At 39.8% G+C, this 288358-nt stretch overlaps 2 protein-coding genes and 1 long non-coding RNA gene across 19 annotated transcripts; 2 read left to right on the top strand and 1 right to left on the bottom strand.

Annotated features, from left to right (window-relative positions):
* Window positions 1-68888: 68888 nt before the first annotated feature.
* LOC101411702 (zinc finger protein 596-like) lies at window positions 68889-183672 on the bottom strand. Of its 17 annotated transcripts, none has more exons than XM_058307724.2 (11): window positions 182773-183456; window positions 180955-180995; window positions 140500-140559; window positions 96423-96485; window positions 91212-91273; window positions 76972-77036; window positions 75930-76012; window positions 74201-74327; window positions 73290-73382; window positions 72663-72754; window positions 68889-72226 (listed from the first exon to the last, which is right to left on the bottom strand). In XM_058307724.2, the coding sequence occupies exons 7-11, from the start codon at window positions 75960-75962 to the stop codon at window positions 70937-70939; spliced, it is 1635 nt and encodes a 544-aa protein (XP_058163707.1). In that variant the 5' UTR covers window positions 75963-76012; window positions 76972-77036; window positions 91212-91273; window positions 96423-96485; window positions 140500-140559; window positions 180955-180995; window positions 182773-183456; the 3' UTR covers window positions 68889-70936. The 17 variants fall into 17 exon arrangements, with proteins under 17 accessions (XP_058163707.1, XP_058163704.1, XP_058163695.1 ...); XM_058307721.2 differs by lacking the exon at window positions 140500-140559 and adding an exon at window positions 82910-83021; XM_058307712.2 differs by lacking the exon at window positions 76972-77036.
* On the top strand, window positions 183650-215029 carry LOC101413885 (uncharacterized). The gene is made up of 6 exons (XR_011650192.1): window positions 183650-183990; window positions 204344-204695; window positions 207153-207443; window positions 208334-208399; window positions 212274-212492; window positions 214894-215029. It is a non-coding gene; the product is annotated as an uncharacterized lncRNA (long non-coding RNA).
* Window positions 215030-215726: 697 nt separating this feature from the next.
* On the top strand, window positions 215727-217556 carry LOC101414604 (LON peptidase N-terminal domain and RING finger protein 2). The gene is given in 6 exon segments (XM_058307729.2): window positions 215727-216198; window positions 216233-216700; window positions 216742-216806; window positions 216809-216898; window positions 216901-217073; window positions 217075-217556. Coding segments are annotated over 6 exon segments (1290 nt in total). The 5' UTR covers window positions 215727-216037; the 3' UTR covers window positions 217408-217556.
* Window positions 217557-288358: the final 70802 nt, after the last annotated feature.

The following is a 288358-nucleotide window of genomic DNA, read 5'->3' as shown; positions in this document are numbered from 1 at the left end:
CCTTCCCAATGAAGAGTTATCTAGCCCAAAATGTTGGTAAAACTGGTACTGGCAGCCCCTGGCCTTGTTAGAAATATAAATATGAATATAAATGAAAAAGACTGAGATGTTCTTTTTTTTTTTTTTTTCACACATTTATTTATTTATTTATTTATTTTTTAATATTTATTTATTATTATTATTTTTTAATTACATTAAAAAATATATATGAGGTCCCATTCAACCCCACCGCCCCCGCCCCCCACTCCCCCCACAGCAACACTCTCTCCCATCATCGTGATACATCCCTTGCACCTGGTAAGTTCATCTCTGAGCATCACTGCACCCCATAGTCAATGGTCCACATCATAGCCCAGACTCTCTCACGTTCCATCCAGTGGGCCCTGGGGGGATCTACAGTGTCCCGTAATTGTCCGTGAAGCACTATCCAGGACAACTCCACGTCCCGAAAACGCCTCCACATCTCATCTCTTCCTCCCATTCCCCACACCCAGCAGCCCCCATGGCTACTGTTCCCACACCCATTTCACATTTCCTCTGTGGACATTGGATTGGTTGTGTCCATTGCACACCTATGTCAAGTGAGGGCTTAGATTCCACATGGGTACTGGATGCACTCTTCCCGCTTCTAGTTGTAGACACTCTAGGCTCCATGCTGTGGTGGTTGACCTTCTTCAACTCCATGTTAGCTGAGTGGAGTAAGTCCAATAAGTCAAAGTGTAGGAGCTGAAGTCTGTTGAGGCTCTGGGCCTGGGTGTCATATTATCAGTCCAGAGATTCAAATCCCCTACATATATCTTAAACTCAGCACCAACTACAATTCCAATAAAGTAGCATGCAAGTCTTGTGAAAAGAGATCCCCTCTGAGTCCATTTCCATCACGCAGAAACACCAGCTCCAAAGAAGGGCCATCTGTCATGGCAGTGAACCCCTTCTGCCATGACCATAGAACCCGTGGGTCTCTTTATCCCTCAAAAGAACCAATACCTGGGGTTGTATCTACCTTATCTGTCTCTTAGACTCTGTTCAGTTGTACATAGGGGTATTCCTTCTGACAACCTCCAGACTCTTTTTTAGAGACTCACAGCCTTATAATCTCATTTCTCCTTTCCATTTCCCCCTTACATTAGGTCAAACCGCTTCCCGAAGTCATGTTATTATATGTAGACAGGTATATTCTGCTGTTCCGCATTGAATCTTTAATTCAAGGTCATTTTCTAGTTGCTTCTTCAGCTGGTATGTGGTAGTGATCCCTCGGTGCCAGGGAGGCTCATCCCCGGGTGTCGTGTCCCACGCTGGGGGGAATGCATCACATCTACACGCTGAGTTTGGCTGTGAGAGTGGCCACATTTGAGTAACATGAAGGCTGTCAGGAGGAAACCCCCAGGCACAATGCTACTCTAGGCCTTGTTCTTATTGCAGGTGCATAGGCTCAAAAGTGTAGCCATTAATATCAAGGGCCCACTGTTGGGCCCTCCTTCCTTCCTGGTTCTTGCCGTTGCACCTGGAGGATTGCCGCTGCTCTCCCAGGGCCCACAACAGTGACCCCCCGGCCAGGAGCCCAGTACCCCCCCAGCTGTTGTTTTTAATTGTTTCCACTATGAGTATATATAGACATTACCATATACCCTGGGCATATGCCCTGTATAACTCCCTGTCAACCATATATATCCTGTCAATAACATCCCATATCAGTATTCCTCCGCTGCCATTGTTGAACCACTCTGTGATCCAAAACTTCCCGTAAAGTGAATCCCAACATAATGTCAGCTTCAGAAGAGTCTTAGATCACCAAAATTCATATATACAATATACAGTATTTCCCCAGATCCACCATAAAACCTTTTCCCTTCCACAGCAATAATCTTTTAACTTATTCATATCATATTTCCTGAAACTGATGTACAGATTCCGAAACTATAGTTTTCAAACAAGGTAACATTTGTGCTTACTATGTGGTCCATACTTTAGGTTGTACAGTTTTCTAAATTTTTTAGTTATCCTATGTTTTGTCTTATGGTTTTCATTATTAGTCTGTCGTCCCCTATATGTTTTTGGTGTAATATTAGCTGTTTTATATTCATCCTCGTGTACTCTCACATAACTCCTCTTTTGCCCCCTTATTTACCTTTGTTCTATCCATTGCACGTCCATTTTCCCCTCCCCTTAGGGCCCACAACGCCTGCCAATCTAATGCCCTGGGAGCCGTCCTTTCTCACGAGAGATACAGTTCTCTCTATTCGACAGCATTAGTCTTCCCCAGGATATGGGTCCACCCCACCCAATGGTAGAACCCACCTTGGCAAAATGAGCCTTCAGCTATTCCCTCCGGAGTCCGTCCCGCATCAGACCATACCCCCTGAGCGTCCTAACCAGGTGACCCTCCTACTTATACTTTGATACGTTATACTCAACATTTAGTTGTCAACAAACTTCTGGCACTCTCCCATGTTTGTATGTTGCCCCTCCCTCCCACCTATTTCTTGGACCATATTACCCCTCTTCCCATCCCCAGCCCCCCTCAAACCCAGAAAACCCCACCCGAAGGTAACCCCTTGCCCCCATTTTGTCCCTTCTTTGTGCTCATACTTACCCCCAGCTCATCACAGATTCCACCCCTACAGACATTAACTCACATCCTTCCTCCACCCCCCGATTTCCAGTAAGCCACTTTTCCAGACTCTAGCTCTCTGAGGCAGTTAACTTATTTCATATCATTGAGGTCATATAGTATTTGTCCTTCAATGCCTGGGTTGCTTCACTTAACATAAGATTCTCAAGGTTCATCCATGTTATCACGTGCGATTGTAGTGTATTGGTTCTTACAGCTGAGTAGTATTCCATTGTGTGTATATACCACATTTTATTGATCCACTCATCTGTTGATGGACTTTTGGATTGATTCCAACTTTTGGCGATGGTGAACAATGCTGCTATGAACATTGGTGTACATATATCGGTTTGTGTCCTTGTTTTCAGATCTGATGGGTATATACCCAGCAGTGGTATTGCTGGGTCATATGGCAAATCTATGGATAATTTTTTGAGAAACTGCCAAACTGTCCTCCAGAATGGTTGGATCCTTCTGCATTCCCACCAGCAATGGATGAGTGTTCCCCTTTCTTCACATCCTCTCCAGCATTTGTATTCTACTGTTTTTTTCATGGCTGCCAATCTTATGGGAGTAAGATGGTATCTCATTGTAGTTTTGATTTGCATTTCCCTGATAGCTAGGGATTTGGAGCATTTTTTCATGTGCTTTTTAGCCATTTGTATTTCTTCTTTGGAGAAGTGTCTGTTTAAATCTTTTTCCCATTTTTTAAATGGGTTGTTTATCTTTTTGTTTTCGAGATATATGAGTTCTTTATATATGCAAGTTATAAGTCTCTTATCAGATATATGGTTGCCAAATATTTTCTCCCATTGTGTGGGTTCCCTTTTTACTTTCTTGACAAACTCCTTTGAGGTGCAGAAGGCTTTAATTTTGAGGTAGTCCCATTTATCTATTTGTTCTTTTGCTGCTCGTGCTTTTGGTGTGATATTCATGAAGCCATTTCCTATTACAAGGTCCTGTAGATGTTTCCCTACACTGCTTTCTAAGGTCTTTATGGTCTTGGCTCTTATATTTAGGTCTTTGATCCATCTAGAGTTGATCTTTGTATAAGGTGTGAGATGGTAATCCTCTTTCATTCTTCTACATATGGCTATCCAGTTCTCCAGGCACCATTTGTTGAATAGGCCATTCTCTCCCAGTTGAGAGGGTTTGGTGGCTTTATCGAATATTATATGGCTATATACATGAGGTTCTATATCTGAACTTTCAATTCGATTCCATTGGTCTGTGTGTCTCTCCTTATGCCAGTACCATGCTGTTTTCACTACTGTAGCTTTGTAGTATGTTTTGAAGTCAGGAAGTGTGATTCCTCCTATTTCGTTTTTCTTTTTCAATATGTCTTTGGCTATTCGGGGCCTCTTTTTATTCCAAATAAATTTCATAGTTAGTTTTTCTAGTTTCTTAAAGAAGGCTGTGTTGATTTTTATTGGGATTGCATTGAATGTGTAGATCAGTTTTGGTAGGATAGACATCTTAATAATATTCAGTCTTCCTATCCATGAACAGGGAATATTCTTCCATTTATTTAGGTCTTCTTTGATTTCCTTGAACAATCTTGTATAGTTCTCGATGTATAAGTTTTTTACATCTTTAGTTAAATTTATTCCTAAGTATTTGATTTTTTTATTTACTATTGTGAATGGTATTTGTTTCTTGATTTCCTCCTGATCTTGCTCATTATTGGTGTATAGAAATGCTACTGATTTTTGCGCATTGATCTTATAACCTGCGACTTTGCTAAACTCATTTATGAGTTCTAGGAACTTTGTTGAAGATCTCTCAGGGTTTTCTATATATAGGATCATGTCATCTGCAAATAATGAAATTCTGACTTCTTCCTTTCCAATCTGAATGCCCTTTTTATCTGGTTCTTGTCTCAGTGCTCGAGCCAGTACTTCCAAGACAATGTTAAATAGAAGCGGAGACAATGGGCATCCTTGTCTTGTTCCTGATTTTAGAGGGAAGGATTTCAGGACTTCACCATTGTAAACAATGTTGGCTTTAGGTTTTTCATATATACTCTTTATCATGTTCAAAAAGTTTCCTTGTATTCCGATCTTTTGGAGTGTTTTTATCAGGAAGGGGTGCTGTATTTTGTCAAATGCCTTTTCTGCATCTATAGATATAATCATGTGGTTTTTTTCTCTCAATCTGTTTATATGGTGTATTACATTGATTGATTTTCTTATGTTGAACCATCCTTGCATACCTGGGATAAATCCCACTTGGTCATGGTGTATAATTCGTTTAATGTGTTGTTGAATACGATTAGCAAGTATTTTGTTAAGTATTTTTGCGTCTAGGTTCATTAGAGAAATTGGTCTGTAATTTTCCTTTCTTGTGGTGTCTTTGTTTGGCTTTGGTACTAGGGTAATGTTGGCATCATAGAAGGAATTAGGCAGTGTTCCTTCTGTTTCGATTTTTTGGAATAGTTTCAACAGGATTGGTGTTAGTTCTTTCCGGAATGTTTTGTAGAATTCACCTGTGAAGCCGTCTGGCCCTGGGCTCTTCTTAGTTGGGAGATTTTTAATGACTGATTCTATCTCTTTGCTTGTGATTGGTTTGTTAAGATCATCAATTTCTTCTTTCGTCAGTATGGGCTGCTTGTGTATTTCTAGGAATTTGTCCATTTCCTCTAAATTGTCATTTTTGATGGAATATAGTTTTTCAAAGTATCCTCTTATGATAGTCTTTATTTCTGTGGGGTCAGTGGTGATATCACCTTTCTCATTTCTTATTTTGTGTATTTGAATCTTTTCTCTTTTTTTCTTTGTTAGTCTCGCTAAAGGTTTGTCAATTTTGTTGATCTTCTCAAAAAACCAGCTCTTGGTCTTGTTTATTTTTTCAAGTGCTTTCTTATTTTCTATTTCATTTAGTTCTGCTCTTATCTTTGTTATTTCCTTCCTTCTTCTTCCTGTTGGGTTACTTCGTTGTTGTTTTTCTAATTCCTTCAAATGTGCAGTTAATTCTTCAATTTCTGCTCTTTCTTCTTTTTTGATATATGAATTTATGGCTATAAATTTCCCTCTCAGTACCGCTTTTGCTGCATCCCATAAATTTTGGTATGTTGTGTTATCATTATCATTTGTTTCAATGTAGTCATTGATTTCTTTTGAGATTTCCTCTTTGACCCACTGTTTTTCTAAGAGCGTGCTGTTTAATTTCCAAATTGTCGTGTGAAGTCTGGGTCTCTGTCCCTTGCAAATTTCCAGCTTGACTCCACTGTGGTCAGAGATATTGTTTTGTATGATTTCGATCTTTCTGAATTCATTAAGCCTTTCTTTGTGGCCTAGCATATGGTCAATCTTGGAGAATGTTCCATGTGCGCTTGAGAAAAATGTATATCCTGCTGTGTTTGGGTGTAATGATCTATATATGTCTATTAGATCCAGCTCTTCTAATATACTGTTCAAATGTTTTGTTTCTTTAGTGATTCTCTTTTGAGATGTTCTGTCCAGAGTTGATAGTGGTGTATTAAAATCCCCCACTATAATTGTAGATGCATCTATTCTTTCACTTAGTTTTTCCAGCGTTTGCCTCACATATTTAGAGGCGCCCTTGTTAGGAGCATAAATATTTATGATTGTTCGATCTTCTTGACAAATTGTCCCTTTCACTAAAATATAGTATCCTTCTTTGTCTCTCACAATTGTTTCGCATTTAAAGTCTATTTTGTCTGATATTAATATAGCTACTCCTGCCTTTTTTTGGTTGTTGTTTGCTTGTATGATTGTTTTCCAGCCATTCACTTTCAACCTCCATGAGTCTCTGGGTCTAAGATGTGTCTCTTGTAGGCAGCATATAGATGGGTTGTATTTCCTTATCCAGTGTCCCAGTCTGAATCTTTTGATAGGTGAGTTTAATCCGTTGACATTCAGTGTTATTACGTTTAGAGAGTTATTTATGGTAGCCATATTTTGGTTGGATTTGTGTTTGTTATATTTTGTTTGTATTATTTTATTTTCCCCTTCTATTTTTGTCTTTCTTGTTGCTTTTACACTCTCCTCCATCTCTGACTGTCCTGTTTTTTCCTTTCTTCCTGCAGAATTCCCTTAAAAATTTCTTGAAGGGGAGGTTTCTTGTTGATATACTCTTTCAGTTTCTGTTTATCTGTGAATATTTTGAACTCTCCATCATTTTTGAATGCTAGTTTAGCTGGATAGAGTATTCTTGGTTGGAGATTTTTTTCCTTTAGTACCTTGACTATATCATACCACTGCCTTCTTGCCTCCATCGTTTCAGATGAGAAATCAGCACTTAATCTTATGGAGTTTCCCTTGTATGTGATGGTTTTCTTTTCTCTTGCTGCTTTTAGAATTTTTTCTTTGTCTTGAGCATTGGATAATTTGACAAGTATATGTCTTGGGGTGGGCCTGTTGGGGTTTATGACCAGTGGAGTGCGCTGTGCTTCTTGGATATGTACATCTGTCTCTTTCAGTAGATTTGGGAAGTTTTCATTCATTATTTCCTGCAACACTCCTTCTGACCCCTTTCCCTTCTCTTCTCCTTCTGGAATGCCTATAATACGTATGTTTGAGCGTTTTGCGTTATCATTCAGGTCCCTAAGTCCTATCTGGATTTTTTCTACCTTTTTATTGACCACTTCTACTATCTGTTTGATTTCCAATGCACTGTCTTCCACATCACTAATTCTCTGCTCTGCCTCTTCTAGTCTGCTGATATTTGCTGCAAGTGTATTTTTGATTTCTTGAATTGTGGTGTTCATTTCCATCATATCTGTTATTTTTTTGCGCATGTCTGCAATTTCCCCTCCAAGTGTTGTCTTCACGCTGTTAACCTCTTTCATTACTTCATCAAATTTGTCGGTGATAAATGTTCTGAGATCTTTCATTGCTTGTGCGAAGTCCTGCCCCCCTTCCTGATTTTCAGTTTGTTGATTGGATTCAGCCATGTTTTCCTGATTACTGGTTTGGTTTGTAGATTTTTGTTGCTGTCTTGTCAACATTTTTTCTTGACGGGTTTAATCAGTTCCTTAGCTTCTTTGTCTAGTCTTGGAGATTAATTAGCTGTTGTTTTTGCGTAAGTGTTATATCTTCTCTTTGTCACTTTGTTCTTCTTATTCCAATTTCTTATTGCTAGTTAAGCTCACTTTAAAGGAAAGTATTAGTGCTGGGGAAAGTCAATTGTGTAAGGAAGGAAAAAGTGTGAAGTAGTATTGGTGATATATGTTTACAAAGCAACAATATGAGTTCTGGGAGGATGGAGGTTAGATCATGTAAATTGTGTAGAGTTATAGTAGTAGGAAAGTACCTATAATGAGGTAGACGACTGAATATGGGAGGAATGTGGTACGTACTAAGAGGCTATTGTTTTCATGAGAGAGGGAAAGAGAAAAGAAAGGTAATAGTTTCAGGGATGAATACCAGATGGAAAACTAAACAAAGGTATTAGAAATTAAGAGTTAGACACTTTGTGGATCAAAGAAAGGGAGATGGAATATAGGAGAGATAGCAGATGGTGGAGGATATCAAGTTGTAGGGGAAAGGGGATAGTGTAGATAGGCTAAATCTATTCACAGAGAAATGAGGCAGTGGAGGGTGAGGAAACCCAGCAAATGTGAGGTATTTCCTGTAGGACCTATTGTATTGTTAAGGTAAAATAGTATAAGAAGAATATTGGGGACAAGAAAGAGAGGATTGAAAAAAAAAAAAAGAACAACAAGAACAACAACAACAAAAAATAAATAAATAAAAAAAAATAAAAAAACAAAACAAAACAAAGAACAGAAACCCCGCTGCCAGGCTCGGCTGGGCTCAACTGGGCTCCGGTCCCCCGCCCGCCCCCTGCCGCGGCTCGGCTGGGCTCGGCTGAGCTCAGCTTTCCCGCCCGCCGCCCGGCGCAGCGTGGCTGGGCTTGGCTGGGCTTGTCTCCTTTGCCCGCCGCCCGCCGCAGCACAGCGTGGCTCGGCTCTCCCGCCCGCCACCCGCCGCGGTGCTAGCTGCTTCGGCTCCGCCTACCCAAGGAGGGAGTCCTCCACACGTAGCTGGGATCTCCGTGTATATTTCACAGATGGATCCTCTCTGTTACCTTCCCTCCAAATCGATGTCCAGACACCTCCGGACCAGGAAAAATCCCGAGACAGCCGGTCCCAAAGAGTCTCCGACGCCTCCCAGCCGATTCCCCCCAGGAGCTAGTAACCGGGAAGTTCACTCAGCCGCCATCTTGCCTCCCCCTCGAGATGTTCTGATATTAACATGCTGGATGGTGGTGTTTTTCAAAGGTTAGAAGGGGCAACCTAAGAGAGGAACTCAACCTAGGATATAGGAAGAGAGGGTACCTTTGTGTTCCCCTTCTCACTGAGAAATACAAGTGCATAAATCATTCCATCACAGTGATTTATGACTACTTATACTTTAGTTCCTACAATTAATCTAATTCTTTATTGCCAGTTTTAATATACCTTAGAGTCAGGGCATGGCATCACCACACACCACAGAATTTGTTCTTCTCTTTTCTAATAGTGCATGAGCTGATGTTTAAACACGGCTTTTAATCATTTGTGAAAGTAAATGCTCTCCATTGTCTTCATATAGAACACAGACTTTAAAATGGAATAATAATTTAAACCAGATATTTCTCTAAACTATTTTTGTTTCAATCCAGCAATGTGACAAAACAAAACCAGAAGCACTGATGGGGCTTCAGGATAAAGGACTTTCTATAGTTCTCAATTATTCGGGTGTTTTCTTGATCAGGGCACAGTTCAGTGTATTCTCTTGCCATGTAATTTTGTCTTAAGTGTTGGCTTAGACCATCCTTTTTTATTTGCTCCTGGCCTCTCTGTTAGAAATCATCGTCCTTACTAACTATAACTATGCTTGTCTTTCCTCAACATTTCTTTACACTGATTACTAACATTTGTTTAAAAAGCCTTTCTGATAGTTCAAAAGTTAAGCAAGTTATCTTGATAAGTTTCTTTATTTCTTTTTTTAAAAGATATTTATTTCTCTCCCCTTCTCCCCCCCCCACCCTGGTTGTCTGTCCTCTGTGTCTATTTGCTGCATCTTCTTCTTTGTCTGCTTCTGTTGTTGTCAGTGGTACAGGAATCTGTGTTTCTTTTTGTTGCATCATCTTGTTGCATCAGCTCTCCGTGTGTGTGACACCATTCCTGGGCAGGCTGCACTTTCTTTTGTGCTGGGCAGCTCTCCTTACAGGGTGCACTCCTTGGGCATGGGACTCCCCTACATGGGGACAACCCTGCATGGAAGGGCACTCCTTGCATGCATCAGCACTGCACATGGGCCAGATCCACATGGGTCAAGGAGGCCCAGGGTTTGAACCGAGGACCTCCCATGTGGTAGACGGATGCCCTAACCACTGGGCCAAGTCCACCACCTTCTTTATTTCTTACAACTCTTTCTCATCTGTAACATGGAAATAATACTAGTGTCTTTCAGAGAGGATTGGTGCATATACTAAGTGGTTGCATAGAATGTGCCTGGCATATAATAGATGCTCACTGAATAATAGCTATAATTTATTTTTTACAATAAATAAATCTGAGAAGGATATTGAAACCATTTAATCATCAAATATTTATTAAGCATCTCCCATGTACTCAGTGCTATTTTAGGTACTTGAGATACATGAGGGAGCAAAACAGACAAAAAACAGAAAACAAAACATCCTGCCCTCATGGAGTTTATATTAAATTTACTTTTCTGCTGAGGGCCTTGTGCTAACAAAGCACACACACACATACAGATAAACACAAAGGCACACAAGGTGAGAATATAAACATTCCCTGGCTCTTCCCATACTTATTTTATTATTATTATTTTTATTTTAGGAGGTCTTTTTTATTAACTCAGATATTGACCCTTTTTGATACTCTTAATTCCTCCCTGAAAATCAAAATTTCCATATTGAACCAGCCTTCTTCAGCCCAATGACCTTCTTATAACCTTCTTTTTTGTCTTTATTTTAAAAAATATTACATTAAAAAAAAATGAGGTCCCCATATACCCTCTCCCTCACCTGAGTCCTCCCTCCATAACAACAATCTCTTCCATCATCATGAGACATTCATTGCATTTGGTGAATACATCTCTGAGCACCGCTGCACCTCATGGTCAATGGTCCACATCATAGCCCACACTCTCCCACATTTCACCCAGGGGGCCATGGGAGGACATACAATGTCAGGTAACGGTCCCTGCAGCACCACCCAGGACAACTCCAAGTCCCAAAAATGCCTGCCACATCTCATCTCTTCCTCCCACTCCCTACCCCCAGCAGCCACCATGGCCACTTTCTCCACACCAATGCCACATTTTCTTCGATTACTAATCACAATAGTTCATGAATAGAATATCAGTAAGTTCACTCTAATTCTTACTCTATTCCTCCATCTGTGCACCTTGGAATGGCTGTGTCCACTCCACATCTATATCAAGAGGGGCCTTAGGTTCCACATGGATACTGGATGCAATCCTCCTGCTTTCAGCTGTAGGCACTCTTGGCTTCCTGGTGTGGTGGTTGACCTTCTTCAACTCTATGTTATCTGAGTGGGGTAAGTCCAATAAACCAGAGTGTAGGAGCTGAAGTCTGTTGAGGCTCAGGGCCTGGCCATCACATGGTTAGTCCAGAGATTCAGGTCCCCTGGGTATACATTAAACCCCAATGCCAACTACAGTTCCAGGAAAAATAACAGGAGAGACTTGTGAACAAAGATCACATCTGAGTCCAGCTCCATCACACAGAAACACAAACTCCAAAGTAGGGCCAGCTGACATGGCACTCAACTCCATTTGCCATGACCATAGAACCTGTGGGTTTCTGTAGCCCTCAGAAGAACCAATACCTGGGGTTGTATCTACTTTATCTGTCTCTGGGACTCTGCTGAGGTGTGCATAAGAGCAATCCCTTTGATAACCTCCTGGCTCTTTTTGGAGACTCACAGCTATATAAACTCATTTGTCCTTTCCATTTCCCCCTTTTATTCAGGTCAAAAAGCATTTTTAACTCCTGGTATTATATGTAGACTGAGATATTCTGCTGGGCCAAGTTGACTCTTTTATTCAAGGTCATTTTCTAGTTACATCATCAGCTGGTAGTTGGTAGTAATCCCTCGGCACCAGGAAGGCTCACCCCGGGAGTCATGTCCCATGCTGGGGGTAGGCAACACATTTACATACTGATTTTGACTTCGAGACTGGCCACATTTGAGCAACATGGACGCTCTCAGGAGGTAACTCTTAGGCACCTTGCAGCTCTAGGCCTTGTTCTTATTTCAGGTACACAGGCTCACAAGCATAGTCATTAGTATCAAAGACTCATTGTTGGACCTTCCTTCTTTTTAGGTCTTTGCTGTTGCACTTGGGGGATTGTTGCTGTTCCTTTAGGGACTGTGATAGAGCTCCCCTGGCTAGGAACTCAGCACTCCCTCAGTTGTTTTTAATTGTAACCACTATGAAAATATCCAAACATTTTTGTGTACCCTGGGTATATGCCCTGGAGAATTCCCTGCCAACCATGTGTCCTCTGTCAATAACATCCCACACCAGTATTCATCCCTGCCATTGTTGAATCACTCTGTGATCCAAAACTTCTTCAAAAATGAAGCCGATATATTGCCAGGTTCCATTAATAGTAAAATGGAATATAATGATGAGTTTAGATATAGAATACATATTAATTTAGAAAAATTAAGGTAAAAATAAATTAGGGTATCAAAAAATTTAAAAATGCAAAAGCTTTGTTTTTGACGTTTTGCCTTCCATCACTGCAATAAGTGTTTCCTTGTATGCAAATGGCAAGGCAACTACTCCCATCTTTTCCTCAGTGTCTACCTCCTATCTTTTTCTTCTTTTTCTAATTTTTAAGCTTATCTTCACAAAAGTTTTAGATCACAGTAATTCATTATACAATATACAGTACTCCCACATATCCAGCATAAAACCATTTTCCCTTCCACAGCAATAATCTTTTTACATGTTTATGCTATATTTACTGAAACTGATGTATAGATATTGAGACAATAGCTTTCAAACAAGGTAACATTTGGGTTTACATTGTGGTTTATATTTTAGACTATACAATTTTCTAAAGTTTTAGTTTACTTATATTTTACATTATGATTTACATTTTAACCTATCAGTCCCTATATATTTTTGGTGTAATTTAACATGTCTTATATCTATCCTTGCATTATCTTGTGGAATACTTCTATTGCCCACACAGTTACATTGGTTCCATCTATTCAATACCTCTTTCCCCCTCTGCTTAGGGCCCACAGTGACAGTCAATCTTCATTGCTTGATGGACCATGTTCAGAGATACTTGCAACAGTGTAGAGGGCTTGACATGCTCCACTGCCCTAATGCACTGGGAGTCACCATTTCTCTTGAGAGATACAATTCCCTCTATTTGAGAACATCAGTCCTCCCCAGGATGTGGGTATACCTTCACTCTCATTATATGGGTCTCTATCCAGTGATATAACCCACTATGACAAAATGAGCACTCACATACTCTCTAGGAGCTTGTCCTGTCTCAGATTATCCCCTTTAAGTATCTTAAACAGGTCACCTTCCTTATTATATTTTTGAAAAAGTTTTCTCAGCATTATACTCTCAACCAAATACCTGACAATCTCCTATGTTCATATGTTACCCCACCCTCCCCCAATTTCTTGGGCAATATTACCCATCCTCCCATCCCTAGCCCCCCTCAAGCCCACAAAGCCCCACCCAAAGGTAACCCTATGCCCCCATTTTATCCCTTCCTTGTACAAATACTTAACTCCACCTTATCATAGATTTCACCCATGTAGGTGTCAGCTTGCATCCTTCCTCTACCCCCCAAATTCCTTTAAGCCTATCACCCAGTCTCTAGCTCTCTGAGGCAGCTTGGTTTACTTATTTCATATCATTGAGGTCAGGTAGTATTTGTCCTTCAATGCCTGGGTTGCTTCACTCAACATAAGGTTCTCAAGATTCATCCGTTATCACGTGTGTTTGTAGTGTATTCATTCTTTTTTTTTTTAAAAGATTTATTTATTTATTTAATTTCCCCCCCTCCCCTGGTTGTCTGTTCTTGGTGTCTATTTGCTGCGTCTTTTTTCTTTGTCTGCTTCTGTTGTCGTCAGCGGCACGGGAAGTGTGGGCGGCGCCATTCCTCGGCAGGCTGCTCTTTCTTTTCACGCTGGACGGCTCTCCCTATGGGTGCACTCCTTGCGCGTGGGGCTCCCCCACGCGGGGGACACCCTTGCATGGCAAGGCACTCCTTGCATGCATCAGCGCTGTGCATGGCCAGCTCCACACGGGTCAAGGAGGCCCGGGGTTTGAACCGCGGACCTCCCATGTGGTAGACGGACGCCCTAACCACTGGGCCAAAGTCCGTTTCCCATGTATTCATTCTTAAAGCTGAGTAGTATTCCACTGTATACATATATATACCACATTTTATTTATCCATTCATCTGTTGATGGGCATTTGGGTTGATTTCAACTTTTGGCAATAGTGAACAATGCTGCTATGAACATCGGTGTGCATATATCGGTATATGTCCTTGTTTTCAGTTCTAGTGAGTATATACCTCTCTGTGGAATTGCTGGGTCATATGGCAAATCTGTATCTAGTTTTTTGAGAAACCACCAAACTGTCCTATGGAATGGCTGGATGCTTCTGCATTTCCACCATCAGTGGATGAGTGTTCCCATTCCTCCACATCCAATCCAGCACTTGTAGTCTTCAGCTTTTTTCATAGCTACCAATCTTATAGGAGTAAGTTTTGATTTTCATTTCACTGATAGCTAGGGATTTGGAGCATTTTTTCATGTGCTTTTTAGCCATTTGTATTTCTTCTTTGGAGAAGTGTATGTTTAAATCTTTCCCCCATATTTTAAATGGGTTGTCTTTATTTTCAAGATATATGAGTTCTTTATATATGCAGGTTATAAGGCTCCTATGATTACTTAATATGGTTACCAAATGTTTTCTCCCATTGTGTAGGCTCTCTTTTGACTTTCTTGACAAACTCCTCAGAGGTGCAGAAGGCTTTAATTTTGAGGAAGTCCCATTTATCTATTTGTTCCTTTGCTGCTCGTGCTTTTGGTGAAGTTCATGAAGCCATTTTCTATTACAAGGTCTTGTATGCTTCCCTACACTGCTTTTCAAAGTCTTTATGGTCTTGGCTCTTATATACATCTTTGATCCATCTTGAGTTGATTTTTGTATAAGGTGTGAGATGGTAATCCTCTTTCATTCTTCTACATATGGATATCTGGTTCTCCAGGCACCATTTGTCAAATAGGACATTCTCTTCCAGTTGAGAGGGTTTGGTGGCTTTATTGAATATTATATGACTATATATTCGAGGATGTATATCAGAACTCTCAATTCGGTTCCATTCATCTGTGTGATTCTCCTTGTGCCAATACCATGCTGTTTTCACTACTGTAGCTTTGTAGTATGTTTTGAAGTGTGTGATTCCTCCAATTTCATTTTTCTTTATCAATATGTCTTTGGCTATTCGGGGTCTCTTTCCTTTCCAAAAAATTTCATATCTATTTTTTCTAGTTCCTTAAAGAATGCTGTGTTGATTTTTATTGGGATTGCATTGAATGTGTAGATCAGTTTTGGTAGGATAGACATCTTAATAATAGTTAGTCTTCCTATCCATGAACAGAGAATATTCTTCCATTTATTTAGGTCTTCTTTGATTTCCTTGAACAGTCTTGTGTAATTCTCTGTGTATAAGTTTTTTACTTCTTTAGTTAAATTTATTCCTAGATATTTGATTTTTTTATTGACTATTGTGAATGATATTTGTTTCTTGATTTCCCCCTGAGCTTGCTCATTGTTGGTGTACAGAAATGCTACTGATTTTTGCACATTGATCTTAAAACCTGCGACTTTACTAAACTCATTTATGAGTTCTAGAAGCTTTGATGTAGACCTCTGAGGGTTTTCTATGTATAGGATCATGTCATCTGTAAATAATTAAATTTTGACTTCTTCCTTTCCAATTTGAATGCCTTTTATATCTGGTTCTTGCCTCAGTGCTCGAGCAAATACTTCTAAGACAATGTTAAATAGAAGAGGTGATAGTGGGCATCATTGTCTTGTTCCTGATCATAGAGGGAAAGATTTTAGGATTTCGCCATTAAAAACGATGTTGGCTGTGGGTTTTTCATATACACTCTTTATCATTTTTAGAAAATTTCCTGTATTCTGATCTTTTGTAGTGTTTTTATCAAGAAAGGGTGCTGTATTTTGTCAAATGCTTTTTCTGCATCTTTAGACATAATCATGTGATTTTTTCCTTCAACCTGTTTATATGGTGTATTACATTGATTGATTTTCTTATGTTGAACCATCCTTGCATACCCGGAATGAATCCCACTTGGTCATGGCATATAATTCATTTCATGTGTTGTTGAATACGGTTAGCAAGTATTTAGTTGAGGGTTTTTGTGTCAGGTTCATTAGAGAAATTGATCTGTAATTTTCCTTTCTTTCGGTGTCTTTGTTTGGCTTTGGTACTAGAGTAATGTTGGCATCATAGAATGAGTCAGAGAATGTTCCTTCAGTTTCGATATTTTGGAAGAGTTTCATCAAGATTGGGGTTAGTTCTTTCTGGAATGTTTTGTAGAATTCACCTGTGAAGCCGTCTGGCCCGGGGCTCTTCTTAGTTGGAAGGTTTTTAATGACTGATTCTATCTCTTTACTTGTGATTGGTTTGTTGAGATCATCAATTTCTTCTTTCATCAATATAGGCTGCTTATGTGTTTCTAAGAATTTGTCCATTTCCTCTGAATTGTCATTTTTGTTGGAGTATAGATTTTCAAAGTATCCTCTTATGATAGTCTGTATTTCTGTGAGGTCAGTGTTGATATCTCCTTTCCTATTTCTGATTTTGTGTATTTGCATCTTCTCTCTTTTTTCCTTTGTTAGTCTAGCTAAGGATTCGTCAATTTTATTGGTCTTCTCAAAGAACCAGCTCTTGGTTTTTGTTTATCTTTTCAAGTGCTTTCTTATTTTCTATTTTATTTAGTTCTGCTCTTATCTTTGTTCTTTCTTTCTTTCTTCTTCCTGTGGGGTTACTTTGCTGTTTTTTACTAATTCCTCCAAATGTGCAGTTAGTTCTTCAATTTTTGCTCTTTCTTCTGTTTTGATGTATGAATTTATAATTTCCTCTCAGTACTGCTTTTGCTGCATCCCATAAGTCTTGGTATGTTGTGTTATCATTTTCATGGTAGTTATTAATTTCTTTTGAGATTTCCTCTTTGACCCACTGTTTTTCTAAGAGTGTGCTGTTTAATTTTCATATCTTGGTGTGAAATCTGGGCCTCTGGCCCTTGCAGGTTTCCAGCTGTACTCCACTGTGGTAGAGATTTTATTTTGTATGATTTCGATCTTTTGAATTCATTGAGCCTTTCTTTGTGGCCTAGCGTATGGTCTATCTTGGAGAATGATCCATGTGCACTTGAGAAAAATGTAGATCCTCTGTATTCGTGTGTAATGACCTGTATTAGATCCAGCTCCTCTAATATATCTTTCAAAGTTTTTGTTTCTTTATTGATTCTCTTTTGAGATGTTCTGTCCAAAGTTGATAGTGGTGTATTAAACTCTCCCACTATAATTGTAGGGGCATCTATTCTTTCATTTAATTTTTCCAGTTTTTGCCTCACATATTTGGAGGCACCCTTGTTAGGAACATAAATATTTATGATTGTTCATTCTTCTTGAAATATTATCCCTTTCACTAATATGTAGTATCCATCTTTGTCTCTCACAATTGTTTCACATTTAAAGTCTATTTTGTCTGATATTAATGTAGCTACTCCTGCCTTTTTTTTTTTTTTTTGGTTATTGTTTGTAAGATTGTTTTCCAGCCATTCACTTTCAACCTCCTTGAATCCCTAAGATGTGTTTCTTGTAGACAGCATATAGATGGGTCATATTTCCTTATCAAATCTTCCAGTGTGAATCTTTTGACAGGTGTGTTTAATCCATTGACATTTGGTGTTATTACTTTCAAGGAATTATTTATGTTAGCCATATTTTGTTTGGACTTGTGTTTGTTATATTTTGTTTTTTTCCTTCTTTTCTGTCTTTTTTGTTGCTCTTACACTCTCCTCCAACTCTGCCTCTCCTGTTTTTTTCTTTCTTCCTGCAGAACTCCTTTTAGTCTTTCTTGAAGGACAGGTTTCTTGTTGGCATACTCTTTCAATTTCTGTTTATCTGTGAATATTTTGAACTCTCCATCATTTTTGAATGCTAGTTTAGCTGGGTAGAGTATTCTTGGTTGGAAATTTATTTCTTGTAGTACCTTGACTATATCATACCACTGCCTTCTTGCCTCCATCGTTTCAGATGAGAAATCAGCACTTAATCTTATGGAACCTCCCTTGTCTGTGATGGTTCTCTTTTCTCTTGCTGCTTTTAGAATTTTCTCTTTGTCTTGGTCATTGGATAATTTGACAAGTATATGTCTTGGGGTGGGCCTCTTGGGATTTATGGTGTTTGGGGTGCATTGTGCTTCTTGGACATGTACATCCATCTCTCTCAGTAGATTTGGGAAGTTTTCACCCATTATTTCCTCCAACACACCTTCTGTCCCCTTTCCCTTCTCTTCTCCTTCTGGGATGCCTATAATATGTATGTTTGTGCATTTTGCATTGTCATTCAGCTCCCTAAGTCCCAGCTGGGTTTTTTCTATCTTTTTATTGATCAGTTCTGCTATCTGTTTTGGTTTCAGATGTACTGTCTTCCACATTGCTAATTCGCTCCTCTGCCTCTTCTAATCTGCTGGTATTTGCTGAGGGTGTATTTTTGATTTCTTGAACTGTGATGTTCATCACCATCATATCTGTTATCTTTTTGCATGTCTGCAATTTCCTCTCCAAGGGTTTTCTTCACATTGTTAATCTCTTCCTTTACTTTGTTAAGTTGGTCTCTAATATATGTTTTGAGATCTTTAATTACTTGCCCGATGTTCTGCTCCCCTTCCTGGTTTTTAGTTTGTTCATTGGATTTGGTTGTTTTCCTCAATATTGGTTTGGTTTGTAGTTTTTTGTTGCTGTCTCATCATCATTTTATCTTGATGGGTTTAATCAGTTCCTTAGCTTCTTTGTCTAGTCTTGGGGATTAATTAGTTGTTGTTCATGCATAAGTGTTATGTCTTCTCTTTGTCACTTTGTTCTTCTTCCTCTGTTTTCTTGTTGCTGGCTAAGTTCACTTTGAAGGAAAATATTAGGGCCAGGGAAAGCAAAATGAGTGAGAAAAGAAAATGTATAAAGTAGTATTGGTAATAAATGTTAACAGAGCAACAATGTGAGATCTAGGAGAATGGATATTAGACTCATGTAAGTTGTGTAAAGTTATAGCAGTAAGTAGAATTCCTATAATGAGACAGTCAACTAAGAGGAGGAATATGTTTGAATTAAAAGGCCAGTGCTTTCATGAGAGAGGGAAAGAGAAAAGAAAGACAATAATATCAAGAGTGGATAAAAGACAGAAAACAGAACAAATGTATTAGAAATAAAAAGTCAGACAATTTCAGGGCCAAAGAAAGGGAGGTGAAATGTAAGAAAAACAGTAGATGATGGATGATAGAAAGATGTAGGGGAAAGGGAATAGTGTAGGTGGCCAAAATCAATACACACAGAAAAGAGGAAATGGAGGATGAGGAAAGACTGCAAGGGTGAAGCACTCCCTGCAGCACCTATTATATAAAGAAAATAGAATAAAATAAGAAGAAAAAGAGAGAAAAGAAAAAAAGAGAAAAGGGGGGCAAAAAAAGGGGAGGAAACAAGCAAGAGAAAGAAAAAGAGAAAAAAAAAACAACTAAATAAATGAAAAAGGACCTTGGGGGATAAAATGGGAGAAAAGAGCAGGAGACAATGCAATATTAGCAACCACGACAAAAGAAAAAAAAAAAAAAAAAAGAACCAACGTTTCAAGCTAGGAATCGTCTTTGCAGTTAAATAATACACTTAGGGATCTGACCTCCCTTTCTCCTTTCCTCAACTCTCTCTCTCCCAGGGCAGCAGGAAAGCTGCCTGAGAGGTCCGGTAGCATATTCAAGTAAGTCCTTGTTGAACCAGCTCAACACAGAAGACTATGACTCTTTATTTCCAGCATGAGAGCACCTACACCTCACCAGAAACTCCAAATATGCCTCTTGAAGCTTGGATAGCACCTCCTAAAGTCTCTCCCCCTTAGGTGTGCTAGGAGAGGTGTAACTGATTATCTGAGTCCACCTTCTCCCAGACCAAGTTTCCTATCCCAGGACGTTTAGGTAAATTGGGCTTTCTTAGCAGATTTGCCTTTCCTTTCTTCCCAGACTCTCCCCAACTCAGCTGGTACACACCTCCAAGTTCAAGGAGAGAGAGAAGAGAAAAAAAACAACACAAAAGCTGAGGGCTAGGGTAATCAAGGGCCTCAGATGGACCTCAGGGTGTGGTGGATTCAGGAATGGGAAGTCCATTTTATTGCAGGCTCAAGGTGTGTGAGTCTCTGGAGAGTGGGCCACCAGGGTTTATGGGACACAGACCTGGGAGCCATGCATCCAGTTAACACAGGGCCTGGGAACACCATGGCACTACAAAGCTTTCAGGAATCACCTCAGCCAGGAGGGGTCCCACCCACAACTTCTGACCTCCTTGTCAGAAACCCAAAATTCCACTTCTCACAAGAATCTCTTCTGTCACTGTCTCACCAAATCAACATCCAGACACTTCCTGCCCTGCTAGCTCCTGAGACAGCCCGCTCAGGGTTTGGGAACACCCCAGCACAGCAAAGATCCCAGGGATCACCATGGCTGGGCTGCCAACCTTAGAGGGGGTTCCACCCACAACTTCTGACCTCTGAGTCAGAAACCCAAAATTCCACCTCTCGCAAGAATCTCCTCTGTCGCTGTCTTACCAAATTGACATCCAGACACCTCCCACCCTGCAAGCCCCAGAAACAGCCTGCTCAGGGCTTGGGAACACCTGGGCACAACAAAACCTTCAGGAATCACCCACACCTTGCACTTTCATGATAAAGTCCTTTGCACAAGATTGAGGGAGGTCCCATTTATTCTTTTGTTGACTGTGTTCTGTGTATAAAGTCTAAGAAACCATTGCCTTATACAAGATCCTGAAGATGCTTCCCTACATTTTGTTCTACAAGTTTCATAGTTCTGTCTCATATGTATAAGTCTTTGATCCTTTTTAGTTAATTTTTGTATATGGTGTGAGGTAGCAGGCACCCTTCAATCTTTTGCATGTGGATACCTAGTATTCTCAGGACCATGTGTTGAAGAGACTATTCTTTCCCTATTGAATGGACTTGGCAGCCTTGTCAAAAATCAATTGGCTGAAAATATAAGGGTTTACTTTTGAACTCTCAATTCAGTTCCCTTGGTCTATATATCTATCCTAGTGCCAGTACCATGCTGTTTGGATCATTGTATCTTTGAAATAAGTTTTTTAAAGTGAGGAAGTATGTGTTCTTACACTCAGATCTTCTTTTTCAAGATGATTTTGGCTATTGGGGTCCTTTATCCTTCCAAATAAGTCTGATGATTGGCTTTTCCATTTCTGCTAAGTAGGTTGTTGGAATTTTGATTCATATTGGAAAGAATTGACATCTTAACAATCCTTACTCTTCCAGTCCATGAACATGTAATGTCCTTCCATTTATTTAGGTCTTTCTTGATTTCTTTTAACAATGTTTTGTAGTTTTCTGTGTACAACTCCTTCACACCCATGGTTAAATTTATGCCTAAATATTTGATTCTTTTAGTTGATTTTGTTAATGGAATTTCAATAATAATTTCCTCTTCAGATTGTTCATTACTAGTAGATTGAAACACTACTGATTTTTGCACTTTGACCTTATATCCTGGAACTTTGATGAACTCGTTTATTAGCTCCAGTATCTTTGTTGTAATTTTTAGGGGTTTTCTATATATAAGATCATGTCACCCACAAATATTGAAAGTTTTATGTCTTTCTTTCTAATTTGCGTGCCTTTTATTTCTTTTTCTTCCCTAATTTTTAGAACTTCCAGTCTAATATTGAATAACAGTGGTAACAGAGTGCATCATTGTTATGTTCCAGATCCTAGAGGAAAAGCTTTCAGTATTTCACCATTAAGTATAATGTTATTAGTGTATTTTTCATATATATCAATTACCATTTTGAGGACAGCTTCTTCTTTCCCATTTTTTCTTAGTGTTTTTATCAAGAAAGGATGTAGGATTTTGTTAAATGCTTTTTCTTCATTAATTGAGATAAATGTGATTCTCCCTCTTTCATTCTGGTAATGTGTTTTATATTAGTTGATTTTTTTAGGTCGAACCAATCTTGCTCACCTTGGATAAATCCCATTTGATCATGATATATAATTTGGGTTAATATGTTGTTGAATTCAATCTGCTAGTATTTTGTTAAGGATTTTTGCTTCTACATTCATAAGAGAAATTCATCTGTAGTTTTCTTTTCTTGTGGTATCTTTATGTAACTTTAGCACTAGGGCAATGTTTTCCTCCTAGAAAGAGTTAGGTTGTGTTCCTTCCTCTTCAGTTTTTTGGAAGAATTTGAACAGGAGTAGCATTAATACTTTTTGGAATGTTTGGTAAAAATCATCTGTGAAAACATCTGGTCCTTGGCTTTTCTTTGTTTGGAGGTGTTTGATGACTGATTCAATCTCTTTGCTTGTAATTGGTCTGCTGAGATATTTTGTTTCTTCTAGAGTTAGTGTAGGTTGTTCATATGTTTTAGAAATTTTCCATTTCATCTTGGTTGTCTAATTTGTTGACATACAGTGCTTCATAATATCCTCTTATGACCCTTTTTAATTCTGTAGTAATAGTAGTAATGTACCCTCTCTCATTTATGATTTTATTTGCATCCTCTTTTTTAATCTAGCTAATGGTTTGTCAATTTTATTGATTTTTAAAATAACCAGCTGTCGGTTTTGTTAATGCTCTCTATTGTGTTTTTTTTAAAGATATATTTTATTTCTTTCTCTCCCCTTCCCCCCCCATTGTCTGCTCTCTGTGTCCACTCACTGTGTGTTCTTCTGTGTCTGCTTGCACCCTTGGTGGCACCAGGAAAATGCATCTTTTTGTTACATCATCTTGCTATGTCAGCTCTCCATGTGTGTGGTGCCATTCCTAGGCAGGCTGTGCTTTTACTGTCATGCAGGATGGCTCTCCTTGCAGGTCACACTCCTTGTGCATGACAGCTCTGTGTGTGGGCCAGCTCACCACATGGGTCAGGAGGCTCTGGGTATCAATCCCTGGACCTTCCCATATGGTAGGCAGATGCTCTATCAGTTGAGCCATGTCCACTTCCCTCTATTGTTTTTTAATTCTCTACTTTCATTTATTTCTGTTCTGATCTTTTTTATTTCTTTATTTCTGTTTTATCTGGATTTAATTTGCTGTTCTTTTTCTAGATCCCCCAGGTGTGCTGTTAGGGGTCTGATTTGTGATCTTCCTTCTTTTTAAATGTAAGCATTTTGGGTTGTACACTTCCCTCTGAGTATTGTCTTCACTGTATCACATAAGTTTTGGTATGCTGTGCTCTATTATTCATCTTGAAATATTTAATTTTTCTTGTAATTTCTTCTTTGACCCATTGATTGTTTATGTATGTTATTTAACTTCCATACACATGGATTTTTCAGTTCTCAGGCAATTACTGATTTCCAGCTTCGTCCAACTGTGTTCAAGGAAGATAATTTGTATAATTTCAATTTTTAAAAAAATTTTTGAGGCTTGTTTTTTGATCCAACATGTGGACTATCCAAGAGGATGATTCATGGCACCTGAGAAGAATGTGTGTCCTGCTGTTTGGGGGTGCAATATTCTGTTTATGACCATTAGGTCTTGTTCATTTATCATGATATTCAAGTTCTCTGATTCTTTATTAACCTTCTGTCTAGAGGTCCTACTTATTGATAAAAGGGGTTTATTGATATCTCCAAGAATTATTGTAGAGGTATCTTTTTCTCCTTTCACAGTTGCTGGCATTTACTTTATGTATTTTGGGACACTAAGATTAAGTGCATAAATATTTATGATCGTTATATCTTCCTGGTTGGTTGGCCCTTTTATTAAAGTATATCATCATCTTTGTCTTCTGTAAAAGCTTTTGACTTAGTCTATTTTGTCCAATATTAGTATAGCTACACCAACTCTTCTTATGTTACTGTTTGCATGGATCATCTTTTTTCATCCTTTTACTTTCAATGTAGTTGTGTCTCTGGTCTAAGGTTAATCTCTTGTAACCAACATCATTGGATTCTGTCATTCTGCTAATCTGTCTTTTGACTGGGGAGTTTAATCTATCAAAATTCAGTGTTGTTACCATAAAGGCAGTACTTATTTCAGCCATTTGGTCCTTTGGTATTTATATATCTATTTTGTTTTTCTTCTTCTTTAATATAGTCTTCTTTTCTGTACAGTTTGTTTTTTGTTTGTATTTGCTTCCTTTCTTATTTCTGTTTCTGTATTTTTAAATAATACTTTCTTGTGATTACCCTAAGGGTTGTATTACACAACTTTCATCTGCAATCTACTAATTTGAAAAGATACCAACTCAATCTCAATAGCAAACATGTTTTCTGCTCTCTTACCTGTCCATTTGTCCCTCTTTAGCTTGTTAATAGCTCACATTACCTCTTTACATTTTGCATGTCCATTAACAGGAAATATGATTTCTTTTTTTCAATTGTATTCTAACTCTAATATGAATGAAAGAGTAGAATTATATATTGAGGATACAGTGCTATTGGGTTTTGTGTTTATCCATTTTGTCCATTCTTTTCCTTTCAAGCTAAAGGAGTCACTTTAGCATATCTTGTAATAAGAGGTCTTTTGGTGAAAAACTCTGTTTTTGTTTGTCTGTGAATGTTTTAAATTCTCCCACATTTGTGAAGGACATTTTACCAGATAAAGAATTTTGGGCTGGCAGTTTTTCTCTCTCAGTATCTTAAATATATCATATCACTGCCTTTTTGCCTCCATGGTTTCTGATGAGAAATTGGCACTTAATCTTACTGAGGATTCCTTGTATCTGAAGAACCACTTATCTTTTGCTGCTTCCAGAATTCTACCTCCACCTTTGGTAATAGATATTCAGGTCCTTATGTGCCTCAGAGAAGGTCTACTAGGGTTTATTCAGTTTGGAGCATTTTGGATTACTTGGGCATCTATATTTATGTCTTTCATAACAGTTTGGAAATCTTTGGCCATTGTTTCCTCAAATATTCTTTCTGTTCCTTTCGTTCTTCTCTTCTTCTTGGCATCCCATGATGTGTATGTTGGTATACTTTATGCTGTCAGTCAAGTCTCTTAGGCACTGCTCAAGTTTTTCTTTTTTTCTCTGTCTTTTCTTCTGAATGTGTGAATTATTTTTTTTTAAGATTTATTTATTTATTTCTCTCCTCTTCCCCTCCCCAGCCCAGTTGTCTGGTCTCTGTTTCTATTTGCTGCATCTTCTTCTTTGTCCGCTTCTGTTGTTGTCAGCAGCACAGGAATCTGTGTTTCTTTTTGTTGCATCATCTTGTTGCATCAGCTCACTGTGTGTGTGGCACCATTCCTGGGCAGGCTGCACTTTCTTTCATGCTGGGGGGCTCTCATTATAGGGTGCACTCTTTGGGTGTGGGGCTCCCCTATGCTGGGGACACCCCTGCATGGCATGGCACTCCTTGCATGCATCAGCACTGTGCATGGGCCAGCTCCTTGACATGGGTCAAGGAGGACCAGGGTTTGAACCATGGACCTCCCATGTGGTAGATGGACACCCTAACCACTGGGCCAAGTCTGCTGCCATGAATTATTTTTTGAGGTACCAGGACCAGAGATTGAACCCAGGACCTTGTATGTGGGAGGCTGGTACTCAACCATTGTGCCACATTGGCTCCCCTGAGTTGCCTCCCTCATGTGTTTGCTCATTGATTGCTTGTTGTTTTGCTCATTGTCTGATCATTTTTTCTTTAGGAGGCACTGGGAACCGAAACTGGGACCTCCTATATGTGAGGTAGGTGCTCAACTGCTTGAGCCACATCCACTCCCTGTTTGATCTTCATTGTCCTGTCTTCTAATTGATTATTCTTTTGGTTACTCAAATCTGTTGTTGAATGTTTCTAGTGTATTTTTAATCTCTACCGTTTTGCCTTTCATCCCTATTATTTCTATTTCTTTTAAACTCTCAAATTCTTTTTGTTCACACATTGTCTTCTTTATATCCTTTTGCTCTATATTCACCATTAGTTTATCTCTATGTATGTTTTCCTTCATCTCCTTGAATTGATTTATTAGATTTGTTCTAACATCTTTGATTGGTTGTTCCAAAGTGTTTGTCTCCTCTGAAGTTTTAATTTGTTTCCTTGATTTAGTCATATCTTCCTCTTTCTCAGTATGCCTTGTCATTTTTTGCTGATGGATAACATACATAAATAAAATAAGTAAAACAAATTTTAAAAATGAGCATCTGATTATTTTGATGTGCTATTGGGCAGGTCTGATTCTCTCTCTTGCCTAGGGTTTTACTTTTGATTGGCTATATGTTAAGTCTCTTCTTTGATGCTTGGTCCAAATTATGCCACTGCTCTGAGTGCCTCTGGGGTCTGCATCTGTGGAAGGCAGGGCCTTTGCCGTGCTGCCCCTTAGCTGCAAAGGGCTGAGTATCAGGGTGGGGTCCAGATTGGCAAGGCTCTCTTGTAGATCTTCTACTTTTTGAGTGTATTTTTCTTTCTTTTTCTTCAATTCAGAGTTTGTGGAGTCCTCTTGCATTCTCTCATCCTCTAGAGTTCCAAACAAGTGGGATTTGTTCTTGTGTTAGAGTTCCAAACAAGTAGGATTTGACTTGTGTTAATTGTTTTATGACTTTCTCAGGGGATATCCTGCATTGCCAAGTTGATGACTGCACTCTAATATCAAGTATTCCTGAGCACTTGGAGCTTAGAGCACAAGGGGAGCTAGGCTTGGAGATGACAGGTGAGCTATTGCTGCCCTGTCAAGATCCCCTTGATCAGGTCCTGTGACATTCCTTCAACTGATGTGCATGTTGGCAGCTAATAAGATCTCAGCTGAACCCTTTTCCAGAGAACTTCCCCAGAAAAATGGGAGCTATCTTATCAGAGAGCTTACCATCCCTGATTTTCAGCCTGCAAATAGTGACTGACTGCCCTGGGATGCAAAAGACCAAAAGACCAGCCTCTTGTCTCTAGGGAGATTGATATCCTGCAGAGATTCATGCTCCAAGGCTCCCATGGCCTCCAGCTGAAGCAAGACTCCAGCTAAAATCATATCCTTGATTATCTCCTTCCCTTGCCTCTCCTACTTTCCTTGACCCCTTTCTCCTGAGATCACTCCCCCAATAAATCACATGCACCCAAATCTTTGTTTCAGTCTCTACTATAGGCAATCAGATACAAGATGTATTGAGCTGTTAGAATAAGCCTGGGAAGATCCTCTAGTGCCATGCTAAGGAGTTTAGATTCCATGGTCTAAGCAGGGGGATCTGACCACTGAAGTTTTCTGAAAAGGTGGGGAACTAAACAGATCATATTTTGGAAAGATAATTCTGACAAAAATTTAATTGAAAAGGAGGTGAAAATATTGCAGAAGTAGAAGTTTTTGTATTGGTTAGTAATTGAGTATGGGAGCAGAGAGAAAAAAAGAGAAGAAAAGATGATTTTGAGATTTATAGCCAGTGTGCCGGAAGGAAAGCAGTTTCTTGTTGCTTTGGGGTTTTTTGGTCACCATAATATCCAACCAGAAAGTAATTAATTTCCTTATGGCACTGAATCCAGCTGAATCAGTAAGATGACCAAAATAACTTGGGAATGCATTTTTAAAAATATGATCTTCATATTCATCCAAAATATCAGAGAAACAGTTATTTCTTGCTTTGCAGAATTCAGATTGTGGGCCATCTATTTACTGTTGGACTCTATTTCTGTTTCCCTATTTATTCTTAAGAGCTTGAACTGTGGAAAGTTTACATGAACCCTTCTCAAAGAAATTGAATGTTGTCTGCATAACTTAAAATTTAACATTCACTCTCCTGATTGGGAGGAGAAAGCAAACAGAGGCATGGCTGTTTTGTTACTGGAGAGCAAGTTCTCTAACAATGGTGCCCAATGCATTTTTCCAATTTCTTATAAAGTGGCAGGCTTCCCTGAAAGGGCCCTGTCTTTCTATTGGAGGCAACAGTGATGTCACTTTGGGAAAGGCAGCCTTAGTTGCTGACCTTGCATAAGGTCCAGGAAAACTTGTGTCTTGGCAACAAATGAGAAAGGGCCAACCCTGCACTCTGGTATCTGCAGACCTCCACAAACACCCTTAGCTGTTTTCTGGATAATGCCAATTATGTTTTTGATAGATTATCATATCCTGTAGGTTTAAGCTGCTGTTTTTCCAAAGAGATAACTCTATTGTATACTCTTATAATGACTGTGAACATATTACCCCTATACTATATTATCTAATTTCCAGGAAGCCCCAACATGAAACATATGTATGATACCTGTAGTTTTTTTCCTTTCAAAATAAAGGAATGATTTTCACTGAAAAATATTTTTTTAAAATATCTGCATCAAAATATTAACTATTGGAAGCAACTGTGGCTCAATTATTTGGGTTCCCATCTACCATATGGGAAGCCCTGGGTTTGCATCCGGTCTGCATCCTAGGGCCTCCTCATGAAGGCAAGCTCACTCACACACCAAGGAGAGCTGCCAGTCTGGGTGCTGCGAATGCTGCAGGTCTGCAAGCACTGTGGAGTGCCACCAGCCTGCAAGCACCACAAAGAGCCAACTCAGCAAGGCGATGCAATGAAAAGGGAGACAAGTAAAAAAGACAGAAGAGTGCACAGTGAATGAACACAGAAAGCAGACAACAAACAAGCTGAAAGGAGGGAGAAATAAAAAAATAAATACAGATACAGAAGAACACACAGTGAATGCACAGAGAGCAGATAGCAAGCAAGCCACAAGGAGGGGGGAGTAAAAAAATATTAACTATTTTCAAATATGATGTTTAACAATCTTGTGTCCATCTTTCTTTTTCAAAGATGATCAGTAAACTCACTTTAGGCTATCCTGTACTTTGTGAGTTTTTCTTTCAACATGTACATTCCCATCTATAGGATTTTAAAAAATGATACTTCTGATTATAGACTATAGACAAACTTCCTTTGAAATGAAGAAAATTGGTAAACAACAACTTGCCAACTCTAGAAAGATGATTTGTTCAAAGATGTTTTCTGGTATCCCACTTTGGTGACAGAAATGTGACTTGAGAGGTAGAAGTAATAAAGAGGCCTGGAAGAGATTCCAAGGCTCTCCTGGGTATCCCTAAACCCTCTTTCCTTCTCTCCTCAGGGTTTTGAAGAATGCAGCTTGGTTTAGATTGGTCAGAAGGGTTTTCTATTTATCTCTGGATCACTGGGCTCCACAAGGCAAAATATGACTATATACAGAGGCATTCCTCTGACTGCCAGGCATTAGGGCTACCTGAGTTTTGAGAGTCTAGTCTGCTTACCTGGGGATGGAGAGGTACTGCTCATGTGGGAGGCCCCTGATCATCTGAGAGTGGCCTCTACCTGGGATGATGTCACTGTCATTTCTTCCTGCTCAGCCAAAGTCACCACCAATAAAGAGAAAACTGGAATTTCTCTAACTCTCTTCTAGGAGGAGTGGTTAAAAACTGTTTCAGACAGTTTGTTACCAAAAATAATTCTGTACTTACCACCCAAACACAATTAAAGAATCAATCCTGGGGTGTGGAAGTGGTTTGAAAGAGTTGAGTGCCCACCTTCCACATGGGAGATCCCATGTCTGGTTCCTGGTGCCTCCTAAAGAAGCTAAGAAAGAGCAGATGAGTGCCCAATGAGCAAATGCAAAATAAACAGGGAACAGATGTGGCTCAAGCAGTTGAGTGCTCACCTCCCATTTTTGGTTCTAAGTGCCTCCAAAAGATAAACCAGACAGACAATGAGCAGGCAGTAAGCAAAAAAATCCAAAAAAACAAAACAAAACAACCCCCACAGAACAATGAGCAGACAATGAGTACAAACAATGAGCAAAAACAACTAGCCAAAAGACGAAGGAGCAAGGAGGAAGGGGAATCAGTGTTGTGAGTATGATCTACAACTAAGGAATTATCCTATGGGGACATTTTTTCTTTTATTCTACAGTTCTAACCAAGTCCCTACCATGAGCAAGGACAAATTAAAATTATATAGAAGGGAAAAGGATGAACTGGAAGAGACATTCAAGGAAGAAAAAGAGCACTTCATTTAGTGAGCATACTAAAGCTTAGGAACTTGGTGTTTATGTAACTAGTGTATATTTTATATGCTTATTTAATGTTATTTACAACCACAAGAAGCAAATATTATTTCCTTTATATACATGAGAGAAATTGGGGGTCAGAGGTTAAAATTTAAGAAAGTAGCTTTGCTATTTTTCTTAATTTTGATATATCACAGAGAGACACTGTTAATTGGATTTTCGAAGAGTTCTTTCTAAGCCTTTTCCTTCTACAGAGGTTGGAAGTCTGGCCATCAAATGCACAACTCCCTTTGCAGCTAGGGTTGGGTGTGAGCTCTGAACTAATATTTGAAATGTAGAAGGAAATATGATTCTGGCACCTCTGGGAAAACTTTTCTGGAAAAGACCAGATAGTAAAATATTTTTGGCTTTCTGGGTCCTACAAATCTCTATGATTACTCAACTCTGCCATTGTAGAACACAAGCAAACCTAGACATAAAAACAAATGGGCATGGCTGTTTTCTTTAAAAAAAAAAAAGTATTTACAGAGAACAGGAAAGAACAAGGGTCAGCAGGATATTATTGAAAGAAATAATTTCTGGTTTTCCATATAAACCCATCCAATATTACTTCCATGTTGAACATTTTGACCAGTTAGTAGATCTTTCTTCATATAACAACCAAAGTGGCCCTTTAAAAATGTAAACTGCATCATGCCACTCTCCTGATTAAACATTTCCTTGCCTTATAGGAACTTGTTCATCTAGGACCACTCACTTCAAGTATTTTAGACCTGTGAATCTTATCTCTCTAGTTAGCTGTGCCTTAATCTCTTTCCTCTCTCAAAGCATCCTAATGTTTTTCCTTCATAGCACCTACAACAATGAGTAGTTATAAATTTATTTGTGTGTTTATTTATTTGCTTTCTCTTTTTTAACAAATCAATTTTATTGATACATATTAATAAAGCAAAAATCCATCCAAAATGTACAATCAGTGGTATTTGGTGTAATCATATATTTGTGCATTCATCACTTCAATTATTCTTTGAGCACCTTCATTATTTCTATAATGATAATAATAAACACCAAACAAACTCATCAACTTTCAATCTCTCTATACTTCCCCTGTGGTACACAGCTGCTAGTCCTTTTTCTTCTATCTAGTGTATTGGTATTTATGTTTTGTAAAACAGTCATATATGCAATTCACCCATAGTTGTTATTTACATGAAGTTTTACTCTCTTAAACAGTTCCATGTTACAGTTTTAAGCTTTCCTTCTAGTAATATACAGGACCTTAGACTTTCCCTTTCAATCACTGTCATACTCATATAATAGCTCTGCTAGTTTCAAACACCATGATGTGCTTTCACCATTTCTATTCTACTCATTACTAGTGTATAAAAACACTACTGATTTTTGAATGTTGATCTTGTGTCCTGCCACTCTGCTCAGTTTGTTAATCAGGTCTAGATGCTTGTTGTAGGTTTTTCAGGACTTTCTTTATATCAAATCAAATAATCTGCAAATAGTGAAGGTTTTACTTCTTTCCTTTCAATTTCCATATCTTTTATATCTTTTTCTTGCTTAATTGCTCTGGCTAGAACTTCCAGTACAAAAATGAATTACACTGGTGATAGTGGGCATCCTTTCCTTGTTCCAGAACTTAGGTGAAATTTTTCAATTTCTCTCCATTAAGTATAAGGTTAACTGTGGGTTTTTGATATATGCCCTTTATCATGTTGAGAGTGTTTCCTTCTATTCCTATTTCCTTTTTCCATCCTAGAAAAGACGATGACTACTGTCACATGCCTTTTTTACATCAATTGAGATGATTATGTGCTCTTAACTTATATTTTCTTTTTTTTAAAGATTTATTTATTTATTTATTTCTCTCCCTCTACCCCCCCACCCTGGTTGTCTGTTCTCTGTGTTTATTTGCTGTGTCTTCTTTTTTTAAAAAAATTTTTAAAATTATTTATTTCTCTCCCCTTTCCCCCACCCACCCACCCCGATTGTCTTTTCTCTGTCTCTATTTGCTGTGTCTTCTTTGTCCGCTTCTGTTGTTGTCAGCAGCATGGGAATCTGTGTTTCTTTTAGTTGTGTCATCTTGTGTCAGCTCTGTGTGGGCAACACCATTCTTAGGCAGGCTACAATTTCTTTCACACTGGGTGGCTCTCCTTACAGGGCACATTCCTTGCGCATGGGCTTCCCTACATGGGAGACACCACTGCGTGGCAGTGCACTCCTTGTGTGCATCAGCACTGCACATGGACCAGCTCCACATGGGTCAAGGAGGCCCAGGGCTTGAACCACAGACCTCCCATGTGGTAGACGGATGCCCTAACCACTGGGCCAAGTTCGCTGCCAACTTATATTTTCTTCATGTGATTTATTACATTGAGATGATTATGTGCTTTTAATTTATACTTTGTTTTTTTCTTTATATTCTTTTAAATGTTACATTAAAAAATATGAGGTCCCCATATACCCCACACACACCTACCCCACCCCTCCCACATCAACGACTTCTTCAATCTTCATGGCACATCCACTGCACCTGGCGAATACATTCTGGAGCACCACTGCACCACATGGACAGTGGTCCTCATAGTAGTCCACTCTCCACCAGTCCACCCAATGGGTCATGGCAGGACAAACAACGTCCAGCATCTGTCCCAGCAGCACCACCCAGGACAACACCAAATCCTGAAAGTGCCCACATCATATCTCTTCTTCCACCCCCCTACCATCAGCAGCCACTGTGGCCACCCTCTCCACATCACTACAATAATTTCTTCCCTTACTAATTACAATTAGTTCCCCAGGAGAACACCAGTAAGTCCACTTTAATCCATACTCTATTCCTCCATCCTGTGGACCCTGGGGTGGTTAGGTCCAGTCCCCCTCTACATCAAGAGGGGGCTTAGATTCCACATGGATGATGGAGGCAATTCTCCTGCTGGCAGCTGAAGGCACTCTTAACTCCCTGCTATGGTTTTTGACCCTACTCACCTCTCTGTCAGGTGGCCGGGGTAAACCCAACAAACCAAAGAGTAGGAGCTGCAAGTCTGCTGAGGCCCAGGGCCTGGCCATCAGATGGACAGTTTAGAGCTTCAGATCTCCTGAGTATACACCAACCCAAATGCCAACCACAGGTCTGGTAAAAGAAACAGAAGAGGTATGTGTAGAAAGGTCATATCTGAGTCCAACTCCATCACACTCAGGAACACAAGCTCCAAAGTAGGGCCAACTGACATGGCACTGAACTCCAGAGCCATCTGCCATGACCATAGAACATGTGGGTCTCTGTAGCCCTCAGGAGAACCAGCACCTGGGTTTCCAACTACCTTGGCTGTCTCTCATACCCTGCTGAGGTGTGCATAAACATCACCCCTCTGATGATCTCCTGACTCTTTTTTGGAGACTCATAGCCATATAACTCCCTTGTCCTTTCAATTTCCCCCTTTTATAGAAAGTCAAAATGCAGTTTTTAACACCTGATATTACATGTAGGCTGAGATATCCTGCCGTCTAGGTTGACCTCTTTATTCAAGGTCTTTTTTAAATTACATCATCAGCTGATGTTTGGTAGTAATCCCTCAGTGACAGGGAGGCTCATTCAGGGGAGTCATGTCCCATGCTGGTGGAAAGGCAATGCATCTACATGCTGAGTTTGGCTTAGAGAGTCACATTTGACATTTGAGCAACATGGAGGCTCTCAGGAGGTAACTCTTAGGCACACCACAGCTCTAGGCTTAGTTCATATTTCAGACACATAGGCACATAATCTGAATCAAGGGCTCATCATTGGACCATCCATCTGTTGGTCTTTGCCATTGCACTTGGGGGATTGTTGCTGTTCCATTGGGGAATGTGATAGAGCTCCCCTGGCTCTCTCAGATGCTGTTTCCAACTGAAACAACATGAAAATATTCAAATCTTTCTATGTACTCTGTATACATGCACTGGAGAACTCCCTCCCAACCATGTGCCCCCCCACCATTAACACCCCATACAAGTGCTCCTCCCCTGCCATAGTTGAAACTCTCTGCTGTCCAAACTTCTTCAAAAAGGAAGCTCAATACATTGCCAGATTCCATTAATAGTAAAATGGAATATAGTGACGGGTTTAAAGGTTAGATATAGAATACATAGCAATTTAGAAAAATTAAAAGAACAATAAATTAGTGTATCAAAAATTGAAAAAATGAAAAGCTTTGTTTTGGACATTTTACCTTTCATCACTGCTATGGTGTTACCCTGTATGTACAGTGGCAAGGCGATTTCTTCCATTTCTTCCTCAGTGTCTACCTCCTTTCTTTTTTCTTTTTCTAATTATTAATTTTGCCTTCATGTAAGTTTTAGATCACAGTAATGCACCTATACAATATATGGTACTCCCCCATATCCAATATCAAACCATTTGTCCCTTCCCCAGCAATGATCTTTTTACATGTTCATATTATATTTGCTGCAGCTGATGTACAGATACTGAAACAATAGCTTTCAAACAGTTCCATTTGGGTTGACTATACAATTTTTTAAATTTTTAGTTATGTTATGTTTTACATTATGGTTTACATTTTAGCCTATAGACTTTTATACATTTTTGGTGTAATTTAACATGTCCTATATCCATTATTGCAAGATCTTGTGGAACACTTCCGTTGCCCCACAGTTACGCTGATTCCATCTATTCAACACCTCTTTCCCCCTCCCTTCAGGGCCCATCATGACAATCCATCTTCATTACTTTGAAGAACCATATTCAAAGATACTTGCAACAATGTTGAGGGCTTGACATACTTTACTGCCCTAACCCATTGGGAGCCACCAATTCTCTCAAGAGATACAATTCCCTCTGTTTGAGAACATCAGTCCTCCCCAGGATGTGGGGAGGACTTAACTCTCATTGTAAGTTAATGACTTAACTCTCATTGTATGGGTCTCCACCCAATGATATAACCCACTAGGACAAAATGAGTACTCAAACAATTCCTAGAAGCTTGCCCTGTGTCAGATCCTTAAGCATCTTTAAAAGGTAATCTTCTGTATTATATTTTCTAAAGAGTTTTCTCTACATTATAATTTCAACCACATACCGACAATCTCCTATGTTCAAATGTTCCCCTCCTTCTCCCCCCAATTTCTTGGGTCATCTGACCCATCCTCCCATCCCTAGCCCCCCAAAGCTGATAAAGTCCCACCCAAAGGCATTCCTGTGCCCCCAATTTATCCCTTCCCTGTTCAAATACTTACCTCCAGCTTATCATAGATTTCACCCATGTAGGTGCCAGTTCACAACATTCCCTTACCCTTCAGCTTCCTTTAAGTTTATCACCCAGTCTCTAGCTCTCTGAGACAGCTTGGTTCACTTACTTCATATCAGAGAGGTCCTGTAGTATTTATCCTTCAATGCATTGGTTGCTTCACTCAACATAAGTTTCTCGAGATTCATCCATGTCATCACATGTGTTTGTAATGTATTCATTCATAAGGCTGAGTATTATTCCATTGTATGTATATACAACATTTTATTTATCCATTCATCTGTTGATGGGGATTTGGGTTGATTCCAACTTTTGGCAACAGTGAATACTGCTGCTATGAACATTAGTGTGCATATATCAGTTTGTGTCCTTGTTTCCAGTTCTACTGGGTATATACCCAGCAGTGGAATTGCTGGATCATATGGCAAATCTATAGTTAACTCTTTGAGGAACTGTCAAATTGTTCTCCAGAATGGCGGTTCTTCTGCATTCCCACCGGCAGTGGGCGAGTGTTCCCATTCCTCCACATCCTCTCCAACAATTGTAGTCTTATGATTTTTTGATAGCTGCCAGTTTTATGGGAGTAAGATGGTATCTCATTGTTGTTTTGATTTGCATTTCCCTTGAGCATTTTTTTCATGTGCTTTTTAGCCATTTGTATATCTTTTTTTGGAGAAGTGTCTGTTCAAATCTTTTTCCCTTTTTTAAAAAATGGGCTGTTAGTCTCTTTATTTGCAACATATAAGAGTTCTTTACATACGCAAAATATAAGTCTCCTATCAGATATATGGTTACCAAATATTTTCTCCCATTGTGTAGGCTCTCTTTTCACTTTCTTGACAAACTCTTTTGAGGTGCATAGAACTTTAATTTTAAGGAAGTCCCATTTATCTAATTGTTCTTTTGTTGCTCGTGCTTTTGGTGTGAAGTTCATGAAGCTGTTTCCTATTATAAAGTCCTGCAGATGCTTCCCTACACTGCTTTCCAAGGTCTTTATGAGTTAGTAATCCTCTTTCATTCTTTTACATATGGATATCCAGTTCTCCAGGCACCATTTGTTGAAGAGGCCATTCTCTCCCAGTTGAGAGGGTTTGGAGGTATTGTCAAATACCATATGGCTGCATATATGAGGATCTATTTCAGAATTCTTAATTCAGTTCCATTGGTCAATGTGTCTCTCCTTGTGCCAATACCATGCTTTTTTCACCACTGTAGTTTCGTAGTATGTTTTGAAGTCAGGTAGTGTGAAACATCCTTGCATACCTGGAATGAATCCCACTTGGTCATGGTGTGTAATTCATTTAAAGTGTTGTGGAATAGGATTAGAAAGTATTTTTTTGAAGATTTTAGCATCTAGGTTCATTAGAGGGATTGGTCTGTAATTTTCCTTTCTTGTGGTGTCTTTGTTTGGCTTTGGTACTAGGGTAATGTTGGCATCATAGAATGAGTTAGGCAATGTTCCTTATGTTTTAATTTTTTTTGGCAGTTTTTAAGCAGGATTATATGAATTCTTTCTGAAATGTTTGTAGAATTCACCTGTGAAGCTGTTGGGCCTGGGGCTCTTCTTAGTTGGGAGATTTTTAATGACTGATTCCATCTCTTTACTTGTGATTGGTTTGCTGAGATCAACAATTTCTTCTTTTGTCAATAGATACCTTCAAGGAATAACGTATATTAGCCATATTTTCTTTATAACTCTACACAACTTACATGAGTCTAATATCCATTCTCCTAGATCTCACATTGTTGCTCTGTTAACATTTATTACCAATACTACTTTATACATTTTCTTTTCTCACTCATTTTGCTTTCCCTGGCCCTAATATTTTCCTTCAAAGTGAACTTAGCCAGCAACAAGAAAACAGAGGAAGAAGAGCAAAGTGACAAAGAGAAGACATAACACTTATGCATGAACAATAACTAATTAATCCCCAAGACTAGACAAAGAAGCTAAGGAACTGATTAAACCCATCAAGATAAAATGATGATGAGACAGCAACAAAAAACTACAAACCAAACCAATAATGAGGAAAACATGACCGAATCCAATAAACAAACTAAAAATCAGGAAGGGGAGCAGAACATCAGGCAAGTAATTAAAGATCTCAAAATATATATTAGAGACCAACTTCATGAAGTAAAGGAAGAGATTAACAATGTGAAGAAAACCCTTGGAGAGAAAATTGCAGACACGCAAAAAGATAACATATGAAATCAAAATCAAGAAATCAAAAATACACTCTCAGCAAATACCAGCAGATTAGAAGAGGCAGAGGAGCGAATTAGTGATGTGGAAGACAGTACATCTGAAACCAAAACAGATAGCAGAACTGATCGATAAAAAGATAGAAAAAACCCAGCTGGGACTTAGGGAGCTGAATGACAATGCAAAATGCACAAACATACATATTATAGGCATCCCAGAAGGAGAAGAGAAGGGAAAGGGGACAGAAGGTGTGTTGGAGGAAATAATGGGTGAAACCTTCCCAAATCTACTGAGAGAGATGGATGTACATGTCCAAGAAGCACAATGCACCCCAAACACCATAAATCCCAACAGGCCCACCCCAAGACATATACTTGTCAAATTACCCAATGATCAAGACAAAGAGAAAATTCTAAAAGCAGCAAGAGAAAAGAGAACCATCACAGACAAGGGAGGTTCCATAAGATTAAGTGCTGATTTCTCATTGGAAACCATGGAGGCAAGAAGGCAGTGGTATGATATAGTCAAGGTACTAAAAAAAAAAAAAAATTCCAACCAAGAATACTCTACCCAGCTAAACTAGCATTCAAAAATGATGGAGAGTTCAAAATATTCACAGATAAACAGAAATTGAAAGAGTATGCCAACAAGAAACCTGTCCTTCAAGAAAGACTAAAGGGAGTTCTGCAGGAAGAAAGAAAAATAAACAGGAGAGGCAGAGTTGGAGGAGAGTGTAAGAGCAACAAAAAGACAAAAAGAGAAGGAAAAAACAAACAAAATATGACAAACACAAGTCCAAACAAAATATGGCTAACATAAATAATTCCTTGAAAGTAATAATACTGAGTGACAATGGATTAAACACACCTGTCAAAAGATTCAGACTGGAAGATTGGATAAGGAAATATGACCCATCTATATGCTGTCTACAAAAACACATCTTAGACCTAGAGATACAATAAGGTTGAAAGTGAATGGCTGGAAAACAATCTTATAAGCAAACAATAACCACAAAAGGCTGGAGTAACTGTATTAATATCAGACAAAATAGACTTTAAATGTGAAACAATTGTGAGAGACAAAGATGGATACTGCATATTAGTGAAAGGGATAATACTTCAAAAAGAATGAACAATCATAAATATTTATGTTCCTAACAAGGGTACCTCCAAATATGTGAGGCAAACACTGAAAAACTAAGTGAAAGAATAGATGCCCCTACAATTATAGTGGGAGAGTTTAATACACCACTATCAACTTTGGACAGAACATCTCAAAAGAGAATCAATAAAGAAACAAAAATTTTGAACAGTATATTAGAGGAGCTGGATCTAATAGACATATACAGGTCATTACACCTGAACAGCAGGGTATACATTTTTCTCAAGTGCACATGGATCATTCTCCAAGATAGACCATATGCTAGGCCACAAAGAAAGGCTCAATGAATTCAGAAAGTTCAAAACCATACAAAATAATATCTCTGGCCATAATGGAGTGAAGTTGGAAATCTGCAAGGGACAGAGGCCCAGATTTCACACTAAATATGGAAATTAAACATCACACTCTTAGAAAAACAGTGGGTCAAAGAGGAAATCTCAAAAGAAATTAATAACTACCATGAAAATGATAACACAACATACCAAGACTTATGGGATGCAGCAAAAGCAGTACTGAGAGGAAATTATAAATTCATACATCAAAACAGAAGAAAGCAAAAATTGAAGAACTAACTGCACATTTGGAGGAATTAGTAAAAAACAGCAAAGTAACCCCACAGGAAGAAGAAAGAAAGAACAAAGATAAGAGCAGAACTAAATAAAATAGAAAATAAGAAAGCACTTGAAAAGATAAACAAAAACCAAGAGCTGGTTCTTTGAGAAGACCAATAAAATTGACAAATCCTTAGCTAGACTAACAAAGGAAAAAAGAGAGAAGATGCAAATACACAAAATCAGAAATAGGAAAGGAGATATCAACACTGACCTCACAGAAATACAGACTATCATAAGAGGATACTTTGAAAATCTATACTCCAACAAAAATGACAATTCAGAGGAAATGGACAAATTCTTAGAAACACATAAGCAGCCTATATTGATGAAAGAAGAAATTGATGATCTCAACAAACCAATCACAAGTAAAGAGATAGAATCAGTCATTAAAAACCTTCCAACTAAGAAGAGCCCCGGGCCAGACGGCTTCACAGGTGAATTCTACAAAACATTCCAGAAAGAACTAACCCCAATCTTGATGAAACTCTTCCAAAAAATCGAAACTGAAGGAACATTCTCTGACTCATTCTATGATGCCAACATTACTCTAGTACCAAAGCCAAACAAAGACACCGAAAGAAAGGAAAATTACAGATCAATTTCTCTAATGAACCTGACACAAAAACCCTCAACTAAATACTTGCTAACCGTATTCAACAACACATGAAATGAATTATATGCCATGACCAAGTGGGATTCATTCCGGGTATGCAAGGATGGTTCAACATAAGAAAATCAATCAATGTAATACACCATATAAACAGGTTGAAGGAAAAAATCACATGATTATGTCTAAAGATGCAGAAAAAGCATTTGACAAAATACAGCACCCTTTCTTGATAAAAACACTATAAAAGATCAGAACACAAGGAAATTTTCTGAACATGATAAAGAGTATATATGAAAAACCCACAGTCAACATCGTTTACAATAGTAAAATCCTAAAATCTTTCTCTCTAAGATCAGGAACATGTCAAGGATGTCCATTATCACCTCTTTTTTCTTTCTCTCCCCTTCCCCACCACCCCCGCCCCATATACAGTTGCCTTCTCTGTGTCCATTTGCTGCATGTTCCTCTTTGCTTCTGTTGTTTTCAGTAGCATGGGAATCTGAGTTTCTTTTTGTTGTGTCATCTTGTTGTGTCAGCTCTCCATGTGTGCAGCGCCATTCCTGGGCAGGCTGCACTTTCTTTCATGCTGGGCAGCTCTCCTTATGGGGTGCACTCCTTGTGCATGGGGCTCCCCTATACAGGGGCATGGCACTCCTTGCATGCATCAGCACTGCACATAGGCCAGCTCCACATGGGTCAAGGAGGCCCGGGGTTTGAACTGCAGACCTCCCATGTGGTAGGTGGATGCCCTAACCACTGGGCCAAGTCCACCTCCCTATCACCTCTTTTTAACACTTTCTTAGAAGTACTTGCTCGAGCACTGAGGCAGAACCAGATATAAAAGCATTCAAATTGGAAAGGAAGAAGTCAAAATTTCGTTATTTGCAGATGACATAATCCTATACATAGAAAACCCTGAGAAGTCTACAAGAAGGTTTCTAGAATTCATAAATGAGTTTAGTAACGTCACAGGTTATAAGATCAATGTGTAAAAATCAGTAGCATTTCTGTACACCAAAAATGAGCAAGCTCAGGAGCAAATCAAGAAACAAATACCATTTACAATAGTAAATGAAAAAAAATCAAATACCTAGGAATAAATTTAACTAAAGATGTAAAAAACTTACACATAGAGAACTACACAATGCTGTTCAAGGAAATCAAAGAAGACCTAAATAAATGGAAGAATATTCCCTGTTCATGGATAGGAAGAGTAAATATTATTAAGATGTGTATCCTACCAAAACTGATCTACACATTCAATGCAATCCCAATAAAAATCAACACAGCATTCTTTAATGAACTAGAAAAACTAGCTATCAAATTTATTTGGAAAGGAAAGGGGCCCTGAATAGCCAAAGACATATTGAAAAAGAAAAATGAAATTGGAGGGATCACACTACCTGACTTCAAAACATACTACAAAGCTACAGTAGTGAAAACAGCATGGTTATTGGCACAAGGAGAGACACACAGACCAATGGAACCGAGTTGAGAGTTCTGATGTAGATCCTCAAATATATAGTCGTATAATATTCAATAAAGCCACCAAACCCTCTCAACTGGGAGAGAATGGCCTATTCAACAAATCTTGCCTGGAGAACTGGATATCCATATATAAAAGAATGAAAGAGGATTACCCACTCACACTTTATACAAAAATCAGCTCAAGATGGATCAAAAACCTAAATATAAGAGCCAAGACCATAAAGACTTTGGAAAGCAGTGTAGGGAAGCATCTACAGGAACTTGTAATAAGAAATAGCTTCATGAACTTCACACTAAAAGCATGAGCAGCAAAAGAACAAATAGATAAATGGGACTTTCTCAAAATTAAAGCCTTCTGCACCTCAAAGGAGTTTGCCAAGAAAGTGAAAAGAAAGCCTACACAATGGGAGAAAATATTTGGTAACCATAGGAGACTTATCACCTGCATATATAAAGAACTCCTATATCTTGAAAATAAAAAGACCAACAACCTATTTTAAGAATGGGAAAAAAATTTAAACATACACATCTCCAAAGAAGAAATACAAATGGCTAAAAAGCACATGTAATAATGCTCCAAATCTCTAGTTATTAGCGAAATGCAAATCAAAACTACAATGAGATATCATCTCACTCCCATAAGATTGGAAGCTATGAAAAAAACAGAAGACTACCCATGCTGGAGAGGATGTGGAGGAATGGGAACACTCATCCACTGCTGGTGGGAATGCAGAAGGATCCAGTCATTCTGTAGGACAGTTTGGCAGTTTCCCAAAAAACTAGCTATAGATCTGCCATATGACTCAGCAATTCCACTGCTGGGTATATACCCGGTAGAACTGAAAACAAGGACACAAACCAATATATGCACACCAATGATGATTGCAGCATTGTTCACTATTGCCAAAAGCTGGAATCAACCCAAATGCCCATCAACAGATGAATGGATAAATCAAATGTGGTGTCTACATACAATGCAATACTACTCAGCTTTAAGAACAAATACACTACAGACACATGTGATAACATGGATGAATCTTGAGAACCTTATGTTGAGTGAAGCAACCCAGGGATTGAAGGAAAAATACTACATGATCTCAGTGATATGAAATAAGTAAACCAAGCTGCCTCAGAGAGCTAGAGACTGGATAATAGGCTTACAAGAAATTGGGGGGTAAAGGAAGGATGCAAGCTGACACCTACATGGGTGAAATCTATGACAAGCTGGAGGTAAGTATGTGTACAAGTAAGGGATAAAATGTGGGCATAGGGATACCTTTGGGTGGGGCTTTGCAGGCTTTAGGGGGCCAGGGATGGGAGGATGGGTAATACGGCCCAAGAAATTGAGGGGTATGCGGTTGAACATATGAACATAGGAGATTGTCAGGTATTTTTTGAGAACATAATGTTGAGAAAACTTTTTGAAAAATATAATAAGGAAGGTTACCTGTTTAAGATGCTTAAAGGGGAGAATCTGATGCAGGACAGGCTTCTAGGGAGTGTGTGAGTGCTCATTTTGCCATAGTTGGTTATATCATTGGATAGAGACCCATGTAATGAGAGTGAAGGTATACCCACATCCTGGGGAGGACTGATGTTCTCAAATAGAGGGAATTGTCTCTTGAGAGAAATGGTGGCTCCCAAGGCATTAGGGCAGTTGAGCATGTCAAGCCCTCAACATTGTTGCAAGTATGTCTGAACATGGCCCTTCAAGCAATGAAGATTGGCTGTCACTGTAGGCCCTGAGGGGAGGGGGAAAGAGGTATTGAATAGATGGAATCAATGTAACTGATATCTGTACATCAGTTTCAGTAAGTATAGTATGAATAGGTAAAAAGATTATTGCTGTGGATGGGAAAAGGGTTTTATGTTGGATATGTGGGAGTACTGTATATTGCATATATAAATTACAGTGATCTAAAACTTTTGTGAAGGCAAGCTTAATAATTAGGAAAAAAGAATAAAAACAAAGGACATAATACTGAGGAAAAGATGGAAGAATTTGCCTTGTCAATTTGCATGCAGCGATGGAAGGCAAAACATCAAAAATAAAGCTTTTGCATTTTTAAAATTTTTTGATACCCCAATTTATTTTTACTTTAATTTTTATAAATTAATATGTATTCTCTATCTAATTTTTAAACTCATCACTATATTCCATTTTACTATTAATGGAACCTGGCAATATATTGGGCTTCATTTTTTAAGAAGTTTTGAATCACAGAGAGGTTCAACAATGGCACGGGAGGAATACTGGTGTGGGATGTTGTTGACAGGGGATACATGGTTAGCAGGGAGTTCTACATGGCATATATCCAGGGTACATAAACATATTTGGATATTTTCATAGTGGTTACAATTAAAAACAACTGAGGGAATACTGAATTCCTAGCCAGGGATTCACATTCCTAGCCAGCTCTATCACAGTCCCTAAAGGAACAGCAATAATCCCCCAAGTGCAACAGCAAGGACCAAAAAAGAAGGAAGGTCCAACAATGAGCCCTTGATACTAGTGCCTATTCTTGTGAGCCTGTGCACCTGAAATAAGAACAAGGCCTAGGGCTGCAGGGTGCCTAAGAGTTACCTCCTGAGAGCCTTATGTTGCTCAAATGTGGCCATTCTCTAAGCCAAAGTCAGCATGTAGATACATTGCCCTCCCCCCTGTGTGGGACATGACTCCTGGGGATGAGCCTCCCTTGCACCAAGGGATTATTACCAAGCACCAACTGATGATACAACTACAAAAACACCTTAAACAAAGAGGTCAACTCAGACTGGCAGAATATCTCAGCCTGCATATCATATCAGGTGTTAAAAAACTGCTTTTTGACTTTGGATAAAAGGGGGAAATGGAAAGGACAAGTGAGTTTATATGGATATGAGTCTCCAAAAAAGAGTTGGGAGGTCATCAGAAGGTGATGCTTATGCACACCTCAGCAGAGTACCAGAGACAACCAAGGTAGATGGAAACCCAGGTGTTGGTTCTCCTGAGGGCTGCAGAGACCCACACATTCTATGGTTAAGGCAGATGGCTCTGGAGTTCAGGTCCATGTCAGTTGGCCCCACATTGGAATTTGTGTTCCTGAGTGTAATGGAGTTGAATTCAGATATAACCTTTCTACACATGCCTCTTCTGTTACTTTTATTGGACCTGTGGTTGGCTTTTGGGTTGGTGTATACTCAAGAGACCTGAATCTCTGGACTGTCCATGTGATAGCCATGCCCTGGGCCTCAGTAGACTTGTGGCTCCTACCCTCTGGTTTCTTGGACTTACCCTGGCCAGCTGACAGGGAGGTGAAGAGGGTCAACCACCACACCAGGGAACCAAGAGTGCCTACAGCTCCCAGCAGGAGACTTGCATCCATCATCTATGTGGAAAGTAAACTCTCTCTTGATGTAGAGGGGGACTGGACATAGCCATCCCAGGTCCACAAGATGGAGGAATAGAGTATGGATTAGAGTGGACTTAATTGTGTTCTGATGGGGAAATACTGTGATTAGTAATGGAAGAAATTGTAGTAGTGATGTGGAGAGGGTGGCCACGGTGGCCGCTGATGTTCAGGAGAGAGAAGAAGAGATATGGCAAGGGGGCATTTTCAGGATTTGGAGTTGTCCTAGGTGTGCTGCAGGGATGGATGCTGGACATTGTGTGTCCTGTTGTGGCCCACTGGGTGGACTGGGGTAGAGTGTGGACTACAATGTGCACGACTGTCCATGTGCTGCAGCGGTTCTCCAGAATGTATTTGCCAGGTGCAGTAGATGTGCTACAATGATGGAAGAGGTTTTTGATGTGGGAGGGGGGCATGGGTGGGGGTATATGGGGACCTCATATTTTTTTAATGTAATGTTTAAAAGAAAATAAAGGAGAAAAAAAAACACACGAGAAAAATCAACTAATGTAATGCACCACAGATAAAAAACACTTAGAACACTAGGAATAGAAAGAAACTTCCTTCACATGAAAAGGGCATATATGAAAAGCCCAAAGCTAACAGCCTACTTAATGGTGAAAGACTGAAAGCCTTCCATCTATGATCTGGAAAAAGATAAGGATGAGCATTGAGTCCTCTGTTATTCAACAGTGTACTAAAGTTCTTGTCAGAGCAATTAAGCAAGAAAAAGAAATAAAGGCATCCAAATTGAAAAGGAAAAGGTAAAACATTCTGTGTTTGCATTTGATACTGTCCCATATACAGAAAATCCTAAAAAATCTACAGCAAAAGTCCTAGAATTAATAAATTATTTCAGCAGCTTGGCAGGGTACAAAATCAACAGCCAAAAGTCAGTAATGTCTCTATACACAATGAACAATTGAAAGAAATGAAGAAAAAAATCCACTCATGGTTATAAATTTAAAAACCAAATATAAAAGAATAAATATAACCAAGTATATAGAGGACTTCCAAACAGAATACAACAAAATATTGCTAAAGGAAATTTTAAAAAATCTAAATATATGGAAGTCTTCCATGTTCATGGGTTGGATATCATTTTGATGTCAATTCTACCCAAAGTAATTTGTAGATCCCATGTATTATCAATTAAAATCCAAACAAGTTTCTTTGCAGAAACGGAAATGAAAGTCATAAATTTTATTAGGATGTTTAATGGGTCCCGAGTAGCCAAGCTATCTGCAAAAAGAAGACAGGAGTTGGAGGACTCACACTTTCCAACCTTAAAAGTTATAACAAATGTACAGTAATCAAAAGACCATGGTAAAAGAAAAGACCATGGTAACATCACATACAGACATATAGAACAATGGCATAGAATGGAGAACTCAGTACTCAACCCTTACATTTCTGGCCAATCAATTATTGACAAGGTGGGGAAAAACCTCATAATCTAGAAAGAATTGTCTCTTCAACAAATGGTTATGGGAAAACTAGATCACAATGAATAAAAATTCAGTAGAGACTTCTTGGAAAATGGTGCTGAAGTAGGTAGGCAGAGTCTGACCCTCTCACAAAAATAATTGATAGAAGGCAGGGCCTATATAAAGGAGTTGCTGTGGATATATATAGAATGGGAAAGTTCTCTGTGTCACCTAGGAGGGTACTGGAAAGATAAAGAAGGCAAAGAAAAAACATGAGTTGCTTGCACTTGTCACTGAAAATGGCACATACACCCCAAATTCAGGGCAAGGAGCATTGCTGGAACCCCTGGCTTGCTGCTGCCAATGGACTGAAGGGGCATTCCCTGGGAGGAAGAGGATCCTGGCAGAGGGTGGGCAGCTGAACCCCCTTTGTATCTCAGAAAGATTCTAACCCAATGGGGAGAGGGGAAGAGTATCAGCTCAGGCAGGCTGTCACACCCAGCCGCCATGGGAAAGAGAGGAACTAGAATTCAGAGGGGACAGGACAGGTGCCTAATCTGCAGGACTCTAACAAATTATATTATAAAATGTCTGAGGGAAAGGGGCAGAGAGCTTTCTGAAGCCTAATCAACCTAAGGAGACAATTTAGCTCAATACAGGAATTTCCACCTTGCATCTATGAGGCCTGTGGTTTGATTCCCTGGTCTCATTAGTGAAGTGAAGAAGTGATCCACTGGGCTATCAGGCATGCAGGTGATCTTATGACAGGAAACATGTAGAAAGTCTTTTTATTTTAGGTATTCTGAGATCTGTTATTTTTTAAATTTCCTTTTCTTTTTTCCTTATTTTAATCACTAAAACCCCATACATTACCTGCAAAGGGCAGGCTACAGGGTGATTGACTGATGAACACTGGCAGCCTGAGAAGCTCCTTAGGGGCCTAAGAAGGAAGACTTTCCTTGGTTCATCTTTCTTTAGTTGCTTTTTTTTCTTGTTTGTTGTTTCCTATTTCTGTTTCCACTTTTTTCCTTTAACTGATTTTTCTACCTACATTATTTCTTTGCTTTCCTTCATATTATTTCTCCTGTTTACTGTTGTTTTTCTTTCCTTCCATCAATTTTTGTTTGGTTTTCAATTTTTTTCTGTTTTTATTTCTTTCTTTTGTCCTGTTTTCTTTCTTATTTGGTTTTCTTTTTTACTTTCTTCTCCTCATTCTGGCCTTTCAAGCAATTCTATATATTTTTCTCTATTTTGTTTCTCATTTCATTTTTTCTATTCCAACTTTTTAATTCTTATTCTGCTTTAGTTAATGATTTTTACATATGCTATTTATTTTGCTAGGTCTTGAATGGTTCTTCTTCTACCTTTTTTATTATAACTATTATTCTTTTCCCTACTAATCTATCTTTTTCTCTGGCCCTAATTCTTTTTCCCAAGGGAACATAGATAACAGCAAGGAAAAAGAATAAGAGGAACTAAATGTCAAAGGGAAACCTTAACACACACACAAAAAAACAATACAATAAATCCATAGAGTAGAAAACCAACTGAATGAATCCATCAAGACAGATGCTTAGACACCAAAAAATTACAAGTCATGCTAAGAAACAGGAAGACATGGCCCTGTCTAATGAAAAAAACAAAAAACAAAAACAGGAGGAGATGCATAACATGGAACAAATAATCAGATATTTCCAGACAAATATCATGAGTCAACTTAATCAATTGAAGGAAGACATTAAGGATATTAAGAAGACACTGGGAGAATATACTGAAGAAATTTTAAACATACATAAAAACAAGAGATATGATGATGAAAGGCAAAAGGCAAGAAATCAAAATTCACTGGAAGCACATAACAGCAGATTCAAACAGAAGAGGAAAGAATGACTGATGTGGAAGACAGTACATCTGGAATCAGACAGATAGTAGAAGAGATAGATGTAAAGATAGAAAAACTCCAGCAGGGTCTTAGAGACTTGAATGACAACATGAAATGCACAAACATATGCATTATAGACATACCAGAAGAAGAAGAGAATGGAAAGGAGGCAGAAAGAGTGTTGGAGGGAATGATGGCTGAAAATTTCCCAACTCAAATGAGGGGCATGGGTGTACATGTCCAGGAAGTGCAGCACACCCTAAACAGTATAAATCCTTACAGGCCTACCTCAAGACATATTTGTCAATTTGTCCAATTATCAAGCCAGAGAATACTGAAAGCAGCAAGAGAAAAGAGATCCATCACAAACAAGGGAAGCTCAAAAAGATTAATTGCTAGTTTCTCATCTGAAACCATGGGGGCTTGAAAGTAGTGGTATGATATAGTTTAGGTGCTAGAGAAAAAACTTCCGGACAAGAATTCTTTATTCAGAGTTGCTGGCATTCAAAAATGAGGGAGAGTTCAAAATATTTACAAATAAACAGAAATTAAGAGTATCAATAAGAAGTGTGCACATCAAGAAATACTAAAAGGGGAAGTGGATTTGGCTCAACTGACAGAGCATTCACCTACCACATGGGAGGTCCAGGGTTCAAACTCAGGGCCTCCTGACCCATGTGGTGAGCTGGCCCATGTGCAGTGCTGATGCACACAAGGAGCACCATGCCATGCAGGGGGATCCCCCACATAGGGGATTCCCAAACACAAAGAGTGTGCTCCTTAAGGGGAGTCATCCCATGTGAAAAAATACAGCCTGCCCAGGAGTGGCACCACATACATGGAGAGCTGATGTGCAGCAAGATGACACAACAAAAAGATACACAGATTCCCAGTGCCACTGACTAAAATACAAGTGGAAACAGAAGAGCACATAGTGAATGGCCACAGAAAAGAGACAACTGGGGGGGGGGGGAAGAGGAGAAATAAATTAAAAATAAAAATAAAGATAAATCTTTAAAAAAATCATTTCCTTTTTAAAAAAATCAAATGTAATTAAAAAAAGAAATACTAAAGGGAATTCTGCAGGTTTAAAGGAAAAACTGGGAGGAAGAGACTTGGAGGAGAGTCTAAGAAAAACTAAAAAGATAAAAAGGGAAATAAAACCAACATATGGCATACAGAAACGTAATGATAATGTGGCTAATGAAGGAATTCTTTGATAGTAAGGATTAAACTCTCCAATCAAGAAACAGAGTTTGGCAGAATGGTTAAAGAAATATAACCCAGCAATATGATGTCCACAAGAAACTCACCTTAGACCCAGGGATTAAAGGGGGCTGAAAGTGTATGTTTGGAAAAGATTTTACATGGAAACAATAACCAAAAAAGGGTGGGGGTAGCTACACTAATATTGGACAGAAAAGACCTTAGAAGCAAAACTGTTGTGATAAAGAAGGAACCTATATAATAAAAGGAATAATCTATCAACTAGAAAGAACAATCATATTCATTTATGAACCTAACAAGGGCTCTTAAAAATACATGATGCAAACATTGGAAAAATTAAGTGGAGAAGTACATGCCTCTACAATTATACTGGGGGACATTAATACACCATTATCACCATTAGACAGAACATCTAAACAGCGAATCAATAAAGAAACAAAGTCCTTGAAAAATATATTAGAGGATCTAGACTTAATAGACATATACTGAACATCACACCCAAATTCATCCACATATACATTCTTCTTAAGTATACATGGATCATGCTCCAATATAGATAAAATGCTAGGCCCTAGAACAACCCCCTATAAATTCAGAAAGGATGAAATTATACAAAGTACTTTCTCTGACCACAATGGAATGGAGCCAGAAATCAGTAAGTAGCAGAGAAGATTAGTCACAAAGACATGGAAGTTGAGCAACATACTCTTAGACAATCAGTGGGTCAAGGAGGAAACTAAAAAAGAAAGCAGTATCTATTTTGAAACTAAAGAAAATTACAAAAAGAAATATTAAAACCAACAGAACTCTGGTCAACCATCACACCAGGGAACCAAGGAAGTCTACAACTGCAAGCAGGAGAATCAAATCCATCAGCCATGTGGGATCTAGACTCCCTCTTGATTTAGAGGAGGACTGGACATTGCCAATCCAGGATCCACATGATGGAGGAATAGAAGATTGTTTAGAGTGGACTTACTGGTATTCTACTATAGAACTATTGTGACTCTAGCACTGGAAGAAACTGTATCACTGATATGGAGACAGTGGACACAGGAATTGCTGAGGGCAAAAAGAGGGAAGAACAGGTGTGATATGGGGCATTTTCAGGACTTGGAGTTGTCCTGAATGATATTGCAAGGACAGATGCTGGACATTATATATCCTGCCATAACCCACTGAATGGACTGGGGGAGAGTGTAAACTACAATGTAAATTATGATCCATGTGGTGCAGCAGTGTTCCAAACTGTATTCACCAAATGCAATGAATGTGCCACAGTGATGAAAGAGGATGTTGATATGGGAAGAGTGGGGGGTGGGGAATGGGGCATGTGGGGACCTCATATATATACATATATTTTTAAAAATTATTTATTTATTTATTTATTTCTCTCCCCTTCTCCACCCCCACCCCTGTTGTCTGTTCTCTGTGTCTGTTTTGCTGCGTCTTCTTTGTCCACTTCTGTTGTCAGCGGCATGGGAATCTGTGCCTCCCTTCATTGCATCATCCCGTTGCACCAGCCCTCCATGTGTGTGGCCCCATCCCTGGGCAAACTGCACTATTTCACACTGGGCCACTCTCCTTACGGGGCGCACTCCCTGCGTGTGGGGCTCCCATATGTGGGGGACACCCCTGCATGGCACGGCTCTCCCTGTGCGCCTCAGCACTGCACATGGGCCAGCTCCACACGGGTCAAGGAGGCCTGGGGTTTGATCCACGGACCTCCCATGTGGTAGACGGATGCCCTAACCCCTGGGCCAAAGTCCGTTTCCCTTTTCATGAAATTTATAACCAAACACAAGCAACAACAAAAATAGGTAAATAGGACCTCCTCAAAACTTAAAAGTTTTACACCTCAAAGGAATTTAACAAGAAAATGAAAAGGCTGCCTACAGAATGGGAGAAAATATTTGTTATGCATATATCTGATAGGGGCCTAATATCCAGTATACATATATATAAAGAAACCCTACACTTTGAAAATAAGGACAAACAGCTCATTTAAAAAATGGAAAGTGATTTGAATATACACATCTCCAAAAATGAAATATTAATAGCCAAAAAGCACATGAAAAGATGCTCAACATCATTACCTATTAGGGAAATGCAAATCAAAAGTGCAATGAGATATTATCTTACACCCATTATACTGGTGGTTATTAAAAAACTAGGACTGCAAGTGTTGAAGAGGATGTGGAGAAATGGGAAAACTTATTTACTGCTGGTGGGAATGCAGATTGATGCAACCATTTTGGAGGACAGTCTTGGAGTTCCTCAAGAAGCTAACTATTGAGATGCTATATGATCCAGCATTCCATTGCAGGGTATAGACCCAGAAAAATTGAAAGCAGGGACACAAACGGATATATGAGGATCAATATACATAGCAATATTACTCACTATTGCCAAAAGTTGGAATCAACCCAAGTGTCCACCAACAGATGAATGGATAAACAAAATGTGGTAGATACAATGGAATACTACTCAGTTGTAATAAGGAATACAGAACTAACATAAGGGATAACATGGATGAATCTTGAGGACCTTATGTTGACTAAAGCAAGCCAGACATTGAAGGACAAAACTATATGACCTCTGTGATATGAATTAAGAAAATCAGTTTGTCTCAGAACTAGAGACCGGAAGATAAGCTTACAGGAAATGGGATAGAGGAAAGTTGTGAACTAATGCCCACGTGGGTGAAATCTACAATAAAGTGGAGATAAGTAGTTGTGAAGGGGTAAGAGAGGGGCATAAGGGTACTTTTGGGTTGGGCTTTGTAGGCTTGAGGGTGGCCTGGGTTGGGAGGATGGGTCTGATGGTCCATGGAATTGATGGGAGTTATGGGGAGAGCAGGTGAACATGGGAATTTGTCAGGTATGTTGTTGGAACTATAATACTGAGAAAACTCTTTAGAAAATACAATAAGTAAGGGTTACTTGTTTAAGGAGTTTAGTGGGGAGCATCTGGCACAGGGTGCACCTGGGGTAGGCTTCTAGGAAGTGTGTGAGTTCTCATCTTGTCATAGTGTGTTATATCAGTGGGTGGAGATGCGTGTTATATCAGTGGGTGGAGATGCATGCAATGAGTGGGAAGTTGTTGTAACCCCATCCTGTGGAAGCCTGATGTTCTTAAACAGAGGAAGGGTGTCTCTCAAGAGCATGTATGGCTCCCAGTGAGGGAGGACAGAATAGTGTGTCAAGCCTTTAGCATTGTTGCAAGTATCTATGAATCTTGTTCTTCAAGCAGTGAAGCTTGGTTGTCACTGTGGGCCCTCCAATGATGGATACAGGCCATGTTAAATTTCACTAAATTTTATGAAAGTGTGTATTCTAAAAAGTAAACCATAATGTAACAAAAAATTTATGAAAGTGTACAGTGTAAAATCTAAATCATAATGGAACTATAATGGAACCATGATTAGTAGCTGCAGCAAATGTAACATCCACATGTAAAAAGATCATTGCTGAGGAAGGTGGCAAAGGTTTGATGTTGGGTATATGGGAGTCTCCTATATTCTATATGTAACTTTTCTGTGATCTAAAACTTTTTTGAAGACATAAAAATTTTTTTTTAAATGGATGCAGAACCTGAGGAAGAAATGAAAGAGATTGCCTTGCCACTGTACATACAGGGCAACACCTACTACAGTGATGAAAGTCAAAATGTAAAAAAAAAACAAAAAACATTTAATGATATTTTTCTTTCTTTTAATACCCCAATTTATTTTTTACTTTATTTTATTTTTTTCTAAATTATTATGCATTCTATTTCTAATCTTTAAAACTATCATTACTATTTCATTTTCCTATTAATTGAATTTGGCACTATATTATAATCATTTTTGAATAAGTTTTGGATCACAGATGGGTTCAACTATGGCTGAGGAGGAGGACTGATGTGGGGTGTCATTGATGGGGAATGCTTCAGTGGGAGAGTGTTCTGAGCATGCATATAGGGTATATAAATATGTTCATATGTTCGTTGGGTATTGACATCGTGGGTAGAGTTTCTATGACAACTGAACTCCCCAATGGAGCAGCAACAATCCCCCAAGTGCAAGGACAAAGACCAGTGTAGAAGGATGGTCCAATGACAGGCCCTTGATACCAATGACTATGCTTATGAGACTGTGTGCTTGAAATTTCAACTACACCTAGAGCTGCAGAGTGCCTAAGAGTTACCTCCTGAGAGCCTCCATGTTGCTCAAATGTGGCCACTCTCTAAACCAAACAGCATGTAAATACATTACCTTCCTCTCAGTGTGAGACATGACTCCCAGTTATGGGCCTCCATGGCACCAAGGGATTACTACCAAACACTAACTGGTGATGCAACTAGAAAAAGACATTGAATAAAAAGGGGAAATGGTATAGACAAATGAGTTTATATTGCTAAGAGACTTCAAAATGAGTCTGGATGTCATCAGAGGGGTTGTGTTTACATACATCTCAGCAGGATCTCAGAGACAGCCAAAGTTGATACATCCCTAGATAGTGGTGCTCCTGAGGGCTATGGAGACACCCACATCCTATGGTCATGACAGATGGCTCTGGAGTTCAGTACCTTGTCAGTGGGCCCTACTTCGGAATTTGTGCTCCTGAGTATGATGGAGTTGGATTCATGTGAACTTTCTACACATGCCTCTTCTGTCATTTTTTCTGAACCCGTGGTTGGTGCTGGGGTTGTCATATGCTTGTGAGATTTGAGTCTCTGAAGTGTCATGTGCCCACTGGGCCCTAAGTCTCAGCAGAGTTGCAACCACTACTCTCTGTTTCATAGGACTTACCCATGTCAGCTAACATGGAGGTGAGAATGGTCAACCACATCAGGGAACTGAGTTTACAGTTGTGGACATGAGAGTTCCATCCACCAGCCATGTGGGATCAAAGCCCCTCTCAACTGAGAAGTGGAGTGGAAATCCCCATCCCAGAGACCACAGGGTGGATGACTAAAATATGGGTTAGGGTTGACTTATTGGTATTCTACTATAGAATTACTGTGACTCCAGCAATGAAAGAAATTATATCATTGATGGAGTATCAGTGGTCAGAGGAGTTGCTGAAGGCAGGGAGAGGGAACAGGAGGTAGGATATGGGAGCATTTTGGGGACTTGGAGTTGTACTGAATAATATTGCAGGGATAGATGCAGGACATTATATATCCTGCCATAACCCAATGAAAGGAATGGGAGAGAGTGTAAACTACAATGTAAACTATAATCCATGCTGTGTAGCAGTGCTTGAAAATGTATTCATTAAATGCAATAAATGTAATGCACCAATGAAAGAAGTCATTGATGTGGGAAAAGTGGGGAATGTGGGAAGTCTGGTATATTGGAACCTCCTACATTTTTATTTTTTTATTTTTATTTTCTTTAAAGTCCCATCTATATATATATATTTTTTTTTAAAGATTTATTTTTATTTATTTAATTCCCCTCCCCTCCCCCGGTTGTCTGTTTTCTGTGTCTTTTTGCTGAGTCTTGTTTCTTTGTCCGCTTATGTTGTCGTCAGCAGCAGGGGAAGTGTGGGCGGCTCCATTCCTCGGCAGGCTGCTCCCTCCTTCACGCTGGGCGGCTCTCCTTACGGGGCGCACTCCTTACGCATGGGGCTCCCCTACGCGGGGGACACCCCTGTGTGGCACGGCACTCCTTGCGCGCATCAGCACTGCACTTGGGCCAGCTCCACACGCCCGGGGCTTGAACCGCGGGCCTCCCATGTGGTAGACGGACGCCCTAACCACTGGGCCAAAGTCTGTTTCCCTCCCTCCTACATTTTTAATGTAGCATTTTGTGTGATCTATGTATCCTTTAAAAATAAATACATTAAAAATAAAATATTACAAAACTAAAAACATTGTCAAAGTAACATCACATTTAAATTCTTCCACAGTTTACACAAGTATTATGAGCTCTCAGAATTTTAACTTCACCAGACAATTGTTTATCTGCTCTATCATAAAGCAGTGAGAAGTGGCCCTGCAACAGCAGCAGCCAGAGCATGTTCCTTTTTCTTTACAAGCATTGCTCCTATATTCTTTTCTGGCTGATTGCTCCTTTTCTTTTTAATGAAGTTTTCTTCTACATTCTTCTCTAACTGTACTAACCCTGCAGGCATATATGCAGCACCTCCCAAGTCATAAACAGAACCCCAAGTGTGTATGAGATGTCAGCTCAAACCACAGATAGAATCAGGGCTCTTCTGGGATTTCCTCCATAGAGTTCCTTGTGACTGCAATGCTGTTCACAGCTATTACTGTTAGAAGACCCTGGATTATCCTTTCAACTGCACCAATTGTAATGCATGAGGTCAAGCCTAGGAAGACTGATCAAATGATTTAATATTCCAGAGAAACCACATTGGAGCCCAGCATTTGTCATCTCTTTATTACTAACATAACCCGGTAGTGGCTGGCCAGGAGAAGCTTTGTGCCACCTTTTGAGGGCTACAGGTAAAACAGAGGTGGGTACATGCACAAGCAGGGAAGAGCAAATTATTTTGTGACATAGGTAATGAGTGCAATGTGAACAGATACAATTAATAAACATGGTTATAGCCTACATGTTCAAATACAGTTTAGCCATTTTGTCACGTTTCTTATGATTGTTTCACACAAGGAGGTCTGGTTCCTGGTCAGTTAGACTCCACCTCTCCCAGAAATCTACACTAAAAGCCAGTGGGAGGGGAAGTGGGCATTCCATCTCCCCACATTGCAGGTGTGATATGTTTATTAAATAAGACACAGTATAGTGTGGACTTAGTAAGGGGTCCATGGTTTTCACTTGAATTGCAAAGGGGTCCATGGAAAAAAACTGGTTAATAAACCCTGCCTTAAATGGAATCTCAAACATCCTTTACAGATGGGAAAATTTGCCAAAGTCAAGGATGAGTGTGGAGTGAGGCATAGCTCCTTAATGAGGGAGAGGAAAATTCCACACATGGACCCTTGCTCCTCTGCCCAATCTTTCCACAGAGGCAGAAACAATAGAAGCCCTTCCAGGTCTTCTCCCATGTAGTATTGGCAATCGTCCCAGGTGGTTAGCCCTCCTACCACCTCACTTTTCAGAGGAAGAAATTGAGGTTGACATTCAAAATTCCATGAGTCAGAGATGCACATTTAAGAGATGACACAGTCATCCTGACCTGTGGGTAGGGTAGGGGGCACCTAGACTAGACATTTTAGCACTCTGATCAAATGCAGAAGCCAAAACATGAATAGAGAGGGCTCTTCACCCTCTTTGGTTTCCAGGAAACCAGACAGAGTTTGAGCCCCAAGGATGTTGCACATCATCCCTGCATTACAGCTCAGGACCAAGGAACCAGCTCAAGCAGAGGGTGTAAAATATGAGCAAAGAAACCACAACTTCTCAAGTCAAACTCTTGATACCTACCTTAGGCCATGAGTCTGGTGAGAGCAAGTCAAGCCCCACCTTAGATGAGATTTCAAGCCTTCAACACCAATGCCTTCCTGCTGGGTCTCTTCATACTGCCTTGGTTGTGACCCCTAACCCCCAACTTGAGAGCATGGGCCAGAACCAGCTGGGTTGGGAGGTCCAGCCTAGATGGATGAAGGTGGAACAGCTCCTGCTCCTCTCACCACAGGCAACAGAAATAGCCAATGAGTTGTGTGATCCCAGAAACTGGAGTTTAGAGACGGGTTCTGCTGATCCCTAAAAGGCCTGACCCTTCTCCTATAAGAAGTCTTCTTACAAACCTGAGCCCAGCTACCTGCCATTTTAACATTTAAAAAGGAGAAAAACAGCCAAAGTTGGGGAGAGAGATCCAGCCCCTTCTGGATAACCCAATTCTGGTTCCCTCCACCTCCAGTTCATGAACTGATGTTCTTCATTTATGACCAGATCCTAATTGTCCTCACCACGAGGTGAGGCTTGGGAGGGAGAAGGATTCTAACAGCTGAGAATGAGGGTGGCCTGCACCTGAGAGGGTTCAGGAAGGGGTCAACTGTTGGCCTGACCTTAAACTAACCCAGTGATGAGGGCATCATCTGGACTGATGAGTATATAGAATGGGGTGTAGGTGGGTATTGGGGTTGTGCTCAAAAGCAGGTCACCCTCAGCTCCTTGAGACCTCATAGAACCTAGGACACTTCCATCTGGAATTTCTTTCTGCCCCCCACCCCCATGGACCTACCTATAAGTCAATGTGCAAGTGTGTGTGCCTGTGCTAAAATGAATATGCTAAGAGGTAAATGGTCAGGTTTGTGGAGTGGGAGCCAGGATTTTTGGGCCTCTCAATTCCAAAGCAAACCACACCGCAGGCATTGAAGCCTGGCCTAGGGGGCCTATTCCTACCTTACCCTCTGGACTCTGCCCATTCCTGGGTTCTGAGGTAATCTCTCCTCTCTGGTTCTTAGTTGAAGGTGGCTCTCTAGGTCTGGCCTCTGTCCCTCCTGGGCACCAGGCACCTCTTTGCCACCCTCAAAGGCAGCATCAATCCCAGAGGCTGCACCATACCAGGCCACTAGGGGATCTGATGCATTGCTGGGTTCAGTCCTAGAGCAGGTGCTCAGGTCATTGTGGATGGGGAGACACTCAGCTCCTCTCAGTCATCTCCCTTCAGCCTTGGTTGGGTATCACCCAGATGATGCACCAGGTCTTGATTTACTTCCCTCTGAGGCCAGCCCCATGCCTCCCTGAAAGTCAGGAGAAGGCAAACAGGCAGATGTGAGGGGGCAGACTCTGGGGAGAGCAAATGTGCACAGCTATCTCCCAGGAACAATCTGGCATGAAACCCTAGGTCCCCAGCCACCACCTGCTCTGTGCCCCAATATCTTTTAGTGCTTGAGGCCATCCCAGACTCAAACAGGCACAAGAGCATGGAGACAGGGACAAAGAACTATCTCACCTGTTCCCTGCTATCATGGTCCCCAAGTGCCACCCAGAGAGACTGGCCAGGCAGATGGTCCAGACAAGGAGGCTGGAAGCACCTTCAGAGTCTGGGTCAAAGAAGGCTAGGTAGCCTCCTTCCGCTTCCTCTGTGAGAAGCAGTGATTAAGTGGGACGGAGGTTCTCTCTGGTTTAAGAATGAGCTGGAGGGCACATGGGAGGTGGGTCTAACCACCAGGCTAAATGTTGGAGGCAGCTGCTGTTGTTTGGGAGAACTTCCTGTGCACTCAGTGATTTTCTCCCATTTTAGAGATGAGGAATCAACACCAGCACCAGGGTCACAGCATGGAAGGTGTGATTCAGGGTCTCCTCTCTCACTCATTTTTCTTCTCTTGGTCATCAGAAGCCTTGTTCTGCATTGAGTGCTAGCCAGGTCTCCCCAATATGATGCTTTTCAGGCACCTTCATGTCCCCTACTACTATCCTCAGTAACCCTCATGAGGTTGAAATCCCAAATTCTCAGACATATTCATATTTTATAGATCTTCTCTTATCCAATTCACATGAGCCAGTTTCCCCCAGTCCCTTGCTGTGACTATTTGCAAACTGTCCCCTAAAACAATAGGTGGTCAGGAAACAATCTTTCATGATCCACATGATCCAGAGGATGTCACATCTAATGGAGGCTCTCCAGGCCCAGTGGCATGAGTAGGGAAGGACTGAGTTGTTGATGTCAAGGGACAAAGTATGTCTGGAACCTGGATGAGTCATTCCTTTCATCCCTGGCCCATTGGATTCTCTGTCCCCCAAGCTGGGCCCAAGGCAGTGCTTCCCATCATCAAGGAAATCCTCAGGACTCCAAACACCATCCATAGCTCTCTTGATCTCCTTTCCTCCTGCAGGGGAAAAGAACCAAACAGAACTAGGCCCCTAGCTGGAATCATAGGATGATTGTAGCCAAGGTGCAGCCAGACCTCCCTGACACCATCTCATATTTATCACTGTAGTCTATGGCAATAATAGTTACTCTTGACCAAAATGCACTCACTTTTTTCAGTTGATCCTGGCATCTGCCTTAGAGGGATATGTGGGCATGTCCCACCTAACTTCCTGGCTGTGCCAATTGCTGATGATCTCAATGTCAATGTTACTGTCAGACTTGCCAACTAGAAAGGGAATCCCGGGGCGGGGGGGGGGGGGGAGTTTTGTCTGTCTGTTCTTTGAATTAGGCTAGCTCTTAAAGAAGTGCTTCCATGTTGTGACAGTTTGAATCAGGGCAGATCCCAGAAAATTCTGTTCTTATACCTAATCCATTCCTATACAAGTAAACCTATTGTACATGGGACCTCTTGATTAGATTCACTTAAGGAAAATTCTTTTTAACTAGATCAATTCAGTAGGGCATGACCCAGTATGGTTTTAAAAATATATTTAAAAAAATTTTTTAAAGGTACCTTGATTACATAAACATTACATAAAAAATAAAGGGAATTCCCACATATCCTGCTCCATACACCTCCCAAATTCTCCCATATTAACAGCATCCTTCATTAGTGTGGTACATTCTTTAAAATTGATGAACACATTTTGAACCATTGCCACTAAGCATGGATTAAAGTATGCATCATCATGATGATGGGAGGGAGTGTTGCTGGGGGGGGGAGGTGGGGTGGGGGAGTGGGGTTGAATGGGACCTCACATACATATTTTTAATGTAATATTATTACAAAGTCAATAAAAAAATAAAAAAAAATAAAACTATTTAAAAGGCAAAAAAATAAAAAATAAAGTATGCATCATAGTTTACGCTCTCCCACACAATTGTGTAGGTTATTGAAAGATATAAAGTGGCTTGTATTTGTCATTGCAATGTCATTTGTATTGGTAAGCCAAAGGGGCGCTTATACAAAATACCAGAAATTGGTTGGTTTTTATAAAGTGTATTTATTTGGGGTAGGAGCTTACAGATACCAGGCCATAAAGCATAAGTTACTTTGCTCACCAAAGTCTATTTTCACTTGTTGGAGCAAGATAACTGTTGATGTTATTGAGGGTTCAGGCTTCCTGGGTTCCTCTGGGTTCAGCTCCTGTTTTCTCCACAAGGTTAGCTGTAGACTATCAGGTGAATAGCTCTGTCTATCTCCCTGGGACTCCAGCTTCAGCAACAAACTCAACATCAAAACCTCAACAGTAAAAACCCTCAATTCTGTTTTTTACCATGTCTTTTGTCTGTGAGTCTTCACCTACCAAAGGGTGGGGACTCAATGCCGTACTGGCACAAGAGGTTTACATAATTACTTAATCAAATAAACCTCTGAATCCAATTAATCCCAAATGCCCAGAGGAAAAGACCACTTTACAAACATAATCCAATATTTCTTTTTGGAATTCATCAATAATATCAAACTGCTACATCATTCAAGATAATTCCCAAGTCCTGAAACTGCCCCCAAATTATATCCATTTTTCCCTTTCCCTGCCCTCAAAACCTCCAGTGGTCACTGTGTCCACATCAATGATATAAGTTCTTACATTGCTAGATTCACAATAAATCTATAGTAGAGTACCAGTAAGTCTAAGGTCCATAGTTCACTCCCCAATCCTGAGAATTCTGGGATGGTGTTGCCCACTCCATCTCTAATTAAGAGGGGGATTAAATCCTATAGGGCAGATGTATGGGACTCTCTTGCTTGCAGATGTAAACTCAGTTCCTTGGGATGGTCATTGTCCATCACCATCTCCTTGTTAGTTATTCTGGGTGAGTCCAATGAATTGGAGAGTAGGTGTTACAACTCCCTTGAGATTCAGGGCCCTGCTGATACATGAACAGCCCACAGATTTAAGCCTCTTGGATTTATACTATCAACTCCAGTACTAATTGTAGGTTCAAATAGAGCAATCAGAAGAGCTGTGTGTAGGGAAACCACAATTGAGCCAACTCTGCCACACTGGGGAGCATAAATTCCAAAGTAAGGCCCACTGGCAAGGAAACATACTCCTAGCTCTCTATCCTGACCGTTGTGCCAGGATGTCTCCAGAGCACTCAGCAGCCCTGCTATATGAAGTAGTATTTACTTTGGTAGTCTATGAGATCCTGCTGAGACATGCATAAACATAACATTTAGAATGGTCTCCAGACTCACTTTGAAGTCTCTTAGCCATATAAACTTATTTGGCTTTACCTTTTCCCCCTTTTGGTCAGATCTTTCTCCAGTTGCGTTGTTAGCTGGTGCTTGTTAGTAATCCCTCAGGGCTAGGGAGGCTCATCCCCAGGGCTTATGTGCAATGCTGGGGGAAAGGTAATGCATTAATATGCTGAGTTACACTTAGAGAGAGGCCACATGTGAGAAAAAAGGAGGCTCTAAGGAGATAATTCCTAGGCACCCTATTCTATTATCCTAAGTTAGATTTCAAAGCTAAAGGTTCAGAAGTACAGTAATCATATCAAGGGCCTGTAAATGGAACATCCTCCTTCACTAGTCATTGCCCCTATACTTGGGAGATTCTTGCTGTTCCATTAGAAAATGTGACAAAGCTCACCAGGATGGGAATTTGACATTCCTTCAGTTATTGTGTGGAACTCCACCAACCATGACAATGCCCCATGAATACTTGAACATATTTTTATGATTTATATGTATGCCCCAGATGAACCTCCTCCTATGTATACCCATCACTGACACCCCACACCAGTGATCCTCCCCTGTCATAATTGTAACCCTGCTGTGATCCAAAACTTCTTAAAAAATGTAGCCAACACACTCTCAAGGCCAAACTCAGCATTTAATGCATTACCTTCCCCCCAGCATGGTACATAGACTCCTGGGGATGAGCCTCCCTGGTGCTGAGGGATTACTACCAAGTACCAGCTGATGATGTAACTAGAAAATGACCTTGAATAAAAGGGTCAACTCAGACCAGCAGAATATCTCAGCTTACATGTAATATCAGGTGTTAAAAATGCTTTTTGACCTTGAATAAAGGGGGAAATGGAAAGGACAAATGAGTTTGTATGGCTATGAGTCTCCAAAAAAGAGTTGGGAGGTCATCAGAGGGTTGCCCTTATGCATGCCTTAGCAGTGTCCCAGGGACAGCCAAAGTAGATACAAGCTCAGGGCTACAGAAACCCACAGGATCTATGGTCATGGCAGATGGAGTCAGTGCCATGTCAGTTGGCCCTACTTTGGAGTTTGTGTTCTTGAGTGTGATGGAGTTGGACTCAGATGTGATCTCTGTTCACAAGCCTCTCCTGTTACTTGTACCAGACCTGTGGTTGGCACTGGGGTTTGGTGTATACTCAGGGGACCTGAATCTCTGGACTGTCCATGTGATAGCCAGGCCCTGAGCCTCAACAGACTTGCAACTCCTACCATCTGGTTTATTGGACTTACCCCAGCCAGCTAACAGGGAGGTGAAGAAGGTCAACCACCACACCAGGGAGCCAAGATACCTACAACTGCAAGCAGGAGAGTTGCATCCACCATCCATGTGGAATCTAAGCTCCCTCTCGATATAGAGGTGGACTGGACATAACCATCCCAGGGTCCACAGGATGGAGGAATAGAGTATGAACTAGAGTAGTCTTACTGATATTCTATTCTGGAAATATTGTGATTAGTAATGGAAGAAAATGTAGCATTGATGTGGAGAAAGTGGCCACGGTAGCTGCTGAGGGTAGGGAGAGGGAAGAAGAGATATGATGTGGGGACATTTTGAGGACTTGGAGTTGTCCTAGGTGGTACTGCAGGGACAAGTACTGGACACTGTATGTCCTGTCATGGTCCACTGGGTGGACTGGGGGAGAGCGTAAACTATAATGTAAACCATTATTCATGTGGTGGAGCAGTGCTCAAAAAAACGTATTCACCAAATGCAATGAATGTTCCATGATGATGAAAGAGGTTGTTGATATGGGAGGAGTTGGGTGAGGGGGGTGGGGGGTATATGGGGACCTCATATTTTTTGAATGTGACATTAAAAAAATAAAGACAAAAAAAGAAAGTTAAAGATGGAATTACATATGACCCAACACTCCCACAAATATATAAAAATTGAAAAAAGGGAAGTGGATTTGGCCCGATGGATAGGGTGTCTGTCTACCACATGGGAGGTCTGCAATTCAAACCCTGGGCCTCCTTGACCTGCGTGGAGCTGGCCCACGTGCAGTGCTGATGCATGCAAGACCCATACAATGAGCATGAAGGTGTTATGACCCCATCCTGGGGACACCTGTTCTCAAACAGAGGGGAGGGTGTCTCTCAAGAGCATGGGTTGCTCCCAATGAGGGAGGACAGACTAGTATGTCAAGCCCTTAGCATCGTTGCAAGTATCTATGAATCTTGTCCTTCAAGCGCTGAAGCTTGGTTGTCACTGCGGGCCCTGAGGGGAAGGGGAGAGAGGAATAGCATAATTGGAAGAGGGGGTAACTGGGGGGCAATGGAATGTTCTGCATGATCCTGCAATGATGGATACAGGTCATGTTAAATATCACCAAAAATTTATTAAGGTGTATAGTCTAAAATGTAAACCATAATATAACCAAAAAATTATAAAAGTGTACAGTGTAAAATCTAAACCATAATGGAACCATGCATAGTAGCTATATTTTAATACCTATACATCATTTGCAGCAAATATAACATCCACACGAAAAAGATCTTTTACTGCGTAAGTGGGAAAAGGGTTTGATTTTGGGTATGTGGGAGTTCCCTACATTCTATATGTGACTTTACAGTCACATAAAACTTTTTTGGGGAAACGGACTTGGCCCAGTGGTTAGGGCATCCGTCTACCACATTGGAGGTCCGCGGTTCAAACCCAGGGCCTCCTTGACCCGTGTGGAGCTGGCCCATGCGCAGTGCTGATGTGCGCAAGGAGTGCCATGCCACGCAGAGGTGTCCCCCGTGTAGGGGAGCCCCACACGCAAGGAGTGCTCCCTGGAAGGAGAGCCGCCCAGTGTGAAAGAAAGTGCAGCCTGCCCAGGAATGGCACTGCCCACACTTCCTGTGCCGCTGACGACAACAGAAGGGGACAAAAGAAACAAGACACAGCAAATAGACACAGAGAACAGACAACTGGGGGAGGGGGGGAATTAAATAAAAAATAAAATAAATCTTAAAAAAAAAACTTTTTTGAACACATAATAAAAAAATAGGATGTTAATACTGAGGAAGAAATTGCTAAATTTGCCTTGCCACTGTGCATACAGGGTAAGACCTATTACAGTGATAAAAGGCAAAAAGTCAAAAAAAGTTTTATGATATTTTTCATTAAGACCCCAACTTACTTTTTACTTTTAATTTTTCTAAATTATTATGTATTCTATTTCTAATATTTAAACTTATCACTATTATTTCATTTTCACATTAATATGTTAGACTTCATTTTTGAAGACATTTTCGATCACAGAGGGGTTCAGCTATGGCAGAAGAGGAGCATTGATGGGGGTGTCATTGATGGGGAATGCATGGGTGGGAGGGAGTTTTCCAGGGCATGCATATAGGGTATATAGATATGGTTCAGATGTTTATTGATTACTGACATAGAGGGTAGAGTTTCACATGACACCTGAAGGAGTGCTGAGTTCCCATTCTGGGAAACTCTACTGCACTCTCCAATGGAGCAGTAACAATCCCTCAAGTGCAAGGGCAAAGACCAGTGAAGGATGATCCAATAATGGGCCTTTGATACTGATGACTATGCTTATAAGCCTGTGTGCTTGAAATTTCAACTACACCAACAGCTGCAGGGTGCCTAAGAGTTATGTCCTAAGACCCTCCATGTTGCTCAAATGTGGCCAATCTCTACAACTCAGCATGTAAATACATTACCTTCCCCCCAGTGTGGGACATGAGTCCTGGGGTTGAGCCACTCTGGTGCCAAGAGATTACTACCAAGCGTCAGCTGGTGATGCAACCAGAAATAAAAGGGGAAAATGGCAAAGACAAATGAATTTTTAAGGCTAAGAGACTTCAAAATATTTGGGAGGTCAACCACCACACCAGGGAATCGAGAGTCTACAGCTGTAAGCAGGAGAATTCCATCTATCAGCCATGTGGATCTAAGCCCCCTCTCAATTTAGAGGTGGAGTGGACATCACCATCCCAGTGTCCACAGGATGGAGGAATAAAATATGAATTAGAGTGGACTTACTGGTATTCTACTATAGAATTACTGTGACTCTAGCAATGGAAGATATATTATTTTTAAAAAAGATTTATTTATTTAACTCTCCTTCCACCCCAAACCCCCCCCCCCCGGTTGTCTGTTCTCTGTGTCTATTTGCTGTGTCTTCTTTGTCTGCCTCTGTTGTTGTCAGTGGCATGGGAATCTGTGTTTCTTTTTGTTGTTTCATCTTGTGTCAGCTCTCCATGTGGGCAGTGACATTCCTGGGCAGGCTGTACTTTCTTTCTCGCTGGGCAGCTCTCCTTATGGGGCACACTCCTTGCACATGGGGCTCTCCTATGCAGGGGACACCCGTGTGGCATGGCACTCCTTGTGCACATCAGCACTGCACATGGGCCAGCTCCACACAGGTCAAGGAGGCCTGGGGTTTGAACCACAGACCTCCCATGTGGTAGACAGATGCCCTAACCACTGGGCCAAGTCTGCTTCCCTGATATATTATATGTGAAGACACTGACTTTGGGTGTTGCTGAAGGCAGGGAGAGGGAAAAAGAGGTGTGATATGGGGCATTTCCAGGACTTGGAGTTTTCCTGAATGATATTACATGGACAGATGCAGGACATTATATATCCTGCCATAACCCACTGGGGGAAAGTGTAAACTACAATATAAACTATAATCCATGATGTGTAGCAATGCTCCAAAATGTACTCACCAAATGCAATGAATGTACCACACTAATGTATGAAGTTGTCAATGTGAGGAGTGGGTGTTGTGGGAAGTTGGGTATATGGGAACTTCATATATTTTAATGTAACATTTTGTGTGATTTTTTTTTTAAAGAAAAAAGCATGAATGCCATGTTAACATGAGATAACATGGAAGAACATTGAAGGTCTTATGTTAAGTAAAGCAAGCCAAGGACTGATGCTCAGATATTACATACCCTACTGACATGAATTAAGGAAATTGAGCAGACTCACAAAGCTAAAGTATGGAAGATAGGTTTACAGAGAGAAAGGTAGTAGAGGGCAGTGAGGCAATGCCCATATGGGCAAAATCTATGATAAGGTTAAAAGGTTTAGTTGTGCAGTGGATGGGCATGACAATGGTGCCATGATGCTATTGGGTTGGGTAGTGCTGGCCTGTGATGACTGTAGGATGGGGTTCATTGCACTATCCATGGAACGAGGGGTAGGTTTGGGGTAGGGAGTGCAAGTACTGTGGGGATTTGCAGGTATGTGGTATAAACTACAATGTTGGGAATTTTTTTGGCTAATATGGCAGGGGAGGGTTACTGGTTTAGGGTATTAGATGTGGAAAGCATGTGCAACAGGGTGCATGTGGGGTAGGCTTCTATGGAATATGTAAGTGTTCATCCTGTCATAGTGCCTTGTACCAGTGGGTGGAGACCCACACAGTAAATGGTAAGGTGTTGGACTCCAATCCTGGGGAGTACTGCTATGTTCTCAAATAGATAGTGGGAGTCTCTCCAGAGGTTAGGCGGTGCCTAATTTGGGAGGACAGGCCAGGATGTCAAGCCATGAATGATGTTGCAAGTATGAATTTGATATTTCAAGGAGTGATGCTTGTTGCTGATGGTCCTGACGGGAGGGGGAAGGAGGAATAGAACAGATGAAACATGGGGCATTTTGGGGCCATTGGAATTGTTCTGCATCATCTTGGAATGATAGATATGGGCCATGTTATGTTTCATCAAAATATATGTGTATGTTCCAAAATGTAAACCATAATGTAAAACACTGACCATGTTGTGTAGCAATGATTTAATATTTATATATCAATTGTCAACAAGTGTACCATCCATATGTAAAATGTTATTAATAGGGGAAAGGGGAAAGGGGGGGGGGAGATGTTGGATACATGGCAATCCTGTATATTCTCTATGTGAATTTGCTATATAAGGCTTCTTTGAAGATAAAATTTAAAAAAGACTGGAATAAATGGAAGAAAATGTTACTGTATATACAGTATATACAAGAAATACAGATCTTACAGTGATGAAAGACATGTCAAATTTTAAAATTTTATTACTTCAAATCTTTTTATTTTTTATATTTTTTGTTGCCATTTTTAAACCTATAATTATTATTTCATTTTCTTAATTTTATCTGGTTATGTTGCTGGCTTTGCTTTTTTAAGAAATTTTGGGTAACAGAAGTGTTACAACTGTGGCATGGGAGGATCATTCATGCAGGGTGTCAATGATGTGGGATGCATGGGAGGAAGTTGACCTGGGGCATACCTATAAGGCATATGAATGTGTTCCAATGTTCATGAGGCACTGTCATGGTGGGTGGAAATCCACACAATAACTGAATATCCAATTCGCATCCTGGGGAGTTCTGCCACATTCTCTAATGGGACAGCAAGAATTCCCCCAGTACAGGGGCACTGACTACTGAAGTAGGATAGTCCATTGATGTGCATTTGATATTAGTGTACTTATGAACCTGTTCTTTTAAAATAGAAATTTAGCTTAGTATTTTAGGTTACTTAAGATTTACCTCCAGAGAACCTCCCTGTTACTCAAATGTGGCCTCTCTTTAAGCCAAACAGCATATAAATGCTTTACCTTCCCCAAGGCATGGGAAATGACTCCTGGGGATGAGTCTCCCTGGCACTGAGGGATTACTAACAAGCATGAACTAGCAATGCAACTGGAAAAAGACCTTGACAAAAAAATAGGAAATGGTAAATACAAATGGCTAAGAAACTTCAAAGTGAGTTGGAAGATCATCCCAGAGGTTATGCTTATGCATGTTTCAGTAGGATCCCATTGACTGCTTTAGTAGATATTGTCTCAAATATATGGGCTGCTGAGGGCTCCAGAGATATCCATACAGTATGGGCAGGGCAGACAGCTCAGCAGTTTGGTGCCCTGCCAAGAATGGGCCCAACTTTGGAATTTATGCTCCCCAGTGTGAGAGTTGGAGGCAATCATACCTTCCCTACAGAAGACTTTTCTGCCCCTTCTATTTGAACCTATAGTTAGTACTAGAGTTGATAGGTTTCTGTCCAAGAGACTTAAATCTTTGGGTTTTCTATGTGCCATTCAGGCTCTAAATCTCGAGAGTTGCAACACCTACACACCATTACATTGTACGCACCAAGGACAACAAGGAAATGATCATGGACAATAACCATCTCAAGGAAGAGAGCATCTATAACTGCAAGTAAGATAGTCCTATTCATCTGCCTGATGCAACCTAAGCACCCTCTCAATTAGAGTTGGAGTAGGCATCAACATCCCAGAATCCTCAGTATTGGGGAATGAATGCTAGAGCACACTGTTATTCAACAACAGACCTATTGTCATAGCAATGGGAGAACTTTTATCATTGGTGTGGAAGTAGTGGCATCTGGAGGTTCTGAGGGGAGGAAGAGGAATAAATGGGTGTAATAAGGGGCATTTTGGGGAAATTGGAATTGTCCTGAATGATGTTGCAATTATACATACAGGTCATTATATATCTTATCATAACTTACAAAATTATGCGGGAGAGATTTTAAACTATAATGTAAACTATAACCCACGCTTAGTGGCAGTGCTCCAATCTGTGTTCATCAATGTAAACAATGTACCACACACTAATGAACAATGTTGTTAATGTGGGAATGTGTGGGAGGTGTAGGGAGTGGACATATACAAATCCCATTCCTTTTCCATGTAACATTTATGCAATCAAATGTTTAAAAAATAATTTGGAAAACTATAAAAAAAAGAATATTCTCACACCACATTCAAAAATACAGTCAAAATTGTATGATCTCATTTATTTAATATGCAAACATAAATAAATTTATAAACAGGGAATTAGGTTAATAATGTAGGATTGTGACAGGATACAGGAATTGTGAGGTGTCTGCAAAGGGGTGTGGAGCTTTACTTTATGGAGTAATGAAATTATTCTAAAACTCTTTTGGTGATGAAGCCACAATATTTTGACTATACTAAGACCTACTGATTATACACTTTAGATTGTATGGTGTCTATATCTCAAACTTTTTAAAAAAGAAATAAATATGCAAGAATAGCCAAACTGAGCAGTTATGTACATCAGGGGAATCATAGTGATTGAGAGATCATGAATTTTTATCTTTTTTTAAAATTATTGAAATAACTAAAATGTTCTAATAATGATTGAAGTGATGAGTACACAACTATGTGATTATGCCAAATACCATTGACAATACACTTAGGATAGTTTGTGTGTTTTCCTACTATGTATTAATAAAATTGATGTTTTTTAAAAAAACTTAGGTGTAAAATTTCCATATTTGCATTCTTAGGATCTTAATGTTTTAACAATTAACGTCAAGGACAGGATTTCCAAATGTCAACCATCATAATGGCATTGCCTATGGCATGGATGGTTTTGGAATATATTAGATATTTTATTATTAACAAGATAATTATTTTGGTACATTTCTCCTGGATACTTCCTACTGGGGAATTAGTGATGGGCAGTGGGAATGATCTGGACCTCTGCCTGGCACAGTGAACTACTGTGTGCATGATTCTCATACTCACTGATACAGGTTCTAGTAATGGAGATGAAGCATTGTTTCCTTTAATATTAGGAACAAAGTGACTATATTTGTTCCTACCCTTCAGATATTTAATCACTGGCCAAAGACAGGCAACTGCAGAACTACATTCATTTTTATGGGAAAGACTCTGAAATCACTGACTTCACACATTCTTCTATCCCCAAAACTATAAAATTTCTGGTTGATATCCACAAAATTAGTCATCAGAAACCCAATCATTTGCCCAAACACCTTAATATTCATCACAGAAACAAAATTACTGATGCACACAATATCCCCAATTTCTGAAGTCTTCTTCCTCTTATTTGATGTTTTGTGTTTATTCTTAAACTGAGTTTCCTTTAGCACACTAAGGCTTAACTTTGACTAAATGATAGTGCACAGTGATTACAGACCTAGTTTTTCACTCTTGGAGTTCACTCATTTAAAGGATAAATTACTAATTAAGGCAATCCCACATTGAGTACAGCTGTAGAATTCTTTACATGTGATTTCTTATCAGTTAGAGTGGTGTAAGAAGCCTTTCCAATTCCATTATATTTACATTATGTGTTTTCTCACATACTATGTCATTTATCTAATAAGGGCTTTACTACAAAATGACATGCATATGGAATCTCAACAGTATGAAAGATATCAGATTATCTGAGTTAGATTAGATGACTACAGGAACTTCTGAACACATTCAAAACAGTGTTTCTTCAGAATGTGAGTTCTCTGGTATGTTTTGAGATTAAATCTATGGATGAAGTCCTGTAAATATACAAAAGATTTATAGTGTGAGCTGTTACATTTAAAATAAGAGTATTGACTGATGACTTTCTCAAAATGGTTGACATTCATGAGGATTCTCTCCTTTTGAGTAGTCTCTTATTGTCTAAGACTAGAAAAATTAAGGTTTTCCCATACATATATTATGGTTTCTGTACAGCATATATCCTGTCATTTTGCCTTAGGGCAGAAATACAGGTGAAAGGTTTCCTACACAGACAACGTCAATGCAGTTTTTCTACAGTGTGAGTTCTCAATGATCTTTAAGATTAGAAAATTGACTGAAAGTTTTTCCCACACAAATGACCCTTACAGAGATTTTCTTCAGTGTGTGTTCTCTAATGATGTTGACGATGGGAATGTTGACTGAAAGCTTTCCTGCTTTGATGAGTTTCATAGGGTTTCTCTCCTATGTGAGTGGATTCATGTGATCTAAGATTAGAATTACTGAAAGCTTTCCCACAAAGATGACATTCATGGGTTTTCTCTCCAGTGAGTTCTCTCATGATATTTAAGGGAAGAATAATTACTAAAGGCTTTCCCACAAAGATGACATTCATAGGGTTTCTCTCCAGTGTGAGTTCTCTCATGTCTTTTAAGGGAAGAGGATGCAGAGAAGGCTTTCTGACAAAGATAGCATTCATGGGGTTTCTCTCCAGTGTGAGTTCTCAAATGTTGTTTTAGGGAAGTGGGTTGACTGAAGGCTTTACCACATAAATGACATTCATGTGCTTTCTCTCCAGTATGAGTTCTCTCATGATATTTAAGGGAAGAATAATGACCAAAGGCTTTCCCACAAAGATGACATTCATAGGGTTTCTCTCCAGTGTGAGTTCTCTGATGTTTTTTAAGGGAAGAGGATCGACTGAAGGCTTTCCCACAAAAATGGCACTCATAGGGTTTCTCTCCAGTGTGAGCTCTCTCATGTTCTTTAAAATGAGTATATTTACTGAAGGCTTTCCCACATAGATGACATTCATAGGGTTTCTCTCCAGTGTGAGTTCTCTCATGTCGTTTAAGGGAAGAGGATGTAGTAAAGGCTTTCCCACATAGATAGCATTCATGGGGTTTCTCTCCAGTGTGAGTTCTCTCATGTTGTTTTAGGGAAGAGGATTGACTGAAGGCTTTCCCACAGAGATGACATTCATATGGTCTCTCTCCAGTGTGAATTCTCTGATGTTTTTTAAGGGAAGAGTAGTGACTGAAGGCTTTCCCACAAAGATGACATTCATAGGGTTTCTCTCCAGTGTGAGTTCTCTCATGTTCTTTAAGATGAGCATATTGACTGAAGACTTTCCCACATAGATGACATTCATGAGTTTTCTCTCCAGTGTGAGTTCTCTCATGATATTTAAGGGAAGAATAAGAACTAAATGGTTTCCCATATAGATGACATTCTTGGGGTTTCTCTCCCATAGAAGTTCTCTCATGTTGGTGAAGATGGGAACCTTGACTGAAAACTTTCTTGCATAGATGACATTCATGGAGTTTCTCATCAATGGGAATTCCATTGTATTGTCTGAGGTCAGAGAACTGCATACAATTTTCAGCACTTTGGTAAAATTCATATGACTTACTTCTAGGGTGAATATCTTTATCTTCATTAAAAGATAAATGATCGCTGACAGCTGTTGGAGATGGCTTCCTGAAGTAGGATTTCTTTCTCATGTAAATTAATGCATGTTGGTTCACTGTGGATGTGTGAGAGGAATCTTCTTGCAAATAATTACATTTAAAGGATTTCTTTTGGGTATGAGATCTTTGCTGTGGGGAATGAGATGTGAGAGAATAAAACATTTGTCCATATAAATGAATTTCTTCATTCCCCTACATATGAATAATCACTAGTGATAGTCTCCAATTAAAATACTTGCCATGTTGGTTTCACATACACATTATTCTACTCCATATACAAAGATATCTCTATTATACCAATATAATTGCAGAGGTATCTGATCAATTTTGAGCTTCATGTTTCAAAAATTATGTATGTGAAACATGTTTATACAATTTGTTTTTTACATGAACTCAGTAAGAGTTGGTGTTTAGGTCAATTTTTGCCTGAAATCAATCACAGGCTTTTGCTGAATTAGCCCTTAATCCTAACATTGCTTACAATGTCATGATTTTACTGAATTGATAATTCATTCCATCCCTAGGTATCTATTTGGTATACTAGGGTTCATAAAATTAAGCTTACCAATGCCATGATTTCAGGAGTGTCTTTCCTACAGGTAGGTTGGTTGACTATCATTTCTATCATTTCACATGTTTTCAAGGCACTTTTCCAGTCTGTACAATTGGAAAAAAACAAAAATAATTTGTTAGAATAGCATTAAGGGGAAAATTTTTTGGAAAGTTCCAAGTATCTCTTCTAGTATACATCCCACATTCATAATTAGCTGGGAAAGAATACTGAATTAATATTTTAGGGATAAGAAAACATAATAGAACATTACAATCAGAAAAGATTTTCAGGTTGGAATAAGAGAAAAAAGAAGTTAGGATGTTAGGGAGATAAAAAAAGGAAAAATATTCCAAGAATAGGACCAGGACAAGGATCATTATATGAAGGTTTCATTGCGATAACAAATGAACATCCCTTTCACAATGCCAATGACATTTGATAAAGCTTGAGAATTTTACAGAATAAACACATGATTAAAATTTCCCTAATATCCTAATTTACATTTTAGAAATCATAACTCAGGTAAGGAAACCTAAAGAAATCATAATTCATTTAAGGAATCTTGAAGTTAAAATATTCAAGCACATACTCACTATATCATTGAACACCTCTTCTGATGCACAGGTCCTTAGAGCTCACCTAAATTTGGGTATTGATGAAATCCTATTCCTTCTTTCCACACTTTTCCTTGTTCCAGCTGGGAAAGCACATCTGTTTTGCAGACTTGATATCCTGTTTGTATGAAAAAAAAATTACCTGGATTTTGAGTGGTGATAGTACAGAGCATGATAATGATGTACAGGGCAGGTTACCAAAAAATAAGGTAACCATTGAAGGTTAGGAATGCAACAAAACCTAGAACTCAGATCATTGATAATATTTAAAGAGAAATTGTAACTCTTGACCTTTTGTCCATTCAATGAGGACCAGTGGCAATTGCTATCCATGCATTGTTACTCATGCACTAGTACAAAAAGAAACTGCAGTATCATCTATATTCTAAATTCAGAGAAATCTAAGTTTCAAAAGTGATTGAATATTCTGTTCAAAAATAATCTCATAAACATAAGGTCCAAAAGAATGGACCTTATGGAAAATTATATATGGAAAAACATTATTCAATGTCTTATTACTATGTTCTGAAGCCTCAGCATAGCCATTTGAGCAGAATACTCATTTCACCACAGTCAGTTATTTATCCATTCAAAAAGTATTCATTGAGTTCTCAGCACAGCACTGAGTGTTGGAAATTGAGATTCAAGAAAGACATTAAGTTGTGGTGAAGATTAAATTCTATTGGGGTGAACTAGATGTAAATGAAAAATAAGGAAACATTCATTTAGGCAGTTTTATTTTTTATAACACAAAAATGTATTAAGATTATAAAACAAAAATATAAGAGAAAATAAAGAATATACAATATGGAGAATCTGATACTTGAATAAATAAATGGAAGATGATTAATAATATATAGGTAAATAGGTTAGATAGATGATAGATATATAAGAGACAGGCAGATATAGATGGCAGATATATTTTGAAAGCCTCACCTACAGAGACCAGGTTATTGATATTCTCAAGCATCACTTCTCTGAACAGCTTTTGCTGGGATGTGTCTAACAGGTCCCACTCTTCCTGGGTGAAGTCAACAGCCACGTCCTTGATGGTCAGATACTCCTACAACATCACAGAAATTTGTGTTCACACAGCATTATCTTACCCAATGTCCTGAGTATGATGTACAAAATAACAGCACTAAAGAAGCAGAAACTGTATATAAAACTCAAAATGTGTAACATTGTTATCAGTGCTGAGTTGTCATCTACCTTTCAGATATGCTCACAGACACATACACTCTGAGTATATAACACCCCATAGTAAAAGAAAGCCACATGACATGGATGCTATATACACCTGGAAATTTCCCAATAAACTTGTAATTATGCCTTCTTTTCGTTGATTATAAAGCTTTCATTTGAGCATTCAAAACTAAAAATCTTCCCCAAGAATTTTAAGTAAATTTATATATTTATTGTAAGGCAAAAAATATCCATGATATATCATTTTAAAAAATGAGTATGGTTAGATTATTCCCCTATACAGATGTACTCACTTTCCTCTCTTTTATAAAATCATTTAAGAACATGTTATAGATTTTGACAAATGCAAGTAATGTGTTAATTGCTTTTTAGCTAAATGCAATTCACAGTTCTATTATTCATTAAAATGGCAGGTAAATGAAAAAATATCCAGAATTCTACTAAACTGAATAGGTATCAAATTAGTAAGTCTTGATTTCCTCAGTGTTATATAACTCAGGTTTTCATTGTAATGTATAAATACAGATGGTTCAGAGTCATGAGCCAGAGACTCCTGAGACAGTTGCACTGATAGTTGACCTTAGACTGAAAATTCCTGTGGAAGGAGACTTTACAATCTCAACTTTTTCTGGAGTCTACAAATGTGTTATCATTGTCTCACATCATCTCATCTGTGTGTGAAAGATTAAAAGAATCCCACTCATTGCTCCTGGGCTCTCCAAATCTTCAAAAATTTTCACATAGAAATAAATTTTATTTTACCTATTATAAAGCTCCTGAAACCACAGCTTCAATGAAGGAAAAAAAACAATTTCTATACATTGTATCATCTATAAAATTTGAATTTTATTTAGAAAATTGACATTTGAAATTGAAAAACAGTGGTAAGGTGAATTTTAGTTTTCTTTTGAAAAAATTTTCTAAGGTTGTGAATATACTCAATCAAAATTTTAAGAAAATTAATTTTGGGGAAAATGAATTATTCCTCATTTCCTTAAATTTACTAATCTCATGCTTTTGGCAAATAAGCCTACCCCTACAACACAGTATCTTTAATGCTGGCTTGACTTCACAGCTGAAAACTCAGCCTCTCTTCTGACTATAAACTTCTCTTCTTGTTCATCTCTGTCACCTCTATTCATTACATGCCAAGGCCAATCTCAGATACAAACACGATCCATGAATTTATTTATCCAAAGAGGCAATGGGATGGGTGAGAAAAAGAAACATCTATCATCATTTCAGAGAGTACAGTCTTTATGGAAGCTGGAACCAAATCTTGCAATTACCTTGAAAGATTACTCATTGTTCAGTCCCTAACTTACCATACTTATTAGAGTCCAGTATAAACTTAATTGAATGCCTTCTGAACACATTTGGAATATCCACACCAATAGGAGAAAACTTCCCATCTGCTAGCAACAGAAGTGCAATTTCAGTTAAAGATTTCACTACTCACCTGTGACTGCATTGTCAATACCTTAGCTGGCATCTATCTTCCTCTGGATTTTCACTCACCAGATGAGCAGAAGGTGAGCAAAGCTGAGAAAGGGGAAAGAATCTTAAGATTCATGCCTTGACCACAACTTTCAGGCTCACCTTGTCATAAATGCCAAACCCTTCACCCAAAAGTATCCCCAGTCCAATCAACAAAAGGAACATGAGATGTGCCCAAGAGAAATAAGGTGAGAACTCTCCTTTCCTAGGGTCAAGATGCTGGAGGTCTTGTCTTCTCTGGCAAATGAAGATATGATTACCTTCATTGTACAGATAAATATGAAAATTCATGAACTATATATATTAGCCCATGATGTTCAGAGACTTTTAATTCATCCCTAATCCCAAAACATAGGGACCCCTGACCAAAATCACATCTGGAATTTTGTCCTCACCACAAGAGAAAGCACACTAGAATTTCTGAGTTACTACTGGATTTTGCAATAGCACTGATTCTCTCACACGCATTTCTATCTTCTGGATTCCCACCTCCTTCCTGCTCCACCATGAGCCTGACCTGATATTTTGTCCTGAAACATCTTAGTTCTTCCATATGTGATGTCTAACAATGCAACCCCCTCAACAATGAGTTCTATATCTCACCCCAATGTATTTGGAAATCAACTAAGAAACTTAGGGACATATTAATAAAAGTAAAAGAAAAAGAATATATACTATTACAGGATTGATCAGATCTAGGATTGATTTAGCCATTTGTCCAGGAAGAAAATGATTGCCTACAACATATTTGGAGGAGTACATATTTTTTATAATGTAATCTTCTCAGTAACTCAGCTGGTAAAGGTTAATTTACTCATGTAACAAATGTCCCAAATAAAGGTTGAGAGAGCTGAAGAAATATGAAAAACTTATGTGGCCAGAAAAAGACAGCTGAATTTAATTTTTTCCTTCCTATATCCCAATTTCAAATATCTTAAGGGTTACATACCTCATCTAGGTATTACATGGAATATCAGCTGGCATTTAAAAAATCAGATCCTCACCCTGTTGTCAAAATTTCCTCTTCAAAATTGTAGCATTGATGTGGAGAAAGTGGCCACGGTAGATGCTGAAGGTAGGGAGAGGGAAGAAGAGATATGATGTAGGGGCATTTTCAGGACTTGGAGTTGTCCTGGGTGGTACTGCAGGGACAGATGCTGGACACTGTATGTCCTGCCATGGCCCACTGGGTGGACTGGGGGAGAGTGTAAAGTACAATGTAAACCATATACTGTGGTGCAGCAGTGCTCCAAAATGTATTCACCAAAAGCAATGAATGTCCCCTGATGATGAAAGTTGTTGATGTGGGACAAGTGGGGTGATGGGGGTGGGGGGTATATGGAACCTCTTATAATTTTTGAACGTAATATTTTAAAAAATTAAAGAGAAAAAAATAAATGCAATAAAAAAATCCTCTTCATATAGCTTGTTACAATTAAACCCATGCACAGATTCTCTAGTCACAAGGAAACCTCCATTGCATTGAACCCAATTCCCAAACATTAACTTCTACTTCATATATAATATTTACTGCCAGATGTATTCCAATCATACATATTTCAGCATATGCTTCCTAAGAACAGTATTTGCATTAGTCAGCGGTCTCTGGGGAAAAAGAATCAACAAGAGATATCTGTTAATAGTATGTGAGTCTACTGAGTCTCCCACACAGCCATGGGGATGCACAAGTCCAGGTTCCACAGGCAGGCTGCAACCAGGGGCTGCAATGAAAGTCCAATGAAGATTCTTGACAAGTTCTGGGAGATAATGGCTGTCCAAAGACGAGGTGGGAAATTCTCTCTCAATGCTGAAATCACTTCCCCTTTTAAGGCATTCAACCGAATGGGTTAAGCGTCACTCATTGCTGATAGCAATCTCCCTAACTGATGAAATTATAACCCGCTGTCTATGATTTACCACTGCAATAAAGTCAATGGTGACTAAAGTCCATAAACGTCCTTGTATTACAGTTAGCCCAGTGCTTGCTTGACCAAAAAACTGGGCACAATTACCTGGCCAAGTTGACACAATAGCTTAACCATCACAGTATTCAACCTATGTGTCAATAAATATCTTATTATTTTCCACATCTGATTCTAATTTCCTGTTATGTTTATTACTGCATGTGACAAAGCATAATACTAAGCTCTTGCTTTATGACTAAATACAGAATCACAACTCCTAGTGCTTTCAAATATATCTGGGAAGAGGGTTACATCTTGATAATTGAGTTATTCTTCCACCTTCCAAAATCACTTCAAGTCCCAAAGTTTGCTTCACATTTCATGTTATGTTTACCAGATGAGATTAACATAATAAGGTGAATGCTGTAATTTTTAAAAATTCTTCTCAACATAACATCTAGTTATTCCTACATTCATAGCCATTAGTTACTCCTCTCATTGAAGAGTCTTGTCACCTGATTAAGTTGAATATCTCCAACTGAATTCTTGTTTTTCCTGTTTCCTTTTGAAATCTCTATCACAATCACTTCATCATTTAAATTTATTGTTTCTTTTCTATTATGAAACCAAATCTCCCCTGTGCCTAAATAAGCTCCCCATGAATAAGTCAAGCATGTGTGCTTCAGTCTATAAATTGGAAGGAACAAAAAATTGGAAGTGAACTTTGTTTTTCTTACACTCCTTGGACATCTCAGTCCCCTGAGTGTATTCAAGTTGTCCTAGTCCCTCCTTCCTCTTGTGTTCTGCATGGCATTACTCAAGCAATATTAGAACATCTCAAGGATTCATTGTAGCTTCTTTTTTCTCCATGTGTTACAGCTGTATCCTGAGCCTCAGCAGAGTTGCAACACCTATTCTCCAGTTCATTGGACTCACCCAGGACAAATAACAAGTAGGTGAGGATTTACAGCCACCATACCAAGGAACCAAGAATGTCTTCCTTGTAGAAGTGTCTTTTCAAGTCACTTGCCCAAGTGGCTAAAAAGCACATGAAAAGTTTTTAGGGAAATGCAAATCAAAACTACGAGATACCATCTTACACCCATTAGAATGGCAGACATTAAAAACAGGACTAAAAGTGCTGGAGAGGATGTGGAGGAATGAAAACACTCATCCACTGGTGATGGGAATGCAGAATGTTTCAGCCATTCTGAGGGACATTTGGGTGATTCCTCAAAAAACTAACTATAGAACTGCCATATGATCCAGCAATTCCACTGCTGGGTATATACACAGAAGAATTGAAAGCAAGGATGTGAAAAGACATATTTATACCAATGTTCATAGTACAGTACTCACTATTGCCAGAAGTTGGATCACCCCAAATGCCCATCAACAGATGAATAACCAAATGTGGTATATACATACAATGGAATACTATTCAGGTGTAAGAAGGAATAGAGTGCTAATACACAGGATAATATGGATGAATCTTGAGGACATTACATTGAGTAAAGCAAGCCAGGCACTGAGGGAAAAATATTACATGACCTCACTGATATGAATTAGGCAAATCCAGCAGAGTCAGATAGCTATTGTCTGGAAGATAGGTTTACAGGAAATAGAAAGGTCAAAGAAGGTTGGGCACCAATGCCCACATAGATGCAATCTATAAGATGTAAGTGTGTAGTTGGGCATTGAAGGGATATGGCAGGAAGAGAGTATTACTATTGGGTTGGGTGGATGTTTGACAGGTGGGTAGATTGGGGAAGGTGGGTTGTAAGGTCCAAGGAACTGGGGGAAGGGTTGTGAGAGGGACCAGCTGAACACTGGGGATTGGTGGGTATGTGGTTGAAAGTACAAAGTTGGGAATGCTCTTAAGGCAATATGACAAGGAAGGATTACTGGTTTAGGGTGTTGAATGGGGGGCATTTGGGACATGGTGCACCTTTAGCAGGCTTCTAGAGAGTATATGAGTGATCATTTTTATCATAATTTACTGTATTAGTGGGTGGAGACCCACATAATAAACAGCAAGGAGTTGGACTCCCATCCTGGGGAAGAAAGATATTTTCACAGAGGGGTAAGAGTCTCTTGAAAGAATGGACAGTTCCTAATAGTGGAGGACAAACCAGTATGTCAAGACCTCAGTGTTGTTGCAAGTAACTATGAATCTTGTCATCCAAGAAGTGAAGTTAGCGGGTCAGCTTAGGCACTGAGGGGAGATGGAGGAAGGAATAGAATAAATGAAATATGGGGTATTTAGTGGGCAGTGGAAGTGTTCTACATGGTCTTGCAATGATGGATATAGGCCATGTTAAATAACGTAAAAAATTATAAAAGGGCCTAAAATGTAAGCTAAAATGTAAACCACTGACCATTTTTTAGTAGCTACGTTTAAATATTTGTATATCAGTTGTAACAAAAGCACCATCCACATATAAAAAGGCATTAATACAGGAAAGGGGAAAAGGGGGAGGATGTTGGGTATATGGGAGTCTCCCATATTCTGTATGTGAATTTACAGTGACCTAAAACTTCTTTGATAACAAAATGAAAATAAATAAGACACTGGGGAATAAATGGAAGAAAATCTCATTCTACATACAGGACAGCAGATAGTAGAGTGATGAAATGCAAAATGTCGAACATTTAAAAAATATATTTTTCATTACTTTTTAATATCCCAATCTTTTAATTTCATTTTATTTCTAGTTTACTAAAAAAAATTATATATTTTATTTCTTATATTTAAACCTATTATTTCATTTTCCTATTGATTGCATTTGGCTGTTTTATTGCCTTCATTTTGAAGGGTTATAGCCGGAGCAAGGGAGGATCACTGAAGTGGGGTGTCAGTGATGTGGGATACATGGGAGGGAGTTCACCTGGGCATATATATAAGGTATTTAAATGTGTTCAAATGTTCACAGGGCATTGTCAGAGTGGGTGGAGACTCACATAATACCCAAGAGAATACTGAATTCCCATCCTGGGAGCTCTGGCATGCTCTCTAATGGAACAGCAAAAGTCCCCTAAGTGCAGGGGTATTGACTGGCAAAGGAGGATGGTCCATTGATGGGCCCTTGATATTGATGACTATGCTTGTGAGCCTCTACTCTTAAAATGGAAACTTATTCTAGTGTTGTGAGGTGCCTAAGAGTTGCCTCCTGAGAGCCTACTTGCTGAAATGTGGCCTCTAAGCCAAACTCAGCATATAAATGCATTACCTTCCCCCCAGTGAGGGACATAACACCTAGAGATGAGACTCCCTGGCACCAAGGGATTACTACAAAGCACCAACTAGAAATGTAACTGGAAAAAGATCTCAAATAAAAGGGGGAAAAGGTAAAGACATATGAGTTTTTATGGTGGCTAAGAGACTTCAAAGTGAGTTGGGAGGTCATCCCAGATATAACACTCATGCACATCTCAGCAGTATCTCATAGATTGCTAAAGTGCATTCTACCCCATACAGTGGGTCTCCTGAAGGCTCTGTAGACACCCAGATCCAATGGTTAGGGCAGATAGCTCTGGAGTTCGGTGAGTTGCCAGTGGGCTCTACTTTGGAGTTTGTGCTCCTGAGAGTGACAGAGTTGGAGTCAGTTATGTCTTCCCTACATGTGACTCATCTGTCCCTTCCATTTAAACTTTTCCTTGGTACTGGAGTTTGTAGGTGAATGTCCAAGACATTGGACTCTTTGGACTGTCCAAGTGCCAGCTGGGCCCAGAGCTCAGATTTGCAACACCAGTTCACTGGACACACCCAGGTCAACTAACAAGGAGGTGAGGATTGACAAACACCATAACAAGGAAATGAGAGAGCCTTTAACTGAAAGCAAGAGGCCGATCCATCAGCTGGATGGGATCAAAGCCCCCTCTCAATTAGATGTGGAGTGGACATCACTATCCCAAGGTCCTCAGTATTGGGGAATGAACAATGGACTACAATGGACTTACTGGTATTCTACTTTAGATTTATTGTGTTTCTAGCCATGGAAGAAATTACAACATTGATGTGGACACAGTGGCCACTGGAGGCTCTGGGGCCAGGGAGAGGGAAAAACTGGTGTACTATGGAACCTCTTTCAGGACTTGGGTATCATCCTGAATGACATTACAACAGATATAGGCCATTTTATATCTTCCCATAATGTGCAGAATTGTGTGGGAGAGAGGGTAAAGTACAACGTGAACTATGGTCCATGCTCAGTGACAATGACACAGGATGCATTATCAATTGCAATGAATGTACCACACTAATGAAGGATATTGTTTGTGTGGAAGGGTGTGGGAAGTGTGGGGAGTGGGGCATATGGGAATCCCAATATTTTCTGGGTAACATTTATATAAACTAGCTATCTTCTAAAAATTAAAAATAATATTAAAAAAGTCAATTAAAATTAAATAAATAATCTTCTAAACCTTACTCTGTGATTAACATAGATGTTAATCAAGATTAATCTAATCAAGGTATGCCACTTCAAAAAAATATTTCCCTTCAAATTAAATAATTTTAAGTTAGGACTCCTCCAGGCATCCCAGGATTGAATAAGAATTTATCACTCAGAAAAACACAAATACACTCATGTTAGCTTTTATTTCCACACTGAACACTATAAACATCCTTCATTTCCACGGAAATCCCCACACTTTCCCCCATCATGCTCATGTTCCTTCAGTCTCTGTTTTGACATTTCATCAGCGATCTCTTCATTGAGCTCCAGCCTAAGGTATTGTTTGTCCTTCCAAAAGCCTATTTTACAATTCTACTATTCCTTCATGTCACTCATATAATTTTTCATTGTATGTTTGTTCACATTTTGGTCTTTCCCCATGGTCCAACTGAGTTAACCCTTTCTCAAATGGTAACTAATTAAATAAGTTTCCTTTTGAAAATTATCAAATTATAAAATCAGAAATATTGTATATCCACAATAAGTTAAACTGATGTAACATGTCCTGGGCCCACCTGCCTACAGTAAAATTAATACATTCTGATTAGAATAATTTATAAAATAAATTAGGACTCTCCCACCTGGTGAAAATTCTCTCCCTTATCCATGAGAACTGAAATGGACTGAAAATGCAAGGAATCCAAATTTTAGTGAGGCTGCTTTCACAACGTGTATAGTTCAGAGCTTCTCTCTCTAGAAAAAGATAATTTTGAAAGTAAAGTCTCTTTTTATGGAGTTGATAACATCATCAGTCCTATAATTCAAAAGAAACATCTTGATTAACTCAGATGTTAGTCAAGAAAAATCTACTCAAGGCACACCTTGTGTCATTCACTTCCTTCTAAAACTCTCAAAACCAACCTTCCTGCTTTTGAGAGATACCCAACACTTTTATGGATTTGGGTGTTCTGGGTAAGTACTCTAAAGTAACTATACCTGGAAGATTCTTACTAATCTGTATATCTGAGAAGAACTGGAATTTACAAATATTCCCACTCATCCATTTAGCTCTCTATAAGTAGAAATGTTTGTGCTGAAAATATATACAAGGAGATTTTTAATTGTTCTAGAGTGTGTATATTTTACTATCAAGCAGAGGAAAGATTATCCACTATAGGTCTCACTCTATCAGAAATACCTTCAAAGTTCAAAATATTAGGGGTTCTGAAAACAAATGACTAAGATTCATTATTGATTTTCATAAGAATAAGTTGGGTTTTAAATAATTTTTAAACTAAAATTATCAAGCATGCTTCTCTATGCTTTAACAGTACATTCAGATTATTTGAAATTTTTTAAATTCATTTTTTAAAAATATTACATTAAAAAAATATGAGGTCCCCATGCACCCCCCCACCCCAGATTATTTGAATTTTAACAAAGTTTACTATGTTAGTAGTGCTAAATAATTACTGGTACTATCAAAGAAAATACTCCAGAGAATATTTTTCTTTTATGACCATTTAGATGCATTATTATAATTAGAGCTACATATATATTTTTTAAGGCAGTAGGCCTATTCAATATAATTAAGCACTATGCATTGATTTCTATCAGAATATCCAGTATATAACATAGGATTGTATAATCCTTCCTCCAGATGAGTGGTTCCCATAAGAAAGGATCTTAATGAAAAAGAAAGCAATGCCATTTTCTCAAAAAAATATTGTAACTTCTGGCAGTTATTAGCAGACCAGTATGCTTATTTTTTAGTTTTTAATCCTCAAGACATAAAAGACAAGCAATGGAAGCAACCTGGTAATCTTAATCAATACTCAATGGACCATGAATTTTAGTGAACAAATTGAAACCTACTAGCAGTAACAGTAAACCATGACATTAAGGGAGCAAATACACTAAAGCAAATCAAGAACATAACAAAATCTAAAGCATTCAGATAATATTTGTCAGTCATTTCCACTTGCTTTAAGATAAGCCAATTAATGAAAGAAATTGAGGGCAGTAATCTGCTTCATTCTCACAATCTTTAAATTTCATTTTAGTCTCCCTAGAGAAGGCTTGACTCAAAGGTCTTTTGAAAAGGTGTGAAGATTAGAAGTCATCCCTGACTATGATCTCACTTTGCTTTCCACAAATTTTCTCTCCCATTAGTAGCAATCATATGTATTGATTGCAAAATTATTCAGTTACATCTTGAAAAATGGAAGAATAAATTATTTCTGTAGAGAACTGAAGAAATGCATTTCCATTTTAGGCACAGGTATTTATATACAAATACATATTTTGTCATTTAAAAAATTCATCCTATTGAAATTGAAATATTTGCAATTCATTACTTTTGTATCATGCATTTTAGGTAATCAATTATACCATTTTCATTGTTTGTTTTTTTTTTTTTATATAGCTCTATGTGTTTTTAGCCTAAGTTTCAGGAGCAAGATTAAAATGTAAGGTATATAAAACCTACCAAGCACCATACGGTACTCATAAAGTGTCTGTAGGAAAACACAAAGAACTGTCTAGTTTGAAATTAACTTTACCTGTTAATTCCTCTCTGTAAAGAAAAAAATGTAAACATGTAATGCTTCCATTATCTTTACTATTGTGTGGATTAGAATTATCTTTACTATTGTGTGGATTAGAGACCCCAGGATTATGTATTTTGATGTTTACAAGAGAAAAAACAATAGAGAATCTCCCCAATCCATTCCTAGAGAGTTCAACTTAATTATTAACTTTCTCTGTTGAAAATCTGTATAAAAACTGAAAAGCCCTCAACAACAAGGTCAGTTTGAGATTGGTTAGATCTGTCTGCCACAGGCCAATAAAGCCACTTTTTCTTCTTAGCCTCGTTCAGTGTGTCTATTATGCTATGCCAAGTACCAAATCTACAGATTGTTGTGATCACTGTCAATTCCATGCAATATTTTCCAAGAAAGTTATTTAAAAAAAAATAAATGTGTGTATGTTACAAGACAATTCTAAGCTACGCCTGTCCAAAAGTATAGTCATTCTAGCAAATAAAACATACAATCTCACCCTATGGGTGAGACACTTAAGACACTTTAATTGAAAAAATGCAAGGTAACTTGTTACACGATCAAGATTTATTTCATTTTTGGAGATAAGAAATCTCACACAGAAATAACAATATTTTTTAAGAATAACACCAAAGTTGCTTTATTGAGCAACATTGTGACAGGTAATTTCATTCAGATGACTACATTGGCAATTTATATGATAAACTGGAGATAAGTAGTTGTGCACTGAAGGGATAAGATGGGGACATAGGGATAATACTATTGGGTGGGGCTTTGCAGGTTTTGGGGGGGGGCTAGGGTTGGGAGGATGGGTCAGATGGTCCATGGAATTGGGGGAGGGTTTGCGGTTATCAGGTGAACCCGAAGGATTGTCAGATATGTAGTGGAAACTATGTTGAGAAAACTCTTTAGAATATATAATGAAGAAAGGTTAATTGTTTAAGGTATTTGATGGGGGACGCATATGGCACAGGATGCAACTGGGGCAAACTTCTAGGGAGTGTGTGAGTGCTCATCTTGTCATAGTGTGTTCTATCAGTATGTGGAGACCCATCCAAGTAATAAGTTGTTATATCCCCATCCTAGGGAGGTGGTTCCCAATGGTTGAGGACAGACTAGTGTGTCAAGCCCTTAGCATTGCTGCCAACTATCTATAAATCTTGTCCCTAAAACAGTGAAGCTTGGTTGTCACTGTGGGCCCTGAAAGAGGGGTAGAGAGGAATAGAATAGATGGAAAGGGGGTAACTGAGGGCAATGGAAGTGTTCTGCATTATCCTGCAATGATGGATACAGGTACTGTTAAATTTCACCAAAAAATTTATATAAGTAAATAGTCTAAATGAAAACCATAATGTAAGCAAAAATTTATAAAATTGTACAGTCTAAAATATAAAACATAATGTAAACCATAATGGAACCATGGTTGGTAGGAATGTTTCAATATCTGTACATCAGTTGCAGCAAATGTAACATCCACATGTAAAAAGATCATTGATGGGGAAGGTGAAAAGGATTTGATGTTGGGTATAGGGGAGTCCTCTATATTCTATGTGACTTAACTGTGACCTAAAAGCTTTTGAAGACATAATAGGCATTATGTCCTTCTTATAGTTGAGTAGTGTTCCACTGTATGTAAAGACCACATTTTGTTTATCCATTCATCTGTTGATGGGAATTTGGGTTGATTCCATATTTTGGAAATAGTGAATAATGCTGCTATGAACATTGGTGTGTATATATTGGTTCATATCCTTTTTTTCAGTTCTTCTGGGTATATGTCCAATGGTGGAATTGGTGGGTCATATGGAAAATCTATAGCTAGTTTTTTGAGGATCCGTCAAACTGTCCTCCAGAATGGCTGGACCCTTCTACATTCCCACCAGCAGTGGATGAGTTTTCCCATTCCTCCACATCCTAATACCTCTAGACCTCTGTTTTTTAATAGCCACCAGTCTAACTGGTGTAAAATGATATCTCATTGTAGTTTTGATTTGCATTTGTCTAATAACTAGTGATGTTGAGCATCTTTTCTTGTGCTTTTTAGTCATTTGCATTTCTTCTTTGGAGATGCATCTGTTCAAGTCTCTTGCCCAATTTTTGAATGGGTTGTTTCCTTTTTAATTTTGAGATATAGGATTAATTTATATATGTTGGATATTAGGCTCCCCAGATATGTGGTTATTAAATATTTTCTCTAATTGGCTAGGCTATCTTTTCACTTTCTTGATGAACTCCATTGAGGCACAAAAGGCCTCAATTTTGAGGAGGTCCCATTTATCCATTATTTTTTTGCTGCTCATGATTTGGGTGTGAAATTCATGAAGCTATTTCCTATTACAACGTCCTGTAGATGCTTCCCTACATTGTCTTCCAAGGTGTCTTATGGTCTTGTCTCTTATATTTAGATCTTTAATCAATCTTGAGTTGATTTTTGTATAAGTTGCGAAATGGTAATTCTCTCATAGTTTTGCATATGGATATCCAATTCTCTAAGCACCATTTCTTGAAGAGGCCATTCTCTCCCAGTTGAATGGACTTGGTGGCCTTGTCAAATATCAGATGAGTGTATATGTGATGATCTATATCAGAACTCTCACTTAGGTTCCATTGGTTGATATGTCTACCTAGGTGCCAATACCATGTTGTTTGACCATTATAGCTTTGTAATATGTTTTAAATTCAGTTAGTGTGATTCCTTTGATTTCATCTTTCCTTTTCAATATGTCTTTGGCTATTCAGGGCCTCTTTCCCTTCCAAATAAATTTCATAGTTTTTCCACTTCATTAAAAAATACTGTGTAGATTTTTATTGGGATTGCATTAAATCTGTAGATCAGTTTGGGTAGGATAGACATTATGTTGATATTTAGTCTTCCTTATCCATGAACATGGAATATTCTTCCATTTATTGAAGTCTTCTTTGATTTCCTCGAACAGTGTTGTGTTGTTTTCTGTGTATAAATCCTTTACATCTTTAGTTAAGTTTAATCCTATGTATTTGATTTCATTACTATTGTAAATGGTTTTTTTTTTTTTAATTTCCTCCTCAGATTGCTCATTACTGGTGTACAGAAATGCTACTGATTTTTGGGCATTAATCTTATAATCTGTGACTTTACTGAACTCATGTATAAATCCTAGAAACTTTGTTGTAGATTTCTCAGGGCTTTCTATGTATAGGATCATGTCATTTGCAAATAGTGAATATTTGAATTCTTCCTTTCCAGTTTGGATGCTATTATATGTGGTTCCTGCCTCAGTCTCAAGCAAGTACAACTAACATAATGTTAAAGAGGTGGAATGATAATGGGCATCCATGTCTTGTTGCTGATCTTGGAGGAAAAGATTTTAAGATTTCACCATTGTAAATGACGTTAGCTGTGGGTTTTTCTTTTATACACTTTATCATATTCAGAAGCTTCCTTCTATGCCTATCTTATGCAGTGTTTTCTTTTTTTTTTTTTAAATCAGGAAAGGATGCTGTACTTTGGCAAATGCTTTTTCTGCATCTATAGATATGATCATGGGATTTTTTCCCTTTGATCTATTTATGTGGATAGAAGATTAAAGACATTTCTAATTAAAAGGAGTTAGTGGTCTAAAGAAAATGACACCATGGGTGACAGCCATTCTGAAATCACAGAGAGGGCCAGGTAAACTCTTGGTGGACTCCTGCTTAACTTAGGCCAAATGCCCAGTTAGGTCACAAGGACTTTTTCACCTGTCACCCAGAACTTCCTCGGATCTACATGGCATGGAAGCTCATTCCTACCATCTCTGAACAGGGAGCCAGAAGTCTGGGCAGACTGAGTTTATATCTTGTAGGTGCCTAACCAGGAACCCCTTTAAAATGGTAGGCTAAAGTGACTTCTAATTAAAAGGAACTCAAAGAGAGGGCCTGATAAACTCCCACCAGATTCTGGCATGGCTTAGGCCACATGCCCAGCCAAATGTCAAGGGTGGTTTCACCCACAACCAGAACTTCTTTGGATCTACATGGCATGTGGGCTTGCCCCTACCACCTCTGAAAAGGGAGCCAGAAGACTGGGCAGACTAAGATTTGCCCTGAGGGGATCTATCCAGGAAACCCTTTAAAATGGCAGAACTAAAAGAGTGCACAGACAGGCCTTAAAACTCACCAGTCTAAGGTAGTGGGGGAGCACCACTTGCATTTCTGTCTCCTAGCAATGGCTTGCCAAATGAAGCTGGGGAACTGTTCGATTCCTCTAGGTTCTTGGTTATGTTGCATTAAAGAATTTAAGAACATGCCAGTTGAATTAGGCCACTAAAAAGCATTTACGGGAAATGGAGAAAAAGACAGAGCTTGCTGAAAAATGGCAGAGAAGGATGGAAAAACACATTGAGATTTGGAATTGGTTCCTCTAAGTGGTGAAAGCCTTTCTTCTTTTTAAATGTAAGTATTGTGGGCTATAAGTGTCCCTCTCAGCATTGTCTTTGTTGTGTCCAAGAGATTTTGATATGTTATATCCTCATTTCATGTATCTCAAGCTATTCTTAGAATACTTTTGCAATTTCTTTTTGACCCACTTATTATTTGAGTGTGTTTTTTAATCTCCATACATATATGAAGTCTCCCTTTTTATCTCCATTATTGTTTTTCAGCTTCATTATTGTTTTTCAATCTTCTTCAATTTACCAAAACTTGTCTTGTGACCGAACATATGGTCTATCTGGGAGAATGATGCATGACTGCTTGTAAAGAAAGTATATCCTGCTCTTTTGGGATGCAATGCTTTATAGATGTTTGATAGACCTGGTTTATTAAGATTATTCATCAGCGGCAGACTTGGCCCAGTGGTTAGGGCGTCCATCTACCACATGGGAGGTCCGCAGTTCAAACCCTGGGCCTCCTTGACCCGTGTTGAGCTGGCCCATGCGCAATGCTGATGTGCGCAAGGAATGTCCTGCCACGCAGGGGTGCCCCCCACATAGGGGAGCCCCACGTGCAAGGAGTGCGCCCTGTAAGGAGAGCTGCCCAGCACCAAAGAAAGTGCAGCCTGCCCAGGAATGGTGTTGCACATACAGAGAGCTGACACAAGATGACGCAACAAAGAGAAACACAGATTCCTGTGCTGCTGACACCAACAGAAGAGGATAAAGATGATGCAGCAAATAGACACAGAGAACAGACAACCGGGTTCGGGGGGAAGGGGAGAGAAATAAATAAATCTTTAAAAAAAAAAGATTATTCATGATTTCTATTTCTTTATCCTCTCTCCTGATGTCCTGTCCAATACTGAGAGTAGTGATTTGAAGTCTCCAACTATTATTGTAGACACCTTTTCTCCCTTCTCTTTTCTTGTATCTTGGGACACTCAGTTTACATGCCTAAATATGTAGTATAGTTTCTTCTTGGTGAATTTCCCCTATTAATGTATAATGAACTTCTCCACCCTTTATAACCATTTTGTACACTTATAATCTACTTTGTTCAATATTAGTATCATTACTCTAGCTTTTTTTGGGGTGTTACTATTGTCATGCAATATCTTTTCTACCCTTTCACTATATGTACAACGGAATACAACTCAGCTGTAAGAAGGAATACAGGTAGTGTTACACATGACAACTGAGGGAGTGCAGAGTTTCCATTCAGGGAACTCTGTCACATTCCCCAATGGAACAGCAACAATGCAACAGGTGCAAGGGCAAGGACCAGTGAAGAAGTATGGCCCAACAATGGGCCCTTGTTACTGATGACTATGCTTATGAGCCTTTGTGCTTGAAATTTCAACTAGGCCTAGAGCTGAAGGGTGCCTAAGTAACCTCCTGAGAGCCTCCATGCTGCTCAAACGTGGCCACTCTCTAAGCCAAACTCAGCATGTAAATGCATTACCTTCCCCCCAGCATGGGACATGACTCCTGGGAATGAGCCTCCCTGGCACCAATCACCAGGTGGTGATGGAATTAGAAAAAGACATTGAATAAAAGGGGGAAATGGTAAAGACAAATGATTTTGTATGGCTAAGGGACTTCAAAATGAGTTGAGAGGTCATCAGAGGGGTTGCACTTATGCATGCCTCACCAGGATCCAAGAGACAGCCAAAGTAGATACACACCCAGGTTGTGGTGCTCCTGAGGGCTATGGAGACACACAGGTTCTATGGTCATGGCAGATGGCTCTGTAGTTCAGTGCCTTTTCAGTGGGCCCTGCTTTGGAATTTGTGTTCTTGAGTGTGATGGAGTTGGACTCAGATGTGACCTGTCTATGCATGCCTCTTCTGTCACTTTTTCTGAATCTGTGGTTTGTCCTGGGGTTGGTGTATGCTCAGGAGACTTGAATCTCTGGACTGTTCATGTGCCATATGGACCCTGAGCCTCAGCAGAGTTGCAATACCCACTTTCCAGGTCTTTGGACTTACCCAGGTCAGCTAACTGTGAGATGAGAATGGTCAAGCACACCACATCAGGAAACTGACAGAGTCTACAAGTTCAAGCAGGAGAAGCACATCCATTAGCCATGTGAGATCAAAGCCCCCTCCCAACTTAGAGGTGGAGTGGACATCACCATCCCAGGTCTGTAGGATGGAGGAATAAAATATGGGTTAGAGTGGACTTATTGGCATTCTATTACAGAACTATTGTGACTCTAGCAATGGAAAAAATTGTATCATTGATGTTGAGACAGTGGCCACAGGAGTTGATGAGGGCAGGGAGTAGTAAGATGTGTGATATAGGGGCATTTTCAGGACTTGGGAGTTGTCCTGAATGATATTGCAGGGACACATACAGGACATTATATATCCTGCCATAACCCACTGAATGGACTGGGGTAGAGTATAAACTACAATGTAAACTCTTATCCATGTGGTGTAGCAGTGCTCTGAAATGTATTCATCAAATGCAATGAATGTGCCACACTGATGAAAGAGGATGTTGATGTGGGAGGAATGGGGGTGGGTTGGCAGTGGGGTATGTGGGAACCTCTTTTTTTTAAAGTAACATTTTGTGTGATCTATGTATCTTTAAAAAACAATAAAAAACAAATGGAAAATAAAATAATATGTTAAAAAAACACAAAAAATTTAACACAATTAGCATTATGGCTTATTCCTATGGAGAGATAACATGTATGGGATTGTAAATCTGGAGCTTAGATCTATTAAATGCAGCTCAAAGAAAAACTTATGCATTGATGACTGCATCAACTTGTACTGAGTATTGTACCTATATTTCTTCTATTCTTGATCATATGCAGAGGGAAACTGAATATGTTAAAAGTTCAGGTATATTTAATTGATTTTCTAAGTAGTGAATGTTCCTCTAAAATAAAAGAATAGCTGTCTTAAGTACTATTTTATTTTGCTTCTCATATGCCTGTCTTGTTATTGCCGATATTGTCTTTGTGATTTTATGACTAGGGCAGTACCTCTCTTCTTACATCTCCCAGATGTTCTAAGCATAACCACTGCTGTAGGAACTGGGGTTGGCAGTTTACACCCAAATCCAGCATGTTTATTCCAATGTCTCCTTAGAATTAACCAACAGTGTAAAATAACTCAAGAAAGAATGCTGCTTCCCATCAACTTCAGGAGGATATAGCCTCTGAAGGCACATGGACTTCCTCACTTTTTTGCTTCAGTATGTTATGGCTGGTTTCCTTTTTGGGCCTGACCATCACCACTCTCTTTATCCTTTTTATGGGGTTGTGTATCTTCAAAATTCTATTTTATTCTTTACAGAATCAATGGCTTATTAGTCATGTGGGGATTTCATTTTGTTCCAACCAGGGTGCTGGACCTGTCTTCCCTCAACCTCAGTAGAATAGCCAGAGAGGTTTATGCCATGTCAGGTATGGACTACTGCTCTAACCAGCAGGAAGTAACTACAGGAGACTGACCATTACCCCTCAGCATCCCCTTAAGAATAAGCAACTGAACTTTCTGAGGGGGGAATTGAGGCAGGTTAGTACAGGGAAATGAGGAGAAGATAAGCCATAGCATGGCCAATAGGCAACATGGCCAACAGATAACATGCTTACAAGATCCCACCAAGATTTTGACTTAACCCAGTTTCTCCTTCCGGGACACCCCCTTGGCCCCAAATATTTCATACAGTCCTTACCGTTGGCCTCCACCCTTGCTGGAGTAGCCAATTAAAGCTGTGGCTGCTCCCCTTGGAATTAGCAAGGGGAGGGGTAATCAATAGTTTAATAAGGGTAATAACACAAAACCAGATTGTTCTGACTATAGGAGCCACACCAAATCTTGGTGCATATTTCCATCCTTGTCTCCCATTTCTCAGCAAGCTCTGTTCATCATCCCCATTTCCCAATAAATTCTTTCTACTGGCCTAAAATAAGAGATGAAAGAGGGGAGTGGATGTTGCTCAAGTGGATGAGTACCTGCTTCCCATATACTAGGCCCTGGGTTTGACCCCTGGTACCTCCTCAAAATAAATGGAAACACAACTCTCACTGGGTTGTGGAAATAGCTCAGTGGTTGAGTGCCTGCTTCCAATGAACAAGTTCCTGGGTTTAATTCCAGTACCTCCTAAAAAAGAAAAGACCTAATACTGAAGATCTAACTGCACCCCTGGAAGAAGTAGAAAAAGATAAACAATTCCCAAATTAAGCAAGTCCAAAGGAAAGAAATAGTAAAGATAGAGCAGAAATTAATGAAATTGAAAATATGAAACTATAGAGAATATCAACAAAATCAAAAGTGGGCTCTTTGAGAGGATCAACAAAATCAGCAAACCCTGAGATGACATAGAAAAGAGAGAATATGCAAATAAAAAGAAATATTCCAAATGACAGGGGGACATTACAACTGGCAACTCAAGTAATAAAGATCATCAGAGGACACTCATAAAGAGTAAGCCAAAAAACTAGATAATGTCATGAGGTGGACAAATTTCTAGAAAAACACTAATCATGTTCAATGACATTAGAGGAAATAGAAGATTTTAACAACACAAGTGAAGAGATTGAAGCAGTTATCAAAATATTGCCACAGATGAAAAGCCATGCACCAAATAGCTTCAGCACTGAATTCTACCACTCATTCAGGGACAATCTAATACCAACCTTGCTCAAGCTTTTCCAAAAAATTTCAGCGGGAATTATGCTATGAAACTCACTCTATGAAGCTAACATCACCCTAGTACCAAAACCAGAAAAAGATATGCAAAAAGAAAATTACAGACCATATCTCTAATGAATATAGTTGTAAAAATCCTCAAAATACTAGTAAAGAGAATCCAAAAGCACATTAAAAGAATTATACAACACGATCAACTGGTTTTCACACTAGGTCAGCAAGGGTGTTTCAACATGAGAAAATCAATTAGTGCAATAAAGAATGTTGATAAATTGAAGAAAAATCACATGATCCAACCCAACCACACAACTTACCCCCTCACAGACCAGATTGCCAAATCCAATCACATTGCTGCACCACTGTGATGTCCATCCACTTCACAACTACACCCTTCCACCTTCCATGGATAGTCCAACCCAAACCCCACCTTACTCTCCCTCAGGGACCAGCATCACCAAACCAATCATAACACTGCACCTCTCTCACACCCTCCACTGGCCAAACACACACTTCCACCTTAAATTTTGCCCATATGAGTACTGACTCCCAGCCTCTTATGTCTCTGACTCCTACAAAACCAAACTTCCTGACTCTATCTCTGTGAGTCTGCTCAATTTGCTTAATTCATATCAAAAGCTCATGTAACATTTGTCCTTAAGTGCCTGGCTTGCTTCACTCAATGTAAGGATTTCAAAATTCATCCATGTTATCCGTTGTGGTAATACTGCATTCCCTCTTATAGCTAAGTAATATTCCATTGTATGTACACAACACAGTTTGCTTATCCATTCACCTGTTGATAGACATATGGTTTTCTTCCAACTTTTGGCAATAATGAATAATGTTGATAGGAAAATTGGTGTGCATACATCTGTTCATATCCCTGCATTCAAATCTTCTGTGTATATACCTAGCAGTGGGTTTGCTGGATCATATGGCAATTCTATAATTAGATTCTTGAAGAACTACCAAACTCTCCTCCACAATGGCTGCACTATTTTATATTCCCACCAGCAATGCATAAGTGTTCTCTTTCCTCCACATCTTCAAAATTGGTAGTCCTCTATTTTTTTTAATAGCCACAAGTCTAATGGGTATAAGATATCTCACTGTAGTTTAGATTAGCATTCCCTTTATAGTTAATGATGTTGAGCATCTTTTCATGTGCTTTTTAGCCATTTGTATTTCTTCTTTGGAGAAGTGTCTATTTAAATCTCTTGCCTATTTTTAAGAAAAGATTTATTTATTTGCCCCACCATTGTTTTTGGCTCACTGTCTGTTTTCTGTGTATTCTTCTGTGTCTGCTTGTCTTCTCTTTAGGCAGCACCAGGAACCAATCCTGGGACCTTCTGGAGTGGGAGAGAGGTACTCAATCTCAGCTTCCTGGTCTGCTACATCTCTTAAGCCTCTCCTCTTTACCTCTTTTGTTGCATCACCTTGCTGCGCCAGCTCTCTATGCAGGCCAGCACCACACTCAGGCAAGCTCCCAACATAGACCAGCTTGCTTTTCACCGGGGAAGCAAACTATGGACCTTCTTTATGGTAGATGGGAGCCCAATCACTTGAACCACATGATTCCCTCTTGTCCAATTTTTAAATTTTTTTTTGTCTTTCTATTCTATATTTTTGAGATATAGGATTTCTTTATATATGCTGAATGTTAATCCCCTATCAGATAGATGGATCCCAAATATTTTCTAATTCTTTCAAAAATGTTGTGGTAATTTTTTATTGGAATTGCATTAAATCTGTAAATCAGTTTGGGTAGGACAGACTTCTTAATGATGTTTTTCCTATCCATGAACGCGGAATATTCTTCCATTTCTTTAGGTCTTCTTTGATTTTCTTTAACAATGTTGTGTAGCTTTCAGTGTACAAGTCCTTTATATCTTTAGGTAAGTTTATTCCTAGGAATTCGATTCTTTTAGTTACTATTGTAAATGGAATTTTTTTTCTTGATTTCCTCCTCAGATTGCTCATTATTGGTGTACAGAAATGATACTCATTTTTGAATGTTGATCTCTTATGCTATCACTTTACTGAACTCATTTATGAGCTCTAGAAGCTTTGTTGTAGATTTCTCAGGGCTTTCTATATATAGGATCATGTTATCTATAAATAGTAAAATTTTTACTTCTTCCTTTCCAATTTGGATGCCTTTTATACATTTTTCTTGCCTAAGTGTTTGAGCAAGTACTTCTAACACAAAGCTAAATAAGGGAGGTAACAGTGGACATCCTTGTCTTTTTCCAGATCTTGTAAAGCTATCCATGGAACTGGGGGGGATGACTGGGGGAGGGAGTAGGTGAAATCTGGGGTTTTGCTGATCTGCAGCTAAAACTACAATATTAGAAATGTTCTATTAGCAAATATGGCAGGGTGGGATTACTGGTGTATGGTATTGGATGTGGGGGTCGTAGGGGACAGGGTGCACCTGGTACAGAATTCTATGAAATATGTTAGTGCTCATCTTGTGATAGTGTGTAATATAGTGGGTGGAGACCCCCACAACAAACAAAATATTTAACTTACCTGAGGAGGCCTGCTATACTCTAAATTAGAGGGACAACAATTCCTCCAGAACAGAGGCAGTGCCTAATAAAAGAAAACAGATCAATGTCAAATTATCAATCTTACTCCAACTATGGTTCTTGTTCTTCAAAAGTGAAACTTAGTAGTTACCAGAGGTTCTAATGGGAGGGGGAGGAAAAATAAAATAGATGGAAGACAGGGCATTTTTAGGGCATTAGAATAGTTCAGCATAATTTTTCATTAATGGATAGAGGCCATTTTAAATTTCATCAAAACCTATCAAAGTTTAAAGTCTAAAATGCCAATGTAGGGTAAACAGATGAATGCCTTTTCCTCAAACTGCTTGCAGAAGGCCTGGGAGGGGGAGGGCCATATTGGCTGATGATCTATTGCCCCTCAGCATGACAGACATTGGCACCAAGAGCACAATCAGTCTGCTACAAAAGAATATTAATTGCTCAAACCCTTGATTTACTGTTCTGGGAATCACCCAGAGGTAAGCACACTCAATTATTCCATAAGCTATGTATTAGCTAGCCCTTCTTTGTGCTGTCCATTCCTATATAAACTTTGTTTCCCCACTATATGGGTGCAGTTGCTGCCTGATGGCCATCACTGGGACATGTGAGTAAATAAAATGACATGGCTGCTGCTGGCCTTATGGATTCCATGTGGATTATTTGAAACATCAAAAGTATTTGGTCAGCATTCCCAGGCTCGACCCTCCTGTGTTACAACTGGCATGTTGGCAGGATGTTCTAGAGAATCCCACTGGGGATAAAGCAGTTGAAAGCATGTCAGCCATTCCAGATAATGTAAGGGAGGCCCTCTATAACATGGGGGAGTCTGCTATGGGTGGAATCTCAAGGTGGTCATGCACTTCTAATTGGTATGAGGTTGCCCAGCTGTAAAATGTTTGAGGACCTCTAAGGAAGTTAGGGGATGCCTGATCACTACCACTGGACTAGTGCAGTTAGAGAAAAGAGTAAAGGGAACTTTTATTAAGAAAGCAATGTGCAGTGGCTGCAGATATTGTGTGGCCCTTCCTTCTTGCCTTGCATGATAGTACTAACAAGCTGTTAGCAGGTGAAGCAAAGGGAAGGTGAATGGAAGAAAAGTTAAGAATTGGAGTGGGATCTCTGGTGCACGTGTATCAGAGAGAAAATTTAACTAAGAAGTTGAAGGAAGACAAGTACAGGTGCAGACAAAGGCCTGCCCATATGCTCAGGTTAGAGAAAAGAAGAATTACAACTGGAAAGGAATTTGCAGACTTTCAGCTCTGCCTTAGTGATTGGTCTCTCTGAGCAACTATATAAGATGGAGATAGTGGCTCAGATCATAGATGCTGTAGGAGAATCTTTAAATAAATGAAGATTCTTAAAACAACTCTATTCAATGACAAAAAAATTAAATAAGTGCTGATATTAATAAATAAGTATGGATGTTAATAAGCTAAATTAGCATTATATGTATTAAATCTTTAAATTGATGAAAAATTTAAGGTGTGACTAATGAAGTTACTACAAACCTATTTATACAAAAATTGTTTTTGCCTAAATTGGAGTGAATAGTTTATTTTTCTGCACAGAACAGAATGAGGAATGTGAGACTTGAATGGCTATTAAAAGAAGGGAAAGATTTGTGGAAGTACTGACTAAAATTTCCTAAGTTTGTTTAAGGGAGTATGTTTTGCCCTAAGTTTATAATGGCTGGTTTTCATAAAAGCAGAATGGGGAACAAAACTTGTAGGAGGTATTGTAGGAGGTAGCATTAAGTAAAGGAATATGTTCTGAGATGGTGAAATTTGTTTTAGGTTGAAGTAACAATAGTCTATATGGTTAAAAAGAACCATAAGGAGTTTGTAGAAGCATTGTTTAAAGTGAAACATTTAAGTGGTTAATTTCTGGAAGTTATTGTTAAACAGAAACTGAATGGATACTCATAAAAAAAGGTAACTTCACAACAGGAAAACCTGTCAGAGAACACCTCATTCTATATATTAACGTGGTGGTAGGGATAATATAATCTTGATTCCATTGGGAATCTTAGGTTTTCATCTAAAAAATGGAGAAAGTAGTTTTTCCTGTACTGCTGAAATAAAATACCTGTTAATGAATCATGGTAAAGGTATAAAAGTGAAAAGTAAAGTAATGAGATGGTTAAGTTCATTTGATATATTATAAGTTGAATGGACTATGTTTAATTAAAGAGTTTAACTCTCTGTTAATCAAAATGTTATGAGTAAAATGTTCACATCCATACTTAAAGGGTGTATAAAGTTCCTGGAAATTGAATAATGTTTTGACATAATATTAGACAAAAGTATGTTGTTAATCATGGTTTTAATTATTTTTTTAAAAAGATAAGTGTCACAGAAACAAATGCTCTGCCTGAAAGTCAAGAAGTAGATTCCTTGGCTTGTATTCATCTGATTTGTCCCAACTCCAGTAAAGAAGCAGCCCTATAGCTGCAGAAAGAGAATGGCCATTGGGGACTGCCAGGGATGGTGCATAAGAGTAGACTATCATAAATTAAAGTAACACCACTACTGTATGTAGCAATGCCAAGTGTTCCTAGTTTGTTGCAAGAAATTAATATCCAGTTATATCACTTTGCCTAGAACTTGCTAAGGTTTTCTTTGTATCTCCTTATGCAAATCAAGCCAGGCTGCATTCATCTTCATGTGAGAAAGCCAACGATGGATACTGCAGTGCTTCCCCAAGGCTATGTACATAGCCCAATCATCTGTCCTGGCCTGGTGGCAAAGAATCTGGCTTCTTGGAGAAAAATTTGTGGCTATAAAACTATTTCATTATATTGACCAGTAATTCTTTTTCAGAATTAAAATAAGCATCAGGAAAAATGGTATCATATTTTTAAGAACCTGGAATGGGCAAACAAGTGGGACAAGGTGCTAGGTCCTTGCTCCTTTGGCAAACTCTTAAGTGTTGTTAAAGTATATTACTTTCCCATACCACAAACTCCAAAACAATTAATGGCCTTACTGGGGTTCTTGGGTTATTGACACCTCTTCAGTCCTCATTTAAGTTAGATAATAAAACCATTTTATGTGTGAATCAAGAATGGTTGTGCATGGAAATGAGAAAAACTCCCAGCATACTGCTTTAAAAAAAGGGAGGACAACCAGCAAGATGGTGGTGGAGTAAGGAGCTCCTAGAGTCAGCTCCTACTAGAGAGCAGTTAGTTAACACCCAGAGCTATCTGAAGCACCTGTTTAGGGTATTCAGGAAACCGGAAGAGCATCCTGCAGCATCACTGAAGGAATGGAAAGAGACTGCCCATTTGTAGAGAAGATTTGTAAGTAGAACACTCCACACCATGAAGGCTGATGCCCATCTTCCATTGGAGGCATATGCCACCTCAGGAGCTATTCCATGGCTGGAATTGGAAGCTCCACTTCCCAAAAAATGGAAGGAAGAAATGGCTGGGCACCAACTTCAGCTACTGATCAGTAAATTTGGTGGGTTAAAGTATAATCCTAAGAAAAGCTAAAGTTTGAACCTGCCCAATGTGGAAAGAGGACTAGCTGCCATCTTAACTCTGCACCTGGCATAAAGGATAGCAGGGTGGACTGAAAATCATAGTGCTGGTAGGGACTGGCTTCTTTCCATCCAGGTCAGACTGCAGCTCTAGCATAAGCCACAGCCACATCTCTAGCAGGAAGGAAGCTGAGGGGACCTGCACCAGCCTCTCAGGGAAATTACAGGCTATGCCATGGAGGCCAGTGATTATCCTACTTTGGCAGTGAAAGACACCCCAGGAACTATTCTGTGGCTAGAATTTGAAGCTCCATTTCCCAAAAAAAGGGGAGGAAGAGATGGTTGGCCAGCAATTTCAGCTACTGATTAGTAAATTTGGCTGGTTAAAGTATAACCCTAAAAACAGTTTAATTTGAGCCTGTTCAAGTTGGAAAGAGGCTGGTACCACCATTTTGTCACCACCCCAAGCATGAGGGGAAACCAGGCTGATTGAAAATCACAGTGATGGTAGGGACTGGTTCCTTTCACCCAGATCAGCCTGCAGCCCTAGCCTAGTTTTCAGCTCCACCTTGGGTGGGAGGAAGCTGGTGGGCCCTACACCAGCTTATACAGGTAACTGCAGGTACATTCAACTGGCACAGACTGAAAAATTGGAAGTCTACTAGGGTAACTGCAGTCATCTTTGATGTGAACTACATAGATTGCTGCCCGCAACTGCAGCTCCATCCCCACCCTAGGCAGGGAAGAAAAGGGTTTGAAGCTTCAACAGTTCTCTGGCCAACTACAGTATAGGCCTGCATAACTTGGATTGTTCCACACAGCTGTGACTCTGTCACTACTGTTGGCAAAGGATAAAGTATGGAGAACTTTCATTGGTCCCTGGGAAAATGAGGGTAGCTGGAGCCTCCAAAGCTTATAGCACCAACTATGTCCTTGGCTCCTATTACACAACCAGCAAGGGAAAAAGGGCAGGAAGCTCTAAACTAAAGAGAAAAACTGCACCCAGAATAGTCTAGTAAGCCAGATGCCAAGAAACCAAAAAAGATTGCAATCCACACTAAGAAACATGAAGATATGGCCCAGTTAAAGGAACAAGATAAGTCTCCAGATGACATAAAGGAGTTGAGACAAGTAATCATAGATGTTCAAACAAATCTCCTTAACAAATTCAATGAGATGGCTACAGAGATTAAGGACATTAAGACATTGGATGAGAACAAAGAAAAATTTGAATGAATACATAGAAAAATAGCAGATCTTATGGGAATGAAAGGTACAATAAATGAAGTTAAAAATATATTGGAAAAATATAATAGCAGAATTGAGGAGGCAGAAGAAAGGATTGTTGAGCTTGAGGAAATGGCCTCTGAAAGTGAAATATACAAAAAAACAGACGAAGAAAAGAATGGAAAAAATTGAACAAGGTCTGAGGGAAATGACAGCAAAAGACATGCAAACCTACATGTCATGGGTGTCCCAGAAAGAGAAGAGAAGGGAAAGGTACAGAAGGAGTATTTGAAGAAATAATGGTAGAAAATTTCCCAACCCCATTGAAGGTCATAAATATCCATGTCCAAGAAGCACAATGTACTCCCATCCCAAAAAATCTGAATAGACCAACTCTGAGACACATACTCATGAGAATGTCAAATGCCAAAGACAAAGAATTCTGAGAACAGCAAGAGAAAAGCAATGCATAACATATAAGGGATACCCAGTAAGATTAAAGACTGATTTCTCACCACAAATCAAGGAGGCAAGTATTTAAAATACTACGAGAAAAACTTCCGGTCAAGAATCTTACATCCAGCAAGGCTGTCTTTTAAAAATGAAGGCAAATTTAGAATATTCGCAGATAAACAGAAACTAAGAATTTCTAACCAAGAGATCTGATTTTCAGGAAATATTAAAGGGTGTGCTGGAGCCTGAAAAGAAAAGACAGGAGAGAGAGGCCTGGAGAGAGTCTAGGAATGAAGATTATATCAATAAAAGTAACTAAATATGTCAAAATAGTGGTGAAAATAAAATATGACAGATAAAGCCCAAATAGTCAGGAATAAACTTGACCAACATTGTAAAGCACTTGTACTCAGAAAACTATAACTCAATGTTTAAAGAAATCAAAAAAGGCCTAAATAATTGGAAGAACATTTCATGCTCATAGATTGTAAGATTAAATGTCATTTCTACTCAAATTAATATACAGACTCAATGCAATCCCAATAAAAATTCACCACTAATTTTTTAAAAAATTGAAAACACATTTATCAAATTTATTTGGAAGGGTAAGGGGTACTGAATAACCAGAAACATCCTAAAAAGGAAAAGTGAACTCTCCTCTCAACTTTAAATCATATTACCTAGCTACAGTGCTAAAAACAGCATTGTACTGGCATAACGACAGACACATAAAACAATGGAACCAAACTGATGGTTCAGAAACAGACGCTCAAGTTTCTGGGCAAGTGATTTTTGAGTAGCCTGTTAAATCTACCCAGCTTGGACAGAACAGTCCATTCAATAAATGGTTCTGAAAGAATTGGATACTGAGAGCCAAAAGAAGGAAAGAGGACCCCTATCTCACACCTTATCCAAAAATTAACTCAAAATAGATCAAACACCAAAACATAAAAATAAGAACTATAAAGTTTTCTGAAGAAATTGTAGGAAAATATGTTCCAGACCTGGTGGTAGGTGGTGGATTCTTAAAGGAGGTAAGAGATTCTTAAAGGAGACTGAGATGGACTATTGATGTTTAATGTATGTAAAAGTTTTAATTAGCTTTACTATAAAAGTGTGGAAATGTATAGAGTAGATAGTAATACATAGTGAATAACAGCTAGTTTATAAATGGGAATGTGGCTGAAAATGTTAGTCTAGGGATGTAAATGCCAATTGACAGAATGCTAGAGAACTACCTAGGAAGTGAAGAGCACACTAAACCCAGAGGTGGAGGAGAATTGTGGTTGATGGTACAGATGCATGAGTGTTTTTTGTTAGCTAGAGCAAAGGTACATCACTATTGAAAGGTGGTAGAATGTGGAGAAGCATGGGAGAAATACAACTTGAGTGATCTATGGACTGTGCTTAGCAGTAATAATGTAATATTCTTGCCAAAGATATACTGTGTTGATAATGGCGCAGTATGGAAAATGTGTGCCAAATATACACTGTGGATGTGGTAACAATCAGATATTATCTTATAACCTGTAACAAATATTCTACCACATTGTGGTGTGATGATAGAGTGATATTGTTTGGAAATTCTGCACATGTGCATGATTGCTTTATAAGTTTACAACTTCTGTCATAAAAATATATTTAAAAAAATAATAGGGTGGATTGGAGAAAAATACAGCAAATGTAAGATAAGGACTATAATAGGTAGTAAGATTTTGATAATATTCTTTCATAATTTGTAATAAAAGTCACGTGACAATGCAAGGTGTTGATGGAGGGTTGATGTATGGGACCCCTGTATAATGTGAACAGTGTTTTCTAAGTTCACAACTTTTACTATACCCTTATTATTTATGTATGTTCATATATAAACAATTTAAAAATAATAATAGGGTGGTTTGGGGGAAAATACTTTGGGTAGCAATAATACTTTAACAATGCTCTAACCATTAGTTAAAAATGTTTAACAACATTGTAAGGTAGTGTTGGTAGGGTGAGGTATGAGAGTCCTGTATGACATTTGTTAAGTTCACAACTATTAATATACACTTATAGTTTACGTATGTTTATGTATGAGTAGTATACTTCAGTAAGTTTAAAAAAGGATAAAGAGGGCAATTACAGGCTCTAAGAGTAACGCAGGTAGACCTTGAATTACCCTGAGAAATGGATGTGGCCAGCACCATATTGGCTTTGGGTGGGGCTTCTAGCAGAGGCAACATTCTAAACAAATACCCTTTGGGTTTTAGTCACAATTGTGGGATGGAGTTAAAGTAAAATATAGCCCCTTAGAAATTAACTATGTGCAGCATACTAAACCCTGTTGCAAGTCAAGGGCTTAACTCAATATTGTCCAGTCCCTCTGAAGACTCCCTATCCAGGAGTGGATTGCAAATACTAAAAATGAGACAGCAACAATGGACTGTTGTGGGCTGCACTCTGTGCCAGAGAGATCTGTGGAAAGACATCTGGGATGCCTGCCAGCAGCAGCAGAAAACTATCATTTTCCTGCCCACTCCTCTAACACCCCTCTTAGGACTGTTGAGGCAAAAGTCCTGAAGAAGATCCACAGCCATATCATTGAGGCCAAGAAGCAGCAGAGCAGCTACACAGGAAAATGGACATTATGGCTTCTGAACACTGTGGCAGCACTTCCAGCTACCTGTTACTTGCCAACAGCTCATGAACATCACCTACAAGTGCCCATTGTGCTCACTCTGATGACTATGACATCAGTCCCCTCCTACTCTCAGAAGGGGCAAGGTATGCTTGAACTGCTGCAGACACCAAAATGGGACTCTTCTAACCAGCCAGCTATTTGCTGACTAGAAAATGTTACTGTCCTATATGGGATGCCATCCAAAATTAACAGTGACCAAGAAACACTACCAGTCACCTCATGCAGTTTAGGATTATGGACCAGGATACTGTTTGGACTTTTTACTTTAAAAATGGCCTTTTAAGAGATCCTTACAACAATAGACTAAGTTTAAATTCAGTGTTGTGGTCTGTGGCCACCATTCTAGCTAAAATGTTAACAGCAGGACCAATGCAGGCAGTGAGGTTATGAATTAAAGTGCCAACATCCCTACAGCCTAGAAGGGGAGGGACTAGTAATTTATTGTTGCCTATGCATCAAATTATAAAACCTGGGCAAAAATGAGGTCATTTTGACCAAGCAACTGTCCTACACAGCCACACTGGTTGGGAATCTTAAGTTCATGGGGAATAAAGGACACCCAAAACATTGCTATAAAACCAGTTAATAATACGAGGTCTTCTATTCTCACTGAAACTCTGTGTGTCAGTGTGATCTTTTCTTGTCCCTAAACTGATTTTTAATGGCACTAAAGGAAACTCAAAAAATTTGGAAGGAGAAAAATGTACTGTATTAGAACCCTCCTCGGAAAATTCCCCTATCTGGTACTTTATTATTTACTAATGAAAGTGTTGCTTGTATACTGTTAAACCAGCATAATCTGCACCTGTTTGGATGAAACAAAAGGAAATCTGTAATATGTACTCAGTCTCCTAGCAATTGGGGGTTGACTTTTAATCTGTTACTGTCACATTACTGGTGTGGTGGTATTTGGCTACAATGCACCAATGCTCTGACAGCTAAGATATTGTGGAAGACTGGTGGGCAGATTGTATGCTGGAAAGGGCACTGGGGTGGGGTGTAGCATAAATAGAATGCCCTTTCCTTGAAGTACCTGTAAAAGAAGTGGGAGGGTGAAGCCGTATTGGTCAGTGGTCCATTCATTCTCAGCAGGTAAGAGACTGGCACCAAACAATCAGTCAGCTACAAAAGAATATTAATAGCTCAAACCCTTGATTTACTTTTCTGGGAACCCTCCAGAGGTAAGCAGTTACTGTTAATCATTTCATAGGCTATGTATTAGCTAGCTCTCATCTTTGTGTTGTGTGGAGATATGGCTGGAGGTTAAAATGTTTCCATAATGCAAATGAGGGTACGGACCTAGAACATCAGGTCCTTTCAGGATGGAACACAGTCTTGAACAACCCATAATTGTTTGCAGAAAGACACATTTAAGCCTTGCACAGCATACATGGGAAAAATGTGGATATTATTCTGGCAAAATGTTATCTAAAAGAATAAAAGGTAACTATACTCCCATCCCTGAGATATTCAATAAATATGATGTGGAAGCTTGGGTTGAGGCTCTTAGTCCTTGAGACTGAGTTCCCTGTTCCCATCTTTTCCTACTTTGCTGCAATGCCTCCTGAGTCATTCCTTTGTTGGGCTGGTCTCAACAGTGCTGTCCTGCCCTATATAGGTTTTCGTTCCTCACTCTATAGGTGCAGTTGCTGCCCAACGCTGTCACTGGGACATGTAAGTAACTAAAATGATATGCTCAACAGCTGTCATTGGGCCATGTGTGCAAATAAAATAACATGGCTGCTGCTGGCCTTATAGTTTCCATGTGGGTTCTTTAGAATATCAAAAGTATTCAGTTAGGGAAGCGGACTTGGCCCAGTGGTTGGGGCATCCATCTACCGCATGGGAGGTCTGCAGTTCAAGTCCCGGGCCTCCTCGACCCGTCTGGGGCTGGCCCACGCGCAGTGCTGATGTGCACAGGGAGTGCCATGCCACGCAGGGGTGTCCTCCCCTTGCATGGGAAGTGCGACCCCTAGGGAGAGTTGCCCAGTATAAGGGAGATTGAGCCTGCCCAGGAATGGTGCCACACACATGGAGAGCTGACGCAGCAGGATGACGCAACAAAAAGACACACAGATTCCCATGCCGCTGACAACAGAGGAGGACAAGGAAGAAACACGCAGCGGGTGGACACAGAGAGTGGACAACTGGGGCAGGGGAAGGGGAGAGAAATAAATAAATTAAAAAAAAAAAAGTATTCAGTCTTTCCATGCTTGAACCTCCTGCTTTACAATAAATCATAATGTAAACCATTGGCCACGGTTAGTAACAAGGTTTCAATATTTCTATATCAACTGTAACAAATGTACCATCCATGTGTAAAATACTATTATAGGGGAGGTGGGAAAGGGTATATTTTTTGGTATATGGGAATCCCCTATATATGGTATGTGATTTTTCTGTAACCTAAAGCTTCTTTGAAGATAAAACGGAAAAAAAATATAAGATACTGGAGGAATATATGGAGGAGAATATCATTGTACACATAAGACAACAGATCTTTCAGTGATGAAAGACACAAAGTATAAAAATTTCATTATTTCAAATTATTTTTAAGTTTGTTGTATTTTATTTTTCAAAGCTATCACTATTTCATTTGCTAACTAATTTTATTTGGTTGTTTTGTTGGCTTCATTATTGGAGTCTTTGGGTCACAGAAGGATCAGAACTGGGGCAGGGGAGGATCATTAGTGTAGGCAGTTGGTGATGGGGGGATGCCTGTGTAGGGGTTCACTGGGGGCAATCCTCTGAGGCATATGAATATGTTCAAGTGTTCAAGAGGCACTGTCACAGTCAATTGAGATTAGCACAGTAACTGAAAGAATATTGAATTTCCATCCTGGGAAGCTCTTCTACATTCTCTAATAGGACAGCAAGAATCACTTGAGCACAAGGGTAGACCATTATGCCAGGCCCTTGATACTGTTGATTATACACATGAATTTTTTCAAGTGAAATTGAAACTTGGCCTCGTATTAAATACTGCCTGAGAAACCTCCTGAAAGCCTTCTTGCTGGTCAAATATGGTATCTCTTGAAGCCAAACTCAACATATAAATGCACTACCTTACCCCTGTGAGGGACAAGATTCCTGGGGATGAGCCTCTCTGACACCAAGGGATTAGTACCATGCAACTAGCAATACATCTGGAAAATAAATCTTGACAATATGAGGGAAATAGTAAATACACATGAGTTTTTATGGGTAAGAGATTTCAAAGTGAGTTGGGGGGGTCATTTCAGAGGTTATGTTCATGCACATTTTAATAAATGCTGAGTGCCACAGTAAACAGTGCTTCAAATAGCAGGGCTCCTGAGTGCTCTAGAGACATACTGACACCATAAGCAGGGCACAGAGATCAGGAATTTGGAAACCTTTCATTGGGCCTTACTTTGGCATTTATGATCCCCAATGTAACAAAGCTAGATTCATTTATAGTTTCCCTACATATGGCTCTTCTGCCTCTTCTATTTGAATCTATAATTAGCAACGTATTTGATAAATGTATGTCCAAGAGTCTTAAATCCTTGGTCTGACCACGGGCCAGTTTATCCCTGAATCTCAAGAGCTGCAACATCTACACTCAAGTTCATTGGACTCACTCAGGACAACTAAGGAAATGATGATGGACAACACCCATCTCAAGGAAAAGAGAATGTCTGCAACTACAAGTGAGATAGTTCCATCCATTTGCCCAATGGGATATAAGGCCCCCTCTCAATTAGAGGCAGAGTGGGCATTAACATCCCAGAATTTTTGATATTTGGGAATAATGGACTAAAGTTGACTTATTATTATTCTACTATGGACTTATTGTTATTCTAGCAATGGAAGAAATTTTATCACTGATGTGGAAGCAGTGGCCACCAGAGGTACAGAGGTGAGGGAGAGGGAAGAATAGGTATAATATGGGGGCATTTTGGGGACACTGGAATTGTCCTGCATGACACTGCAATGATGGATACAGGTCATTATATATTTTGTCACAACCTACAAAACTGTGTGGGAAAGTGTAAACTATAATGTAAACTTAGTCCATGGTCATGAAGGATGCTGTTAATGTGGGAAAGTTTGGGAAGGGGAGGGAGTGAGGCATATGGGTATCCCCTATATTTTTATGTAGCATTTATGTAATCTAAAGCTTCTTTAAAAATAAAACAAGTTATTTTAAAATTCATTAAAAAAAAAACAAAAAAAGCAATTTTTAACAAAGTTTGTCCAGCCCTCCCAGCTGGACCAGAACAGTCTATTCAACAGATGATGTTGGGAAAATTAGATAGTCATATTCAAAAGAAATAAAGAGACCCTCTATACAACTGCGTATTTTAATAGAGGGAAATTTATTGTCATATATATCTATCCATATAGTTTTATATCACAAAAATCTTTCTTAGGGGTATTTCCAAAACTACGTTCAGATTTTTAAAACCCACTAAAATTAGGAAGCTAATGAAAATGAAAGACTTCAATTCCATTCAGATATAAATTCAAATTCTTAATAAGAAAATCATAAAAATTCATAACACTCTATTGTAAGTATTTAAATTTAATTTTTTCCTACAAAAACAAATTTCTAAAACCAGCCTCTTGTTTCACCTGAGAAGTAGTAATAATAAAATGTCCTAGAGAGTACTATGTGGCCTCTTCACTAACACTGCCTTTCTAAATGCTCCATATCACTAACCTGTTTCATTTTTATAATAACACTAATTTCAATCAGAAATGTAAATACTTCATCTTTTAAAATTTTATTGATACATATTAATAAAGCATAAATCCATCCAAAGTGGACAATCAATGGTATTTGGTATAATCCATAAGTTTTGCATTCATCAATTCAATCAGGTTTAGAGCATTTTCATTACAGAAAAAGTAAAAAACGAAAATAAACCAACCAAAGAAAACTCATCACCTCTCAGTCTTTCTATGCTTTCCCTTCTATACATTCCTGGGTTTTTATTTCCTTCTCTCTAGCATACTTGTATTTATATTTTGTAAAACAGGCATATATATGCAAATTACCCATATTTGTATTTTACATGAGGTTTCATGATATTAGAGATCCATATTACAGTTTTTATCTTTCCTTCCAGTAATATACATGTCCTTAGATTTTCTTTTCGCTGCTTTCAAACTCATAGCTCTATATATGAGAACACCATGAAATGTTCTCACCATTGCTATTGACTTCCAAAGATTTAAAAAACAAAACCTTTCAACCACTTCTGCACAGATTAATCGTCAACTTTCCATTATCTACCCTCATTTTTTTCTGGTTATAAATTCCATAAGTTTATTCAATATATTTACTTCATAATAGCACAATCATACAGCATTTGTCCTTTTGTGTCTGGCTTGCTTCAATCAATACAATGTCCTCCAGGTTCATCCATGTGGTCATATGTTCTATGATTTCATTTTCCCTACAGCTGCATAATATTCCATCATATGTTTACACCACAATTTGGATTTCCATTTATCAGTTAATGCATACCTGGGTTGTTTCAAACTTTTGGCAATCATGAACACCACTGTGAACACTGATGTACAGATATCTGCTTGTAACATTGCACTTAGTTTTCCTGGATGTATACCTCATAACAGTATTGCTGGGTCAAATGGCAAGTCTATATTCAACATCTTTATGAAGAGCCAAATACTCCTCCACAGAGGCTATACCATTCTACATTCCCAAAAGCAGTGAATAAGTGTTACTGTCTCTCCACATCCTCTCCATTATTTACAGTTTTCTGAATTTTTAACAGAGGCCAGTCTAATAGGTGTGAAATGATAGCTCAGTGTAGTTTCGATGTGCATTTCCCTAATCACTAGTGATGCTGAACATTTTTTCATGTTATTCTTTGCCATTTGGTATTTTTTCTTTGGATAAATACCGTTTTAAATCTTTTGCCCACTTTTTAACTGGGTAGTTTGTCTTTTGTTGAATTGTATGATCTCATTATATATCATGGATATTAAACCTTTATCAGATATGTGATTGCCAAATATTGTCTCCCATTGAATTGGCTGACTTTTCACCCTGTTGACAAAGTCCTTTGTGGTGTGAAAGTTTAATTTTGAGGAGGTCCCACTTATCTATCTTTTTCTTTTGTTACTTGTGCTCTTGGTGTAAGGTTTAAGAAATTACCAGAGGTGGACTTGGCCCACTGGTTAGGGTGTCCGCCTACCACATGGGAGGTCTGCGGTTCAAACCCCGGGCCTCCTTGACCGGTGTGGAGCTGGCCCATGCGTAGTGCTGACATGAGCAAAGAGTGCCCTGCCACACAGGGGTGCCCCTGCGTAGGGGAGCCCCACACGCAAGGAGTGCGCCCCGTGAGGAAAGCCGCCCAGTGCAAAAGAAAGTGCAGCCTGCCTAGGAATGGTGTCTCCCACACGGAGAGCTGATGCACCAAGATGACACAACAAAAAGAAACACAGATTTCCGTGCCACTGACAACAGAAGCGGACAAATAAGAACACGCAGCAAATGAATACAGAGAACAGACAACTGGGTGGGGGGGGGGGGGAAGAGAAGAGAAATAAATAAAATAAATCTTAAAAAAAAAAAAAAGAAATTACCACTTACCACAATATCTTGAAGATATTTTTCTATGTTTTCTTCTAGGAGTTTTATGGTTGTTGATTTTACATTTAGGTCCTTGAACCACTTAGAGTTAATTATTTTTGAATGTGTGAGATAGGGGTCCTCATTCTTTCTTTTGGATATGGCTATCAAGTTCTCTCGGCACCATTTTTTGAAGAGAGAGTTCTGGCCCAGCTGTTTGGGCTTAACCACCTTGTCAACAATCACTTAACTGTAGCTATGAGGATCTATTTCTGAGTTCTCAATTTGGTCAATTTGTGTGTTTTTATTCCAGTACCGTGCTGCTTTTACCCCTTAACAGATGACACATTAAAGTCAGGCAGTGAAAGTCCTCTAAATTCATTCTTCTTTTATAAAATGCTTTTGACTATTCAGGGACTCTTTTCCTTCAAATTAATTTGGTAATTGCATTTTCATTCCTGTGAAAAATGCCATTGGGATTTTTATTGAGATTGTGTTGAATCTACAAATCACTTTGGGTAGAATTTACCTCTTAATGATATTTATTCTTCCAATCCTTGAGCAATGTCCTTCCATTCATTTAAGACTTCATTTGTTTCTTTTAGCAATGTTTTATAGTTTTCTGAATATAGGTTCTATATGTGCTTGGTTAAATTTATTTCTAAACATTTGATTGCTTTAGTCACTAATTGAATTTTTTTTCTAATTTCTTCCTCAGATTGCACATCAGTAGTGTAAAGAAATGCTATTGACTTTTGCATATTAATTTTGTATCCTGACACTTTTCTGAATTCATCTATTAATTCCAGTAGTGTTGTTTTTCAGGCTTTCCTAGAAATAGGACATATCATCAGCAAATAGTGCAAATTTAACTTCTTCCTTTCCTATCTGGGTGACTTTTTTTTTTTTTTTAATCTAGCCTTATTGCTCTAGCTAGAAATTCTAGCACAATATTGAATAACAATGGTCACTGTGGGTATCCTTGCCTCATTCCTGATCTCAGCAGGAAAGCTTTCAGAGATTTGACATTGAGTACAATGCTATCTGTGGGTTTTTCCTATATTTACTATAGCATACTAATAAAGCTTCCTTCTACTCCAATCTTTTGGAGTGTTTTTAACAAGAAATGATGCTGTGTTTCTGCATCAATCAAGAGGATCATGTGATTTTTCATCTTCAATTTATCTACGTGGTTTATTATACTAACTCATTTTCTTGTGTTGAACCACCTTTGCATGTCTGGGATAAAATCTACTTGGTTGTGGTGCATAATTCTGTTAATGTGCTTTTTATTCTGTTTTCAAGTATTTTGTTGAGAACTTTTACATCTATATTCATTAGTGATATTGGTCTGCAATTTTCTTTTTTTGTAGTATGTTTATCTGGCTTTTGTATTAGACTGGTGTTGGCTTCAGAGAAGTCTGTTTGGTAGCTTTCTTTCCTGTTCAATTTTTTGGAAGAGCTTGAGCAAAATTCATACTAGATTGTCTTAGAATGAATGATAGAATGCACCTGTGAAGCCATCTGGTCCTGGGATTTTCAGTTTTCGGAGGATTTTTTCTTGATGTAGTGGGGACAGAGATTGAACCTGGGGTCTTTTATGTGGGGAGCTTTGCTCAACTGCTTGAACTGCATCTGCTCCTCTTTGGGATGTTTTTGATGACTTTCAATCTCTTCACTTGTGACTGTTTTGTTGAGGTTTTCTATCTCTTCTAGGATCAGTGTAGGTGGTTCATGTGTTTTTAGGAATTTGTCCATCTCATCTATAATATTTAGTTCTTTGGCATAGTATCCTCTTATGATCTCCCTTATCTCTACAAGGCCCATAGTAATATCCCACCATCATTTCAGATTTTATTTATTTCCTAGTTGACAGTGTCTCATCAAGAACACAGAAATAAAACTTCACATCTATATACAACTGATTTTTTAAAAAGCTGCCAAGCCCCCAAGCTGGGCCAAAACAGCTTATTCAATCTATTATTCTGAGAGAACTGGATATTCATCTCAAAAAGAAAGGAATATAGCCCCTATCTCACACCACATATAAAATTAGCTGAAAATGGAGAGATGGGGGCAAGCAAGTGGCTGAGTAAGGTGTTTAAACAGTCAACTCTTTCTTCAGGGCAGTTAGCAATCTAAACGGAGCTATCTAAAGGACACATTTGAAGGACTCAGAAAGCAGAAGAAATCCTGTAATATCTTTGAAAGAATGGAAGGAGGAGAATGCCTATCTGCACTAGAGATTGTGTTTACAGAGCACTCTATACTATGGAGACCAGTGCTGTTCTTCTACTGGTGGCACAATCCACCTCAGGAGCTATTCTGTGGTTGGAGTTGGTTGCTTCATTTCCTCAAAGAGGGTGAGGAATAGATGGTTGGACACCAACTTTAGCTATTGATTAATAAATTTGGCTAACTCAAGTATAACCCTAAAGAACAGTTAATGTTTTAACATGACCATGTTAAAAAGAGCCTGGTAGCCACCATTTTAACTATGTTCCTGGCATGAGGGGAAGTGGGGTTTTCTAAAATCATAGATATTCTAGGTACCAGATGCTTCTTTGCACTCAGGTTGAATTGCAGCCCTAGCTAGCATAGGCTCCAGACTCACCTCTGGCAGGGAAGAAGCTATGTGGACCTGCTCCACCCTCTCCAAGCAACTGCGGGCACTTTCAGCTGGCACAGCCTGGATAGATACATGGGGCTCCATCCTTCACCACAACAGTACAGGAGGCGAGCTGTGTTCCCTTAGCCTGTCTGGGCAACTGCAGGCCCATTCAGCACAAACTAGTTTGTTAAGTACCTGGGAATCCACTCCCACATGACACAGGGTAGGAGAGGGCTGGAGTTTCCTCAAACTCTCAGGGCAAAAGCAGATACTTTTGGCCTCAACTGTTGGGTGCCTGTGGCTCCCCCATGATTGGACAAGAGGGATTGGAATTTTACCAGCCTCTCTGGGTAACTGCTGGTGCTTTCTGCACACACAAATGAAATAGACACCTGTAACACCTCCCCACCCCCAAGTGGACAGGAGGGGAGCTGTGTTTCCTGACTTACTGAGCAACAGCAGGCAATGTAGGACAGACTGTATTGTCTGGTGCCTGTGAATCTATCCCTACCCTCCAACAGAATAGAGGGGACTGTTGTTTCCTCAGTTTTTATGGGCATGGCAGACACTTTTTTTGGCCCATATAAACTGAGATGTTTTGTGCCTGTGGTGTCTAACAGGATAGGAGGGGGCTGGTGTTTACTCAGATTTTCTAGCAATGGCAGGTATTTTTGGCCTAAAGAGACTGAACTGTTGTATGCTTCTGGATCCATCCCCACCCTTTAGTAGGAGAGAACTGATGCTTCCTCAGCTTCTCCAGACAACAGTAGGTGCATTCAGCTAATATGGACTAAACTGTTGCATGCCTGTGTTTCCACCCCCACAACCTAAAGGACAGAATGGACAGTACTCCCTCAGCTCTCAGAGCAAGTGCAAACACCATTTAGATTTTTGGGCATGCTGGAGGGTCCATCCCTACCCCTGACAGAGGAGGAGAGTGGCCATTCCTACATCAGTTTAACTGGGCAACTGTGGTCATTTGGGACACAAATGGCATAGACTGCTGTCAACACCTGCAACTTCATTCCCACCCTCAGCATGGGAGGAAGGGGTGTGAAGCTTCATCAATCTCTCTGGGCAGATACAGACTGTTTTGTCCTTCAGAGCTTGGATTACTATACACAGTTGCAGCACTGTCCCTCCCCTGACAGAGGAGAAACTTGGGAGAAACCTTCAGCAGTTTCAGGGTTAATGTGGGCAGCTTCAGCATTGACAGATTACAGTACCCACTACATCTTTCACTCTTACTACACAACCAGTAAGGAAGAAAGGGTAAGGAAGCCCTAAACTTGAGAGAATCTGCATCAAGAATACACTGAGATAGCCAGATACCAAGACACCAACAAAAAATTTCAATACATACCAATAAACAGGAAGATAGGGCCCAAAGAAACAAGATAAGCTTCCGGATGATGTATAGGAGTTGAGACAACTATTCATAGATGTTCAAACAAACCTTAATAAATTCAATGAGATAGCTGAACAGGTTAAAGATATGAAGAAGAGGCGGCAGACTTGGCCCAGTGGTTAGGGCGCCTGTCTACCGCATGGAAAGTCCGCAGTTCAAACCCCGAGCCTCCTTGACCCGTGTGGAGCTGGCCGATGTGCAGTGCTGATGCGCGCAAGGAGTGCCTGCCACGCAGGGGTGTCCCCCGCGTAAGGGAGCCCCATGCGCAAGAAGTGAGCCCCGTAAGCAGAGCTGCCCAGCACGAAAGAAAGTACAGCCTGCCCAGGAATGGCGCCGTACACATGGAGAGCTGACATAACAAGATGACGCAATGAAAAGAAACACAGATTCCTGTGCCGCTGAAGACAACAGAAGTGGACAAAGATGATGCAGCAAATAGACACAGAACAGACAACCGGGGTGGGGCGGGGAGGGGACATAAATAAATCTTAAAAAAAAAAGATATGAAGAAGACACTGGGTGAGAACAAAGAAGTTGAAAGCATACATATAAAAATAGCAGATCTTATGGGAATGAAAGAAGCATACATATGAAAATAGAAACTCTTATGGGAATGAAAGGTGCAATAAATTAAATTAAAAATACACTGAAGGGAGTGGATATGGCTCAAGCAGTTGGGTGCCCACCTCCCACATGAGAGGCCCTTTGTTCAGTTCCCAGTGCCTCCTAAAGAAGATGAGCTGACACAAGATAACGCAATGTGATGATGCAATGAGCTGACACAATGAGGAGACAAAATAAGCAGGGATCAGATGTGGCTGAAGCCACATCTCCCTCCCACATGGGAGGTCCCAGGTTCAGTTTCAGGTGCCTCCTAAAAAAGATAAGACACAGTGAGCAGACACAAGTATAAAAATCATGAGCAGACAGATAAGGGAACCATCTCAGGGAGGGGGAAAATGAATGAATAAATCTTTAAAAATACACTGGAGGCACATCGTGGCACACTGGAAGAGGCAGAAGAAAAATTAAGCATGTCTGAAGATATGGGCTGAGGATGAACATACAACAGGACAGATGAAAAAAATGGAAAAAATGGAATAGGGTCTAAGGTAACAAAATGACAGTAAGAGATGTGCAAACATAAGTATTATGGATGTCCCAGAAAGAGAGGAGTAGGGAAAGGGGACGGAAGAAATATATGAAGAAATAATGGTAGAAAATTTATCAACCCTTATTGAAAGATATAGAAATCCATGTCCAAGCACAACATAGACCCATTAGAATAAATCTGAAATAACCAATTCTGAGACACACATAAATCAGAATGTCAAATGCAAAAAAAACCAAGGAAAATTCTGAGAGCAACAAAAGAAAAATTATGCATAAACTACAAGGTATACCCAGTAAGATTAAGTGTTGATTTCTCATCAATAACCATGCAGGCAAGAAGGCAGTGGTATATATTTAAGTTTTGCAAGAGAAACACTGCCAGCCAAGAATCTTATATCTGTCAAGGTTGTCTTTCAAAAATGAGGATGAGTTTAAAATATTCATAGATAAAGAGAAGAGGAAAGACTTTGTAACCAAGAGACCAGCTTTGCAGGAAATACTAAAGGGAATACTATAGCCTGAATGGAAAAGAAAGGAGCTAGATGCTTGGAAGAGAGTCTAGAAATGAACAGTACATCAGTAAAAGTAACTAAAAGTGTTAAAAAGAGTGGTGAAAAGAAAATATGACAGTTAAAACCTAAAGGTCAGAATAGGTGAAATAAGTAATGCCTTTATGGTGATGATATTGAATGTTAATGGATTAAAAACCCCAAACAAAACACACAGACTGGTGGGATGGATAGAATATATGGAGCCATCTATATGCTGTTGACAAGAGACTCACCTTAGATACAAGGATACCAATAGATTGAAAGTGAAAGGTTGGAAATTTCCAGGAAAATTGCATCATTGTAGGTAGGCACTGCCCAGCCTTTTCACAAAAAGGGGCAAAATCCTACACAAGAGAGCCGTTTTGGGAATCCGCAGACTTCAGGGTATTTAAGTGGAGGGAGATGGACAAAGGGATAAAGAATGCAAGGGAAAACCATGAGTTGCTTATCCCTGTGGCTGGAAACAGTGGCCAGCTAAGTCCCCTCCCTCAAAGCAAAAAGCATCTATAGATCACCTGGATCTCACCAACCAGTTGACTGGAAGAGAGTATTTCCTGGGAGGAAGGCAGGTCAGGTGAAGGGTGGAGAGTGGTTTCCTGATTGTGGGTTTGGACACATCAGAGCCCTTTGAATCTCAGGGATGATACTAGCCAGCACTGAGGTGGCCCGAGGGAGAGGGTAGAGGAAATCTGCTCAGTCTGTCACACCCAGCTGCCCTAGGAGAGAGGAACTTGATCAGTGAAGGGGCAGAGAAAGGCAACTTACTAGCCTGGCTGCAGAAAACTATTAAGAGTCCATCTTGCCTAAGGGAAACAGTGATAAGAAGAGCCCAGTCAGCTTTCAAAACCCTATTTAGTTTATACGGCTGCTGTAGTGCAGTGACAGAATTCCTGCCTTGCATGTAGAATGTCACAGATTTGAGTCCTGATACCACCTAAGAGAAGCGATCCAGGAACAATGAAGGAATGCAACTAGCACCTTATGATAGGAAACTCACAGAATGAGTTTCTACTGTTTTGCTTTGTGTTTTTTTTTTCTTTTTGGATTTTTTTCTATCTTTTTCCTTTATTTTATTCACTAAAACTGGATACAACACCTGCAGAATGCAGGCTGCAGGGTGATTAATTGATGAGCACCAGCAGCCTGAGATGCTCTCTAGGGCTTAAGAAGGAAGTCTGTTTTTCCTGGGTTGCTTCTCTGTTGTTGTTTAGTTTTTAAAATTGTTTTCCCTTTCTTTGCTTCCTTTGCCTTTTACTTTTTTACCTACTTCCTTAATTTTCTGTATTCTTACTGCTGTTGCTTTTCTTACATTCCACCACTTCTTAGTTGATCTTTTTTCTAATCTCATTTTTTTTTTTAAATTTTCCTTCTATTTTCTTCTCATCTGTCTGGCCTTTTAATCTATTCTATTTTTTTCTCTACTTTGTTTCTAGTTTTATTTTTTCTACCCATCTGTCCAGCCTTTTATTCATTCTATTTGCCCTCTATTTTGTCTCATTTTATTTTTATTCCACCTCTTTTTATTCTTACTCCATTATATTTTTTATTATTTTTACTCATATTAATTAGTTTCCTAACTCAGTTACTCTTCTACCTTTTTTGTACTATATTACCATTACTCTTTTTCTCTTTTCTCTTTCCTTTTCTGTGGTCTATTTCCCAAAGGAACACAAACAAGTGCAAGGATATAAAATAAGAGGAACCAAGTATCAAAAATTAACCTTACCACACTACAAGAAACAACAAAATACAACTCTAGAGATGAAAGGGAAGCTAACCAACCAAATAAGCCCATCAAGATAAACAGATGTCCAGACACCAACAAAAAATTACAAGCCATACTAAAAAACAGGGAGACATCGCCCAGTCTAACAAATTAAGAAGAAGAAAAAAAAAAATGAGATGCAGAATGTGGAACAACTAATCAAAGAGGTCTAAACAAATACCAAGAATAAAATTAATGAAATGAATGAAGAGATAAAGGATATTAAGAAGACACTGGGAGAACATACTGAAGAAATTTTAACCAGACAAAAGATAATAAGATAACAGATCTGATGGTGATGAATGGCACAACGTAAGAAACCAAAAATACACGGGAAGCAAATAAGAGCAGAACTGAACATGCAGAAGAAAGAATCAGCAATGCCGAAGACATTACAGCTGAAATCAGACAGATAGTAGAACAGATAGATAAAAGGATAGAAAAAATCCAGCAGGGACTCAGGGATTTCAGTGACAACATGAAGTGCACAAACATATGCATTATAGGGATCCCAGAAGGAGAAGAGAACAGAAATGGGGAAGTGGGAGTATTGGAGGAAATAATGGCTGAAAGTTTTTCATCTTTATTGAGTGACATTGATGTACATGTCCAGGAAGAGCAGACACCCAAAACAGTATAAATACTAATGGGCCTACACAAAGACATATACTTGTCAAATTGTCCAATGCTCAAAGAGAGAATACTGAAGGCAGCAAGAGAAAAGGGATCTATCACATACAAGGGAAGCTCAATAAGAATAAGAGCAGATGTCTCATCTGGAACCATAAAGGCAAGAAGGCAGTGGTATGACATAGTTAAGGTGTGAAAAGAATAACTTCCAGCCAAGAACCCTCTATCTGGCAAAGCTAACAATCAAAAATGAGGAAGAGATCATAATATTCACAGGTAAACAGAAATTAAGAGTATGTCAATAAGAAACATGCATATCAAGAAATACTAAAGGGGGCAGGGCAAGATGGTGGTTGAGTGAGTGCACCTGATAATCTCTCCTGCAAAGAAGTGGCTGGGCAGCGTTAAAAATTCTTCAGGACCAGACTGTTTCGGGATTTTGCAGGGCAGGAGGTGTCTGGACATTGATTTCGTGGGAAGGTAACAGAGAAAATTCATGTAAAAGATAAAATTGAGGCTCTCTTACATGGAATTAGGGGCTGCGCGTGGGATGCTCCCCCCTCGGGAGGGCGGAACCGCGGCTCCGGCACTGCAGCAGCGATTCCTGGAGGCTCTGCGGTACTGGGGAATTCATAAACCCTGAGTGGGCTATTAAAGGGCTAACAGGGCAGGAGGCCTTCGCAAACCGATTTGGTGAGACAGACGGGAGTTTTTTGTGAGGCGGGGAAATTTTTGATTTCTGACACGAATAATAGTGCTTCTGGCTAGAGCCCCGCCCCCAAGACTGGCTGCTGATCTGCAGCGGTCTTAAATCGCTCGAAGTAAAGAGATGGCACCAGGAGGCTATTTCGGGGGATTGCAGGGTGGGAGGTGTCTGGAAGCCGATTAGGGGAATCTTTTGCAAGGTGTGGGATATTCAGTTTCAGACACTGATACAGCGCTTCAGGCTAGAGCCCCGCCCCCTAGGCCTGGCTGCGGACCTGCAGCATCCTTAAATTGGCTGCAATATTGAGGTGCCCCCAACTGGCTGTTTCAGGGGCTTGCAGGGCGGGAGGTGTCCTGAAGTCGAATTGGTGATACAGCCACAGAAGAGACCCTAGAGAGAGGGGGAATTGCGGGTTTCGGACACATAGGTCACAGTTTGAGGATGTGACCTCTCCCATAGGGCTAGCACCCAGCTGCGGGGATCCCTGAAGGCTGTGTAGCACTGCGGTGCTCCCAGGCTCCCTGTTAACCGGATTTGAGGTTGCCAGGTCTGTGTCCCCTAAACCCTGGTGGCCCACACCCCAGACTCACACCTCGAGTCTGCAATATCACAGACTTTCCATCCCTGAATCCACCACGCCCTGAGGCACATCTGAGGTCCTTGATTGTCCTAGCTCTCAACATTTGCGGTTTGTTTGTTTTTTTAATTTTAATCTTAAATTTTTAATTTTTTATTGTCCTGGTTGCTAATATTGCAATATTTCCTAGTCTTTTCTCCCATTGTATCCCCCAAGGTCTTTTTTTTTTTCATTTATTTAGGGGTTTTTTGTTGTTGCTGTTGTTGGTGTTCTATATCTTCTTTTCTTTTCCTTACTTGTTCCCCTCACTTTTTTTTACCCACCCCCCTTTTTCTTTCTTTCTTTCTTCTCTCTCTTTTTTCTCTATTTTCTCTTGTCCCTCATTTTCTTGTTATTTTATTTTATCTTAATTATACAATAGGTGCTGCAGGGAACACCTCGCATTTGCTGGGTTTTTTCTTCCTCCATTGCCTCATTTCTGTGTGAATTGATTTTGGCTACCTACACTATCCCCTTTCCCCCACATCTTGATATCCTCCATCATCTACTGTCTCTCCTATATTCCACCTCCCTTTCTTTGGTCCCCAAATTCTCTAGCTCTTAAATTTTAATACCTTTGTTTTCTTTTCTGTCTTTTATCCACTCTTGAAACTATTGCCTTTCTTTTCTCTTTCCCTCTCTCATGAAAACACTAGCTTTTTAATTCCTCCCATATTCAGTCGACTACCTCATTATAGGTACTCTACTTACTGCTATAACTCTACACAACTTACATGAATCTAATAGCCATCCTCTCAGATCTCATACTGTGGCTCTGTTAACATTTAAAAAAAAAATTTTTTTTTTAAAGATTTATTTATTTAATTCCCCCCCTCCCGGTTGTCTGTTCTCTGTGTCTATTTGCTGTGTCTTGTTTCTTTGCCCGCTTCTGTTGTCGTCAGCGGCACGGGAAGTGTGCGCAGTGCCATTCCTGGGCAGGCTGCACTTTCTTTCATGCTGGGTGGCTCTCCTTACGGGGTGCACTCCTTGCGTGTGGGGCTCCCCTACACAGGGGACACCCCTGCGTGGCACGGCACTCCTTGCGCGCATCAGCACTGCACATGGGCCAGCTCCACATGGGTCAAGGAGGCCTGGGGTTTGAACCGCGGACCTCCCATGTGGTAGATGGACGCCCTAACCACTGGGCCAAGTCCGTTTCCCTGTTAACATTTATTACCAATATTACTTTACACAATTTCCTTTCTTGCACAATTGCCTTTTCCTGGCCCTACTACTTTCCTTCAAAGTGAACTCAGCCAGCAATAAGAAATTAGAATAAGAAGAACAAAGTGACAAAGAGAAGATATAACACTTACGCAAAAACAACAGCTAATTAATCCCCAAGACTAGACAAAGAAGCTAAGGAACTGATTACACCCATCAAGATAAAATGATGACTAGACAGCAACAAAAATCTACAAACCAAACCAGTAATCAGGAAAACATGGCTGAATCCAATGAACAAACTAAAAACCAGGAAGGGGAGCAGAACTTCGCACAAGTAATTAAAGATCTCAGAACATATATCACAGACAAATTTAATGAAGTAAAGAAAGAGGTTAACAATATGAAGACAACACTTGGAGGGGAAATTGCAGACATATGCAAAAAGATAACAGATATGATGGGAATGAACACCACAGTTCAAGAAATCAAAAATACACTCACAGCAAATAGCAGCAGATTCGAAGAGGCAGAGCACAGAATTAGTGATGTGGAAGACAGTACATCGGAAATCAAACAGATAGTAGAATTGATCGATAAAAAGATAGAAAAAATCCAGCTAGGACTTAGGGACCTGAATGACAATGGAAAACGCACAAACATACGTATTATAGGCATCCCAGAAGGAGAAGAGAAGGGAAAGGGACCAGAAGGAGTGTTGCAGGAAATAATGGCTGAAAACTTCCCAAATCTACTGAGACAGATGTACATATCCAAGAAGCACAAAGCACCCCAAACATCATAAACCCCAACAGGCTCACCCCAAGACATATACTTGTCAAGTTATCCAATGCTCAAGACAAAGAGAAAATTCTAAAAGCAGCAAGAGAAAAGAAAACCATCACATACAAGGGAAGCTCCATAAGATTAAGTGCTGATTTCCATCTGAAACCATGGAGGCAAGAAGGCAGTGGTATGATATAGTCAAGGTACTAAAAGAAAAAAATTTCCAACCAAGAATACTCTATCCAGCTAAGCTAGCATTCAAAAATGATGGAGAGTTCAAAATATTCACAGATAAACAGAAATTGAAAGAGTATGCCAATAAGAAACCTCCCCTTCAAGAAATTCTAAAGGGAGTTCTGCAGGAATAAAGGAAAAACAGGAGAGGCAGAGTTGGAGGAGAGTGTAAGAGCAACAAAAAAGACAAAAAGAGAAGAAAACGAATAAACAAACAAAACATGACAAACACAAATCCAATCAAAACATGGCTAACACAAATAATTCCTTGAAAGTAATAACACTGAATGTCAATGGATTAAACTCACCTATCAAAAGATTCAGAATGGGACGTTGGATAAGGAAATACGACCCATCTATATGCTGTCTACAAGAGACACATCTAAGACCCAGCGATTCATGGAGGCTGAAAGTGAATGGTTGGAAAACAATCTTAAAAGCAAACAATAACCAAAAAAAGGCAGGAGTAGCTATATTAATATCAGACAAAATAGACTTTAAATGCGAAACAATTGTGAGAGACAAAGAAGGATACTACATATTTGTGAAAGGGACACTCTCTCATGAAGAACGAACAATCATAAATATTTATGCTCCTAACAAGGGTGCCTCTAAATAAGTGAGGCAAACGCTGGAAAAACTAAGTGAAAGAATAGATGCATCTACAATTATAGTGGGGGATTTTAATACACCTCTATCAACTCTGGACAGAACATCTCAAAAGAGAATCACTAAAGAAACAAAATATTTGAACAGTATATTAGAGGAGCTGGATCTAATAGACAAATACAGATCATTACACCCAAACACAGCAGGATATACATTTTTCTCAAGCGCACATGGATCATTCTCCAAGACAGACCATATGCTAGGCCACAAAGAAAGGGTTAATGAATTCAGAAAGATCAAAATCATACAAAATAATATCTCTGACCACAGTGGAGTGAAGCTGGAAATCTGCTAGGGCCAGAGGCCCAGATTTCACAACAAGATATGGAAATTAAACAGCACACTCTTAGGAAAACAGTGGGTCAAAGAGGAAATCTCAAAAGAAATCAATGACTACCTTGAAACAAATGATAATGATAACACAACATACCAAAATTTATGGGATGCAGCAAAAGCAGTAGTGGTAGGGAAATTTATAGCCATAATTCATACATCAAAAAAGAAGAAAGAGCAAAAATTGAAGAACTAACTGCACATTTGGAGGAATTAGGGAAAAAAACAACAAAGTAATCCCACAGGAAGAAGACGGAAGGCAATAACAAGGATCAGAGCAGAACGAAATAAAATAGAAAATAAGAAAGCACTTAAAAAGACAAGACCAAGAGCTGGTTTTTTGAGAAGATCAATAAAATTGACAAACGTTTAGCGAGACTAACAAAGAAAAAAAGAGAGAAGATGCAAATAAACAAAATAAGAAATGAGAAAGGAGACATCACCACTGACCCCACAGAAATAAAGACTATCATAAGAGGATACTTTGAAAAACTATATTCCAACAAAAACAACAATTCAGAGGAAATGGACAAATTCCTAGAAACACATAAGCAGCCTATATTGACGAAAGAAGAAATTGAAGATCTCAACAAACCAATCACAAGTAAAGAGATAGAATCAGTCATTAAAAACCTCCCAACTAAGAAGAGCCCAGGGCCAGACAGCTTCACAGGTGAATTCTACAAAACATTCCAGAAAGAACTAACACCAATCCTGCTGAAACTCTTCCAAAAAATCGAAACAGAAGGAACATTGCCTAACTCATTCCATGATGCCAACATTACCCTAGTACCAAAGCCAAACAAAGACACCACAAGAAAGGAAAATTACGGACCAATTTCTCTAATGAACCTAGACGCAAAAATACTTAACAAAATACTTGCTAATCGTATTCAACAACACATTAAACGAAGTATACACCACGAGCAAGTGGGATTCATTCCAGGTATGTAAGGATGGTTCAACATAAGAAAATCAATCAATGTAATACACCATATAAACCGATTGAAGGAAAAAATTCACATGATTATATCTATAGATGCAGAAAAAGCATTTGACAAAATACAGCACCCTTTCTTGATAAAAACACTCCAAAAGTTCGGAATACAAGGAAATTTTTTGAACATGATAAAGAGTATATATGAAAAACCCACAGCCACAATTGTTTACAATGGAGAAATCCTAAAATCCTTCCCTCTAAAGTCAGGGACAAGACAAGGATGCCCACTATCTCCCCTTCTATTTAACATTGTCTTAGAAGTATTTGATTGAGCAGTGAGGCAAGAAGCAGATATAAAAGGCATTCAAATTGGAAAAGAAGAAGTAAAAATTTCATTATTTGCAGATGACATGATCCTATACAGAGAAAACCCTGAGAGGTCTACAAGAAAGCTTCTAGAACTCATAAATGAGTTTAGTAAAGTCACAGGTTATAAGATCAATGTGCAAAAATCAGTAGCATTTCTGTACACCAATAATGAGCAAGATCAGGAGGAAATCAAGAAAGAAATACCATTCACAGTAGGAAATAAAAAAATCAAATATTTAGGAATAAGTTTAACTAAAGATGTAAAAAACTTATACACCAACAACTATACAAGACTGTTCAAGGAAATCAAAGAAAACTTCAATAAATGGAAGAATATTCTCTGTTCATGGATAGGAAGACTGAATATTATTAAGATGTCTATCCTACCAAAGCTGATCTACACATTCAATGCAATCCCAATAAAAATCAACACAGCCTTCATTAAGGAACCAGAAAAGCTAGATATGAAATTTATTTGGAAAGGAAAGAGGCCCTGAATAGCCAAAGACATATTGAAAAAGAAAAACAAAATTGGAGGAATCACACTACCTGACTTCAAAACATACTACAAAGACTACAGTAGTGAAAACAGCATGGTATTGGCATAAGGAGAGACACACAGACCAAAGGTATCGAATTGAAAGGTCTGATATAGAACCTCATATATATAGCCATATAATATTCGATAAAGCCACCAAACCCTCTCAACTGGGAGAGAATGGCCTATTCAACAAATGGTGCCTGGAGAACTGGATAGCCATATGTAGAAGAATGAAAGAGGATTACCATCTCACACCTTATACAAAGATCAACTCAAGATGGATCAAAGACCTAAATATAAGAGCCAAGACCATAAATACCTTGGAAAGCAGTGTAGGGAAACATCTACAAGACCTTGTAATAGGAAATGGCTTCATGAATATCACACCAAAAGCACGAGCAGCAAAAGAACTAATAGATAAATGAGATTTCCTCAAAATTAAAGCCTTCTGCACCTCAAAGGAGTTTGTCAAGAAAGTAAAAAGGGAACCTACACAATGGGAGAAAATATTTGGCAACCATATATCCCATAAGAGTCTTATAACTTGCATATATAAAGAACTCCTATATCTTGAAAATAAAAAAGATAAACAACCCATTTAAAAAATGGGAAAAAGATTTAAACAGACACTTCCCCAAAGAAGAAATACAAATGGCTAAAAAGCACATGAAAAAATGCTCCAAATCTTTAGCTATCAGGGAAATGCAAATCAAAACTACAATGAGATACCATCTTAGTCCCATAAGATTGGCAGCTATGAAAAAAACAGAAGAATACAAATGCTGGAGAGGATGTGAAGAAATGGGAACACTTATCGACTGCTGGTGGGAATGCAGAAGGATCCAACCATTCTGGAGGAAGTTTGGCGGTTCCTTAAAAAACTAACCATAGATTTGCCATATGACCCAGCAATTCCACTTCTGGGTATATACCCAGCAGAACTGAAGGCAGGGACACAAACCGATATATGCACACCAATGTTCATAGCAGCATTGTTCACTATCACCAAAAGTTGGAATTGACCCAAATGCCCATCAACAGATGAGTGGATCAATAAAATGTGATATATACATACAATGGAATACTACTCGGCTTTAAGAACAAATACACTACAAACACACGTGATAACACGGATGAATCGTGAGAACCTTATGTTGAGTGAAGCAACCCAGGCATTGAAGGACAAATACTACATGACCTCAATGATATGAAATAAGCAAGCTGCCTCAGAGAGCTAGAGACTGGAAGATAGGCTTACAGGAAATCAGGGGGTAGAGGAAGGATGTAAGCTGACATCTACATGGGTGAAATCTATGATAAGCTGGAGGTAAGTATGTTTACAAGGAAGGGATAAAATGGGGGCATAGGGTTACCTTTGGGTGGGGCTTTGGGGATTTGAGGGGGGCTAGGGATGGGTGGATGGGTAATATTGCCCAAGAAATTGGGGGGAGGGTGGGGCAACACACGAACATAGGAGATTGTCAGGTGCTGGTTGAGAGTATAATGCTGAGAAAACCTTTTCAAAATATAATTAGGAAAGTTACCTGTTTAAGATACTCAAAGGGGATAATCTGACGCAGGACAGACTCCTAAGGAATATCTGAGTGCTCATTTTGCCAGAGTGGGTTATACCATTGGGTAGAGACACATATAATGAGAGTAAAGGTAGACCCACAACCTGGGGAGGACTAATGCCATCAAATAGAGGGAACTGTATCTCTCAAGAGAAATGGTGGCTCCCAGGGCATTACGGCAGTTGAGCAAGTCAAGCCCTCGACAGTGTTGCAAGTATCTCTGAACATAGCTTCTCAAGAAATGAAGACTGACTGTCACTGTGGGCCCCAAGGGGAGAGGGAAATAGCTGTTGAATAGATGGAACCAAAGTAAATGTGAGGGCAAAAGAAGTGTTTCACAAGAGTACACAAGGATGGATATAAAACATGTAATATTACACCAAAAACATATAGGGGACAACAGACTAATAATGTAAACCATAATGTAAAACATAGGACAACTAAAAAATTTAGAAAACAGTATAGCCTGAAGTATAAACCACAATGTAAACACAAATGTTACCTTGCTTGAAAGCTATTGTCTCAATATTTGTACATCAGTTTCAGTAAATATGATATGAATAAGTTAAAAGATTGTCGCTGTGGAAGGGAAAAGGTTTTATAATGGATATGTGGGAGTACTGTATATTGTATATATGAATTACTGTGATCTAAGGCTCGTGTGAAGAGAAGCTCAATAATTAGGGAAAAAAGAAAAGAAAAAGATAGGATGTAGAATTTTCCCAAATCAATATTTATTCTATATCTAACCTTTAAACTCATCGCTATATTCCATTTTACTATTAAGGGAACCTGACATTATATTGGGCTTCACTTTTTAGGAAGTTTTGGATCACAGAGTGGTTCAACAATGGCAGCAGAGGAATACTGGTATGGGATGTTATTGACAGGGGACATATGGTTGACAGGGAGTTATACAGGGCATGCGTCCAGGGTGCATGGAAATGTTTGGATATACTCATAGTGGAAACAATTAAAAACAACAGCAGGGGGTGTGCTGGGTTCCTGGCCCAGGGGTGGGGCTCTGTCGTGATCCCTAGGGAAGCAGTGGCAGTCCCCCAGGTGCAACGGCAAGGATCAGGAAGGAATGAGGGTCCAACAGTGAGCCCCTGATACTAATGACTATGCTTGTGAGCCTATACACCTGAAATAAGAACAAGGCCTAGAGCAGCACTGTGCCTAAGAGTTCCCTCCTGACAGCCTCCATGTTACTCAAATGTGGCCAGTCTCAAAGCCAAACTCAGCATGTAAATACAATGCCTTCCCCCAGCGTGGGACATGACACCCGGGGATGAGTCTTCCTGGCACCGAGGGATCACTACCAAGTATCAGCTGATGACGTAACTAGCAAATGACCTTGAATTAAAGGTTCAACGCGGACCAGGAGAATATCCCTGTCTACATATAATAACAGGAGTTAAAAATGCTATTTGACCTAAAGTAAGGGGGAAATGGAAAGGACAAATGAGTTTATATGGCTATGAGTCTCTAAAGAAGAGTCTGGAGGTTGTCAGAAGGATTGCCCTTAGGCACACCTGAGCAGAGTCTCAGAGACAGATAAAGTAGATACAACCCCAGGTACTGGTTCTTTTGAGTCTAAAGAGACCCACAGATTCTATGGTCATGGCAGATGGAATTCACTGCCCTGTCAGTTGGCTCTTCTTTGGAGCTGGTGTTTCTGCATGATGGAGCTGGACTCAGATGTGATCTCTTTTCACAAGCCTTTCATGATACTTTACTGGAATTGTAGTTGGTGCTGGGGTTTAAGATATATCTAGGGGATTTGAATCTCTGGACTGACAATATGATAGCCAGGCCCTAAGCCTCTACAGACTTCAGCTCCTACACTCTGATTTATTGGACTTACCCCACTCAGCTAACAGGGAGTTGAAGAAGGTCAACCACCATATCATGGAGCCTAGAGTGCCTACAACTGAAAGCAGGAGGACTGCAGCCAGTATCGATGTGGAATCTAAGCCCCCTCTTGACATAGATGTGGAATGGACACAACCAAGCCAAGGTCCACAGGAAGGAGGAATACAGTAAGGATTAGAGTGGACTTAATGATATTCTATTCATGAACTATTGTGGTTAATAATCGAGAAAATGTGGCATTGGTATGGAAAAAGTGGCCATGGTGGCTGCTGGATGCGGGGAATGGGAGGAAGAGATGAGATGTGGAGGCATTTTCAGGACTTGGAGTTGTCCTAAGTGGTGCTCCAGGGACAATTGTCAGACATAGTATGTCCTCCCATGGCCCACTGGATGGAACGTGGGAGCGTGTGGGCTATGGTGTGGACCACAGGCCTTGGGGTGCAGCGATGCCCAGAGATGTACTCACCAGATGCAATGGATGTGTCATGATGATGGGAGAGAGTGTTACTGTGGGGGGAGTGGTGAGGTGGGGGCAGTGGGGGTGAATGGGGACCTCATTTTTTGAATGTAATATTTTTTAAAAAATGAATAAAAAAAAGAAATACTAAAGGGAATTCTGCAGACTGAAAGGAAAAAATCAGGATGGAGAGAGTTGGAGGAGAGTGTAAGAAAAACTAAAAAGAAAAAATAGAAATAAAAACAAAATATGGAATGTATAAACCAAGAGAAAATATAGCTAATGAAAGTAATATCACTGAATGTTAATGGATTAAACTCTCCAATCAAAACACATAGATTGGCAGAATGTACAAGGAAATATGACCCATCTATAGGCTGTCTACAAGAAACTAACCTTAGACCCAGGGACAAAGGGAGGCTAAAAGTAAATGGTTGGGAAACAATTTTACATGCAAACAATAACCAGAAAAGGACAGGAGTAGCAATCCTAATGTCATACAAAGTAGACTTTAAATGCAAAACTATTGTAAGAGACAAAGAAGGACACTATATATATATTAATAAAATGGGTAATCTATCAAGAAGAAAGAACAATCATAAACATTTTTGCACAAACCAGAATACATGAGGCAAACAATGGAAAAAATAAGTAGAGAAGTAGATGCCTCTACAATTATACTAAGGCACATTAATACACAATTATCACCATTAGACAGAGCATCCTGACAGAGGAACAACTGAAAAACAGAGGATCTGAAAAATATATTACAGGATCTGGAAATATTATACATATACAGAACAATACACATGGACATTCTCCAGAATAGACCAGATGAAAGGCCACAGAACAACTCTCAATAAATTCAGAAAGGTTTAAATCATACAAAGTAATTTCTCTGAACACAATGGAATGAAGCTGAAAAGCTGTTAGGGGCAGAAAAAGAGATTAAGCACAAAGATAATGGAAGTTAACATACTCTTGGACAACTGGTTAGTCAAGGAGGAAATCACAAAATATATGAATATATACTGAAGCAAACGAAAATGACAACAAAACATATCAAAACATATGAGGTGCATCAAAAGCAGTACTGAGAGAGAAATTCATAACTGTAAAAGTCTATGTTAAAAAAAGAAGAGCTAAAAGCAAAGAACAGCACACCTGGAGGAATTAGAAAAAGGACAACAAACTAACCACAAAGAAAGTAGAAAGAAGGGGAAAAAAAGATTACAGCAGAGATAAATGAAATTGAAAATAGGAATGCACTAGAATACATAAAACCAAAGCTGGTTCCTTGAGAAGATTAATACAATTGACAAACCCTTACCTAGACTAACAACAACCACAACAACAAACAAAGAGGGAAGATGCAAATACATAAACTAAGAAGCGAGGAAGGGCATATCACCACTGACCCCAGAAAAATAAAGAGGATAATAAGAGGATATTTTTAAAAATTGTAAGCCAACAAGATGGATAATCTAAAAGAAGTGGACAGATTCCTAGAAACACACAAGCAGCCTACAGTGATGAAAGAAGAAAATTATGAACCCAACAAATGAATCACAAATAATAGCCTAGAATTAGTCATCAAAAACCTTGCAACAAAGAAGAACCCTGGACAAGAAAGCTTCACAAGTAAATTCTACCAAATATTCTGGAAAGAACTAACATGATTCCTGCTTAAACCCTTCTAAAATATAGATGAGGGAACACTGCCTAAGTTATTCTATGCTGCCTAAATCACCCTACTACCAAAGCCAAACAAATATGCCACAAGAAAGGAAAACTATGGCCCCAAATCTCTAATGAACCTAAATGCTAAAATACTGATCAAAATACATGGTAGTCACATTCAACAATATAGCAAATGAATTATACACCATGACCAAGTGGGTTTCATCCCTGGTAAGCAAGGACAGTTCAACATAAGAAAATCAATGTACTACACTACATAAACAGACAGAAAATAAAAGTGCAGGATCATGTCCATAGATGCAGAAAAAGCATTAGACAAAATATAGCATCCTTTCCTGATTAAAAAAAATACTTCAAATGATAAGAGTAGAAGGAAACTTCCTTAATATGATAAAGGTTCTATTTATAAAACTAGTAAGCAACATCATATTTTATGGTGAAATCCTAAAAAACTTCCCTCTAAGGTCTGGAACAAGACAAGGATGCCCCCTTTCACCACTCTTATTTAACATTGTATTAGAAGTACTTGCTCAAGCATACAGAGAAGAAAAAGTTATAAAAGGTATCCAAATTGTAAAGTAAGAGCTAAAAATTTCACTATTTACAGATGATAAAATCATATACATAGAAAGCCCTCAGAAATCTACAACAAAGCTTCTAGAGCTAATAAATAAGTTTGATAAATTGGCAGGCTATAAGATCAATGTGCAAAAATCAGTAGCATTATTGTACAATAATAAACAATCAGGAGGAAATCAAGAAAAAATTTTAATTTACAATTGCAACTAAGAGAAACAAATATGTAGGAATATTTTAATTAAAGATATAAATGTAGAAAACTACACAAAACTGTTAAAGTAAATCAAAGAAGACCTACACAAATGAAAGAGCATTCCCTGTTCATGGATAGGAAGACTAAACATCATTAAGATGTCTATCCTATCTAAACTGATTTATAGATTAATGTGGTGTCAATAAAAAATGCCATAGCATATTTTACCGAAAAGAAAAAGCTAACTATGAAATTTACTTGGAAAGGCAAGGGGCCCCAAATAGCAAAAGATATATTGTAAAAGAAAAACAAAATCAGAGGAGTCACACTACCTGACTTTAAAACATATTACAAAGCTACAGTGGTCAAAACTGCATGGTATTGTAAAAAAGATAGACATACTGGGCAATGGAACAGAACTGAGACTTCTGATAGATACATATCCTTGCATATAGAGCCAACTGATATTTGACAAAGCCACTGTAGCAGTCTGATATGGTTATGAATTCCAAAAATAGATACTGGGTTTTGTAATCTGGTCAGTACCTGGGCATGTGATTAAGATTAGGGCCATGTCATTAGGGCATTGAGTCCCCACCCCTTGGTAGATGGGGACTCACAGATCAGAGACATGGAAAAGGATAGAGTTGAGGGTTTCTGATGTTGGAGTTTGATGCTGAATCCTTAAGTTGGAGACCCAGGAAGTAAGCCCACAGAGGAAAGAGGAGTAAGCCCCAGGAAGAAAGGAACCCTGAAACCAGGAAGAAGCAAGCCCTGGGAAGAGAGGAACTCTGAAACTAGAGAGAAGCAAGACCCTGGAAGGGAGGAACCCAGGAAGTCTGAAAACCCTTGCAGACATCACCAGCCATCTTGCTCCAACGCATAAAAGTAGACTTTGGTGAGGGAAGTAACTTATGCTTTATGGCCTGTTATCTGTAGGCTCCTATCCCAAATAAATACCCATTATAAAAACCGATTTCTGGTATTTTGCATCAGCACCCGTTTACACCCCTTTACGGAATTTGGTACCTAGGAGCAGAGTAGTGCTTTTGCAATTACCAAGATGCTAGAATGGTTTTATAAATGGATAAGGGCTATTTTTTGGAGGAACTGTGAGATGCTTGGAAGAAAAGACCTACAGTGCTTTGAAGAGACTGCTAATATCAATATGTATGCTAAAGAGACTTTTTATGATGTCTTTGAAGTAAATGAGACAATCCTGCCCAAGTGAGCTGTTTTGGGAACCTAAAAGCAGGAGGTTTCTGGACATTGGTCTGGAGAGAGTGTGACAAAAGGAGTGCTTGCTCAAGGTAAAACCATGATTTTCTGGGACTTGTGACTGAAGCTGTGGGAAGGCTAAATGTTTCACCCAGGGCCAATAGCCACAGCATTCCCTGAACACTACAGATCACACGGCACCATTTCCAAGCGTCTTGTTCTCTAAACCCGTGATCCCTTAAGCCACATTCCCCAAGCCTGCATTCCCCAAACCCCACATTCCCTGTACCCCGTGTTCCCTGAACCCATGTTTCTGAGCCCACATTCGCCAAGCCCATGTTCCCTGAACCCAGTCCTTCCTGAACCCTGGCATTCCTCCAGCCTGCCAGTCTCAAACTCCAAGAGTGGAAGGGTTCTGGTGAGGGGTGCAGAGGGGCCCAAGGAGACAGGTTCAATTGCGTGACCCCTTTTTTGAGCTTGGAGGAGCATGCCAGCTGGCTTGGGAGGAGCCTAGGAAGAGAGGAGAGGTGAATCTGCTAAGGCAGATTTCCATGAATGCCCTGGGATAGGGAAACGGTCTGGGAGAAGGTGGAGTCAGGTAACTAGTCCTGTGCAAGGGGACAGTAGGACATATATGGTAGGCTTCCAATAGTGTATTTAGGGATCCCAGCAAGGTGTGGGCGCTAGCTCTCAAAGAGACTGAGAGTCATTATTTTCTGCGGTGAGTTGTTTCTATAGGGTCCCATTTGAATCTCACACAGGCTTTCTGCTGGGAGAGAGAAGTGAGGAAGAGAGAAAGGTAGAAGGACAGATTCTTAAGCATTTTATTCAGTTGCAAAGAGGACTCCCTGCTTGAAGGCTTGCCTGGTATTTTTTATTTTTGTTTTCTTGTCTTGCCTTCCTCTTTATTTCCCCACAACACTTTTTTTTCCTTTTTTTAAAATTAGGTGTTGCAGGCAATGTTTCTTGTTTGCTGTGCTTCTTCAGCCTCTATTTCTTCTTCTTTGTGTACTGATTTTGTCTACCAGTGCTATCCCCTTTCCTTTACATCTTTCTATCTTCCATCTTCCGTTGTTACTCTCACATTCTATTGCTTTGTTTAGCTCTCAATTTTTCTGGCTTTTTATTTCTAACACCTCTATTTTGTTTTCTACCTTTTATTTACTCTTTATGTTACTGTCCTTTATTTTCTCTTTCCCTCTCTCCTGAGAACACTGGCCTATTAATTCATACTATATTTTTCTCCATATTCAGATTCCCATCTCATTGTAGGTACTCCACTTTTTTATTGTTATAACTCTACACAGCTTCCATGAGTTTAATATTCATTCTCCTAGGTCTTACATGGTTCTTCTGCTGACATTTAGTATCAATACAGCTTTTACACATTTTCTTTTCTTACCTCTTTTGCTTTCCCTGGCCCTAATCTTTTTCCTTCAAGGGAACTTACATAACAAGGAAATAGAATAAAAGGAACAAAGTGAAGCAGGCTTATAAGATAGGGAATCAGTAGACAGACCTGGAACCTGGCAAGAAGTGCAGGAAGACAGTACCAGGCTGCTGGAAGACCCTCCCCAAGATTCTGCCACTCAGAGGAAGACTTCATTCAGAAGCCAGGAGAAGCCCCAGATATTCCCAAGGACTTGTCCATGGGCCCTCCTGGGAGACTAATGGAAGAAATAAGTGATCAAAATGGTAAATAGCTGGAATTCCTCCCCTGCCATTAACAAAGGCATAACCAACAGTTCAAAAAGGCCAGTGCCAGGCTGTCTCACCTGTGGACCTGTTCCTGCCCTCTGCATACTGCTCTCACTATTTTTCCTCTCCCAAGTGGCCATGCAAATAAACTTGGGCATTTATAAGCTATAATGGGAAATTGTAGTCTATAAATCAGCCCTCTTTATCACTTTTCAGCCCCTTCCTCTCTACCCGGGACCCCTGATGTTATTTTCTCCCATTTCTTGTTCCTCCCTTCCTGAATAAATTACTGGCCTAACTCATCCAATGTGCTCTTGAAATTCATTTCTGCAGCAAAGTCAAGGAACCTAAATAAAATCCAGTAACATATTTGGCAAGGCAGCCAGGAGTTTACTGGTGAAACTATGGCCTACAGCATGTTTGATGCCTTCCTTTGGTTCTCCATTTTAAACACGTTCACCTTTGAGCCCCCAAAGGATATAATCCCAGGAGGGAAGGAGCCAGGGCTCAGAAATTCTCTGTGTCCTTGCCACACACCCAGGCTTGTGAAATCTGACCCCAGCCAGGATGGCTGGGTGATAGGGCAGTGGTTTAAATCACAGCCCTTCCAAGACAGAGGTTCCCTGGCAAAGCACTGGGCCCTGGAAACAGCTTCTTTTCCAAGCCCTTTTAGCAGCCAGGTTCTCTGCCCTTGGGCCTGCCTACTGTTGCCTTCTCCATGCCTCTCCCCTAGAGGCAGCAAGTCAATGGCAGAAAGCCTTGAGGGCTTATTCCTCCCACTGGGTCCTTGCCTTTGGAGGCCCTCCAGGCAGTCAGAGCCAAAATGGATCCCATGGGAGTTCCCTTCCCCAGGGCTGTCACAGGATACCTTTGCATAACTAAATTTTACATGTTTTACCTCTCTACTTCTTGCCACTGAATTTCTCTTTACAGGTTTGTGTTAGAATACTTTGGTATGTCTTTAAAACTGTGAAAATGGAAAGTGGCTTTGTTTAGCAAGGCAACTATTGCCTCAGTGCCCTAAGGCCTGTTAGCTAGAGAAATTAATCTCTAATCACTTAATGGCCTTTTGATGGCTGGTTTAACTGGGAAACTATCAAACAGTGTCATAAAACTAGGATAGCTTTAAGGACCTCTGTAAGAATAGGAAGAAGCTTTTTGCCCCTTCTCAGGAGCAATATTCAAGTAAGAAACACTATTCGGCTTGGTAGCTTCACACTGAAATCTATTCAGCCTGTCTCCCAAGTCCAGAATGACCCTGGGAATGCCCAGTGGAAGGGGCTCTGTGATTCCCTGGGGTGGAGGTAATCAGAGAACAGCCAAACATTTCCTGAGATTTAACTCAGGAACTTCTGCTTGGGTAACTGTGCAGTTGGTCTAGGACCCTGAATTGGTCAGGGGTGCTGAGAACCAGAGCAGTAAACTGAATGGCCCTCATTCCCTGGGCCCATTCATTTAGAGAGCAGCCAAATATCCCCTGAGACAGACATTTCAGGCACTTTGGTTTGGGGCCACTGCTCAGTCTCCCACAAATTTAGCTTGGGTGCATTGATCTGATTACTGGAGGAAGCATCAGATATCCCCCAGGACCTAGGTCATGAACAGGGATGACTGTAAGCCAGGCAGGCTATGAAAATTGAATTTCTCAGGACACTGGGACAGAGCATCAGCTCCAAATTATGTGAAGTGGTGAATGTTTTAGTCAGACTAGACACTGGGACACCAGATTGGTCACATAAAAGGTGCTTCTTCGTTCTTCCTAGAATAAAGGGCATGGTCTCTTGCCCACCAGTAAATTCCCCATAGAAGTGTCTTCTCAAGAATCAGGAAATTCTGCCAACTGTTGGTCTACATGACCACAGTATAGCCAAGAGCAGCCTCAGTTTGAAACCCTGAATTCCAGTTAAACCAGTGTAAGAAAAGAGAACAGATAGATCTGAGGCCCAGAAACCTCATGTCATGTCTCCTTAAAGAAATGAAATAAACCTCAAACTTCAATTAGCCCCATTTTAGAAACAGCCTTCTCAGTTTAACCTCAGTTGTGCCTATAAAATGTGTGAATAAAGATCAAGATCCAGGATCCAGACCAGTTACTAAAACTCTCCTAAAAAATAAGAAACTTCAGGTGCCATCAATTAAGATAGAAGTGTTCCTCGAAATGTAAAGGGTATAAAATTCTCTCTTGTTTTAATCAATGCGTAACTTTGTATTCAACTTTGAAATCTATGTTTAATTTTGTCAGTTTGCTTGTGCCTAGGTAATCAGATTTGGGGTTCACCTGTTACAAATTGGGTAACAGTGAAAGGTAGCGTAAAAATGAGTCTTTGAATATCTATACTGTCTTGCTAGTGGATATAATGCATAAATCACAAGTGGGATTTATTTAATTGTCAGAAAAGCAGAAAAACTTCACAAAGTTGTTATTAATAAAATTCTTATGGCTTAGTTAATAAAGGTACCCTGTTCGCCTTAAAGTAAAAACTTCCTAGAAACTGTAACTAAGAGCTAGGATCATTTATAAATGCTTTTATATAATGAAACAGAAGGATGATAACTGAAACTGTAATTGCGTAAATTTAGCCTAAACCTACTATTATAAATGCAAATTCTAAACTAACCTTACCTTCGTTTATAGTCACTTCCAACCTAGCCTCACTCCCTGCCTTTGCTTATGGCTACGTCATAACAGTTTCTGCCCTATGGCTCAGGGGAAAGCAAACTTGAGACATCCCTATCTTCTGTCCTACTGGTATTAGTGACCCTGCTTTCTCTCATGCTCCAAGTGTGGACTAAATTGCTGCCTGGTGGAATTCTTGACCCTCGGGGTTGAATGTCCACTCATCCAGTTCAGCAGTCACCAGAGTCCTGTTATCTCCAAGCACTGGGAAGTGAAGGAGGCCTCCTGCCTTGACTGTTGGGGTTCCTAAAAGTGGCAATTCATGAGAGAACCAGTTTCTCTGAAGCTTAGAAAGCCTCAGGGAATATACATAAAATTAATCTTGCTCATCCAAGGTATGCTAAAGTCAAAGTAAAAAATAAAGCTCTAAAGCAAAGGAAAATTGTATGAAAGAATTAAAACATTTTAGTTATAAGTCATTAATTAAAGAACATATTCTTGTGCAAAACTGCATGGTCACAGTGCAAATAAGAGTAATGAAAAGGAGCCTTCAAAAAAGTCTTTTAAATGTTATCTTACAGTTAAACATTTTGTAAGAATGAAAATGATAAGTGAGTCCTGTATTTCTGTGTCAAACTCTATTTGTTCCATTGGTTGATAATTGTAATCTATGGTAAATTAACCAGTCTGTGTAGTTGTGGTAAATTATAAAGAGTTTGTGAAAGCATCTTCCAAACTGAAACATTTAAATGGCTAGGTCTAAGAAGCCATTATGAATTGGAAACCTAAATTGATATTAACTGCAAAAAGTAACTTCATAGCAATGAAACCTTTCTGGAAGTCACCTCAATGTGCATATTCAAGTGGTGGTAATGAAAAGTTACCTTGATTCCATTAGGAATTTTCAGTTTCCACTTTTTAAAAAAATGGAAGAAGGAGTTTTCCCTCTACTGCTCAAGTAAAATACCTGTGTAATTAATGTCTTCATGTTAAAAGTGTAAAAGTAAGAAGCAAAGTAATAAAAAGTTCATTTGATATGTAACACATTGCACTGGAAGTGTTTAAAAGGTGTATAAAAATCAAGAGATAGGCTTCAGTATTTTCAAACTCTCTTGTGCTGTCATACCAGGCCTTCAATATACTGCAAGTTGCCTCTCCATTTGAGTTATTGGCTAAGTTGGTCACTGACTCCTATAATAATAAAGGTATCTACATCTCTGGTTGTGCTCCTGAAGTTGATGGAGACTACACTGCAATTTCAAACTCATGCAGCAGCCAATGATGGCTTGGTATAGCCAAATATACAATGGATATTGCATCCAGACTGGCACTGCTTCATAGTGCCAAAGGGTCCTACGCACCAGGCTGGTGGAATACTGGAACATACTTTCCTAGCTTTTCTCTAGGGTCAAAGGTGCTGCAGCTTGCTCACTGTGTGAAGAAGATACCAAGTGGAGCAATGATCACCAGAGCACTGTGAGTAGAACTTAAACACATTATGACCTGCTCCCATGGAATGATAACATGTAAGGTATTACAAACCTAAACTTTAAATCTAAATCACAGCTCAAAGAAAAATGTATGCATTGGGGAAGTACATTAATTAGTATTAAGTACTGTACCTAGATCTCCTATTCTAGATATATGCCTGATGATTACAGGCATATATCTAGATCTACTCTAGATCATATGCAGAAAAACACTGAACATGTTAAAAGTCCTGATAAACTCCATTTTCTAAGTAGTTAATAAACATGCATATACATGCTGAGTTTGGCTTCGAGACTGGCCACATTTGAGCAACATGGAGGTCTCAGGAGGTAACTCTTAGGCATCCTGCAGCTCTAGGCCTTGTTCTTATTTCAGGTACAGAGGTTCATAAGCACAGTCATTAGTATCAAGGACTCATTGTTGGACCTTCCTTCTTTTTTTTGGTCTTTGCCATTGCACTTGGGGGGTTGTTGCTGTTCCTTTAGGGACTGTGATAGAGCTCCCCTGGCTAGGAACTCAGCACTCCCTCAGTTGTTGTTTTAATTGTATCCACTATGAAAATATCCAAACAAATTTATGTACCCTGCATATATGCCCTGGAGAACTCCCTGCCAACCATGTGTCCCCTGTCAATAACATCCCAGACCAGTATTCCTCCCCTGCCACTGTTGAACCTCTCTGTGATCCAAAACTTCCTTAAGAATGAAGCACAATATATCGCCAGGTTCCAATAACAGTAAAATGGAATACTGCAATGAGTTTAAAGGTTAGATATAGAATACATATTAATTTAGAAAAATTAAGGTAAAAATAAATTGGGGTATCAAAAAATTTAAAAATGCAAAAGCTTTGTTTTTGATGTTTTGCCTTCCATCACTGCAATAAGTGTTGCCCTGTACGCAAACTGGCAAGGCAATTACTTACGTCTTTTCCTCAGTGCTACATCCTATCTTTTTCTTTTCTTTTTTTAATTATTAAGCTTATCTTCACAAGAGTTTTAGATCACAGTAATTCATATATACAATATACAGTACTCCCATATATCCAACATAAAACCTTTTCCCTTCCACAGCAATAATCTTTTCACATATTCATACTATATTTACTGACACTGATGTACAGATATTTAGACAATAGCTTTCAAACAAGGTAACATTTGTGTTTACATTGTGGTATATTTTTGACTATACAATTAAATGTGTTGCCTTCCCCCCTGAGTGGGACATGACTCCCGTGGATGAGCCTCCCTGGCGCCGATTACTACCAAGTACCAGCTGATGATGTAACTAGAAAATGACCTTGAATAAAAGGGTCAACTCGGACCAGCAGAATATCTCAATCTACATATAATACAAGGGGTTAAAAATGCTTTTTGACCTGAATCAAGGGGGAAATGGAAAGGACAAATGAGTTTATATAGCTATGAGTCTCCAAAAAGAGCCGGGAGGTATCAGCCGGGAGGTGTGCCCTTATGCACACCTCAGCAGAGCCCCAGAGACAGATAAAGTAGATACAACCCTGGGTATTGGTTCTTTTAAGGGCTACAGAGACCCACAGGTTCTATGGTCATGGCAGATGGAGTTCAGTGCCACGTCAGTTGGCCCTACTTTGGAGTTTGTGTATCTGTGTGATGGAGCTGGACTCAGATGTGATCTCTGTTCACAAGCCTCTCCTGTTACTTTTACCAGAACTGTAGTTGGTGCTGGGGTTTAATATATACCCAGGGAACCTGAATCTCCGGACTGACCATGTGATAGCGAGGCCCTGAGCCTCAACAGACTTCAGCTCCTACACTCTGGTTTATAGGACTTACCCCACTCAGCTAAGATGTAGTTGAAGAAGGTCAACCACCACACCATGGAGCCAAGAGTGCCTACAATAGAAAGCAGGAGGATTGCATCCAGCATCCATGTGGAATCTAAGCACCCTCTTGATATAGATGTGGAGTGGACACAACCATTCCAAGGTTCACAGGATGGAGGAATAGAGTATGGATTATAGTGGATTTACTGATAATCTATTCATGAACTACTGTGATTAGTAATCAAAGAAAATGTGGCATTGGTGTGGAAAAAGTGGCCATGGTGGCTGCTGGGGGTAGGGAATGGGAGGAAGGGATGAGATGTGGAGGCGTTTTTGGGATTTGGAGTTGTCCTGGGTGATGCTGCAGGGACAGTTACTGGACATTGTATGTCCTCCCATGGACCACTGGGTGGAACGTGGGAGAGTGTGGGCTATGATGTGGACCACTGACCATGAGGTGCAGCAGTGTTCAGAAATGTAGTCACCAAATGCAATGAATGTCTCATGATGATGGAGGAGATTGTTGTTAAGGGGGGAGGAGTGGGGTAAGGGGGGTGGGGGGTATTTGGGGACCTCATATTTCTTGAATGTAATATTAAAAAACAAATAAAGACAAAATAAAATAAAATAAAATAAAGAAAAAGAAAAAAATAATAACCATGCAGAGCCCATGTCTCCCTCCTAGCCCTTATTCCAGAACCTATCCCACTCATACCCTGGGGAGGACTGGCAGATTCACATGCTATCCTATGAGGGCTAAGTATTTGCCATCTAGAAGGGAAATAACAAATGAAGCAGATAAGATGCATTTCAACTTAGCCCCTTTGAGATAGTTCAGAAACAACCTTTCCTCACCCAGAACCTGCAAACCAGGTTCAGATCAAAACTCAACAAGAAAATGAGCCTCATTCTCAATTACAGCCAAAATATAAAGAACTTTACTCTGTAGTTCTGGACATTCCCACAGCTATTAAAATTAAAGGAATTTCCAGTTTGGTGCACTAATCCTAAGTAAATTCAGCTCCCCAAGAAAGTGCCAGCTAACAGGAAGCATCTGATGGGATGTATGAATGCCAGTCACTGGATGGCCTGAAATACCTCTTCAGGATAAAAAGCTAAGTAGCATCTGTGTCAAAATCAGCTGTTCCTTCTAACTCTAGCCCAAATGTCTATTACCAGGGGGAGGGCAAACCAGACACCCCTTTAAGAAACCTTGCCTCTTTTCATCTCCTTTAACTTAACTAAAATGGAAATGCCTCTTCCCGGTCACATGCAAGAATGCTTTCCTACCAACTTCAAAAAAATACAGACTTTGCAGGCAGCTAGCCTTTTCTACTTCTGTGGCCCAGTATCCTCTCAGTGGGACCATATATTTTCAAAACTATAATCAACTCTATTTCTTCCAGAATCGACATCTTAGCCATATGGGAACTTCATCCAGTTTTGCTGAGGATGCCAGATCCATCTTCCTCCAACCAAGGTAGACTAGCAGGAGGGGTTTTTTTTTTTTTTTTTGACTTTGTAATAATATTAAAAAAATATATATATATATGAGGTCCCATTCAACCCCACCACCCCCACCCCACCTCTCCCCCCCCAGCAACACTCATTCCCATCATCATGACACATCCATTGCATTTGGTAAGTACATCTTTGGGCACCTCTGTACCTCATGGTCAATGGTCCACATCATGGCCCATACTCTCCCCCATTCCATCCAGTGGGCCCTGTGAGGATTTACAATGTCCGGTGATTGCCCCTGAAGCACCATCCAGGGCAGCTCCATGTCCCAAAGACGCCTCCCCTTCTCATCTCTTCCTGCCTTTCCCCATACCCATCAGCCACCATGTCCACTTTTCCCAATCCAATGCCACCTTTTCTATGTGGACATTGGATTGGTTGTGTCCATTATACCTCTATGTCAAGAGGAGGCTCAGAGGTGCAATCCTCCCACTTTCAGTTGTAAGCACTCCAGGCTCCATGGTGTGGTGGCTGTCCTTCTTCAACTCCATCTTAGCTCAGCAGGAGGGTTTTACACCTTGTCAGGTAGGGTCTTATTGACCCTAACAAGCAAGAAGTAGGTACACAAGAAAGATCATCTCCCTTCATCACTTTTAAGATTCAAGGTGTAAACACTGATGGGGGAATGAAGGAGGACAATAAGATTGGGAATCAACAGACAGCTCTGGAACCTGGCAAGAAGTCCAAGAGAACATCAATAATCCCAAGATGGCTGCAGGAAGACCCTCCCCAAAATTCTGCCACTCAAAAGAGGACTTCTTCTGGAAGCCAGGAGAAGCCCCAGATATTCCCCAAAAACGTTATTATTGGTCCTTCCTGGGAGATTGATGGGAGAAATAAGTAATGAAAATGGTAAACAGCTGGAACTCCTCCCCTGCCATTAGCAAAGGGGTGGAATAATCAACAGTTCAGCAAGGCCAGCAACAGGACTAAGCTCTCTTTCTCATGAGTGCTCTCACCTGTGGACCTGTTCCTGCCCTCTGCACTGTTCTCACCATTTTTCCTCTGCCATGAGACCACACAAGTAAAGTTGGGCAATTTTAACCTATAATGGGAGATTGTAGCCTGTAAATCAGCACTGTTTATCACTTTTCAGTCCCTTTCTCTCTACCTGCCACTCCTGCTCTGTTATTTTTTTACCATTTCTCATCCCTCCCTGCCTGAAGAAATTACTGTCCTAACTCACCTGAAGTGCTCTTGAAATTCATTTCTGCAGCACAGTCAAATAACCTAAATAAAATCCAGTAACAAAAGTGCCAAAGACATGACTTAACACAAACACAAAAACAGTACCTAAATAAACCATGAGAATAAAGGGAGAAGCTAATCAACTGAACAAACCCATAAGGATAAAATGATGATGAGACAAAAACAAAAAATTACATATGATACCCATAACCAGGAAGACATGGCCCAATCCAATGAACAAAAGAAAAACCAGGAAGAGGAGATCATTGAAGAAACAATCAAAGCTCTCAAAACAAATATCATGGTCCAACATAATGAAGTGAAGGAAGAGATTAAGGATATTAAGAAAACACTTAGAGAGAATACAGCAGAAATTGTAAAAATACACAAAAAGAACAGATATGATGGCGATGAATGGCACAATCCAAGAGATCAAAAATGCATGCTCAGCAAATAACAGCAGATTTGAAGAGGCAGAGGAAAGAATTAGTGATGTGGAAGACAATACATCTGAAATCAAATAGATGGTAGCATTGATAGGTAAAATGATAGAAAAAATCCAGCAGGGACTTAGGGATTTGAATGACAACAGAAAATGCACAAATATATGCATTATAGGCATCCCAGAAGGAAAAGAGAAAGAAGAGGGGACAGAAGGGGGGTTGGAGGAAATAATGGCAGAAAACTTCCCAAACCAATTAGGGACATGGATGTACCTGTCCAGGAAGTGCAGCATGCCCCAAACTCATAAATCCCAACATGCCTACACCAAGACATATACTTCTCAAATTACCCAATGCACAAAACAAAAATACTGAAGGCAGCAAGAAAAAAGATCACATACAAGGGAAGCTCCATAAGATTAAGTGCTGATTTATCATCTGAAACCATGGAGGCAATAAGGCAGTGGTATGATATAGTCAAGGTACAAAAAGAAAAAAAATTTCCAGCCAAGAATACTCTATCCAGCAAAGCTGGAATTCAAAAATGATGGAGAGTTCAAAATATTCAAAGATAAACAGAAACTAAGAGATTATGTCAACAATAAACCTGCCCTTCAAGAAATAAAGGGAGTTCTGCAGGAGGAAAGAAAAGAAAACAGGACAGACAGTGTTGTAGGAGAATGTAAGAACTAAAAGGACAAAAAGAAAAATAAAAGCAACATATGAAATACACAAATCCAAAGAAAATGTCTAATGTAAGTAATTCATTGACAGTAATAACAGTGAATGTCAATGGACTAAACTCACCTTTCAAGAAACACAGATTTTCAGAATTTATAAGGAAATGTGATCCATCTATATGCTGTCTAAAAGAAACCCATTGCAGACCCTGGGATTCAAGGAGACTGAATGTGAATGGCTAGAAAACAAGCTTACCAGCAAACAATAAACAAAAAAGGGCAGGAGTAGCTATATTAATATCAGACAAAATAGACTTTAAATGCAAAACTATTGTGAGAGACAAAGATGGACACCATATATTAGTAATCTTTCAAGAGGAAAGAACAATTATAAACATTTACACCCCTAACCAGGGTGCCTCCAAACACATGAGGCAAAACACTGGAAAAACTTAAGTGAAGAAATAGATGCCTCTAAAATAGTGTGGGACTTTAATACTCCATCATCACACATTGGATAAATCATCTCAGCAGAGAGTCAATAAAGAATCCAAGACGTTGAGTAATACATTATAGGATCTGGACTTAATAGACATATACAGTATGTTACACCCAAATACAGCAGAATATACACTCTTCTCAAGTGCACATTGGCTCATTCTCCAAGATAGACAACATGTTAGGTCACAAAGACTAAATGAATTCAGAAAGATGGAAATCATACAAAATAATTTTTCTGACAACAGTGGAATGAAGCTGGAAATCTGCAAGGGCCAGAGAACAAGATTAGGCACAAAGATAGGGACATTATGCAACACATTCTTAGACAAACTGTGGGTCAAGAAGGAAATCTCCAAAGAAATCAGTAACTACCTTGAAACCAATGAAAAGGACAACACAACATATCAAAACTTATGGGATGGAGAAAAGCTGTAATGAGAAGGAAATTCATAGTCATAAATTCATACATCAAAAAAGAAGGAGCTAACATCGAAAAACTAACAGCAAACTTGGAGGAATTACTAAAAAAAGAACAAACTAACCCACAAGAAGAAGAAAGAAAGAAGTAACAAAGATCAGAGCAGAACTAAATGAAATTAAAAAGTACTACAAAAAATTAACAAAAAGAGTGGTTTCTTTGAGAAGATCAATAAAATGGAAAAACCCTTAGCTATACTAACAAAAAAAGAGAAGATGCAAACACAGAAAATAAGAAATGAGAAAGGAGATATCTGTGGCATTTCTGATGCCACAGAAATAAAGACAATCATAAGAGGATATTTTGAAAAACTATATGTCAACAAGAAGGAAAATTTAAAGGAAATGGACAAATTATCAGAAATCCATAAGCAGCCTACACTGGCAAAAGTAGAAATTGATGATCTCAACAAACCAATCACAAGTAAAGATAGATTCAGTCATTAAAAACCTCCATACTAAGAAATGTCCTGGGTCAGCTGGCTACACAGATGAATTTAACCAAACATTTGAGAAAGAACTAACACTAATCTTGTTTAAACTCTTTCAAATATTTAATGTGTTTGATGGTGGCATCTGGCACAGGGTGTACCTGGGGTAGGCTTATAGGGAGTATGTGAGTGCTCATCTTGCCATAGTGTGTTATATCATTGGGTGGAGACCCCTACAATGAGCAGGAATGTGTTGTAGCCCCATCCTGGCAAGGCCTGATGTTCTCATACAGAGAGAAGGGTGTCTCTCAAAAGCATTGGTGGCTCCCAATTGGGGAGGGCAGTCTAGTGTGTAAAGCTCTCAGCATTGTTGCAAGTATCTATGAATCTGGTCCTTTAAGCAGTGAAATTTGGTTGTCACTCTGGTTCCTGAAGAGAGGGGGAGAGAGCAATAGAGTAGATGCAAGAGGAGCTAACTGGGGAGCAACGGAAGTGTTCCACAAGATAATACAATGATGGCTTTAGCCTATATTAAATTTCACCAAAAATTTATAAAACTGTATAGTCTTATATGTAAACCATAATGTAAACCAAAATGTAACTAAAACTGTAGAAAAGTATAAAGTCTAAAATATAAATAATAACAGTAACCAAAATGTAACAATGTTTAGTATCTACGTTTCAATATCTGTACATCAGTTGTACCAAATATAACATCCACATGTAAAAAGATCATTGCTGGGGAAGGGGTAAAGGGTTTGATGTTGGGTATATGGGAGTCCCCTATATTGTATATGTGACTTTTCTGTGATCTAAAACTTTTTTGAAGACAAAATGAAAAATGAAAAAAATAGGATGTAGACAGTGATGAAGGAATGGAAGAGAATGCCTTGCCACTGTACATACAGGGCACCACCTATTACAGTGGTGAAAGAAAACACATCAAAAACAAACTCTTATGATACTTTTCATTTTTAATATGCTAATTTTTTTATGTTTAGTTTTTCTGAATTAATGTGTATTCTGCTAATCTTCAAAGTGATCATTACTATTTCATTTTCCTACTAACAATCTGGCAAGATATTAGGCTTCATTTTTGAGGAAAATTTGGATCAGAGAGGGGTTCAATTATGGTGGGGAGGAGCAAAGGTGTGGGGTGTTATTGATGGGGGACACATGGTTGGGAGTGAGTTCTTCAGGGCATGTATACAGGGAATATAAAAATGTTCGGATATTCGCTGGGTATTGTCATAGTAGGTAGAGCTACACGCAAGTTAGGGAGTGCTGAGTTCCTAGTTGGGGAAGCATTGTCGTTTTCCCAATGTAACAGCAACAATCCCACAAGTGCAAGGGCAAAGACCACTGAAGAAGAATGGTCCAATGATACTGATGACTATTCTTATAAGCTTGTGTGCTTGAAATTTCAATGAGGCCTAGGGCTGCAAGATGCCTAAGAATTACCTCTTGAGTTGCAGGGTGCCTAAGAGTTACCTCTTGAGAGCCTCTATGTCGCTCAAAAGAGGTCACTCTCTAAGCCAAACTCAGCATGTAAATACATTCCCTTCACCCAGTGTGGGTCATCACTCCCCAGGGATGAGCCTTCCTGGTGCCGAGGGATTACTCCCAATCACCAGCTGGGGATGCAACTATAAAAAGACCTTGAATAAAAGGGGGAAAGGGTAAAGACAAATGAGTTTATATGGCGAAGAGTCTTCAAAATGAGTTGGGAGTCATGAGAGGGGTCGCGGTTATGCATGTCTCAGAAGGATTCCAGGGACAGCCAAACTAGATACAACCCTAGGTACTGGTGCTCCTGAGGACTACACAGACAAACAGTTTCTATGGTCATGGCAGATGGCTCTGGAGTTCAGTGCCTTGCCAATGGGCCCTATTTTGGAATTTGTGCTCCTGAGTATAATGGAGTTGGACTCAGTTGTGACCTTTCTGCACATGCCTCTTTTTCATTATTCCTCAATCTGTGGCTGCTGGGGTTGGTGTATACTCAGGAGACTTGAATCTCTGGTCATGTGTCAGCTGGGCCCTGAGCCTCAGTAGATTTGCAAAACCTACTCTCCAGTTCTTGGACTTAGGTCCAATAACAGGAAGGTAGAGATGGTCAACCACCACAACACAGAAACAAGAGAGTCTACAACTGCAAGCAGAAGAAAGGCATCCATCAGCCATGTGGAATCTAAGCCCCCGCTCAATTTAGAGGTGGAGTGGACATCACCATCATAGGGTCAACAGGATGGAGGAATAAAATATGGATTAGAGAGCAATTATTGGTATTCTACTATAGAACTATTTTTGACTCTAGAAATGGTAGAATTGTATCACTGATATGGGGACAGTGGCCATGGGAGTTGCTGGGGGCAGGGAAAGGGAAGAAGAGGTGTGATGTGGGGGCATTTTTGGGACTTGGAGTTGTCTTGAATGATACTGCAGGGACAAGTGCAGGACAATATATATCCTGCCATAACCCACTACATGGCCTGGGGGAGAATGTAAACTATAATCTATGCAGTGCAGTAGTGCTTCATTGTATTCACCAATTGCAATGAATGTGCCACAATGATGAAAAAGAGTTTGTTGACATGGAAGGAGTGGTGGGGGCTGGGGTGGGGCTATATCAGAACCTCTTATTTTTTCATGTTACATTTTTTTTGTGATCCATGTATCATTAAAAAAGAAAATTTAAAAAATCAAAAAAATAAATATGCAATAAAAAGTAGTGAATGATGAAACTGTTATTGGCAACCAGAGGAAAGGTGATCCATGTTTTAAAGTCCCAGAACTTAGCAAGATTAACTCCTGGTGCTGTATGGAAGGTAGAATTTGAAAATGGTGAGCTTGGGCATGTAGCTGAAGAACTTTCCAAAGCAAACTTGGGGAATGTGGCTTGGTTTGTACTTGCAGCTGATAGTAAAATGCTAGAAGAGAAAGAGAAGCAGAGGCCTAAACTATTGGGCACAAAGAAAACAGAAACTGATTCTGAAAAGTCCAAGACTCTGGAAATCAATCCCCCAGCTGAAAGTGCCCTATTTGAGAACTTAACTAAATGACACTTATAAATCAGGATTTCAGAAAGACTTGTGGGAAGTCTTACTGTCCGAAGGCTTGGACTACTGCTTCTTGCATGCTAAACCAATAAGGTTTTTGAGAGAGCTGTAAGAACAAAATTTCTGTCATCTTAGACTAAAAGGGACATGGAAAGAAGAGACTGAAGGATAAACAGCTTTAAGAGGAAAACCATGGAAGCTGAGATCTGGAATTAAGACACCACCTTTAGCCAAGAGAGGAACCCCACACATGTGGTACACAGATGGTGAGTTTGCACCAGCTGTTGAAGAGGGTGATTGTTCATACCCAATGTTTGGGGAGATTTTTGCCACTCTAGATTACAGAGAGACTGGAGCACATTCCTCAAGGATTAGGGAACTTGAGGTTCATATCGACAGGCCTGAGAGGGGTGGACCTGTTCCCCATAGATTAGGGAAGGCCAGGTGGTCAATTTATTGTTCTGAGAGGGTTGAGCCTGTATGCAGAAGATTAGGGAAGGCCAGGTGGTCAACTTGTTTCTCTGAGTGGGTTGTGCCTGTATGCCGAAGGATAGGGGGAATGTTGTCTTCATGTCACTGTACTAGGGGGTTAAGACTCTAACCCAAAGATTGGGTAAGGTATGTCAATTACACCAACACTCTTGGAGGATGAGTCTACAGCTTGGTCAAAACTCAGATGTTTGATGAGGGTGGAACCAAGAAAACAGCTGTTGGGCAAGCATAGGGAGGGTTTCCATAAGGCAACAAAGAGAAGAAACCATCATCTTAAGAATGATTCTCAGACTGAGATAGAATGGAGGATGCCCTGCAGGTTTACTGAGCTGTAGAGGAACTGTGACTCATGTTTCCCTCCCAATTTCTCCTTATTGTAATGAAAATGTTTATCCTTTGTCCATTTGTGTATTGGAAACAGATAAATTGTTTTTGTAAGTTTCAGGTATCTATAGCAGGCAAGACTTTCCCCAAGACAAACTGTATTTCTACAAATTGATTGTGATATGATTTAGTACTTGCATTGTTTCTGATTTAAGGTTTTTTGAATATTGCAATATCTTTTTGGAATTCAGAGGGTGGAGTGTAGCAGTTTGATATGGTTATGAATTCCAAAAAATAGATACTGGATTATCTTTGTAATCTGGTCTGTTCCTGGATGGGTTTAAGTTATGATTAGGGTTTGATTAGACCAGTCAATTAGCGCATTGAGTCCTTGCCCCTTGGTGGGTGGGGACTAACAGATAAAAGGCATGGGAAAGGACAGAGCTGAGGGTTTTTGGTGTTGGAGTTTTGATGTTGAGTTTGATGGTGAAGCCTTAAGCTGGAGCCCTAGGAAGTAAGCTCACAGAGGAAAGAGAAACAAGCCCCAGGAAGACAGGAACTATGAGCCCAAGAAGAAGCAAGCCCTGGGAAGAGAGGAACCCTGAACTCAGAGAGAAGGAAGACCCTGGAAGGGAGGAACCCAGGAATTCTGAACCCTCACAGACTTCAGCAGCCATCTTGCTCCAACACATGAAAATAGACTTTGGTGTGGGAAGTAACTTATGTTATATAGCCTGGTATCTGTAAGCTCCTACCCCAAATAAACACCCTTTATAAAAACCAGTAAGTTTCTGGAATTTTGCGTCAGTACTCCTTTGGCTAATACACATGGTAACCCAGACAGAGGTGGATAAGCAAGGAAACATACCATGTTCTAGGAACTGTTAAAGTTGTTCCAAATGCCTTCAGTAAGGTTTTCTAAACTGCATTCCTAGAGACGTTAACGGGTTTTTAGTGAAAAGCAGGAGTTCAGTACTTGAAATTTACATTCTCTTTTCTTATTGTGGATACTGTCAATTCCCATCAGTGTGATCAAACCAATTTCTCCACTTTCAGAAACTTAAAATTATTTGATCAGAATTTTATTAATAATTTAAGAATTTCTCCTCAGAACACTCTTTAGAATTTGCTGACCTACAGTGTAATATAGCAATGGTGAGTTGGTGGGGGTGAGTCTGGAGAGACGAATTGTAGCCAGGTCATGAGATTTTGGGTAAGAAATGCTGAGGAATTTGGACGTTACTGTGCAGACGACATAAACAACTGAAATATTTTTGATAAGGGTGTTCTATTTAATAATAGTATAAATATAGACAGTGAATTGGAGAGAGGCCAGTCAAGAGGCAGAGAAACTAGTAGAAATCTGTGATAGAGAGATGGCTATAACGAAGGTGTGGGTTAAGTCTATGGCAAGAAGAATGGGGAAGAGGAGGGAAATTAAGAAAACATTTAGGAAGAAGAGTTAATACATCATCACTTATTGCATCAATGAATGAGAAAGCAGGACACATTAGGGAAATTTTTCAGCTTCTCTCTTAGGGCACAGATGGTGACATTCACTATGACATGGAAGAGGGGCCAGAACTTTAGGGGAAGATCTTTAGTTTGAGGTATCCATGAGAATCCAATTGAAAATTCAGATGTGGGGTTGAGGATACAGTTCTTGCTAGATGTGAAGGGTTGGGGTTCACCTGCATATTGATTCATATGCAAGGATCCATACTTTGGATGTTGTCACTCAGAGAGAGTATGTAGAGTAAGGGATTACAGGCAGGAGACTGAATCTTGGGAATATCATCATGAAAGGGATAAGTGGAGGAAGAAATTGAGGGGCAGAATGGACTTGAAAAAGGATATGGTTAAGCCAAGGCAGTGATAGGGAAGAATATAATCAAACCTATAAACAATGATGATAAATAAGGAAGAAAATATCAGCATGATAAAGATATGAATGTGCCTACTGCATTTGAGAAATTGAATGTAAACAGTAACCTTAGAAGAGCAGTTTCAGTGGAGTTCTTGGCTGAAGAGTAACAAGATCACAGCTGCTTAAATTGGAAATGAGTAAATAGTGCCAGGTAATGGCCTAAGACTCATCTAAAAACCTTAACTCTGAGAGGAGAGGGAGAGAGCAGTACTTAGAGTGGTGGAGATCTCCAGCAAAGTTGTTATCTCAGTTTTGGTTGGGACTTACAGTGAGGGGAGAGCATGCTTATGTACCAAGAGTAAGCCAGAGAGAGGGAGAGAAGACATCTGAGGTGATTGAGCAAAGTTCTTGGGGCAAAATGAGAAGCAATGTAGTCAAGGCCAAATGAAATAGGCTTAGTAAAATTTTCTTTTTCTATTACCTTGCCCATCAATTGGTAATTTCCCTAAGACAAAATATTTTGCATACATGCAGTAAGTTAGGTAGAAATATCTTATCTATTTGAGTATTCCTTACCCTAGAACATTAGAACAAATAGGGGTTAACTTTCTCAGAAACACATCTTGCTCATCCTGATGTTTTTGTCCTGCTCCCACCCCTCTCCATATAGACATTCTGTAAATAAAATCCAAACTTATGGTGTCCTACCAATGTCCCATGTGATCTGCTTCTTCTCCGCACTCCAACTGCACCCCCAACCAATTTTCCCCACTCTCTCTTCCACTGATTTCCTCATTTTAGGCATTTGCCCTCCCTATCACTGGTGCTGGGTAACCTCTTTCCTTAGCACTTTTCAAGGCTGCCTTCTTCAAATTCTTCAGAGGGAAACCCAAAAGTCATTTCATCTCACATGAAAGGAGATCTCTTTAATCACCCATATTGTATTAGTGGTCAGAATAGTGTTATTTAGACTTAACATATTTTAGTGTGGCTATTTTTGTTAAGTTTATATTTAGAAACATTTAGATTCATAGTTACAGAACATTACACTAAAATATAGGGAAATCTCATGCAACAACCCTTGCACCCACACATGGCTACTCCTATTATTGACATCTTACCTCAGTGTCGTCCTTTTGTTACAAGTGACCCAAAATTGAAACATTGTTACTAATCAAAGACTATAGATTATAATACTCTTTTCAATTCCTTCAAATCTTGCATGGAATAATGGCTATCCTTTCTGACCTTTAATTATGTGGTACTGAAGCACCACCAAAGGTGCCTGTGATTTACCATAATGCCAGTTTTTCAGTGTATGTCTAAGTGCACAACATCCCAAATTGTGAAATAAGAGCAAAGGTGTCAAGATTTATTGTTCTCTTCCCTCTAAAGTGTATAAATATGCAAGAAACAAATGATACAGAATCTCTCCTCTCCTAGTGGGGCATATAGGGCAGCCATCTACCATCTCTGGCCTGAGGAGTTGGCTTCCCTTGGAGACTGGCATGATTGAATCTTTTCCCCTGCCTTTGGACCCTTTGTGTTAATAAACTGTTCATTTACTAAAAGATTTTTTGTGACTGAGCCTATCTTCCCAAGACACAATATAGAGCAACTTGTTCTATTGATTTTGGGGCTGCAAGCAGAGTACCTTGCAAGTTATGGAAAGGAATTGGTTGACTTTTTAGCAATTCATCTTTCTTTCCTACCTTTTGTATGGTGGTGTCTTGAACAAAACAGGAATGATGGATTTGTAGGCTAAACTTAGGTCTTGACCCTTGCCTATCATTCTGGGTAGAGGTAATGACCCATAGTTGGAGTACTTATGGCGTGCTGTCTCCATCCTCTGGAGGAAGGGTACCAATAAATGGGACTTTGAGATTCCCCCATGAATTCTAGGGAGTTGGCTAGCTGGTTTCATCCTGAGATCAATGAGGATGGCGCTTCCAGTGCTGGGCATACAGTCCCCTGGCTCATGAATTCTATCTCTTCTCATTCTGGAACCAAGATTACCCACAAGCAGGCCTCCAAGACTAATAATGAGGCGAGTGAGAAGCCAGTCTTTATTCAGGAGACTATTAGAATTGAAGATGGTGAGCTGGAGGTGAAAACAAATTATGAGACATTCGGAAAGGTGACAGAGTAGGGAGCTCCAGTATTCAATCCTTAACTGTAAGTGTACAACAGACCTATTTCAAATGTCCAGAGTCCAGAATAACACTGTATAACATCCAGGTAAGAGTAGTAGGAGGGAGAGGTCAATAATGGTAAAAAAACTGTAATCACTGTCTCCAAGTGGCAGTTACTGGTGCTCATCTCTACAATCTCACAGCAGGGTACCTGGCTAGCTGCTACTGACAGAAAGGAAAGTGAATACCCTATTCCTCAAGAACAGCATTGACACATCTGATCACTGATTACAGTTTTTGATCACTGGATACTGACTGTGAGGGGAGTTATTGTTTCAACCTGCTCTGGACATGGTGGTAGCAGCCATGTTTCAAACTTTCCTGGACAAGGGCGGGGGCATTGGTGATTTAAAGATGCAGTAATTCCCCAGGGATGTCGGGAACAGTAAGCTGAAGTGCTGCATTTGCTTGGCAGATAGGAAAGCTCAGCTGTAGGGAGCCATCAAAGATTTTTTTGTTCTTACTGTCCTCCTCCACAGGGTATGTTGGAGAAAGGTTGCACCCCCTTCATTGGTCCCTGGCCCTGGTATGGCTAGGAAACAACTTGGAAAATTTATCCATGCAGTGACATTCCTACTAGAATTTTCACTCTACACAAAAGAAGCAAGAGACATTAAAAAGAATGTAAAAACCTATGGAAGTGGACATTCTGGGACAAAGTCCTGCCAGCTTCAAGCATTCAGGAGAGGGCAGTCTTTATCCTAGGAAAAGAACAGACAACCAAACTCTAGGGCAAGACAGAACTCAGTGGAGGCAAGAGGGCAGTGGGTTGAAATACTTAAAGTTCTGAAGGAAAAGAACTGCCAAACAGAAATTTATAAACAGTGAGTCACTCTTTCAAAAATGAGGGAGAAGTTAAGACATTCTCAGCTAAACAAAAACTGAGGGAATTTATCACCACTAGACCTGCCCCATAAGCAATGCTAATGGGAGTTTTTTAGACTGAAATGAAGGTACATCAGATAGTGCTTCAAAGCAGCCTAAAGAAACAATCATCTGCAGTAAAGATAACCAGTGTTGATAGCAGCATTATTCACTATTGCCAAAAGCTGGAAACAACCCAAAAGTCCATCAACAGATGAACATTTGAACAAATTGTGGTATATACATGTAAGAAGGAATGCAGTGTTAAAACATGGGATAACACATCTCTCTTGAAGACCCTATGTTGAGTGAAGAAAGCCAGGCACGGAAGGACAAATATTACATGACCTCACTGATATGAATTAAGCAAATTGAGCAGACTCACAAAGTTAGTTTCTGGGGAGAGAGGGTTATAGGAGACAGAAAGGGAGAATAAGGACCTGAGCCAATGCCTATATGGGCAAAATCTACAAAATAAAAGGGTATTAGTTGTGTGGTGGACCTGCATGAATAGTGGTGAAGTGATGCCATTTGGTTGGGAAGTGCTGGTTTGTGGTGGAAGAGTGTGGGGAGGTTGGTTTGTGCTATCTATGGAATTGGAGGAGGGTTGGAGGAGGGAGCTGGTGAACTCTGGGATTTTGTGGTATGTGGTTGAAACAACAGTATTGGGAATGTTACTTTGGCAAATATGACTGGGGAGGGTTACTGGTTTAGGGTGTTGGATGTGGAGGACATGTGGGACACTGCACCTGGGGCAGGCCTCTAGGGAGTTTGTGTGTCTATTTGTCATAATGGTTTGTGTCAGTGGATGGAAACCCACATAATGAGCAGGAAGGTGCTGGACTTTCATCCCCGGAATCCTGCAATGTTTCAAAGAGAGGGGCAAAAGTCTCCTGAGAGGATAGGTAGGGCCTAATAGGGGAGGATAGACCATTATGTCAAGCCCCTAAAGCTGCATGTAACTATGAATCTTGTTCTTCAAGGAGTGAAGCTTGGTGGCTGCCATGGGAACTGAAGGGAGGGAGAGGGAGGAATAGAATAGATGGAACAATGTACATTTTGGGGGTGAAAGAACTGTACTACATGATCTTGCTGTGAGAGATACAGGCCATTTTAAATTTCATAAAAATCTATAAAAATGTTTGGTCCAAAATGTAAACCACAATATAAATCACTGAGGATGCTTAGTAACAATGTTTGATATTTGTACATCAATTATAAGAAATATACCATCCACATGTAAAATATTCTTAGGGGAAAGGGGAAAATGGGGAGGATGCTGGGTATATGGGAATTTCATAAATTCTGTATGTAACTTTTCTGTAACCTAAAGCTTCTTTGAAGACAAAATGAAAAAAATGATATGAGGTAATAAAAGGAAGAAAATATCACTGTACATATAAGACAATAGATCTTACAGTGAAGAAAGACAATGTCAAAATTTTAAATATTTTTTCATTACTTTATTACATAATTGTTTTAAAATTTGTATTTTATTTCTTTTTTTAATACTATCATTATTTCATTTTCTTATTAGTTGTATCTGGTTATTCTATTGGATTCATTTTTTAAGAGGTTTTGGATCACAGAAGGGTTACAATCATGACAGGAGAGAATCATTAGTGTGGGGTGTCAGTGATGGAGGATACATTGGAGGAGTTTAACCTTGGGCATACCTATAAAGCATATAAATGTATTCAAGTGTTCATGAGACATTGTCGGGGGGGCGTGGAGATTCATACAATAATCAAAATAATATCAAATCCCATCCTTAAGAGCTCTGCCACATTCTCTAGTGGAAGAGCAAGAATCCCCCAAGTACAGGGACACAAACTAGTGAAGGAGGATGGTCCAATCATGGCCCTTATATTGATGACTGTACTTATGAACCTTTACTTTTGAAATTGGAAATTAACCTACTATTATAGAATGCCTAAGAGTAACTTCCTGAGAACCTTCTTGTCCAAATGTGGACTCTCTCTAAGGCAAACTCAGCACATAAATGCATTACCTCCCCACCATGTGGGACATGACTCCCAAGGATAAGTCTCCCTGGCACTGAAGGAATAATACCAAGCCCCATCTAGGAATACAACTGGAAAAAGATATTGACCAAAAGGGGGATAAGATAAAGACAAATGAGTTTATATGGCTATGAGTCTTCAAAGTGAGTCCGGAGGCCTTTCCAGAGGTTACTCTTATGCATGTCTCAGCAGAAGCTCAATGACTGACAAACTAAATATTATCTCAATTATGAGTGTGTGGTCATGGAAGTGTAGTAGTTCTTCTATAATTGGTGATGTTGCATCTTGGAATAGGGCTCCTAAGGGTTCTGGAGACATCCAGACACTATAGGCAGGGCAGACAGCTCAGGAGTTTGATGCCTTGCCATTTGGCCCTTCTTTGAAATTTATGCTCCCCAGTGTGACAGAAATGGACTCAACCATGGTTTCCCTACACATGGCTCTTCTGTCCCTTCTATTTTTACCTATAGTTAACCCTAGAGTTGATAGGTGTATGTCCAAAAGATTTCAACCTTTGGGCTGTCCATGTGCCACATGGGCCCTGAATCTCAACAGAGTTGCAACACCTACTCACCATTCAATGGACTCACCAAGGACAACTAACAAGGAGATGATGATGGACAAAGACCATCCCAAAGAACAGAGTATGCAATTGCAAGCAAGGTATTCCCATCCATCTACCTGATGACATCTATGCCCCCTCTCATTTAGAGGTGGAGAGGGTATCACCATCCCAGAATCCTTAGGATTGGGGAATGAATGATTGACTAGATAGACTTACTGGTATTCTACAACAGACTTATTGTGATTTTACCAATGCAACATCTTATATCATCAGTGTGTAGGCAGTGGCCACTGGAGGTTCTGAGGAGAGGGAGAAGGAAATACAGGTGTAATATGGGGTCATTTTCAGGTCTTGGGAATTATCCTGAATGACACTGCAATGACAGATACAGAACATTATATATCTTGCCATAAATTACAATATTGCACAGAAGTATAAATTACAATGTAAACAATAATCCAGGCTTAGTAGCAATGCTCCAAAATGTGTTCATCAAGTGTAACAACTGTTCTACACTAATGAAGGATGTTGTTAATGTGGGAGTCATAGGGAGCAGGGTATATGAGAATCCTCTATATTTTTAATGCAGTATTTATGTAATCTAAGAATTTCTTTTTTTTTTTTTTAAGTATATAAGGGAAAAAAAGAAAGAGAAGGGTGGAAAGAGATAGTTCACACTTGGTGGAAGTAGCTGTACTTAGAGTAGATGAATTAGACAAGGAAAGATATTATATATTAACAAAAGGGACAAATCACCAGAAGAAATAACAGTCATAAATGTATTTGCAAGTAACCAGGATGTCACAATTTACATAATGCAAACAGTAGCAAAAACTGAAAGGAAAAAAATGAAGTCTTTACAAAAAGTTGGACTTCAATACACTATTCTTAACATTGAATAGAACATTTGGGGAGAAGATCAATAAAGAAACCAAAAGTTTGAATAATAAGATAAAGGGACTAAATTTAATAGACATATATAGAACATTACATACCAAAACAACAGGATATATATTCTTAAGAGTTCATGGACCTTTCTCCAGGATAGACAAAATGTTGTGTCACACAGCAGATCTCAATAAATAATTCAACAAGATTCAAATTATACAAAGATTTTCTCTGATCACAACGGAATAAAGCTGGATATCAAGAGTTAGAAAAAGGAGGGAAACGGACTTGGCCCAGTGGTTAGGGCGTCCGTCTACCACATGGGAGACCCGCGGTTCAAACCCCAGGCCTCCTTGACCCGTGTGGAGCTGGCCCATGCTCAGTGCTGACACATGCAAGGAGTGTTGCCCCACGCAGGGGTGACCCCGCGTAGGGGGCCCCCACGTGCAAGGAGTGCACCCGTAAGGAGAGCCGCCCAGCGCGAAAGAAAGTGCAGCCTGCCCAGGAATGGCGCCGCCCACACTTCCCGTGCGGCTGACGACAAGACGCAGCAAAAAGACACAGAGAACAGACAACCAGGGGAGGGGGGGGGATTAAAATAAATAAATAAGTATTTTAAAAAAAGAGAGTTAGAAAAAGGAAAAATTCACAAATATAAGGAGATTAAACCAAACACTTTTAAATAATCACTGTTAAAGAAGAAATTTTGAGAGAAATTAATAAATATCACAAGACAAATGAAAACGAGAACACAACAGATCAGAACCTAAGGGATGCAGTGAAGGCAGTGCTGAGGAAATTTTTCACCCTCAATGTTTACATTAAAAAAAGATCTAAAATCAATGACCTAGCTACACAGCTGGAAGAACTAGAAAAAGAACAGTAAACTATTTCTGAAGCAGGTAAAGAAATAAAATAAAATCAGAGCTTACGTAAATGAAGTTTGGAACAAAACAAATAGAATTAATAAAATCAAAAGATGTTTCTTACAGAAGATTATGAAAACCCTTAGCTAGACTGACAAAAGAAAAAAGCAAGAAGATACAAACAAATAAACGAAAGAGGGGACATTACTATTGACCCCACAGACATAAAGGAGATCATAAAATTATACTATGGGATACTTCTGGGAAGATGGCTGACTAGAAAGACATGGGATTCTTTTCTACCACAGAAAAATAGCTGGAGGACCAAGAGAAGTGGCCTGGAAAAAAATCTGGGTTTAGTACACCAGGGAAAGCCTGGGCACTGCCCAGAAAAGAGACAAAGGAAAACTATTGTGATGGCAAAACTGCAAGTTAGAAGCAGCAGTTCATACTGCTGACACCCTCTTCTACACAAAGAAACTTCTGAATACTCAGACCTCTAGGCCAGTGGCTTACAAACGAAGGGGGCCCCAGGGATTTACCTCATCAGGAAAGCAGAGAGTGAGGAACACAGCCTAAGACTGGTTCAATTTTTGACCCACAAATTTACTCTGCTGTGCCCCACAAATACTTCTGGGCAGGGTGGGACCACACCATTGTTTGCCTTGGGTACCAGCAAAGGAGTAAAAGAATCTGAACCACTCAATCTCTCTGTCTACTAAATGGGATTGACTGTTGAGCAACAGAGAAGAGTGGAATAATTTCCTACCTGTGAAAAGGGAAAAGGCTGCCAGCAAAGGCTATAGAACCCTCTCTGAGAAAGTATGAATTACAAGGCTGTTAACCCTCAGGAAGGAATCTATATCACATTGAACTGATTGGTGTTACAGCAAACACACCTAGACCAGGCATAGAACTGAGAGGGCTGCCAAAGCCTGTCATCTGCTGGCAGGCCAAGGAAGTACATATGAGGAAATTAAAAGTAAGTAAGAGAGGCCTTTTTGTTCTTTATACTCTCACTTCCCAAGGCCCTAGGAAGCATCAAGCCGTTACTGGTTCTAGAGCCCAGTTTTGAGTAAAAGGGCCAATCCTAAAGATCCAGGTTGAACCAAGAATCAAAGAAGAGGAGTAATAAACAGGCTGTTGCCACTAAATCCCTACAAAAAAGTATAGTTGAGCATCTGAGTAAATTTGCCATCCTAATCAGATGATTAGACACCAAAAAATTATGAGCTTTACTAAGGAAATTAAAGATATGGATGATATGGACCAAGAGAAGGAATATATAGAAGGCTAGAAGAGAAGCAGGATTTGAGACAACTACTAATAAGATGCACACAAATTTCCAAAATCAAATAAAAAAATTGAAAGACAATATGGCTAAAGAGAAAAAAGACATCAAGAAGACATAGAGTAAGCAAAATGAAGAATTTGAAAACTTGAATAAAAAATAATACACCTCATGTTAATGAAAGGCATTGATAGGTGACATAAAAAACACATTGGATGGGAAGCAGATATGGCTCAAGTGACTGGGCTCCCATAGACCATATGGGAGGCCACAGATTTGATTCCTGGGACCTCCTGATGAAGGTAAGCTGGCCCAAGCCATGCAGAGAGCTGACAGCTGGCACTCCCACAAAGAGCTGAGCTGGTGCAGCAAGACGATGCAACAAAGGGAGACAGAGAGAAGAGAAAGTGAGAGATGCAGGAGTCCAGGGAGATGAGTTTGCTCAAGCAATTGAGTTCCTCTCTCCCACACTGGAGGTCCCAGGATCGGTGCCTCCTAAAGAGAAAGACAAGATGAAAAGACAAGCAAACATGGAAAGCACACACAGAAAATGGACACAAAGAGCAGACAGTGAGTGCAAACAACAACAAGGGGGGGGATAAAAAATTAAAAAAAAAAACATTAGAGGCATACAACAAATAGAAGAACAAATAAATGATACTGAAGAAAAGCTGAAACTGAAGCAAGACAAGAACACAGAGAGAAAAGAACGGAAAAGAAGTGCCAGGGACTCAGGGAGTTGAATGAAAACATGAAAGGCAACAACATATGTGTCATGAGAGTTCCAGAATGGGAAGAGAAGGGAAAAGGGGCAAGAAGATTATTTGGAAAAAAAAAGATGAAAATTTCCCAACTCTTACAAAAGAAATGAATTTAAATGTGCAGCAAGTGCAGTGTACCCCAATCAGAATAAATCCAAATAAGCCTATTCTGAGATACATACTATTTAGAATGTCAAACAGCAAAGATAAAGAAAAAATCCTGAGAACAGCAAGTGAGAAGTAACCCATCACATACAAGGGACACCCAGTAAGACTTAGTACCAATTCCTCATCAGAAATGATGGAGGCAAGAAGATAGTGGTATGATACAAAGAGGAGACTGAAGGAGAAAAACTGTCAACTGACAATTTTGTATCCAGCAAAATTCTCCTTCAAATATGAAGGTGAGTATAAACTATTCAAAAACAAAGAGAAAATAAGAGAGTTTATAAAAAAGTACCCAACTTTGCAGAAAATAGTAAAATAAGCCTTGGAGCCTGAAAGAAAAAGACTGGAGAGAGAGACTTTGAGGAGTGCATAGAAGAAATAACAGGAGAAAGGATAACCAAAAGAGTAAAAAGACAGACAGAAACAAGATACAGCAAATGAAAACCGAAGACTAAATAATAGAAGTAAATAATGGATATATAATCAATTGTATAGTTGTGCATTCATCACTTCAATCATAATTAGAGCATTTTCATTCTTACAATAATAATACTAAATGAATAAACAAATTGGGCGAATTGTATCCTGTATTAATATGTATAAATAAAAATGATTCATTAAAAAAAAGTATGTGGGTAATATTTTATAAAATTTATTTTTTTCCAAAAAATAATGCATTTACCATAATATCATTGAATGTGAAGGGATAAACTTCCCCAATCAAAAGATATAGGCTGACAGAATGGATAAAAAATATGAGCCATCCAAATTCTGCTCACAAGAGGCTTATGTTAGACAAACCAGTTAAAAGTTAAAGGTTGCAAAAACATACTCCACACATACAGTAACCAAAAAAGAGCAGGGGTAGATATACTAATAGATACTAAATCAAGAATTAGAAATACAGGAGGCCATTATAATATGAATAAAATGAACAATCCATCAAGAAGATATACCAGTCATAATTATCAACTGCACCCAATCAGGGTACCCCAAAATACATGAGGCAAACTCCAGCAAAACTAAAGGGAGAAATAGGCATCTCTGCAATAATCATTGGAAACTTCAACACACCACACACATAACTAGATAGAACAGCTAGAAAGAATATCAACAAGAAAACATAACTTGAACTATATGATAAATGATTTAGACCTAAAAGAACACTGCACCAAAATACAGGAGGTTATACATTCTTCTCAAGTGCCCATGGATCTTTCTCCAGGACAGATCACATGTTAGGGTACAATGCAACTCTCAATAAATATAAAAAGATTGAAATTATATCAAGTATCTTCTCAGATCATAATGGAAGGAAACTGGGTATCAATAATAAGAAAGAGGTAAACTCACGAAAGTGTGGAGGCTAAACAACACATTCCTAAATAATCAGTGGGTGAAAGAAGAAATGATAAGTAACATCAGTAAATATATTGAGAAAAATGAAAACAAGATCACAAGTTATCAAAACTTATGGGATATAGCAAAAGCAGTCTTGAAAGGGAAATGTATAGCACTAACACCCATATTATATAAGAAGACCTTCAATCAATGATCTAACTGAACAATCAGAAAAACTAGAAAAACAGCAGCTAACAAATGCAAAGGTAGAAAGAAAGAAAGAATAAAGGTTAGAGCAAAAATCAATGAAACTGGGAACAAAAAACAATAGAGAAAAGCAACAAAACAAAAGCTGGTTCTTTAACAAGATCAATTAAAAAATTGACAAACCACTATCTAGACTAACAAAGAAAAGTGAGAGGTGCAAATAAATACAATCAGAAATGAAAAGGGGGGAGTTACAACAGACCCCACAAAAATAAAAAGGATCACAGGAGGATATTATGAGAAACTGTATGCCAACAAACTAGACAACCTAGAGGAAATGGACAAATTCCTAGAAATGCAAAAACAACCGACATTAACACTATAAGAAATGCAAGAAATTAACAAATGAGTCACATTTAAATATTGAATTCATGATCAAAAATCTCTCAAGGTATGTCCAGAACCAGATGGCTTGACAGGTGAATTCTACCAAGTATTTTTGAAAAGAACACCAATCCTACTTAAATTCATCCAAGAAATTGAAGAGGGAAAATTACCCAACACATTTTATGAAGCCAACATCACTGTAATACCAAAGCCAGATGAAGACACTATAAGAAAAGAAAATTACAGACCAATTTCTCTAATGAACATAGATGCTAAAGAATTCTCCACAAAATACTGTTAAATTCAACAGCACATTAAAAGACTTGTACATCATGACCAAGTTAATTTATGTACATAAATATACCACATTAATGTACATAATACACCACATTAACAAATTGAAGGAAAAAAATTGAAGGGAAAAAACCCAGATGATCATTTCAATCAGTACAGAAAAGACATGTGACAATATCCAGCACACTTTCTTGATAAAAACAATTCAAAGATAGGAATAGAAGGAAAATTCCTCAATATGGTAAAAACCATATATGAAAACCCACGGCCAACATTATACTTAGTGGGGAATGGTTGAAATCTTTCCCTCTAAAATTGGGAACAATACAAGGATGGCCACTGTCGTTATTATTCCACATGGTACCAGAAGAGGAATTAGATGTGAAAAAATTAAAGGCATCCAAAAAGGAAAGAGGAAGTAAAACTCTATTTGTGGACATGAACCTGTATTTAGAAAATTTTGAAAAGTCTATGATAAAGCTACTTGAGCTAATAAATGAGTTCAGCAAAATGGCAGGATACAAAATCAACATGCAAAAATCAGTAATGTTTTTATACACCAGTATTAAACAATCTGAGAAAGAAATTGCAGGAAAATTCCACTTATAATAGCAACAAAAATATTCAAGTACCTAGGAGTCAATTAAACCAAAGAAGTACAGGATCTATATGAAGAAAACTAAAATTTGTTAAAAGAAATCAATGGGGAAGCAGACTTGGCCCAATGGATAGGGCGTCCACCTACCATATGGGAGGTCTGCAGTTCAAACTTCAGGTCTCCTTGACCTGTGTGGAGCTGGCCCATGCACAGTGCTGATGCACGCAAGGAGTGCCTTGCCACGTATGGATGTCCCCTGTGTAGGGGAGCCCCACGCACAAGGAATGCACCCCATAAAGAGAGTCACCCAGTACGAAAGAGAGTGCAGCCTGCCTAAGAATGGCGTCGCACACAGGGAGAGCTGACACAACAAGGTGATGCAACAAAAAGAAACACAGATTCCTGGTGCCGCTGATATGGACACAGAGAGCAGACAACCAGGGGGTGGCGGGGTGGGGGAGGAAAGGGAGAGAAATAAAAAATAAATAAATAAATCTTTAAAAAAAAAAAAAGAAATCAATGGGAAGACCTAAGCAAATGGAAAGACTCTGTCCTCATGGATTGGAGGACTAAATATTATGATGCCAATCCTACACAAAGAGATTTATAGATTTAATGCAATACCAATCAAAATTCCAACAGCCTCCTCTACAGAAATAGAAAAGGCAATTACCAAATTCATTTGGATGAGAAAATGCACCCAAATAGTAAAAAGCATGCTAAAAAGAAAGAGTGACATGGGAGGAATTTCACTACCTGACTCTGAAACATATTAACAAAGCTACAGGGGTCAAAACAGCATAGTACCTGAATGAAGATAGACACATTGTTCGTGGAGTAGAATTAAGAGTTCATAAGGAAACCCTCACATCTATGGCCAACTTATTTTTGACAAACCTACAATGTCCATGTTAATGGGACAAAACAGTCTATTCAAAAATGGTGCTGGGGGAAATGGATATCTATAACCAAAAGAATGAAAGAGGACCTATACCTCACTCCCTAGATAAGAATCAACTCAAAATGGATCAAAGAACTAAATATAGAAACCAGGACCATAAAACTACTAGAAGAAAGTGTAGAGAAATATTTAAAGACTTTTCAGTAGGAGGTGGTTTCTTGGACCTTACACCCAAAGCATGTACAACAACAAAAATTTGATAAATCAGACCTCCTCAAAATTAAATGATTTTGCACCTCAAATGACTTTGTTAAAAGGGTAAAAATGCAGCCAATTCAATGGGAAAAATATTTGGCAATTACATGTCTGATAAGAGTTTAATATCCATTATATATGAGATGTTACATTTCAACAATAAAAAGACAAATAACCCAATTAAAAAATGGGTAAAAGACTTGAATAGATATTTGTCCAAAGAAATACAAATGGCAAAAAAAAAAAAAAACACATGAAAAAAGTTCAACATCAGTAATGAATAAGGAAATGCAAATCAAAACTACAATGAGGTATCATTTCACACCAATTAGAATGGCCACTATTAAGACAGAGAACTATAAGTGCTGGCGGGGATGTGAATAAATAAGAAAACTTATTCACTGTTGGTGGGAACATAGAATGGTACACTAACTGTGGAGGCCTGTTTGGCAATTCCTAAAGAAAATGAATATAGATTCACCATGTGACCCTTCAATACTATTACTGGATATATACCCAGAAAAAACTGAGATCAGTGACATGAATAGACATGTGCACACCTATGTTCATAGCAACATTATTCATGATTGCCCAAAGTTGGAAATAACCCAGGTGTCCATCAATCAATGAATGGATTAACAAACTGTGGTATATTCACATGATGGAATATTATGCAGATGTAGGAAGAAAAGAAGTCATAAAGCATATGACAACACGGATTAATTACCTGGAGGACTTTATGTTGGGTGAAACAAGCAAGACACAAGAGGGCAAATACTGTATTGCTTGTGCTACTATGAACTAAATACACTGTGAAACATATTGCATGATGCCATTTACATAAATTGCAAATATAAATAAATTTATAAAGATGAAATTAGATTCATGGTTATGAAGGACTGGGGAAAGAATGCTAAGGGATGTGAACTCTTTATTTGAAGTAATTAAATTGTATAACTTTTCATCATGACGAATGAATAACATTGTGATTAAACTAAATGCCACTGATTATACACTTTGGATGGATCATATGGTATTTGAAAATATCTCAATAAAACAGCTTACTAAATAAATAATTCTGGGGCGGCAGACTTGGCCCAGTGGTTAGGGCTTCCGTCTACCACATGGGAGGTTCGCGGTTCAAACCCCGGACCTCCTTGACCCATGTGCAGCTGGCCCGTGCGCGGTGCTGAAGCGTGCAAGGAGTGCCGAGCCACGCACGGGTGTCCCCGTGTAGGGGAGCCCCACGTGCAAGGAGTGCACCCTGTAAGGAGAGCTGCCCAGCGCAAAAGCAAGTGCAGCCTGCCCAGGAATGGTGCCGCACACATGGAGAGCTGACACAACAAGATGACGCAACAAAAAGAAACACGGATTCCCGTGCCGCTGACAACAACAACAGCGGACAAAGAAGACGCATCAAATAGACACAGAGAACAGACAACTGGGGTGGCGGGGGAAGAGGAAATAAATAAATAAATAAATAAATCTTTAAAAAAAACAATAAATAAATAATTCTGCTAGAATAGCCAGAAATGGCTGTTTATTATGATTGAAATAATGAAAATGCTCTAATGATTGAAGTGATAAATGTACAACTATTAGATTATACCAAAAACCAATGATTGTACATTTTGGATTAATTTTATGCTTTATTAATATGTACCAATAAAATTGATTTATTTAAAAAGAGGATACTATGAACAAGAGTACACCAAAAAACTAGACAATGTAGATGAAATGGACAAATTCCTAGGCATGTACAAAAAAACTACACTGACCCTTAAAGAAATAGGAAACCTAAGCACACCAATCACCAATCACAAGAGTTTGAAATAGTCCTCAAACAAATCCTCAAAATGAAAAGCCCAGAACCAGATGGTTTCACAGGTGAGTTCTATCAAGCATTCAAAGAAGATTTAATACCAATCTTACTCAAGTTCTTCCAAAGGAATGAAAAAGAGGGAACACTATTGAACTCATTCTATTAAGCCAATATCACCCTAATACCAAAGCCAGATAAAGATATTATAAAAGAAAATTACAGAGCCATTTCCTTAATGAATATGGATGTAAAAATTCTCAACAAAATACATGCTAACTGAATACAATAACACATTAAAAGAATTATTCTTCATGATCAAGTGGGTTTTATATCAGGCATGCAAAGGTGGTTCGACTCAAAAAAAGCAATCAGTGTAATATACCACATTAATAAATCAAAGAAGAAAAATAAAATGACCTTATCAATTAATGTAGAAAAGGCATTTGACAAAGGAAAGCATATCTTTCCTGATAAAAAGGCTATAAAAAATAGGAATTGAAGGAAACTTTCTGAACATATTAAAGGCCTTATATGAAAAACTCAAAGCTAATATTGTATTCAATGGTGAAACAGTGAAAACTTTTCCACTGAGGTCACAACAAGACTAGGAGGTCTTGGCACCACTGTTGTTCAATATAGTGCTAGATGTTCTAGCTAGAGCAAACAGGCAATTAAAAAGAAATAAAAGTCATCCAAATTGGAAAGGAAGAAGTAAAATTTTCATTATTTGCAGATGATATGATCTTATACCTAAAAAATCCTGAAAATGCTACAAGAAAACTGCTAGACCTAATAAACAGTTTCAGTAGAGTGGCAAGATACAAGATCAATATGTGAAAACCAGCGGTGTTTTTGTATGCTATTAATGCACAATCTGAGTAGGAATTCAGGAAAAAAATTCCACTTAGAATAGCATCTAAAAGAATCATATATTTAGGAATAAGCTTAACCAAGGTTGAAGAGCATCTGTATTCAGAAAACTACAAAACATTGCTAAAAGAAATTTTAAAAGACCAAAGTAATTGGAAGAACATTCCATGCTCATGGATTGGAAGACTATCATTATCAGTTCTACACAAATTGATATACAGTTTCAATCCTGATAAAACCTCTATCAGTATTTTGTAAACAAATAGAAAACACAATTATAAAATTTATCTCGAAGAGTAAGAAGCCTCAAATAGCCAGAAACAACTTAAAAATTAAAAGTGAAATTGGAGGAATTTCAATTTGGACTTTAAAACATACTACCCAACCACAGTGGTTAAAAAAACAAAACAAAACAGCATAATACTGGTGTAAGGACAGACACATAGACCACTGGAACCAAATGGGTGGGTTCAGAAACAGACACTCGCATCTATGGTCAAGTGATTTTTGACAAGGCATTAAAGCCATCCAATAGGGGCAGAATAATCTATTCAACAAATGGTGCTGGGAGAACTGGACACCCATAGCCAAAAGAAAGAAAGCAGATCCCTATCTCACACTTTACACAAAAATTAACTAAAAATGGATCAAAGACATAAATATAAGAGCTAGAACCATAAAGCTCCCACAAAAAAATGTAGGAAAACATCTTCAATACCTGGTGATATGAGGTGGATTCTGTAACCTTACAATGAATCATGAACAATGAAAGAAAATGGGATTAAGGGGACCTCCTGAACCTTAAAAAAACACCTTTGTAATTCAAAGGACTTTGCCAAGAGAGTGAAAAGGCAGCCCACTCAACAGGAAAAAATATTTGGAAACCACATATAGGATAAGGGTTTGATTTCCATTCTATTTAAAGAGATCATACAACTCAACAACAAAAGTACAAGCAATTCAATTTTTAAAATGGGCAAAAGACAGGCATTTCTTTAAAAAAGAAAATACAAATGGCCAAAAAGCACATGAAAAACTGCTCAATATCACTAGATATTAGGGAAACACAAAATGACAATGATATATCATTTTACACTGCAGAGAATGGGATTTATCACAAAACAGAAACAAAGTGGCGGAAAGAATGTGGAGAAATAGGAACACTCCTTCACTGTTGGTGGGATTGTAAAATGGTGCAGCCTCTGTGGCAGCTAAATATAAATTTGCCATATGATTCAACAATTCCTCTTCTAGGAATATATTCAGAAAAACTGAAAACTGTGATGCAAACAGACATTCACACACCAAAGTTCATAGTTGCCAAAAAATGGAAGCAACCTATTTGTCCATCAACCAATGACTGGCAAAAAAAAAAAAAAAAGTGGTATATAGGTATGATGAAATTCTATGCTGCTTTCAGAAAAAATGAAATTGGCATACATACGATAACAAGGATGAACTTTGAGGCACTATTTTAAGTGAAAGAAGCCAAAGACAAAAGGACAAATATTGCACAGTCTCGCTAAAATAAATTAAATATGAAGAATAAAGGCTCAAGTTAAAAACTAGAGTAAAGGTTATTAGGAGGAGGGCTGAGAAGGTGTACTGAGGTTTAATGTATGTGCAAGTTTTAATTAACTTGACTGTAAATGTGTGGAAATGGATAAAGTTGATGGTACCACATAGCAGAACTAATGCAGATGGTCTATAAATGGGATTGAGGCTGAAAAGGGTAATCTCAGGATGTAAATGTGAATTGAAAGAAAGCTCTAGAATAATCTAGGGTCTGAATGACATGGTAAACCCAGAGGTGGATGAGAATTGTGGTTAATAGCACAAATGCAAAATGTCCTTCCATGAAATACAACAAATGTACATCCTTATTGCAAGGTTGTAAGAATGTGGAGAAGCATGGGAAAAACACAATTAATGTAACCTATGAACTACTGTTAACAGTAATTCTGTAATATTTTTTTATCACTGCAAAGATGTACAGTATTCATAACAGGGGATGGAAAAAATATACAAAATGAATACTATAGACCACAGTTAGTTGTAATAGTCTCATGACATTATCTCAAAATGTGTAACAAATGTTCCACAAAAATGTAGTTTGTTAACGGATGGTTGCTGTATGGTAATTCCACACATGTTCATGATAGTTTTGTAATTTCACAACCCTAATAAATATAATTTTAGAACAAGAATTAAATTTATCTCTATTTTGAGATGACATGATCTTGTATGTAGAAAAATCCTATAGCAGCCATACAAACACATCTATTTACACTCATGCACACACAACCTATTAGAGCTAATAAGTAAATGCAATAAAGTTGCAGCATAAAAAATTAACATGTAGAAATCAGCTATATTTAGGCAAACAAATTGTGAGGAATTCAAAAAGAAAATTAAGAAAAGATTAATATTCAGAGGCATCAAAAATAATAAAATTGCTATGAATAATTTTAACCAAGGTATGTAAGATTAGTACAGCATCTATAAAATGTTGCTGAAAGAAATTAAAGAGGATCTAAATAAATGGAAAGACATCCCATTTAATGGAATGGCAGATTTAATATAGTTAAGGTGGCAATTCTACCCCCAAAACATACTCTCATAACCCATTTAAAAATTAAATATAATAATAAACAAAAAACAAAGAAACAAACAAGGAAATTCTTCCCCCCACAATGAAAATGCTCTAAGAATGGTGGATGTGATGAATACTCAACTATGTGATTATACCAAATACCACTGATTATACACTTCAGAAGAATTTTATGCTTTATTAATATGTGTCAAAAGGTAATCTGTTTAAAAAAAATAAATGCAAGAGCTCACCCTTGAAATCATGGAACTATAGAGACTTTAATAGATAAAATTATACTGAAAAAGAACAAAAGTAGAAGATATCAAATTCTATATTTCAAAATATAATACAAATCTACATTTATTAAAATAGTGTGATACTGGCATAATGGTAAACATCTAAAATAACGGAATATAATTGAGACTTCAGAAATAAACCTATGTATATGTATTAATGTATGTAAATATATAAAAATTTATATATATAAATAAATCTCTGTGTGTGTGTGTGTATATATATATATATATACACAATTTATTTTCAACATACATGGTTTCAAGGTCTCACATCCAGGAAAGAACAGTGGCTTCATCATATGGTGATAGAACAACTGGATATGCACATGCAAAGCATGAATTTTGATCCTTACATTAAAATATTTACAATTAATTGTTATTTAGAGAGGTAAGTGTAAAAGCAAAATAATAACACTTACCAATAAAGATAAGGGTAATTCTTCATTATTTTGCATGTGGCAATTGATGCATAGATGTGACAATAAAATCACTAGAAACAAAAGTTTTTCACAGAAATTAAAAAATTTTTAATCAAAGGAAACCCTATGAAGAAAATGAAAAGATAATCTACATAAAGGAAAAATAATTTCCAATTGTATCTGAGAAGGGCCTTATATCCAGAATGCATATATTTTTAAAAACCCCTTGCCTTTAACATAAAGATAAAAAATTAAAAATGGGCAAATATTTGAGTAGACATTTTCTTAAGGAATATAAGCAATTGGATAACAAACACATTAACCAATGCTTAACATCTTTAGTTTATTAGGGGTTTGGAATCAACACCAAAATGTAACATCACTTCAAACCTGCTGGGATGGTTATACTATTTTGAAAATCTAAAATATTTCTGTTGGTGAGGATGCAGAGAAACTGGAATCCTTGCACAAACCTGGTAGGTATGTACAATGGTACAACCACTTGGAAAATATTTATATATTCCTCAGTAAGATATACAAAGAATTTGCTGATGATCTAGCAGATCTCTTCCTTGATATGTACCCCCCAAAACTGAAGAAAGATATTTAAGTAATTGTGTACAAATGTTTGTATTAGCATTATTTACAATAACAGGCAAACACAACCCAAATTTCTATCACCTAATAAATTGATAACCAAAATGTGCAATATCCATTTACTGGAATTTTGTTCAGCCATAAAATGGAATGAAGTAATGGTAAAAGCTGTACCATGGAAAAGACATGAAATCATGCTAAGTGTTTTCAAAATATGGTCAGAAACAAAAGGTCACATTTTAAAAAGATTCCATTTATATTCAATATCCAGAATAGGCAAATCAATAGAGACAGAAAGATGATTAATGGTTGACAGGGATTGAGCGGGGGTGAGGAATATGTAATAACTTCTTTTGTGTGTATGAGATTTCCTCTGAAGTTGATAAAATTTTCTAAATTAGATAAAGCTGATACACAACGTGGTGAATGTACCAAATGTCACTGACTGTACTTTTAAAATGGTTAATTTTATGTTATGTGAATTTCACCTCAATAAAAATTGTACTGATAAGGTCAAGTGCAGAAAGGTCATGAGATTTTATTCAAAGAAAACCAATTTTCTCTAGAATACAAAGCATATATATTGCATTGTATAAATATGAATATAAACAATGTTATGTTAATGAACCTTTATTTTTCACTTATTTTTACACATAAATGATACCATATTCATTGTAAAATAAAATAAAAATGGCAAATTAAAAAGAAATCCTTGAATTCCTCCCAAATGTCTGTATGATTCAACTATGAATGAAATGGTAATAAAATTAAGTCCTGCACTTTATGTACTATATGTACTATAATGTTCACATAATTTCCTCTTATTGGGAAGAGAGGAAAGTGCTGCTCAGAACCTAGTTGAACTCACCATTTCTTAAAATTTTACAGTTCTGGTAAATTATGAAAACAACAGATGTGAGCAGGTCACATTTACTAGCACTTTTATATGTCCTGAGGATATGCACTTTTTAAATTCCAAGACATCTTCCATTTTTATTGTATCTACTTTTGCCTCACCATTCCCAAATACTATTTTTGACTATTTGAGTCCCTTATTCATTTTTTAAAATCTATTTCTTTACTTTTAATTGTGTTGTCCAAGATTCTAGATCTTTTGTTTAATACTGTAAGCCATAAGCATATGTGACTATTAAATTTAATCAAATTTAAATAACATTAAAAATTCAGTGCTTTAGAAGCACTAAACAAATTTTGAGTAGCCAAAAGCTACATGTGGCTAGTGGCTTCTGTAATGGACTGTGCAGACACAGAACACTATCTTCATTGTAAAAAAAAAAACTATTAGGAATGTTCACCTGAATCTTAGATATTTCCTCTATTTTTTCCATTTATAAATGAATTATTTTTTGTTTTTCTATTAATTCCTACATCTCCACCCAATAGTGTTTAATTTTATTTCTTTTGACTTTTAATCATTTATTTTAATTTACGTACGTATTTTACACAATAAATACAAGACCAAATAATAATCTCAGGAATATTGGTTCAAATTTGTGACTCTAGTAAATTTACATAATGTATTCAACTATTATTATTTTCATAATGTACTTTATTATTTGTGCCAATGTTATTTATAAGAGTTTTCCCCCTTAATTTTCAGTGCATAGATTATATTTTCCATGTTTCTCATTATTTTCTGGTTTTATTTCCTCTTGAATAGGGAATATTGGTAACCCCTTTCATATTTTTGAGGTTTTCCAACATCCTATTATATAAAACATTTGTATGGTGGGTCCATACGCTCTTAAAAGATAGTTTGTTTTTTCAGGGTATGGTACTTTCATATATGCTTTGTTGAATAACTGGAAATTAGTCTATTTTGAGAAAATAGGATTTTTCTTATCAAAACAATAAGTAATGAAAGTCTGTGAGATGATACATAAGTTATATAGGCCTGAGTCCCTCATTTGAAGCCCCAGGTCAGCAAACCAAAGCTTAACTAAGTCCCTGTTTCTGTAACTGCTCTTATCCCACAATCTGAGGCCTGAGAGCAAGCAATCATAACTAAACAGCTCACTTTTTCTTCTGTAACTTAGCTCCTCTAAGACTAGGCCAAATAAGGAAAACTATCCTGTGTCAAGCAATAAGATTATTTTCTTTAACACTACCCTGTTCTATTTACAGAAGTATTTTTGCTCTCCCTATTCTAAGCTCCCTTCCCTTTTAGGATTGTATGTTGTCTGACCCACGAAATGCTTAAAAAATCTACGTGTTCCATAAAATTAGTTTTTTGATATTTTTGTGTGGGTTTTTTTTTGGCAGTTTTGGCTAAGAGGAGAGGATCCAAAGGAGACAATAAGAAAGAAAAGATGCCATTTTGTACAGTTTGTACAGACCAGTTTCATGTCTGCTACTGATTTCTTTGTCCTGTACACAAGATAAGAAGTGAAATGATAAAGATGGGATCCTCATGCTTATCTAAAATTTGATTCTCTGCACTCTGGGTTGTTGCTTAAGAGTTACCTCCTGAAGGTGTCCTTGTTGTTCAAATGTGGCATCTCTCTAAGCCAAACTCAGTATATGAACACACTGCCTACCCCACAACATGGAACATGACTCTTGGGGAAGCCTTCCTGGCACTGAGGGATTATTACTAAGCAACAATTAGCAATGCACCTGAAAAAAGACCTTGTCCTGAATGACACTGCAATGAATGACAGATACAGGCCATTATATATTTTGTCATAACTTGTAAAATTGTGCCCTACAGAGTATAAACTATACTTTAAATTATAATCCACAGTTAGTGGCAATGCTTTAATACATGTCCATAAATTAAAACAAATGTACCACACTTATGTAGGATGTTGTTAATGTGGGATATTGTGATGGGGGAGGGAGTGGAACATATGGGAATTCCCTATATTTTTATGTAATATAGATTTATATAATCTAAAGATTCTTTAAAAATTAAAAATTATGGGGCTGGAAGCTTTATCAGTCTAACAAAATGGCAAAATCTCACCAAAGATGGGGGAAGCTGCTGTGGCTCAATCACTTGGGCTTCCGTCTACCATATGGGAGGCCCTGGGTTCACATCCTGGGGCCTCCTTGTGAAGGCAGGCTCACCTGTATGCTGCAAAGAACTGCCCAGCCCGCAAGACCACTGGCCTGCAAGCCCTGCAGAGGGCCAATTCAGCAAGGTGACCAACAAAAAGGGAAACAAGCAAAAGTGCAGAAGAGCGCACAATGAACGAAAACAGAGAGCAGGCAGCAAGCAAGCTGCAAGGGGGGTGGGAAGGGGAAATAAAAAATATAGACACAGAAGAATGCACAGTGAATGGACACAGAGAGCAGACAGCATGCAATTTTGCAAGGGGGGGGGGTGGATAAAAAAATGAGTTGGGAGGTCATCCCAGAGGTAACACTTATAAATAATTTTTTAAAAAATCTCACCAAAGACAATCTGGAATTTCTATGACCATTTTGGGCAATATCCAATTAGACAAAATACTTATCACTCTAGAAAGAGAGCTCCAAAATGAAACAGCTAAATGGAAGGCCTAATTTATTTACTACTCAGAATTTACTAAAATAATGCAAGAAAAAAGCTTCATTAAAGGACTCCAGGGAAGTGGACTTGGCCCAGTGGATAGGGCATCCGTCTATCACATGGGAGGTCCATGGTTCAAGCCCCGGGCCTCCGTGACCCGTGTGGAGGTGGCCGATGCACAGTGCTGATGCGCACAAGGAGTGCCCTGCCATGTAGGGGTGTCCCCCACGTAGGGGAGCCCTATGCCCAAGGAGTGCGCCCCATAAGGAGAGCCGCCCAGAGCAAAAGAAAGTGCAGTCTGCCCAAGAATGGCGCTGCACACACAGAGAGCTGGCACAGCAAGATGACATAACAAAAAGAAACACAGATTCCTGTGCCGCTGACAACAGAAGCGGACAAAAAGAAGAACACGCAGCAAAATGGACACAGAGAACAGACAACTGGGGTGGGGCAGGGGGAGAAGAGGAGATAAATAATTTTAAAAAAATAAATAAATCTTTAAAAAAATAAAGGACTCCAAAAGACAAATGAGAAAGTATAAGCTCAGAGGGTATCTATAATTTTTTTATTTCTATGTTTTTGTGTCTGACAAATAGCTAAATTAGTTTTAACTGAAACTATAAGCTCTCCACTTGTGTCTGTATATTTGATGTATGACATTTTCTTACCTCTGAATGTTATTACCAAAGTTAACTTGGAAAATTCCTTTAAAGAGCTCTAGTCAAGTTGGCTTAAAGATAAACAAGCACATATTTAAATTAGTATGGCTATAGTTCCAGAAATTAAGAAAAACAAACTTCTAATAGTTCCAGTGAAAACAGAGAATGCATAGAAATCCAAATTTCTTTTAAAAATTAAATTTCACATAATTCAGGTAAAGCCTGGGCAAAAAGAATTGATTGAATAAAAATAAAAATAAAAAATAACCATGTCTTTGACAACATCAATCCTAAGTAAAATATAAGCCTACAATTTTATTCTAGTTTGGTGTGTCCTTCCTAATTTTATGCAGAGTTCTAATAAAATAATATAGCATATTATCTAGTAGATCCTTAAGATGATCAAAAAATGGCAACTGTTTTGATAACAAATATGTAAGGTATGCAGGATGTGTCTTAAGGCAATGGAAAATAGTTTTGTCTACAAGTAAAATGAGAGGTTTTTACAGAATGATAAAAAGGAATATGCAGGACAATCTGAATATAGAAAATTGTAGGTTTTCAGAAAAGGAATTTTATCCATCATTGTCACTGGTGGTTAAGATTTGATAGGTTTATAAGATATTTAAGAGTTTTCTTTGACAGCATCTTCATGCAAAACTAGTATCTGATTTTCTTTCCTTTACAATGACAAAGTATCCTTGGATTATTGGTCTACTCTTAGTAAGAATTAATAAAAGATTTTTCTAATTTAAAACATCTCGGTAAACTGCTTAGAGGGAAAGACTATCTTTTCAGAAAAATCTCCTGGGCTTTATATCCTTTTTATAAACATCATTTAATTGCTTTAGAAAATGTCTTCTTAATTTACAAATAAAGTACTTTTTTACTACCATGCTATTGCCCCTCTTTATTTTTAAAATATTTCATTGCCACTTTTATTAAGTAAGGAACTAAACATTGTTTCACAGTTTCCCATGGTCCTATTTATTAAAATGCTAAAACTAGACAACTTCTGAGTTTCCCTCCAAAAATTGAACCATATATAATATCTTCTTGACCTCAAACTGTCATTGGGATTTCCAAGAGGGTCTTTGGAAAATCACAAAGGATTTTTCTCTTTCACCTTGTAAAAAGAGAAGTGATAAACTAGTTAGTTTTATTTGAATCTCTGGACTGATAATGTGATAGCCAGGTCCTGAGCCTCAACAGACTCCAGCACCTACAATCTGATTTATTGGACTTACCACACTCAGCTAAGATGGAGTTGAAGAAGGACAATCACCACACCATGGAGCCTAGAGTGATTACAACTGAAAATGGGAGGATGGCAGCCAGCATCCATGTGGAATCTGAGCCTCCTCTTGACATAGAGGTGCAATGGACACAACCAATCCAATGTCCACATAGAAGAGGTGGCATTGGATTGGGAAAAGTGGACATGGTGGACGATGGGTATGGGGAAGGGCAGGAAGAGATGAGAGGTGGGGGCGTATTTGGGACGTGGAGCTGCCCTGGATGGCGCCTCGGGGGTGATCACCGGACATCATGGATCCTCACAGGGCCCACTGGATGGAATGGAGGAGAGTATGGGCCATGATGTGGACCATTGTCTATGAGGTGCAGAGGTGCCCAAAGATGTACTTACCAAATCCAATGGATGTGTCATGATGATGGGAACGAGTGGTGTTGGGGGGGGAGAGGGGGGGTGGGGGGGTGGGGTTGAATGGGAGCTCACATATATATTTTTAATGTAATATTATTACAAAGTCAATAAAAAAAAAAAAAAGGAAAAAAAAAAAAACTAGTTAGTTTTATTTGATATGTTATCGGTTGCATAGGAAGTATTAAATTTAAAATGATTTTGTAACTTTCTGTTGGCTAAATTATAGGATAAGATGTTATTAATATAAATATTTGGAAATTATATAAAGCTCTTAGAGATTGTCAATATACTCAGCATCTATGACTTGTCCAAGTACTAAGACTAATATTAGACAGCAATATTATTGGTCATAATTTCAGTTGTTCTTAAAATAATGTTTTGTGGTCAATTATCTGATTTTTCACTTTTGTAAATGAGCAATAAGTTAACCATGGATATTTTAAGTTCTGTCATCTACAGTTAGTTTTTATTCTTTTGCTACCCATCAGTGCACTTCATCTTCAACTTAAGGGGTGTCTCAGAGATCTATGTGAAAGACCATGCCAAGTTTTCTGATCCATCAGCTTTAATGACATCCCTTAAATAACTATGACAGCATACCACTCTACTGAGTCAAGATCTCCAGAATTTCATTGAAGACTCTGATAAATTCTTGAGATTGATAACAGAAGATCTAATGAAACACAGATTAATTACTTAGGGCTAAATGAACTGATAAAGAATGATCATAGTTTTCTTTGGATTATTACTAATATTTTATCATTCTATTTTCTAGATACAAGGTACTCTTACTGAATTAAGCCATTTATAATTTGAAAAACATTCATCTTTATCAACTTGTCTGACCCCTTCAGAATTTGAAAACTGTTACTGAATGTTCTTAAATTTATGGTACTATATTTATTTTCATAGATTCAACCAGGATCTATTCTCCTTATTAACAAAAAATAATTGGAGTAAATACTAATATAACCAAGTTTTAGGGATCTTAACTGAAGAACACAGAGGCAACTCCAAATCTATTGCATATTATAGCCTCCACCTTGATGCACCTGTGTGTTCTTATCTAAATTGTGTTAAAGAGTCAGCAGAAACTGACAAACTAATTATAGCCTCAGCAAACTTAACTCTGAGCAGGCTTAACATTTTTCCTCCAGAAAACTGAATTCTTAATGTGATCCTTCTACTTCACCTCTTAACCTTCACCTAAAATGCTGGAATGTTATTGACCCTGCTGTTTTTATCCAATGAGGGGATATCCCATGGCTGTAATCTAGTAACTTCAAAATTAATGACTCTATACATGTCCTCATGATCCACCCAGATGTCATTCTATTTGTTAGTGCTTCTTACACAAGAACTATTAATGGTACATTCCAGACAGGTTATACTGCATACAGATTGAATAAGGTAGCCATCCATATTTTCCTTCCACCAAAAAAGATGAACTCTGTGTTCTTACCCAACCCTGCTTTCTATCAGAAGGACATTCTGTTAACATCTAGAGCAGGGGCTCTTTTTTCCATTGTCCACTTTGCCAGTCAGGTGAAAACCATGGATCCATTCTCAGAAGGTAGTGGCAGATATGACAATCAACATCAGCATGTATTTAAATTAAAATTTTCAATTCAAGCTCACAGACCCCTGAAATCTTTCCCCTGGCTAAGAACCCCTGATCTATAGTGATTTTAGCATGCTATGAAAGCAAAGAGGGTTCCTTATTTCTTCTGGTATGCCACTTGAAAATTGAGGACCAGTAAATTATCTCCTTCTACCAATTTACTCCCACCTACTATTGCCATCATTAAGATAAAAGCTTACACAAAAAGGACTGCGCCTGAAATTTTAGAAAAGGTACTTGCATATTTTCACACAAAAACAGCCACTAATAAAACAGTTGTAATTATAAACCTTAACCAATCCTGTCTAAATTAACTAAAGAACCTAGCCTTTCCTGGCCCAAAATTTTACCTTTGGTCCTCTGTTTATTCACAGCATTCCTTCCAGGAAACTCAGATTCTCCCCATATGAAATTGTTCCTAGCAGACTTATCTCTGAGAATAAATTAAGAAATGATTGCTTATTGTCACATCATGGCATGACCCAATTTGCAAATACTTAATGCCTTATGCCAAAGATCATATTCAACAAGTAAAGGACACCTTTCTTGCCCCATATGACTCCATTAACCGATAATGGGTCTACTAGAAACGACACAGAAAAAAGACAGTCCTAAATCCTCATTAAAAGGAACCCTGCCACATACTCCTAACTTCTAATAATGCAACTTAATTACAGGGTACTGATCCATGGGTCCATATTACTCAACTAAAAAAATTTCCATCAGACTCCTGGACAAATTATGAAGACTTAAAAATCATACAAGGCAAGAAGGGAAGTAGAAAATGTCACAAAGTAGACTAGTTAATCCCAAGGTGACAGATCAAGGCCTAACGAACAATTCCTCACATAAACTCTACCCTACTAATAATTACAAAGCATAAAATCTTTATATTTCCCTATGCTTTGTCTCTGTACTAGCCTGGAAGACAATGCCATTGTCTGCTTCTCCAAGGACATTTCAAAGGAAGGTAACCTTACAGGCTGTTGGAATTGTCAACATAAATCCTGATCTATGTACATTGCAAGGGACACCATAGTTCTACCCAAAACAAATTTATTTCTTATCACAAATGCTTTAGTCTCTTTGGGTCAGACAGCACCATATATTTTATATCAAGTATGAATACTAGACCCAAGGTCTTCTTTACTCTGCTTTAAGCTTTCTTGGATCTATAACATTGTAACAAAAAATTGAGTTAACAAAAGTTTATGATTACTGAAAAAGTATAGATGCTTTTTTCCTTATTTTATCAATATATTATAGAATAACCCAAAGCTAGTACCTGAAATTATTGAAACTGGCTAGGTCAACCTCACCCTACTTTACGGTTGTTGCAAACTAGGCTCACCCTTGTGTATACTTACTATTGTGATGGTTATTCCAATCTGACTTTATCTTTGTTTATGGTTATTTCAAAATTATTCTCACCCTTGTGTATACTTACTGTTGTGGTGTTTATTCCAGAGTAACCTTACATACATTTAGCTTTTGTATATTTACTATTGAGATTGTAACCACTCTACCTTTCCCTGTTTGAATCCATAAAAACCCTGAAATCTGCACGACCAAAGAGGTAGATTTTTGGACCACTGCTAGACCAATGATCTCTTTCTTATCCTAGGAAAAAAATTTTCTCACTTGGAACCACAAAATCTCAGGAATTGGTTTTTAAAGTGTATCGGAAGGAAAGAACCTGTTTTTTTCTCAGTATCAATCACACTATAGATATAACTGGTTAAGAGAATTATAAAGATATCATAGAAGAGTTTAGAAAAAAACTTACTATAATAGTTCACATGCCTACACAAACGACAAATTACCTTAACATTGCATGTCCACTATCAGGTTTAAGGTACTGAATCTGCAAAAGAGTCAGAACACAAATTTTGGTCAGCGCTTCACTTGAACTCTCAATACCACAGACCCTTGGATACTAAGGACAAATGATAGTATTCCTAGTAATGAATATATGAACAACATCACCTTGACTTAATTATATTGCTTTGTCAGGCAATATTTTTATTGTGGAAATTTTATCAGATATTTGCCTGGGCAGTAAATTATGTTAATAGCTGATAAATATCTGGGCAATGTGCACTTGGTGTCCTCACAATCCCTTAGGAATTTATAATAAAACTGAAGCTTCTCACTGGATTACTCCTCTCAATCTACATTCTTAGGCAAAACAGAATTTACCCAGGGATTTAATGATTCTGGGTTTGCCTCTTTTGGCAGATTGCTGCTACCTTGGCTTGGGGTTAACATAAATGAAAACAGGATTAGGTATTTCTCAATCACAATAGGAGAAATTACTAAATCTACTACTAGAGCTATAGCTGCACAGCAAGTCATTAGATTTATTAAACTTATTTTAGACAACAGAATTGCCAGACTTGTTACTTATTAGCTGAAACAAGGAGGAATTTTTGCCATTGCCAACATCACCTGTTGTACCTGGTTACACACTTCTGGGAAAGTTGAGGCACAACTGCATGAAGTAAATAGACCACCATTTAAACAGGTAAGGCCTTCCTTAAGGCCCTGATTTGATCACATTGGTTTCAGTTAGGTCAAATCATGGGTTCTTAGCTTAGGAGTATACTATGATGTAGGCAGTTGGGCTTTTTATCACTCTAGTACTCATTATAGTCTCCCTAGTATACTGTTTTCTCTCAAGGGTTTTGAAAGTGTGTCCCCAACCACTTGTGATTTCTTTATGTCTGGGATATTGTAAAAATGATGATTGTGGAAAAACTGGCATTACAACCATCTATGAGCCCAACATGAAAACAACCTGAAAGTACTACTCCAAGACCTTAGGCAGTACTGAAAATGGGCTCAAAATCTTACATTTTGATCACAGCTCTCAATGGCTGAGAGCCAAATCAAACTGGGGGAAATTGTTAAATAAATTATGTAGGCCCTGGTTGGAGTCTTTCATGCTAAGCCCTACTCAGCAAACTGAAGCTTAACTTAGTTTCTCTTTTAAATGGTCCTTTCCCCAGAACCTAAAAACGTAACAACCTGCCATAACTTGCCAAAGTTATTTCCTCTCCTCCTTCTCCAGGAATCTCGATCTGTCCTATTACTTTTTGTGCAGATATCTGTCCCTAGCTCCTATGATTTGTTTAAATTTTCTTCCTCATTCACTGCTCCATTTTCCTTACAATTTTCATTTCTGGGACTCTCCATTTTCTTTTTGTGAGGCTTTTCTGCCAAAAGTTTCTTCCCTACTAGATTATCCTGCCTCTGAGAGTCAAACAGGGCAATTCCAGAAAGATAGGGACCCCAAAATGTCCATTCTTCATATAATGAATTCCAACAGCAACTGGACTGAGTGCACCACTCAGTCACAGCCATCCTGCTGCGATTTTACTCCCCACCCGCTAAAATGAGGCCCTTCTGTTTTCAGCATTCCTCAGCAGCTTGTTTTCAGCACTGGGTCTCCGTGGCCTTCTGTCTCTGTACCTGGATAAGCGTGGGGTTCTAACTCACTGCTGTTAGTTCCTCTAAAACCTGTTTCCCTGGTGAGAGCGATCCAGGCTGCTCGCCGCCTCTGGGGAACTCCCAAGCTTTGAACGGAACCCGTTAGGAGGGAAGGGAAGAGGACCTGTAGGTCCTGGATGGAAGTTTCCTACCTGATATTTCCCCTCTTTCGTCAGTTCGGAAACTGTGGAGTCCTTCTCCAATCTCTATCATTCTCCAGAGTATCAGCCGAGGTTTTTTTAGGGTACGGCTTCCGTCGCTGTGTTGATGACGTCACACCTCCACCATTGAAGTTTTTAAAGAGATACCAGCGATTAAGCCCTCAAGCTCATACTGGGGAAGCAGGAGTGGAACCACTTGAGCTACATCAACTCGCTCACTGATTTCTGTTCTCACTTTATCTCAAATTCAAAACATGAAATAATAGACAAAAGGCTTAACCAATTTATGGAAGCATTCGTCTAAAAAATTGTGTCCAGTCACGCTTATTTAATCCTAAAAACAAACTCAATTATTTCTCCAGTGTTAAGAAAGGTACGAAAATGACTCCCCCTTCTCCCGCAGGCTCCTGCCCTGCGTGCGGGGCAGGCGGGGCGAGGAGGCGGGACAGGTCCGGGCTGCAATAATCTCCGCCGCCGCCACCGCCGCCGCCGCCGCTTCCTGGGCTGAGTCCTCCCGCAGCCCCGGCGGCGCCAGGTGCCTTCACGGAGGCCCGTGCTCAGTCCGCCGCCTTAGCTGTCCGGGGCTTCTCGTCCCGCCGTGGGGATGGCGCCGCGCTCCGACCAGGAGGAGGCTCAGAAGCTGCTCGAGCAGCCCCAGCTCCTTCCATCCAAGCTGCGGAGGGAGGAGGACGAGCGCCCTGCAGACCGCGAGGCCAGGGGTCGCTGAGGTCGCGCCCTCGGCTGGGCCCTGCAACAGCGACCCTCCCGTCCCTCGGGGCTGTCCCGCCCGCCCCGGCTCGGCTGGAGGGAGGGCGGGCGCTGGGCCCCCAGACCCACTCTCCCCTCCGGAGGCGGCGGGAGGCCAGGTCCGCGGGCGCCGTCCCTGGTTCCAGCCTCCCCTGCTCCCGGCTCAGGGCAGAGCCGGCGCCCGCGGCTCGGTGCTGGGGCTTGCTCTAAGCTCGGGCTCTCCTGGGCCGCGGTCCAAGCCCGGGTGGACGGAACACGGCCCGGCAGTGCTCAGGGTTCAAGGGTGGTTCTCTTCCCATCTGATCACGTAGCTCCGCCGTGGGGCCGCCCTTAGATCTGGTGCCCTGCCTGGCCCTGCCCTGTGACCCTGTCCTTCCTCCGGGTGCTCAGCAAGCTTTCCAGATGGAGCCCTACCGCCTGCCCACCTGTCAGCTTCCTGAAAGAGGATGGTGGTCTTTTTTGGTGAGTGTTATTTAATAAAATAGTTGGTGAAGGGTCATCGTTATTAGTAGTAGTAGTAAGAGTAGTGATATTGTTCTTATTTTGAATATTAGCCAGAATGAAAAGGAATTCCATTTCTTGGGCCTTTTGGACAGTGAGTGGGCTAATGATGCTACTGACGATTTTAATAATTAGATAGTTTCTGACCAGCTAGCCGGAAGGAGAATATGTAGACACTAGGTTGTGTGCTTCATAATTGTTGAGGGTTCTTTTATAGGCCCAGAGATGGAAAAGACCTAATTTCAGTTTGTTCTGCCACAGCCTTTGAAATAAACTAATTTTACATCTTTCAACTACAATCCCAGGTTATAAATAAGCAGTGGTGTTATAGTCATTATAATGTGCTAGTATCAACTCTATCCATTATAACATATTTATAATTGATCTTTTTTTGTAAAGATTTATTTTTTATTTATTTCTCTCCCTTCTTCCCCCGCCCCCCCCCCCCCCCCACCAGTTGTCTGCTCTCTGTGTCCATTCACTGTGTTCTTCTGTGACTGCTTCTATCCTTATCAGCGGCATGGGAATCTGTGTTTCTTTCTGTTGCCTCATCTTGTTGTGCCAGCTCTCGGTATGTGTGGAGCCATTCTTGGGCAGGCTGCACTTTCCTTCCCGCTGGGCAGCTCTCCTTACAGGGCACACTCCTTGCGCGTGGGGGACACCCCTGTGTGGCAGGGCACTCCTTGCATGCATCAGCATTGTGAATGGGCCAGCTCCACACTGGTCAAGGAGGCCTAGGGTTTGAACCATGGACCTCCCATGTGGTAGGTGGACGCCCTATCCATTGGGCCAAGTCCCCTTCCCTATAACTGACCTTGTTAAATGCTCACATACATTAATATCATCTTCCCCTTCTTAAACAGCATTGTCTCCTACCAACCTGTACTTTACAATCTTACTCCATAAGCTTACTAATCATATTTAATCCATATCAGTGAGAAAATACAATATTCATCCTTTTGTTTCTGTCTTATTTCACTCAACATAATATCATTGGTTCATCCTTGTTATCACATGCATCCAAATTTCATTTCTTTTTACATCTGAATATTATTCCACAGTATGTGTATACCACATTTTGTTTATCTACTCATCAGTTGATTGGCATTTAATCTGTTTCCATTTTTAGCAATTGTCAGTAATACCAATATGAACATGGGTGTGCAAATATCTGTTATCCTTGTTTTCAGTCCTTCTGTATATATTCCTTGTAGTAGAATTGCTGGATCATAGGGAAGTTCTATATTTAGCTTCCTGAGGGACCATCAAATCATCCTCCACAGAGGCAAAACCGTTTACAAAAATCCCCATTAACAGTGAAGGAGTGTTTAAACTTCTCCACATCCTTTCCAGCACCCATAGTTCTCTGTTTTTATTTTTTAATTGCCATTCTGTAAAGCATGAAATGTTATCTCATTGTGGTTTTGATAGGAATTTCCCTAATAGCTAGTAATGCTGAGTATCTTTTCATAAGATATTTTGGTCATTTGTATTTCCTCTTTGAAAAAATGTCAAGTCTTTTACCCATTTTTAAATTGGGTTATTTTTCTGTCTTTGAGTTAGTGATCTCTTTATATAACATGGAATAATATCCTTGTTAGATGTGTGGTTACTGAAAATTTTCTCCCTTTGAATAGTCTGCATTTTCACATTCTTAAAAAATTGTTTGAAACACAAAAATGTTTCATTTTGAGGAAGTCCTAAGTTTTACTTATCTATTTTTTCTTTCATTTCTTCTGTTCTGGGTGTAAGGGCCAAAAAACCACCACCTACCTCAAGATCTTAAAGTTGTTTCCCTACATTTTCTTCTAGGAGTGTTATGGTTCTAGGTTTTTACATTTAGGTCTTGACCAATTTTGAGTTAAGTCAATGGTATGTGATATAGGGATCCTTTTCTTTCTTTGAGACATGGGTATCCAGTTTTCCCAGCACCACTTGTTGAATCTGCTGTTTCAACACAGCTGTGTTGTTTTTATAGGCTTGTCAAAAATCACTTGACCAAAGATCTGAGGGTCTGTTTTGAACTCTTGATTCAATCCCATCAGTCTATCTTTATACCAGTATAGGCTGTTTATTACCACTTTATGTAAATAATATGCCTTAAAGTCAGGAAATAAGAATCCTTCAACTACATTCTTCTTTTTTAAGATAGGTTTGGCTATTCAGGGGCCCATTTGCTTCAAGATAAATTTGATAATTGGCTTTTCCAATTTTACAAAGATGGCTGTTTGAATTTGTATCAGGATTGCATTAAATCTGTAGATCATTTTGGGTAAAATTGACATCTTAGTGATCTTTAGTCTTCTAACAAATATAAAATGTCCTTCAATTTGTTGAGTTCTTCCTTGGTTTTTCTTAACAATGTTTTGTATTTCTCTAAATAAAGTCCCTTTATGTCCTCGGTTGTTTATTCCTAAATATTTGATTATTTTAGTCAATATTGTAAATGGAATTTTTTTCCTAAATTCCTCCTCAGTTTGCTCATTAGTAGTATATAGAAACTCCATTGATTTTTTTTGTATTTTTTTATCCCCCCCGTCCCACCATGGCTTTTTGCTTGCTGTCTGCTTTCTGTGTCCATTTGTTGTGCATTCTTCTGTCTCTATTTATTTATTTATTTATTCCCCCCCTTGCAGCTTGCTTCTTGTCTGCTCTCTGTGTCCATTAGCTGCGTGCTCTTCTGTGTGTTTTTGCTTGTCTCCCTTTTTTTTGTTGCATCACCTTGCTGAGTCAGCTCTCTGGGGAGCTTGCGGGCCTGGCAGCACTCTGCGGCATCCAGGCCAATGGCTCTCCACAAAGTGCAAGTGAGCCTGCCTTCACAAGGAGGCCCCAGAATGCGAATCCAGGGCCTCTCATATGGTAGACTGGAGCCCAACTGATTGAGTCACAGCTGCTTCCCTCTATTGATTTTTTGCATGTTAGTCTTGTATTCTGCCACTTTGTTGAACTTGTCTATTAGTTCTAATAGTTTTGCTATGGATTTTATTAGTAATTTCTAAGATAGGATCATATCATCAGGGAATAGTGAAAGTTTTACTTCTTCCTTTCCTGTTTGTGTGCCTTTCTATATCTTTTATTTGGCTAATTGCTCTAGCTAGAATATCTAGCACAATATTGAATAAAAGCAGAAATAGTGGGCATCCTTGTTTTTTTACCTATCTCACTAAGAAAAATGGTCAGATGGTCTTTCACTATTCAGTACAATGTTAGTCACAGGTTTTTCATTTGTGACCTTTATCACATTGAGAAAGTTTTCTTGTATTGCTATGTTTCAGGGAGTTTTTGTCAAGAAGGAATGTTATATTTTGTTAAATGCCTTTTCTGGATCATTTGTGATAAGGAAGTGATTTTTTTCCTTCAATTTATTAATGTAGTATATTACACTGATTTCTTTATTTTGAACTATCCTTGCATAACTGTTATAAAACCAATATGATCAGGGAGTGGATGTTGCTCAAATGGTTGAGAAACTGCTTCCCACATGGGAGGTCCTATGTTCACTTCCTGGTGCCTCCTAAAAACAAAAACAAGAAGCAAGCAAACAAAAAAACTAACTCAGGGGAACCAATGTGGCTTAGTGCTTGAGCACTGGCTTCCCTCATGAGGTCCTGGTTTCAATCCCAATCACCAGTGCCTCAAGCCAAAAAACATGATAATGATGTATAATTATAATGTGCTTTTGAATTTGGTTAGGAAGTATTTTGTTGAAGATTTTTGCATCTAGATTAATTCCCAATATTGGTCTATAATTTTCTGCTTTTCATAATATTTCCATTTGGCTTTAGTGTTAAGGTGATGTTGGCTTCAGAGTCTGAATTTTGTAGCATTCCTTCCTTTTCAATTTTTTGAAAGAGGTTTCAGCAAGATTGGTATTAGAGCATCTTTGAATGATTGGTAGAATTTACTCTGAAGCCATCTGGTCTTAAGTCTTTCATTTTGGGGAAGTTTCTGATTACTGTTTCATTTATTTTAAATTGTGGGTAGCTTGTTGAGGTCTTCCATTTCTTCTAGGGTCAGTGTGGGCTGTTGATCGTTTTCTACAATTCACCCATTCATGAATATTATCAAGTTTGTTGGCATACTATTCTTTTAATATTTTAATTTCTGCTGGCTCAGTGTTAATGTCCCCTATCTCATTTCTGATTTTGTTTATTTGCATGCTTTCCCTTTTTTTTGTTGTTGTTTAAACCAGCTAAGGGTTTTTCAATTTTGTTAGTCTTCTCAAAGAACCAACTTTTCGTTCTGTTGATTTTTCTCTTTTGTCTATTTTTATTATCCATGAGTCCAATTAGAGTAGAGAGCCAATTGCAAAACTCCCAGAACCACCTCAGACACCCCATGTTTAAGATACTGTTTCCCAAGAGGCATTCCTGATACCAAGCTATGTTAGTCAGGGTTCCCTAGGGAAACAGAATCAACAAGAGATATCTGTCAGTAGTATGTGATTTTATAAGAATCTCTCACATGACTGTGGGGATGCACAAGTCCAGGTTCCACAGGCAGGCTGCAACCATGCACTCCAATGAAAGTCAAGTGAAGATCCTTGATGAGTTGTAGGAGATGGCTGTCCAAAGACTAGCTGGGAAATTCTCACTCAATGCTGGAATCACTTCTCCTTTTAAGACGTTCAACTGATTGGATAAAGAGTCACTTATTGCTGATGGCAATCTCCCTGACTGATGTAATTGTAATCACCTATCTATGATTTACCACTGCAGTAAAGTCAGTGGTGACTAAAGTCCATAAATGCCCTTGTATTACATTTAGCCCAGTACCTGCTTCACCAAACAGCTGGGCATAATTACCTGACTGAGTTGACACAATAGCCTAACCATCACATCCATTTTATTTATTCCTGCTCTAATCTTTATTTCTTTTCTTTTGTTTGCTTTTGGGATGGTTTGCAGCTCTTTTTCTAGTTCCTCCAGATGCTCATCCTCCAGATGTCTTTGATTTTAGCTCTTCTTCTTTTTTTAAAGTAAGCACTGAGGCCATAAATTTCCTTCTCAGCCCTGCCATGATTATTTTTAGCAGGTACAGGGTATTGAACCAAGAACTTCATACACTGAAGCTTATGCTCAACTGCTTGAGCTACATCTGCTCCATGGCCGTAAGTGTTCATATGTTGTGTCTTCGTTTTCATTCATCTTGAGATATTTACTGATTTTACTTGCAATTTCTTCTTTGAATTACTGATTACTTAAAAGTGTATTGTTTAATCTACATACATTTTTTCATATTCCCCTTTTCTATGTGTTATTAATTTCCAACATAATACCATTATGACCACAGTGCTTTCTTTAATTTCAATTTTTTAAAATTTATTGATATCTGACTTATGTCCCCACAAAAGTTCTACCCTAAAGAAAGGTCAATGAGAACTGAAAAATTATATCATGTCGTTTTGGGGTGTACTGTTCTATAAATGTATATTTGGCCTAATTCATTTGTCATATTATTCAAGCTTTGTTTCCTTATTTATCCTCTGACCAGATGTTCTATCCAATGCTTACAGTAGTGTGTTGAAGTCTACAACATTTATTGTTGAGACATCAATTCCTCCCTCCAGTTTTGCCAGTATTTGCCTCATGTATTTTGGGGCACCTCAGTTAGGTGCATAAGTATTTATTATTTTTATTTCATCTTAGTGACTGGCCCCATTTATTAATATATAGTGTCCTTCATCCATTATAGCAGTTTTGCATCTAAAATATATTTTGTCTGATATTAGTATTACATTTCAGATCTTTTTGGATTACTGTTAGCATGGAATAGCTTTTTCAAACCTTTCCCTTCCAGCCTGATTGTGTCCTTGCATCTAAAGTGAGTCTCAGACACAACCAATCCAATGTCCACAGAGGAAATGTGAAATGGGTGTGGGAACGGTAGCCATGGGGGCTGCTGGGTGTGGGGAACGGGAGGAAGAGATGAGATGTGGAGGCGTTTTCGGGACGTGGAGTTGTCCTGGATAGTGCTTCACGGACAATTACGGGACACTGTAGATCCCCCCAGGGCCCACTGGATGGAACGTGAGAGAGTCTGGGCTATGATGTGGACCATTGACTATGGGGTGCAGTGATGCTCAGAGATGAACTTACCAGGTGCAATGGATGTATCACGATGATGGGAGAGAGTGTTGCTGTGGGGGGAGTGGGGGGCGGGGGCGGTGGGGTTGAATGGGACCTCATATATTTTTTTTAATGTAATTAAAAAATAATAATAATAAATAAATATTAAAAAAAATAAATAAAGTGAGTCTCAGACATCCAGAAAATGACATCAAGGTAGGCAGGCAGGGCCCAATTCTCACAGAAAGGAGCAAGAAAGGGTGGGAACCTGTCCAAGGGAGTTGCTTTGAATGTATATAGAGCCAGAAAGTTCTCTGCATCATCCAAGAGGGAAGTGGACAGCCATAAGTTGCTCAGTCTTATGGCTGGAAACAGCACCTGTATCCCTCCCTCAGGGCAAATTGCTTTGGTGGAGCCTCTGGCTCACTGCTGCCAACAGAGTAGAAGGGAGCAATCCCTGGGAGGAAAAGGGGTCTGACAGGAGTGATTTCTTTACAATGAATTTGGCCAGCTGAGTCCCTTTTGAGTCCTGACAGGGAGAGGGTAGGGTAGGGTGTAACTCTCAGTCACCCAGGGGGAGAGAGAAACTAGATTAGAGAAGGGCAGAGATGGATGCCTAATCAGAGATGGATGCCTAATCAACAGTTCTCTAGCAAACTGTTATAGAAGTCTATACCACCTGAAGGAAAGGAGATAGATAGAACCAGATAAGCTTGTTGAAGACTAGTTAACTTTTGGAGCCAATTTAGTTCAGTGGAGGAATTCTTGCCTCCTAGGTCTACTTAGAGAAGACATCCAGAGACTAATTCACTGGGTTATTGGTAACCAGCTGATACTTTATAACAGGAAACATATATGCATTATTATTTTGTTTTCTTTTAGGTTTTCTTGTATCTGTTATTTTTTGTTTTTTAAAGATTCCTTTTTTTTTTCTACCACTTATTGTACTTGCTAATACCCAATACATCAGCTGTAGATGCCGTGCTGCAGAATGATTGATTGATGAACACTGACAGCCTGAGAAGCTCCTTAGGGGCCTAGGAGTAAAGGCTTCTTTTCTTGGGTTGTTGTGTATATATCCTATTTGTTGTGTTTCCCCTGTCTTTATTTTTTTTTTTTTTATCTTATTTTTCTATCTACTTTATTTCTTCTCTTTCCTCCATTTTTCTAGCTTCTGGTTTTTGTTGTTCTTTCATTTCACCCTTATTGTTTGGCCTTCAATTTTTAAAATTTCTCATTTTTTTCTATCTTTTTTTCTTTTCCTCTCGTCTCCTCCTGCCAGCCTTTTAATTCATTCTATATATTTTTTCTCTATTTTCATTTTTGTTTCATTATTCTATTCCACTTTTTTATTCTCATTCCTTTGTACTTACGACTTTTTACTTGTGTTAATTATTTATTGTCCTAATCTTATATTGTTCCTCTTCTACTTTGTTGTTATTTTTTTCTCTTCCTTATCACTTCCCTTTTCTCTGATACTGCGGCGGCTTGCTCGGTCGGTAGAGGTGGGGTCTGGCTGCGGACGAGGTACGGTCCAGCTTTGGACGAGGGGTCGGTCCCGCTTGGGACGAGGGGTCAGTCCCACTTGGGACGAGGGGTCGGTCCGGCAGCAGACGAGGGGTCGGTCCCACTTGGGACGAGGGGTCGGTCCGGCAGCAGACGAGGGGTCGGTCTCACAGGGGTTGCACGGTTTGGCTGATGGGGTCGCCCGGCAAAGCCGGCGACGAAGGGGTCGCCCGGAGAAGCAGGCAACGAACTGGGGACAAGGGAGGCCAGGCCCTTGTCCGGGGCTCTCAGGACTGGAGGGCGCACGGCAGAAGAACTACCGCGGAGACAAGGTAAACACGCAAGTCCAACTTTATTGAGGGAGAGGCAACAGTTTTATAGGGGCTGGGGAAGGCTGATTGGTCAAAGCCATGCCCTGTTCTGATTGGTTGCCGGAGAAAGGTCAGTGGGCAGTACTGGATGGGGGAGGGGTGGTGATTAGGGATTGGCCGTTGCTGTTGCTGGGGGAAGTGGCAGGGTTTAGGGATTGGTGGCTGCTGTTGCTGGGGTAGAGGGCAGACTTGAGTTTCCCGCCCACGCCTGGCTGTTGCTGCTGTCGGGGGGAGGGAAAAGGGCAGACTGGATTTTTCCGCCCACGCCTGGCTGTTGCTGCTGTCGGGGGAGGGGAAAAGGGCAGACTGGAATTTTCCGCCCTGCGCCTGCGCAGGGAGAAAGAAGAAGAAGGGTGCCACCCCACAAGGCATCGTGTGGTGCCATCCGGGAGGAGGGGCGGCCGCGGAAGCATGGCTGCCGAGAAGGGGAGACCCGAGGGCACTCTGCGCCCATGCCGAGCTCCCTTCAGGGGTGGCGGTGAGTCCGACCAGCCACCCTATTATGGGGGCAGCGGCTTGGCCTCCCCTGCCAGGCCGGCAAACCACACTTCAGCCCGAGGGGTGACCGCATTTCCCCCTTCTTTTCAAATAAGGGCCAGGATGGCAGCAGCAACAAGTAGCCGAGGCCCAAGAGGCAGTAAGCAATGAGGGAAGCGGGGCTGAAGAGGGAGGTGAGTATGACGGGGATATAAATGTACAATTTGGGGGGCAGTATCTTGCCGTTGCAAGCAAGGGTGGTCAATGTCCAATTCTTGTTGATCTCGGCGGCTATAAGATCCATCTGCTGTTAAAAGTCCAGGGTGACAGCACGTTACAGGTAGTTGATCTCTTCTTGGCGGAGAAGAGCGGCAGAGGCAGACTGTGTGATGGTCTGGAGGATCGCAGCTGTGAGGACAAGTCACGTCAGGGCACCAGCAGCGGTGGTGGTGGCAGCGTCGGGAGTGGTGGAGACGTAGGCGAGGACAACAAGAAGGCCAAAGTCTCCACGGGCGCGTGAGAGGCCGATGTTAACGGGGCGGGCCGACATGGGGTGGCCCAATCTGCAACGTAATGGGGGTTCAAGCAAAAAAAGGAGGGGGGCGGGGGACGAGAAAGGACGCTTTGGATGGCTGAGAAGAGGAGTGAGGTCGAGACAGGAGGAAGCTCCGCAGAAGTATGGGGAGGCAAAAGCAGAAATGTTATTAGATGCTAGAAAGCAGGCTGTGGGCCGGGGAAAGCGGGTTGCAGGCCGTTTAGCGGGGCTGGAGCTGCTTGAGAGCGATGGCGGCATGGGGGGCTGCGGTTACAGAAGACTTGGGGCTGTTTCAAAGAGATCTTACACCGGTGAGTGTCTAGGAGACCGGCGAGAGCCCGAACTTGTGGGGCTTGCTTAGCAGATAGGATGTTACCCATTGCTAATGGCCTTTTGGAGCCGATAAGAAAAGGGGCCCTTACCTTGAAAGCGTGGCGATGGGAGCCGAGGTGCGCGGTGAGATGAGGGGTCGGAGCTGGTGGGAATCCGACGGTGGTCGCGGGCCAAGAGAAGGCCCCGACGAGGGGAGGGCAGAACGACGAGCAGTGGAGCAAGGCAAAGGGGAGCAAGCACAGAGGGGAGGAGGCAGAGGTGAAGGCAGGGGTGGAGGTGCTCAGGCACGCGCTCCTGAGTTTTATTGGCGCCTCTTAATCATAGCGGGTCAGTATAAGCCCCCGACATGGAAGGAGAAAGCCATCCAGCGATTCTCCCAGACCGCCGTGGGTCGTATGAGGTCACCAAGGTTCAGGAGCAGCAATGCAGAGCGAAAAGATAGGGGTGAGAAGAGAGGAGGGCGTAGGGCTGTGGGAGGGTTACTTCAGACGTGCAAGCGCACGCTCCCGAGAAATCCAAGGCTCCTCTTAATCATAGCGGGTCGGTATAAGCCCCCGACATGGAAGGAGAAAGCCATCCAGTGATTCTCCCAGACCGCCGTGGATCATATGAGGTAGCCAAGGCTCAGGTAGCAGCAATGTTGCACGAGAGAAGTCCCAAGGTGAGAAGGGGGGGGGGCGCCGCCAGGTTATGGAGTGAGGCTGTGGTGGGGTTGCTTAACCCCACGTTGGGCGCCAACTGCGGCGGCTTGCTCGGTCGGTAGAGGTGGGGTCTGGCTGCGGACGAGGGGTCGGTCCAGCTCTGGATGAGGGGTCGCTCCCCTGCCAGGCCAGCAAACCACACTTCAGCCCGAGGGGTGACCGCAATGGAAATCCCGATATTTTATATGTAAGATTTATGAATCTATCTTTAAATTTTTAATGTAGAAAAAATAAATATATATAAGGTGAGTCTCTTGGGGAGTGGGTGTAGCTCATTGGTTGAGCACCTGCTTCCCGTGTATGAGGTCCTTGTACAATCCCCAATACCTCCTAAAAACTAAAAACTAAAAAAATAAACAAATAGATGTCTCATATATTTTTTTTCCATTCTGCCATTCTATGTCATTTAATTGAGGAGTGTAATTCATTAACATTCAATGTCATTACTGTAAAGACATTACTTACCTTGCCCATTTTATCCCTTGGCTTTCTCTTTTTATATCTTACTATTTTCTGTTTTAACCCTTCAAGCTTTCCTTATTTGTTATATTCATTACTACACTCTTCTCATCTCCATGGTTTCTGATGGGACATCAGAAATTAGACTTATTGAGGCTCCCATGTAAGTAATACATTCATTTTTTTCTTACTCTCAGAAACCTCTCTTTATGTCTGGAATTTGACATTCTGAATACTATGTGTCTCAGGGTAAATCTATTAAATTTATTCTGTTTAAATTCTGGAATATTGATATTCATGTCTTTCATATGGTTTGGAAAATTTTCAATCATTTCCTTAAAAATTCTATCACTCCTCTTCTTGGATTTCTATAGAGTATATGTTTATATGTTTCCTGCTATGATAGAATTCCCTGAAACCCTGTTCAATTTTTTCATTCTTTTCTTTCTGTTCTTCTTTACTTTTCAGTTCAGATGCTCTGTCATCTAATTTATAAATTCTGTCCTCAACCAAATCTATTCTGTTCTTATATGCCTTTAATTTGTTTTTAATCTTATCTATTGTATCTCTCATTTCTGTAAGTTCTGTACTTTTCTTTACAGATTTTCAAATTGTTCTTTATATTCACACAGTGTCATCTTATTGTCTCTTACCTCAGTCATATTTTCCTTCAATTTCTTGAACTAAGGATATCTGTGTGAACATTAGTTGTCTTTACTCCTGTGTCTCATCTGGATTCTTGGTTTGTTCCTTTGCTTGGTCTTATCTTTCTGTTTCTTAGTATGTCTTATTATTATTTTTTTTTTTTTCTAGGCATCTGACTGTGGTGGTGGTTTACTTCTCTCATCAATTTCTTTCTCTTGCCTAGGGTTTTGTTTTTTGTTTTTGATTTTTTTAATAATTCAATGAGGTTTTAATGATCATATACCAGTGAATTCACTGCCACAAGCCAAATACAGAACTTTGCTGTCACTGAAAAAGCTGCTTCCTTAGGCCCCTTTGTAATAATATATGCCACCCTCTGCCAGTGGACCCAAACAGTATAGATAAGTTTGCATTTCCTACATTTTTCATATGAATGATATCAATCAATATGTACTTTATTGTGTCAGTATTATTTTCACTTGAAATAATGATTTTGAGTCTCATCCATGCTGTGTCATGTATCAGTAGTTCATTCTTTTTTATTTCTGAGGGGTCTTTTGTTGTGTGCATATACCACATTTTTTTATTCCCTGAAAGATATTTAGGTTGTTTTCATGTTTTCTTATTGTGAATAAAGATGTTATGAACAGTCGTCTTTGCATAGACATGTTTTCATTTCATACCTGTAGTGAAATGTTTGGTTATACAATAGGGTTATATTTAATTATTAAATTTGTTGTGTCATTTTATACTCCCAGCATAAGGGTGTGAGAGCTCAAGTTCCTCACATCCTCAATGATACTTTTATTCTCCATCTTTTTATTATCAGCGTCCTAATGTATGGTGAACTCACATTATGATTTTAATTTGCAATTTCTTTTTAATGAATGATGCTGAGCACCTTTTCACAGCCCCATTGACCATTCTTTTGTAAAGTATCTGTTCACATCTTTTGTCCATTATTAAATTGGGCACTTTTCTTATTTTTGAATTGTGTCTTTATATATATTTTGGATACAAGTCTTTTGGCATCTAAATTTATTGCAAGTATTTTGTATTTTGTTCAGTTCTATAGTTCATCTTTTGATTTCATTAATTTTGTCTTTTGAAGTGCAAAACATTTTAATTTTAATAAATTCTATTTTATCAAGTTTTTAAAAAATGATTTATGCCTCCTGTGTAATATCTGAAGACAATTTTCCTATCCAGCACTGCAAAAAGATTTTATCATTTGTTTTCTTCTAGATGTTTTATACTTCTAACTTTTTCATTTGGGGCTCTACTGTATTTCAAGTTGATCTTTGTGTGTAGGGTGAAGTAAAGGTTGATGTTCATATTTCCATATGGATATATATTTGTTTCAGTAGCATTATGAAATGATGTTCTTTTCACCAGTAAATAGCTTTCACATCTATGTTGAAAATCAATTTACCATACAGGTGTGAATCTATTTCTGAACTACTGATCTATAAGTCTACTCCTTCACCAAAATCATATTGTCTTTTTACTAATTTAGCTCTATAGTAAATCTTGAACTCAGGTCATATATGTCCTCCAAATTTGTTTTCCTTTTTAAAATTGTTTTAAACATTCTAGGTCATTTGTATTTCCATATAAGTTTTAGACTCACCTTAATCATCTTACCTGTTTCTACTAAAAATCTTGCCAGATTTTACATTGGGATTACACTGCATCTATAGATCAACTTGGAAGGAATTTATATTTGAACACTATTGAGGCTTCCAATCCATAAAATGATACACTTTCCCTTTTTTAGTCTTTATTTTCAGCAAAATTTTGTGGGGTTTTTTTGAAGACAGCTTGCATTTCTTTTAAAAATGCTGTACTATTTTATGTTTTTTGCAACAACAAATGAAAAGAGAAAAAATATTCAGATAAGCAAAAATTGAGTCTGTCACTTACAAGTTTACAGACCATTTCTCAGAACATCTAAGGAATGTACTTCAGGGAACAGAAACAAGATACTAAGAGGAAAGGTCTGAGATGAAATAAGAAATGATGAACAAAGTAAGTTTTAAATACGGAGGTAAATGCAAACAAATATTGAATGATAAAAATCATAATAATATATTAGAGAATTAAAAAATAAAAGCTAAACTATACAACAAGCATGGGAAGTTTTTATGAGCCAGGCCTGGAGGTGGAATGTATCAGTTCTCTGTCAGGTTGTAGCTAATTATAAGGAAGGCTTGAAAAGGTTGCTTAAGGCTGCACCCAAGAATAATTGAAAATGGATTTTCAATGAACAAGCAGCAGCCTCTGCTATAGTATATAAGCAAAGAGGAGAGTTATTTGTGTCCAGATCCTTGAATTATACCAAAGGAGAAAAAAGATATTTATTAACATTAGTCTTTGACACTTTTTATATACCTTAAAATCTCAGGGAGAAGGAAAAACCATAGAGGTATATATGATGTACAAAGGGAAAAATAGAATGAAATCAAGCACTCAAATTGAAGTAATTAAAAAGAAAAAAACAAGAGTGAGGCACATAGAGATCACAAAATGAAATGAGATAAATCCAAATATATTAGAAATTACAAAAATTATTATTATAATTATTTTAAATTTAAAATTTTAAAAGGAGGAGAGTTCCAAGCTGTGCTTTTTATATCCAGCTGTCTTATTTATAGGCAATATGTCTAAAATGTAATATAAAGGAAATATGAAAGCAAAAATAAAAACAAATTTATATGCTAAGGAAATACCAAACCAAGGAAAGCTTGCATAATTCCTCTAACACCAAATAATTTGTTTAAAAATTAAGAGCATTAATACTGAAAAAAGTAAATTTTCCTTAAAAACCAGACATTCTTCAAATTCATAAAGGAATAATCTATAATATAGGTTACCAAGGAATGAGATGGGGGTAGAAAATATGGAGTTAAGGCTTATAATGTACAGAGTTTCTATTTGTGATGTTGTTAAATGTTTGATAATACAAGGTGGTAATGGTAGCACATCATAGGGAACATAATAACCAGCAGTGAGTTATAGATTAGAATGTGGTTTAAAGAGGGAGATTTTAGGTTGTATATATGGCAAGTAAGGCAAAAACCAAAAAAATAAAAGGCACAATAGCAGGGACTTATATTTTTGTTGGAGCTAATGGTAAATTTTCTTGCATTTGAAAGGATTTTGCACATTTTATTTGTTAGTTAAAATAATTGTCACACAATGTGTCCCGATATTTTGTTTGGAAAATAATATCATTTCATCTCAAGACCCAGGGTGTGTGTGCAAGAGAAATAAGAAGAAGGTTGAGATGAGGTGAGATTGGATTCATGAGCAAGTAGGACTTCAACAGGCAGAAGGAAGAAGGATAGACTGGGAGAGATGGAGAGTAAGAGAGAAAGGCACCCCTGGTCTAGAGAGTGGCTGCAGAATCACATGTTGTGGAAGGAGTCAATTTAACCTTGAAAAGACTTGGTTCATAAGCTTTGATATATCTGTAGTGTCATATATCTGTCATTGCAGTCCAATACAGAACAATTCCAATGTCCTAAAAATGCTCTGTGTAACTCTACAACTGTACAGCACAAAGTGTAAACCATAATGTAAATTATAGACCTTTGTTAGTAGCAATGTTTTAATATTGGTCCACCAATTGTAACAAATGTACCTCACTAATATAAGATATCAGTAATAGGGGAAATTTTATAAGAAGGCATGGGGATTATATGGGAATTCCCTATACATATAATTTTATTTTATTTTATTTTGAAAGAGCTTTAGATTGCATAAATGTTATATCAAAAATATAGGGAGATTTTTTTCTTGATTTCCTTCTTGATTGCTTGTTATTTGTGAACAGATAGGCTACTGATTTTTACACATTAATCTTATAACCTGCCACTTTACTGAACTCATTTATAAGCTCTAGAAGCTTTGTTGTAGGTTTCTCTAGGCTTTTGAAATATAGCATCATATCATCTGCAAATAGTGAAATTTTTATTTCTACCTTTCCAATATGTATGCCTTTTATTATTTTTCTTGCATAAATACTCAAGCAAGTACTTCTAACACAGTGTTAAATAAGAGCAGTGATAGTGGGCATCCTTTTCTTACTCCAGGTCTTAGAGGGAAAGCTGTTAGGATTTCACCATTGAATATGATGTTAGATGTGGGTTTTTCATATATACCCTTTATCGTGTTGAGGAAATTTCCTTCTATTCTTATATTTTGAAGTGTTTTTATCAGGAAAGGGTTTTGTATTTTGTCAAATGTTTTTCCTGTATCTATGGAGATTATCATGTGATATGTTTTTCTTTTCATCTGTTTATGTGGTATATTACATTGATTATCTTATGTTGAATCATCCTTGCATACCAGGAATGAGAACCACTTGGTCATGGTGTTTAATTCATTTAGTATGTTGTTGATTGTGACAGGAAGTCTTTTTTTTTTTTTGAGGATTTTAGCATCTAGGTTCATTGGAGAGATTTGTCTATAGTCTTCCTTTCTTGTGGTGTCTTTGTGCAGCTTTGGTGTTAGGGTGATGTTGGCACCATAGAATGAGTTAGGCAATGTTCCCTCCACTTCTGTATTTTGGAAGAGTTTATGCATGATTGGTGTTAGTTCTTTCCAGAATGTTTGGTAGAATTCACCTATGAAGCAATCTGGTCCTGGGCTCTTCTTATTTGGGAGGGTTTATATACATATATATATTAAATTGTATTTTTTTAAAAGATACATAAATCACAGAAAATGTTACATTAAAAAATATAAGAGATTCCCACATGCCCCAACCCCCCCCCCCCCCACTCTTCCCACATCAACAACCTTATTTGGGAGGTTTTTGATGACTAATTCAATCTCATTGCTTGTGATTGGTCTGTTGAGCTCATCAATTTCTTCTTTCATCATTGTAGGCTGCTTTTGTGTTTCTAGGTGTTTGTCTATTTCCTCTGTATCATCCACCTGTTGGCAATTTTTCAAAGTATCCTCGTATGATACTCTTTATTTCTGTGGGGTCAATGGTGATATCCCCTTCCTCATTTCTTATTTTATATATTTACATCTTCTCTCTTTATTTTTTTGTTAGCCTAGTTACGGGTTTGCCTATTTTATTAATCTTCTGAAAGAACCAGATTTTGGCCATGTGTATTTTTTCTAGTGCTTTCTCATTTTCTATTTCATTTAGCTCTGCTCTAATCTTTGTTATTTGCTTCTTTCTACTTCCTTGCATGTTAGTTTGTTGTTCTTTTTCTAATTCCTCCAAGTATGCATTTAGGTCTTTGATTTTAGCTCTTTCTCCTTTCTTAATATAGGCACTGAATTTTTCTTCTCAGCACTGCTTTTGCTGCATCCCATGTGTTGTGATGTTGATATGTTGTGTTGTCATTTTTATTCATTTCAAGGTAGCCACTGATTTCTTTTGTGATTTCCTCCTTGACCCACTGTTTAGTTAAGAGTGTTTTGTTTTACTTCCATATCTTTGTGCCTAATCTGCTTCTTTTCCCCTTACTGATTTTCAGTTTCATTCTATTGTGGTCAGAGAAATTATTTTGCATAATTTCAATCTTTCTGAATTCATTGAGAGTTGTTCTGTGACCTAGTGTGTGGTCTATTCTGTAGAATGATCCATGTCCACTTGAAAACAATGTATACCCCACTTGGTATAGTGTTTTGCATACATTCGTTAGGTCCATATCCTCTAATGTATTAATCATGGTCTTTATTTATTGATTCTCTGTTGAGATATTCTGTCTAATGTTGATAACGGGATTATTTCTGAACAGTAATAGAAATGCAACTGGAAAAAGCCCTTGGCCGAAAGGGGGAAAGGGTGAAGACAAATGAGTTTATATGCCTAAGAAACTTCAAAGTGTGTCAGGAGGTCATCCCAGAAGTTATGTTTGTGCACTTCTCAGCAGGATCCCATTTACTGCCACAGTAAATATTCCCTCAAATATTGGGTCTACTGAAGGTTACAAACTTGTTCAGGAGAGAGTTTAACTGTAATGTAAACTGTAATCTACATTCATGGCAATGCTCCAGTATATGTTCATCAATTGTAAAAAATGTATGACACTAATGAAGGATGTTGATAAAGTGGGAAAGTGTGGGAAGGGTAGGGTGTGGGGCATTTGGAAATCCCCTATATTGTTTATGGAACATTTATTTAATCTAAGTATCTTTAAAAAAATTTTTAAACCCATGAGGAAAATTCACAAAAATATTTGGAAAATAAATGATATGCATGCTACAAAAATAAATAAATAAATAAGCTGCATCTCAGTTAAAAATGTGGAGGGATTCTCACAGACTTCACCTCCTCTCCTTCCCACACTTTTCCCCATTAACAGCATCTTTCATTAGTGTAGTATTTGTTAAAGTTGATGAATACATATTATAGCATTACTACTAACCATGGTCTATAGTTTACATTATAGTTTACACTTTGTACTGCACAATTTTACATATTTTGACAAAATGTATAATGGCATGTTTCCATCACTGAAATGTCAGGCAGGACAATTTCAATGTCCCCAAAATGCTTCATGTTACACCTATTCTTCTCTCTCCCTCCCCTCAGAAACTCTGTGGCCACTGCCTTTATTTCAATGGCCAAGATCTTCCACTACTAGAATAATAATAAATCTAATTTAATCCATAGTTGCATTCCTAACTTATGTTTGTTCATTCCTCAATTTTGAGGATTTTGGGATGGTGATGCACATTGTTTCTGATTGAGGGGGGCTTTGATCCCATGGGGCAGATGGATGGAACTATACTTTTGATGTAACTTTTCTGTAATCTAAAACTTCTGTAAAAATAAGGTTTATTATTATAAAAATTAAAATAAAAGCGAGGCATTAAAAAGAAGAAGGAAAAACAAGATCTGAGTACTAGGAAGCTCATTGTTGGGTTGTCACTGCTTACAGTTCTTGTCAGTGGACAGAGTTAAGAAATATATGAATATACTGTGTATACATATACACATATATAAGCATGTGCATAAAGACAGATCTATATTTATTTCTGTATATATATTGAAAACCACAAGGTCAGCTACTTAATTTACAGGATCCAGTGCAAAATGAAAAGTAGGACCCTTGTTCTAAAAGCAGGAAAATATGTGCCATTAATGATGCTAAAATGTAAAGCTTTTTCCTTTTTCACACATCTCTACTTTTCATGGTATTTTTTGCTTACCAGTTAATATCATTCTAAGTAAAGAAAAAATTTTAAATTATTTGCTTGAATTTTATTGTTCATTATATTGTGCAATGTCACTTAAATAAAATTTAAGAACATTTAACTTGTATGTGGAATCACTAAATTACCCAATTCCTATTTCATAACTCTTATTTCATTGTGCCAGTATTTTTTTTTTTTTACTAGAAGAGTTGAAACTCTGCACAAAATGAATGTATCTGTTTTTTACTTTGCTTTTTGGTATGTGCACATTGGGCCAACACTCTGTCTTTTGCTTAGTGATGAATAAAGAAAGACTGAAAGAAAGGAAATATTAGTGCCCTATCTTGCCCTTTCCTTCTGTTATTTTCATTGTAAGTGTTTACAACACCACCTGTACGCTGGTTCCCTGTGGGGAGGTCTAATATATTTTAACTTGTGTCCTGGGGCATGCAGGTATCTACACACTGTGGGCTCTTTCCTTTAGGGAGGAGGAGCCAGGGTTCTAGATCCACTGGGCCCCCACACTGTTATTCAACATTCTGCCAGAAGTTCTAGCTAGACCAATTAGGCAAGAAAAAGAAATAAAAGGTATTCAGATTGAAAAAGAGGAAGTAAAACTCTCAATATTCACAGATGTCATGATCCTATATTTAGAAAATCCAGAAAGATCTACAACAAATTAGAGCTAAAAAAAAAAATGAGTTCAGAAAAGTGGCTGGATACAAGAACAATATGCAAAAATCAATAGTGTTTCTTTACACTAGTAATGAGCAAGCAACCCTGTGCTGGATGAGACTGGGGTCCTGTGGGTGGGTGGCCCATCCCTAGGGCTCCAGGAAGGAGCGGAAAATTTACATCCCAGCTGGGCATATTTAAAAAGAAGAAAGATCTCAACTAAATAACTTCATTTCACAAAATGAGGAGGTACTAAAAGTAAAGGAGAATAAACCCAGTTACCAGAAGGAAGGAAACAAGATTAGAGCACAGGTAAAGGAAATTCAGGATAGAAAAGAAATTTAGAGAATCTATCAAACTACAATTTGGTTCTTTCAAAAGCTCAATTAAATTAAACCATTATCTACACAGCACCCCACAATGTAAAGAGAAAAGACCCTGAAATAAAACATGAAATTTGTGACCTTTCATATGACCTCACAGAAATGATTCACTCTGGGGAAGGAAGTGGAGAGACACCAGTGGAGGAGAACCCATGACTTATGGGTGGTAGAGTGGCCTGCTGGATGGCTTCAACTGCCAAGTGGGGAGATCTAGGGGGGCCTCCCAGGCTCCCATGTAGGAAAGTGGGCCAAAGCATACCTGCAGGACTTGACCCAAGCAGGGTCGACAAGCAGCATATCTAAGTAGGGGCTTTCCTTTCCTTGCATATTTTTTTCACTTGTTGGACCAAGGAAACTTTTACTCCTTTGTGAGGTTCTTTTAGTGTTTTTCAAGTAAAAGTTGTTTCATTTTCCAAAATCAATGCTCAAAAGCCATGCTAATCCTGCTGCTTTAGTTAGCCCTTTGCTGAAATGGAAATGGCATCCACCAGCCCTGACCAGGGTACATCCTGACTGCTTGGGAAGGCATGTCACATCTGTCTTACAGATGCTGGGGAAGTCTAGGTGAGGCAGACAGTGGCCCCCATCCAGCTGAGAGCCCAGAGAAGGAGACAGACCAAAACCCAACTGTAAATTTTAGGATGAGTGTGGGGGACACAAAGTGCAGGGAGACAGGGTGGGTGGGGCTGTGTGGATGGGGTGCTGGAGATGGAACCCTAAGCCACCTGGGCCAGTGTGGCCAAAGGAGGCAGAGAAGAGATTCAGGAACAGATGAGCTGTGAAGGGTGATCCCAGGCACATGTGTGGTACTCAACCAGAGTTCCTTGAAGCCTAGGTTCTTTGGGGATTGGCAGGAAGTTCTTGAGACATCTGATACCATAACCTTTCCTCTAGTGGCTTCCTGTCATAGTCTGAGGCTAAGGAGGGTGCAGGTGGTACCATGTGCATTGCAGAGTGACAGAGGTGGTGCTACCATGACTATTCTCTTTGTTGGCAGAGCAGACCCCCAGCAGAAGAGATGCTGCAGAGCTTCCTGGTGCTGCTGTGGAAGAGTGGGGCACCTGCCTGGTATCCTTGGAGCTTGTGGCACTTGTGGAAAGGCTGTGCCAGGAACTTCAGGATGACCTTGCCTAGATGGAGTCCTTGTTGGAGGCCTTGCTGGAGAGCTGGCTCTGCCTACATCCGCTGGTTTGTGAGGACATGGTGCAGATATGCACATTCATGCTGGCCCAGCAGGGGCAGTACCAGGCCACCTGCTGGTTCTTGGAGGTGGGCCTGGGGCAGTGTGGGAGACAGAGGGAGTCTGCAGCCACCCTGAAAGCCAATGGGAGTGTCCAGCATATGTGTGGGTAAGGCACCCATGGGCCCAAGGCCCCTGACCTCATTTGAGACCAAACCTGACCCATATTGATGTGAAGCTATTGATACCTTTATTTACCCGCTCAATAATGCAATTTGCCATATAAATAAGTGCATGGTTGACTACAGAATGCTGATCCATGTGACACTGGATATATGTTGTATGCCTTGTATACCTTCCTAAAATCTTAAAATTCATAATTCCAAAGTACATACTGCTAAAAAGATTTCTAATGAGGGATACAGGACCTCTTTTCCCCTTACGTCACCCTGTAAGACAATCCTTACATAATTTATTTTGAATTTACCTTCAAAGTGCTACTCAGTTCCACTCAGTACTTTCTCTTACCACTCCCCACATCCACAATGTCTACCTTACCAAGCCTCATCTTGCTCTCTCTTACTCATTGAATGTGTTCTTCGCAAAGCAACTAGAAAGATTTTTTGTGAGTTTAGAGGGGACCATGACAGGTGCCTGCTTCAATGGCTCCTAGATACCATGCTCCAGCACCACCTGCTGCCCAGACTCATCTCCCAATGACTGTGCTAACTGCCCTTCTGTCCTAGTCCACCTGACATCATTTCTCAACTCAGGATATTTGCATATTCTATTCCCTCTCTTGCTTGCTGGAGCCTGGCTCCTGGTGTGGTTGGCACCTTTTGACCCTTGACGATCCTATGTCAATGTCACTCCTCAGAGAATGACATTGGCCCTGTTAAGTAGCTCACTCTTTTTACCACCTCCACTACTCCTTCCTTGAGTTACAATTGCAGTGCCATTTATTTTACCTGAGTATTGCCTTTCTCCCCTCACTACACTACAGGTCCACAAGGAGGGGTCACCTTGATTTTGCCCATCACAGATCTACATACACTCCACAAAATTCCTGGACCAAAGGATGGCTCAATCATTGCAAATTTGCTCAGAAGTAAAAGAATGATGTGAACAGACATGTGAAAGCCTGATCAGAATTGTAAGAACTGCAGTGAAGGCAATCAGAGGCATTGGAGATAGCAAAGCCCATGAGGGAGGTGTTGCCAGCTCAGTCAGTTGGACCAGGAAAGCCTTTCTGAGGAGGTGGCCCTTGAGCTGAGCCCTCAAGGTAAGATGGGGCAACCACACCAAGATTAGTAATGATTCCAGCCTGTGTGTTTCAGTTGGAGCCAGTGGGGAGGTTCCATCCAGGGTACCTGACAGCTCCCAGCAGGTGAGGATGTGATGAAGCTACAACCACAGAGGCACGAGGGTCACTCACATTGTGGGGGAAACCACATCCATGAGGAGTCACAGCCCAGTGAAACCAGGATTTTTCTATTCCGTGGAGAGAAAACTGAAAAATTCTCAGTGTCTCTGGAAGGAAATATGGTGTTCTCACCACAATAGTCCCAGGAACATTAGTTCAGTGAATTCTTGTGGCATGAAAGGCCAGTGCAGGACACTGGGAAGGCTCACCCTGGTGGACCCTGAAGTTAAATAACTGGTAGCCAGTATGCCTGCAACAATGCCATCCATTTATACATCATTGCCAGGCACAGAAGGGGTCCCTGTTCTGCTTAGCCCAGAGTACAGAGCTCTGAGGCCAGCCTTTATAGGAGAAGTGAAGGTCCTTCGAGATAGACATGAGTCAAGCATCTACAGGTCATGCCCCTCATCTTCCTGGCCCTGTAACTGGAGAACCATGCTTTGCATGAAGCTGATGGAACAATAAGGACGGTGCTGGTGGCCTAAGTGGTTGGCCAATGCAGGGCTGAGATCCAAGCTATTTCTGAGGCCCTTATCCCAGTCTACCTGTGACCCTGTTGTGTCTGTTCTTCCTTTACCTTTTAATGTTATGACATCAGCATCTTTTCTGGCTTCCCATCTGGTTCACTTCTCAGTTCAGCCCAACCTTGCTGTGTGTCTCTCAGCAGATTCACCTGATCTCTCTGTGCCTCTGCTTTCCAACCTGTGAAGTGAGGCTAGTGGGAAGACCTACCATGTGCAGTTGCTGCAGAAGTCTTGGAGCCTAGTCTAAGAGATACTGAATGTTCAATGAGTATAAATTCTGTAAATTATTAGTTACATGCTGCCTGGCACTCCTTTAGTGCACCATCATTTGTTTAATTCACTTTTAAGCTCTTTCTAATCTTTTACAATTTTCAGTATTATAGTAGTTCTCCTTTAGGATCATTGTAAATATAACTTCTAATGTGTTTCGGGTTTTCAGTTTTTGTGCTTATTGTGTTCCTGGTGCCAGTCACTCAGAGCCCAGTGTTTAGTCATTGCTTCTCAAATGGCACAGGAAGAAAGGGGAACACAGTATGACTCATAATGTGTGGGCCCCAAAGCCTGTCAGGCCTAAGTCCAGATGAGAACCCAGCTTCCCAAATGTGGCTGGAGTTTCTTCGCAGGCACCAGAGAGTGGGAGCCTCTGCCCACTGAGGGATGGTGTTTGCTTGTTCCACAGGTCTCTGCAGGGCACTGAGATGTTGGAAGAAGGTCCAGGCCTCTGCTCTGCCTCTTGACCCACATCTTCCCAGGGACTGACTGCTGAACTCTGACTGCTGGCAGCAATATGATGGATCCCTCCCTGCTGCCCCAAAATCATGGCTGATATCCCTCACACTGGCATCCTCCACAGAAGTTTATTTCCAGAATGTTTAGCTGGTCCATGGTCAGAAGCTGGACTTCATCATGGCCTATCCAATCACCATTTCAGCTTTGCCCTTGGCTGCTCTGGATGAACCCAACCCCACAGGTGGGTATGCTCCAGGCAGGACAATTATTTTGCACCCAGATGCCATGACCCCCTTGCATGTTCTTTGAAGGGGTAGAATGGTGGGAAAGGTCAGGATGTTCACTCTCATCCTATGTCATTTGAGTAGATCCACAACCCATGTCCCTGGAACAGAGGTTCTTCTCACAATTATTTCTGATTACTTTTAGTTTATTTTGCATAATAAAATATGCACATGGTTAAGAATCAGACAGTATAGAAAGAGTTAAAATGAAAGGAAAGAGCTACTGACCCTCTGCTTTCCCCTCCAGTGCCACCTGACCTTATCTGTTAGCACCAGCTGGACAGAGAACAATGACCTTCTTAGACCCCCAGTTCCCCTGCACCCTCAACCAATGGTAAAAATATTATTTGTAGTTTCTTTCCTAGTTATCATTGTAGCACTGGGTACCTTAAAGTACAGCAGAATCTTGCAGCTTCCATGTTGTAAGGACAATATTTGCATTGTAATTCATCTTATTGCATAAATTCCTAGTTTTCTATGGAGATATATGTTTTTATTTCTTTTTAACCTTTTGTTTTCTAGGAGTTTCTAATTGCCTTTCTTTTCTCTTACATTATCTACTTTTATCACATCCTTCATTTCTTCCAGCTTTTTGTGCTTTCCCATCTGAAGTTCTCACTGCTAGGCGCTGTCCTTTCTGTTTCCAAATGGAAGTCTCCTTAGGCCTAAGTTGGAGCCTCCTTACTAAGAGTTACTAATTGTGTCTCTGGATTTGCCTCACTGCCTCTTGAATTGCAATCTTGTTCTTTCTCTCAGTCCTCCTTTTTTAGTTAGAAGATTCTTCAATGAACTTTGCAAGATAAGGTGCCTGGGAGATAAAATTCTGCATTCTTATTTGTTCTCACAGTTGATTGACAATTTGGCAGGAAGAGAATTTAGACTTGAAATTTCTCTTCACCTCAGAAACCTAAAGGTATTGAATAATTATTTTGTTGCATCCAGTGATGATGAATAAAATATCTTTCTGGTGTTCATTCCTTTGTAGACAACCTATTTTTTTTAAGAGAGATTTTAGATTCCTTTTATTATTATTCCTGGTGTTCTTAAATATCACAATAATGGTCCTGGGAGTGGGTCTTTTTAATTCCTCATCGTGTAAAGTCTTTCAGTTTAGAGAAAGTCCACTTTAAGCTCTGGACATTTCTTGTACAATTTATTTGATACATTTTCTTTGATAATTTCCTTCCTCTGCGTTCTCAGTCCTCTCTTTAGAGCACAAATATTATTTAAATGTTGAAACCCCTCAACCAATAGCCTATATAGTTTCCCCTTTTTTTTATATTTTCCTCTAATTTTTATATTTTTATTGTGTATTTATCATCTCTTTTTTTATCATGCTTTTGGGAATATTTCTTAAACTCTATAGTTCAACAATTCTACTGAATTATTTTTATTTTGACAGTTGTGTTTTAAGTTGCAAAAGCTCTTTCCAGATCTGGAATTTTCCTTCTACTAGACTATGTTACCATTGGGGATTAAAAGTTGTCCCTCACAAAAGACATGTTGAGGTCCCAACCCATGGCCCTGTGGGTGTGAACTCATTTGTAAATAGAAATTTTGAAGAATGTATTAGTTAAGAGTTTCCTAAACTGAACAAGGGTGGGCCTTGGTCCAGTATGGCTAAGTCTTTATAAACAATGGAAAATGGACACAGAGGAGGAGCCACAAGAAGCAGCCAGAAGGTGGAAGTTAATGGAATCTGGAAGTAAAAAGAGAATATGCTGCCATGTGCATTGCCAAGTGACAGAAAAGTCAAAGAACCCAAAGATTGCCAGCCAGCCAGAGGATACTGTTCCAGGCAGGAAGTAAGCCTTCTAGCCTCTGAAACTGTGGGTAATAAATTACTGTTGTTAAGCCCTCCCACCACAGGGTGTTTGTTTTAGCAGCCACAAAACTTATGCATTACTTTCTTATATATATCTTCTTTGTTCTCTGAGGATGCTAATTAGAAGTTTTTAAAAAAATATGCATCACTACTTGAAAGTATCCTCCTGAAGCTAGATTTTAACCCTACCTTATACAGAGAAGGCCCCAGAACCAAAAAGAGAATGGGGCTGGGGCCTTGCTCCTTAGGAAATGATTTTTCATCTTTTCCTGTTCGTCTTTCAACTGTCCAGTTTCTTTCACCATTGGAGATTCATATGTGCCTGTCCATAATTACCAGGGAGACTGAGGGGCTGCGCATGTCTGTGAGTGGGGACAGTCAATGTGAGCTTCAAGATGGGATAAGGGGAGAGAAACGGACTTTGGCCCATTGGTTAGGGTGTCCGTCTACCATATGGGAGGTCCGCGGTTCAAACCCCGGGCCTCCTTGACCCGTGTGGAGCTGGCCATGCGCAGTGCTGATGCGCACAAGGAGTGCCGTGCCACGCAAGGGTGTCCCCCGCGTGGGGGAGCCCCACGCGCAAGGAGTGCGCCCGTGAGGAAAGCCGCCCAGCGTGAAAAGAAAAGAGCAGCCTGCCCAGGAATGGCGCCGCCCACACTTCCCGAGCCGCTGACGACAACAGAAGCGGACAAAGAAACAAGACGCAGCGAATAGACACCAAGAACAGACAACCAGGGGAGGGGGGGAAATTAAATAAATAAATAAATCTTTAAAAAAAAAAAAAAAAAGATGGGATAAGGGGAGTTGGTCTTCATGCAGGACCAGGAAACATGAGAAGTGTTTCTGTTAGCTTTCTTGATCTTCCAAGATCATTCCTACCTGGTTGGTAGTATTCATTACCCAGGGGTTCCTGCTGAGACCTCAAGCTCTGGGATATGTACAAACATATTACCTATATCAAGCAATGGGCTCACTTAAAAAACAGGAATTTATTAGCTCATGTTCTTTTGTCAAGGCTAATTCCAAAATCAAGGTATCATCAAGGTGATGCTTTCTCCAGTACACTGTGGCATTCTGGGACAGCTGCTGGTAATCATTGGTACTTGGCTTTTCTGTCACATGGCAATACACATATCAGCCTTTCATGCCCTCCTCCCAGTTTCAGTTGACTTTCAGCTTCTGGCCACTTCCTTTGGTTTTCCCCCTCTGTTAATTTTCCTATAAGGCCTTCCATAATATGATTAAGGCCCCTCTGGTTCAGCTGCTGCATATCTTAGCTAACGTAAGGAAATCAACAGGTCCACATGAATAACTTTAAGAACATGTTTCTCTGGGGTTCCTAACTCTAAACCACCACAGTGAGCTACCCTGCTTTTGCTCCATGTCACCCCTGCCTCGTTCCCCAGCTCTATCTCAGAGGCCTGTGAGCCATGGGCCTTCTACATGCTTCTAGAGTCTGCAGAACTGAGGTCATCTCACACTTGCTGGTCACCTCACCCCTGACTGTACATACTTTCACTGTTCTGGGTTCATGGCTATGTACTTTTCTTTCTCTTGGAGAGAAAAGACATTGATGTGGGCTATGGGTGGGAGGCTCTTTGTCTCTTCAGAGATAACCTAAACTGTCTGTGACTTGTGGGTGTGAGATGGTAAAAAGCTGCAGTCCTGCCCTTGGTGATCATGGCAACACTCCAGTCCCAGGAAACAGTTTAACAAAGCAAGGTCTATAAACTTTAAGTATTCAGGGGAAATGCAAACCAAATATGCTAAAAGCTTATCTAGAATGTCTGAAGGCCGAGCTAAAAGCTTATCTAAGGGAAGATATATATGCTAATTCAAGTCTATTGAGAACTGAAACAATAGGACCATTTAACCTTTCCTCTCTGTATAAAAGAAACTCTTTTCAGGGCTCCCAAGTCTGGCCGGCTGTCAATAAACCATTTTTCCTTCTCAAAATCATTCCTGAGTCCTGGCCTCTCTATACGCAAATAATTGAACCTCTCTCAAATTCTATAACAACATAACATGTTCATCTACTATGTTTGAAATAGAGATGGCCAGATTAGCATATAAACTGTATTTCTTTTGCCTGAGAAGATTTTTAAAGTTTTTCGGGGAAAAGAAAAGGAGGAACGGGGGGAATGTTAGAGTCATACACCAAATGGTGAAAAAGTTTCATGTGTTTGGCCTACTTTGCACAGCTGGCCACAGGGGTTAGGTGGTCACTCTCTGGATGTGAATGTGGTATAGGAAGGAGGGAGTGGTTGCAGGACTGGACAGGCAGCTGACATTTTGTGTTTGAGATCTGGAAACACCTTTTTCTCTTATGTTCTTGTAGCCACAGGGCAGAAATTAATCTAGGTTCTCAACTATCTTTCTCCTAAGTGTCTGTACACCCAGAATTGTTCAGGTCTATGGCAGCTTGTCTTTAGGAATGAAAGATATTCTCCAAAACATTGGACATATAGAGAAATTTGACAAGGTAAGGTTTGGTAGTGATACCTTACACCTAAGTGAGAACTAGGTAGAAACTAAGGTGCAAGTATCAAAGCCAAAGGTAAAACTCAAGGTCATAAGTAAAATGATAAGGGCAAAGGGTGGGCAGTGAAGCCCCATGAGGAAGCAACCACAGAGGAAGCCTCTGATGTCCTAAGCTACACATTTCTCATGGTTGGTGGGGCTGGCATGGAGTGCAGAATCTGATGTTTAGTCACTGGGACCAGGGGCTGGTGGAAATTCTGGAATTTCCCCTAAACACACCTGTGACAAGGTGAAATTTGAAGTCACCAAAATCCAAATTTTCTTTGATCTCTGGGAGCAAAGACCAATTCCGGAAAGGCGTGAAGATGCTGGTGTGACTGTGCCCTTTTCGGAGATGAGAGGACCTGGCAGAGGGTAAGATTGTTTCATATGGCTGGGCACCTGCCTGCATCCATGCTGCCTCCTGCTTCTCTTCTTTCAGGTCCTGGTCATGCCCACAGGGCTTTGTGCTCCTTCCGCTGAGCAGTGGGTTGTGCAATTTCTTTGCACATAGGACTGGCAGACCCAAACTATGTGAACCCATGGAAGGCATATCTGGATGGAGGTCCAGGTACCACCAGTGGATCAGCAGACATGCAGGTGGGGATTACCTGGTGGCACAGACCCTACTGCAGCCTCTGGAATTCATCCTCCCCCAGAGGTAATTCCTGCAAAGCCCTGTGCCTGTGAGAACTCTCTACAGGACACAGATTTGGGGAGTGAGCACTTAAGAGGCAACTGTCCAATCCACAGACAAAGAAGGAGCCCTTTCTTTATGGACTTCTGGAAATGATAAATAACTCCCAGCTGCTTCTACATAAAAATAGGGAATTTCCCCCTCAAATGGCCACCCTCGAAAATCTGGCATACAGGGTTACTCCGTCCTGTTACCTGACTTTCTGAGGTATCTCAGTTGTCATGAGCTCAAGGGTCTCCTCTTTCCAAGATCACTATGGGCCCCTGAAGCCTCCTTCAGGCATATTCTTTGCCCAAGAGAGGGCTACCAGGGTTTCTAAACAGCTTCAACATCCTAATTTTACATTTCATACTTTAGTGTTAAAGGGCTTAGGAGAATCTTGCACATTCCAGGTGAGAATTTGCTGTTGAAGTTGTCAGAAATGGAGAGAAGATAACCCAGTCCACCCAGGTCATGTGTCATGGCTGGAGACAGGAAAGACAGAGAGGAAAGGGGCAGTGAGGGCTGTGAGGGTGTCAAGGTGGTCCAGCAGAGGCAGGTACTCATCTACTCTCCTACAGCAGACATCATGTCCTGTCATCGCATCATATGCCAACAAGGTCAGGACTTCTGAAAGCAGGGGTCTCCCTAATGTGAAGGCTCCACAGGGCCCATGGAGGGCAGAATGATAGAGGACCTGAGAGAGAGGGAGAGAGACTGGTCCCCTAAACCATATGCTCTGCTTGATGAAAGCAATTGCATTGTGAGAGAAACTATACCATGTGGCCTGCACTCACACTTACCCTTGTTACCTACACCCACACAGACCCCTGTGTGTGTGCATTCTGCTCCCCCATGTAGCTATTTTGTCCATTCTTGCACTCCACAGACTCCAAAGCTTCCTGCCCCACCCTTACTCCCACTGATGACTTGTCTCCTTCTGTTTGAAAACAGCTTCATGGATGTGAAACTGACACACTGAAAACTGCACAATTTACATGCTACAGTCATTATGGTTTGATATGTTGATGTATCCACCTATGCAGCCAAGACTAAGGTACAAAACACATCTCCCACCACCAGAGTTCCCACCTGCCCATTGCCATTTCCCTTCCTTCCTCTCTTCCCATCCCCAGTGAAAACTGACATACTGCCTGTCACTGTGGATTCACTTGAATTTTCTAGAATTTCATATGATTGCATTCATACACAGCATTTTTCTCTCCCCCTTTTTCTCTCTCATCTTTGGTCTGCCTTCTTTAACTCAGCATAATTATTTGGAGATCCATTCTTGTGGTGTGTATCCAGTCCATTCCTCTTTATTGCTGAGTAGGATTCCATGGTGCAGCTAGGCTGCAGTTGGTTCATGCACTCCCCTGTCGAACAGCATCTGGGTTGGTTCCTACTTTGGGCTGTGCAGATAAAGCTGCTGTGACCTTCAGGGGAACACTTAGTGTTACAGCAGGTTTGCTGTCATTTCTCTTGGGTAAATGCCTATGAGTGGAGTGGCAACTACCAGGCCTAGCCACATGGCACACCTGCTTCCTCCATCCACTGCCCCCCACCCAATGAGTCGGTACACATGGCCTCTCCTCTCCTGTCACACTCCCGGCAGGCTTCAACCTCAGAACTTCCTTCCTGTTCCTGCCCACAGAAACCCTTCTTGAGGAGACCTGCTCTGACACCCTATTTTACATTGCCCTGTTAGTCCCCCACATGACAGAACACATAGATCTCCGCATGTGTAACACTCAGTGCCTCTAACACACTGCTCATCATCATCCTCCCATCAGCAGCTCTGAGGGTACAGAGCTTTGTTTCTGATTAACATCTATCACCTGGTGCACCTCAATCAACCAGCACTTCCTGACTGTAGGAAGAACTCACTAGTGATTATGTTTCCTAGGGCTCCCTATGCTCATGGGACAGAGCCCCTTCTGAGACCCTTTCCATTTTCCAGTCCCCCAAAGCTGAAGCAGGCCTCACCCTCTTTTCCCAGCTCTGTGTCCACCATGGAGCTGAGCCAGCACCTGCCCTATGGCCAGGTGAGGCCTTCCTACTAGGATCCTTGTTTCCCTCCTACCACCTGTGTTCCCTGAGGAGGCAGACCCCAGGAAGGGCTTGGATAATGCCTTTGGGGTGAATAACCCCAAATGAAAATAAACTAGCTGGGGAAGATGACTAGGGTACCTGAGCAGGAAAATCATGACTGGGCCTGGGGCTCCAGAGGAGGCTGGGGTCTCTCTGGGGTCAAGAGATTGGCAGGAAGCATCTTGAAGCCTGACTGCAGTGTGATGCTATGTTTGGTTCTCCAGGTGCAGTGGTTCAATGGTCAGGCCTCCAACGACACCTTCTGGGGACCACAGATTCTCTTTTATGTTTTCAGGTGGCATCTGTGCTGAGGCTTCCTACTCCACCAGGCAACACTGCAGGAGGAATTGAGGGGCTTGGCTGGTTGTTTATGATGATGGGTTACAGAGCTTTTTACTGAATTTAAAAGGAGATCTTCAGGATTCCCTGAGGTGGGTCCCCTGAGTTGCTCTGAGGGCTTCTTTAGGCCACTGCCATGTTTGAATAACTTAGCTACTCCCTATAGTGGAGAAAGAATTTGAGAAATAGTCACAATATCAGAAGTCCAAGGATGTCTATTCCCACGCATGCAGCAATAAATTAGTGAACTCAGCTCCTGGGACAAGTTCTGTGCAGTTCAGGCCTTTCTAGAAAGAGCATAATGTTGCAAAGCTTGCACCTTCCTACCTGTCCTGTGGTACAAGGTACATGTCCCCACCCAGCTACCTTGGAAAGCCAGCTGTGAGCCATGTCCTGCCATTTCTGTGTTTACAGGAGCCTCTCCCTGGAGTCCTGAGAGACAAATGCAGTTGGGGATGCCCCAGGCAGAGTGTGATATGGTGAATTTTCATACCAGGTTGTAATTCATTGTTTTTGCAAAACAAACATTCTGTTCAATTAAAGTTTAACATTCTGGACTCGGGGCGCGCGTCGCCCCAGCTCCGCGCCAAGAATCCCACGCCGGAGCGAGCCGAGCCCGGGCTGCCGCGTCCCGGCTTCGAGTGCGCGGAGCCGCCGTGCGGGCGCGCGCTGAGCGCCGAGCGGGCCTTCGGCGAGGGCGAGGCGGAGCCGAGCTCTCCCGCGCCCCGCCAGCCGGCCTCGCGCGGCCCGCCCCGGCCTGAGCCCGCGCCCGCCGCCTCCCCGAGGCCCGGGGCGCTGCGGCCTGGGGAGCCGGCCAGTCTGCGGGCGGCCTGGCGCGTCGGGAGCGCGAGGGAGCTGCGGCTGCCCTCTGCCGGGCCGGCGGCCCCGCGACCCCGACTGCGTCGCCGCCAGGTGGCCCTGGCGTGCGGGCTCCCGGTGTGCGGACGCTGCGTGGAGCCGGCCCCGCGCTGCCAAGCGGCCTGCTGGAGCGAGGCTTCCCCGCGTGCGCGGGCTGGACGAGCGGCGGCAGCCCCGGGCCGCGCTGCTCAGCTCCGGGTGGTAATTCCTCACTGCTGCTGCGAACGGAGTTACCCCTGAGCATGGACAACTACGAGCAGGCCCTGTGGGATGCCAAGACAGTTTTTCAGAATGAGCCTCTCACCACAAGATAATGTTATGAGGTGATATTTCCAGCTTCAGAAAATGTGTATCAAAATTTAATATTGTCCATCCAAAGCAGGATGCTGAACACCAGGTCACAGCCTCAGTGTCCTGGCCACAGAGGTGCGTACTAGTCTGCTGGAGACGGTGGCCGGAAAGTCTGAGGATTCTTTTTTCTTTTTTAACCGAAATTCACCCAAGAAACCTGATGTGTTTAAAAGTTCCAATTCTTCAGTTTTATATTTTATACTGGGTCTACACTTTGACGAGGATAAAAAAAACTTTAGAAAGCATCCTCTCAATAGCATGTGGCACTGCTTTAAAGGGAGTTTCCAAACGATTTGAAGGATGGGTGAACTGGACACCCCTGGAAACATTCTCAGACAAGGTGCAGCTTCCTTACCTCAAAGGAACGTGAACTCTAAAGGAGGAGAACGTCCAGGGTTCTCGATAGATGTGACTGACTTTGAGTGTTCTCTGCATGAGTTGTTGGCAAGCAGAAATTTTAATATGACTACTCTGGCTGAAGAACTCATTCTTCATTATTTGTCAGATGAATTGTCTGATAAGAAAAGAATTGATGATGAAGAAATGACAGAACTGTCAAAGAGCCCATAGCGCCGAGGTCACCGTGTTCCTCGCCTTCCAATCTCACCCGAGACATCCCTATCTTCGTGTGCGCCTGGGGCCTCCCCACCGTCCCTTGTCCCGCCATGTCTTTGAACCTCGGTGTCTGCTGATGATACGCAGATGCAGGAACATGGGCACCAGGCGGTTTGGCGTGTGCTTATCTGCTGAGCATGGGGGATTTCTGAGTACGGCTGCATGCTGGAGATCAGGGGATCAGAACCTTTCCCTGGTGGACACGGTTGGCGTCGGTTCAGAGTCTTGAGCCATTGTCGCTGAGATGGCTGTAACGCCACGGCCATCGAGTGTCTCCAGGACGAGAGGTCATGCTGCGGGACCTGTGTAGTGAGTGGTGGGTGCAGAGTATGAAGACCTTGCCGCACTCCATGATTCCGCTCATCAGCAGTCTGTCTGCTGGTTTACTTCTCTGCTGGATCACAAGAAAGAACAAATTTTAAGCCATTTTGGGTTACTGCTGCACAAGGAATCTGAGGCACAGGGTAGACCTAGGGGGCCCGCCTGGTCCTGGTGGATCCTGGCAGTGCTGCCCTTGGAATGCAAAGCCCAGCTGGTGGTTCTGGGCGTGACCTTACTGAAAGAGCTCCTGCTCACCATCTGATGAATATTAGCCATCATTGCTCGGAAGATGAATAGTCACCAAGAGATGGTTAATACCAGATAGAGAATTTTCTCTCTTTGGCAAGGCTGCTGGAAACCCTTAGGGGAAATGTTGGGATGGCTATGCAAGCTTGGGTGAGTAGCCACCCCTTTTTGCTTTGCAAAATACTTTTTGCTAGGGTTACAAAATTAAACATTCATCAGTCCTTGACTCCTACCTATGGGACTGTCTGGTGGAAGCTGAACCTCCATGAGATTAGTCTGAAGCATGAATTGAGACTGTGGTTGGAGAACAACGTAAGAAAATCTCTTCAGCGCAGATCCTTCTGGCTTGCAGTTCACTGAAAGCAGTGGAATACCACACGTGGTTTACCTGTCATTTGAGATTAGCAGAAAAGAACTCCCTTTGCAGTAGACATCTTGCTGTATCGGATGAAGATGGCATGTTTCGGTGGCTTGGCAATGAAAGGGAAACCACGTTGTTATCTGGAAGCAGATTTATCAGAGCACAGGCTAACAGTAATGCCTGTATGTTTTGTGTGTTTCTGTGAAGTTGTCTGTGAAATTGAGAAATCCAACCCTTCACTGTCGAATGGTGATGGGGAGCTGTAATTAGCCCTTACCCAAGAGGTAATAGCTAGTGAGTAGAGCTGTTTCATGTCCTGCAGTGGTTCCAGGTGTTGTACATTGCATGTTGTTATCAAATGAATGTCAAAATACAAGATGTGGTTCAGATATAGAAAAACCTTAGATAACATAGTTGATTTGAAAAAATATTTATATATTTACACATCATAATGAGTGAACAAAAAGTAAGTTAAAATTGTATGTGCATACACAAAAAAATAAAGTTTAACATTTCATACTCCCCCTTTCATCTAAATTTTATATCCTGGATATCTATCCATAACAATGTTTAGAGATTAAGGCCATTTAATCCTGGCTAGCATTTTGCAACTTATGTGTACATTAACTGAGGTGTCTGTGCCCTACTGATGCACACTTAGATGTCTGCATTTATGAACAATATTTGGAGGCTATTTCTGTCCGTTGTGCCTTGCCCTTTACCTGATTCTTTACTTGGGATGAATTACTGGAAGGAGAATTTCTGGATCAGTCCTAGGAGACCCAGGGTATTCTTAGGATCTCTTAGTGTCTTGGTGATGTATCTGGGTCTCTGCCCACCTGCCTATGTGCTCAAATGTGTGGTTTAGGCTGGAGACTTGTCAGAGATGAAGTTCCTGACCCTAAGATTCAGGGATCCAGGGAAATCAGACCCTGACACTACTCGCAGCAGCCCCTGAGCTGGCCATCAGTCCTTCCTTCCTGTGGTGTCACGTATGCAGGAAGGGGGAGCCAAGTCTGGGAGGCCATGGGGAGGGATGTCATGCCCACTGGTGGTGGGGATGGGAATGGAATAAAAGTATCTAGACTGAGATTAGAGAAGGGCATGTGAGGAAGGGGAGGACTGCATTAAGCAGCAAGAAAAACAAGGATGTGGGATATATTCCCAGGGTTGGTAGGGAAGACTGCAGAGCACACAGGACCCTCAGTGCCTGTGGCACCATCTCTGGCCCCTTGTCTCCCCCTTACTGAAGGTTCAGGAGCTGCCAACTGTCATCTACCTTTCTCCTACCCACATCCACTCTGCATATCTGGGGCCTGCACTCGTGCTGACTTTTTTTATTATTGTTATTGTTTTTCTCTTTATTTTTAGAAAATATTACATTAAAAAAATATGAGGTCCCCATATACTCCCCACCCCCCTCACCCCACTCATTGGATGGAAACCCATACAATGAGAGTGAAGGTGTACCCACATCCTAGGGAGGATTGATATTCTCACATAGAGGGAGTTGAGTCTCTTGAGAGAATTGGTGGCTCCCAATGGGTTAGGGCAGTCGGGCGTGTTGGGCCTTCAGCATTGTTTCAGGTATCTCTGAATGTGGTCCTTCAAATAATGAAGAGTTGTTGTTACTGTGGGCTCTGTGGGAAGGGGGAAAGAGGTATTGAATAACTGGAATCAGTGTAGCTGTGGGGCAATGGAAGTGTTCCACAAGATCATGGAAAAATGGATATAGGACATGTTAAATTATACCAAAAATGTATAAAAGCCTATAGGCTAAAATGTAAACCATAATGTAAAACATAAGATAACTAAAAATTTAGAAAATTGTATAGTCTAAAATATAAACCAAAATGTAAACCCAAGTGGAACCATGTTTGAAAGCTATTGTTTCAGTATCTGTACATCAGCTGCAGCGAATATAATATGAACATGTAAAAAGATCATTGCTGGGGAAGGGGAAAAGTGTTTGATGTTGGATATGTGGGAGTTCCATATATGGTATATATGAATTACTGTGATCTAAAACTTTTCTGAAGACCAACTTAATAATTAGGAAAAAAAAAGAAAAAGAAAGGATGTAGACACTGAAGAATAAATGGAAGAAATTGCCTTACCGCTGTACATACAGGGCAACACTTATTTCAGTGATGAAAGGCAAAACATCAAAAACAAAGCTTTTTCATTTCTTCATTTTTTGATACCCCAATTTATTTTTACTTTAATTTTTCTAAATTAGTATATATTCTATATCTAAGCTGTAAATCCATCCCTATATTCCATTTTACTATTAATGGAACCTGGCAATATATTAGGCTTCATTTTTGAAGAAGCTTTGGACCACAGAGAGGTTCAACTATGGCAGGGGAGGAATACTGGTGTGAGGTGTTATTGAAAGGGGGCACATTGTTGGGAGGGCATTCTCCAGGGCATATATATAGGGTGCATAGAAAGGTTTGGATATTTTCATAGTGGTTTCAGCTAAAAATGACAACTGAGGGAGTGCTGAGTTCCTAGTCAGGGGAGCTCTATCACATTCCCCAATGGAACAGCAATAATCCCACAAGTGCAATGGCAAAGACCAATAAAGAAGGATGGTCCAACAATGAGCCCTTGATACTAATGACTATGTTTATGAACCTGTGCACCTGAAATAAGAACTACGCCTAGATCTGCAGGATGCCTAAGAGTTACCTCCTGAGAGCCTCCATGTTGCTCAAATGTGGCCACTCTCTAAAGCCAAACTCAGCATGTAAATGCATTACCTTCCTCCCAGCATGGGACATGACTCCTGGGGATGAGCCTCTCTGGTGCCAAGGGATTACTATCAAGCACCAGCCGATGATATAACTAAAAAAAGAGCTTGAATAAAAGGGTCAACTCAGACTGGCAGAATATCTCAGCCTACATGTAATATCAGGTATTAAAAACTGCTTTCTGACCTTCGATAAAAGGGGGAAATAGAAAGGAAAAATGAGTGGCTCACTTGCATGGGCACAGACTCACTGGGTGGGCACTTAGGTCACCCTGCAGGCACTCACCTTACCACATGGGCACTGGCTCATTGTATGGGCACTGGCCTGTCATGTGGGCACTGGCTCACCATGCAGGCATACTTTTTCTTTTTCTTTTTTTTTACCAGGATGCCCCAGGGATTGAACCCAGGTCCTCCCTTATGGTAGGTGGAAGCCCTATCACTTGAGCCACATGCACTTCCTGAATTGTGCATTTAGGCCATCCAGAAAGTGTCACTGAATGAGTTGGCATATTCATCAATATAAAAATTTATTCATGAATATAGGTATTACAGAAGTGGTTCTGGGACTTCCTGGCATGCTGGTGGGTGCTCCTGATTTTACTCATCTCCTTACTGATGGTGTTCAACAAATCAACTGATGGGTATGGTCCACCAAGCTCCTTGTGATGGTTAGGTTATTTTGTCAGCTGGGCCAGGTGATTGTGCCCAGTTGTGTGGTCAAGCAAGCACTGGACTAGCTGTAATACAAGGGCATTTATGGACTTCAGTCACCATTGACTTCACTGCAGTGGTAAATCATAGATAGCTGGTTATAATTACATCAGGGAGATTGCCATCAACAATGAGTGACATTTAACCCAATCAGTTGAATCCCTTAAAAGCAAAAGTGATTTCAGCACTGAGAGAGAATTTTCCAGCTCATCTTTGGACAGCCACTATCTCCTAGAACTCATCAAGAATCTTCATTGGACTTTCATTGGAGCTCCTGGTTTCAGCCTGCCTGTGGAATCTGGACTTGTGCTTCCCCATGACTGTGTGAGAGACTCTGATAAATCTCTTACTATTGACAGATATCCCTTGTTGATTTTGTTCCCTAGAGAACTCTGACTAATACAGCTTGGTAACAAGAGTGGGGTCATAAAATTCTGTATTAGTCAGCCAAAGGGGTGTTGATGCAAAATACCAGAAATCTGCTGGGCATTATAAAGGGTATTTATTTGGGGTAGGAGCTTACAGTTACCAGGCCATAAAGCATAAGTTACTTCCCTCACCAAAGTCTATTTCCACATGTTTGCGCAAGATGGCTGCTGACATCTGTGAGGGTTCAGGTTTTCTGGGTTCCTCTGGGCTCAGCTCCTCTGTTTCCTCCATAGGATCAGCTATAGACTATGAGGCTCTTAGGCTTTGCCTCTCTCCACAGGCTCAGCTGTAGACTATCAAGTGAAGAGCTCTGTCTCTTTCCCTGGGACTCCAGCTTAAGACTTCAGCATCAAAGTCCAACACCAAAACTTCAACATCAGAAACCCTCAACTCTGTTCTTTGCCATGCCTTTTATCAGTGTCCTGATCATAATTCAACCATGCTCAGGTACAGATCAGATTAAAAACATAATCCAATATCTATTTTTGGAATTCATAACCATATCAAACTGCTACACTCCTCCTCTATAAAGGTACTCTTTTCCTCTTTATGTAAGTATTTTTGTGGCAGGTGTGCTTTGAAACTATATAAATACCCTGTTTCTTGTCAAATTTCCTGTATGTTAGTATTTGTTTCAACTTGGACTCATGCTTTCCTATTTAATAGGTTATAGTCTGTTTATATCATTACTTATTCTAATGCTCTAATTTTCCTTGATTTAGCCAGTGAGGAGCTTGTAAACTGGCATTTTTGTCCTTTTGAAAAATCACCTTGATTCATTGAGCCCTTCTTACCTTCTAGCCATAAAATGCTGTAAGCTCATGTTTTACTTTTCCTGCCACAGCCCTTGAATTAACCATTTCTCCAAGGAGCCCTTGTTCCTTTCATTGGAGAATTGTATCCAGATACCCAAATCTGGGTGCTGGATGTATATCTTACTGCTGAGTGATGATCACTCCCAGGTCTTCCTGCTCTTAAGTGGCCCCTGGGCCTGGCTGCCATGTTCATTCCTCTGACCTGCATGAAAATGCTTGAGATGGTTTTCCTAGGAGTGCACCCCAAGAGGAGAGTGCCCTAAAGATCCCCTTTTTACTTTTTACTTTGAAATACTTTCAATATTATGAGGTATTTGCAAAAGTAATAGAAAACCATTCAGAGAACACCAACACATCCCACAATAGATACTCAGGTCCACACATTTAAAAAATTTTGGCATATTTGCTGCATCACTTCATTGATTTTTCTATTTAAGAGTAAATTGTATGCATGCCAAATGATTTTGGCAACTTGAGGCCAAGGAGCAGATGTCACAGCCTGAAGACCTATCTGTGTGTGATTGTGCACATGCGTATACACCTGTGGAAGGGATGAGTGAACTGGGCCTGGGCATCATGTCAGTGTGTGATATCTCCTCAGGAACTCACAATCTCACTTGAACGCCCCACTTAATGATATCAACACTTGCCCAATTTCAAGCAAAATCCAAAGTCATGTACACACTTTAACAAAACAAAATGAAACCATAGCAAAATCACACACAACAAAACCAGAGAAAGGGAAACCGGGCCCAAGTTCAGAAAAAGTCAAGCATCAGATCCAAGAGGCTCTTCATTCTTAGAAGTAACTTTTAAGAAGCAAGAACTTGAAAAGCAAAGCACAGAGAAGTGGCTGTGGTTCAATCAGTTGGGCTCCTAACTACCATATGGGAGGCCCTGGGTTTGTGTCTCGGGGCCTCCTTGTGAGGTCAGGCTCACCTGCATGCTGCAGGGAGGCACTGGCCCAGGTCCCATGGGGTGCTGTGAGTGCTGCAGAGAGCTGACTCAGCAAGGTGATGCAACAAAAAGGGAGACAAGCAAAAATGCAGAAGAGTGCATAGTGAATGGACACAGCAGACAGCAAGCAAGCCACAAGGGGGAAGAAGTAAATAAATAAATACAGACACAGAAGAATGTACAGTGAATGGACACAGAGCAGACAGCACATGAGAAAGTTGCAAGAGGGGGATTAAAAAAAGCAAAGCACAAGCCTTCTTGTGAACACATTAGACTTACAGATATGCCAGATGTTCTGTAAAAGGTTGTGTACTCTTGAAGCTGAGGTATCAAGATACAGAAAAGAAAGATTACTTTTCAAACTCATCACCCCTTGCACTCAAGTGAACATCGCACCTGATTATAATCATTATCAGTGACAGAAACTTAACATTTGTACAATATTAACTAAACCATAACCCTTTTTGGAAATTCAGCAATTTCCCTATGAATGCCCATTTCTGATCCAGAGCCCACTTTGCATGAACTGTAATTTCACAGAATGCACTCCAGCCCTTAACATTTCCTCAATCTTTCCTATCTTTAATGACCTTCATGCTTGTTTCTGTTTTGGGAATTTTAGAACTGAAAACCTCTGGATTAAATTATCTGAGAATTTTTGTTACCATTCAATTCACTCTTTACTCAACATAGACTCTTTTACTGGACATATATTATTTTCATACACATTTCTGCATATGAAATGATTCTTGCATCAATGACAGGTTCCACTGCTGTAGGATTTCAACACCATGAGCAACATGCATTCTAAGCTACTCTCAGTCTTTCCAGTCACGTTGTCATTGATTTCACCTGAAAAATGCAATTATGTTTTTTATTCTTGAAGGATATCAAGTTCTATGTCAGCTGTTTATTCCTAAAAGCACTTTCTCTTACAGCTTCCACAGATTTTTTAATTTTTAAAAATTTATTGAATATAAACATACATAAACAATAAATGTGTAGTAATAGTTGTGAACTTAAAAACATATATAACATCATACAGGGTCCTCATCCCTCACTCTACCTCCAATGCCCTGCATTGTTGTGAAACATTTTTAACTGATTAAAGAGCATCCTTAAAATATTACTACTAACCAAAGTATCTTACATTTGGTATATTTCCCCCAACCCACACTATTATTATATTATTTATATATGAACATATATAAACAATAAGTATATGGTAAAAGTTGTGAACTTGTAAAGCAAACATTCATAACATCATACAGAGGTCCCACACATCAACTCACCAACACATTGCATTGTTATGAGACATTTGTTACAAATTATCAAAGAATATTATAAAAATCTTACTACTAAATATAGTCTATATCTTACATTTGGTGTATTTTCCACAACTAACTTTATTATTTTTTTAAAATATATTTTTATTACAGATGTTGTAAACTTAAAAAACCATCATGCAGCTGTGCAGAATTCCCATACAACACCCCTCTATCAACACACCACACTGTGGTGGAACATTTCTTACAGATTATAAGATAATATCATCAGACTATTACCACCAACAATGGCCCTTGCATACATTTGGTACATCTTTGGCATAGATGCATGAATATTACATTATTGCTGTTAACCACAGTCCATAGGTCACTCCAGTTGTATTTTTCCCATGCTTCTCCTCATTCCCAACACCCTAGAATAATGACATACATCTGCTCTAACTTACAAAGAACACTCTTGCAACTGTACCATCAACCACAATTCTCATCCACCTCTGGTTTCACTGTGTTATTCAGTCCCTAGATTATTCTCTAGCTTTCTTTCAACTGACATTTATATCCCTAGACTCCTTCCCAGCCACATTCCCATTCATAAATGAGATATTCACTACAATGCACTACCATCAACTCTATCAATTTTCACACTTTTACAGTAAAGCTAATCCAAAATTCTACATACTTTAATCATTAATAGTCCATCTCAGTCCTCTTATCTACTTGCCATAACCCACTGAATGTACTGGGGGAGAATGCAAAGTACAATGTAAACTATTATGTGTATGGTGCAGCAGTGCTCCAAAATGTATTCACCAAATGCAGTGAATGTGCCATAATGATGAAAGAAGTTGTTGATGTGGGAGAAGTGGGTGGTGGTGTGTGAGAGGCATATGGGAACCTCATATTTTTCATGTAATATTTTTTGTGATCTATGTATCTTCAAAAAAACACAATTAAAAAATTATGGAGGTGGGGGTAGGGAGTGGGACATATGGGAAACTCGTGTTTTTTAATGTAATGTTTTGTGTAATCTATTAACTTAAAATAAAAGATAATTAAAAATTAAATTTAAAAAAAATCCACCATCTATCACCATGTCCTGAAGATGTTTTCCTATATTTTCTTCTGGAAGTTTTATGGTTCTTGCTTTTATATTTAGGTTTTTTATCCATTTTGAATTAATTTTTGTACAAGATGTGAGATAGGGGTCCTTTTTCTTTTGGCTATGGATATTCAGTTCTCCCAGCACCATTTGTTGAATGGACTATTCTGCCTGAGCTGGGTGTGTTTGACAGGCTTTTAAGAATCATATGACCATAGATGTGAGGGTCTGTTTCTGAACAATAAGTTGTTTCCAATGTCTATGTGTCTGTCTTTATGCCAGTACCTTGATGCTTTTAACACTGTTGCTAGGTAATATGTTTTAAAGTCTGGAAGTGAGAGTCACCAACTTTGGTCTTTTTTGTGGGGATTGCATTGAATCTGTATTTTAGTTTGGGTAGAATTGACTTCTTAGTGATATTTAGTCCTCCAATCCAGGAGCATAGAATGTTCTTCCAATTATTAAGTTCTTTTTTTATTGCTTTTAACAATGAATTGTAGCTTTCTTTTTTTATAAATTAAATTTTCTTTTTTTAAGGTACATAGATCACAAAAAATGTTACATTAAAAATATAAGAGGCTCCCACCCCCCACTCCTCCCACATCAACAACCTCTTTCATCATTGTGACACATTCATTGCATTTGGTAAATACATTTTGGAACACTGCTGCACCACATGGATTATAGTTTACATTGTAGTTTTACGCTCTCCTCCAGTGTATTCAGTGGGTTATGGCAGGATATATAATGTCCAGCATCTGTCCCTGCAGTATCATTTAGGACAACTCCAAGTCCCAAAAATGCCCCCACATCTTATCTCTTCTTCCCTCTCCCTGCCATCAGCAACTACAATGGCCATTTTCTCCAGATCAATAATACAGTTTCTTCCATTGCTAGTCACAATGGTTCTAGAGTACTGCAGTCCAATCCATCTAATCACTCTAATTACCATTTCACACCTTATAAAAAATCAACTCAAGATGGATCAAAGACCTACATATAAGAGCCAAGACCATAAAGACCTTGGAAAACAATGTAGGGAAGCATCTACAGGACCTTGTAATAGGAAATGGCTTCATGAACTTCACACCTGAAGCATGAGCAGCAAAAGAACAAATAGATAAATTGGACCTCCTCAAAATTATTTCCTTTAACAATGAGTTGTAGTTTTCTGAATGTAAGTGCAGATACATCATTGGTTAAGTTTATTCCTGAATATTTGGGATTTATCTGTCATATTTTATTTTCACTCTCTTTTGACATTAGCTACTTTTATTGATGTAATCTTCATTTCTAGACTCTCTTCCAGGACTCTCTCTCCTCTCTTTTCTTTTCAGACTGTACACGCCCTTTAGTATTTCCTACAAAGCTAATCTCTTGGTTACAAACTATCTCAGTTTTTGATTATCTGTGAATATTCTAAACTTACCCTCATTTGTGAAAGGCAATCTTGCTGGTATAAGATTCTTGGCTCAAAGTTTTTCCATTGCATTCCATACCTTAACTATATCATACCACTGTCTTCTTGCCTTCATGGTTTCTGGTGAGAAATCAGCACTTGATCTTATTGGGTATCCCTTATATGTTATGCATGGCTTTTCTCTTGCTGCTCTTAGAATTTTCTCTTTGTCTTTGGCATTTGATATTCCAATCAGTATATGTCTCAGAGTTGGTGTATTCAGAATTTTTTGGATGTGAGTGTGTTGTGCTTCTTGGACATGGATATCTATGTTCTTCAATAGGGTTGAGATATTTTCTACCATTTTTACTTCAAATGTTCCTTCTGCCACTTTTCCCTTCTCTTCTCCTTCTGGGACACCCATGACATGCATATTTGCACATCTCTTGCTGTCATCTAGTTCCCTGAGACCTTGTTCAATTTTTTCCATTCTTTTCTTTATCTGTTCTTTTGTATGTTCACTTTCAGAGGCCATTTTTTCAAGCTCACCAGGCCTTTCTTCTGCCTCCTCAAATCTGCTATTATATGATTCCAGTGAATTTTTAATTTCATTTATTTTGCCTTTCATTCCCATAAGACCTGCTATTTTTCTATGTATGCTTTCAAATTCTTCTTTGTGGTCACCCAATGTCTACTTAGTATCCTTAATCTCTTTAGCCATCTCATTAAATTTATTAAGGAGATTTGTTTGAACATCTATAATTAGTTGCCTCAACTCCTGGAGGCTTGTTGTTTTCCTTTAACTGGGTCATAGCTTCCTGTTTCTTGGTGTGGATTGTAATTTTTTTGTTGATATCTAAGCATCTGGCTTACTAGAATATTTAATGTAGGTGCAATTTTTCTCTTTAGTTTAGGGCTTCCTGCCCTTTCTCCCTTGCTGGTTGCATAATAGGTGCCAAGGATGTAGCTGTTGCTATAAGCTGTGGAAGCTCAAGATACCCTCATTGGCCCAAGGACTCATGAATTTTCTCCCATTTCTTCTTTGCCAGGAGCCGGGGCAGAGCCACAGCTGTGTGGAATAATCCACATTGTACAGGCCTAGACTGTATTTACCCAGAGAGACTGATGAAGTATCAAACCCCTTTCTCCCCTGCCTGGGGAAGGGATGGAGCTGCAGATATGGGCAGCAATCTATGCTCTGTGGGTCCAAGATAACTACTACAGTTGCCCTGGTAGACTTCCTATTATTAAATCTGTGACAGTCAAATGTACCTGTCATTACCTGGATAGGCTGGTGTAGGGCCCACCAGCTTCCTCCTTGCCAGAGGAAGCCTAGGCTAAGCTAGAGCTGCAGGCCAATCTTGGTGAAAGAAACTGGTCTTCACTGTGATTTTCAGTCAGCCTGGCTTTCCCTCATGCTGTGAGCAGAGTCAAAGTGGTAGCTACTGGTCTCTTTCCAACTTGGACAGATTCAAACTTTAGCTCTTCTTGGGGTTATACTTTAGCCAGCAGAATTTACTTATCAGTAGCTGAAGTCAGTGACCAATTGTCTCTTCCTCCTGTTTTGGGGAAATGGAGTTTCAAACCCTAGCCTCAGAATTGCTCCTGAGGCAGATTGTGCTGCCAGGGTAGGATGATCACTGGCCTCCACAGTATGGCCTGTATTTTCCCAGAGAGGCTGGTGCAGATCCCCACAACTTTCTCCCTGCCAGAAGTGGGGCAGGGGCTTATGCTAGAACTGCAATCTGATCTGGATTGAAAGAAACTGTTCCCCACCAACACTGTGATTTTCAGTCCACCCCACTTCCCCTCATGCCAGGTGTGGAGTTAGGTTGGCAGTTACAAGCCTTTCTGACTTGGACAAGTTCAAACTTTAATTGTTCTTAAAATTACACATTTGCCCACTGAATTTACTAATCAGTAGCTGAAGCTGTTGCCCAACCATCTCTTCCTGCCTGTTTTTGGGAAGTGGAGCTTCAAATTCCAGAAACGGAATAGCTCCTGAGATGGCTTGTGCCTCCAGTTGGGAATGGGCACTGACCTCTGAGTCATGGAGTGCTCTACTTATGAATCCTCTCCTCAGATGTGCAATCTCCTGCTTCCATTCTTTCAAGGATGTTGCAGGATCCTCCTCTGATCTCCTGGGGTCCCCAAACAGGTGCTTTAGATAGCTCTGGCTGATTACTAACTGCCCTGTAACAGGATCTGACTCTAGGAGCTCCATACTTTGCTACCATCTTGCTGGTTGTCCTGAAGTGGCTTTTATACAGAATTTTATCTTATCAATGGATGGGGGATGTTGATTACAGTTTTTCAGGGTATTCAAACTAAGTTATATCTAATTGGCTGAAAAATGCTTGTTTGGGAAATTTTATAAAGCAATTGTAGATTTTACATTTGCACTTAGGCCCATGGGTTTTCATAAGGAGCAAAGCTGCTGTGAAGAAGTAATCAACAGATAAATAAAATGATCTATTCTATGGAAAATACCAAAGAATCCACAAGAAACTATGAGAACTAGCTAAGAATTTCAGCAAAGTTGCAGGCTACAAGATTAATATATAAAAATCAGCTGTTATTTTATACTCCAGCAAAGAAAAGCTCTTAAAGGATTTTTTAAAATTCCACAATAGCTCATAGAAGAAAAAATAGCTTGAAATAAATTTAACCAAGGAGGTGAATGATTTGTATCCTGAAAACTACAAAACACTGCCAAGAGAAATTAAAGAGAACCCCAATAAATGACAAGGTGTTGCTTGTTTATTGATAGGCGCATTTAATATTAAGACAGAAGGCAATCAATGCAATACCTGTGAAGATCCCTGAAGACTTTTTTTTGAAGAAATGAAAAAGCTAACTTTTAAATTCATATGGAATTGCAACAAGCCCTGAATAGTCAAATCAATATTATAAAAGAAAAGCAAACTTGGAGGTATTATCCTTCCTGATTTCAAAATTTGCTTCAAAGCTCCAGTAAACAAAACAGTGCAGTACTGGCATAAAGATAGACATATAGATCAATAGAATAGATTTGAGTTCAGATATGTTAGTCACATATCTATGGCCAACTGCTTTTTGATAAGGATGCAAAGTATGTGAGGACCCGGGCCCCCTAAGTCCTCAGCATGTATCCTCCTGCATGACCTAGTCATAGTTAAAGATTAGCCACTCTTCCCAGATGGAAGAGAATGCATAGATGATATCATAAACTATAATCTTCCCAAAGCTGTAAACATCCTTGAAAAACATCCTTCCTATGAGCATAGTAAAAACATCATCACATCTCATGTGAATGCTTTACATGATGCTAGTAGGGATTCTGTTTTCATACCCTATGGAATGTCCTTGTTCTGAGACCCCTTACATACCACCCCTCATTTTCTCATCTCTTTGTGGAGTGCTATCTTCATTCATTCTTTGACTGTCTGCCATCAAAGAATCTCTCCGGTTCATAAGTCCTTATAAAGCTCATGTTTGATTCTCTGCCTGGTGTGCTCTTTGGTCTCATGGCCACACCAACTTGTGCCCTTCAGGTGTTGTTGTTGTAACAATTTGTGAGTCAGCCAACAGGCTGAAGGACCACTGGCAGTAGCAGGCATGAGTTCAGGTTGGCCTATAATGTCCATGTGGAGAGGGGTGGCTGCCCTTCTGGATGAGTAAGAACCACCGAGAGAATATGGGGATGCCCAAAAATCTCAGGCATGTGTGCTGACTGTGCTACAGCAGATAGAGAACATCTGCTTTTATATAAGGAAAAGGGAGACTGCCAGATAGTGACAGTTATAGTATGACCCTTGTTAGGAGATTGTGGGTGGCTACCAACACAGAACAAGTGGCAAAGGTCTCTGAGCACCAGTTAGAAGGAAAGTTAAATTTAGAAAGAGATACTAGCACAGGAAGAGATGAAAGATTCCTTAACCAATCACCCTGTGCTGAGTTGTTGATCAGTTATATTACAAAACTGTGTAAACTGGAAGAGTATAATGGGATGTTATTTTGACAATGTTTTAAGGTTTATTCACATTATAATTTGATCAAAATTTTTATCAAGGTGCTAAAAAAAACACTTTCAGTTTTGAATCAATAACTTACTTCTGAACTTCAAGTCTAAGTGTACTCCTGAAGAGTAATCCAGATTATATGTATTAAATATCTGTCTGTCTAAAGAGCTAAATTAGTGCTTTACTGCATTTGTACTACTTAAACATTCCTAACTGGTTGCTGGTTACTAATAGAAGTTTTTCCAAGGGAAAACAGATGTGGCTCAAGTGATTGAGTTCCTGCCTATCATACGGGAGGCCCAGGATTAGGTTCCTTGTGCCAAATAAAGAAGACAGTGAGCTGGCAGGATGGGCAGGTGTAGCAAGCTGACACAGCAAAATGATGTAAAAAGAGACACAAGAAGAAAAACATAATGAAAGAGACAACAAAGCAGGGAATGGTGGTGGCTGAAGTGATTAGGAGCTTCTCTTCCACATAAGAGGTCCAGGTGCAGATCCTGGTGATTCCTAAATAAAGAAAGAAAGACAGACACAGCAAGAACAAACAACAAGAGGTTGGGGAGAAATAAATAAAATAAATCTAAAAAAATGTTTTTCCAAGAATGTACTTGCATATTATAGATAACACTGATTTCAGAGGAGATTTTAAAAACATTAAAAATCAAAGATGTGAAATGATGGAGAACATGGACACAATCATACCAAAGGAGTCAGAATTATGAGTCAACTTAGTGAGTTTTATGTTTCTGATGATGTGTCTTAAATCTTTTTGTGTTTGTTAGTTCAGTGTATATTTTCATACCTCCAAATAGTAATATTAAATTAACAAATGAAAATTCTTAAAAGAGCTCTATTTGAATTGCTAAAAATTACATATAGGTAAATGGGTACTCTTTTTTTTTTTTATTGACTTTGTAATAATATTACATTAAAAATATATATATATGAGGTCCCATTCAACCCCACCACCCCCACCCCACCTCTCCCCCCCCAGCAACACTCATTCCCATCATCATGACACATCCATTGCATTTGGTAAGTACATCTTTGGGCACCTCTGCACCTCATGGTCTGCCGGCGGGTGGAGAGGAGCCGCTGGAGGCCTCTGCGACTTCTCTCGGTGACTCCGAGGTATGGAGGGTGCACGAGACTTAGGAAGGAATCCCAGAGACAGGCTGGTGGCACAAGTCTGGTTTATTGCGGAAGGGGATACGGCTTTATAGGGTTAGGGACTGCGTGGAGAGATTTGATAGGTTCAGGCGGGTACTGCTTCCTGATAGGTGATTGTAAGCGGTTGCTAGGCAGAGGGCTGGCTGAGAGGTTCAGAATAGGGGAGGGGAAAGGGGAAGTGAGAGCTGACCGGATGTTAGGCTAGGCGGGAGATAGCGGGAGGCGCCCGTTACTGATATATCTTGCCCGGGTAGGCTGAGGGCGCTTCGGCCGTACCAGGCTGAGGGCGTGGTCACCCGTTCCAGCCACCCTGAACTGCGGCTTCAGGCTGTGCATACGCCTGCTGCCGCGCTGGTTTAGCAACGGTGGCTCGCACTCCCATAATGGTCAATGGTCTACATCATGGCCCATACTCTCCCCCATTCCATCCAGTGGGCCCTGTGAGGATTTACAATGTCCGGTGATTGCCCCTGAAGCACCATCCAGGGCAGCTCCATGTCCCAAAGACGCCTCCACCTCTCATCTCTTCCTGCCTTTCCCCATACCCATCAGCCACCATGTCCACATTTCCCAATCCAATGCCACCTTTTCTATGTGGACATTGGATTGGTTGTGTCCATTGCACCTCTATGTCAAGAGGAGGCTCAGATTCCACGTGGATGCTGGATGCAATCCTCCCACTTTCAGTTGTAATCACTCTAGGCTCCATGGTGTGGTGGTTGTCCTTCTTCAACTCCATCTTAGCTGAGTGTGGTAAGTCCAATAAATCAGATTGTAGGTGCTGGAGTCTGTTGAGGCTCAGGACCTGGCTATCACATTGTCAGTCCAGAGATTCAAATCCCCTAAATATATCTTAAACCCCAACACTAACTGCAACTCCAGCACATTAGCATGAAAGTCTTATGAAGAGAGATCCCATCTGAGTCCAGATTCATCACACATAAACACCAGTTCCAAAGAGGGGCCATCTGACCTGGTAATTAACCCCATCTGCCATAACCATAACTCCCATGGGTCTCTTTAGCCCTCAAAGGAACCAATACCTGGGGGTTGTATCTGCTTTATCTGTCTCTCAGACTCTGCTCAGTTGTGCATAAGGGCAATCCTTCTGACAGCCTCCAGACTCTTTTTTAGAGACTCGTAGCCATATAAACTCATTTCTCCTTTCCATTTCCCCCTTACATTTAGGTCAAACAGCAGATAAATGGGTACTCTTGAAGACAAAATTGGAGAAGTAAAACAGGATAAAAAGTCACATAAAATGTGTAGCTGAGCGAGAGGGTTTCATCCTCGCTCAGGCCCAAGAGTCGGGGGGGCTTGCTCCTGCCGAACCACTGGCGGGGGGTGCCCCAAGAGGGAGCACTGGTTCTCCAGGCATGGGGGACGCGCGGTTGGGGAAAAACCACGGAGACCGCTTGAGCACAAGAACAGGTCTCTTTATTGCGGAAGTACACTTGGTTATATAGGGTTGGGTGGAGGGAGGGGTTGGAGCTAGGGTGGGCTAGCTACAGGGTGGTAGAGGATAGGTGGAAGTGGGTGGAGGGCTATGAGGTAAGCAGTGTCTAAGGAAGGAGGCAGATTATATGCTAGCAATGTGGGCGGGACTGGCAGGAAGGACCGCAACGGCTGGAGGGGGAAGATAACAACGGCTGGGAGAAGGGGTGGAAGGAGGCAGTAACAAAAATGTGAATAAATAAAGTATATAAAGGAAAGAAATTTTAACTTTATCCTAAATTCTCCCATAATCTTTTAAAAATTTTAAAATTTTATTGTCTCTTCTTTTATCCTCCCCCCTTGTGGCTTTTTGTGTGCTGGCTGCTCTCTGTGTCCAGTCATTGTGCACTCTTCTGTGTCTGTATTTATTTTTATTGATTTCCTCTCCCCCCTTGTGGCTTGCTTGCTGTCTGCTCTGTGTGTCCATTTGCTGAGCTCTTATGAATTTTTGCTCATCTCCCTTTTTGTTGCATCACCATGCTGACTCAGCTCTCTGTGGCACTTGTGGGCCAGCAGCACCCTGTGGCACTTGCAGGCCCGTGGTTGCACTCCACTGTGCTTGCAGGCTGGGTGGCACTCTGTGGCACCTGGGCCAGTGGCTCTCCACAGCATGCGGGTGAGCCTGCCTTCACAAGGAGGCCCCAGGTTGTGAACCCATGGCCTCCCATATGGTAGATGGGAACCCAACTGATTGAGCCACAGCTGCTTCCCTGTTGTCTCTTTTTTTAAAAGATGCATAGATCACACAAAATGTTACATTAAAAAGTATAAGAGGTTCTGATATACTCCTCTTGCCATCCCCCACCCCTCCCATATCAACAACCTCTTTCTTCAGTGTGGCACATTCATTCATTTGATGAATACATTTTGGAGCATTGCTACACCACATGGATTATAGTTTACATTGTAGTTTATGCTCTCCCCTAATCCATCCAGTGGGTTATGGCAGGATATATACTGTCCTGAATCAGTCCCTGCAATATCATTTAGGACAACCCAAAGTCCCAAAAATGTCCCCATATCACACTTCTTATTCCCTCTCCCTGCCCTCAAAAACTCCAACTCCAATGGCCACTATCTCCACATCAATGATATACTTTCTTCCATTGCTAGAGTCATAATAATTCCATAGTAGAATACCAGTGAGTTCACGCTAATCTATATTTTATTCCTCCATCCTGAAGACAGTGGTATGGTGATGTCCACATATACCTATAAATTGAGAGACTTAGATCTCATGGCTGATGGATGGGATTCTCCTGCTTGAAGTTGTAGACTATCTTGGTTCCCTGGTGTGGTGGTTGATCATTCTCCCTGCTAGCTGACCTGGGTAAGTCCATCAAACTGGAGAGTAAGTGTTACAACTCTGCTGAGGCTCAGGGCCCAGCTGGTACATGGACAGTCCAGAGATTCAAGTCTCCTGAGCATACACAAACCCCAGCACCAACCACAGGTTCAGGAAAAGTGGCAGAAGAGGCATATGTAGAAAAGTCACATCTGAGTCCAACTCCATCACACTCAGGAGTACAAGTTCCAAAGTAGGGCCCACTGGCTACACAACGAACTCCAGAGCCATCTGTCATGACTGTGGCACTTGGTTGTCTCCATATCCCTCAGGAGCTCCTCTAAATGGGGTGTATCTACTTTGGCTGTCTCTGGGATCCTGTAGAGATATGCATAAGTGTAACCCCTCTGATGACCTCCCAATTCATTTTGAAGTATCTTAGCCATATAAGCTCTTTTTGTCTTTACTATTTCCCCCTTTAATTCAAGGTCTTTTTCTAGTTGCATCACAAGGTGGTGCTTGGTAGTAATCCCTTGGTGATAGGGAGGCTCATCCTGTGGAGCCATGTCCCATGGTGGGGGGAAGGTAATGCAATTACACACTCAATTTGGTGTAGAGAGTGGCCACATTTGAGCAACATGGTAGCTCTCAGAAGGTAAGTCTTAGGCATCCTGCAGCTCTAGGCCTAGTTGAAATTTCAAGTACACAGGCTCATAAGCATAGTCATCAGAATCAAGGGTCAATCATTGGACCATCCTTCTTCACTGGTCTTTCCCCTTGCAATTGGGGTATTGTTGCTGTTCCATTTGGGAATGTGAAAGAACTCCCCAGGATGGGAACTCAGCATTCCCTCAGTTGTCATTTGTAATTCTACCTACTATGACAATACCCACTGAACATCCAAACATACATACATACATATATATACACACCCTATATGCATGCCCTGGAGAACTCCTCCCACCCATGCAATCCCCATCAATGACACCCCACACCAGTGCTAATCCCCTGCCATAGTTGAACTACTCTGTGATCAAAGACTTCTTCAGAAATGAAGGGTAATATATTGCCAAAATTCAATTAATAGGAAAACAAAATAGTAATGGTAGGTTTAAAAGTTTAGAAATAGAATACATAATAATTTAGAAAAACTAAAATAAAGTAAAAATTAAATTGGTGTATTAAAAATGAAAAATTTCAAAGCTTTTTTAATGCTTTGCCTTTCCTTACTGTAATAGGTGTTACCCTTTATGTACAGTGGCAAGGCAATCTCTTCCATTTCTTCTTTAGTGTCTACGTGCTCTTTTTGTAAAAAAAATTTATGTCTTCAAAAAAGTTTTGGTTCACAGTAAAGTCACATATAGAATATAGGGGACCCCCATATTCCCAACATTAAACCCTATTCCCCCTTCCCAGCAATGATCTTTTTACATGTGCATGTTACAATTGCTACAATTGATGTACAGATATTGAAACATAGCTACTAACCATGGTTCCATTATGGTTTACATTATGGTTTATGTTTTAAACTGTACACTTTTATATATTTTTGGTTACATTATGGTTTACATTTTAGACTATACACTTTTATAAATTTTTGGTGAAATTTAACATGGCCTGTATCCATCATTGCATGATCTTGCAGAGCACTTCCTTTGCCACCATTTACTCCCTCTTCCATCTCTTCTATTCCTCTCCCCCTCCCCTTTGGGCCCACAGTGACAACCAAGCTTCAGTGCTTGAAGGACAAGATTCACAGATACTTGCAACAGTGTTGAGGTCTTGACACACTGGTCTGCCCACCCCATCGGTAGCCAACCCTGCTCTTGAGAGACACCCTCCCCTCTGTTTAAGAACATCAGCCCTCCACAGGAAGGAGATATAACACCTTCCCACTCATTTTATAGCCCCTTGTGCCCCCAGAGTATTCCATTAACCTTGACTGAATTCCAATGATTCATTAAAACCAGTTGAGGAGAATAGAGGTGGCTAAAGTCAATGGGCACCTCCCTCCATCACAACAAATGCACACAGAGAGCAGGCAGCAGGTACAAACAGTAAGGGGGGAATAAATAAATGAAATAAATCTTAAAAAAAAAAAACAGTTGAGGAAACTAAAGGGATGGGCTGGGTGTGGAAAGATAGGGAGGATGTGAATTTAGCCCAGAATTCTGTCTGCTGTGTCTGGAAATTAAAAAGATAGGGACAGGAAAGTATTACAGAATAAACCTTTTTTTTTACAGTATGTTCTGTAATTCCCCAATTAAATTTTAACAGGTTTTGAGGTGACAGTAATAATCCAATGTCCAAATTTCAGTAAGTAAAGAAAAATTGATTTAGGATGGTTAATGGCTGAGTCTGTCTTCATAGATTCCATCACTTCTGTCTTCATGGAACAAGAAGAGGGAATCTGTGATATGGGGTGGCTACCCCCTGAGTAGTATAATTTTACTATCAAGACTAGACATATAGTAAAGAACCCCTGGTGGTTCTACCCATTGGCTGTTTTTGTGCCAGGTGGAACTGCAATTGTCCCTGAAAGATACATAGCTTTTTTTTTGACGTACCAGGGTTGGGAATTGAACCCATATGTGGGAAGCCAACACTCAACTACTGAGCTACACTTGCTTCCCATGTAGCTTTTATTTTTGTTACTGTTGTATATGGATACAATGCTTGTCCTATGGTCAATGTAAGCCACTACGTGGGGGGTGGGTTTTGAAGACCCAGGCCCCACAACATGTAGCTGTTTGCATGACCTAAACATAATTTAAAGGTTAACAACCCTTGCCAGAGGGGAGAGAATGTATAGATGATATCATAAACTATAATCTTCCCAAAGCAGTAAACATCTTTGGTAAACATCCTTCCTACAAGTGTAAGGAAAACTACCACATCCCATGTGTATACTTCAAATGATCCTAGCAGGATCTCTATTCTCATACCCTATGGAATGTCCTTGTTCTGAAACTGCTTATTTTCTTATCATTCTGCAGAGATCTTCATTCATTGTTTGACCAGCTGCCATCAAAGAATATCTCCTGTTCATAAGTCTCAATGAAGCTTATGTCTGATTTTCTGCCCAGTACATTCTTTTGTCTCATGGCCACACCAATTCATGACCTTCAGGAATTGGGATGTAACATAAGTGCATTAATTGAGGTAGGAAGGTCTAATTAACAAATGGTGCTGGGAAAACTGGATAGACACTTGTAAAAGTATAAAAGACATTTTGATCAATGGAATTAAATTGGTAGTTCAGAAATAGACCCACACCTCTATGCTCAATCAATCTTTGACAAAGCTATCAAGCGCACCCAGCTGGGACAGAACAGTCTCTTCAACAAATGGTGGGAGAAGTAGACATCCATACCCAAAAGAATGAGAGAGAACCCCGATCTCATAGCTTATATGAAAATAAACTTAAAAGGGATCAACGGCCTAAATATAAACCCAGGATCATACAACTCCTGAAAGGAAAAGTAGGACAGCATCTTCAAATCTTGTAGGAGGTGGTTTCTTAGACCTTCCACCCAAAGCATAAGCAATGAGAGAAAAAATAGATACATGAGAACTCCTCAAAATTCTACATATTTGTGCTTCAAAGAACTTTGCCAAGAAGATGAAAGGCAGCCAACTCAATGGAAGATATTATTTGAAAACCACATATTAGATAAGGGTGTCACATACATCAAATATAAAGAGTTCCTACAACACAATGATAAGAAATGTGCTGAAAATAAACAGACTTTAAAAAGGGGCTGCAGAGTAAGTTTACTGAGCTAAAGTTGCATTAATGCAGGAGAAGCACCAAAAGAGGTTTCTGCTAAAAATTTGGGTTGGGAAACAGCTGATTTGACTACTTGAGACAAAGGAAAGTTATGGGAGGAATGGGAAGGGAAAAGAGGGACATGGTTTATTGTTGGTATGTGCTTTACATGCTTTCTGTGCTTTCTGTGAATTACAAAGCTATAGGGCTCTTTGAAAAGGGTGTCTTTGAGGCCCAGATCATAAATTAGTGAGCAGGATGTTGAACTAAGATTGTGGCTATCTGGTGAAGATCAGCAAGTCTTGCTGATGTCAGCTTAAATTCTCTTTATTAAAGAATTATTTATTTTCCACCTCCCTCCTTCCCCTGCCCTGCTGTTTTTGCTGTCTGTGTCCATTCACTGTGTGATCCTCTGTATCTATTTCTTTTTGTCTTCTCATCTCATCTTTCTCCTCTAGGATTCACAGAGATTTGATCTTGGGGAACTCTGATGTGGAGAGAGGTTCCCTTGAGCTAAGATATTTCAGTTCATGGTTTCTGCTATGCTTCACTGTGACTCTCCCATTCATCTCTTTTTTGTTGCATCATCACATTGCTGCATGACTCATTTGAATGGGCACTTGGCTTACCACACAAGCACTGGATCACCATGTGGGAACTTGGCTCACCATGCAGATATACTTTCTCTTCTTTTTCACCAGGAGTACCCAGAGATTGAAGCCAGGTCCTCCCATATGGTAGGTGGAAGCTCTATCACTTGACCCACATCTGTTTCCCAAACTTGAATTCTTTTGTACAGTTTTTCCTCTCAGGATGGGTAGGGAGTTCTATAACCACCACAAAGGATTATTTTTAGGTCATCATGCTTCAGTTAACCTCCATTTTATCTTTTATTTTTTCTGAACTTTTTTTTTTAGATTTTTTTCTCTTTATTTTTTTTTTAAAGTTACGTTAAAAAATATGCAGTCCCCATATACCCCCAAACCCATCATCTAACTTCTCCTGTATCAACAACCTCTCTCATCATCATGGGACATTCATTGCATTTGGTGAATACATTTTGGAGCACTGCTGCACCACATAAATAATGGTTTACGTTATAGTTTACACTTTCCCCCAGTCCACCCAGTGGGCCATGGCAGGACATACAATGTCCAGCAACTGTCCCTGCAGTACCACCCAGGACAACTCCAAGTCCTGAAAATGCCCCCACATCATATCTCTTTTTCCCTCTCCCTACCCTCAGCAGCCACCATGGCCACTTTCTCCACATCAATGCTACAATTTCTTCCATTACTAATCACAATAGTTCCATAGTATATGATCAGTAAATCCACTCTAATCCATACTCTATTCCTCCATCCAGTGGACCCTGGGATGGTTATGGCCACTCCACCTCTATATTGAGAGGGGCTTAGATTCCACATGAGTGATGGATGCAATTCTCCTGCTTACAGTTGGAGGTACTCTTGGCTCCCTGGTGTGGTGATTGATCTTCTTCACATCCATGTTAGCTGGCTGGGGTAAGTCCAATAAACCAGAGGGTAGGAGTTGCAAGTCTGTTGAGGCTCAGTGCTTGGCTATCACAGGGACAGTCCAGAGATTCAGGTCCCCTGAGTATACACCAAACCTCAGCATCAACCACAGGTCTGGTAAAAGTATCAGAAGAGGCATGTGTAGAAAGATCACATCTGAGTCCAACTCCATCACACTCAGGAACACAAACTCCAAAGCAGGGCTAACTGACATGGCACTGAACTCCACCTGACATGACCATAGAACCTGTGGGTCTCATAGCCCTCAGAAGAACCAATACCTGGCCTGTATCTACTTTGGGAGTCTCTGAGACCCTGCTGAGGAGTGCGACCCCTCTGATGGCATTCTGACTCTTTTTTGGAGACTCATAGCCATATAAACTCATTTGTCCTTTCCATTTCCCCCTTTAATTCAAGGTCAAAAAGCATTTTTAACTCCTGGTATTATATGTAGGCTGAGATATTCTGCCGGTCTGAGTTGACCCCTTTATTCAAGGTCTTTTTCTAATTACATCATCAGCTGCTGCTTGGTAGTAATTCCTTGATGCCAGGGAGGCTCATCCCTGAGAGTCATGTCCCATGCTGAGGGAAGGCAAATGCATCTACATGCTGAGTTTGGCTTAGAGAGTGGCCACAATTGAGCAACAGGGAGGCTTTCAGGACATTACTCTTAGGCACCCCACAACTTTAGACCTATTTCATATTTCAGGCACACAGGCTCATGTAAGTTTTAGATCACAGTAATTCACATATACAAAATATGGTACTCCCACATATCCAATATCAAACCCTTTGTCCCTTCCCCAGCAATGATCTTTTTACATGTTCATATTGTATTTACTGCAGCTGATGTACAGATATTGAAACAACAGCTTTCAAACAGGGTTCCATTTGGGTTTACATTATGGTTTATATTTTAGACTATATAATTTCCTACATTTTTAGTTATCTTATGTTTTACATTATGATTTACATTTTAGCCTATAGACTTTTATACATTTTTGGTGTAATTTAGCATGCCCTATATCCATCATTGCATGATCTTGTGGAACATTTCCATTGCCCCACAATTATGCTGATTCCATGTATTCAACACCTCTTTCTCTCTGTTCTCAGGGCCTACCATGACAATCAGTCTTCATTACTTTGAAGGACCATATTCAGAGATACTTGCAACAATGTTGAGGGCTTGACACACTTGACTGCCCTAACCTATTGGGAGCCACCAATTCTCTCGAGAGATACACTTCCCTCTGTTTGAGAACATCAGTCCTCCCAACGATGTGGGTATACCTTCACTCTCATTGTATGGGTCTTCAACCAATGATATAACCCACTACGACAAAATGAGCACTTACACACTTCCTAGAAGCTTGCCCTGTGTCAGATGCTCCCTCTTAAGCATCTTAAACAGGTAACCTTCCATATTATATTGTCTAAATAGTTTTCTCTACATTATAATTTCAACCACATACCTGACAATCTCCTATGTTCAAATGTTTCCCCATCCTCCCCCCAATTTCTTGGGCCATCTGACCCATCCTCCCATCCCTAGCCCACCTCAAGCATGCAAAGCTCCACCCAGAGGTATCCCTATGCCCCCAATTTATCCCTTCCCTGTCCAAATACTTACCTCCAGGTTATCATAGATTTCACCCATGTAGATGTCAGCTCACAACCTTCTTCTACCCTCCAACTTCCTTTAAGTTTATCATCCAGTGTCTAGTTCTCTGAGACAGCTAGGTTTCCTTATTTTATATCATTGAGGTCATGTAGTATTTGTCCTTCAATGCCTGGCTTGCTTCACTCAACATAAGGTTCTCAAGATTCATCCATGTTATCACATATGTATGTACTGTGTTTGCTCTTATAGCTAAGTAGTATTCCATTGTATGTAGATACCACATTTTATTTATCCATTCATCTGTTGATGGGCATTTGGGTTGATTCCAACTTTTGGCAATAGTGAATAGTGCTGCTATGAACATTGGCATGCATATATCTGTTTGTGTCCTTGTTTTAAATTCTACTGGGTATATACTCAGCAGTAGAATTGCTGGGTCATATGGCAAATCTATAGCTAGTTTTTAGAAACTGCCAAACTTTCCACCAGAATGGCTGGATCCTTCTGCATTCCCACCAGCAGTGGATGAGTGTTCCCATTCCTCCATATCCTCTCCAACAATTGTAGTCATCTGATTTTTTCATAGCTGCCAGTCTTATGGGAGTAAGATGATATCTCAATGTTGTTTTGATTTGCATTTCCCTAATAGCTAGTGATTTTGAGAATTTTATAATCTGTTTTTTAACCATTTGTATATCTTTGAAGAAGTGTCTGTTCAAATCTTTTTCCCTTTTTTAAAATGGGCTGTTTGTCTTTTTATTTTCAAGGTATGGGAGTTCTTTTCATATGCAAGATATAAGTCTCCTATCAGATATATGGTTACCAAATATTTTCTCCCTTTGTGTAGGTTCTGTCTTCACTTTCTTGACAAACTCCTTTGAGATGCAGAAGGCTTTAATTTTGAGGAAGTCCCATTTATCTATTTGTTCTTTTGCTACTCGTGCTTTTGGTGCAAAGTTCATGAAGCCATTTCCCATTACAAGGCCCTGTAGATGCTTCCCTACATTGCTTTTCAAGATCTTTATGGTCTTGGGTCTTATATTTAGGTTTTTGATCCATCTTGAGTTGATTTTTATATAAGGTGTGCGTTGGTAATCCTCTTTCATTCTTTTACATATGGATATCCAGTTCTCCAAGCACCATTTGTTGAAGAGGCCATTCTCTCCCAGTTGAGAGGGTTGGGTGGCTTTATCAAATATTATATGACTGTATATATGAGGATCTACATCAGAACTCTCAATTCAGTTCCATTGGTCTGTGTGTCTCTCCTTGTGCCAATACCATGCTATTTTCACTACTGTATCTTTGTAGTAGGATTCTAATTGAAAGATTACAATACATCTTATTTTATGATTATCTACTTCAGATAAATGACAATTTAATTCAAGAATGTAGAAATTTTGCTCCAGTGTACTGCCATTTCTCTCTTCTTTTCTTTAGGCTGTTGTAATACATATGCTTTATTTGTTGCAGTGCTCCAAGTAATGTATAATTACTGATTTATACAGTTTTATATCCCTTAAAGAAATTAAGACAAGAACTGAGAAAAGGTGTACCTATAGAGGATTTTATAATAGCCTACATATTTATCATGTCTTGTACTCTCTATTACTCCCCAAATGGCATGTTTATTTCAGTCTGAAGTACTTGCTTGCAATTTCTTTAAGGCATGTATGGTAGATGGAATTATTTGTCTCCAGAACTGCCAGCCCTTATTCTTAATATGTATTACTTTGGATATGAACCTATTTGTAAATAGGACCTTGTTAATGGGTCCTTTATAAGCAGAGTTAATTAGGTAAATATCATCAGGAGAAAGTCATAGACAGAGATCTAGGGCATCACTATGTGATGAAATGCTGCTATCACCAGAAAGACTGACTCCATGCTGACATCTTGATTTTGGACTGCTACTTTCTGAAATTGTAAGTCAATAATTCTTATTAGTTAAGGCAACCACTTAAATATTTGCTATTCGGTTATCTTGGATTGTCTTTATTTCACTTTCATATTGCTGGATATAGAATTCATGCATGGCAGTGTTTTCCTTACAATGCTTTGATCTTGTTGTTCCACTATTTTGTGGCCAACATCCTTTAATTTTATTGATACTCTGCTTTATGTAATGAATGATTTTTCTCTTGTTGCTTTCAAGATTTTCTCCTTGTATTTGATTTTGTTTTTCTTTTTCTATCTGATTAAACTTTGAATAAGTGTATATTAGCCAAAGGGGTGGTGATGCAAAATACCAGAAATTGGTTGGTTTTTATAAAGGGTATTTATTTGGGGTAGGAGCTTACAGAGACCAGACCATAAAGCATAATTTATTTACCTCACCAAAGTCTGTTTTCAGGTTTTGTAGCAAGATGTCTGCTGATGTCTGCAGGGGTTCAAGCTTCCTGGTTTCCTTCCTTCCTGGGGCTTGCTTATCTTTCCTCTGAGTGCTTACTTCCTGGGGCTCCAGCTTAAGGCTTCAGCAGCAAACTCCAACATCAAATCTACAACATCAAAAACCTTCAACTCTGTTCTTTGCCGTGGCTTCTATTTGTGACTCTCCACCCACCAAAGGGTGTGGACTCCACACCCTACTGACACAAGAGGTTTACTTGTTCACTTAATCAAGTAAACCTCTGAATCTAATATAATCTCATATGCCCAGAGGAAAAGACCACTTTACAAACATAATCCAATATTTCTTTTTGGAATTTATTAATAATATCAAATTTCTACAAAGGGTATCTCATAAAAAAAGAAGGCGGAAGACAGAATAATTCTACCTAAGTAACCAATCTTTATTTGAGTTCTCTACTAAAATAATTACTATTTTGCAGGAAATACTGGGCATACTGGATAAATTAAAAATATATCTTATGTGGGGACAGCAGTGAGGAAAGCTATTCATGTGGCAGAATCAAGTTGAGATTAATTTTCTGATTGGTCCTCACATGGCAGTGGTATCTGGATGACTTTTTCTGGCAAAGGGAACACATGTATGGCTTCTTTTCAGGTAGGATTCTCTTGTGACACCTCAGAGACTGGGTTGGCTGGAGGACTTCTCATCTGTGCACCCTTGAAGTACTTCTCCACTATGGGAAATTTTGGTACACATGGAGATGTAGTATCTAAAAGAAACATTTGTGATGCTTGATACCTAAAGATACTGTAATAATTCTCATGCTTGAATTATTTTGGAGGACTGTAGAGTCTTGGTTTATCACACATCTGGATGTTCCATCATGCCTTGGTTGGTAGGGACAGATTTAGGGCTGGCTTGTTCTGGCCTAGGAAAAAACTGTGATTCACCCTCCTTAGGGACATCTAGAGAAGAGGGTCCTCATAGGGATCCTTCCTGGGATATGGAGAAGTCAAGCTCTGCTCTTCTGTTGTTATGCAGGTTCTTCCAATAACCACTCCCCTCTTCAGGCTTAGTACTGTCATCTTCCTGAATAATAACCAAGAAATGTACTTAATTGCTTTGAATAGTAATACTGTAATTTACTAGACTGGAATATCAGAAATGTTGATATGCATCTCCTTGTCCTATTTGAAGGGGATTATCTTGGGGACCTTGGAAGCATGTCCCATGATCTCTCCTTTAGGGGTTCCCACTGGCTAATTAGTTCCATGAGATGAACGACTTCTCTTAAAGTCATATTCTTAGAAAAGCAGCTTTCCTGTCCCTGCATGTGGACATGGACAAAATCAGGTGACTTATTGTGATCATTGGTTGGATCTTTCATGAGTTTCTCCAGGTTTCTCCCACTTGAATCTCAGTTATCTCTCAAAGTGGAGCTGTATCTGCAGTATCCATAATAAACTTTTCCAGGACCAATTGAGAAATAATTTCTTCCTTGCTTCCAAGGAGGAAACATTTCCCCCTATGTATGAATCACTTCTGGCTGCAGCTACAAGTGAAACGCTTTCAAAGTCTTTTTTGTTCCTGATTTTCAAATGAGCCTTTTTTTGTTTGTTTGTTTAGTATAAGCTGAGTTGAGGGCCCTGGAATTTAGAGTCCCTTTCTCTTTTCTGGACATCAGTTCCTTGGATGGGTTCTTGTTTTGGCTTTCATTGTTTGTCTGTGATGTGTAGATCTTTGTATACATCCTAGCAGAGCTTTTGAGTTTCCTGTATGTGGATATTGTTTATCATTAAATCTAGGTAATTTTCAGTCTTTATTTCTTCAAATATTTTTCTTCTCCTTTCTTTCCTCTTCTTCTGTGAGTGCTATTAATACAGTTGGGTTCTGAAGAATGAACTATATTTATAAGTTCAGGATTCATTCTTTTGCCATCTTGAATCATCTATTGCATTTTTCTACAGAATTTTTCACGAATTGTTTCACCAACACTAAAATTTTAATTTTAAAATAATTTTATCTCCCTCTTGAGAATTTCCTTTTGTTGATTCATATTAGCCATACAGTCTTTTCATTCAATAAATATGATTTACTTTAGTTCTTAGAACATATTTATGTTAGCTGTTTGATGTCTTTGTTTATCAGATGTCTGGAGATAGTTTTGGACAATTCTCATACACTGCATTTCTTCATTTTCCAAAAACTGATCATATTTTAGCTTGCCTGGATTCTTATTTTTACTTGTGTTAGTAGTTGCTGTTGCTCCTGTTTTTTATTTTTTATTCATAGTTTTATTTTTGTCTGGCTTGGACTAAATCTATTCATTCTCTCTATACAACAATATATGTCTCTGCTTGATATATGAGTGTGAATATATGTACATAAAATGTAACATATTTTATATAGCATACATAATATAATTCTTTCTGGTTTCCTATGTGTTGCAAATGTTTCTGTGTAGATTGTCAGCTAATAAATTGACAAAGTTTGTGTTCAACAACCTTGGGCTACTAAGGGTTCAATCTTCTGCTCATAGGTCTAGGTTACAGGATTACTGAAAGTTCCATGACATTTTCATGTCATTTCCTTTCTGCTGGGTCCTTTCAGTACTCTTATATGCATGTGTATAGCCTCAGGAGCTGTACACATGCACATATGGGAGCCCTATGTGACCTCTACTGCTCCTGCATGGAGCCTCATCTGGGCACGTGCTTCCCCTACAACACATCCCTAAGCCCTCCCCAACTTCCTGTCTCTGAACTTGTCACTAGCTGATTATGCTGCTAGAAAAGGATGTGCTCATTGTTCAATATTTAATAAGCCTCCCCTTTTTAGGAGAAGGCATCATTTGGACAAGAATAAATATTATTGGAGCCTTTCCTGAAATAAGAAGAACCAGAAATGACAAGGAGAGACAGCTTAGGGTAAGATACTATCTAGGACCTTTCATTAAAATGGCTGGGATTCATGTAGAAGAGCAAAGAGTGACTTTATTGTAAGGATAAGTTGCAGCCAAATAGACTAGATTGAGTGTAGGAAAATGAATTTTGTATTTTATTTTTCAAATATATGTACCTCAAAGCAATGCTGACAACCTTTTTGATGGCACAGTTTGTGGAATTTATGGTATGTAGTCTTATGTGACAGTCACCTATGCTTAAACCAATACCCACACATTTTCCTGCCAAAGGTGATTACTGTGCTTACTGATAATTTGTGAGGTGGGTGGTCTGGTTTTCAATTTAGACTCATGTTTGTAATAGATTGGGTGGAAAAAAACAAATCTTAGTTCATCCCCTCTAGTATTTGATGCATACCCACTCTTCTAAGAAAATGCAAGGGTATTGCTCTGAAAGATGACAACTATCCCTAGAGTTATAGAGCTGGCAACCCAAACTACTTACCTAATGGCTACAGTTATCAGTAAACACACAAGGTGGAATAAACTACCTGTGTCTTATTCTGACATTTCTCTTTTTATGACAAATATGATAAAAATGTAAGGTACTTGAAATTACCAAATAATTAAATGGAAAAGCTGGAAAATATTACAAATAAAAAACAAAATATATTAAAAGGAGCTATGAAAGTATTAAAATACAATAAGACTTTTTCTTTTTATACATGATCTCTAGTAAAACCTATAACCTTATTCAAAAAAATTGTGCAGTGAAATATAAAATTAATTAAGAATGAACATATTTACAAAATTGTAATATTACAATCTACAAACCCTTTAGAAAGCTATCGTAGGAATTGAAAGATAAATGAAAACCATCACAAACTTTAGGTTGTATAAAGAAGAAAGTTGAGACACCCTGTCCTGCCAAACTGGGAAAAATGTTAATTTTTGCTTAACCATATTCCTCCATTTTCTTAATCCACAGTCATCCAGCAAGCCCACCCATTACCCAGCAAACTCACACCAGCACCTTCCCCAACCCCACCTGGCACCATCTCAGATAGGTCTCAGTGCCACAGTGGATTCTGACCTAGGTGAATGCAGAGAGTCTTAAGGTTCACCCAGGGGAAATGGAAACATATTCCATGCTATTTCCAAGACTTTGGCAAACCATAGGTTAAAGAACTTCCAGGCATTCAGGTGACCTTTCTCCCAGTGGGCTATCAATTGGGTGGAGGAGCACTTCTTTGTTTTTCCTAAAAGGGAGCCCAAACTCTGCCAACCTCCCCCACCCTAGAGCAACAACACATTATGTTTCCCATTGGTCTCACTCACTTATCTCTAAGTTCCAAGAGAGCAAACCATTCAGCTAGCACTCCTCTTATCCCTGAGAATGGATCCTGACCCAGGGCAGATCTGCAGCCAGCCTGGGCTCTCAAATCCAGAGGGGAGTAAGCTCAGGGATGCAGCCAGTTGGGGTGGATGACTGGTGGACAAAGTAGAGAGCTTGGGATGGAGAGGGACTGGTCAACCAGGAGCTCATGCTTGGGCTGGGCTCAGAGAAGAAGGCACTGAACTGGAGATGGGGATCAGTGAGGTTGATTATCCCGGATGTGTCACTGCTGCCACCAGAAGCCTCTCACAGAATTTTCCCTTCTGAATCCTGCCAACCTGTGCAGGAGGACCAATGGGTCCCTGGTATGTGTCTGTCTGTCTGTGTGCTTGTCATTTTCCTGGACTGTTTGGTGTTTCTCCTTTATCTACATAGGGCACCCTTGAGTTGGTGAAAATGTCACATGTGTTTGCTAGAGATCAGTGACCATGAACATGCCCAAGGGGTCCTGAGGCATGGGTAGTGGGTCTTTCCCCTGGGGATTGGATGACCCTGGGGGTGTTTAAGATGGGGTCCATTTGGGAAGGGATGTTCTCTCCTCTTATCCCACTTGTGCAGGGAAGGCAGAAATGGACAAGGATGACAACTGTTGGACACCATTTGCATGCACGTGCCAAAGGGCATTAGGGTCCCAATGGCCAAGAAGAGGTCTAGCAGTAGAGGGTTCTTTGCTTCTGCAGTCAGGGTCTCCAAAGCCCTTGCCAGGCCTGGGTTTATGTGTTTGGGGAGATTCAATGAGTGGTTGGGATGGAGCTGCTTGCTTCTGCTGGATTTGGTATGGGGCAAGCTGGAGGCAATGGTGCCAGTGAAGGGCTGTTGCAAAGGAACAGGAAGCATTGGATGGAGGGAGCCATTCTCTGAGCAGTGGCTGCCAAAAGAAGAGGGGAAAGAAACAGAAAAAAAGAGAGCCTGCATGTGTGCCTGAGTGAGAAATGCTGCTGGCAAATGTCTACAAGGCCTAATATTCCCAAGTCTCCCATCCAGATACTACTGGATGACCCCACCTGGCTTAGCTTTAGAAATCAGACATCAGACTATATCAGATGCATTCAGGGTGTTTTGGCCATGGATGCTGACCACCAGAACCTGGATCCTCAGAATCCTGTGCTTTGTATTGCTGTTGAAACTTGTCCAGCTGCAGGTTCTATGGGCCCCTGGAGGCCAGCTCCAGTTCACTGGACCTGTTCTCTGCCACCAGCCACCTGGGTGATTTGGCCACCGTCTTACACCTAACTCTTGGCTTATACCCACACCGCAAGGGCCAGCGCAGCAGCCAGAAGGTAGGCCAGGAACTGAGTCAGCCTCACTCAGTCCCTGTAAAGCCACAATCCCCCACCCCACAACCACACACACCCATTCCCAGCCCACATGCTCCCCGTGCACACCCCTACCAGGACTCAGTCAGCTTTCCCCAACCATCCAACCAGAACAACCAGTGACCCTTGCCAGCCTGCCCAGCAAGGAGCTGCAGAGCACAGCAGGCCCTTCCTAGCATATCCCTGGGGAGACTGCACAGCCAGGTTCCTGCTCACCCAGCAGACTTGACTGATTACACCAGGCTAGGGTGAGGAGGATATCCAAGGCCTTGTTTTCCACTCAACCTTCTGGAACATCTCTCCTCTAGGGAGCCCTGACAGAGCTGTCCCCATACCTATCTTCCAATAGGGTTCACCTGTCCCATGCAGCATCCTGCCACCCATGTGACCATGGAACTCCTGCTACTGGCCTTCCTAGGATAAGTAAACCTGTTCCAGTCCAGGCTCCATGCTCAGTCCTTAGAGCCCAAATGGAATTGCCCAGGGCAGAAAGCTGATATCTACCTGGAGGGCTTGGACTGAGGGAGCTCCTGGCATCCAAGATCCCACCTGATCCACTCATGTACCTTCAAGGAACACATACTCACTGTGCAATGGGGCATCTGTTCAACTCAGCAGTAGAACCAAATAGTGGCTCTACCCAGTTTGCTATTGTGGGAAGCCCCAGCCAGAGGTCATAATGGAGACTGGTGCTTGGAGGCAGGTCATCTGAAGGCATCATTGCCTGGGAAGGAATGATCCTGGATCTTGGAAGCGGTATAGACTTGTACAGGCAGATCTTGAGAGTTCTTCAAGGAGAGATAGGATTCCAGACTGTCCCTGTGATTCCAAGAGTGCCAGTAACCTCCACTGCCCAATGCAGTGGGCAGAGCCTCCACTCCCACCTCCTCTGCCCTTGCTGTCTAAGGCAGGCTTCCTCAGAAAGGCCTTGAGGCTTGGAGATATGGTCCTTGGGGGTGCTTTTGGGTTAGGCATCGTGTTGCCTCATGACCCACCCCACCCCCTAAAAACCCATGTCCACTCCCTCCCCAGCCCCCACTGGACACCACCCCACTAGACCTCTGTGCAGCAGTGGATTCTGCCCTGGAAGGCTGCAGAGCTCCTGACAATACTTATAAGGGTGACTGGAATACCTCAGGAAAGTGTCAGTCACTTCCCACCTCTTGGGGTTTCCTTTTCCCAATGGGCTATGATGAACACCACGTAGGTACTCATTAACCCTACTAATAAAATAGGACAGGTTCAACAAATCTCCATCATTAAATGGAAATGGTACATCTAAGAGCAAGCTTTAGCAGGACCTTAGAGAGTTAGTTGGCTTTATAAACAAAGTTCTACTTTGCTGGAGGGGGCAAAAGAGCCCACCGGGAATGGACCTGCTCCTCACTTGGCTAAGTCAGTCAGTCCAGCTGATAGCATGTCTTGGTTTACAGATCAAATTGCAAAACTATCAACTGATGAAGTCCACTCAGCTACTATGGTGATCTGTCCCAAGAATGGACTCCTTTTGACTGAGACTGGATGAGGGTATTCTACCAAATGGGTTGAAGTATTGTGGTGGGGATGGCTGTGTAGGCTACTCCAACAACAACTTTATGCTACATAATTATAGATCCATAAGCTCTTGCAAGATGACTATCCATATTGTCTAGTGACTGGCAAATCAATGATTGGATTATAAAAAGCTCCTCCTTGTGGGCACAGGGGCTATGGCAACAGATTATGAACTGGGAAGATCATAATCACTTCACTACTGTTGACACCAATTGCAAAAGGCCATTTGAAGGAGAACGTAAGTGGAATTTCCATGCTGACCAACAAGTTGCAATGATTGCTCACAGAATCCACCACAGAGTAGGACTCAGAAGTCTCACTCAGATTCAAGAATGGGCAAAATAAAGACTCTAGAACAGGCAAATGTCAAAGACACAGCAGAGTCATGTAACTTAAAACAGTGGGCTCAGGCTGTACAGCATGGATTGGAGGGCATATCAGCTGAGACTTAGGCCCTACACAAGTGTGGTAACTTAAACACATTAGAATGCTTATTATCAGCCAAAGGTTCATATGGTCTCACCACTTTTGACACATATTCAAGATATGGGACAGCAATTCTCATACATCATATTTATGCTGGAACTACTATTTTGGCCTTAGAGAAACACCTAGACTATGTATCTGATATACAAGGTTCTAATCAGATCAGCATATCTCACTGACAGCACATTTGGCCCAGCAATAGGCATGCTCACATTGCATGATGTTGTCCTTTCATGATCCCTGTGATCTTCAAGTGAATGTATTTGTGATCTATGCATCTTAAAAAAAAAAAAAGACAATTAAAAAATAAATTAAAGAGAGATGCTAACTTTACTTTTATTTCATATGTTATCTGTTGCATAGGAAGTGTTATCAAATTAAAAAGGATTTTGTAATTCCTCAGTACCAGGGAGGCTCATCCCCAGGTGTCATGTCCCATGCTGGGGGGGAAGATAATGCATTTACATGCTGAGTTTGGCTTAGAGAGTGGCCACATGTGAGTAACATGGAGGTTCTCAGGAGGTAACTCTTAGGCACCCTGTAGATCTAGGCATAGTTCATATTTCAGGCACACAGGCTCATAAGCAGTCATCAGCATCAAGGGCTCACTGTCGGACCATCCTTCCTTGTTAGTCTTTGCCATTGCACTTGGGGGGTTATAGCTGTTCCATTGGAGAATGTGACAGAGCTCCCCTGGGTAGGAACTCAGCACTCCCTCAGTTGATGTTTGTAATGGTAACTACTATGAAAATGCCCAACATATATCAGAACATTTTAATGTCCCCTATATACATGCCCTAGAGAACTCCCTCCCAACCATGTGCCCCCATCAGTAACATCCCCCACTAATGTTCCTCCCCTGCCATAGTTGAACCTCTCTGTGGTCCAAAACTTCTTCAACAATGAAGCTTAATTATTGCCAAATTCAATTAATAGGAAATTGAAATATGGTGATGGGTTTAAAGTTTAAAAATAGAATACATAATAATTTAGAAATACTAAAATAAAGTAAAAATAAATTGGTGTATTAAAAATGAAAATATTGGTGGCAGACTTGGCCCAGTGGTTAGGGCATCTGTCTACCACATGGGAGGTCCGCAGTTCAAACTTCGGGTCTCCTTGACCCGTGTGGAGCTGGCCCATGTGCAGTGCTGGTGCGTGCAAGGAGTGCCCTGCCACACAGGGGTGTCCCCTACATAGGGGAGCCCCATGCACAAGGAGTACGCCCCATAAGGAGAGCTGTCCAGTGCAAAAGAAAGTGCAGCCTGCCCAGGAATGGCACCACACACACGGAGAGCTGACACAACAAGATGACAACAAAAAGAAACACAGATTCCCGTGCCTCTGACAACAATAGAAGCGGACAAAGAAGACACAGCAAAATAGACACAGAGAACAGACAACCAAGGGGGGGGGGGAAGAGGAGAAAAAGAAATAAATCCTTTTTAAAAAATGAAAATATTATAAAGCTTTGTTTTTAACGTTTTGCTTTCATCACTGTACTAGGTGTTGCCACGTGCAGTGGCAAGGTACTTTCTTTCATTTTTTCCTCAGTGTCTGTATTCTTTTTTTTTTTTTCTAATTTTTAATTTTGTCTTCAAAAAAGTTTTAGATCACAGTAATTCACATATGCAATATAAGGGACTCCCATATATCCAACATCAAACCCTTTTCCCCTTTCCCCAGCAATGATCTTTCTACATGTTCATGTTATATTTGCTGTAGCTGATGTACAGATTTTGAAACATAGCTATCAAACATGATTCCATTTTGGTTTACATTATGGTTTATATTTTAGACAAATTTCTAAATTTTTAGTTTCCTTATGTTTTACATTATGGTTTACATTTTAGCTTATAGACTTTATACACTTTTGGTGTAAGTTAACATGTCCTATATCTATCATTATATGATCTTGTGGAGCACCTCCATTGCCCCCTAGTTGCCCTGCTTCTATCTATTCTCTACTTCTCTCCCCCTCCCCTCAGGGTCACATGACAGTCAATCTTCACTACTTGAGGGACCAGATTTACAAATACTTGCAACAATGCTGGGGGCTTGACATGCTCAACTGCCCTAACCAATTGGGAGCCACTGATTCTCTCGAGAGACACAATTACCTCTGTGTGAGAACATCAGGTCTCCCCAGGATGTGGGTACCCCTTCACAATCATTGTATGATCTCCACCCACTGATATAACACACAATGACAAAATGAGCACCCACACATTCCTTAGAAGCCTGCCCCTGTACCAGATGCCCCCTTAAGCACCTTAAACATGTAATCCTTATTATATTTTCTAAAGAGTTTTCTCAACATTATAGTTTCAATCATATATCTGACAGTCTCCCATATTCAACTGTTCTCTGCAGCCCTTCCCCCAATTCCTTGGCACATCTGATCATGGCAGATGTATTTGGAGTTCTGTGCCATGTCAGAGGGCTCTACTTTGGAATTTGTGATCCTGAGTGTGATGAAGCTGGACTCAGATGTGACCTTTCTACACATGCCTGTTCTGTCACTTTTAATGAACTTGTATTTGGTGCTAGGGATGGTGTATACTCAGGAAACTTGAATCTCTTTACTGCCCATGTGCCAGCTGGGCCCTGAGCTTCAGCAGAGTTGCAACTCCCACTCTCTGGTTCATTGGACTTACCCAGGTCAGCTAACAGGGAGGTGAAGATAGTCAATCACCATACCAGGGAATCAAGAGTGCTGACATCTGCAAGCAGAAAAATTGTATCCATCATCCATGTGGAATCTAAGCCCCCTTTTGATATAGAGGTGGAGTGGACATCAACCATCCCAGGGTCCACAGAATGGAGGACTAAATTATGGGTTACTGTTGGGAACTGAAGCACAGTGGCCTCTCAAGGAGAGATGTGCTGTCTCCATGCTAGTGCTGTCTCCATGACTATGCTTGCAACGTAAGGAATGCAGTAATTAAGAGTTCCTGACAAATGGGATGAAGCTGTTAAAGGCTGAAAGGAAAGATGGGCACATACCTTTTGTAGTGAATAGAACACTTAGACTTTGTACCTTGAGATAAGATTTTTAAAAATTCCTTAGACTATGGGTAATGCTGATAGTTAATACGTGTTGCTGATTGATGTCACATACACTATGTGTTTATGCTTATTGGCACGTAGGCTACATATGCCTGCTTCTTGTCACACATACTGGGGTATATAGAGAGTCCCTTGTAAACAATAAAGTTGTCTGATGGGTCTCTACTCACTGACCCCCTGATCTCAGCTCTCTTGTTCTTTCTTTTTCTTTCTTTCTCATTCTTTCATTCTCGTTTTTCTCTTTCTTTCATTCCCAATACCCTGTGGGTCCAAATCTCCAACAGATTACAGTGGACTTACTGATATTCTACTATAAAACTACTGTGACTAGTAATAGAAGAAATTGTAGCATTGAGGTGATGAAAGTGGCCACGGTAATTGCTGAGGGCAGGGAGAGGGAAGAAGAGATGTGATGTGGGGGCATTTTTGGGATTTGGAGTTGTCCTAAATGATATTGCAGGGTCAGATGCTGGACTTTATATATCCTGTCATAACCCACTGAATGTACTGGGGAAGTATGAACTACAGGGTAAACTATTATCCATGTGGTGCAGCAGTACTCTAAAATGTGTTCACCAAGTGTGATGAGTGTGACAAAGTGATGGGGAGGTTGGTGTGGGAGGAGAGGGGTGGGAGTGTGGGGAGTATATGGGAAACTTTTATGTTTTTTAATGTAACATTTTTTTGTGATGTATATATCTTCCAGAATATACACTTTACAAAAATGATGGGGATGGAGAGTGGGGAGTGGGTTATATGGGAACCTCTTATGTTTTTTAAAGTAACTTTCTTTGTAATCTATTAACTTTAATTTTAAAAAGTGTAATAATGAATAATTAATTTAATTTAATTTTTTTAAAAAATTTAAAGATGGATTTTGTTACTTACCAAAAAAAAAAAAAAAAAAAACATTGTCAAGCAAATGGGGTGCTAGAATATTGGAATGGATGAATCAATAACAACTACACAAAAGCCATCAGGAGGAACAACTTATTTGGGTGGAACTCCTGTAAAATTAAAGCTATTTGGACACTGAAACCTGTATTCCAGTAGAAGAGAAACATGGCAATGAAATATAGTTTGGAAATACTAAGCTTTGAGAAGTGGAAATCCAGGCATTCACCTGATTGAGTTGTGTCTTTGGAAAAGAATCCAAATCTCAGGGTCTCTAAGCTGAGAACAAATCCTGAAGGGGTGATTTGTGATCTGGGGAACAGCTATGTCACTGCAAGGACACTCCGATTCTAATGTGGAGTTGATACATGTGACTCCCTCTTGTGGAACTCTATGAGAAGGTGCAAAAGAATGCCAAGGTACTTGGACTCACTGGTTGTACCTGGAACTCTGACCTGGCAGTACTGATGAGCAACATCATTGGCTATATCAAATATGTATAGAATATGACTTCCCTCCCCAGAATGAATGATCAGGGCTGGAAGGTCTAAGTTAAATAAAAGAGGTAATGGGTCCCTGAAGAAACCATGGCTTCAGAGCTCTCATGAGAATATGGTTGACCATATCTTGACAATTCTCACCTCAATTTATTGGGCAAGAAGAATTTAATCTCCAGACGGTAAGGTGAAGGGTGTTAAATGATATTGTATAATTCTCTCTGAAGGTTATCTCAAAGTGATGGACAATCCCTTCATCCAATGGGCCCCATGATACAGGCTTTTGCTGGAGCCAACAACCTAAGCAAATCTATCAGCTCTATAAGCATTTAGCCATCACTCCACATCATTCCAGGCCAACTCTCAATATGGCAGGCTACACTCTTCTACTGGTATATTGCTTAGTGTCTCAAGGCAACCACTCTATAGAAAGATAGAATCCATTGGCCATGGGCGATGTCTTCTGAAGCTCAAGGACTCCCCACATACATTGCCCCAATCTTGGGAAAGAAACACTTACTTTGTATTGAAAGCCTAAACATCACCAGCCCATCCCTGGGAGAAGTTCCTAATGTAATGAAATAGTGTGATTTGATTCTGAGTATTGTTTATTTTGAGCCTATCTGAATTTAATATTATGATAGGCAACAATACTATTTTAGGACATGACAGAATAGCCCAATATACAATAACTGTTGCCTACAGGGAGCACACTGGAGGATCTAAAATGCTGGAGAAGTCAGGGACACACCTAGAGGCCATCTTCCAGACCTTGCCTACTCTCCCTTCTATTGTTTGCACATGTCTTAACATGTTTCCATTCCATAGCCTGGTACATATATTGTATAATGGAAAGGTCTGACCATCTCATCATCCTTAAACCCAGAGACTGGAAACATGTAGCCCCAGCTGCTTATTAGGGTGAGAACTCTCATTGGCAGATTCCCTACATATTGTGAGGTATAAATACTGAATGCTCAAACAGCACAAGTCACATGTTTCCAATGAGAAGTAGGGTGTGCAGAGCTGCCAACTTCCAACACTGACCTGAGCAGTTGGCCTCCCTGGGACACTGGCCGTGATGGAATCTCTTCCCCTGCTCTTTTGGACATTTTGTTCTGTTCAAGGACATAGTTCTGACTTTACAATGAGGATACCACTACCATATTGATAAACCAGACTGAATGGAGGAGTCTTGGCCAACTCATACCCAAGCGTGTCCTCCAAAAAACTCTTAGTTGTAGTTAAGGGGGAAATAGGGAGTGGGGAGGGAGGAGTTGGTGGTATGACTGCAACCTCTACTTAACTAAACCCTTCAGAGAATCAGAGGAACATATACCCCTCTGGATGAACTCCCTCTGAATTGCAACCAAGTCTTGGAATTGCTTGGAGGAAACTGTGGTCATGCTCAGGCAACTGGAGTTTGGCATGTGGATATTCCACCCCATGAGAGGGATTTAGTCCCTCACTAGGTTCCAAGTTTATGGTAGGACATAGATAATTTTATTAGAAAATGTTCTCCTGAGTGGGGCCACAAAACGGTTCTGCTACTTACCCCAGGGGTTTCCCTGGGAGGTGCTATTGAATAGCTTTATCATACCTTCCCTGCTTCACATTAAAAGTTTGTCCACTGAGGTAACTGACAAAGGAACCAGGGCTGGGCAGTAGTCACATCATGGTTAACCCAGCAAACCCTGAGATCCACAAGATGCTTCAGCAGCCATTACTCCCTCAAGGCCCTCTCTTCCCAAGTTGTGTTCTTCTGGTTACTAGAGCAAGGGGTCTCAAAAGACAATATAGATGGGATCTCCAATGGAGAAGTTTGGGGAAAATATAAACTAGAAAGAAGGCCATAGGCTCAATAGGAACAATATTCCTTTTCCAGATCCCCTGCTTTCAATCACCATTGTGGACATTAGAGGAGAAAGAGTAAATTGGAGCTCTCCTGTCTCCACCTTTATCTCTGACTGAGGAGTCTGGCCCTGGGAGGGGTCTCTTTACCAAGATATTACTGAATTGAAGATAGCTGAGGATTGGGGCCAAGAACCCCAAACATCCTCCAGGACCCTAAGCTATATGTCACAGTGCATATACAATTCGGGGCAATTGAACAAATGTTATAGCATTTTTGATTATGGGACCCAGGTTACTATCATTCCATTGGATGCAGAGGGAAGTTGTTGCAAGATTTTGTGCATTCCACAAGAGGATAGGGATGGGAGTTTACTGCTGCCCTGTGGGCTGGTCCAATTAACCTTTAGCCACTTCTGTGGTCATGCTTCCCACCACAGAATACACAGTAGCAATTGATATACTGTGCCACTGCACATCCCAACAGTGAATATAAATATAAGCTCTCCCATCCCAACAAATTCTGGCTATCAAAGGGGAGAAATGGACTGAGCACTCCCAGTGCACCCACTGCCTTTTATTGTCCAACAGTGGAAATACTGCCTTCTTGGCAGAAAAAAGGAATTCATAAAAGACCTTCTTTCTACAGGTCTCTTCTGTTCCATCTCCACCTATACTAGACTGGTGTGGCCAGTGGAAAAGGTAAGTGGAGCATGGTAATTAATTTAGACTATTGGCATTTGAATGCAAAAGCGTTGCCTTTGGCACCTGCAATCCTAGACATTGTGACTGTCTTGGAAACCATCATGGTTTCCAGGGATATTTGATATGCAGTTATTGACCTGGTGAATGCCTTTTTTGTCTTCCTGCCCTGAGAGGAGGATCAGGATTGATTTTCTTTCCAGAAACAAGACCTACAGTTTACCTTCACTGAACTGCCACATGAATATTTCAACTCACCCACTATCTGCCACCAATGGGTGGGACAATATTTGAGTAAGCTACCCCTGCCCAAAGAACTCCAAGTGCTCCATTATAGTGGTGATTTCATGTTGATGGGCCAGTGTAAGGAACAAACTTCCCAGAGATTGCATGCATTCATAAATGGGATTTGACAGTTCAGTTGGGCCATAAATTCCAACAAGATGTAAAGCCCTGCCAAGGATGTAATTTTCTTCAGAGTATATCGGCTCAAGTCAGCACTGGATCCCTGAGTCAGTACAAGAGAATTTACTGTCCCTAAAGTCACCCACCTGCAAAAATGAAGCCCACTGGTTTATTAGATTATTTGTATATTTGTGCCAGCAAATCTCAAATCTAGGTATACTTCTGGCACCTCTATATTGGGACAAATGGGAAGCAGATCTATGTCCTTTCAGACCACTAGTTCCAAGACACAGCCCAGAACAAGTCCTGCAAAAGGCAACTTCTTGTGTGCCTTTGGGCCTTGGTGAACATAAAAAGGATAAGGATCAAAAAGAGCTCTCAAGTCCTCCTGAGTCTATAAATCCCCATCATATCCTGGGTCCTGGTTATTCAAAACACTTATCTGGGCTGTTCCCAATGACAGTGTATCATCAAATGGAAGTAGTAAATTAAAGACTGTGCTTGCCTGGGCCTGCAAGGAATGACATGCTTGAACAAAGTGGTAGCAGAAGCATTCCTCACCAATGATCTGTTTAAATACAAGACAAAGGTCCTCCCATCCCTGCATTGGATTTAAGAGGGCCTTGACTCAAGGATGCCCACCAGGTAGGCTGTATAGGTAAAGTTGAAGCCATCTGGAATCTATTGGTAAGAAGCTGTTCTTTGCCTTGCCAAAGAAAGACTGCTGTGTGGAACCACCACTGAACAAGAATGGAAATTCTGACACCATGAAATTATGGTCCCCAGAACATGGAGCACTTCTCACATTAACTTTCTAGTATATAGAAATTGAAGTTAATTTTAACTTTGGACAATCTGACCTTAGAAAATTTAATAATTACCTCTAACTTTGCAAATTTAATTGTGGTTTCTATATACCCAAACATGTCGTCTGCAATAAAAAAAAGAGTGCTCTTTTCCAAGTTTTCTGATTTTTCTTTCCACTTTGACTTATTACACTAAGTTCACCATTATACTGATACATAACTGAAGTGATGAGAGAAGACATCCTTTTCTTGGTGTCAGTCTTTCCATATTTAATAAAATATGAGGTGTGGTGAGAACAGAAATACTTCTAGTGGTCCCAATTTTAGTAGGAAAGCATTTAGCAGTCTTTTGAAATTATGTATGAAATTAGCTGAAAAGTTTTTATATAGAAATACTCTGGATTATGTTTTCCAAAATGAAGATCAACGAGTGGATTTCCACACCTGGCCATCATAATGGCTTTGCCTATGGGCAAATCTATTACCTATTTTATCCTGAATAAAATGATTTTTACACAAGGTTCCAACTGATTCTCCCTGTTGGGCCATTAGCCAAGAGATAAGGGGAACTATCTGGACCTCTTCTTAGCTCAGTTAACTATCTGCAGGATGCTCATCCTCTGATAAAGATTCTAGTCACTGAAATGTATTATTTCCTCTAAAATCAGAAATAAAGCAACCACATCTGTTCCTATACTTCAGATATTTAATCACTGACCCAAAGAAATGCCCATCACTGACCCATTAGAGATGACCAGAAAACCATACTCATTTACCTTAGAAGACTCCCAAATCAAAAACTTCACATATTCTCCTATTTCCAAACCTATAGCATTTCCATCACTGGCCTTCATAACTCGGCCTTGAGATATCTGATCATTCCCTCAAATTCCTCAAATAGCTCCCACAGAGGCAAAATAACTATAAAGTTCCCCAAACACTGAGTAAATGAATTTCCATTGAAAATATTCTCCATTATCAATTTTCTGGAATTACTCCAAAGCATTTCATTCTCCTACTAAAGACTTTTCTCTCTTATTTCATGTTTTCAGTTATTCTCTATTCCATCTCCAGGTTCACCCCAATGATGCTTACTAATGTTATGATGTTAGAAGTGTCTTTCCTGCAGATAAGTTGCATAAATATAATTTCTCATTTTTAAAGGCATTTTTCCACTTACATCTTCTTACCCAGTGGTGACCAGCAGTAATGTCATGGCTAAGCAATCAAGGGAAAGTCCATCTGGGTGCCCTGAGAAAGGTGTGCTCAGTGCTTTGCTGCTTTGGAGCAGGACCTGTAAGGGGCCATAAGACTCCGGGTGGACAAATACCAGCCCTGCTCCTTGAGATGTCTGGACAACCACAAGGAACAAATGGCCAAGCTGCACAAACTGGTCAGTCACTGACCCTAGGGTACTGACTCCAGGCCCACCTGCCTTCCAAGCTCCAAGGTTGCGCAGACTATCAGCCTGATTTAAGTTTACTGTCCAATTTTGCAGGTTAGGAAAACTAAATGCCCAGAGGTTTCAGGACAAGCAACAAATTAGTGGGCACACAGTAAGATTATCTACAGCCCTCCCTCAAAAATTCTGTAGGTTTAGACATTTTCTTGGAGATCCTTCTATTAACTGTACTGAAAAATGCATTTGTTTGGGGGAAGATACCGTTATGTCACAGATATTTTTATTTCATATCTTTTTGGAACTCTTGTCGTGGTATTGCCAATGTACAAGAAAAGCAATTTCAAAGTAAATTTGTGAATAATGACTATGCTAAACACTTTGGGTAGATTATTGTTACATAACCCTCAGGATTCTGTGAGGAACATATTATCATCCCCATTTTACAGAAGAAAACTGAACTTTAATGAAGTTAAGTAACCTGACCAAACAACGAGTATATGGTTGAGCCAGTATTGGAACACAGACAAGTGACTCAAAGCCTGTATCCTCTCTGCTTTGTAAAGATGACACCTGGCTCCAGTACCCACCATGACACATGCTTTGAGCCCATTTGACTTGGTGTTCTCCAAAATTTCTATCCATTTCGCACATTTGAAGAATTGCTAAGAAGTCAGTTCTAAAAGGATTTGAGCATTGATATGAACCCTTATTTGGGGTGTTTCATATTTCTTTTTTCAAATCTTAAGTGTTTATCTCATGTGAAATTGTGCATGAAGAGTCATAAGATATGCTGCAAATTCTTCCTGCAGTTAACTTTTAAGTATCTTATCTACACATTTTCCTATTTTTTCCTTTCTTCCTCACTTGCCTTCTCTCCATTCCTTTCCTTTTCCTGGTTCCACCTGGATAGGGTATTTTCTTAGTTGCTGTATATGTCCTCAGTAGTAGTTTGTGAACCTTCTGCTGGGTTGGAATACAGGTACATGGGTTCTCATTTTGGCTCTTTCAGTAAAAATTTTTGTGGACCTTTGGCAACTCACTTTACTCACTCAACAAATGCTAATTGAGTACATACTACTGGAGTGAAATATGAGCAAAAGAGATAAAACCTCTGACTCTGGCACTAATAATTTAAAAGGAAAAATTAATAATTAACTTAAAAAAGTAAATTATGCCATGCATTATAAGGTGATAAATGCTCTGGAGAAAAACAAACTGGAAAGGGGTAAAGAGAGTGGGTGACAAGAATTGTACTTTTAAATATAGAAAGAAAACTTCACTAAGATATGACAACTGACCCAATACTTGAAGGAAGTGATAAATTAATGAGTATGGATATCTTGGGAGAAGAGTAGAAATAGGTGGAGGGCACAAGAAATGAAAAACACCTGAGGCAGAAGTATGCCCAACATGTTGTAGGAATCTCAGTAAGAGTAGCAGGTTAATAGTGAGCCCCAAGGAAAGCAATCAGAAATAGGACTTGTGGGTGAGGGAGATGCAGATCTGGTAAGCTGCTGCCCTGAGTGAGATGGAAACCATTGGAGGATTGTGCAGAGAAACATCATCTCACTTTTTTCTTAGGACCTACCAAGGATTGTGCCTGGGACCTCATACATGGGAAGCAGGTGCTCAATCACTGAGCTCCACCTGTTCCTGACTTGCCTTTTTTAAACAGCCTTATTAAAAATTTCTTGGTTTGAATTTCATTTACAAAAAGTAATGTGTTGGGCTTATTAACTCCTAAGATACTTGTAATTCTCAAATTCCACCTGTTTTAGGATGCCCTTGAAGTATTTTCCTCATGGAAGAATTTTTTTCCCATCCTGAGGCTTATTATGATATAGTTACAAAAGTGTCTAATGGTAATGTTTTGTGAAAAGTGACTCTTAATATGGAAGCAATCCAAGTGTCCATCAACTGATGAATGGATAAACAATATGTGGTATATACACACAATGGAATATTATTTAGCAATAGAAAGGAATGAAATCTTGATACATGTGACAACATGGATGAAACTTGGACATTATGCTGAGTGAAAGAAACCAGACACAAAAGGACAAATACTGTATGATCTTGTGATATGAAATAATTAGAATAAGAAAACTCATAAAGTTGGTATCTAGAATATAAGTTACCAAAGGCTGGGTTGGGAATAGGGAATGGGAAGTTAATGCTTAATTTTTTACAGAATTATTATTTAGAATGATTGTAAAGTTTTGGAAATGGATGGTACTGATGGTAGGACAATATTTGGAATGCAATTTACAGCATGAATTATATATGTGAATGTGGTTAAAAGGGGAAATTTTAGGTCACATAAATGTTACTAGAATAAAAATCAAAAGATAAAACACAGGACTGTGTAACACAATGAACCTTATAGTAAATGATGGGCTATATAGTTAATTATAACAATGAATTTTAACGAATGTACCACACTAATGAAAGGTACTAATGATAGGGTGCTATATGGGAAAAAATACACCCTAATGTAAAATATGGACTATAGTTAATAATACAGTTTTAATATATTTCATCACTTATAATGAACCACATGAATGCAAAGTGGTTAACAGTGGGGGTTATATAGGAGTGCAGTATCTTCTGCATGATTTTTCTGTAAACCTAGAACATCTCTAATTTAAAAATTTAAGCAAAAAAAGGCATTTTTCCTTCCTATAAAAATTTGGGGGACTTCAATAATATACTTGCCTGTGCTCTTAATAGCTGGTAAATATCTGGGAAAATTGTACTTGTTCTCCCCACTGCACACTTACGAGTTTATAATGATTCTGAAATTTTTTGTAGGACTAGTCACACATTCTACATTATCAGACAAAAAAGGATTTACCCATGGTATTCATGATTCTGGGTTTGCCTCTTTTGAACAATTGTTGCTAGCTAGGCTTGAGGTTACAATAAAGAAAAACATAATTAGAAATCTATCTACCACAATAGAGGAACTTATTGGATCCACTGTTAGAGCTAGAGCTGCCCAGTACCAGGCATTAGGTTCATTATCTAAACTGCTTTTAGACAAAAACATTGCCAATCATGATTATATATATTAGCTGAACAATGTCTTCTTTTTACATTGGTAGCTGGAAAATATGTTTACTAAAAATTTATTCACTTAAGCAGCTCTGAAAATTCTAATACACTAATTGCGCTTGTTTTCTATTAATCTAACTTTAGAAGTTTACTCTTTGCACTTAGTTCCTTGAAGGTTATTAACCAGATCTTCTCAGTTTTGTTTACAGGAATAAGATAATTGTCTCAAAGCAAAACCAGAGAGAATTGTGTCAGGAGTACCCCATAAATCTGTAACTTGCCTCAGAGACCAATAATAAAAAGTTTGATATCTTTGAGTGGTCAGCTGAGAAAGGTTCATGAAGATCTTACATGTAGTCTCCCACACAACAATATCTAAACTGTGGTTTTTTAGCTGATGAATCTAAGGACAAGTTTAATGTGCTTGAGAAAATACAGAACTGAGAATTTTCACATACCCTCCACAAAAGCACACTGGAAACGTTACTCATTCTTTTTTTTTCTTTAACTTTTTTGTCACCTACCCCATTTTCTTTTTCTGTTGTCTGTAAAAACCCTAGCTCCCATTCTCACTTTGAACTGATTTTGGGAAGATTCCCCCATTTCCTTGGCTGTGCACTCACAATAAATCACCTTACTCTGAGAGATATGTTTCCCTTTGTGGCACTGGATCTAGCAGACCCTTCTCTAGGAAATTGCTGTGCTTACTGTAACATTACCAACACCATCCATTGTATTTTCTGGGAAAGTTGTGACAAAATTGCAAGAAGAATTGAACAAGCACACACCTGCAGGACTCCATCGAGAAAAAGTCAGGAGAGAACCCCAGCAGGGCGAGGATGGGATGGTGGGTCAGCATCTCTCCCTAACCCCACCACCAAACACAGTGCCTTAGCTCTTCACTGCAAGGACCTTATAGAGGAAACCTGTCCACACACAGCTAAGATCCTGGAGGTGTGAGTGGAGGCTGTGCCCACTGCCCCAAGTGGCCTCTGCCTGAGCCCCGCTCATGGAATCCCACCTCTCTAACCCACATCCCACACAACCAATCTACCTGTCCAAAAAGCTGACCCCAGTTCCCAGCTCCAAGGACAACTCTTCCTAAGTGATGATGCATCCAGACAGCTTGCCTCCAGACCCAGGTCCTGCCAGTCTCTGTCTTGACACCTGGCTGGTCTTTCCAGTCATAGTGGAATCAATTGGGTTCCTGATTTGGCTCTGACTGCTGGGTTGCATGGACGGCCCCAAAGCAGAATAGCTTGTGTTGTGTGAAGTCATATGGGTGGGTCAGGTGGTGCCTTGGCACTTGTATTAGTCAGCTAAAAGGGTGCTGATGCAAAATACCAGAAATGAGTTGGTTTTTATAAAGGGTATTTATTTGGGTAGGAACTTACAGATACCAGGCCATAAAGCATAATTTACTTCCCTTACCAGTCTATTTCTACATGTTAGAGCAAGATGGCTGCCAATGTCTGATAGGGTTCGGGCTTCCAGGGTTCCTCTCTTCCCAGGACTTCTTCTCTCTGAGCTTAGTGTTCCTCTTTTCTTAGGGCTTAAGTCTTTCCAGGCTCAGGGTTTCTTTCTTCCCAGGGCTTGATCTTCAGCATCAAACTCCAGCATCAAAACTCCAATATTAAGAACCCTCAACTCTGTCCTTTTCCATGCCTTTTATCTGTGAGTCCCCACCCACCAAAGGATGGGAGCTCAATGTCCTACTGGCACAAGAGGTTTACATAATTACTTAATCAAGTAAACCTATGAATCTAATATAATCTTATATGCCCAGAGGAGAAGATCAGTTTACAAACATAATCTAATATTTCTTTTTGGAATTCATCAATAATATCAAACTGCTACAGCACCCATGGCTCCTGCATCCCCAGTGCTCTGGGCAGACAGTGGCTTTCCATGTTGGACAATTCCCAATTTTACTACAATGGCCAAGGACTTGAGTCAGGCACAAGACAGGTGTTGTGCTCATCCTAACCTGGCCAATAGCAGGAGTGCCATGGACTCACTTATGGTAAGACAACATGTGGGAAGGGTACACCTGATGGGAGACTAGGCAAGGGGACAGCATGGACTGAGATTGCTAGAGAAGAGACATTGTTCAAAGCTGGGCAGGAAACAAGACCTTGGGCTTCCTCCTCACCCTGGCCTGATGTACTGAGTCAAGTCCACTAGATGGTCCAAGGGCTGTCAAGGAAGGGTCATCCAGGCTGGGTGGCTGCTGGATGGGGGAGCCAGCAGGAGTGCTGGTTGTCCTTGCTGGATGGTTGGGGAAAGCTGGATCCTGGCAGGGGTAGGGGTGGGGCATAAATGGATGTTTCTTTGCCCCTGGGCTCCATCCTACAAACTCCCCATGTTCTCCAGTCCCAAGGGGACAAGACCCACCCACCTATGCCTTAGGTCCTCTTGGGCATGTTCTTGGCCACTGCTTTCAAGAAACCAAACACTTTCAGCAACTATGGGGCCCCTGTGCAAATGAAAGAGTAATAACAAACAACCTGGAAAATAGACAGACACATACCAGGGGCCCATCAGTTCTCCCACACATGCTAGCAGGATTCAGATGGGAAAAGACCCTAACAGAGCATTGCCCATGGCTGCTACACATCCTGAAGCAAACTTGGCTGATTCCCAGTCCCAGGCCAGCACCTTCCTATTCAGACCCCTCCCAAGCATGAGCTTCTGAAACAGCCAGTCCCTCTCCATCAGCAGCTCTCTTCCTTGCTTTCTGGTCACCTACCGGCTCAGAGAGCCAATGTTTAAAGCCTCCATCCCATCTGGCCACACCCCTTGGCTTCCTTTCCTTGGGCTGGGAGGTCCCAGGATGACTTTGCTTCTGCTGTGTGCTGGGATCTCTTCTTGGGGAGGAGAGACAAGTGGGCTGAGTGGCTCCTCTCATAGAACTTAGACTCCATTGTATGGAGACAGAAAGGAAACAGAGTAGGGAGTCATGTTAGCATCAGGAAAATTTGTGAAGGGAAAGTTCATTTGTGGGGGACAACTAGGAAGCACCCCACAGGTGATATCCTATCAGGAGAAGGAACCCCTGACTGGAGGGAAGTGCCTGGATGGATACCCAAAATTGTAACTCAGGATTAAGAATTAACAAATAGGGGGAAGTGGACTTGGCCCAGTGGTTAGGGTGTTCATCTACCACATGGGAGGTCCACAGTTCAAACCACGGACCTCCTTGACTTGTGTGGAGCTGGCCCACACACAGTGCTGATGTGTGCAAGGAGTGCCGTGCCACGCAGGGGTTTCCCCATGTCGGGGAGTCCCACATGCAAGGAGTGCACCGCGTAAGGAGAGCTGCCCAGTGCAAAAGAAAGTGCAGCCTGCCCAGGAATGGCGCTGCACACATGGAGAGCTGACACAACAAGATGACACAGCAAAAAGAAACACAGATTCCCATGCCGCTGACAACAACAGACAACAACAGAAGCAGACAAGGAAGAATACGCAGCAAATAGACAAAGAGAACAGACAATTGGAGTGGGGGGGAAGGGGAGAGAAATATATAAATCTTAAAAAAAAAAGAATTAACAAATAATTATGATTACTTACTCATTATATATAGATGCCTTTTTACTTCCAGTAAATTATAAAACAGCCAAAGATTGATATCTGAAATTACTGGAGCTAGCTAGGCTAAACTCACCCTTTCTGTATGGCCATTTCCAACTAAAAACCTACCATTGTGATGATTATTCCAGATGGATCTTACCTTTGTACATGATCATTTCTATTGAAAGGGTAACAATTCCACCTTCCCCTGTTTAATGCCCATACAAAAAAAACCTTATAACTCACATTTTATCAGTGTCCCCCTCCCCCAGAGGACTTGATCTCCAACAATGATTCTAACTTTGTGACTCACCCTGGTTTGGTACTCATCCCCATCGTGTTCAACCTCTTAATGTTCATTAATGAGTAACCTGAGTCAGCTCCATCACAATTAATCTATAGCATCCTAATGTTATAAAATATAGAATTTCTGCAGATCTGTAATATCCAAGCTGACTAACCTCTTTTTCTTTCCCAAATTAATAAACTATCTCTTTGAAACCCCAGTGTCTCAGAAATTGGACTTCAGAGTTTGTAGAGTTGAAATAACCCACATTTGTTCAATATCAGAGTCTTGGAAGTGTCACAGGATTTGCCTGATGGTGTTCCCATCACCCTTGGGCAAACCTTCAGGAGATCTGTGACTGTGGAGGTCAGAATCTATGATGACAAAGACATCATGGATTCTACCCGGGGTGTTGCAGATGGTGGTTGGGGAGGGAGCCAGTGAGAGTTTTGCAGGGTGAGTAGGGGTGGTGGGGATGGCACCACCTCTAATCTCACTGCAACCCATGGGGTCATATTTCTGCAACTTAAGGACAATTTAGAGGAAACCTGCCCTCAGACAGCAAAGATGCAGAAGGTATAAGTTGGGGTCTGGGGCTATGACAATGTACTTTAGGTTATGTTGAGGCTCAAGATTGCAGCTGAGCATGTGACTATAGAATAAGAAAATGGATGAATCTGGATCAATCAGAAATTACCACTTTTCCCAGTTTGGCAGGACAGGGGTTCTCAATTTTCTTCGTTATCCAAAATTGAATTTGTGATTCATTTCATCCTTCCTTCAATTTCTACTATAGTTTCTAAAGAGCTTATAGACTATAATATTACAATTTTGTAATATGTTCATTTTATTTATATTTGTATTTTTGTGCAAAGTTTATTTGATCAAGGTTATAAGGTTTCATAGAGGCCAGGCATAAAATGAACCTTATACACTTTACCACTTTATCATAAGTAAATAAATGTGGAATAAGGCACAGGTAGTTTATTTTCCAGCTTACATGTTCACTAGTAGCTGGCAGCCATTAGGTAAGTAGTTTGAGTTGCCAGCTCTGCAAATCTAAAGATGTTCGTCATCTGTCAGGGCAATAGCCTTGGATTTTCTTAGAAGAGTGGATGTGTATCAAATATTAGAGGCCAAAAAGTAATTTATTTCGTTTGCATTCAACCTGTTAGAAACATGAGTCTAATTCAAAAACAGATCACCCATCTCATAAACTACCAGTAGACACAGTAATCTCCACTTTTGGCAAGACAATATGGAGATATTGGTTTAGGTACTAGGTTTATGCACTGCAGCTCAGGTGACTGTCACATAAGTTTACACACCATAAACTTTTTACCTTCATCTTGGTGAAAGGAATGAATTTTGTATTTTGTATTTAAAATGTATAAAAATAAGCTATTGGTTCTTTCTCCTCTTAAAGTACAAAAATCTTCTTTATGAAGAGTACCGTTCTCATAGCCTGCCTCAAAGGAAGAAAGATTGAATAGTTTATTTTAATTATATTCTTGTTTTACCACACTTGCATTAGTGGGATAAATCTCACTTGAGGAAACGGACTTTGGCCCAGTGGTTAGGGCATCCATCTACCACATGGGAAGTCCGCGGTTCAAGCCCCGGCCCTCCTTGACCCGTGTGGAGCTGGCCCATGCGCAGTGCTGATGCGCGCAAGGAGTGCCCTGCTACACAGGGGTGTCCCCCGCGTAGGGGAGCCCCACGCGCAAGGAGTGCACCCATAAGGAGAGCCGCCCAGCGCAAAGGAGGGAGCAGCCTGCGAAGGAATGGCGCCGCCCACACTTCCCGTGCCGCTGATGACAACAGAAGCGGACAAAGAAACAAGACGCAGCAAAAAGACACAGAAAACAGACAACCGAGGGAGGGGAGGGGAATTAAATAAATAAAAATAAATCTTAAAAAAAAAAATCTCACTTGATTATGGTATGGTATGAAATTCTTTTATTTTAAAAGCTATTATATTAAGATATATTTACATACCATACAATTCATCTAAAGTGTACATTCAATGGCTTTTTGTATAATCACAGAGCTGTGCATTCATCACTGAAATCAATTTTATTGCATATTCATTACACCAAAAAGAAATCCTACTTCTCCCTTAGCAGTTACCTCTCAATCATGTATCCCTCCCCTGCTGTACATAACCACTAATCTAATTTCATCTCTATAAATTTATATATATACAAATAAAGCCAAATAATATGTAGTTCTTTGTGTCTGGTTTCTTTCACACAGAATAATTCTTGTTTTATGAAATTTTTTTTACAAAATAATGGATAAATATTAATATATTACTATTTACTATAGTACATAGTTTGCTTTAGGTATATTTTTGGCACAATACCACCCTATTATTATCAACTTGCAATATTAACATACATTTATTCTGATTCATGGAAGAACATTCTCAGATTTGTTCTACTGACCACACTCATCATCCACAACAGGGTTCACAATGCTACACAGTCCCAACCTTCATCCTGTAGATATCCTTCCAGTGGTATAGATGATCCTAACTTTGTCTTTCAACCACACTCATACCCACATGTTAGCACTGTTAATTAGATTCACTATAATGTCCTTTCACATCATCTTGATACATTTCCAAACATTTAAAATCAGAAATTATTACAAATTCTGTACCAATTAAGCCTCAGCTCCACATTCTTTATCCTCATTCTATCTTGTGATGACCTATATCAAGCTATTAACTCCATATGTTTGCTCCTTATATTTAGTTTAGTGAGATCATACAATAATTTTCCTTTTGTGTCTGGCTTACTTCACTCAATATAATGTCTTCCAGGCTCATCCATGTTGTCATATTCACCCCAAGTTCATTTCTTCTTACAACTGCATAATATTCTATCATATGCATATACCACATTTTGTTCATCTCTTGTTGGACACCTGGGTTTTTTCAACTTTTGGCAATTATTAATAATGTTTCTATGAACATCGGTATGCAGATTCAATACAATCCCAATAAAAATCAACACAGCCTTTTTAAAATGAACTAGAATAAATAACTATGAAAGTTATTTAGAAAAGAAAGAGACTCCAAATACCAAAGTCATAGTGAAAAAGAAAAGTGAAATTGGAGGAATCACACTACCTGATGTCAAAACATACTACAAAGCTACAGTAGTGAAAACAGCATGGTATTGGCACAAGGAGAGGCACACTGACCAATGGAACTGAACTGAGAGTTCTGATATAGATCCTCATATATACAGTCATATAATATTCGGTAAAGCCACCAAATCCTCTCAACTGGGAGAGAATGGCCTCTTCAACAAATGTTGCCTGGAGAACTGGATATCCATATGTTAAAGAATGAAAGAGGATTACCAACTCACACCTTATACAAAAATCAACTCAAGATGGATCAAAGACCTAAATATAAGAGCCAAGACCATCAAGACCTTGGAAAGCAGTATACGGAAGCACCTACAGGATGTTGTGATAGAAAATGACTTCATGAATTTCACACCAAAAGCATGAGCAGGAAAAGAACTAATAAATAAATGGGACTTCCTCAACATTAAAGCCTTCTGCACCTCAAAGGAGTTTGTCAGGAAAGTGAAAAGAGAGCCTACAGAATGGAAGAAAATATTTGGTAACCACATATCTGATCAGAGTCTTATATCCTGCATATGTAAAGAACTCCTATATCTTGAAAATAAAAAGACAAACAACTCATTTAAACAATGGGAAAAATATTTAAACAGACACTTCGGTAAAGAAGAAATACAAATGGTTAAAAAGCACATGAAAAAATGCTCCAAACCTCTAGCTATTAGCAAAATGGAAATCAAAACTACAATGAGGGAAATGGACTTTGGCCCAGTGGTTAGGGCATCTGTCTACCACATGGGAGGTCCGCGGTTCAAACCCCGGGCCTCCTTGACCCGTGTGGAGCTGGCCCATGCGCAGTGCTGATGCGCGCAAGGAGTGCCGAGCCGCGTGGGGGAGCCCCACGCGCAAGGAGTGCGCCCGTGAGGAAAGCCGCCCAGCGTGAAAAGAAAGAGCAGCCTGCCCAGGAATGGCGCTGCCCACACTTCCCGTGCCGCTGATGACAACAGAAGCGGACAAAGAAACAAGACGCAGCAAAAAGTCACAGAAAACAGAAAACCGGGAGAGGGGAGGGGAATTAAATAAATAAAAATAAATCTTTAAAAAAAAAAAACTACAATGAGATTCAATCTTATTCCCATAAGATTGACTGCTATGAAAAAAAACAGAAGACTACAAATGCTGGAGAGGATGTGGAGGAATGGGAACATTCATCCACTGCTGATGGGAATGCAGAAGGATCCAGTCATTCTGGAGGACAGTTTGGCAGTTTCTCAAAAAACTAGCTATAGATCTGCCATATGACCCAGCAATTCCACTGCTGGGTATATACCCAGTAGAACTGAAAATATGCACACAAACTGATATATGCACACCAATGATTATAGCAGCATTGTTCATTATTGCCAAAAAGTTGGAATCAACCCAAATGCCCATCAATAGATGAATGGATAAATAAAATGTGGTATCTACATACAAAGCAATACTACTCAGCTATAAGTACAAATACACTACAAACACATGTGATAACATGGATGAATCTTGAGAACCTTATGTTGAGTGAAGCAACCCAGGGATTGAAGGAAAAATACTACATGACCTCATATAGTGAAATAAGTAAGCCAAGCTGCCCCAGAGAGCTAGAGCCAGATGATAGGCTTAAAGGAATTTGGGGGGTTGAGGAAGGATGCAAGCTGACACCTACATGGGTGAAATCTATGATAAGCTGGAGGTAAGTATTTGTACAAGTAAGGGATAAAATGTGGGCATAGGGATACCTTTGGGTGGGACTTTGCAGGCTTGAGGGGGCCAGAGATGGGAGGCTGGGTAATATGGCCCAAGAAATTGAGAGGTATTTGGTTGAACATATGAACATAGGAGATTGTCAGGTATTTGGTTGAGAACATAACGTTGAGAAATCTTTTTGAAAAATATAATAAGGAAGGTTACCTGTTTAAGATGCTTAAAGGGGAGAATCTGATGCAGAACAGGCTTCTAGGGAGTGTGTGAGTGCTCATTTTGTCAGAATGGGTTATATCATTGAATGGAGACCCATATAATAAGAGTGAAGGTATACCCACATCCTGGGGAGAACTGATGTCCTCAAATAAAGGGAATTGTATCTCTTGAGGGAAATGATAGCTCCCAATGCATTAGGGCAGTCGAGCATGTCAAGCCCTCAACATTGCTGCAATGTCTTTGAACATGGCCCTTCAAATAATGAAGACTGATTGTCATTGTGGGCCCTGAGGGGAGGTGGAAAGAGGTATTGAATAGATGGAATCAATGAAACTGTGGGGCAATGGAAGTGTTCCACAAGATTATGCATGGATGGATATAGGACATGTTAAATTACACCAAAAATGTATATGGCCTATGGACTAAAATGTAAATATAATGTAAAACATAAGATAACTAAATATATAGAAAATTGTATAGTCTAAAATATAAACCACAATGTAAACTGGAGTGTTACCTTGTTTGAAAGCTATTGTCTTGATATCTGTACATCAGTTTCAGTAAATATAGTATGAACATGTAAAAAGATTATTGCTGTGGAAGGGAAAAGGGTTTTATGTTGGATATATGAGAATACTGTATATTGTACATATGAATAACTGTGATCTAAAACTTTTGTGAAGACAAGCTTAATAATTAGGAAAAAAAGAAAAAGAAAGGATGTAGACACTAAGGAAAAGATGGAAGAATTTGCCTTGCCATTTTGCATACAGGGCAACAATTATTGCAGTGATGGAAGGGAAACCATCAAAAACAAAGCTTTTGCATTTTTAAATTTTTTGATACCCCAATTTATTTTTACCTTAATTTTTCTAAATTAATATGTATTCTATATCTAACCTTTATTTTTTTTTAAGATTTTATTTATTTGTTTATTTAATTTCCCCCCCCTCCCCTGGTTGTCTGTTCTTGGTGTCTGTTTGCTGCGTCTTGTTTCTTTGTCCACTTCTGTTGTCGTCAGCGGCACGGGAAGTGTGGGCGGCGCCATTCCTGGGCAGGCTGCTCTTTCTTTTCACGCTGGGCGGCTTTCCTCACGGGCGCACTCCTTGCGCGTGGGGCTCCCCCACGCGGGGGACACCCTTGCGTGGCACGGCACTCCTTGCGCGCATCAGCGCTGCGCATGGGCCAGCTCCACACGGGTCAAGGAGGCCCGGGGTTTGAACCGCGGACCTCCCATATGGTAGACGGACGCCCTAACCACTGGGCCAAAGTCCGTTTCCCTATATCTAACCTTTAAACTCATCACTATATTCCATTTTACTATTAATGGAACCTGGCAATATATTGGGCTTCATTTTCTTTTTCTTTTCTTTTTTTTCAAATTCTACTCAATTTATTGATTTTTTAAAAAATATTACATTCAAAAAATATGAGGTCCCCATTCACCCCCACTGCACCCACCCCACTACTCCCCCCACAGTAACACTCTCCCCCATCATCATGACACATCCATTGCATCTGATGAGTACATCTCTGGGCATTGCTGCACCCCATGGCCTGTAGTCCACACCATATGGGCTTCATTTTCAAAGAAGTTTTGGATATTGGAGAAGTTCAGCAATGGCAGGGGAGGAATACTGGTATGGGATGTTATTGACAGGGGGCACATGGTTGGCAGGGAGTTCTCCAGGGCATAAAAATGTTTGGATATATTCAGTGCTTACAGTTAAATATGACAACTGAGGGAGTGTTGAGTTCCTAGCCAGGGGAGCTCTATCACATTCCCCCAAGTGCAATGGCAAAGACCAAAAAAGAATGATGGTCCAACAATGAGCCCTTGACACTAATGACTATGCTTGTGAGCCTGTGTGCCTGAAATAAGTACAAGGACGAGAGCTGCAGGGTGCCTAAGAGTTACCTTCTGAAAGCCTCCATGTTGCTCCAATGTGGCCAGTCTTGAAGCCAAATTCAGAATGTAAATGCATTGCCTTCCACCCAGCATGAGACATGACTCCCAGGGATGAGCCTCCCTGGCACCAAGGGATTACTACCAAGTACCAGCTGATGATGTAACTAGAAAATGACCTTGAATAAAAGGGTCAACCCAGACCAGCAGACTATCTCAGCCTACATATAATATCAGGAGTTAAAAATGCTTTTTGATCTGAATAAAAGGGGGAAAAGGAAAGGAAAAATGAGTTTATATGACTGTGAGTCTCCAAAAAAGAGCTGGGAGGTTATCAGAGGGGTCGCCCTTATGCACACTTCAACAGAGTTCCAGAGACAGATAAAGTAGATACAACACAGATATTGGTTCTTCTGAGGGCTACAGAGACCCACAGGTTCTATGGTCATGGCAGATGGAGTTTAGTGTCATGTCAGTTGGCCCTGCTTTGGACTTTGTGTTTCTGTGTGATGGAGCTGGACTCAGATATGATCTTTGTTCACAAACCTCTACTGTTACTTTTACCAGACCTGTGGTTGGTGCTGGGGTTTAATGTATACCCAGGGGACCTGAATCTCTGGACTGTCCAAGTGATAGCCAGGCCCTGAGCCTCAACAGACTTGCAACTCCTACACTCTGGTTTATTGGACTTACCCCAATCAGCTAACATGGAGTTGAAGAAGGTCAACCACCACACCAGGGAGCCAAGAGTATCTACAACTGCAAGCAGGAGAATTCCATCCAGCATCCATGTGGAATATAAGCCCCCTCTTGATATAGATGTGGAGTGGACACAACCGTTCCAAGGTCCACAGGATGGAGGAATAGAGTATGGATTAGAGTGGACTTACTGATATTCTGTTCATGAACTATTGTGATTAGTAATCAAAGAACATATAGCATTGATGTGGAGAAAGTGGCCATGGTGGCTGCTGGGGGTAGAGAGTGGGAAGAAGTGATGTCATGTGGGGAATTTTCAGGACTTGGTGTTGTCCTGGGTAGTGCTGCAGGGACAGTTACTGGACATTGTATGTCTTCCCATGGCCCACTGGGTGGACTGGGGGAGAGTGTAAACTATAATGTGGACCATTGGCCATGTGGTGCAGCAATGCTCAGAGATGTATTCACCAAGTGGAATGAATGTCCCACGATGATGGAGGAGATTGTTTTTTATGGGAGGGGTGGGGTCAGGGAGGTAAGGGTATATGGGGTCCTCATATTTTTTGAATGTAACATTTAACAATAAATAAAGACAAAAAATTAATAATATAAAAGTTAAAGATGATAAATCAAACATAATGATAAATCAAGGCTTTTGTATATATAACATATAAACATATATAAATGGTAACAAATACAAAGAATGGTGGAGGTTCAGGGGTTTATAGTATATATATGTGCATGCTATTGAAGTTAAGTAGGTATCAAACTGAAGATAACTGTCATATATTTAGTATGTTGAATTTTAACCCAAGGGTTAAAAACAAATAAAAATATATCCAGATATATTTGGAAAGGCACACACTATGGTACAACATGAGAAAGGAAATTAATATTAAATAGAAATGAGTTTTCCAGGCAGGGAACCATTTAAAATGACAGCTTGACTTGGTGAGCAAAGAGTGTTTAATAGGGGGTTTGTGTTTGTCCTCAATCTCAATGGTCCAGAGGGTAGATCCTCTCTTGGAGCATCTGAGACTGAACATGACCTAAATCCTCATCTCTGACAGTAGGTGGAAAGCATCACACTTCTGAAGCTCAAGCTGAAATTGCCACAAAGCAGGAGGGTTCTTTTTATAAACACATTTCTATATGCAGATGGAGAGGGCATGTGAGGGGGAGAATGACTAAAAAGTGCAGTGCTCAAGACAGATAAGCAAGCCCAGACACTTACAGTGTTTTCGAGCAGGGCAGAAATTACATTTTCACAGTAACTTTGTTAAATGAGCATTTACAATGTTTGTCAGTAGGGCTGAAGTTACATCTTTACAGTAGTTACTAAAGAATCTATTGATAGAAAGATGATCAAGCAGTTCACAGATCAGATTATTCTTAGTTTCTGGGATAGAAGTCTAAGCATACATTTTATTTAGTCATGAGCTCACAGTTATTTCTCAAGGTTTGTTGTGTAACTATTAAGAAATGAAATGCTTCTGTGACTAGAAGGGAAAATAACTGAAAGGGTTGTGGGAAAAATGCAAAACCTTATATGCTACAGTGAGGACTTACAAAGGTAAAATACAAAAATGACAGATGAATTTATATATTTTTCATAGTGCTTTTAAAGATAAATGGAAAAAATCTTCAGTCAAATGGAAGTTTGGCAAACTGTATAAAAAAACATGACCAATTATATGCTGTCTGCAAGAGACGTATCTTACATTCAAAATACAAATAGGTTGAGGGTGAAAAGATTGAAAAAATATACTATGCAAGTTGTATCCAAAAGAAAGCTGAGGTGACTATAATAATATAGGACAAAATAGTCTTTAAGGGAAACGGACTTTGGCCCAGAGGTTAGGGCGTCCGTCTACCATATGGGAGGTCCGCGGTTCAAACCCCGGGCCTCCTTGACCCGTGTGGAGCTGGCCATGCGCAGTGCTGATGCACGCAAGGAGTGCCTTGCCACGCAACGGTGTCCCCCGCGTGGGGGAGCCCCACGCGCAAGGAGTGCGCCCGTGAGGAAAGCCGCCCAGCGTGAAAAGAAAGAGCAGCCTGCCCTGGAATGGCACCGCCCACACTTCCCGTGCTGCTGACGACAACAGAAGCGGACAAAGAAACAAGACGCAGCAAATAGACACCAAGAACAGACAACCAGGGGAGGGGGAGAAATTAAATAAATAAATAAATCTTTTAAAAAAAAATAGTCTTTAAATAAAAAACATATATGAGGAAAAATATGGTAATTACATATGATAAAAGGAACAATTCAATAAGAAGGTATAAAAATTATGAATATATATGCACCTAACAGCAAAGTCCAAAAATATATGAAGAAAATACTGAGAAATTTGAAGGGAAAAAACATTAACAGGAGACCTTAATATTCCAGTCTCAATAAGGGAGAGAACTTTTAGTGAGATCAATAAGGAAGTATAGGACTTACATAACACATGCAACCATTTATACCTTAATAGACATATATAGAACACTGCACTGGACAAATCCAAAATTTATCTTTTCCTCAAGTACACATGATCATTCTCCAGGATAGACTATATGCTGTGTCACAAAACAAGTCTCAATAATATTGAAATCATATCAAGTATATTCTCCAAACACAACAGAATGAATCTAGAAATAAATAACAGAGAGAGCAAGGGGAAATTCACAAATGTGTTAAAATTAAAACAATATAACCTAAGACAACAAATAGGATAAACAGGAAATCAGAAGCATAATTAGGAAACATCTTGAGCTGAGTGAAAATGAACATACTACCTACCAAAACTTTTGGAATGCAGCAAAGGCAGTGCTGAGAGGGAAATGTATACCTCTAGATGCTTACAGTAACATTGAAGAAAGACTTCAAATCAGAGAGCTAACTTTAAAAACAGATCATGAAGAAGAAAACTAAACCAATAGCAAGCAGCAAGAAATAAGAAAGAGCAGGGTGGCAGACTTGGCCCAGTGGTTAGGGCATCCATCTACCACATGGAAGGTCTGTGGTTCAAACTCTGGGCCTCCTTGACCCATGTGCAGCTGGCCCACGCACAGTGCTGATGCACACAAGGAGTGCCGTGCCATGCAGGGGTGTCCCCGTGTAGGGGAGCCTCACGTGCAAGGAGTGTACCCCGTAAGGAGAGCTGCCCAGCATTAAAGAAAGTGCAGCCTGCCCAGGAATGGTGCCGCACACACGGAGAGCTGACACAACAAGATGATGCAACAAAAAGAAACAGATTCCTGTGCTGCTGACAGCAACAGAAGTGGACAAAGAAGATGCAGCAAATGGACACAGAGAACAGACAACTGGGGTAGGGGAGAGAAATAAATAAATAAATAAATCTTTAAAAAAAAGAGCAGAGATAAATGAAAAAAGGAAACAATAGAGCATTAACAAAACCATAAATTCATTCTTTGTAAAGATCAATAAAATCAACAAATATTTTGCTTGACTGACACGGAAGAAAAGAGAGAGGATAAAAATAAAGAAAATCAGAAATGGAAAGGGAGCCATTACTACCATACCTATTGAAATATAAAAGGTTCAGAAGTGGATTATTATGAACAGAGTTGTCTTAGTTTGACATAGGCTGCTGAAGCAAAATATCAGAAATGGTTGGATTTTACAATGAAAATTCTATTTATGGTAAAATCCTATAATTCTGAGGCCATGAAATATCCACATCAAAGTATCAGCAGGGATGATTTCTCACCAATGTGAGCTAATGATGATACTTGGGTCCTTCCATGTGTCAAAGCAAAATAGGCACAACATTGTGTTGCCTTCCCTTACAGGACCTACTATCACTGGGAGCTTCCCTGTGGACAAGCAGTCATAAGGCTTCTCTTTTTCAAGGTCTTCCCTCCAGTTTTTGCTGCTCTGCTTTTGTCCCAAGTTTGTATATGGGCTGTAAGGCCTATAACAAATCTCTTCAGCCTTGAAATGTTCTGTGGGCCCATCATGTTAGTGGTATTGTGCTTATTTTGGTTCTAGTGATCCTTGAGTACTCTCTCACATGGCAGGATAAAAAAAAAATGCCAAATCCCAAACTGTCATGCTTCACTGATGTAGTCCAATCAAAAGGGCCTCACACTCTCAGGAAGGGATTAGTTCAAAAACTTAATCTTTTACATTTGGGGAGGCATAAAAGAACTTCAAACTGTCACAAGATATATGCCAATAAATTAAATTACCTACATGAAAAAAACAAATTCTTACAAGCACATAAACTACCTGCATTGACTGAAGTAGGAAAAAAAAAAAAAAAGACTAAAAAAGACATTGTAACCATAATCAAAGTGCTCACAACAAAGAATAGTTCAGGGCCACATGGCTTCACAGGAAAATTTTAACAAACATTCAAAGGAGAAAACTTTAATTCTGCTCAAATGCCTCCAAAAAAGTGAAGAGCAGTGAAAACTATATAACTCATTATATGAGGCAACCTTAACTTCATAGAAAATCCAGATAAAGATACCACAAGAAAGGAAAACTACAGACAAAAATCTCATTAATTTATTTTTTTCTTTTTTCTTTTCTTTTAAATGTTACATCAAAAAAATATGAGGTCCCATATACCCCCCCACCCCACCTACACCACCCCTCCTACATAAACAAACTCTTCCATCATTGTGGCACATCCACTGTACCCAGTGAATATATTCTGGAGAACCACTGTAGCATATGTACAGTGGTCCACATTGTAGTCCACACTCTCCCCAGTCCACTCAGTGGGCCATGACAGGACACACAATGTCCAGCATCCATCCCTGCAGCACCACCTAGGACAACTCCAAATCCTGAAAATGCCCCCAAACTATATCTCTTCTTCCCTCTCCCGACCATCACCAGCCACCGTGGCCACCCTCTCCACATCACTATTACAGTCTCTTCCCTTACTAATCACAATAGTTCCCCAGCAGAACACCAATAAGTCCACTCTAATCCATACTCTATTCCTCCATCTTGTGGACCTAGGATGGCTATGTCCAGTCCCCCTCTACATCAAGAGGGGGTTTAGATTCCACATGGATGATGGATGCAATTCTCCTGCTGGCAGCTATAGGCACTCTTGGCTCCCTGGTGTGGTGGCTGACCCTCTTCACCTCCTTGTCAGCTGGCAGGGTAAGTCCAAGAAACCAGAGGGTAGGAGCTGCAAGTCTGTTGAGGCCCAGGGCCTAGCCATTACACAGACAGTTCAGAGATTCAGGTCTCCTGAGTATACACTAACCCAAATGCAAACCACAGGTCTGGTAAAAGTGACAGAAGAGGCATGTGTAGAAAGGTCACATCTGAGTCCAACTCCATCACACTCAGGAACACAAACTCCAAAGTAGGGTCAAATGACATGGCCCTGAACTCCGGAGCCATCTGCCTTGACCATAGAACCTGTGGATCACTGCAGCCCTCAGGAGAACCAGCACTTAGGTTTCCATCTACCTTGGCTGTCTCTGATACCCTGCTGAGGCATGCATAAGCATCACCCCCTGATGACCTCCCGACTCTTTTTTGAAGACTTTTAGCCATATAAACTCACTTGTCCTTTCCATTTCCTCCTTTTATGCAAAGTCAAAGTTTTGAACACCTGATATTACATGTAGGCTGAGATATTCTGCCGGTCTGAGTTGACTTCTTTGTTCATGGTCTTTTTGTAGTTATATCATCAGCTGGTGCTTGGTAGTAATCCCTCCATGCCAGGGAGGCTCATCCCCAGGAGTCATGTCCAATGCTGGTGGGAAGGCAATGCATCTATATGCTGAGTTTGGCTTAGAGAGTGGCCACAATTGAGCAACATGGAGGCTCTCAGGAGATAACTCTTAGGCACCCCACAGCTATAGGTCTAGTTCATATTTCAGGCACACAGGCTCATAATCAGAGCCATCAGTATCAAGGGCTCATCATTGGACCATCCATCTCTATTGGTCTTTGCCATTGCACTTGGGGGATTGTTGTTTTTCCATTGGGGAATGTGATAGAGCTCCCCTGGTCAGGAATTCAATCCTTTCTATGTACCTTGTATACATGCCCTGGAGAACTCCCTCCTAACCATGTGCAGCCCACCAATGACACTCCACACAAATGCTCCTCCCCTGCCATAGTTGAACCTCTCTGTAGTCCAAAACTTCTTCAAAAAGGAAACCCAATATATTTCCAGGTTCCCTTAATAGAAAAATGGAATATAGTGATGGGTTTAAAGATTAGATATAGAATACATAGAAATTTAGAAAAATTAAATAAAGGAAAAATAAATTGGGGTATCAAAGAGATGAAAAAATGAAAAAGGTTTGTTTTTGACATTTTGCCTTTCATCACTACTGTAGGTGTTGCTCTGTATGTACAATGGCAAGGCAATTTCTTCCATTTCTTCCTCAGTCTACATCATTTCTTTCTTTTTTTCCCCCTGATTTTAAGTTTCTCTTGATATAAGCTTTAGGCCACAGTAGTTCACATATACAGTATATGGTACTCCCACATATCCAACATCAAACCCTTTGTCCCTTCCCCAACAGTGATCTTTTTACATGTTTATATTATATTTGCTGCAGCTAATGTACAGATATTGAAATGATAGCTTTGAAACATGGTTCCATTTGGGTTTACATTACGGTTTATATTTTAGACTATACAATTTTCTAAATTTTTAGTTATCTTATGTTTTACATTATGGTTTACATTTTAGTCTATAGACTTTTATACATTTTTGGTGTAATTTAACATGACCTATATCCATCATGGCATGATCTTGTGGAACACTTCTATTGCCCCACAGTTACCCTGATTCCATGTATTCAACACATCTTCTCCCCTCCCCACAGGGCCCACCATGACAATCAATCTTCATTACTTTGAAGGGCCATATTCAGAGATACTTGCAAAAATGTTGAGGGCTTCACGTACTTGACTGCCCTAACCCATTGGGGGCCACCGATTCTCTCAGGAGATACAATTCCCTCTGTTTGAGAATATCAGTAATCCCCAGGATGTGGGTATACCTTCACTCACATTGTATGGATCTCCACCCAATGATATAAACCACTATGACAAAATAAGCACTCACACACTCCCCAGAAGCTTGCCCTGTGTCAGATGCTCCCCTTAAGCATCCCAAAAGGCAACCTTTCATATTACATTCTCTAAAAGAGTTTTCTCTGTACCACAATTTCAACCCCATATCAGACAATCTCCCATGATCAAATGTTCCCCTTCCCCTCTCCCCAATTTTTTAAATTGATTTTGTAAAAATATTACATTAAAAAAATAATATGAAGTCCCATTCAACCCCACCACCCCCACCCCACCACTCCCCTCCCCAGCAACACTCACTCCCATCATCATGACACATCCATTGCACCTGGTAAGTACATCTCTGGGTATCTCTGCACCCCATGGTCAACGGTCCACATCAAGTCCCACACTCTCCCCCACTCCATCCAGTGGGCCCTGGGAGGACTCACAACATCCGGTGATTGCCCCCGAAGCACCATCCAGGGCATCCCCAAGTCCCAAAGGCGCCCCCACATCTCATCTCCTCCTGCCACTCCCCACACCCCTCAGCCACCATGTCCACTTTTCCCACTCCAAAGCCACCTTTTCTCTGTGGGCCTTGGATTGGCTGTGTCCGTTGCACCTCCCTGTCAAGAGGAGGCTCAGATTCCACATGGATACTGGATGCAATCCCCCTGCTCTCAGTTGTAGGCACTCTAGGCTCCATGGTGTGGCGGCCGTCCTTCTTCAACTCCATCTTAGCTGAGTGAGGTGAGTCCAATAAATCAGATTGTAGGAGCTGGAGTCTGCCGAGGCTCAGGGCCCAGCCATCACACTGTCAGTCCAGAGATTCAAATTCCCTAAATATATCTTAAACCCCAACACCAACTGCAATTCCAGTAAAGTAGCATGAAAGTCTTATGAAAAGAGATCCCATCTGAGTCTAGTTTTATCACGCAGAAACACCAGCTCCAAAGAAGGGCCATCTGACATGGCAGTGAACCCCATCTGCCATGACCATAGAACCTGTGCCTCTCCCCAATTTTTGGGCAATCTGATCCATCCTCCCATCCCTAGCGCCCCTAAAGTCCATGCAGCCCCACCCAAAGTTATCCCTATGCATCCATTTTGTCCCTTCCCTGTACAAATACTTACCTCCAACTTATCATAGATTACATCCAAGTAGCTGTCAGCTCACAACTTTCCTCTACCCTCCAAGTACCTTAAAGTATATTATCCAGTCTCTAGCTCTCTGAGACAGCTTGGTTTACTTATTTCATATCAGAGAGGTCATGTAGGATTTGTCCTTCAATGCCTGGGTTGCTTCACTGAACATAAGGTTCTCAAGATTCATCCATGTTATCACATGTGTTTGTACTGTATTTGTTCTTATAGCTGAGTAGTATTCCATTGTATGTATATACCACATTTTATATATCCATTCATCTGTCGATGGGCATTTGGGTTGATTCCAACTTTTGGCAGTAGTGAATAGTGTTGCTATGAACATTGGTGTGCCTATATCAGTTTGTGTCCTTGTTTTCAGATCTTCCGGGTATATACCCAGCAGTGGAATTGCTGGGACATATGGCAAATCTATACCTAGATTTTGAGAAACCACCAAATTGTCCTCCAGAATGGCTGGATCCTTCTGCATTCCCATCAGCAGTGGATGAGTGTTCCCATTCCTCCATATCCTCTCCAATAACTGTAGTCTTCTGATTTTTTGAGAGCTGCAAGTCTTAGGGCAGTAAGATTGTTTTGATTTGCATTTCCCTAATAGCTAGGAATTTTGAGCATTTTTTCATGTGTTTCTTAGCCATTTGTATATCATCTATGGAGAGGTGTCTGTTCAAATCTTTTCCCCATTTTTAAAATGTGCTGTTTGTCTTTTTTATTTTCAAGATAAAGGAGTTCTTTATATATGCAAGATACAACTTTCCTATCAGATATATGGTTACCAAATATTTTCTCCCATTGTGTAGGCTCTCTTTCACTTTCCTGACAAACTCCTTTGAGGTGCAGAAGGGTTTAATTTTGAGAAAGTACCATTTATCTATTTGTTCTTTTGCTGCTCATGCTTTTGGTGTGAAGTTCATGAAGCCTTTTCCTATTACAAGGTCCTGTAGATACTTCCCTACTTTGCTTCCCAAGGTCTTTATGGTCTTGGGTCTTATATTTAGGTCTTTGATCCATCTTGAATTGATTTTTGTATAAGGTGTAAGTTGGTAATCCTCTTTCATTCTTTTACATATGGATATCCAGTTCTCCAGGCAACATTTGTTGAAGAGGCCATTCTCTCCCAGTTGAGAGGGTTTGGAGGTATTGTCAAGTACCATATGGCTGCATATATGAGGATCTGTATCAGAACTCTCAATTCAGTTCCATTGGTCAGTGTGTCTCTCCTTGTGCCAATACCATGCTGTTTTCACTACTGTAGCTTTGTAGTATGTTTTGAAGTTAGCAGTGTGATTTCTCCAATTTCATTTTTCTATCTCAATATATCTTTGGCTATTTGGGGTCTCTTTCCTTTCCAAATAAAATTCATATTTTCTCGAGTTTATTAAAGAATGATGTGTTGCTTTATTGGGATTGCATTGGATCTGTAGATCAGTTCTGGTAGGATAGCCATCTTAATAATATGTAGTCTTCCTATCCATGAACAGGGAATATTCTTTCATTTATTTAGGTCTTCTTTGATTTCCTTGAACAGCGTTGTGTAATTTTCTGTGCATAAGTTTTTTACATCTTTAAATTTATTCCTAGGTATTCGATTTTTAAATTTTCTATTGTGAATGGTATTTGATTCCTGATTTCCTCCTCAGATTGCTCATTATTGGTGTACAGAAATGCTACTTATTTTTGTGCATTTATCTTCTAACCTGTGACTTTACTGAACTCATTTATTAGTTCTAGAAGCTTTGTTGTAGACTTCTCAGGGTTTTCTATGTATAGGATCATATCAGCAAATAGTGAAATTTTGAATTCTTCCTTTTCCAGTTTGGTGCCTTTACATCTGGTTCTTGCTTCAATGTTTGAGCAAGTATTTCTAAGACTATATTAAATAGTAGGGGTAATAGTGGGCATCTTTGTCTTGTTCCTGATCTTAGAGGGAAAGATTTTAGGATTTCACCATTGTAAATGCTAGCTGTGGGTTTTTCATATATACTCTTTATCATACTCAGAAAGTTTCCTTCTACTCTGATCTTTTGCAGTGTTTTTATCAAGAAAGGGTGCTGTGTTTTGTCAAATGCTGTTTCTGCATATATATATATAAGATCATGTGATTTTTTCCTTCAACCTGTTTATGTGGTGTTAATAATTAATAAAAATTAACAATTTTCTTATGTTGAACCATCCTTGCATACCATGAATGAACCCCAATTGGTCATGGTGTATAATTTGTTTAATATGTTGTTGAATACGATTAGCAAGTATTTTGTTGAGGATTTTCATGTCAAGGTTCATTAGAGAGATTGGTTCATTAGGAGATTGTAATTCTCTTTTCTTGTGGTGTCTTTGTTTGGCTTTAGTACTAGCGTAATGTTGACATCATAGAAGAAGTTAGGCATGTTACTTCTGTTTCTATTTTTTTGAAAGAGTTTCAGCAAGATTGGCATTAGTTCTTTCTGGAATGTTTTGTAGAATTCACCTGTGAAGCTGTCTGGCCCAGGGCTCTTTTTAGTTGGGAGGTTTTTAATGACTGATTCTATCTCTTTACTTGTGATTGGTTTGTTGAGATCGTCAACTTCTTCTTTTGTCAATGTAGGCTGCTTATGTGTTTCTAGGAATTTGTCCATTTCCTCTAAATTGTCCTTCTTGTTGGAATATAGTTTTTCAAAGTATCCTCTTATGATATTCTTTATTTCTATGGGGTCAGTGGTGATAGCTCCTTTCTCATTTCTTATTGTGTGTATTTGCATCTTCTTTCTTTTTTTCTTTGTTAATCTAGCTAAGGGTTTGTCAACTTTATTGATCTTCTCAAATACCAGCTCTTGGTTTTGTTTATCTTTTCGAGTACTTTCTTATTTTTTTATTTCATTTAGTTGTGCTGTGATCTTTCCTATTTCTTTCTTTCTTCTTCCTTTGGGGTTAGTTTCTTGTTTTAAACTAATTCCTCCAAATGTGCATTTAGTTCTTCAACTTTAGCTCTTTTTTCTTATTTGATGTATGAATTTATGGCTATAAATTTCCCTCAGTACTGCTTTTGCTGCATCCCATAAGTTTTGGTATGTTGTGTTATCATTTTCACTAGTTTCAAGGTAGTTATTAATTTCTCTTGAGATTTCCTCCTCAACCCACTGTTTTCCTAAGACTCTGTTGCTTAACTTCCAAATCTTGGTGCCAAATCTGGGTCTCTGACCCTTCCAGATTTCTAGCTTCATTCCACTGTGGTCAGAGATATTATTTTGTATGATTTTGATCTTTCTGAATTCATTGAGCCTTTCTTTGTGGCCTAGCATATGGTTTATCTTGGAGAATGATCCATGTGCACTTGAGAAAAATGTATATCCTGCTGTATTCGGGTGTAATGACCTGTATATGTTTATTAGGTCCAGCTGCTCTAATATACTGTTCAAAGTTTTTGTTTCTTTATTGATTCTGTTTTGAGATGGTCTGTCCAAAGTTGATAGTGGTGTTTTAAATTCCCCCACTATAATTGTAGAGGCATCTATTCTTTCACGTAGTTTTTTCAGTGTTTACCTCATGTATTTGGAAGCACCCATGTTAGGAGCATAAATATTTATGATTGTTCATTCTTCTTGAAAGATTATCCCTTTCACTAATATCTTTGTTTCTCACAATTATTTTGCATTTAAAGTCTATTTTATCTGATATTAATATAGCTACTTCTGCCCTGTTCTGATTATTGTTTGCATATAGGATTGTTTTCCAGCCATTTACTTTCTTTCTTTTTTTGGTCTTTCTTTCTTTCTTTCTTTCTTTCTTTCTTTCTTTCTTTCTTTCTTTCTTTCTTTCTTTCTTTCTTTCTTTATTTATTTTTTGTTTAAAATGGAAAGTTAATTTGCTCAGTACACCAAATATGATGCAAGCACTGTCATGACAAATATACAGAAATATGCAGATCAACATAAAACAGTAATTTAGTTTAAATGAAGGGAAATCTCTTCCAATGTTATGG

Source organism: Dasypus novemcinctus, chromosome 12 (genome assembly GCF_030445035.2).
Source record: "Dasypus novemcinctus isolate mDasNov1 chromosome 12, mDasNov1.1.hap2, whole genome shotgun sequence".
Lineage (NCBI taxonomy): Eukaryota > Metazoa > Chordata > Mammalia > Cingulata > Dasypodidae > Dasypus > Dasypus novemcinctus.
The sequence above is the reverse complement of the archived record's forward strand: the minus strand, read 5'-3'. Positions and strand labels throughout refer to the sequence as shown.

Bases quoted from the DNA above. Each gene is read 5' to 3' on its own strand.
- LOC101411702 (XM_058307713.2), bottom strand. From the start codon at position 75,962: ATGCCAGCTAAGGTATTGACAATGCAGTCACAG. The intron at 74,328-75,929 runs GTGAGTAGTGAA...GTGATGTTGTAG, and splicing joins TATTGACAATGCAGTCACAG to GAGTATCTGACCATCAAGGA. The intron at 72,227-72,662 runs GTAAGCTTAATT...CATTCCCCACAG, and splicing joins CTCCTGAAATCATGGCATTG to CAAAGATCTCATACCCAAAA.